This window comes from Saimiri boliviensis, chromosome 1, assembly GCF_048565385.1.
Source record: "Saimiri boliviensis isolate mSaiBol1 chromosome 1, mSaiBol1.pri, whole genome shotgun sequence".
NCBI classification, from domain to species: domain Eukaryota; kingdom Metazoa; phylum Chordata; class Mammalia; order Primates; family Cebidae; genus Saimiri; species Saimiri boliviensis.
The window spans coordinates 121,947,773-122,236,130 of NC_133449.1; the positions used below are offsets into that span (position 1 = coordinate 121,947,773).

A 288,358-nucleotide genomic window follows, 5' to 3' on the forward strand; every position below is an offset into this window, starting at 1 on the left:
AAGCCTCAGATGAGACCGCAGCCCTGGCTGACATTTTGATTTAAGCCTTAAGGCTGGTGAGACCCCTAGCAGAAGAACCAGCCCACCCATGCCTGGATGCCTAACCCAGAGAAACAGAGAGGAAATACACCTGTGGTGTTTTAAGCCTTTATAGTTACGGTAACTTGTAATACAGCCATTAAAAACTGATACACTGCTTTATTCATAACAGCCAAAAACTGAGTATCCAAGTATTCATCAACCAGAGAATGGATAAACAAATTGTGATCTACTCATAGGGTGAAATACTACTCATCAGAGAAAAGGAATGAATTACTGATACATGTAACAGCTTGGATGAATCCCCAAAACATTAGATTGAGCAAAAGAAACCAGACACAAAAAGTTTGCAAGTCTATGACTGCATTCTATGGTTCCATTTACATGATATTTAAGAACGGGCAAAAATTCATCTATAGCAATAGAAATTGGAACTGATTATTGCTGCTTGTTTGAGAGAGAGGGGAGGAGTCACTGGGAAGAACCATAAAGAACTTTGTAGGGGCCAGGTGCAGTGCCTGACATGTGTAATCCTCACACTTTGGGAGGCCAAGGCGAGAGGATTGCTTGAGGCCAAGAGTTCGAGACCAGCCTGACCAACATAACAAGACTCCATCTCTACAAAACAATAATTAGATTGGTGCAGTGGGGCCTGTATTTCCAGCTACTTGGGAAGCTGAGGCAGGAGGATCACTTGAGCTCAGGACTTCAAGTCTGCAGTGAGCTATAATCACATCATTACACTCCAGCCTGGGCAATAGACGGAGGTCCTGTCTCAAAAAGAAATAAATAAATACAAAGAAAAAGAACTTTCTGAGGGCAATGAAAATGTTTTATGTCTTCAATGGGATGTGTGTTACACGAATTTTACTCATTTGTGAAAATGAGTAAACTGTATACTTAGTAAACTGTATACTTAAGATCTATGCATTTCAATGTATATAAATAATTCCTCCATTTAAAAATAATAATTCCACCCCAGGTGGTTAGAAGTTGGCAGACAGTTCTTCCAGAGTCTGGGGCAAGAGAACAATGGATGGAGGGGATGATCTTCAGTGCACTCACACTCACATGTGGTTTCATGCACATGTGCATGCGCGCGTGCACACACACACACACACACACACACACACACACACACACTGACACACACACGCTGCCATTCCTGGCCGAGTGCAGTTCCCCTTTGACCTTTGCATCGTTTTATGTCGAGAAAGCAGCTGCCTCCCGGCTCCCAGGTCACTGCTCTGTGTGTCTGCCTGTCAAGATAAGAAGGCAGAGGCAGATGCTGCTAATTACCCGGCCTTTCAAGTGGTCCTCCGGCCTCACATCTGGCTCCATCTCCAACCTCCAGCTTGAGCCAATAAAAGCCAAATAAAATCACGAAGGGCTAATTTGGTGGTCAGGGCTCTGACAGACTGCACAGGAGGAGGTGTGGGGCAGGATGAGGACATGGGTGGGAGCCTGGGGCAGGAGGGAGGGCCCACTGGCCAGCCATGGGTTTCCAGGCCAGCAGGGCAGAAAAGATGAGAACGCCACCCTCTCCTTACAGCTAACTGCTTCCGCTCTAGTCAAGCTCAGAGCAGGTCCTGGGCAAATCTTTGCAGCTTGGATTTATTTTGCTGAACTCTCAGGGAGGTACCCCTTCCGTGTTATCCAGCAGCCAGACCAGAGCCATCTTGGGAATTTTATGGCAGATCTGCAGGTGCAGAAACTCCACCAGCCTGGCAGCATGGGGAGACTCCATGTCTACCAAATAAAAATTTAAAAATTAGCCAGGCATGGCGGTACTTACCTGTATTTCTAGCTACTTGTGAGGCTGAGGCAAGAGGATCACTTGAGCCCAGGAGGTCAAAGCTGCAGTGAGTTGTGATTGCACCAGTGCACTCTATCCTGGGTGACAGAGGGAGACCCTGGCTCAAAAAAAAAAAAAAAAAAAAAAAAAAGAAAAGAAAAGAAACTCCGAACACAAGCCCCAGAGTTCCAGGGGTTCAGTGTCTCATGGGAACCAGTTTGTGCTCCAGCAGTTTTGCAGAGAACAGGAACCCATCCCAAACATTGCTGGGGCAGGGAGAAGTGCACCAGGAGCGACCTGGGGCAGAGGGCACTCACCAGGCATTGCAGGGACTTTCTGGAAAAGCCCTCACCCAACTGTCCTGCCACATTGTCTAAAGTGTCACCATTGAAGAGAGGCATTCCTTTGAGTTGTAAAGGTTTGTCTCTGTTATTAAAATGGGATTCCTGGGGGATGTTACACCTTAAGTCTCACATCCTGGGAAGCAACATCTTCAAGTGTCACATTTCAGGTGATGATATGCCTTAATCTAATGTAAGAGGCAGTTGGAGAAAGATCAGTGAGATCTCTGAGTAATTGGCCTCAGTTTCTCCATCGATAAAATGAGACCATTGAGCTGGATGGATAACCTCTCAGATTAAAGCAAAAGGTAACTCACACTTGTAATCCCAGCACTTTGGGAGGCCACAGAAGGAGGATCTCTTGAACTTAAAAGTTGGAGGCTGCAGTGAGCGATGACTGTGCTCCTGCTCCAGCCTCTGGGCAAACAGAGCAAGACCTTGTCGAAACAAAAGAAAAAGCAAGTGAGAGAGAGAGGAGAAGAAAGGAAGAGAGAGAGAAAGAAAGAAAGAAAAAGAAAGAAGGGAAGAAAGAGAAAGAAAGGAAGAAAGGAGAAAAGAAAAGAGAAAGAAGGAAAGAAAGAAAGAGAAAAGAAAGAAAAGAGAAAGAAGGAAAGACAGGGAGGGAGGGAGGGAGAGAGGGGAGAGAGAGGAAGAGAAAGAGAGAAAGGGAGAAAGGAAGGAGGAGAGTCTGCCCTCCTTACTCATATCTCTGCCCTTTGATCAGAGATTACAAACCGGCAGTCTCGCAAGCCAGATTGGGCCGACAGACATCTTTGGTTTGGCCTGCAAAGTGTTTTAAGGAATTTGGGCCAACATTTAAAAATGAAGCGATTTCGTATTTTTTAAATGTGAAGTGTCTTGCTTCTTTTGGAAGATGGGAAGCTCTGAAAGCGGAGCCCACATTCCCACCCGGTGACGGTTATCCGCTGGTAAGGCCAGCTGCCCTGTTTTGATAGGGTATGCAATCTTCAGTTCACCCCAGTCCCCACCACTCCTTACTGTTTCCACCCAGCTCACTCTGCCCGCTTACTTTATTTGCCTGACCTTGGAGGCAACTGAGTTAGCCACCCTGGTCCTGGATGGTCCTGGCAGGCAGAGGACAGCACAGCAGACAGCAACCTCGATCTCAGCGCCCCCCACTGTTCAGCTCCCTCATTAGAAGGCAGGATCCAGCCGGGAAAAGTGTGATGCAGAAAACGCTTTGAAGGCGATGCCATGGGATTATTTTGCTAAACATGAAAATCCAAAGGCTGCAGAGCCACTGATGTGTTTTTGCAAATTCCAGCAAATTAAAAAAATGTGTGTGCAGAATTCAGTTGGGGATTATAGGCTGGCTTTCATGAAAGAATAAATTGTCAGCCAAGACAAAGCAGCAGACTAACTTTTGTGAACCATGTTTCTCTCCGGGATGCGGCTCCCACGAGCCAGCTCCTCGTGTCTGTGACAAGACGTGCCGCTCCAACCTGGCCAGTTGAGCTGCCGCGGCCAAAGGTGTGCCTGTAGTAGAGCTTTAAATGGCTCAGCAGCAAATGTCAAAACTGTTTGATCTGCTTTTAGAAAAGCACCTTTCAAGGTGCTGGAAAATACTTGACACTTTGCAAAGAGATTAGAAACTTTTCAGCTGACTTGGAAAAAGGGACCTGGCAGGTTTGATTCCAGGGAAGCTGGAGCGTGACCCTAGAGGTGCCCAAGACCAGCATGTCTGAAGCCAGTGGCTTCACTTTAAAATTGAAGAGCCAGTTCCCAGCATGGCCTCGGCCGCCAGCCCCTGACCTTGGCATTTGGGACGGTCCCAAAGCAGTTTTGCTTTCTGCACTCTTGGGGAGAGGAGATGGTGACAGACAGGGCTGAGATTGAAAGGAATGACTGGAAACATGTGTCCATTCATCCAGCTGCTAACAGCCTCTCCCTCCCTCCCAGCCCACCAGCTAGTCTGGAGGCCACAGATGGACACACGGGACTCGGGCAAAGCCTGAGCTGGGTGGACCAGAAGGATGAAATTGGATCGGTCAACACAAGGTGACTTGAGACCAGGCTGACAGGGGCGGTGCACCATGACCACTGCACAGCCCTTCCCTTATCAGGTCTCTCGCCTGTGCTTCCCTGCCACACCCTCTGTCCTTGCTGGTCTAGGCAACTCCTGCTTGCATTATTGCAGCTGCTTTCTGACTGCTCTTCCTCTTCCTCTTCCTCTTCTCCTCTCCCTAATCCGCCCTCTGCAGGGCCAGCAGCTTGATCATCCTAAAACATTCTGCTGCTCTTATGCCTTCTTGTCTTCTACTAGACAAAAATTCTGCCATTCGAAAACAACAGACACTGGCGAGGCTGTGGAGAAACAGGAACGCTCTTACACTGTTGGTGGGAGTGTAAATTAGTTCAACCACCGTGGAAGACAGTGTGGTGATTCCTCAAGGATCTAGAATCAGAAATACCATTTGACCCAGCAATCCCATTACTGGGTATATACCCAAAGGATTATAAATCATTCTACTATAAAGACACACGCACACATATGTTTATTGCGGCACTATTTATTTATAATAGCAAAGACTTGGAACCAACCCAAATGCTCATCAATGATAGATTGGATAAGGAAAATGTGGCACATATACACCATGGAATACTACGCAGCCATAAAAAAGGATGAGTTCATGTCCTTTGCAGGGACATGGATGAAGCTGGAAACCATCATTCTCAGCAAACTAACACAGGAACAGAAAACCAAACACTGCGTGTTCTCCTTCATAAGTGAGTGTTGAACAATGAGAACACATGGACACAGGGAGGGGAACATCACACATGGGGTCTGTTGTGGGAGAGTAGGGGGAAGGGGAGGGAGAGCATAGGACAAATACCTAATGCATGCAGGGCTTAAAACCTAGCAGACGGGTTGATAGGTGCAGCAAACCACCACAGCACATGTACACCCATGTAACAAACCTGCACGTGCAGCACATGCATCCCAGAACTTAAAGTAAAAAAAACCAAACAAAACAAAACAAAACAAAACAAAAACCCTGCCATTCAAACATCCAGTCTTTTCCTAGTAACAGTGACTTTTATTGTGGCTTACTATGTAGATTTCAATTGTGTGATATGTGTTTGACATAGTTTAACTGACTTAACCTTTCTTACTGGCCTCATTTCACAGCTGAGAAAATTGAGGCTTAAAAACCTAATTGACTTACTTAAGGTTACAGAGCTAGTAAGAAAGAACCAAGCTACAGTTGGGTCTCCCTGACCTAATACCCATGCACAGAACCACCAGACCATGCACAGCCTCCCACTTCTCATAAGCCATTGCCAGAAAAGCCTCTCTTCGAAACATGGCAAAGATTGGTGCGATCTCTGATAAACCAGAGCAGGGTGCACCACACACCACCAGCAGTCCATGCTGTCAATGAATGAATTTGCGCTGTTATTTAAAAATGCTTCTAAAATGTAGACTAAGGCCAGGTATGATGGCTCATGTCTGTAATCCTAGCACTTAGGGAGGCCGAAGAAGGAGGATCACTTGAGTCCAGGAGTTCAAGGCCAGCCCTGACAACATAGTGAGATCCCTGTCTCAATAAAATAAATCGATAATTTAAATAAAATGTAGACTAATAGTGAGCTTTCAGGCACAGGAACCTTGGGACAAGAAAGAATTACTCTGAGAAAAATGATCCTTCTGGCATCACATCAGGACCCCTAGAGGCATCAGGTCAGCTCGTTGCAGGAAGCTGTGCATTCTGTCAACAGCCAGTAGAAAGAATCTAGGATGGTGGATTAAGGATGTGGATTTCATCTCTATTTCTAAAACTAAGTGAGTTATATGACATTGGGAAAGTTTCTGTGGCTCAGTTTCCTTAGCTATAAAACAAGGATGATTGCACTATTTTACCAGTAAGAATAGGCTATATTATGTTGCAGTAACAAACAAGCCCAACATCTCTGTGGTCTGCCGCTACAAAGGTTTATTTCTTATACATATTGCATGTACAACTGTCAGCAAAACGCTGTGCTCTGCTTTAGTAATAATCTTTAAGGGACCCAAGGCGATACAGGCTCCCCAGCCCCAGTCCCAACCCATCACCTGTAACTAGGATCTCAAGATAATATTTAAGAGTTCTCTGTAGCAGACAAAGGAGGGTTGGGAAGTAATGCACCAGCAATGAAATGCTTCAGCCCAATAATGACACAAAAGTCACTTCTGCCTACATTGCCTTGGCCAGAACTTGCCACAGAACGCTGTCTGATTCAAAGGAGTAAAGGAATCATAATTCCATCTACTTGGAAGATAAGAAGTAAATTTGAATGAACGTTAGTCATGTCCACCACATTCAGGTTGCTATCAGCATCAAATGAGCTTCTGAGGAAAAGTTACTGGAGAATCAGCTTAAGCCATGATTCAGATCCCAGATACATACAAATTCGGAATCTGATCCCGGGAAGTTTTGTGTGACCTTGGGAAAATTACTAAACCCCTCAATTTTCATTTTCTCATCTGTGAAATGGGGATATTAATATCCATCTCGTAGAACTACTGTGAAAATAAGATAAGCTAATGCATGAAGCACTCTGAGCACAACACTTAGTAAGTCTTTGACAATGGTTGGTGGTATCAATAAAATAAGATTTGCCACAAGTTGATAATTTTTCACACTGGTTGATGAGTTTATGGATGTTCATTAAAGTGCCCTCCTTACTTTTGCATATGCTTAAATTTTTCCCTAACAAAAGGTGTTTTTAAATTATTTTTTAAACCCAGGAGAGGTAGAATGATACCACAGAAACAGAAGAGTAAGGAACTCTAAGAATTGGTTCCTCCATATAAGCAACCATTAAGCTGGCAAAAATTGATGGAATCAATTCTTTTGGAACTCTGAAATCTAATCAAAAGCTTATTGCCACTGTGGGCATGCTTAATGAAGAAACGAGTTGTTAGATTCAGTGAGAAAGCATGGAGCACTTTTGCTTACCCACCTGTCATCCCCCAGTGCCCAGATCAGCATGGGCCATGTGGATGGCAGCCTGCATTCCTAGTGTGGTTCGCTGCAGGCTGGAAGGCAGTACAGACCTGCTCTTTAATTATTGTGATAGCGCAGCTTAATCTGCATGGCAGCTTCCTGAGAAACCAGCATAGAGGCTGACTTTCATTTCATCCCCCTCAAGCTAGAGTGGCTTTCTGTGAGGTATCTGTGGAAAGCATTTAAAAACATATACTACCTAGAACCACCAGAGACAAGGGACAGATAAGGCAAGCGGCAGATACTTAAAAGTTTGGAAAGGAGGACACTAAGGAGAAAGATTCTTGGGGCAATATGGAGTTTGAAGGGCTACCAAGTACACCAGGAAACCTGGAGTTAAGGCACATGACTAGGGCTAGACACACGATCAAAAAAGACCCGATAGGACCCTTGGATTCCACCTTTGGCTGATCTTTGAGAACCACACAAGCAGGAGGTAGAGGCTAAGACAAAGTTCTATATAGCCCGGTTTAGTATTGAAGAAGTGCCCCAGCTTAGAGCCAATCTGCAAAAATTTGCGGGGGAAGGGGGAATATTTTATACTCTTAGGCTCCAGGTATTTAAGGAAATTTCTTTTCTTTCTTTATTTTATTATATTTATTTATTTATTTGAGACAGGGTTTCACTATGTTCCTCAGGCTGGAGGGCAGTGACACGATCTTGCCTCAATGCAAACTCCGCCTCCTAGGTTCAAGCTAGTCTCCTGCCTTAGCCTCCTGAGTAGCTGGGATTACAGGCACACACTAAGATACCCAGCTAATTTTTGTATTTTTAGTAGAGATGGGGTTTCATCATGTTGGCCAGGTTTGTCTCCAACTCCTGGCCTCAAGTGCTCTGCCCACCTCAACCTCCCAAAGTGTTGGGATTACAGGTGTCAGCCACCATGCCTGGCCAGGTATTTAAGGAAATTTCCAACAGTTAACTGGATAATCACTGATATAAAAGAACAGAGACTTTAGTGGTCACATGAAACAAGTAATAGTCTTTGCTAAAAATAGGAAAAGTTGTTAAACAAATAGATGGCTATAGCCATCCACAATCAACAACAGCAAATCCTGGGAGGAGTATGCCCAATGAACTAAAGGAAACTGAAAGGACAATGTATGAACAGATAGAGAATATCAGTAAAGAGACAAAACTTACGAAAATGAACCAAATAGAAATTCTGAACCTGAGAAGTACAATAGCCGAAATTAAAAATGTACTAGAGAGATTTAACAGTGGATCTGAGCAGGCAGATGAAAGCATCAGCAAACTTAAAGACAAGATTATTGAAGTTACCCAACTTGCTATGGTCTATTTATATGTTGAAAACCGTAAAAACCTCCAATGCGACTGTGTTTGGAGATAGGACCTTTAGAAGGTAATTAAGGTAAAGTGAGATTGGGGTGGAACCCTCACCTGATAGGATTGGTGACCTTATAAGAAGAGAAAGCTCCTCTCTCTCTCTCTCTCTCTCTCTCTCTCTCTCTCTCCGCGCACACACACACACACACACACACACACACAAGTCATGTCAGCACACAATGAGAAGGCAGCCACCTACTAAGCAAGAGAAGAGGCCGCTGAATAAAACTCATTTTTGCTGGCACCTTGATCTTAGATTTCTCAGGCTTGAGAGCTGTAAGAAATAGAAGTCTATTGTTTCACCCACACTATGGTATTTTATTTTATTGTAGCAGCCTGAGAAAATTAATACCCATTCTGAAGAGTGGAAAGAAAAATACAGAAAGAAAGAAAGAAGAATGAACAGAGACAGAGGGAGCTGTGGAACACCATCAAGAATACCCCTGTACAAACCATAGTAATCTAGGAAGGAAAATAGAGAGAAAAGGTGGCAAAAAAGATATTCGAAGAAATAATGGCCACATTTTTCTCAAATTTAATGAAATGCATCCATATGCATATCCAACAAGCTCAGTAAATCCCAGGTAGGTTAAACTCAAAATATCCACATCAAGTCACATTATAATCAAACTCCTGAAACACAAAGGCAAAGAGATTTTGAAAACAGCAAGGGAGAAGCAATTTGGGTCACATGTAAGGAAGAGATCTTCAATAAGATTAACAGCTAATTTCTCATTTTCTCATCAGACATTATGGAGGCCAGAAGGCAGTGGGATGACATTTAACATGCTGAAAGAAACTGTCAATCAAGAGTTTCATATCCAGCAAAATTATCTTTCAGCCTGGCCAACATGGTAAAACCCCATCTCCACTAAAAAATACAAAAATTAGCTGGCTATGGTTGTGCCTTCCTGTAATCTGGAGGCTGAGGCATAAGAAGTATTTGAACCCAGGAGGTGGAGGTTGCAGTGAGCTGAGATGATGCCACTGCACTCCAGCCTGGGCAACAGAGTGAGACTCTGTCTCAAAAAGAGAAAGAAAAGAAAAATTAAGACATTTCCATATAAACAAAACCTGAGGGAGTTCATCACCAGTAGATCTTCCCTACAAGAACTACCAAAATAAGTCCTTCAGTCTGAAACAAAAGGACACTAGGTGTAATTCAAAGCCACAGGAAGAAATAAAGAACACTGATAAAGGCAACTACATAGGTAAATATAAAGCCAATATTATTGTTCTTTGGATTTGTAACTCCTCTTTTTTTCCTATGTGATATAAAAGGCAAATACATAAAACAAAAATTATAATTCTATATTAATGAACACAGATGTGTAAAAATGTAATCTGTGACAATTCCAAAATAAGGAAAGAAGAATAGAGATGTATAGGAGTAGAATGTGTATATACCTTTAAACATTAGTATTTTTGCAAACTAGGTTGTTATAAGTTTAAGATGTTAACTGTAATCTCCCAAAGTAGCTATTAAGAAAATAAAATTAAAATACACAGAAAAAGAAAGAAAGGAATCAAAATGGTACACTAAAAAAAGAAGAAGAAAATCAACTAAATTACCAAAAAGTAGTCAGGGAGAAATAGAGGAACAAAAAATATATAATGCATTCAGAAAAAAAAAAAAAGCAAAATGGTAGAAGTAAATTCCCTTTTATCAGAGATCACATTAAATATAAATTACTCTCCTATTAAAACATAAAGTTTGGGAGACTGAATAAAAGAAAAACATGATCCATCTAAATGCTGTTGACATAAGACTCACTTTAGATATAACAATACAAAGAGATTGAAATTAGAAGGATAAAGAAAGATATTCTATGCTAGTAACCAAAAGAGAGCCAGGTGGCTATATTATTGTCAGACCAAACAACCTTTTAGTGAAAAAGCTTAACAAGAGACATTAAAGGCAAATATATATTTATAAAATGTTTAATTCAGCAAGAAGATGTAACAATTGTAAACCTATATAAACCTAACAGAGACCTAAGATATGTAAAGCAAAACTTGACAGAACTGAAGAGACAATATCTCTAGGAAGCATGGGAAAGCAAAAAAATTTTAAAAATAAAAAAGAATTGAAGAGAGAAATAGTACTACAATAATTAGAACCTTCAATACCTCACATTCAATAATAAAGAACAGTAAGATAGAACATCAGTAAGGAAGCAGAAGATATAAATAGCACTGTAAACCAATCAGACCCAACCAGACATATACAGAACATTGTATCCAAAAGCATAAAAATACACATTCTTCTAGGTGCACACGGAACATTCTCTGTGATGGACCATATGTTAGGCTACAAAACAGTCCTATGAAAAATTTTTAATTGAATTTATACAAAGTATATTTTTCAATTACAATGGAATAAAATTAGAACTTAATAGTGAAAGGAATACAGGAAAATTCACAAATGTGTGAAAATTAAATAACAAATCTTAAACAACCAATGGGGCAAAGAATAAACCACAAAGAAAATTAGAAAATGTTTTTTCAAAAATGAAAATTATAACAAACCTACCAAATGTGTGGAATACAGTGAAAAGCAGTGCTAAGATGGAAACTTATAGCTGTAAACACAGCATTTTTAAAAAAGAAAGACCTCAAATCAATAAACCAATTATATACCGCAAGAAACTACAATGAGAAGGAAAAACTTTATCTAAGCTAACAGAAGGAAGAAAATAATAAAGATTAGACTGAAGATAGAACACACACACACACACACACACACACACACACACACCCCAGAAAGAATAGAAAAACAATAGAGAAATATTAACTAAACAAACATTAGTTCTTTAGTTTTGGGGAAGATTTTCTTTTCTTTCACTCTTAACACTACTTGATGATGTTTCTTTGAAAAATAACTACCAATTTTATCGAAATAAAAGGGGTTCTAAGAAAATACTGTGAACAACTGTATGCCAGAAAATTGGATAATCTAGATGAAATAGACAAATCCTAGAAGCACATAAACTACCAAAACTGACACAAGAAAAATTAGAAAACCTGGATAGACCTACAAGTAAGGAGATTGAATTAGTAATCAAAACCTTCCAACAAAGAAAAGCTCAGGACCAGATGGCTTTACTAGTGCATTCTACCAAATATTCAAAGAAGAATTAATACCAGTCTGTCTCAAGTTCTTCCAATATATTGAAGAGGAGGGAACATCTTCTAAATTATGAGGCCATTATTAACCAAAATTGGGCAAAGAGAGTACAAGAAAAGACAACTACAGACAAATATTTCTTATTAATATAGGTGCAAAACTCTCAACAAAATACTAGAAAACCAAATTCAGCAGCATATTAAAAGGATTATACATCAAAATTAAGTGGGATTTACCTCTGGAATGCAAGGATGGCTCAACATAAGAAAATCTATCAATGTAATACATAACATTAGTAGAATGAAGGAAAATTATCATCATCTCAATTGATGCAGAAAAAATGTTTGCAAAATCCAACACCCTTTCATAATAAATAAGCTAATAAATAACTCAATAAGCTAAGAATATATTAGAACTTCCTCAACATGATAAAGGCTATATTTGAAAAACCTACAGCTAATATTATATTCAATGATGAAAGACTGAAAGCTTTTCCCCTTAGAATAGGAAAAGACAAGAATGCCTGCTTTTATCACTTCTGTTCAACATAGTAATAGAAGTTCTATCCAGAGCAATTAGACAAGGAAGAGAATTAAAAGGCATCCAAATTGGAAAGGAAGAAATAAAATTAATTTACTCACAGATGATATAATCTTTTATGTAGAAAACCCTAAAGAAGAACACACACACACGCACACATGCATACACACACACACACGCACACACACACACACACAGAGTTAAGCTAATAAACAAATTCAGTAAAGTTGTAGAATATAAAATCAACACACAAGAAATCAATTGTGTTTCTTATAAACCAGCAATGAACAACTCAATAAGGAAACTAATTTAAAACTTCCATTGACAACAGCATCTAAAATAATAGAACAGTTATTTATACACTGAAAACTGCAAAATATTGCTGAAAGAATAAAGATGACCTAAGTAAATGGAAATATATACTATGTTCATGGATTGGAAAACTTAATATTGTTAAGTCGAGAGTACTACCCAAAGTAATTTATAGATTCAATGGTGTTAAATCTATCAAAATCCCAATGGTGACTTTTTTTTTTCAGAAACAGGAAAAAAAAAAGCCTATACTAAATTTATATGAATTTTAGGGGATCCCAAGTAGTCAAAATGATCTTGAAAAAGAACAAAGATGGAGGATTTACTCTTTCTGATTGTATAACTTGCTGTAGCTACAGTAATCAAAGCACAAGGTCGAGAGATCGAGACCATCCTGGTCAACATGGTGAAACCCCGTCTCTACTAAAAATACAAAAAATTAGCTGGGCATGGTGGCACGTGCCTGTGATCCCAGCTACTCAGGAGGCTGAGGCAGGAGAATTGCTTGAACCCAGGAGGCGGAGGTTGCCGTGAGCTGAGATCACGCCATTGCACTCCAGCCTGGGTAATAAGAGAGAAACTCCGTCTCAATAAATAAATAAATAAATAAATAAGATAGACATATAAATCAATGGACTAAAGAGCCCAGAAATAAACCCATATATGGTTAATTGATTTATGACTGAGTGGCAAGACCATTCAATGGAGAAAGGACAATGTTTTCCACAGATGGTACTGGAAAAAGTGGATATCCACAGGCAAAAGAATGAAGTTAGACCCTTACCTTGTACCATAAACAAAATGGATCAAAGAATTAAATGTAAAAGCTGAGCTGGGAGTGGTGGCACATGCCTATAGTCCCAACCACTTGAGGAGCTGCAGTAGAAAGATTGCTTGAGCCCAAGAGTTCAAGGACAGCCTGAGCAACATAGCAAGACCTCATCTCTAAATAAATAAATAAAAACTTAAATCATAAAACTGTTAATAGAAAATACAGAAGAAAAATCTTTGGGACATTGTCTTTGGCAATGATTTATTAAATATGGCACTAACAGCACAGGCAACAAAAGAAAAAATAAAATGGACTCCATCAAAATTAAAACTTGAATGCATCAAAAGACTAAGTGATTGCATCTGTGTTTTAGGTAAGAAAATAAAAATTTAAAACTATAACAAAGTGAAAAAGACAACTCACAAAATGAAAGAAAATATTTGTGAATTGTATATCTGGTAAATGATTAAAGTCCAGAATATATTAAATCTCTTACAACTCCAACAATAAAACAACCCTAATGAAACATAGGCAAAGTACTTGATGTTTCTCCAAGAAAGATACAGAAATGACCAATACGCACAAAAAAAGGAGGCTGAACATTGCTAGTCATTAGGGAAACACAAATCAAAACCATAATGAGATACTGCTGCATGCCCACTAGGAGAGCTATTATTTACAAAGAGACAAGAGAGGGAGAAGGAGGGGTGAGGAGAGAGAGAGAGAGATGCAGTGGTCCTCATCTGTAATCCCAGCTACTAGGGAGGCTGAGGTGGGAGGATCACTTGAGCCCAAGAGTTCGATAATACAATGAGCTATGATTGCACCACTGCACTCCAACTTGGGCAACAGAGGGAGACACCATTTCTTTGAAAAAAAAATAATGAAAGAGAAGGGAAGAGAAGAGAAGAGGAGAGGAGAGGAGAGGAGAGAGGATGTGAGGGGAGAGGAGGAGGGGAGGGGAGGGAAGGGTAGAGGAGGGGAGGGGAGAGCAAGTGTTGGGGAAGAGGTGAAGAAATTCACCTTGTGTGTTGCTGGTGGAAATATAAAATGATGGAGCTGCTGTGGGAAACAACTTGGCAGCTCCTCAAAAATTAAACATAGAACTATTGTATGATCCAGCAATTTGACTTCTAGGTATACATCCAAAAGAACTAAAATCGGGGACACATTCCCTAGCAAGCTGACTCAGAAGAAAAGAATATTTTAAACAAATTAATCAATTAAATAAGAAATCAGAGACTCAAACAGATTCTTATGCATCAATGTTCATAGCAGCCTTATTCTCAGTAGCCAGAAGATGGAAATAACCCAAAAGTCTATCATCAGGTGAATGGATAAACGTAATGTGATATATACATACAATGGAATGTTATTTATTCTTAAAAAGGAATGAAATTCTGATACATACCATAATATGAATGAACCTTGGAAAATTGTGCTAAGTGAAATAAGCCAGACAAAAACAAGTAGGACATATTGTATGATTTCACTTATATGAGGTACCTAGAGTAGCTAAATTCATGGAGACAAAAGGTAGACTAGAGGTTATCAGGAACTAGGGGGTACTGGAAGCGGGATGAGGGGAGGAATGGAGAGTTATTGCTTAATAGGTTTGTAGTTTATGTCTGGGAGATGAAAAAGTTCAGGAGATAGATGGTTAATCAATGGTGGTTATACAACATTGTTGAACATACTTAAGGCCACTGAAATGTAAAATTAAAAATAGTTGTAACAGTAAATTTTATGTTGCCTGTATTTTACCACAATCAAAATAAACAAAGTCAATCAAACAAAAATGAATTAAAACATTTCCAGATATTAAAAAAGTGGAGAGAATTTGTCACTACTAGACTTGCCCTACAAGAAATGCTAAAAGGAGTCTTTCTGGCTGAAATGACACTAGACAGTAACTTGAATTCACATGAAGAAATTGGTAATTCTAGTAAAACTAACTACATAGATAAACATAAAAGCCAGTGTAATTGTATTTTTGGTTTCTAACTCCACTTTTTGTTTTCTAAATTATTTCAAAGACAAATACATAAAAAACAATTTAAAAATCTATGTTAATAGGCACACAGCGTATAAAGATGTAATTTGTCACCTCAAAAGGGGATGGATTGAGGTATATAGAAACAGAGTTTTTGTATGCTATTGAAACCAAGTAGGAATTAGTTCAAACTAGGTTTTTATATATTTAGGATGTTAATTGTAATCCCCATGGTAAACACAGGGGTCAATATTCATGACCTTGTATTTGCCAACAGAGTCTTAGAAAAGACACCAAAAGTAAAGAAAACCACAGCAAAAATACACAAATTGAAGTTTGCCAACTTTTAAAACTTTTGTGCACCAAAAGACACTATCAAGAGAGTGCTCCAGGTGTGGTGGCTCACGCCTGTAATCTCAAGTACTTTGGGAGGCTGAGGTGGAAGGACTACTTGAGCCCAAGAATTCAAGACCAGCTGGGCAACATAGTGAGACCCCCATCTCTACAAAAAACAAAAAATTAGCTGGGTGTGGTGGCACATGCCTATAGGCCCAACTACTCAGGAGGCTGAGGCAGGAGGATCGCTTGAGCCCAGGAGGTCGAGACTGCAGTGAGTCATGATCATGCCATTGTACTCTAGCCTGGGTGACAGAGCAAGACCTTGTCTCAAAAAAATAAAAATAAAAAAGAGTGAGAGAGTAAAAAGCCAACACACGAAACTGAAGAAAATACTTGCAAATCACATATTGGATAAGGGAGTAATATCCAGAATATATAAAGAATGCCTAAAACTCAACACACAAGAAAACAACCAACCTCATTCAAAAATGGACGAAGAACTTGAATAGATATTTCTTTAAAAAAAGGTATGCAAATGAGGACAGGCACGGTGGCTCATGCTTATAATCCCAGCACTTCGGGAGGCTGCGGTGGGCAGATCACAGGGTCAGGAGTTTGAGACCAGCCTGGCCAATAAGGTGAAACCCCACCTCTACTAAAAAATACAAAAATTCGCCAAGCATGGTGGTGCGTGCCTGTAGTCCCAGCTACTCAGGAGGCTGAGATAGGATAATCACTTGAACCTGGGAAGCAGAGGTTGCAGTGGTGCCACTGCACTCCAGCCTGGCAACGGATTGAGATTCTGTCTCAAAAAAAAAAAAAAAAAAAAAAAAGAAGATATGCAAATGGGCAATAAATAATTACAAGAAAGGATGTTCAACATCATTAATTTTTAGGGAAGTGCAAGTCAAAATCACAATGAAATACCACTTCACACCCACTAGGATGGCTACATTCAAAAAAATAGAAAATAACAAGCACTGGTGAAGTTGCAGAGAATTTGAAACCCTCAAATTTTGCTGGTGGGAATGTAAAATGGTTTGGTTACTGTGGAAAACAGTTTGGCAGCTCTTCAGAAAGTTAAACATAGAATTACCATATGATAACTATTACGTTCTTAGATACATACCCAAAATTGAAATCAAGGACTCAGAAAGGTACTTATATACGCACATTCATAGCAGCGTTATTCACAGTAGTCAAGGGTGGAAAGAACCCAAATGTCCATTAACAAGAGAATGGATAAGCAAACTGTGGTATATACAAGTAATGTTGTTCAGCCACAAAAAGGAATGAAGAATCCATACATGCTGCAACACAGGTGAACCTTGAAAACGTTATGTTGAGACAGAAGCCAAACACAAAAAAGATCACATATTCTATTATTCCATTTATAGGAAATAGACAGGATAGGTAATTCCACAGAAATGGAAAGTAGAAAGATGGTTTTTCAGGGGCTAGACTGAGAGGGAAATAGGGAGTCATTGTTTAATGAATACAGAGTTTTTGTTTGGGCAGATGCAAAGGTTTTATAGATGTATGGTAGTGATGGTTACCTAATATTGTAAATGTTCGAAATGCTACTGAATTGTTTGCTTTAAAATGGTTAACTTATATTATGTGAATTTCACCTAAAACCCAAAACTTTGAAGAGAGATTTTGTCATCTCAGTTTTCTGATGAGACATCCAATGTACAGCAAGTAATTTGTTCAGGGTCACACATGCCTTTCTTAGTGGCCAAGGTCAAGAATCACAGCTTCCGAATCTAAGGGAAAGCCAAGATTGGCATCACCTCAGGGGAGGTGACAGTAAAATCAGGAGGCTAGGGGAGAGGTGAGACAGAATGTATAGACTTCACCTGGATTTTATAGGCCTGGTGGCCTTGTTGGTTAGTTTGTTTAAAAAAAAAAAAAGAAAGAAAGAAAGAAAGAAAAGATTTTCCAAGGTCACACTCACCTTTACACATGTATTTTTTGTGCAAGTGCCAAAGCATTGAATGGATTCTGTAAACCCAACCATAAACCCCGGCAATGGCTCCCATAGGAGCCGCCGGCCACCAGCATGGAGAGTCTCATGAGCTGTGGCAAAGCCGTGGCCCACCACACCCAGACTCCACCGCCCTAAACTCCCTCAGATTACTGTAGCTATGGGGGCCATAAAGTCAGCATTTTATAGCATAGCCTGTTTTTTTTTCCCCAAATCAGTCACTGGCCCTATATATTTACTATGTATGATCAGACTATTTAGAAATTTAAAGGTTTTCATATGTATTGGAATACTTATATTTTTAAGGTTTTGAAGACATGCTTGAAATATACTGAAAATAGAATAGAATCATAAAAGAACTTTCATAAACTTTCATCTAGATTTAACATATTTGCTTACTTCAAATTTTTTTGCTGAACCATTTGAAAGTAAATTGTAGACAACCTAGCAGTAATACTTAGCATGCATTGCCAAAATATAAGGATATTTTCCGCAATATCACTATCACATCTAACAAAATCAACACAAATTCCCAAATACCATCTAATCATAAGTCCATGTTCATATGCTCATTTGCTCCAAAAATGTCTTTTCTGGATATCTGCTTAAACTAGGGCCCAATCAAAGGCCACATCTTGCGTTTAGTTGTGTCTCTTAGATCTTTTACTCTAGAACAGTCCCCTTAATCTTGTCATATTTTTTCCTCCATGACATTGACTTTTAATCTTAAGGACTGTTGCACATTCTATGTTTGTCTATCTCATTGTTTCCTTGTGGTATCATTTAATTTGTCCCTCTGTCTTCCGTGTTTTTTATAAACCAGAATTAGGACTAAATGGATGGTGAGAAAAACATCCAACATTCTTGGCAAGAAAACTTCAAAGGTGAGGCTATGTGCTTCACGATGGCATCCCATCAGGCGGCCTGGAACAATAGTTTCTACTATTAATTGATGCCACACTTGATTTGGTTTCTGGAGAAGGTGGCAACCGTTAGCTCTTGCCAATATACGTTGACGTATTTCCCTTTGCAAGTAGACCGTAGGGATGGTTCCCTGACATTGTGCAAAAATCCAGTTCCTTATCAACTTTTCACCTAATGCTTTCAACATCCATTGATGATCCTGACCCCAGCCAATTAGTTCAGTGATAGTTGCAAACTGGTCATTTTCTGATTGGTTTCTTCCTTTATTAGCTGGCATTGCTCTTTAAAGACGAACTTTCCCTCTTCAACTGGGGCTATTTGGCCACACTGAAATGCACTTCCTTGAGCAAAAGCAGGATGAATGTTCAAAGATATTCACTTTACAGAAAATCCAGAACCAGAAGTTGGACACCAGCAGTGGGTGGGTGAGTGGGCAGACCCGACATTGTTGAGGGACAGGGGATGTGTGTGACATTGGGTCCACCCAAGACCAGCCAGCATTCTTCAACTGTTCCATAAATATCTAAAGCTTCAGGTGAATTGGCAGATGGAGTAACAGTCAAAGCAGCAAACTGGTCAGAATTAGTCACTGGTTTTTCCTTCCTTTTTGTTTAATACCTCGTAAACCAATTTTTTTCACCATTGAATAGTTGGCGACAGTTTATTTTATTTTAGCCAATTTTCAGGATTTGGGGATACTTTTGGTTTCTGTGAACTCTGTTTTTATACAACTTGCTTTTTAAAAATGCATTTGGCCTGGGCAAGATGGTAAGAGTCCGCCTCTAAAAAAAAAAAAAAAAAAAAAATTTGATTGGTCAGGCATGGTAATGCGTGCCTGTGGTCCCAGGTATGAGGGAGGGGGAGGCAAGAGAATCGCTTGAACCCGGAAGGTCAAGCTGCAGTGAGCCACGTTCACATCATTGCACAGCATGGGTGACAGAATGAGACACTGTCTCAAAAATATGCACTTAACAAGTGCATATTTTAATTTGCACTTAACAAGTACAATTTTTAATTTCAAAATAATTTTCAGGCAATCTTAGCTGCCCCAAAGGCTTCGCGATGTTCTCATGAATTTTAGACTTTGTCTCTGGTGCTACGTGAAATGCCCCAAAGTGCATATGGCCAAAATGAACATGTTCATTGATACCTTTGGTTGTACCCAATGGTAATTTTTAAAAAAAAAATCTGCACTTGATCTTAGCCAAAAGGCCGAGAAGCAATTTTTTTTAATTTCTGAAACTTATTCCAAGGATAAACAAAATTGCAATCTGCCAAGTCTACTACCTACCATCTAAGTTGTTTCTGGGTTTCTAAATTATAAATTCATTTAAACCCAATACTTCTTACTTTATATATTTAGCTATGCTTCTCACATTTTTATTACATATTTGCTTTGTATTTAAGGAGTTTTCATAAAGAAAAACAAAACTTCCAACAGTGACAAAAGCAGAGCCAATTTATTTTATTGGCTATTCCTGAAAACAACATTAAGATTTTAAATGTTATCCTAAGATTGGAATGTGGAGTAAAGAGGTGAGAAATAGTTGCTTAAATCACATCTCAAGTTCAGCATTCCATTTGCCGGAGGCTCTCACCCTCTGTAGCTCTCATCCTGCGGATGTCTCTCAACGTTGGACAGTACCATGACTTCACTTGGACAAATCATTGCTGGAAAACCACTGATCCCTTCATTTGGCTATTTGTTTCAGGCAGCAAAGCCACTATCATGAAAAAATAACTCAAGATTCCAACTTATTAAGCATACCTTGCTGTGCCTGGAGTGGGCCTGTGATGACCTTCCCAGTCCAATCAGTACCAGCTAATTGACACACGGTTGTGGCTTTTTACAAGAAGAAGGCCAGAATCTGGATTCGGGCATATTCCACCTATTTAACAGGCTGAGGGGGTTGTGGTAGATGCCAAATCCTAAGCTGAGGGAGTGTGATCTTTCTGTTTCTCCCTCCTCTCTTTCCAGAATCCAAATGCCTTTCCTATTTTAAAGGAACATACCTTATTGAATCTCAGAAGAGTCTTGGCTTCATCCCCCTTCAGAAGATGCCAACCTTCTGCTAGGCTACTTCAAACTCTTCTGATCCATTCCCCGTATGCTGAAGTTTACCATTGCCAGATTCTATTTTATGAAACCAGAGCCCAGACCAAACTAGGATGGCTAAAATCTAAATCCTCCTAAAAGACAGAAACGTCTGATATTGTGAGCCAGACTTGGCTACCGGCAGGTGAGTCTGAAGGTGAGAGAGAGGAGTGATGGTTCTTGCTCTGCTGGCTCTCCTAGTCAAGCCCCTCCACGTCAGTTACCATGGCGACAAGAGATGCCACCCAGCCCCCCACCCCCGACTGCCCCTCACCCCTCCACCCGTGGTGGGATCCCTCTGACACAGTTGGGCCCATTCCTTTACCCATTCCCTATGAAACAATGGCAGCTACTTGCATTATGGCAGCTCAAGGAATGTCAGTGGAGGGTGGCCCAGGCCAGCACCAGATAGCAGTCAGGAGGCAACGACACACTGAGAACAGCTACCTGCACAGAACCATGAGAGTAGGGCTTTCCTGAAGAGTCCCAGGAGGAAGAACTGGTGGACCAGAGGCTGAGGCATTTGAAGACTGAGCTATAAGTCAGTTTCCATCAGAGCTAAAGCGAGTGGCTCTGAAGCCAGACTTCCTTGGGGTTTCCTATTGGCACTTGAACAAGTTACTTCTGTCCTCTGTGTCTCGGTTTCCTTGTCTGTAAAATGGCATGAGAATAAGTGCACCTTCCGCAAGGTGTTGTTGTAAGGATTAAATCAGTTAATTCTTAGATAGAACTTGCACCGTGCACATAGCAAGTACTCAATGAGTGTTGTCATAGCGATTGACTAATGCACTGTTTTAGTGTCTATTGCTCCATGGAGGAAAAGAGGAGAGGGTAGAGCTGTCCAATCAGGGAAAGCTCACTAGACATGTCAGGGTGACCTCATTTGAGCCCATGGGCTGGTGAAGCCTAAGGACATGCAGAATCCCTAAAAACCCAACGGCTGGTTGTAAGCACTAATGCAATATTGGACCCAGAGCAAATGGAACTCTCAGGCACTGGGATGGGAACGTCACTTGCTTGGTGGTATTTAACTAGCATTAAACATTTGCTCCTCAGGAATCTAACTATTCTGCTCCTAGGTATATCTAATAGAAATACATGCATGTGGTCACCAAAAGACACGCAGAAGAGTGTTCATAGCACATTATGTATAATGTGCAAAAGCTGGAAACTACCCAGGTGCCCAGCAAGAGTAGAATGATAAATGGCAGCTGGGTGTAATAGCTCATAACTGTAATCCTGGCACTTTGGGAGGTCATAGAGGACAGATTGCTTGAGGTCAGGAGTTCGACATCATCCTTGCCAACAGAGTGAAACCCCATCTCTACTAAAAATATGAAAAAAAAAATTAGCTGCATGTGGTGGTGCAGGCCTGTAACCCTAGCTACTTGGGCAGCTGAGGTATGCGACCCCCTTGAACCTGGGAGGCAGAGGTTGCAGTAAGCCGAGATCGCGCCACTGCAGTCCAACCTGGGGAACAGTGCAAGACTCTCTTAAAAAAAAAAAAAAAAGAATGATAAATGGTGTTGTGTCATGAAATACTTCTTCGGCAGTGAGAATAAGCAAACAAAATCTACACCCAATCATCAACATGAGTGAATGTCACAAGGTGTTGAGCAAAAGAAACCCAACACAAAAGAGTACGTGCTGATGATTCCAGTTATATAAAATTCAAGTTCACAAACAGGCAAAATTAATTTGTGCTGTTAGAAGCCAGGAGAGTGGATGCCCTTGGGAGGGTGGGGATATCTGGGAGGGGATATGAAAGGAGTTTCTGGAGTGCAGATGAAGTTCTAATTTTTTTTCTGTGAACTTGCATACAGAAGTAAAGAAGTCCTATTCGTGATTTGGGTGCTGATTTCATGTAGATGTTTACTCTGCAAAAAGTCATCATACTCTTTCTTGGTGGCCTTGGACAAATTATGCACCTGTAGTCCCAGCTAGTTGGGAGACTGAAGCATGAGAAATATTTGAACCCAGGAGGTGGAGGTTGCAGTGAGCTGAGATTGCAGCACTGCACTCCAATGTGGGCAATAGAGCAAGACTCTGTCTCAAAAATAATACTACTACTACTAAAATAAATAACAAAGTTTTATTTGAACATAGCCACACATATTCATTTACATAAGGTCTATGGCTGCCTTAGGGCAATAACAGCAGAGTTGAAACGTTGTAGCAGAAACTGTATAGCCCATGGCACCGAAAATACTTACCATCTCACTCCTTACAGAAGGTTTGCCAATCCCTAAGCCAGTGATGCCATTCCTGGGAGCAGAAATTCTCTCACTGGTCTGCAAGGGATGCCCACTGATGCACTGTCAATTAGATGTCATCTCTGGAGAATCAATAAGTAAAATGCAGGCAACACATCCTACAGAATGCAGTTAAAAGCAAGGAATTAGACATATATACAACAACATGGGTGGTTCTCAAAAACACTGGGCTGGCCGGGAGGTATGGCTCATGCCTGTGATCCCAATACTTCGGGAGGCCAAGAGGGGAGGATAGCTTGAGGCCAGGAGTTTGAAAGCAGCCTGGGCAACATAGTGAACTCTGTCTCTACAAAAAAAACAAAAATGATGTGGGAGTAATGGTAAGTGCCTACAGTCCCAGCTATTTGGGAGGCTGATACGGGGAGAATTGCTTGAGCCAGGGAGTCCAAGCTGCAGTGAGCTGTGATTGCACCACTGGTCTCCAGCCTGGGCAACAGAGCAAGTCTCTATCTCAAAATAAAAAGTTAAAAAATTGAAAATTAAAAATTAAAATAAAAACACTGAGCTGAGTAAGAGAAAAAAGGGAGAAATAGAATAATAAACATAGCTATTTTTTTTCTGAGTATTTACCTTTTGCCAGGTAATGTTCTGGAGGCTTTTTTCTTTTTTAATTGCATTTTAGGTTTTGGTGGATGCTTTTTAAGTATTAACTCACTTAATCCTTTGGCCAACTCTTTGAAGTGGGAACAATTACCATCCTACATGACAGGTGGAGAAACTGAGGCACCAAGTCTACATAACTGCCAACAAGTGGCAGAGCTGGAGTTTTGAACTGGGTCAGTGGGGCCCAGAACCTGTGCTCTTGATTCTTTTGGTGTACACAACACAATACCTTTCTGTAAAGTAAAAACACACTCATTGAAAAGGTTTGGTGCAGTAGTTCACGCCTATAACCCAGCACTTTGGGAGGCAGAGGCCTCCCAAATTTAACAGCTATCTGCACACTAAAAGCACTCTTGAGGATTGCTTGAGACCAGGAGCTCAAGACCAACTTGGACAACATAGTAAGAGTCCATCTCTACAAAAATAAAAAAATGTATTTTTGAGACAGAGTGTCACTCTGTCGCCAGGCGCCAGGCTGGAGTGCAGTGGCGCGATCTCAGCTCACTGCAACCTCCACCTCCCAGGTTCAAGCAGTTCTCCTGCCTCAGCCTCCCAGGTAAGTGGGACTACAGGCACACACCACCACACCCAGCTAAGTGGTTTTTTTTGTATTTTTAGTAGAGATGGGGTTTCCCCATGTTGGCCAGGATGGTCTGGATCTCTTGACCTCGTGATCTACCCGCCTCAGCCTCCCAAAGTGCTGGGATTATAGGTTTGAGCCACCGTGCCCAGCCCCCCCAAATATTTTTAATTAGCCAGCCATGGTGCCATGCACCCGTTGTCCCAGCTACTTGGGAGGCTGAAGTAGGAGCATCACTTGAGCCCAGGAGTTCAAGGTTACGGTGAGCTATGATCACATCACTGCACTCCAGCCTGGGCCACAGAGTGAGACTCGGCCTGAAAAAAGAACAAAAAAAGTTACGTGCATTTTGCCACAGTGAAGAAAAGAAACACACACCCACATATAAAGCAGCACTATGTATTTAAGAACATTTACCAAACACATTGGACAGCTGCCTCCGTGCTAGGAGAGTGAAGGGGAAATGGGGGGTGCGTGTAAATCACAGGCGAATGATAGGGACCCACTCTGAACTAAGCAGAGTGATAAACTTCATTCCACTTAAGATTCATCATTTTCTCCGCTTTAAAAATGTTCGAGAGAATTCCAGCTTGTCCAGGCCAGCACGGGAGGCTGTGGCCAGCGCAGCCGGCTCCCTCATCTCATCGCCGGGCCTCCTCACACTCTCCTGCAGCCCAGCGGCTCTGTGGGCTGTCCAGCAGCCGCTGGTGGTGTGCGGACTGGGGCTGGCACGGCAGCGGGCATGCCAGGGCACCGCAGGCTGGCTGCCTTATCACACCGGACAGAACAATCAGCGTGGGGCCTGACACGGGCCCTCCCCGTGGCCGCAGCGGGGCAGCCGGCTTTTCTTCCTGACCATCTTTGAGCTTGAGATCAGACACAGGGAAAGATTAAAACAAATATGAATTTAATCAAGGGATTCTGCTATCCTGGGGTGGAAACAGGAGCCTGCTGACATAAAGAGAGGCTGGAGCGCTGGGGAGCCAGAGTGGAATCAAAGTGGCTTGCTTACCACTAACCGCTCAGATGATCCATATCATAACAACAAAAAAGAAAAACAATTATTTATTCTTTTTGATGTTGCAGCTCAGCAGCAACTTGCTTTTTGAAGAGAGCAAGGTCAAAACCAAGTTATTGTTTTTGCCTGAAACTTTGACAGGGACTCTGAGTTCTTCCGTGTGACCTACTTAGATGAGAGATGTGGGAAAGTTGGAGATGTTCATTTCTTCTGGGCCACAGATTAGGGCTTCCTTTCTTCTCCATCCTCCCTCCCTCCTCCTTGCCATGTCTCTCTCCCCTGTCTTCCCATTACGGACCTCAATATGATGTCGTGGGACCACAAATGCATCTAAGCCACAGCTTCACCTCATCTCATCTGGGAGAGCTAGATAGCAGCCCAGGTCTCCTGATCCGCTCCTCCCTAGAAAGGGAGCAGCCTCCCTTTTACTCCCTAATTCACCCACCAGGCATTTACTATGCAATTGCATTTCAGGTACAGTGCTGAATGCCAGGGGTACAACTGCGAACAAATCAGCCTGGCTCTAGGAGAGCTTGTTTTTCACAGGAGAGACATGGGTTTAAACAACAGATCATAATTCAGGGGCATCCGAGTCACCACAGGGAAAGCACAAGGTTACAAGCAGGCTTTTGTAACCCAGACAGGGGATTCAAAAGCATCTGCTCCATGGAGATGCTGTCCTGGGAAGTAGGGGAGGGAAGAGTATTGGGACAGAGAGAACAGCATGCACGGAGGCCTAGAGGTGACAGAGTGTAGGTTCTAGGGACTGAAAGCAGCTGGGCTCTGCAGGCGTGGGGAGGGTGTTAAGGAGGACAGATCTCGTGCAGGCTGGAGGTTTGGCAGGGAGCAGTTCCTGCAGGGCCTTGCTAGGCCACCACAAGGAGTTTGGATTTCCTATGGACAGCAGTGGGGAGCCACAGCCGAGGTTTTTCAGCAGCAAGCTACATGGTCAAGGCCACTTCAGAACGTTCACTTGGGGGCTGCAGGAGGGACTGGAGAGAGGCAAGACTGGAGGTGAGCGATGAGGCTGGCAGAGGCCAGAGAGGTGCTGGGGAGGTGGACACGGTGGAGAGCTCCGAGAAAGATGCTCACCGAGATGAAACAAGAGCTGCGTGGCTGAGGGCAAGCAGAGTCGAAGCCCATGCCTACCTTCATTGCCTGAGACCAGCCACGCAGGAGAGGAGGCAGGTTGCCTATGGAAGGGGTGGGGAGGGATGACAAGTTGTATTGAGCTTGAGGACTCAAGCGAAGACATCTGGTTAAATGCGCAGGTCGGGGGGCTCAGGAGAGAGGAGGCGGGATGTGTGGACCTGGGAGGACACGGCACCTGCAGACCCAGCCATCCTTGTCTCCCCGGCAGCTTCCAGCCCCGCTTCCTTATATTTAAACGTTCACGTCCTTTGATTCGTCCACCAGATGTTGGAACCCTGATGAGTCCCTCATGCTGTGCCAAGCCCTGGGGGAAAACAACAAGCACCACCAGATGTGGCTTCAACCCGGTCAGATTAATCTCACTCAGAAGCCAAGGAGGCCTGACACTCCATGTCCCAGGTTGGGTTCCCCAGAAGCAGGCCCTAACACAAGCATGTGAGTGCAAGCAGCGGGTTTGGGAAGTGGTCCTAGGAGGTGCCAGCAGAGGAGTGGGGAAGGAGATGGAAGGGGAAGGGAGGTAACACAGGCCAGGGGAAGGGGTAGTTTACCGCTGTTCACTAAACGGGTTAAATCCCAACGGGCCTCTGGGTCATGCCTGAGAGGTAACCCACCTGAGGGGTGATCAAGATGAAGCATGGGCCCACCCTTCCCTGAGGGCATCCAAAAGGGTGCCCTGCTCTCAGTACTATGGGCCTGTCCTATGTGCGGTTGGTCACCCTCTTGTTCCCGAGAGTGACCTCAGGTGGCTGCAGTTCTCTGCAGTAAGAAGCCAGAGGCAGGACCTGGGAGTAGCAAAGTCACCTGGGCAGGACACCCTGAGTTTGCTCTGTGCAGCACACCACCAAAGTGAGTGGGTTTTCCACAGAGGAATCTAGATTTCAGCTATTTTTTTCTTTTTTTTAAAAAAAAGAGCATTTGCTCCAGACTCTGTAGAAATTTATTTCTGTAAAGCCCAGCTCCAAGAAGAAAACATCAGAGGACCTGAGAAAAAGCAAGAAATAAAATAAATATAATATGACTCTCATTCCTACCCTACAAAGGCTAGACAGAAGACCAGGGAATTGACAAATCTGAAAATATTCCAGAGAAACGCCTCTACATCTAGAAAGTAAGTTAAGACAGCTCCTCTGAGCGTGGAGGGGGACAGCACCCTCATGGGCTGGGTGACTGCACCTCACACTCCCATTGACCTCCCCTCTTACCTTCATCCCTCCCACACTCCGGCCACAGCCACATCAGAGTCCCCCCACCCTTCCTAGCACCCTCAGGGGACATCTGTGGCTTACACCCCGCTAGCCTCCAGCCTTCCCTACCTTTGGCAGTGCCCTGATCTTCCTTAAGGAAGGTGGTAAGTTGCAGCACTCCCAATTTTTCTCTCCTCTCCCCATCTATTCCCTCCACCATCTGACCTTACAGTTCATCTTACAAAAGCAGCAAAGTTTGGCTGGGCGCAGCGGCTCACGCCTATAACCCCAGCCATTTGGGAAGCCAGGGCAAGGCAGATCATTTGAGGTCAGGAGTTCAAGACCAGTCTGGCCAACATGGCGAAATCCTGTTTCTACTAAAAAGAAAAAATATATTAGCTGGGCATAGTGGTGGGCCCCTGTAATCCCAATTACTGGGGAAGCTGAGGCAGGAGAACCACTTGAACCTAGGAGGCAGAGGTTACAGTGAGCCGAGATCGAACCACTGCACTGTAGCCTGGCAGAGAGAGTGAGACTCCAGCTAAAAAAAGAAGAAGAAGAAAGAAGAAGAAGAAGAAGGAAGAAGAAGAAGAAGAAGAAGAAGAAGAAGAAGAAGAAGAAGAAGAAGAAGGAGGAGAAGGAGAAGGAGAAGGAGAAGGAGAAGGAGAAGGAGAAGGAGAAGGAGAAGGAGAAGGAGAAGGAGAAGGAGAAGGAGAAGGAGAAGGAGAAGGAGAAGAAGAAGAAGAAGAAGAAGAAGAAGAAGAAGAAGAAGAAGAAGAAGAAGAAGAAGAAGAAGCAGCAGCAGCAAAGTTTATGTCCCAGGCTCAGTCTGGTAACTTGCTCTGGTCAGTGGAACGAGGCAGAAGTAACAGTGTGCTCAGTCTATCCCTAGGCCTTGGGAGGACATCACTGTTCCTCCTTACTGTCTGATGACTCTACTGTCACCATAAGGTGAACATTCCAGGTTGATCAGCTGGTCCCAGAAGGAGAAGGAGAGAGAAGAGCAGAGCTGTCCCCACTAACGACCCCCAGACAAGCCCAGCCTGGAGCAGAGCCTCCAGCCAACCTGCAGATGTGTGAGCAATAAGCACTTCCTGTCTTGTGTGCCACCAGGGTCCGTGGTTGTTTGCTACAGTAAAGGGAACCGTCTATACCCACTCTCACTCCACACAGTTCAGGTGGAGCTGACCCCATCTCGCAGCTCCAGAGGGGACACAAGCCAGTCAGTATACTCCACACCCTGGCCTCCGTTGCTATGTCACGAATGGGCATGAGATCCAAGCCAGACCCATGAGACGCAACTCTGGGACATTTACTGGAACTTCCGGGAAAAAAATACTCACTTTCCACTGTGGTAGCATAGGTGGTGGGATGTTAACCCATGGCTGTGGGCTGCCTTCTTCCCATGGCAGGGGAAGAGACTTCTGGAGAATGGAGCCGTAGTGTGTTGGTAAACAAGCTCTCCTCCCACTCCCCGACCCACCGACCCCAGCCAAAAAAAAAAAAAAAAAAAAAAAAAACCCTTATTTATGGCATTTGCCAATTTCCATGATACAAATACTCCAACCATGGCCAGTTTCACGCTGCCAGTGATGAACAACTGGTGCTCAAAATTCTGAGTGTTTTACAATTGGTTCCAGCACACCCTTGAAAGGAGCCTGTGCCACAGAAAACAGAGCCAAATGATGGAGGGATAGGCAGCATGCTGGTGATATTATTTAAGCCCCTATATCTAGCTATGCCTGCGATCCATTAATATCTCTCTACTTTGCTCTTATGTGAGTCAACCACTTCCTTTTGTTTCTTCTAAAGCCAGTTTGATTTGGGTTTCTGTTATGTACCACTGAAAAAAGACAGATGAATACACACAACTCCATGTTTCTCCATTGTCTCTGTGCCTTGAGGAGTCAGAATAAATTACTAAAAAATAATAATAGTGTCAAAACAATCATTTAAAAAAAAATTTTTAATTGAGATGGGGTCTCACTAAAAGGTCTGGTCTCGAACTTCCCGCCGTAAGTGATATCCCAAAGTGCTGAGATTACAGGCATGAGCCACCATGCCTGGTCCAAAGCAATCATTTATGCAACATCAAATGTATGTAAGGCACTTAATAGGAAAGTTACTCCAGCAATCTTCATATCAACCTTACAAGAGAAAGATCACTGGGTCAACTTTTTAGGTGAGCAAACTAAGGCAGAGAGGCTGAAGGACTTGTTTTCAGGTCATGCGCTTGAACCAATATGAGAACCCAGATCTAACTGACACCAGAGTCCATGACTCACCCACCACCCGTGGGGCGGCTCTTCCCTTAGCCACTAGCCAGTCCTCCTGCCTGAATGCACTCTGAATCATCGTCACCTGGCAATCTCTGATTCATCTTTCAAGCAGCTAAGTAATTTGCCCAAGAGCACCGAGACAGAGCATAGCAGAGCCAGAGTGTAAACTCTGCTCCTCGGCCTGCTCAATCCTCAACTCACTTTGCCAGTCAACTATGAGGAACAAAGTTTCTAGTTCATGTAACTTCCCAGGGAACTCTGCGTAGAGCAGAAAGAAAAACATTGCTGAACACTGCTACAATGCTGGTTGATGAGTAGTCGGGGTGATGGTTAACACTAAGTGTCAACTTGATCAGATTGAAGGATACTGGGTGTGTCTGTGGAGATGTTGCCAAAGGAGATTAGCATTTCAGTCCGTGGATTGGGAGAGGCAGACCCACCCTCAATCTGGGTGGGCACCATCTAATCAGCTGCCAGTGTGGCCAGAATAAAATCAAGCAGACCGATGTGGAAAGACTAGACTGGCTAAGTCTTCTGGCCTCCATCTTTCTCCCATGCTGGCCGCTTCCTGTTTTCAAATATCACACTCCAAGTTCTTCAGATTTTGGACTCTTGGACCAACGCGTGGTTTTCCAGGGGCTCTCCGGCCTTTGGCCACAGACTGAAGGCTGCACTGTCAGCTTCCCTACTTTTGAGGTTTTGGAATCGGACTGGCTTCCTTGCTCCTCAGCTTGCAGATGGCCTATTGCAGGACTTCACCTTGTGATTATGTGAGTCAATATTCCTTAATAAACTCCCTTTCATATATACATCTATCCTATTAGTTCTGTCCCTCTAGGAACCCTGACTAATACAGTCAGTAAACCATGGGCCTCAGAGCCAGCATTTGGTCCTGCTCTATGCCTAGGATCCACTGAGTGAAGCCAACTCTGGCCCAAGATGGTTTCTGCTAGTCGGCCAAGTCCCCAACAGAATGTATTGGAATGTGCTTATTCCTCCTGACGGTGGAGAAGTGGCCAGTCACCTTTGGTTCATGCCAATATTTCGGATTCAGATTCTGTACTTCCCCACAAAAATGGCTTCTTCTCCCATAAGCCCAGTCCATGCAAGTTGTATCACCGACCTCTCACGTACCCATAAGCCCAGTCCATGCAGGCTGTATCACCGACCTCTCACGTACTCAGGCCCTGCCCCCTGCTTCCTCTTTTGCTCCTCCCTTTCCTCTGAGAGCACGCAGGCACACACAGAGCTAGGCAGTTGCTCGTTGCTGCCACCGCATACTCTCAGGACTCCTGTGTGCAGGTTGTAGAAAACTCAATTTCATGGTCCCAGGTCCCTGAAATGACCAGGATGTGTCTGATTCAGGGGCTCCAATTGTGGCCTCAGGACTTGGTCTCACTTCTCCATCTCTCTCACTCTGTTTTTGCCCATGTGACTTCATTCTGCCATGTTGGGCCCTGGAAGGTCCAGATTCACTTCCTGCCAGCCACAAGTCCTCTGGAAAATTGAATTTCCTTTTCCTAACTCATCTGACAGAAATACTAGACCTGAATCTCATTGGCCCACACTGAAACACATGGCCATCCTTAAACCAACCACTGTGGTCAAGGGATGGATGCTCAGGGGAGCTTAGGCTAGGCTCACAGGCCCTACCCTACGTCCAGATGTGGGGTCAGTTCCACTCAGACCACATGGATTGAGTTGGGGAGAAGGATGGTTTCCCCAAGGGAAATAGGGAGGCTCTTACCAGAAGAAGAGAGTAGGTGATTAACGTAAACCAATGAATTTCCATGATATCTGCCTCCATCCCAGCCACGATCCATGTCCCAAGTCTAGACTGTCATTGTTTCCCCACTTGGTCCTGTAACCAACCAACTCTCTGATTTTCACCTCCCCATCTTTTTTTTTTCCTTTGGAGACAAGATTCCACTCTGTCACCCAGGCTGGAGTACAGTGGCACGATCATGGCTCACTGTAGCCTTGGAGTCCTGGGCTCAAGCAATTCTCCCACCTCAGCCTCCTGAGTATCTGGGACTATAGGCACGTGTCATCACACCAACTAGACTTTTTAATTTTTCTTTTGTAGAGATGAGGTCTAGCTATGTTGCTCAAGTTGTTTACAAACTCCTGACCTCAAGCGATATTCCTGCCTCGGCCTTTGACAGTGCTGGGACTACAGGCATGAGCCACTGTGCCCAGGCTCACCTCCCATTTTAACAATCTACTACACAGCTCTGAATCCTTCAACTTCCACTAAAAAAAAAAAAAAAAAAAAAAAAAAAAAAAAAAAAATTTTAAAAAGCGCTTGAATTGCTCCCTATTGTCTAGCCCTTAAAATCCATGATCCAAGACTTGAAACTCAAAACCTCCATGCTCTGATCCAGCATGATTCTCCAGCCTCATCACCTTCCGCTTTCCATCACTCACTTGCCTGAAAACTCAGCCAAGCAAGACTAGCTGCTGTTCTTTCAATACACCTTACATTTCCTTTCCTCTAAGCCCTTCACTCATGCTGTGCCCTTTGCCTGGAAGGCTCTCCAACTTCCACCTCCACTTCTCCAAGTCCCTGAAATCAAGCCCAGCTGGATGGCTGCCACCCCAAGGAAGGCTCATTTCTGCTGAATCCACACCAACTCCAATCCTCCAACGCAGCTGCTCCTGCCCTTCACCACATGGTTCTCAGCCCTCTTCTCATGGTGCAGTTCATCTATGAAAGAAACTGTAAGGGTGATGTGAACACAACAGCAGGCACTCTTGGTAACCAAATCACCTTCCGTATTGATCAGGACTCTTCTGATTGCAAAAAACCAAAGTCGGATCTCTATAAATGCAAAGGTAATTGACTCAGTACAAGAGGGGTAGGTATGGCTGGACTTAAGCTATTCTCATTCTCTCTCTCTCTCTCTCTCTCTCTCTCTCTCTCTCTCTCTCTCTCTCTCTCTCCATGTTTTATTTCTGCATTTTTGGACATGATGGCCTCATTTCCTTCTACTGTTGATAGCTTCCTTCATGGAGCTGGAGAAGGTGGCTTTTAGTGACTCCAGCTTACAACACCCTTAGACCTTAGGATCTCAGAAGATGGAAAGCTGTCTTCCCTAACTCTGGGACAGCAAAATTCTGGGGAGAACTCTGGCTGCCTTGTGTCATATGATTGTCCCTGAGCCAATCACTGTGACCCGAGGAATATAGTTCTCCGACTGGCCAGGCCTGTGGCACACATGATTGACAGGCTCAGCCCCACCCTCAGAACTACACGGATTCAGTGCCCAGGAAAGAGGGGTCTGTTGCCAGAAGACAAGAAAGAAAGGGGAAGGGAAGGGGAAGGGAAGGGAAGGGGAAGGAAAGAGGAACGGGAAGGGGAAGAGGAAGGGAGAGAAGGAGAGACATAAGAAAGAAAGATGAAAGGAAGGAAAGCAAAGAAGGAAAGAAAGAAAGAAAATGAAAGAAAGAAAAAAGAAAGAGATTTACCCCAGTACCCTCCCAACACCCACACATGAGCTCTGATCCATACAGTGGATTATCAACTTAGCGGTTGCTGACAACGATGGCTGAAAAGGCACGTATTGAAGTAACAGCAGTTATTCTTCTTGTTATTACTCACGTCTGTTGAGCAACAGTTTTCCAGGCACCATTCTAAGTACTTTACATGTATTAACTCATGTATTCCTCATGACAACTCCCCAAGGTAAATACATTATTAGTCCTGTTTTACAGATGAGAAAGTGAGGTACAAACAGAGTAAGACACTTGCCCCGAGTCTCCTGGCTACAAAGTTGAGAAGCCGGGATTCAAACCCTAGGTGTCCGGTCCCACAGCCAGTGCCCTCCCCAATGCCCAATACCATCTACAAGGAGAGCTGGGCAGTGTCCAGTGTAAACTGGACATGCAGAGGAGTGGAGGAAGCCAGTTCCCCACTTGGTTACAGCCCCTCATCTGCCCAAACTCTCCTTTGTGAAAGCAGCCCAGAGACCTGGCAGGCAGCTTCTGCCAGGCTCTGCCCTCCACCCCGAGGAAGGAGAAGCGATATAACAGCCCAGCCCTCGCCACCTCGTCACCCCTTCCCTCCAGCGAGCCACCCTGGGGGTCTCCACCTGGCACCTCCCCCAAAGCTCCTGGCTCAGTCACAGGTGCAGCATTGGGATGGGCCATCAGAGCATGGGGGCCACAGAGGCTCCAGTGCCAGGAATAGAAACCAGAGCCCCAGGCCAGGGGACAGACAAACAGAGAGAGAACATGAGAGACACAGAGAGAGAGATCAAAGGTAGAAAGGAGTGAAGACACACAGATGGGGCCCCTCCTCTCGTGCCCTCCCACAGAACTTGCCGTCAGCACATGCAACTCTCTCTCCTCTCTGGGGCTAAGGGCTAGGAGACAAGGGGGGGACACTTTTAGAACTGGCAAATAAATGTTGGGCGGCAACTTGGGCATACATGCCTTCAGTTTCCTCAAGTCTCCTAAGCAGGGCAAGAGGCTCCAGTGGCAGAGTGAGGGAGGACAAATGCCTATGGGGCAGGGTATGCGGGTCAGGGTTAGGCCCATATTATTATCATTATGATTACTATGGGGAGGGGAGGGGAGGGGAGGGAAAGGCCCATGATGCCTTTCACTTGACCTCACCCCATGAAATGGTCCTAATGCTCAGAAAGTCCCTAAATCTCCCTGATTTCTTGGCCAAAGCTCCAAATGCCAAACCCTGCAGTCACTGGGCCCTGCAAAGTAGAAGTGCGAGGTCCGAGGGACAGCACAGGGAGCATGCCTGACCCTGTCCATCTCTCCCGGCAGGAGCTCAATGCTCTTCTGATCCCCATCACATGGGACCCACTTCTCTCAGAATTTCTGTTTGCTCCAGTGGGACATGGGCTTGAGATCTGACTGTGTGCCTAACCAGCCCTGTGACCAGTCCTCCCTTCCTGAGACCTCATCTGCCATCTATAGAGCGAGGGGCCCTTCCAGGGCTGGCATTCTGTGGCTGATAAGGTTTGGCTGTGTCCCCACCCAAATCTTACCTTGAATTGTAGCTCCCACAATTCACACATGTTGTGGGAGGAACCCCATGGGAGATAACGGAATCAAAGGGGCTGTTTCCCCCATTCTGTTTTCATGGTAGTGAATAATCCTCTCGAGATCTGATGGTTTTATAAGGGGTTTCCCCTTTTGCTTGGCTCTCACTCTCTCTTGCCTGGTGCCATGGAAGATGTGTTTTTCACCTTCCGCCATGATTGTGAGGTCTCCCCAGCCAGGTGGAACTGTGAGTCCATTAAGCCTCTTTTTCTTTAAAAAAATGACCCAGCCTTGGATATATCTTTATCAGCAGCATGAAAATGGACTAATGCAGTGGGTCTGTGGCTCTGTAGGCCCTCACCTTCAGAACCAGAGGTGCCTTTCCACGGGTGCTACTCAGGGACCTCCAGGCTATCCACGCTGCCCCTCCCCTGGAAGTCCCCGAATGCTGTCCAGCTTCCCCACCTCCTGCCTGCCTGCCTATCAAACCTTAGCTGCCCCATGCCCGCAAAGTCTTGCCAAATCACTGACCAACCATCCATGGAATCTAAGACACTGGAGGTGAGATAGGAGGTAAGAATAGTCTGGCGCACCACGAGATCTCAGCAGCGCTGGCAGGGCCTGCCGTTTGGCCGACCGTGTGGATTTAAGACAGCATGTGCCACAGAAGAGAACAGGTGGGACCCCCCTCAACTCCTCATAGACAGAACTGACCCCTAGAAGACAGCATGGGCTGAAATTATGGGTCAGAACACCCCCACCTTCCCCAGGGCCCAAGAGACAGATCTTGAGACCTTAAAGGAGGGTGAGAGGGAGGCAGGATGACCGAGGGGTACATCTGCCTCCTTCTCACGATGGCAGGGCCTTCGCAGCCACGAGGGCGCTGTGGCCCCCATGCAACGAGCAGGACATCGCGTCCCCACCGCCTGCGCCAAATGTCAGCCTCGGCGCACGGTGCCCCACCCCATTCCTGAAAACCAAAGGCACCCCTTCCAGAGAAGAAAAAGAGGGAGCCTCATCATTAATAGCGCTGGCGGCAAGGTAAAGCCGCCCGCCCGCCCCCGCGCACCCTCGCCCGTAATTATGCCAGCACGCCTTTCATCCCCACGCGCACACGCAGAAAGTTTATTGTTGTATTTCGGCCTTTTTTCAGTCTCCTCTGCCTTTCATGCAAGGGGAAGGGTGCTGAGGGGTCAAAGCACCTCCCCCACCTCCTCTCCCTGCTGCAGTCCTTTTAGAAAAACACCCAAAGCCATAATTTGTCTTAGAATTTCTTTTGAAACAGCTACAAGAAAGACTAACGACTGCTCTTTTCCCTCTGTTTCTGATTCCAGCCATCCCTTTATCTGGCTTTCATTAGAGCCTCGGCCGCGCCTCTTTTGTGGGAGAGACTTGAGGGAGCCGAGGCAGTTTCCCAGCCGCTGTGATGTTGCTAAAGATTAAAAAGGAGCTTTGAAGCCGCACCAGTTCTCTCTGCGCCCCCTCGGTACAGGACCTCAGAAAGACCCAAGCCATCTGGCAAACCTGACATAAAGACAAAATAAAGTGATTGAAACAGTCTCTTCAAAGCCACAATGGCAGATTTGTTGATTTGGGCGTTATCTTTCATGCGAGGCCCTCAGAAGTCACCAGAACACCTAGGTAATCTCAGGCGGGCCTGACTGGAGTGGATGGAGCTTTCCAGGCCGAGGCTCAGACGGGGCCCGGCCTCACCTGGCGGGGGCCCAGGGATGGACAGCGGGGCCGCGCCCGGAAGCTCCGCAGTTGCATGCAAAGCCCGGGCCTCAGCGGCGGTTTCCAGCCAGGCCTCCTCCCTCCAGCCCCCTCCTGGGTCCCAGCTCCAGAGGAGCCCTGAACCCAGACAGACAGACAGAGCCAGGACAGGAAGCTGGTGCGAGGCTGCCCTGAGCAAGAGGGGATGGCGGGAGATGAAACGCTGCTGTCCTGATTGCAACCGACAGCCCGTTAGTAACACCCTGGCAGCTTCGGAATCGGAACCTGCTTCTCACAGACCCCAGCTGGGCAAGGCCTGGGCAGATGGCCGTTTGCCAGGGCTCAGGGATGGGTCTGCCTCAACCAACTGAGTCTTGGCCAGCAAAGATCTTGGAGGCGCCGACCCCCGGGCAGCTGTGGCCCAGTTCTGCGCTAACAGGTCGGAGTTAACATAACCCGGAACCTGGCCCTCTCTAGGCCTCAGCTTGCCTCCCTGCAAAAGGGACAGGACTAACCCTATGGGCGGAGTTTCTCTCATCCTGTTGGAAAGAAGGGCCTGGAGCCCAAAGTCTTGGATCCTGAATGCACCCCGGTCCTGGACCGGAAGCCTGGAGAAGAGGCGTCAAAGCCAGCGCTGCAGGTGAACAGACCCTCCCACACTGAGTTCTGTCCAGGGCTTTGGGGCATACCACCCCACACAACCACTGCAGATACAACCGCAAGCAAAGCATTCCCCTCTCGGGGACTCAGTCCCAGTGGTCAAACTCAAAGGTTGGAGGGGGCCGGAGATACTGGTGTGCTGGGGAGAACTGGGGCTCTATGAATACCCCCTAGGGACGGAGCTGGGGTCAAAAGAAGCTGAGTGGCTGGGCGCAGTGGCTCATGCCTGTAATTCCAGCACTTTGGGAGACCGATGCAGGAGAATCCCTTGAGCCCAGGAGTTTGAGACCAGCCTGGGCAACACAGCCTGGAAAACACAACCTGGGCAACATAGCAAGACCCCATCTCTTTTTTATTTATTTATTTATTTATTTTGAAACAAGGTCTTGCTCTGTCACCCAGGCTAAAGTGCAGTGGTGCGATCAAAATTTAGTGTTGACCTCTTGGGCCCAAGCAATCCTCCCATCTCAGCCTCCCAAGTAGCTAGGACTACAGGTGTATGCCACCATACCCAGACGAATTTTAATTTTTTGTAAAGATGAAGTCTCACTATGTGGCCCCTGGGCTCGAGTGGCCCTCCTGCCTCGGTCTTCCAAAGTGTTGGGACTAGAGGCGTGAGCCCCACCCCGGTCTTTAAGCTCCCCACTTCACTGCAAACAGCTGCTCTGCTTTTATCTGTTACACACACTGGGCTTCAGAATAAGATCTCCAGGCTTTGTTTTTAAGTATCTGCTGATTAAAACACGCATACAATTTAAAAGCCACAGGTCTTGAGGGCCTCTGCTGGTTCCTTCTGACCTCCTTGAACCTGTGATACTAATCAGACCCTGATGAGCTCAATAAGAGCTGGACTTCATTCTACCCAGTTTCAGCAAAATAATGAATTCACAGAGTCTGCCCATCAATCAAAAGCCAAGAATCTATGGAAAACCTGTTCTGCCCACCCACCCCAGAAAAAGGTAACATCTGCCTGTCCTCAAACACCAGGCCCAGAAAAGATTTCTAAAGGCCGTTCACAGCCTCAGGAGATATAGTAAGTCTCCAGCTGCTTTTTAAGCCAGGGAGAGTGGGCATCTCGTCACAGTCCTTGGAGACAACTTCCTCAACCCCATCTTTCTCTGGCTAGCTAAAGACGAGTGTTCCAGCTCCTCCTTCCCTCCCCTATTTTCTTCAGAGGACTCAGAGGGGAAACTTCTCATCACAGCTGATCCCTAAGCACCTTTCCTTCCTTCCAGAAGCACAGCTGGCTCTGCCATCAGGATAGGAGGCCCACAACAGAGATTTCCTGGCATCTTGGCAGCGATGTGCCTGCATGAGATGAGGCTTTCATCTTTTGTCCTCCCAAAGAGGGAAAGGAAGTCCAGCTCCACAGAGAGGCAGTGCCACAGAGCACATGTGGGAGGGGCAGCCTCCCACCAACTCGTGCAGGGAACCTTCAGGTAGACAATTTGCCTTTCCTTTTCTAACCATGCCTCCACTCTTAGTCTGGTGAACTCCTACTCATCCTTCAAAACCTTTCTCCAATGTTACTTTTTCTGTGAAGCCTTTCTGAGCTCCCTTCTCACAGGCCAGTCCCAGCTCATGTACCACTTCATCCACATCTGTCTTGGGTAGCTCTGAAATGAAATGATAATAATGTTTCCAGGAAGAGCACACATTGAAAGTCAACAGACCTCAGTGCAAATGTCAGTTCCCTTATTCAACAGCTATGAGATCTTGGACAGGTCACTTTGCCTCTCTAAGCCCCAATTTCCTGATCTGTAAAGTTGAAAAAATAAAACTTATTCTCTAGGCTGTTTTTTTGTTGGTGGTGGTGGTGTTATTTTTTTAAAACGAGGTCTTGCTCTTATCTCCAAGGCGGGAGTGCAATGGTGCCATTTCAGCTCATTGCAACCTCCTCTAGGCTGCTTCAGAAGATTCCATGATACATGTGGAAGAGCCTAAAATTATGTCCAGCACATATAGGCACCCAAGAGAAGTGGGCTTCATTTCTTCCTTAGAAGAGTTGAGCTTCTCAAGAACAGGAACCAGGTCTTCATTCATTCATTCATCCATTCATCATTGAACTCTTGTCAAGAACCAAGCCCTAAGCCAGAAGTTGGGTTATACAGCAGGTCATAAAGCAAACTCTGCCCGGGGTCCATAAACCTCACAACTAGTCTTCCTTACTGTATATCTCTAGCATGTGCTGTGGCTCACACTGGTCCCACTCTTCCCAGGTGGTTTGGATAAGGGCAGGTCTTCTGATTCCAGGCTAAAAGTTCCCTGCCCCTAGGATGGTCAGCAGGACTCTTTTCTGCTCTTGACGTCCTCTGAGCCTTGTCTGAGCACTCTGGGAGGAGAGAGATGAAGAGGAGCCATCATCTCTACTCTCGGGGAGCCCTTGATCAGATGGAGGAGCCCCCCTCAACCTAATCCCTGGACAGTTTTCAGCCTGATAAAAGAGACAGACTCATCAATCTCAACCTTGAAAACTCCCAATTTGATGACAGAGTTGCATTTTCCTGATTTGGAGAAGTCCCATTTGGAGAGCAAAGAGCAGAGTTCCATTTTCCCTAATACTGCAAACTGTTAGTCTGATGGAAGACACACATGCCTCCTGATCCTGGCCCAGTTTATCACTGGTGGGGGTGAGATTTTTCCCTTCACAGGAGGGCACCTCCTCTGATGGGAGAGGCAGTCTGTGCCCATAGATAGCTTGAGAGTCAGATAAAACAACATGTATGGGGGAAAAAGAGATTCATGTAGGGTCCCTTTGAAAAGCTGGCTGTGCAAAGTCTCTATTTGTCTGTACTCAGAAGGGATATTCCTGGCTCTGCAGATGCACCATTTGAACCTGCAGGGCTGGACACAAATGACAGAGGCATCCGCCTCACGAGCATCCAGCCAAGCTCCTCACAAGAGAACCCATGCCAGAGCTGGCCAGAGGCCCCGTCACTGGCATCTCGTGCCAACCTTGCCAGGGGAGGCTTTCTCACGATCAGGGACATCTGGGCTGGCCCAGCTCCCAGAGGCCACCGACATGAAAGGCGAGGGGCTCTGCGGAAACACCATCTGCACATCATAAAGCTGCTTGGTGGCTCCCAGGGGCTGCCTCCAGCTGCGGCTGGGTTGCCTGGGAAAACAGAGGAAGGTACCAAGCGGCCAGGAGGGGGAGGCCAGGGGGAGAATAAGGATGGCCAAAAGGGGAGAGCTGGGCTGGCATGCTGCCACCTGGCACCCTATGCACTGGGGAAGTTAACATCACCTGGTTCGTCTCCCTGTAGCTGCCTGGGAACCCAGTGGGTTGTGCCTATCCCTGGAGGTGACTTGATGGGTAGAATATGGGGCTGTTTATGCCCTCAGTGGCCATGCCTCAGTTTCCATATCTGTACATTGGGAGTAATAATAATCTCATCCATATGGTGGGTTTACTGTGTGAATTAAAAGTAATACAAGTATTGAGCTTAAGAGCTGTGCACATAACATCTGCAATGTGCATCCCACACCTGGTTTAAAGTAAGTCTTCAGTCACCACTGTCATCATCCTGCCTCCCAGATGCAGTCCTGCAGCTCTGGGAGCAGCCATCTGTGATGGAAGGAGCTGTCCAAGATATTTCACTGGCTGTCCTACCCAGGGCCCCACCTTCAACACCAAGTCCAAAGCTGATTGGACAAAGGATACGGGTTGGCCCAAGAAAACTCATCTATTGGCAGTTGAGCAGAGCCTATCAGATTCTCTGTGGAGAGCTTGAGCTGGAGCTGGGTTTTGCCTACCTTGGGCCATGTTGAAGCAGAGGAAGGAGGCAGAGAGGAAGAGAAAGAACAGAGATGTGAGAACAGCAGAGATAGGGGAGATACAAGGTTCCTGAAAGGTGGAAAGAGATGACAGAGGGGAGAAGGCCTCTGGTCCCTTCTTTTGGGTTCCCAGTTGAGTTCCCAGTAGTCAAGGCTGTACCAATAATCATGAACCTATGATGTGTGCCAAGAAGTCCAAGCACAAATACGCACATACCACTCACACCCCCACATCCCATCATACCAACATACACCCCTTTTTACTTTTTCTTTACAAGTCCCTACCCACACACAAACCACTTCCTAAATGGTGAATCCCAGAAGACCAATTTTGTTGAGTGGGGCTCAGAAGCTGAGAGAAACCTCTGGATAGTTCTGGAAAATACCATTTTTGGAGAAAGTGGAGAGAAGAGAAGAGATGGCTGGCTGTAGGAGAGAAAACACAGGTGCACAGAGAGAGCTCACAGAGAAGTCTGTGAAGTATCTGAATTGTGATGCCTCATCACTGTAGCAGAACGTCATCAAATCATATCACCTGCCATCTCCCGGTTCTGCTCTTCCCCATGTTGGCGCCATCCTTTGCCCCTCCAGCTGGCAACAGCTGCTGGCCTCTACAGTGGCACCATCCCTCAACCACAGACAATAACAGGGGCTCCAGTGTTGGACTCCCTCAGAAGCAGACCTTTAGTCAAGGATTTTAGGACAAATGGTTTCCTTGGGAAGTGATCACAGGAAGTATTGGTGTGGGAATGGGGAAGAGAGCCAGCACCGGGAAGGAAGCCAATACAAGGTGTGTTACCAGGTGGTTATCTCTGTGAGCACCCAGAGCCTAAGCCCACTGGGGAACTGTGAGGGCCAGGGTAGAACACGCATCTCACAGAGAAATGGGGTATTTATCCACCAGCTCCCATCAGCCATTGGTTGAGGGCTGCCACCAAACTTGGACTAGAATGCCTCAAATTTTGCACCCTAAGCATCTCACTTGCCTCCCCTAGCTACCCTGGCAACTCCTTGGTGGCATTAGCCCCCTGACTTCCAGCCCCTATGGCACACAGGGACAGAGTGTGCTCTAGCCATCTGGGAGAGTACTCAAGCAGAAACCCAAAGACAGGCAATTGGAAGTTCAGCCCCTGTGCATGGAAATGGCAAATGCCAAGAGGCTATGCATGGGGCCCAGTCAGGGGCTGCTATATTGTGCAAAAATATCGTATTATCTCAAAGGTTCTGATTGGGTCATATGCTCATCTCTGGACCAATCACTGAGGCCAGAGGGATGTGACATGCTAATTGAGTCAGCCTTAGAGTGATGGAGGGGGCCGGGAGTACAAGGGGGCAGTGGGTGTGTTCTCTGGGTACCGCATAGAAATGAACAAGTCCGGACCATAGCAACTCTCAGAAATAAGATGAGCAGACACCAGTTGGGTGGCCAGAAAAACAAGGCACACAAAGGACCACACCTCGGCCCCAAGTTGCCATTAATCGAAAGGTGAGAGGGTTGGATTTGGCTTGTCCAAAGCCCTTTCAGCAAAAGCCTTTAGCTAGTCACATTAAGCTTTGGTTTAAAGCATTAATTGAAACTGGCCTGTGCCAGACACTGTGTCAGGCTCTGAGGGAACACAGATAAAAGCTCCCATTTCTGTTCTCTGGAAACAGAGGCAAGGGTGGCAGTGGAGGGGGAAAAGACAGTGACTGCTGTTTCAATGATGATTTCAGCAGATCTGTTCATGAGATTCCACTGATCACGACACGTACAATTATTTCATGAGCCACCAAGGAAAAAGAAAAGTTGCCAATTAAATTATGTCACACCTTGGGTAATAAGATTTATTCCAATTTTAGAGACATGAAATGTTAAAAAGATGAGCTTTAGAACTGTTATGATCATATTTTATAGTTTATAAAGGATGCTTTTATAGACACTATCCCATTAGATACTCACTACAAACCTGCCAGGGATAATATCACTGCTATTTTCCATTCCAAGAAACTGCATTCAGAGAGGTCAAGTGAGTTTCGCAAGGTGACCAAGCTACTAAATGGTCAAAGTGGGACTCAACCCCAGGTCTGCCTGGTTGCAGAACCAGGAGACCACCAGGTCTCCCTAGTACTTTGGTGACTCCTGGCCCATTTTTGTTTGCCTACCAGTTCAAAACAAGGAACCCAACCAGCTCCACCTCCTTCTGCTCCCACACACTCATATGCCCAGGCTTGAGATTTCTGTTCCCAGGAGCTTTCTTCCCTTCCAGGCAAAACAATCTTCCTTGGTGACCACAGGCAAATAGTATGGTCACCCCCTCATTCCCAACTCCCCTCAAGCCACCACCACGGTGAGCACTACTCAAACCTGGGTCCTTACCAAGGATTCTATTTTGAAGGACTTAAGCCCTTGCCCCTCAGAATGCCTTAAGTTAGACCTGTTTGATAATCGTTTATATGATAGTTTCCTCATGTATATGTTCCCTCATGAACACAGGGGTTCACACTTTGTTTAATGCTCTGAGTTGCTACCTTGAAATTCTTAATAATTTTGAACAAAGGACCCTACGTTTTCATTTTGCACCTGGCCCTACAAATTACGAAGCTGGCCTTGGTGAGAATGGGCCCGCCACACTTAAAAGTATCTGAGCAAGAAGTTGGCCTTGTTGCCCCATTCCTGGGTCTCCTGAGGTCAGGAACTGTGTCCTGGTCACCTCTGTATTCTCTGGGAACAGACGTGCTCAGTTCCCTAAATAGAGGGACTCCTCAGTAGGTACTGAATGAATTTTGTGTGTGTGTGTGTGTGTGTGTGTGTGTGCCCATGCACACACAAGTCAGTCTATATTCTTTCAGTTGCAAGGGACAAAAATCCAATTCAAAGTACACAAAACTCAAAGGGGGAATTTATTCACCCCGTGAATTGAAAAGTGTAAGAGGCTGATGAACTTCAGGCTCAGCTGGATCCAGGGACTCAAGCAGTGTCACCAGGCTACTAGCTCTAAGCTCTGCTCTTTCCACCATTAGCATTATTCTCAGGCAGTGTCTCCTCTCACACTCCAAAAGCACCAGGCTGACATACCACTAACTCAGCAAGCTTTTTACGGAAAGGTCCCACCAAAGCCAAGCCTCAGTCCCATGCCCGCCTCTGTACCAATCACTAAGCCAGGAGCAATGATATTCTCACTGGCCAGATTCCAGTCACAGGCCCACCTCTGAACCAATCACTGGCCCTGGCAGCTGTGACACTCTCACTGGCAGGTCTGGGTCACATGCTCACCCCTGAACCAATCATCACTGGCCCTGGCAGCTGTGCTACTCTCATTGGCAGGCTTGGATCACATGCTCATCCCTGAACCAATCATCACTGGCCCTGGCAGCTGTGCTACTCTCATTGGCAGGCTTGGGTCATGTGGAGAGAGGAGGCTCTCAAAATGGAAGTCAGGATGCTGTGGTTAGAGGAAGTGGTTATTCGGTGCTAGATGGACAGAAATAACCAGTAATATCAAGGCTTCTCTCTGCCTATCTCCCAAGTTTGTCCCTTGGGTCTGAGAAGCCTGAGAACCTTGCTGACCCAGAAGAGCAGCCTTGGAAACGCAGCAAAAATGGAAGGCCTGGGAAATACCAAGGGTCCAGGCAACCAAAAGGCCCACACTGGATGGGTCAGCAGGACCAGGGCAGATCAGACAGGTGCCAGAGGCAGGCGGGCACTCTGCATAGTTACCACCAGAGGGTAGCTGACCCGGAGGCAGGGTAAACAGGTGAGGTCAAGTAGCCACAAGGGACCTCTGTTCCTTGCCTGAGGCATGGCAGATAATAACACTGACTGCTCACCCTTATTGTGTCTGGCCCTGTCCTAAGCATTTTTATGCATCAACTCAATGAATTATCACCAGTGAGATTAGTACATTTATAACCCTCATTTTACAGATGAGGGAACCAAGGATTTGAAGTAACGAGGCCAAGATCATACAGCACAAAGTGGGCAAGTCACGTATCTATTTCAGCAAACCCTGAGCTTCCTGAGGTTAGGAGCTGTGTCTTGTTCTTATATGAAGTCCCCATGGACCCTAATAATCACTATGTGCGTAATGGATATCTGGTGAAGTAAAAGATCAGGAGGCTGTACTGTGTTCTCCATGCTCCCCATCCTCCCCATCCCAGGAGGAAATCACCAGGCTCAGCTTAGGCAATACCCCTTCCAGATGTGCTGACCTTGGAAGACCTTAGGCAATACCACTTCCAGGTGTGCTGACCTTGGAAGATGATTCTTAGACTTTGCCTTTGCTCTGTTGTAATGGACTCTCAGGCACTACAGTACACACATCAGTAGAAAAGAGAGTTTGAGATTTTGCAAAGGCTTGACAACTCCAAAGTCTCATTGTGTGGGTCACCTGTTTTTGTTTGAGGCAGAGTCTTGCTTTGTTGCTCAGGCTGGAGTGCAGTGGCATGATCTCAGCTTGCTGCTACCTCCGCCTCTGGGGTTCAAGTAATTCTCGTGCCTCAGCCTTCCAAGAAGCTGGGATTACAGGCTAATTTTTGTATTTTTAAGACAAACAGGGTGTCCCCATGTTGTCCAGGCTGGTTTCCAACTTCTGCCCTCCAGCAATCCACCCACCTAGACCTCCCAAAGTGTTGGGATTACAAGTGTGAGCCACCGTGCATGGCCTGTAGGTCACTATTCATGCCTCTCCCAGGAGTAGCTGGCTGTGCAGTTGAGGGGAAGAGGAAGAACACATTTAACGTGAATTCATTTATCAACCTCCGCTGGGGTCCCACCATGGGCCAAATACCACACTGAGTGCTTTGAGGGGGACGGAGGGAGGCATGACAAAACTTCCTCCTCCAACCCCCTCCTGGGAGGAGAAACAAGTCACTGCCAGAAGGAAGAACACAGAAGGAAGTCCTGCCTTCCACAAGAGAGGACTTCTAATCATTTGGGCAACAAAAATGTATTAGGTACATGCCACGGGCCCGTGAACAAAACAGAATAGACTCAGCTCTTGCCCTCAGGAAGTTCTCAGTCTAATGGGAAGGCAGACAATTGACAAATAAATATGGAATTGTAAATGTGATGTGTTTCACTAGAAACAGGAAAAGCACAGAGTGCTATAAAATAAACTAAACGGGGGCCGGGCATGGTGGCTCACACCTGTAATCACAGCATTCTGGGAGGCCAAGGCAGGTGGATCACCTGAGGTCAGGAGTTCGAGACCAGCCTGGCCAACATGGGGGAAACCCCATGTCTACTAAAAATACAAAAAGTTAGCTGGGCTGGTGGCAGGCACCTGTAATCCCAGGTACTGGGGAGACTGAGGCAGGAGAATCGCTTGAACCCAGAAGAGGGAGATTGCAGTGAGCTGAGACCTCTCCACTGCACTCCAGCATGGGAGACAAGAGTAAACTCCATCTCAAAAAGTAAAAAAAGAATAAATTAAGAGAAAAACTAAAAAGGGACGTGTTGGAGCAGGTCAGGGTTGCCCTTCTGAGGTGGTGAGAGATGGAAAGAGGCCAGCCATGTGAAGCATGTGGGAACAGCATTCCAGAATGAGGGAACAGCTCGTGTGACAGCCCTGCATGGCAGGAGAGCACGGCATGTTCAAAGGACTAAGATTAGGCAAGTCATGTCTGGAGGTTAGTGAGTAGAAGTAGGTAGTGGCAGAAATCGGGGTCAGAGAGAAGAGCAGTTCAGGTCACACTGAGCCTTGTAGGCTGAGGAGAAAAGCGTGGGCTTGATCCAAGTGAAGTGGGAGACCCCCAGAGGGTTATGAACAGGATGATGATGTGGCCTAATCCAATCTATAAACTATCTTTTTGTTTTTATTTTTATTTTTGTAACATGCACCACCACCCACAGAAAAATCCATGTGTTTTGTTTTGAACAGAGATGAGGTCTCACTATGTTGCCCAGGCTGGTCTCACACTCCTGGTCCTCATCCTCCTACCTCAGCCTCCCAAATTGCTGGGATTACAGGCATGAGCCACTGCCCCGGCCCCAAAATCCATGTATTTCAAAGTCACTCTGGCTGCGGTGGGGAAAGTGGATTTATAGTGGAGCAGAGTGGACGCGGGGAAACATGGCAGCTCTTGCTGAGTCAATAGCTAGGGTGCACAGATGAGGCCTATTCCTTCCTCATAGGGGCCGCTGGGGAGGCTTTCGGAAGCACATTTTACCCCAGGTGAAAGAGATACAGGCAGGCAGGATGGAGAAGGCTGCATTCGCCACTCCTAGCGTTTTTCTCCTAAATAAAGAGGAAAAATAGTTTTTCCTTTTTCTGCCTCAGAAACTAGAAAGAGATGCCCATTCATCAGTGCCTTCTGAAATGCCTGTGTGTAGAGTTAAAAAACAGGAACACAGACCATCAGCAGTTTACAGCACAGACAATTCAGTGATGTCGTAAAATCTGGCATAAATAGATCTGGCTGAGCCTCACAACTTTTCTGCCGGGGCTGACAATGTCAGCAACACCAAGTCGGATCCCCTACGGGCTCCAGAACACAAGATCACCATAGAGAGAGGAGGAGAAAACGCCCCCCACCACCACTTGCATTTCCCCCAGCAATGGACAGGTTTGCCTCTCTGAGGAGCAGGCCAAGCATCAGCCAAGCCAACCAGAATTGGATTAGTAGGAGAGACCCTTTCTGCCAGCTCTTTATCAGTGACCAGTCTCATGGGGGACAAGTGCGAATGTTTTGTGAAGCGTGTTGTGTGTGTTAGCAGCAGGGTGCCTCGGGGCTCCCCTCAGCACGGAGTAATAGGGCTCCGAGTGACAGGTAACAGTGCTCAGCATTCACTTCCTCCTCTCATTGCACCCTCACAACCTGCTCAGGCTCAAGACAGGTAGAGAAACTGAGTTTAGAAACGGGTGTTTTGTTTTTGTTTTTTAATGCTTGGTTACTTTGGGTACAGCTTCCATTCGGCAATCTTCTGGTCACAGTACCCCAATTTTTCTTAGGGATCCCAGCTTAGCCCATGTGGTTTAGGTAGCATCCGTCTCCCACCTGAGCTCCTGGGGTAGAAGACCCATGGTCTGTCCAGGTTTCACTTGTCCCTGAATTCTGCCACCACCGTGACCACCCCCTACCCACATTCCACCCGTTCATGATCATAGGCTTCAGGTGGATACGTAATCTAAATTAGTCCAATCACATAACCCTAACTTTGGCGGGCCACTGGGGAAAGGCACATTTCCTTTTTTTCTGGACTGGGATCTATGAGGATGTCATCTGGGAGCTTCTAGAGGCCAATGAAGCCTGTCTGAGAATGGAACCAGTGCAGAAGGAAGTAGAACAGAGAGAAAAAGCCTGAATCTTGTGACATCATTTGAGCACCTGGGTATAGCCATACCTGAAGCATAACCTCATTAGGGGTGGGTTTCTGACTGTCCCCACATGGAGGCCACGCAATGGCAAGGATGAGAACCAGGCACTGTGAGCTCCAGTTCAGTGCTCTTCCGGATGACTTTACCCAGCCACACAACAAACTCAACTAATCTGTACATGGCTTTATGGTCTGCTAAAAGATGGGTATTTCAAAAATAAAAACATCTGATCATTACAATGTTTTGTCTAACAGAATCACAGAGCTGTGGAAGGGCCCCCGGAGGTCCTATCACTGAGTGGTTTTCAAAGACTTTTAGCAACTTCTTGTTTCAAATGAAGTTTGAAGCAAAACACCTATTTGTGAGAAATAAACACAGTAGCTTGTTAGTGCAAATGTGTTTTATCTTTTAGGTTAGAAGTTCTTAACATTTGGCTGGCGGTGGCTCATGCCTGTAATCCCAGCACTTCAGGAGGCCAAGGCAGGGGGATTGCCTGAGGTCAGGAGTTCGAGACCAACCTGGCCAACATAGCAAAATCCTGTCTCTACTAAAAATACAAAAATTAGCTAGGTATGGTGGCACATGCCTGTAACCCCAGCTACTTGGGAGGCTGAGGCAGGAGAATCACTTGAACCTAGGAGGCAGAGATTGCTGTGAGCTGAGATCATGCCACTGCACTCCAGCCTGGGAGACAGAGTGAGACTCCATCTCAAAAAAAAAAAAAAAAAAAAGTTCTTAACATTTACTTTTTATAATTAATGAAGACCCAGATTTCATTGTGTTATTTATTTCCAATGTATAGAATTTTATTGTATAATATATTTTCATGTGTGGGAGATTTTTAATCACTTTTTAAAAATTCTTTATAATTGATACATTATACATATTTATGAGGTATAGAGTGACATTGATACATATATACAATGTGTAATGATCTAATCACAGTAATTAGTATATCCATCACCTCACACATTATTTCCTTGTGTTGGAAACATTCAAAATCCTCTTTTCTAGCTATTTGAAATGTATAATAAAGTATTATTTTATAGTCACCCTACAGTGCTAAAGAACACTAAAATGTATTCCTCCTATCTAACTAAATATCCACCAACAGATGAATGTATAAAGCAAGTCCACAGTGGAATACTACTCAGCCTTAAAAAAGAAGGAAACTCTGCTGTTTGCAGCAACATGGATGACATGGAGGACACAATGTTAAGTGAAGTAGGCCAGGCACAGAAAGAGAAATTCTGCCGGACTAGAGGCTAAATTCTTTGCCCTCGTTCATATGTGGAAGCCAAATGGATTGACTGACCTCATGGAAGTAGAGGGCAGGCTAAGCAGGAAACAGAGGAGTAATGAGAGGCCGGGAAGAACAGCGGGGGCAGGTAGAAAGAGATTGGTTAACACACATCTATGCCAAGAGGAAGAGAGAGGCGCTGAGCGACATCCTGGCCGCCATGAGGAAACTGGCTGCCAGGGAGGACTGAGCTCCCTGCCCTCTGCCCAAAATAAAAGCTTCACAGAAATAAAAAAAATAAATAAATAAATAAAACACCACAGTTAATGAATATGAAATGATGGCTAGCTAGAAGGAATAAGTTCTAGCATTCTATCACTGTTATTTTTTAATAGTTAAAAATACTTTTTAAATAATTGGGATAAACACTAGGTGCAGTGATGCATGCCTGTAGTCCCAGCTACTTGGGAGGTTGAGGCAGGAAGATCGCTTGAGCCCAGGACTTCAAGGCTGCCCTGCTCTGTGATCGCCCCTGCGAATAGCCACTGTACTCCAGCCTAGGTAACACAGTAAGACCCCATTTCTAAAATAAATGAATAAATAAAGTAAACAAAGAAGTCCCTCAGATCTTTTTCATCTTTCTGTGGGATTGTGAGTTAAAAAAGAAAGAAAGAAAGAAAGAAAGAAAGAAAGAAAGAAAGAAAGAAAGAAAGAAAGAAAGAAAGAAAGAAAAGAAAGAAAGAAAAAGGACTTTTAGTTTGTCTGGCTTTGTCAAAGGTCTTCTTTTGATGTCTAGTTGTTCTAACTTCAGAAATATTCCCTTTTTCTCGTACAAGAAAAGTAAGTCGAAGTATAAGCTAATGTTCCAGAATAGTACTTCTCAGATTTTACTACATATATGTGAATCACCCAGGGATCTTGCTTAAATTGTGAATTCCAATTCTACAATCCTGAGGTGAGACCTGAGACTCTGGATCCCTACCAAGCTCCCAGGCCCTGCCAACGCAGCTGTCCCCAGACCATGCTTTGAGTAGCCAGGCTCAATAAAGGGGTATCATGAATATATCCCCTGAGACAGGGAGAAGAGAATCACTACCAAACTCTAAGTTAAAAAAAAAAACAAAAAAAAAAAAACTGGAAAATATCTGGAATGACATATACCAAAATGCTACAGAGAGTGCTGAGATGATGAACAATTTGAAATATCTTCCTTACACTTATCTGTAGTTTCAAATTTGTCTATAATGAACATGAATTACTTAGGCAATAAATAGATTTAAAACTAAATAACTGAAATTTAAAAACCTAAAGTATACATCAATTTTTTAAAACGAAGTCTTTATCAGACGCTGAAAGAGAATCGGAAGCATTTCCCTAGAACTAACCGCTTGAAAGGAGCCAGTTGAGTCCTCTTTCTCTTTGTCTTTTTACCTTTTTGTTTGTTTGTTTTTGAGGCAGGGTCTCACTGTGTTGCCCAGGCTGGAGTGCAATGGTACAATCATAGCCCACTGCAGCCTTGATCTGTTGGGCTCAAGTGATCCTCTTGAGTCAGCTTCCTGAGTAGCTGGTACCACAGGCATGCGCCACTACACCAGGCTAATTTTTAATTTTTTGTAGAAATGAGGTCCTGCTATGTTGCCCAGGCCGGTCTCCAGCAATCCTCCCACCTTAGCCTCCCAAAGTGCTGGGATCACAGGCGTGAGTCAGTGCATCTGACTGAGCCTTCTTTCTGCAGCGTGGTTTAGATGGAGATAGGGGAGAACCATGTCCAGGTTTCACAGCCAGTTTTTGACAGAGCCAGGACTATGAAATTAGAGATCTGGGTGACAGAGCACAAGCCCACAGCCACAGTCTGATAAGAGTTTATCAAACACACAGCGACTTTCTATGAAGGGAATTTGATCCTGGGCCCTGTCAGCAGGGCAGTGCTCCAAGGAATCACGATGGACGGGGAGCCTGGGCCTGCAGGATCATTTCTGAGCTGCTGATGGCCTGTCCCCAGCCTGGGGCTCCTGGAAAATCCCCAGCTTTCTCCAAGGAGACCATTTCATCTGGTTTATCCCATTTTACAGGGGAAGTCCACGCCCCACAGCCTGGCATTCAAGGCCTCAGTGTTCCCCTCTGCATCTCTGTCTCATCGCACCTCCCACTCTCAGGCATCGCCTTGGTGGTCTTGCATGCACAAGTCTACTTGTCTAATCCGCCCTTCCCTGGCCCTTCCAGGGCTTAGAGGTCCCCTGCAGCCTGGCCCCGCTTTCCTTCCTCTGCACACCCTCAGCCTGCTGCCGCCCTCACCTGGCTCTCCTGGGTATCCCGCTCTCCTGCTCCTCCTCCTGCCTCCCTCCACTCCTCAGACTCCTCTGCTGCTTCCTCATCCTTTATTCATCTGTTAGATATTTATTGAAGATCTTCAAGGCTCCATCTTCTCCGATCACTCTACTGTCTCCTCCTGGATGCTTTCATTCACTCCTGAGGTTCCAAAGACATCTCTCTGCCCAAAATCTATTTTCAGATCTTACCTCCCTGCCAAGCTCCAGACACATGCATTCCCCTTCCTACTTGGCTTCTCCTCTTGGGTTTTTCATGGGCATCCCTAACTCCTCCTAAGTTCTTCCTCCTAAATAACTCAAATTATCCCACTGCACCATCCCCACATCCCCCATGCTAGGCCAAGCCACCCCCATCTCCCCTTTGAAGACCACATCGCTCGCTTCTAAGCTGGTCTCTCTGCCTGGTCTCCTAAACCCACTCCAATTCTTCCTCCATTCAGAAGCCAAAGTGCTCTTCTTTAATTGCCAATCTGGCCATGTGCCCAATTCCACTGCCTTCACGGGCATCCCAAATAAAATCAAGCATCTCTGCCATACCTTGAAAGGCTCTGCTCAGCCCAGCCTTTCTTCCAGACATGGTCCACATTACTTCTCTTGCTCCAAACCTGGTCTTCTCCCTGACTGCACCCAACTTTCCTTTGCCATTGTGCATTCTGACCTGTCTGGCAGTTTAGTGGGTGCAGCTGATGCCTCCTTGGCTCACCTCTCATGAAGGGGTATCCCACTGGAGGGGCATCACCAGCAGCTGGGAGTGTTGTCCGTTCAGAGAAGACAGCCACACACCTCCCTCAGAGAACTGCCTTGGGACAGACTAGAGTCACCTCTGCAACAGATGACAATCAGGCAGATCTCACTGCCTGAGATGGGCTACAAAAGGCCGGCCATCTCCCCGTGAGGTGGGACTGTTCCGTGGACAGTTGATATTCCCCATCGCCCCTCACCCTGCCACCACTGCAGGATGGGGCGAAAGCCGAGACCACCTCCTTCTCTGCTTCTCCCCGCCACCCCATCCTGCTTCTCTCCCTGCTGCCGGTCCTTCCCGATTGCCACCCCAACAGATCCCCGCCTCAGGTTCCACTTGTAGGGCACCCAACCCAGATGTATCCTCCAGGTCACGCCTGGCTGAGCCCCCAGAGCACTGTCCAGTCAGCACTCTGCTGTTTTCCTGCCTAGCAGTGAGCATGGGCGTGATTGATACTTGTCTGTATTACCTGTCTAACACACATCCCACTGTACACTCCGTAAGGGCAGAGCCATGTCTATTTTATTCCCACCGTGTTCCTAGCACCCCCTAGCACATAGTAGGTACACAAAACTACAAACTGATAGAAAGAAGGAAGGTCCTGGTGTGGCCTCTTTCTTATTTGATCGAGGGCTCTGAGTCTAAATGGCTTTGGGGGGTTGGCGGCCATGAGTGCCATGGCTTGGGCTCGCTGCCCTCCAGCAAGCAGCTCTGAGACTGTGTGGGCAGAGGCAGTGTGGCATGCCCGCGTGGATGGCGGCCGTCCACCATCTCTCTCTTCTCCTCACTCAGAGGCAGCAGCTGGAGCTGCTCCGCCAGTGACCGTGAGCAACCCTGGAAGCTGCACTGTCAACAGCCTGTCACAGCGAATCCACCCAGGCCACTGCCTCCCCACAGAGCTGCCTGCTGAACCAGCCTCAGCCTCTCGGGGCCTCTCCCAGCAGCGCACACAGGCTGGCACCAGGAAGGCCCAGGCCTGCTTTTGCTGCCAAATGGGGCACCTGTTGCAGCTGCTGGGGGCCTGCACTCAGGGAATGCCACCTCCTACCCCACCGGTAGAGAGGACAGGAATCCCCGTGGAGTATCCAGTAGAACCGACGCTTTCCCTCCCGCCATCTGCCCCTTTACACTTGAGAAGGCCTGCCCTGTGCCAGGAGTGTCTCACTCCCTGCTTTTGTTAACCCTCATGCCAAGCACCCAGGCTGCCCAGAGCTGGCTCTGCCCATTCCTCAGAGGAGAAAACTGAGGTTCAGACAAAGGCAGGCAGGAGAAGTCAGTAGCCCAGGAACTCTCTGTCTCGGGAGTTCCCCATCCTGCCTGAGTGCAGCATAGGGGGGCTTTGCGGAGCACGGCCAAGCTGAGGCTCAGAGGCCCCCGACGTTCAAAGCTTTGAGTCTGTCCGGGTCATCGGTCAGCAGCCCGCAGCGCTTCCTCATTTGTTGGCTCTAGGGGATCACTGTAAAGGGTTCCTAGTGGGTGTCCCAAAACCAAGACCACTGAGTTTCACCCAGCCCTCACCCCACCCGACCAACAGAGGTCACAGTCTACCTCGGGGTCTGGTGGCCAGGACATCGGCAGTGTCCCAGAGCGCCCTCTCCGCCGGGGCACCAAAGTCTGCAGGCACCCTGGGCAACAGCTCCTCGAAGAGAGGCCGGGCTGGAGAGGGACCACCTCCAAGCTGAGCTGGGCAGAGATTTCCTGGGCACGCCACACCCCCCAGTGGCCGGCCTTTCTCAGTGCCTTCTCCTCCACAGACTCTCCTGGAGGCCTCGAGTCACCTTGTGTCTCCACCAGCAAGGGGAGGAAGGAGGAAGAGAATTACGACAACACAGTAATCACGATGCATTCATTTGTCCCACAAATACTTCTCCAGGGCCTGTGCTGAGCTCAGCTCTGTGCTAAGTGCAGCGGACACAGCCATGAGCGAGGAGGACCTAGTCCCTAACCTTGGGGACCTGGAGGCCAGTGGACAGATGGCGGACACGCACACAGATAGGGAACAGATATTCAACATGATGTTGGATACTGTAGGTGCAATGGAGAGAAACCAGGCATTGCACAGGCCGAGGGAAGAGGGGAAGGGCTGCTGGTCCAGAAGCTTCTCTGAGGCGGTCACAGGGGAGACCAAGGCAATATTAGGGCAGGAGCCACTCCAGAAGCTCAGAGTAGGGTGTTCTGGGCATAAGGAAGAGCAGTAGGGGCCGGGGCAGGGGGCAGGGGGGCAGGAGGGAGAAGGGGGCAGGGGGATGGGGCTGGAGAGAGAATGAGGCCCTGAAAGCCAAGGTGCAGATTTGGCTTTGACTCCGAGTGAGAGTTTTGAGAAGGAGAGTGACATATGTCTTTAAAGATCACAAATATTTAAGTTAGTATTAGCAGCTGATATTTATTGAGCACTTACTATCTACCAGGGCATTACTCTCGGTGCTCTGACCCCATTATCTTCTTTCATCCTTACAACCACCCTGTTTCAGCAGCACACCCGATGACCTCACCCTGGTTCCACAGTTCAGGAGGGGACAGCCCTTTCAGGACATGCCAAGGTTGCAGAGCCGGTAAGCGTGACCCCAGGACTCAAGTCAGCTCTGTCTCACTCCAGAGCTGTTGGGCTTCCCAATTGCTATCTGATCTTGACACCCTGGCAGTAGAGACCCTGGGAGGGCCCTGGAACATGGAGGCAGGTGGTCAATCCCAGCTGTGTGGCTTTGGGTAGTCCCTGCCCTTACAGAACCCCAGATATACCCTCTGTAAAATGGGCAAATATATCCTTTTTCCAGAGTGGCAGGGAGGACACTGAGCTCAGGATCCAGGCAGGCGGCGGATGCGGAATAGGTGCCAACAGGGTTCTATCAGTCATTCTGCCCTAGGGTTTGGGGGCTGGCTTCTAGGGGTCTAGGGATATACACACGAGGCTTGGGCCACCCTGGAAAAAGAAGGCAACCATTCTGCCTCCTCGATGAAGGAAACCAGGCTGCAAGGGCACTGACGGAGGCTGGCAGAGCAGATGTAGGATGCCAGGTAGGACTGACCAAAGTACAGAGCCCATCTGGTCCTCTCCCCAAGATCATCCTCTTCCTCTTCTGCCAGCAAATACACACCAGCAGAGTGGCTCCATCTCCTCCAGCAGCGCAGCCTGTTGCTGTCAAGAAACCTCCCCTTCACCGCCCAGCTCAGGATCATCCCCCTAACCAGGTCTCCCAAAACCTGAAGTTCCATCATTAAAGAGCTATTCCACTGAGTTAAGCAGTTGTGCTTTATTGGGCAAGTCCTCCTTGTACATTTAGTTCCACAGGACTCACAAAAATCCATAGACAGAGAATAACAATTATTTCTATCCTTTCCTTTTTTTCTTTTTTACTTTTTTAAAAATTGAATAGAGACGGGGTTTCTCCACGTTGCCCAGGCTGGTCTCAAACTCCGGCACTCCAGCAATCTTCTCACCTGGACATCCCACAGTGCTGGGATTACAGGGGTGAGCCACCACGCCTGGCCTATTTCCATTCCTTAAATTATCTTCTGATCTTTTTCAATGCACAAATATGCATCTCGAAGTACATACATCTTCTCTGGAATTTGTTTTAATTTAACATGATTCCAAACATGCAGGAAGCGTCATTGGAGAGGACCTAGCCCTCTTTTCTAAGAAAATGTGGCATAGTGGTTAGAAGGTACGGCTTGGAAGTAGGCAGACATGGATTGAAATTCCAGGTGGGCAAGGTGCGTGACCTTGCATAAGCCACCCGACTTCTCCAGGCCTCAGTTTCCTCACCTGTGGAATAGGGATAACAGCACTCCTCCCACCAGAATACGGAGACAAAGGGATGATGTGTGCAACACCTTAACCAAATGCCCTGCAAAGGCGACTGCCCAATTAACAGTAGCTATTGCTATGGTCAGTTTAGTCCTTCTTATTGAGATATGCACATGCTTAGAAAGTTTCCCTGCTTGAAATGATATTTGTATAAACGATGTATTGCTGTGAAACAAATTACTCCAACACATAGTGGCTTAAGTAAACACATATAAATTACCTCCCAGTTTCTGTGGGGAGAAGTCCAGCATGGCTTAACTAGGTCCTCTGCTTCTGGGTCTCTCACAGGGCTGTGATCAGGATGTCAGCTAGGGCTGAGGTCTCATCTGAACGCTCCACTGAGCAAGGATCCACTTGGAAGTTCAGATGGCTGCTGGCAGGATTCAATCCTTCAAGGCCTGTTGGACTGGAAGCCTCAGTTGTAGCTAGATGTTGACTAGGGGCCAGCCTCAGCTCTTCGCCACATGTGCTTCTCCAGCATGAGAGCTTGCTTCATCAAAACATACAAGCCAAGAAGTCAAGAGAGACAGTCAGCAAGCAAGACCGAAGGCTTATGTATCCTCATCACAGGAGTGATGTCCATCACCTTTGCCATATTCTATTCCTCTGAAGCCAGTCTCCAGGCCACTCCACATTCACTGGGAGGATGTGAAGGCCAGCAGGCAGAAATCTCTGGGGAAGCCTGCCTGACCCAGGACCGTGCAGCTCAATTAGCATTTTCTGCTGCCTTTGATGTGCCAAGCATGGCATTAGTGCTGGGAATTTTAAAGTAGATGAGTTTGGGCTTCCACCTTCCAGGAACGTTTTCTCAGAGGTGTTTTCTGCTTCGTACTCTCACTCACTTTCCATTGCCGTGACCACTTTGTGACCTATGTAGAATCACTCTTGAGAGAAAAAGGAAATGACTCACCTGATAGTGTGAATGAGTTCGCCAGACCTTTTTCCTCTGAGGGGCATTTGGAGAGTAGCAGTCATTGTGCCAGCTGCTGTAAGTACCAAGGAGGTACCCAGGGTGATGAGCTCAACCCACAGGTTGAGCCTGGAGCAAGGCAATACCACAACAGAGGCCAGACCCACAGTGGGAGTTGGGATAGTGGTTCTTCTCAAAGCAAAATAAGTTATAGACATGGGCAAAAAGCTGAAACCAAGCTTTGCCCTGTGCTTAGGGGACCTTGGTGGCTTGATTTCAGAGAAGCAGAGGGTCTCTTCCCCAACACAACCCTTCTTCCCACACCCCGATCTCTACCTCATGGACACCAGAGAGGCTTGCTACAGGGAAATCACAGACACACACTTTTAGCTTTCATGAAAAAGCAGCTCTCTTCATTAAAAGAACCTCATCTTCCCTGGCTAACCATAGAAGTCTGGCAGGGGCTGCCAATCACAGATTCCACTTCTCTTGGCCACAGGGGTGGGAGGGTAGATTTGGTGTCCAGGTTCAATCAATCTCCCATCCCCTCTGTCCCATAAAACATGTGACACAAGCCAATGCAATCAGAGTCCTTCCCTGGGATTCTTTTCCAGGTGAAGCTCACAGGAAGAGATCTTTTTCCCAGTTGGTCAGGACACTATAAAGCAGAGGCCTTGGAAGCAGATGGTGGTCATATTTATAGCCACATAGGAAAGAAGGGGGAAGATGGAGACCGATATACAGAGAGGCAAGAGAGAGAGCCAGCGGCACGCCAGCGGACAGTATTACATCCTCGATTCCTGTCTTCCTTCAGGCAAGCTTTATTCTTGCCCTTTCCAGACATGTGAACCAACAAATTCCTTTTTGTTTACTTGAAATAATTCAAATTGGGTGTCTATCACCTGCCAACAATAGGGTCCTAAATGATAAGTCTCTCATTTCACCACTGAAGTTCAAGATACAGCTACAAATCTTCCTGGGAGAGGTGATTCATGGGTCCAAATTCTTACTAAAGTATCAATGACTGAGATAGACTCTTTGTTGAGAGGAGGCTGTAATTATGAGCTTATCCGAAAACAGACAAAGCACCATACAGCTAGAAGCAAGGACAGCGAAGACATCTGGAAACCTTCACCGATCATCTGCTAAGATTTATTTAAGATTAGAATCTTCAGTCACCAATGTGCTGGGTTCGGCACCCAGCATGGGGTTCAGTCAATATTGTAAAAGAGAAGAAACAGAAGCAAGGGAAAGCGGGAAGAAAGGCAGAGTAGGGGAAGGAGGACGATTTTAAAAAGAGAAAAGAAAAAAGAGGGAAGGAGATACGGAGAGGAAAAGGAAGGGAGATGACGGAGGAAGAAAAGAGAGAAGGAAGGCTTGAAAAGGAAAGAAAGAGAGCGAGGGAGGAGAAAGAAGGAAGGAAGGGGAAGGGAGGCAGAGACACACAGACAGACTGAAGCGAGAGGGAGGAACGAAGAAACACGAGATTCTGAGCGCCGGCCCGCCCGGGCTCCGCCCCCAGCCCCGACTCCGCCCCCGTCCCTCGGGCTGCAGCGCCACCTCCGGTCGCCAGGGGCCGCCACCCGCAGCCTCCGGCACCCGGCGCGCGCGGCGGGCCCTCTTTCCCGCCTCTGCGCCCGCCGCCTGTCGCTCCGCCGCCGCTCTCGGGCTCTGGCAGGGTCTCGCGCGCCGTCTTCTCGAGAGGGGCCTCGCGCCGCTTGGCGCGCGCCGCCTCCCTGCCTCGCGGCGCGGGGTCTCGCGGGCCCCGCTCCCGCCCTCCGCTCGCCTGGCCCGGACCGGAAGCGGCGCCGCACGGCCTGGGCCTGGCGCGGGGGGCGGGCACCGGGGCCCGGTCGGACATGGGCAAGAAGCATAAGAAGCACAAGTCGGACAAACACCTCTACGAGGGTGAGGAGTGGGCCGGGGTGCGGGCGGCGGCTCTGCGGGGCTCTGCGGGGCTTCCACTCTTTCCCGGTGGCTCAGGGGCGGCCCTTTCCTCCCACGTCAGGCCCAGGCCCGCGAAGGGGGCGCGTCCCGCCAGTGGCCGCGCTGGCCCCCGTGCGCCGGCGGCATTCGAACCCAGGTCCCCCTGATGCGGTGGGTCTCCGGTGGGGAGCTGTGAGGCGGCCCGGGAAGCCTGGTAGTGTTCGGGGCGGGCGGCGCCTCCCGCCGGGACCGGGGTCGGTCATTCAACAGGTGCTTCTCGGGGCGCCCAGAGCCGCCTCGGCCTTGCAGTGCCTTCTCGCTCGGCAGCCTTGGCACTCCCTGGAGAGCCGGTACTTTAATCCACGCGCCTTCCTCTCTTTTCTTTTCTTTTTTTAAGAGTATGTAGAGAAGCCTTTGAAGCTGGTCCTCAAAGTAGGAGGAAACGAAGTCACCGAACTCTCCACGGGAAGCTCGGGGCACGACTCCAGCCTCTTCGAAGACAAAAACGATCATGACAAACACAAGGACAGAAAGCGGAAAAAGAGAAAGAAAGGAGAGAAGCAGGTTCCAGGGGAAGAAAAGGGGAGAAAACGAAGAAGAGTTAAGGTACACAGGTGCTTGCATTGCTTCAGCTGTGCGGACGGCATCGCCTCCTCCAGCTGCCAGCCTCACTCTTGTTTTCTTTGTATCTGGGGAAACTGAAACGCTGGTAAGATCTGGTTCCCTTGAGGAGGAGCAAACAGAAGAGAAACATGAATCATCTATGAGTTTAAGCATATCGTTTTTGAAATACTCTTAAGGCAATTGTACTCGCCCATCAGAGGAGGAAGCAGCTAGGTCCAGACTTTCAGGAGCTGCTTCAGAGAATGCTTTCTCCATCTAGGCAGGGTAAAAAGTCATGCTCAAGAAAGCTTCAGTGTTTGAGGTTTGTCAAAAATAGTCCTTTCAGAAGTGAATGGGATCTACTGGGGTTTAAATTGTGTTCTGAAAGAAATATTATAATGCCAAATCTGTAACGAACAACTAAATCTTTTAAAACAGTGTTGTAGTCCATTGAAGAGAAAATTTGGTCAGAAACCTGTAATGGAGATTGATATTCTTGATCACATACATTTAATAGAAAAGAGTGAGTAGCTGAAGTCTTGGTTTGAAAGCTGGGCAAAATAATAATTAATGGCTGGGCACGGTAGCTCATGCTTGTAATCCCAACACTTTGGGATGCCCAGGTGGGAGGATTGCTTGAGGCTAGAAGTTTGAGTCCAGCCTTAGCAACATAGCCAGGACGTGTCTCTACAAAATAAACTACAAAAATTTCCAGAGCCAGATGATGTGCACCTGTGTCCCAGGTATGCAGGAGGCTAAGGTGGGAGGATCACTTGAGCTCAGGAGTTCGAGGTGACAGTGAGATACCATCACACTACTGCACTCCAGCTTGGGCAATAAAGCTAGACTCTGTCTCTAACAATAACAACATTGTTATTACTGTTGCTAACTTTGCAAATTTAACCTGCCACTGAACGTAAGAAATCAGTTACTGTATTGTGAAGGTAGATTTTCTATAGATTAGTTATATAATTTTTCTTATGTTTATATATATACAACAGGAGTTTTCTATTCCATGTGATTAAACACATTGGTAAGTCACCAAGTCTTTGAGATCTTATTTTGGGGATTTCTTAAGTCTATTCCTTCCCTTTTGTCCCAGTTTTTATTAGCTTTGGCTAGGCTGTAACAACATATAGGACTAATGTTTTCTTTTTTAAATTACAAGACCCATATATGCATTTGATTTTTTAAAAGTAGTTCATGTGGTACAGAAGTACACAAAATGAAAAAAGTTTTCCTCACTCCAGTCCTATTATAGACTCCTCTTCAGAGGTAACCAGTTGTTTTTTTTAATTAGTTTTTCTTAGTAGTAAAGTAATTCATGAAGATGGTTTTTAAAAGTCAAGAGTACTACACAGTTTTTTGACACAAAAATAAGCAGCTGCTCCACTCTGGAGTTGTACTTCCTACACGTTTTAGGTATTTTTCCTTTCCTACTTATCTCCATTTCTAAATATCGGTTTATATTGCTACTTACTGATTTAGCAGTTTATATCTTCTATTGACATCATGTTATGGAAGATGAGAATTCAGTTTCCCTTGCTCACGGTATAGGTACATCACAATTATTGGTTAAATCAATATTAAAGTGATTATAGGCAAATACAGTATGCAAGTATAGATCTGATCTTGACCAGTTAGTTCATTGCTTTCATTTGTTTGATTATTGCTTAATACTTCTTCCCAAACTCTAGGATTTATGAAACTCATTTGAGTTCTTTACTTCCCTTTTTTTTTCCCCCTGGAGACATTTGTCCTACAGCTCTCTTGTCTCCTGGAGGCTGGATTAGTTGCTCTCGAGGCCTCATGGGATTCCCTTCACCTGCTTCCTGGATCCCATGCCTTCCTCTTTCTTGATTCATTCCCTTGTTCTGGTGGATTCTTAACTCTAGAAACTTCCTAAGAAATCATAAACAGGAGGTAGATTTTATAAGTTCAAACGTTTGAAAATCTGTATTCCAACCTCATACAGGTTGATGGTTTGACTTGATGTGGGATTTTTAGATTGAAAATTATTTTCTTTCAGACTTTTGAAGGCATTGCTTTGTTGTTTTCTGCCTTCCAAATTTGCTGTTGAGAATTCTGTTGCCATTCTGACTCTTAGTCCTTTGCGTATGACTAGTATTTGCTAACTTCAACTTTTTAGGGTCTTCCCCCTTATCTTCGGTGTTCTAATATTTCACAGTGAATACGTGTGCCTTTAGTTCAGAGCTGTTTGCTTGAAGTATTCCTGCGTTCGTTTCCTTTCTCCATTTTTTCTTTTCTTGTATTCTGGAACTCCTGCCCTTTATATATTAGACTCCTGAACTGATCCTTCTAATTTTATGTTTTTCCTCCTGCTTTATTTGGGGGTGGGCGGGGGAGTTGTATGTGTATGTTCTTTCTTCAAAGACCATCCCTAAAATTTATGACTTTTCTGGATTTATTTCCCATCTCGTACCTTGAATTTCCAAGAATTTTTTTTCTTGTTCTCTAATTGTCCTTTTTAAAATAGCACCCTGTTCTTGGTGTTAAACGCAGTATATTCATTTCTATCTCTGAGGATATTAACTGAAATTTGTTCATTTTTTTCTTCTAAGTTTTCTTTTGCTTCCTGCCCTCTTTCTCCTCCAAGTTCTTCAATTTATTTGTCTGTCTCTGTTTTCTGTTGAAAGCATCCTTTAGTTGTCTGTTGAGCTTTTGAAGTCTGTACAAAGCTGATTAAATGCTTTGTACCTAGACAGAGTTTGTCAGTTGATGGAGTTTATTGTAGAATGACTAAGAGGGACTTGGTCATTTTTGGTGGCATGACTCTTAAAATGTTAGTTTTTCTTTCCTAAATGTTCAGTCTTACATTTTCCCATGTTATGTAAAAAATAGCAGCTCATACAAATGCTCTTGCCATCTGATCTAGTCATACACAAGAGGATAGTTAAGTAAAACTAAGATGCAATTGTTAGAATTGTGTGTGGGCTGTTAAACTGATTAAATGATTTATAATAATTACTGAAGTATTTCTAAAATCACATTAGAGGAAATATATATATGTATATACACACACACACATATATATATATACACACATATATATGTATATATGTATATAATATATATATATACACACGCCCGTTATGATTGTAACACTGAAAAATTTGCACATACATTTTACATTAGAGGAAATCACATTAGAGGAAATATATATATTATATATATGTATATATATATATATATATATATATACACACACCCGTTATGATTGTAACACTGAAAAATTTGCACATACATTTTACAAATAACTGCTGCTTATCAGGCACATAGTACATGCTAGGTTCTGAACCGAGCGCTTGCTGTATGTCATCCTGCTTTACCCCCTACTGTAATCTTGTGAGACTGGTGTTATCATCTCTCTATTTTGTTGGATTGTGGTATAGTACACATAGCTTTTTATTGAAATAGCTCAGGTGAGTGGTCTCAATTTCTTTATTGAAACTCACTTTCTGTTCTGAAGAACATAGTCCTAACCCAAATGTCTTAACAGCTTTGTAGGTCAACTTCAGGTTTAGTTGCTGAAAGAAGATAGGCCAGTCACATTGCTTAGGGGTGTTGTCAGAATAAAATGAGAAAGGTAGTCATTAAAAAATTTTTTTTACTCAAAAGCATTAACACATATAGGATGTTATTATTTATACAGCTAAAATTAAGTAAGACTATAATGAAAATTGCAGTAAATTCCAGTAAATGCCTATTTTATTAAAGCACTATCTATACTAAGTCCAACAGGGGAGGCACACTCATAAAAACTAACATTTGCGTGTTTAATGTCTGCCAGGCACTATTCTAAATTATTTGTGTATTTTTACGGTTTTAATCCTTATAAATAATTCTGTGAGGTAGTTGCTGTTAGTATCTCGTTGTACTGCTGACTTGACTGAGCCAGAGTATGAGGTAGCTTTTACCTAGAGAGGAGCAGTGACTGTAATTGTATTAAGCAAAATGAGAATTCTGGCAAAACACAGTTCATTGACTTGTGCCATCTGTCACACCTGGGCTCTCCAGGCGGCTGTGGTTTATCTGGCTTGGCAGAAAACCCTCCTCCTTTCTCAGTGTTGGTCCGTGTGTGTCCCTCCTGAGGTAGTCGTCTCAACCCCAGAAGCCCTTTCCAAGGAAGGAGGAACTCTGAAAAGGGGCCTATGAGTAGCATTGCTTCTTTGATAGCAGGGCTATTCATTTGTTTATTTATTCAACAAATATTTACCTGACATCTGTTATCTGGCCAGACTCTGCTAGGCGCCAATGATTAAGACAGACAGACAGACAGATAGATATAATAAAATAAAATCCTGCAGGAGCCGAAAGTTGGACTCAGGAATGACACAAAAGTATAAATAAACCTCACGGCCTGGTAAATCCTAAGAGAGGTTTGAATAAAGCGTTCCAGGAGTCCAGGAAAGGTGCCGTGGGAAGCGAGGGGAGAGCATCACAGAGGTAAAGGCTAACCTGTGTAGCAAATACAGCTGCAAGGTAATGAAACATTTTTTTATTGGATTCTAAAATCAGCTGTTAAAAGGGAACTCTAAATTGTTTTGCATATTGGAAGCATCATTTGAATATATGTATTTGTATATATCCTCCAAAAGTAGCCAACCTGAAGGACAGTACTTATTACCAAGGACTTCAGCTATTAATTTACATGCTTTTGTGCTCCTATTTCATGCTCTCTCCTATGATTAATTACTTCTGCAAATACTTAGAAGGTATTATGTGTTAGGCATTGTTGAGCTTGTAGGTACAGAGCTGAATAAGACAAGGACCCCCGTCCATAGGGAGCTCCAGTAGAATAAGCAAATGTCATTTGTTGAGTGAATAATATAGTTCAGTGAGTGTTAAATCCTAATAATCTGAGCAAAGATTTGCTTTAAAAGCATTAACTCACAAAGTAATAAAATAACTTGCCGGCAAGTCATGGGCAAATGAGAATCGAGTCAGAAATAAGTAAAATGTGTGTAATAGTTAGGGAAGTAGACCCTGTTCCTTTCTCCTGCCTCAGATCTTCATGCAGAGGATATTTCCTCTGCCTGGAATGCTGTTTCTACACACCCACTTCAACCCCCAAACTGGCTGGATTCTTTCTCCTTCAGATCTCAGCTCAGATGTTACTTCCTCATGGAAACCTTCCCACACTTTTCGAGTCTAAATTATCTTCACCCAAAAGTTACTCTGTCCTTGAAATCTGTTTTGTTTGTTTGTTTGCTGTTTTTAAGACTAGTCAAGTGAAGCAGTTGGAGTGAGGAAGGAACAAAGAAATCTGTAGCTTGTTGTGATCAATTAGTTGCAAACATGATTGTTTTTTAAATGAGTTGTTTAATGCATATCTCTGCTGTTCCATTGTGAGCTCCATCCAAGCAGGGCTGTATATATTTTCTCTTTGACTATATATCCACATGGTAAAGCCTCATTTATTTATTGAATGAATGCGTATCCATCATGTGCTAAGTATTGTGCCAAAACTTCATATCAGCTATCACATTTAATCCTTAAAATAGTCCTATGAGGTATGTATTGCTGTGTCTATTTTAAATATTAGAAAATTAGACTCAAAAAAATTGTATAGTCTATCCATGATGCCATAGCCAATTATATAGTTTATCCATGATTGTCATAGCTTTGCCACCTGCTAGTGACAAGGTCAGAATTTGAACCCACTTTATAAACTGTAATGTAAACTCTTCTTCTTTAACTACCTAAAGTTAAATGACACTAATATTTTTGCATAGTTTTCTATATGTGATTAACAGAATTTACTATCTATTAACCAAAACTATGTTAACTTATGGTTTTATATAACTGTGTTCCTTTAGTAAGTTACATTCACAACAGGATTTTAAACATACTCTCAATTACGAAAATGTGAAGGTTGGAATCAGAATTTTAGATGGAGAGAGACCTGTAGAGATCAAAGCCTTACATTGTACAGATGGGAAGCTGAGACTAAAACAGTGCAGTAACTTGGTCAAAGTCAATATGCTGATGAACTAGAAGCTAGATCTCCTGATTCTCCATCTGGAAGTAACATGCCACAATATCACTATTCAGTTTAGGGTAGTTTCCAAGTATATGTTTTTATATTCTTTTTTTCTGTTGGACTCCCTAGCCCCGAAGGCTTTTTGCTTCACTGAATAATTAAGTGGTTACTGTAGACCAGGATAAGTAGGTAAAGATACTAGGTAAGAGTAGTACAGAAACATTATATCCTCCTTTGGTACTTTTTCTACTTTGCTGGTTCATGATTAACCGTCTCATCGACTCTGTAAGATAAATAATAACAGTTAAATCTCCATCTTGCATGTGGGAAAGAGGTCTCATGAAAGTAAATGAATTGCCTAAGGTCAGAGTGGTTTTTTACTTTATTTATTTATCTTTTTGAGACAGGGTCAGGCTCTGTTGCCCAGGCTAGAGTGCAGTGGTGCAATCTTGACTTACTGCAAACTCCACCTCCTGGGCTCAAGCCATCTTCCCACCTCAGCCTCTCAAGTAGCTGGGACTACAGGTGCACACCAACACTCCTGGTTAATTTTTGTATTTTTTGTAGAGACAGGGTTTCACCATGTTGCCTAGGCTGGCCTTGAACTCCTAAGCTCAAGTGATCCACCAGCCTTGGCCTCCCAAAGTTATGGGATGACAGGAGTGAGCCACCGCGTCCAGCCAACAATGTTTTAGGGATGAAGCTGAACTCCTAGAGCATACATTAGCAATCTGGCCAACAGTTTTTGTAAATAAAGTTTTATTGAAACACAACCCAAATTTATTTACATATTATCTGTTGTTGTTTTCATACTACAACGTACTATAAAACAAAAGCAGAGTTAGGTAGTTGTGACAGACCTTATGGTCTAAATATTTACAGTTTGGCCATTTTTGGTTTTTGTTTTGAGTTGTTTTTGACACAGAGTCCGTTTTGTCACCCAGGCTGGAGTGCAGTGTCACAATCTCAGCCCACTGCAACCTCTACCTCACAGGTTCAAGCGATTCTCCTGCCTCAGCCTCCCACATAGCTGGGATTATAGGCCCACACCACCAGCCACAGCTGATTTTGTATTTTTAGTAGAAAGGGAGTTTCACCATGTTGTCCAGGCTGGTCTCGAATTCTGGCCTCAAGTGATACACCTGCCTCAACCTCCCATGGTGCTGGGATTACAGGCATGAGCCACTGTGCTTGGCCCAGTGTGGTCGTTTAGCAAAAAGTTTGCTGGCCCCAGCTCTAGACTCTTGGCACTGGGACTAGACTAGTTTTTTTCTTCCTGGGAGAATGCATACTGCCTCTCAAGCTGTCCTTTCTTCACAGGTCACGTTTCATAGGAAGCAATCTGTGTCTCTGGGGCTCATATTCCATAGAACAGATGTTCTAAACTTGCCAGTCTACCAAAGATCCATACCAGGTTTTCTGGACAAAGGATTTAAAATTTTTCAAAGTTAAGAATTACTGCAACAGAATATGTTGTGAGGTGGTAAAAAATACATTAAACAACTAACAGTGGTAACTGGGATCAAGTCCATGAGTAGAGTTTATAACACCATTCTCTGGAGCTTTTAAAACAATAATATATTCTGTATTAGGTGCTTTGGATTCCGAAAACAGAGTGCAAAGCTCTAGATCAGTCATTCTCAAAGTGTGGTCCCTGTACCAGTAACACCCACATGGCGTGGAAACTTGTTAGAAAGTACAGATTCTCAGACTCTACCCCATACTTGCAGGATCAGTAATTTGGGAGATAAGGCCCAGCCATCTGTGTTTTTAATGAGACCTTCAGGTGATTCTAATGCACGCAAAAGCTTGAGAACCACAAGAGGACCTCAGAATTTTTGTTTCTTGCAAAATCCTAAATAATGTCTGGGGACCATGCTTTGAGAACCACTGCTCTAGATACTAGAATAAGAAAATTGGGCATAGGCCAAGAAAATAGCTTCTGAGTCTGCAAGATCCTCTTGAGAATCTTGATTTTAATGAGCTTGAAATGGGCATTGTTGGACAATTTTACTTCAAAATATAAATTTTTAAAATGCAGAATACACAGCATAATAAAACTACCATCTGATACCAACCATCCAGCTTTAGCAGATCTCAACATTTAGCCGTGTGTGTGTGTGTGTGTGTGTGTGTGCTTGTGCTTGTGCTTGTGTGTGTGTGTGTTTTCCCAAAGGAGAGAGCAGACAGATTAAATTCCCCTTGTACTTTTTCAGAGTCCCATTTCTCTCTTTCCTTCTAATACAGAGAATCATTACTCTCAATTTGGTGCATGTCACATGCATGTTTTTATAATTACAAGTTCTGCATAAAGCTTACACATTTTCATACTTACCTTGTAACAGATAATTATTCTGCAACTTTTTTTCCTACATGGTTTCTGAATGTTATCCATGTTGATACAATTTTAGCTCATTTATTTTACCTATTATGTAAATATTACATAATTTACTAACCCATTTGCCTTTTAATAGGCATTGGATTATTCCTATTTTTTACTATTTGAAACAATGCTACAATAATCTTATATAAGTCTCCATGTATACTGTAGGACAGGAAATTTCTCTGGTATATGCACAGAGAGTAGGAGCTGAGAACTGGATAAAGTCTTTGCTAGCTTTGCTGCATATTGCTAATTGCTCTGCTAAGGATTGTTCCTATTCACCCAATTGCAAGGTATGAGAATCCCATTTCTCTACATTTTTATCAAAACTTGACATTTTCAATTTTGCCAAAGAGAGGTGAAATACCTTCTTATTTTTAAATCTAATTGCCCAAGTTCTAGGAAGCTTCACCTAGTTCTCATGTTCTCAACATTTTATGTTTCTTATTCTGTGAGTTACCCGTAATATCACTTGCCTGTTTCCCTTTTGGATTTTTTTGCCTTTTTGCATGATTTATTGATGTTCTTCATGGAATCTTAATGTTTTATAAGTTGTGTTTCAAATACTTTATCTCAGTCTGTTACTAGATTTTTAACTTGGTTCATGGATTTTGTTGAGGTACCAAAATTTGTCAACTTAATACCAAATTTATCAAGTTTTTCCTTTAAGATTTATTCTTTTTGTATCTTATTTAAGAAAGTCGTTTTCTACTCCTGGGTCTTAAAGATACTTTACTTTTATCTGAAGTTCTGAAGCTTTGCTTTGTACATTTAAGTCTTTATCTGGAATTGACTTTTGTGTATGGCATGAAGTAAAGCTCTAATTCAGTTTTCTCTTTTCAGGTAACCAGTTGTCTCGGTACCACCCTTTTGTCATTTACTTATAATGTCACCTCTGTGACATACTAAGATTAATCTGTTTACATGGATCTGTTTCTGGGCTCTGATCTCTTCTGTTAGTTTTTGTGTCTGTCCCTTTGTCAGTCCCACATTGTCTTATTACCACTTTATGCAAATAATATCTGGTAAGACGTATCATCTTATTCTGACCTTTTTCAAAGCTATTCGGTTCTTAATCATTCACTCTTCATGGTAAATTAATACAATTGACTTGTAAAATTCCATGTAAAGTTGTGATTGACAATACTCTCTCAAGTTATCAATAACTTGAAAGAATGTTGACTCTCTGAATTCATGAACATGGTATATATCCTTTATTCAGGTCTTCTATTGTGACCTTCAGTAAGGTTTCACAGTTTTTCCCAAAAGATTTTGGGTATCTTTTATTAGATTTATTCCTGCATACATTGTGTTGCTTTTTTGGATAGTATTATTTTTCTAACTGGTTATTTCTGGCATAGAGATGTACTTTTTTTTCCTTTGTGAATACATGCTCTCCTTTTCCAGTAGATGGCAGTAAAATACATTGAGTTCATTATTAAGAATATTTTGTTTGCAGTAATGTCTTTTTACCCCTTAAAATTAAAATGATTTGTGTATTTAAAGATACTGGTTCTGAAATATTTCTAAATTAGCTCCATTTGTTCCATTTAGGAGGATAAAAAGAAGCGAGATCGAGACCGTGTGGAGAATGACGCAGAAAAAGACCTCCAGTGTCATGCCCCTGTGAGATTAGACTTGCCCCCTGAGAAGCCTCTCACAAGCTCTTTAGCCAAACAAGAAGGTTAGAATAACTGTGAATTAACTATCCTGAATGAGGAGGCTGAAATTGTTTTAGCTTCTAAGTTGGAGCTTTGTGATTTAATTTTTAAGTTTTTTTTTCTCTCGTACTGCATAGGAGCTGTAAATTAGCTTCAATTTTTGAATTGATACTCTCAAACTTCAGTATATTTTTAAGATAAATGGAATTTCTGTATGAGATCTTTAATAATGGTTGTAGAAAAATGATCTAGAATTAGTACTGTCTAGAATACTCTTTTAAAACACCGTTTTCCCTTTTTCTTTGCTTTAGAAGTAGAACAGACACCCCTTCAAGAAGCTTTGAATCAACTGATGAGACAATTACAGAGGTAAGTGTTTTTCCAGTATTTTTATAACATAGAAATTAAAATGGCAAATGTGTAGGATCCAAACCACATTTCTGCCTAACTCCAACCATACTTGATTTTAAAGTGAATGATAAATATTTTGCCTGGCAGTAGAAGTACTCCAAGAGGCTAACTTTTAGATATTCTAGATTTGGTATGTTTCCCTGGCAACTTGAAGGGCATTACATAATACTTTTAATGACAAATTTCTCTGTCTCTAATTTCTGATGTTAAAACTTTAGGAATAAACAATACAGGTATTTCCACTTTGCTAATAGATAGATATACTTTCTTTGCATTTGTACAATGCTTATCATGCCATGAATGTTAAGCAATTATTAAATATGTGAGAAAAAATAAAATACCCTAAAATAGGAATCATGGCTTTCTTTTAAAAGCATAAATTTGTTCGAAAAGTTCGGTGCCTAAGCCAATGTTGAGTTCTTAAAAGTGAAAAGAATAACTCAGTCTTTATTAAAATATTTATTTTGATAACTCTCTTAGAGTTTAAATTTTCGGCTCAAAGATACTTACATTATTTCCAAAGGGTTTATGGTTGTAGATCATACATTCTTAACAGTGGACTTTCTTTCATTGTATTGAACTTAAGTCAACTCAGAACACATTGTAAGTAATTTTTCTCTAGTGTAATCTGTATTCAATGCCTGTTCAGGTTTTTAGTTAAGATCAGAAGTTAGCTGAGTACAGTAGCTCACACCTGTAATCCCAGCACTTTGGCAGGCTGAGGCGGGAGGATCACTTAAGGCCAGGACCAGCCTGGGCAACATAGTGAGACCCAATCTCTACAAAAAAGATAAAAATTATCCTGGTGTGGTTGTACACACCTGTAGTTCCAGCTACTCCAGAGACTGAGGTGGGAGGATCACTTGAGCCCAAGAGGTTGAGGCTGCAGTGATAGCTGTGATAGTGCCATTGCACTCCAGCCTAGGCAACATAATTAGATCTTTTCTCCAAAAAAAAAAAAAAAAACTGGCGAGGCATGGTGGCTCACACCTGTAATCCCAGCACTTTGGGAGCCCAAGGCAGGTGGATCACGAGGTCAACAGATTGAGACCATCCTGGCCAACATGGTAAAACCCCGTCTCTATTAAAAATACAAAAAATTAGCTGGGCATAGTGGAGCACCTATAGTCCCAGCTGCTCAGGAGGCTGAGGCAAGAGAATCATTTGACCCCCGGAGGCAGGGGCTGCAGTGAGCCAGGATCGTGCCACTGCACTGCAGTCTGGTGACAGAGTGAGACTCCATCTCAAAAAAAAATAAACAAAAAAAAACCAGACTAGTCTCTCTTCATTTTTGGTGTTTGCATTTAAGTAACTCATTTATTACTTGTCCAAAAAGTTAATAAGTATTGGGTATTCCATCACAATTTACAATGTGTGACTATGAAGTGTCATGGCTGCCTTATAGTTTTTCTTGCAACATAAGGTCAGAATGTAGGTTAATGATGTCATCTTAAAAGAAATCACCTAATTCTCAAAAGAAGACATTCAAATGACCAACAGGTATTTGAAAAAATGCTCAACATCACTAATAATTAGAGAAATGCAAGTCAAAATCGCCATGAGATATCACCTCATCCCGATTACAATGGCTCTTATCAAAAGACAAAGAAAAAATCCTGGCAAGAATGTGATAGAGAAAGGGAAATTGTATATACTGTTGGTGGGAATGTAAATTATTATTACCATTATGGACAACAGTGTGGAGGTTACTCAAAAAAATTAAAAATGGAACTACCATATGATCCAGCAGTTCAACTACTGACTGTATATCCAAAGGAAATGAAATCAGTATGTCCAGGAGATGTCTGTACTCTCGTGTTAATTGCAGCGCTATTCACAGTAGCCAAGATGGGGAATCAATCTAAATGCCCATCACTGGATGAATGCATTTTTTAAAATGTGGTATATATACCCAATGGAATATTGTTCCACCATTAAAAAGAATGAAGTGCTACGATTTGTAGCAACATGGATGAACCTAGAGGACATCATGTTAAATGACATAAGCCAAACACAGAAGAACAAATACTGCGCAATCCTTTTGTAGTTCATAAGTGTAGTGACTGGGTTTTCATGTTCCTCTGTGAGGTATACCTCCTTCAAACCTTGTTACAACATCAGCACATGACCCATCTGATGGGAAGACAAAAGAAATGGGGTGAGGGGACAAATAGCACATCATCTCAGTCATATTGGATCTTAAAAAGTTGATTTCATAGAAGTAGAGAATAGAACAGTGGTTACCAGAAGCAGGGGGGAGAGGTAGAGGTTGGTCAGCAGGTACAGAATTACAGTTAGATAGGAGGAATAAGCTCTGGTGTTCTGTTGCACAGTAAGGTGACAGTAGTCCACAACCATTATATACTTGAGAATAGCTAAAAGAAAGGATTTTGAATATTCTTATCTCAAAGAAATAACAAGTGTTTGAGGTGATGAATATGCTAATTACTCTGATTCGATAATTACACAGTGATATCAAAGTATCCTTTTATATATGTACATCAGTATATATGTGTTGAAACATCACAGTGTACTCTCTATGTGCAATTATTATATGTCAATTAGAAATAAAACATTAATGATAAAAAACACTTCAGAAAGTATTTCTTAGTCTAAACACATTAGCATTGTTCAAAATGTTTTGGGAATTAGAACCCAGAGCCATGCTGTTTTGATTAGTTTTAGTGATTGGATGATTCCTCATCCTTACCAGGAGCTAAGCCTGATTCTAAAAAAAAAAACACTAGTTGATCGAGTCTGATAATAGTATTTTGGTTTAGAACTATATGGGGCTCTGTATTAAAATGACTGACCTAGGAGTTAGATAATTTCCTCCAAAGGGTAGCTGCAGGAGGCAACCCAGAGATGAATGCTGCTGTTACAGTAACTCCTGTGGACAGCACACATTTTGATGTATAGGTCCTGACTAGGTATTTATAAATGAGGATACCATCATTTTGATGGCTTTTGTGATGATTTGATAGAAAATATGTCAAGTGCCTACCATTGGGACTAGCAACATGGCAAATACATTTAAAAATTTTGTCATCAATTTTTTTTTCCTTTTTTTTTTTTTTTTTCTTTTTTTTGAGACAGAGTCTTACTCTGTCACCAGGCTGGAGTGCAGTGGGGCAATCTCAGCTCACTGTAACCTCCACCTCCTGAATTCAAGCGATTCTCCTGCCTTAGCCTCCCGAGTAGGTGGGACTACAGGCACATGCCACCACACCAAGCTAATTTTTGTATTTTTAATAAAGACAAGGTTTCACCATGTTGGCCAGGATAGTCTTGATCTCTTGACCTCATGATCTGCCCACTTGGCCTCCCAAAGTGCTGGGATTACAAGTGTGAGCCACCATGCCCAGCCAAACCATTTTTTAAACCTTTTTTTTTTTTCTTGCTGTTGTTATATGGAGTAAAAAAGCTTTTAGTATATCAGATTTCCAGAGGGGGGAAATATCAGCATAATGATTTAATCATATAAAGCACTGATTCTCAACCCTGACAATACTGGAAATTTTATGCCAAGTAGTCAAATCCCAGTGTGGCACTCAACCGTGGACATATCAATGCCTGGACCTTCTTCCTCGAGATTCTGATACAACGAGTCTAGGGTGAGTCTTCCTTCCACTTCTTGCCCAAATCGAAATTTTTTTTAACGCTCCTGTGTGATTCTAATGTACAGCCAGAGTTGAGAATCTGTGATGAAAAGCACTGGTTTTCAAATTTGGGTTTTTGATTTTGGGGTTTTTTTGGATCCAGTCCTGTCTTGGCACGTACTGGGGGTATTAACAGGACCTTTTTAATGTCAGTTGTTTTTTTTTTAGCATCCCCCACATATACATGATAGAGGTTATATCCAATGATGGAGAAAATAGACATACATGGACTAGAAATGCAAGCCTATTAGAAATTAATATGGAGAATTGTAGCCGTTTGTTCATAATTATTATTTCGGCCCTTTCCCTTTTGGTTGATTAAAAATATGCAGTACTAATCTCCCAAAGGTTAAAACATTGGTCAGTTAGTTGAGGTTGTTTTGCTTCATTTTTTCCTGTGTAAGAGGGGCTATTAATGAGGCTGAATATTTTGAAAGAAAGAATCTCCATTCTAAGGGTACATACAATAGTATATAAAACGTTCTTGTTATTAAATAGTTAATAGTCTTTAAAATCATTCCTTCAGTAAGTTATAAATATGTTAACTTACTACAGATTCTTTCTGCATCTGAAGGGTTTCCACTGACTTCTGCTCCTAGACCAATAGATTTGTTTCTAATAGAATAAAATACAACATTGTGTTTTGCATGTCTTCACAGAAAAGATCCAAGTGCTTTCTTTTCATTTCCTGTGACTGATTTTATTGCTCCTGGCTACTCCATGATCATTAAGCACCCAATGGATTTTAGTACCATGAAAGAAAAGATCAAGAACAATGACTACCAGTCCATAGAAGAACTAAAGGTAATTCTTCAACCCTATATACACAAAATCTTGGTAGAAATCTGTGTGTCTGATACTGAGAATCCTTCTCATTGACCTTTTATTTTGCACAGAATCGAGTTTATTTTAATATCCAATACATTTGTGTTTTTCTGCTTCTGAAAACTTTTTATGAGCTTTGTGATGGAAAACCAGATGAAATAAGCCATCTGCTGTCTTTCATTCATTACTGTGTTTGTCTTTAGTGAAATTTTGAGTTTGATATGTGTTCCACTGTATATTTTTCCCAACCTTAGAGTGAAATTTTTAGCTTTAGATGAATACAAGTAAAATTAATATTTTAATAAAAGCTGAGGGTTTTTTTCCTATTTCTAGACATATAAGGTATACATATTAGCCCATTCTTACACCACTGTAAAGAACTGCCTGAGACTGGGTAATTTATGAAGAAAAGAGTTGATTTATGAAGAAAAGAGTTCTAGTTGACTCACAGTTTCACAGGCTGTACAGGAGGCATGGCTGGGGAGGCCCTAGGAAACTTAGAGTCAGAGCGGAACATGAAGGGGAAGCAAGCACAGCTTCACATGGTGACAGAAGAGAGTGAAGGGGGAAGTGCTACGTACTTTCAAACAACCAGATATTGTGAGAACTCTATCATGAGAACAGCAAGGGGGAAATCTGCCTCCATGACCAAATCCCTTCCCACCAGGTCCCTCCCCTAACATTGGGGATTATAATTCAGTATGAGATTTGGATGGGGACACAGAGCCAAACCATATCAAATACACTCTAAAGAAGAAATTGACTTGTCCAGAAATTAAAGAGAAGTTTAATTACATTTTCTAATTTGATGAAAGTTAAATGCTCTCTGAGTTCATTTTGGCTATATTCGTCGAGCATATTTTCTTCAGCTTTAAGAAGAGAATAAAAAATTTACAAGGGCCTGAAATCCCCAAAGGTAATGTATATACCTAATATTATGGATGAGGTATTTCCCATTTTGGTGTATGCTGATTTCAGGGGAAGGAACCATGTATATTAAAATTTACTATGTATTCAACTGCCACAAACTTAATTGGTTTAAATAATACCTGTTTTACCTCTTAGCTCACCTGACTTAATGGTTAGACCCTTCTTGGTTACCCTGATTAGTTATTTTCCTAGAAATAAAATAAGATCGTATCTTTACTTAGTCCCATTTTTCATCCACGTATTGATAAGCTGAGACTTATGAAGAATACCATTGTTTATTGCTCTTTATTATTGAGTTTATAGGTAATATTCCACTTATTCCAAAGAACCTGAATTACATTCTCTCTTATTTAGAGAAATGAGAACTTTTCCCAACTTTTTTTCTGGTGAAAATTAGGCTAAAGCTGTTTATTTCAGCATATTTCTGACCTTACCATTGCTTAATGGAAAAGAATTTTAGTTTTTTGGGGTTTTTTTCTTTCTGTGAACAATTTTCCCCTGTCTTTCTCTTATGGTAAGAAGAGTAGAAGTGTGTTCCCGGAGTATTTTCAAGCAGGTTAGGGTTTATCATGATTGAAAGGAACTGGTATCTTAGCTCTTTAGAATTCCTAGATTGTCACTTTTTTTCTAGGGAAAGCTCAAGCCTGAAATAATGTTTATTAGTTTATTCAGTTCATTTGGCGGTTGAAGTGTGTGTGTGTGTGTGTGTGTAAAGTGTGCAGGAAGATTCAGCTTTTTGAATGACCAACTGCCATCACACACAGTCCAGTAAAGCCCAGCACGTTATGTTAAGATTTAAGGAATCTACAAATTGCCTTAATAAATCAGTCCTGTGTTCATTAGAACAATCCAGTTTTCTTGCCAGTTCATAAGCCCGTTACTATGTGGCCAATTTTAGGCCAAATGGTCACTTAGTTTGAGTATATAATCTAGTGTCTCCTTTCACTTGCATCCCATCCCCTCAAATATTTATTTATTTATTCCTATTTATTTATTTATTTTGAGACAAAGTCTCACTCTGTTTCTCAGGCTGGAGTGCAGTGGCATGATCTCAGGTCAGGTCACTGCAACCTCTGTCCACAGGGTTCAAGCAATTCTTGTGCCTCAGCGTCCTGAGTTGCTGGGACTACAGGCATGTGCCACCCCCCCCCCAATTTTTTGTATGTTTAGTAGAGACAGGGTTTCACCATGTTGCCCAGGCTGATCTCAAACTCTTAGTCTCAAACAATCCACCTGCCTAAGCCTCCTAAAGTGCTAGAATTATAAGGATGAGCCACTATGCCCGGCCTACTAAATCTTAATGGAATGAAAGAATATCTTTTCTGAATATCTGTAGCAAAGATATAATAAATACAAAAATATAATATATAAATATATATATAATAAATATAAATATATACTTTATTTTTACTGTACTTTTGCTATATTTAAATATACAAATACTTAGCATTGTGTTATAGCTGTCTACAAGTCTTTAGGGTCCTTTGGGTAGCCATGATGAGCCTTTAGAGGGACCAAGAACCTGCTAAAATTACACGAAGACTTCTGTGTTCAGCTGTGTGTATGTGTACGTGAGGAGTGGTCTCACAGCTTTCATCAGAATCTTAGTGATCCAAGACCTGGCAAAGTCCCAACTGTTTAGATTCATAGCCCAAACTGAAGATCCACATATACTTCTTCCACTTCAATACCAAATTTATTGCAACCCTTCGATAAGTCTTACATACTTTACATAGAACTCAATCTACTTTGTTCCATTTAAGTGTTCTAAGCTGTCATCACTATTAGTGGAATTTGTATGTTTTTGTTTTTTAGAGGAATTTAATAATTCCTATATTATATAATTCCTGTATTAATTTAATAATTCCTATAACAATTTAGACGCTGATTCTCTTCTTGGGTTTTTCTTTTAACTTAGTAAGGCCTTGGTATAATGAATTGCACATTTATAGATGTAAAAATTACTTAACCATGAAAGCATGCAGTGGGGTCAAGTTCTCCAGCACATGCACAGGCTTTGATATTTAAGCCAAAAAGACCATTTTGGTAATTCGGCTACTCCAGTTACATGCTTTAACTCCTTGAGGCTGTATGGTTTATTTCACATTGGCATGGTTTTGCAACATTCTGCAAATTATGTTTAGTTTATGATAGTATCCAAACACATAAAAGTAGTGTAAATGTTTTAACATTTTTTGCTCAGTTAATGTGAATTTGGCAGGAAATACTGCGATAATTTAGGACTGCTCCATTTTCGGTCAAGATCTGAAATAAAATGTTTAATTCCTAAATGGAAACTTAAGATCTTTGTTTTAAAGCTAAGAGTAATATTTTTAATTATATGAACTACTCAGCTAAGATTATTACATATCAAATAGAAGTATTTTCTTGAAATTTTTTTATGTGCAGTAAGATTATACTGAAGAAACCCATTTAAAGCTTTCATTCTGGGATCTACTACAGTTTATATACAGGTACTATAAAATATATAAGAATTTGGGAAATAATATTGTGGCACATTTAAATAAATTTAGCAGTATTTGTTTTGTTGGTGAGTCATTAAATTTTAATGAGTTGTTGTTAGTATTGTTTAGTAAATAGTGAAAGAAAGGGATGTTGTGGCTTTTTTTAAATTTTTAGAGGACCTATATGGTTTCAACCCCGGAGGTGTGGGGTAGTTTGTTTTGCTTTAATGCATTTTCTCCCTTAATATTCTTTTTGCAGGATAACTTCAAACTAATGTGTACTAATGCCATGATTTACAACAAACCAGAGACCATTTATTATAAAGCTGCAAAGAAGCTGTTGCACTCAGGGATGAAAATTCTTAGCCAGGTAAAGGAAACTCTTTGTCATAAATAGTAATTGTTACACAATCTGTGCCCCTGTTTGTTGGCCATAGAAATACAGATAAAATACAGTATTGATTTTATTTTATTAGCAGATTATATTAAAGTAGAAAATACTAAATGAAAAAAATATAATAAAGAGAAGAAAATTAAGACAGGAAAATTCTAACTTGGAGTCAATAAAAATACTGGCATTCACTTGTAATTATCTCTTTAGAGGCTCTTGAAACAGCGGCCTGAATTCCAGGATAAGACTGGCTGAATTATGAGAACTTCGAAGAAGAAAGCTCTCTTTACATTTGTAGGGGTGGAATCTAATGTTCTGGTCAGTCCTCTGCTTCTGGGTGAAGCACAGAATTTCTAGTAGAAAGAAAATATAGTCATGCACCATGTAATGACGTTTCCATCAAGAACAGACTGCATACACAATGGTGGCTCCGTACGATTGTAATACTGTATTTTTACTGTACTTTTGCTATATTTAAATACACAAATACTTAGCATTGTGTTACAACTGTCTACAATATTCAGTATGGTAACATGCTGTACAGGTTCCTAGTCTAGGAACAATAGGCTATACCATTTAGCCAAGGTGTCTAGTAGGCTATACCATCTAGGTTTGTGTAAGTACACTCTGTGATGGTCACACAACAAAATCGCTTAACAGTACATTTCTCAGAACATAACCCTTCATTAAGCTACATGTGACTATACGAAAAAATTCAGAACCGTCTCAAAGCCACTTCTCCACAAGAGCAGACTCTTCCTTAAAGAATAAGAATTAATGCATAGTAAGGCATTCGAGGTCAAAGAAGTATATGCAAAGGTACAGACACATCATCATCAAATTGCAGGAAACAGGTTAATACTGTACACAGTGGGAAAAAATTATGAATGTTGTCCCAGGATGACAGTTGATAAAAGGCTTTGAAGGGTAAAGTGAGATGATCACTATGCATCTGCTGGAGAAAAGAACTCGTAAGTTCTGTCTTTTGAGGTTTTTCTCACCACTCTGAGTAGGAGAAACCTACTAGTAAAAGACTGGGAAACGAATCAAAGGTGATCCTGGCACCATACCATGGCAGGCAGGCAGAAGACTGGGTTTTCATTTTAGCTCTCTTCCACTAACTTGTGGACCGTGGGCAAGACGATAACTACCCTGGAAATCAGTGTTCTCATCCCTAAAGAAGGATTTAGTCTGTGACCTCCAAGATGATTTCCAGGGTTACTGTTCTGATTCTAGATAAGAGGTAGTGTGGAGAGGGGACTGAAAAAGAACAGCAAAATAGGACAGGAATTTTGCAAAGAAGAAATGGTGGGTTTAAGACACTGGTAGAAGGAGAAAGAAATCAGAGTTGAGAGCTTGAGCTCACATTCAGGGGAGTTAAAGGATGCTAAAAATGCATCTGCATATGGTTTTCCAATGTTTATGGTGATCATTTTTCTCTATTACAGTTTTACATTTAAAGAAATGCCTTGGTGTGCAGATGTCTGAGTGTCTGTGCTTGGTTGAGAGATTCTTGGATTCACCAAACTAGGGAAAGAAAAACGTGTTTGAATTGTTGATTATTCTTGTGCTCCTAATATTTAGACATCAGTTCCCACTCTTTACAAAAGACTTGGGAAACTAATGGAAGCCAGTTACCCATCTTTGACAACATTTGCAGAGAGGAAAGAGGAATATGAAATATTTACCCATTCGTTCCAGAAAGACTCTCAGAATCTAGAACCACGCCATATTCCAGGTTTAAAGATCTGGAAATGCTTATTACCATATTTGAAATAAAAATGCATTTAACAAATGCAGTCTTAGTCACTCCAAAATGTAGACATTGAATTGGGTGGGGGAGCCTATTTTTTAATGACCTTTGATTTACCACTTCCTTAAGTAAGGTAGTTAATAAAACAAGCACAAGATTCCAGTTATCTCTTGAATTTTACTGGGTTGTGGAATGATTGAAAGCACAGAAAATAAAATTTTTGTCTCCACTTTTCCTTCCCTCCCTCCTCTTTGTTGTGTTCCTTTTTTTCAGATCTTTTGCTGTTGAGGACCCCCACCCATCCTGTGTTATTAGCTTCCTGTTGTCTGTTCTCTCCACCCTACATGGGAGGGGTCGTCACAACAGTGATTTTTAAACATTTAAATTTAGACCTTTTGAGTTAACTCTTCCGATAATTTGTGCTCCCAAGAGAGCCGAGCACACAATGTGTCTTTTCAAAGATAACTGTTTTTGAATGTTCATTGAAAAGATTCTAGAGTAGTCATTCATCATTTTTCCAGTTACATTCAAATAGCAACTATTAGTAGACATGTTATTTTTATAAAGAATGAACAGATGAGGCGGAGAGAGGTGGGTCACGCCTATAATCCTAGCACTTCAGGAGGCCAACGTGGGCAGATCACCTGAAGTCAAGAGTTCGAGACCAGCCTTACCAACATGGAGAAACCCCATCTCTACTAAAAATACAAAATTAGTCTAGTGTGGTGGCGCATGCCTGTAATCCCAGCTACTCAGGAGGCTGAGGCAGGAGAATGGCTTGAACCCGGGAGGCGGAGGTTGCAGCGAGGTGAGATCACGCCATTGCACTCCTGCCTGGGCAACAAGAGCAAAACTCTGTCTCAAAAAAAACAGATGAAGAATAACTTTTTATTTCCTGAATAAATACTTGAATAGAATGCTACATTGTAGTACAAACAAAGTAATACAAACAATACTATTTGTAGCATAGTGACTTTGAAATCGGACCAATCAAAGTTCGAGTCCTAGTTTTACCTTTGGAAGCTTTGTGACCTTAGGCCCTGTAACCTTTGTCAGCCTTTTTCCTGTCCTGTAAAGTGGAGATAATAATAGTACTTAACCTCATGGAGTTGTGTCTGGTACATAGGTAAGCACTCAGTAAGTGTTAGCTATGTTATTGGCAAAGAATCAGCCCTGTTAGCCATTTAATATTGTAAAATTGAAGATCAATAATATGCTGGTTTGGAGGCATTTTAATTATCAAAAAAGAAAAACGTTACTTTCTTTTTTTTTTTTTTTTTTTTTGAGACGGAGTTTCGCTCTTGTTACCCAGGCTGGAGTGCAATGGCGCGATCTCGGCTCACCGCAACCTCCGCCTCCTGGGTTCAAGCAATTCTCCTGCCTCAGCCTCCTGAGTAGCTGGGATTACAGGCACGCGCCACCATGCCCAGCTACTTTTTTGTGTTTTTAGTAGAGACAGGGTTTCACCATGTTGACCAGGATGGTCTCGATCTCTCGACCTCGTGATCCACCCGCCTCGGCCTCCCAAAGCGCTGGGATTACAGGCTTGAGCCATCGCGCCCGGCCCTGAAAAACGTTACTTTCAAAGGAAAATTAAACTCCATTCTTTCCTGGGACTTGTTGCTAGGTTTAGAAACTTCTCTAATTAATTTTGTGCATGTCATATTTTTTAAAATCGCAAAGTGTTCTTAAGTTTTGCTTTAGAAAATTCTAGAGTGGAAATAAAATTATCACTGAGAACTTACAGAAATAATTCACTATTTTTTTTTTTTTTTTGAGACGGAGTTTCGCTCTTGTTACCCTGGCTGGAGTGCAATGGCGCGATCTCGGCTCACTGCAACCTCCGCCTCCTGGGTTCAGGCAATTCTCCTGCCTCAGCCTCCTGAGTAGCTGGGATTACAGGCACGCGCCACCATGCCCAGCTAATTTTTTTGTATTTTTAGTAGAGAAGGGGTTTCACCTTGTTGACCAAGATGGTCTCGATCTCTTGACCTCGTGATCCACCCGCCTCGGCCTCCCAAAGTGCTGGGATTACAGGCTTGAGCCACCGTGCCCGGCCCACTGATATTTTTAATGTAGCAAAATAAAACATGTTTTTAAAAATCAAATGGATGTGGATTTTTTTTGTGTGTGTGAGACAGTCTCACTCTGTTGCCCAGGTTGGATTGCAGTGACAGGCTCTCACTGCATCCTCCACCTCCTGGGTGCAAATAATTCTAATGGATTTTCTTATTTTTTTTTAATAAATTTTATTTTTTATTACTTGTGTTTCAATTTTACAATATGTTAATTTATTGAAAATGTTAAATAATAGAACATGATACATAAGTGTGGCAAAAATTATGTAGATCATAGGAAAATGAGAAGTTTGAGAAACAGTAACTCCACTGTTACTTCCTGGCTAACAGATATTTGGAACTTCTAAATAAAGAAGGTTAGTTTTTGTTTTTGTTTTTTTCTTTTTTATTGCATTTTAGGTTTTGAGGTACATTTGAAGAACATGCAAGATAGTTGCATAGGTACACACATGGCAGTGTGATTTGCTGCCTTCCTCCCCTTCACCTACATCTGGCATTTCTCCCCATGCTATCTCTTCCCAATTCCCCACTCCCCACTGTCCCTCCCCTACTTCCGCTGAACAGACTTCCAGTGTGTAGTGCTCCCCTCCCTGTGTCCATGTGTTCTCATTGTTCAACACCCGCCTATGAGTGAGAACATGCGGTGTTTGATTTTCTGCTTTTGTGTCAGTTTGCTGAGAATGATGGTTTCTAGGTTCATCCATGTCCCTACAAAGGACATGAACTCATCGTTTTTCATGGCTGCATAGTATTCCATGGTGTATGTGTGCCACATTTTCTCTGTCCAGTCTATCATCAATGGGCATTTGGGTTGGTTCCAGGTCTTTGCTATTGTAAACATTGCTGCAATGAACATTCATGTGCATGTGTCCTTATAGTAGAACGATTTATAATCCATTGGATACATACCCAGTAATGGGATTGCTGCGTCAAATGGAATTTCTGTTTTTAGGTCCTTAAGGAGTTGCCACACTGTCTTCCACAATGGTTGAACTAATTTACACTCCCACCAACAGTGTAAAAGTGTTATTATTTCTCCACATCCTCTCCAGCATCTGTTGTCTCTAGATTTTTTAATGATCGCCATTCGAACTGGCATGAGGTGGTATCTCAATGTAGTTTTGATTTGCACTTCTCTAATGACCAGTGATGATGAGCATTTTTTCATATGTTTGTTGGCCTCATGTACATCTTCTTTTGTAAAGTGTCTGTTTATATCCTTCACCCACTTTTGAATGGGCTTGTTTGTTTTTTTCTTGTAAATCTGTTTTAGTTCTTTGTAAATTCTGAATATCAGCCCTTTGTCAGATGGGTAGATTGCAAAAATTTTTTCCCATTCTGCTGGTCGCCGATTTACCCTGATGACTGTTTCTTTTGCTGTGCAGAAGCTGTGGAGTTTGATTAGGTCCCATTTGTCTATTTTGGCTTTTGTTGCCAATGCTTTTGGTGTTTTGGTCATGAAGTCCTTGCCTACACCTATGTCCTGAATGGTTTTGCCTAGATTTTCTTCTAGGGTTTTTATGTGTTAGGTCTTACTGTTTAAGTCTTTAATCCATCTGGAGTTAATTTTAGTGTAAGGTGTCAGGAAGGAATCCAGTTTCTGCTTTCTGCACATGGCTAGCCAGTTTTCCCGACACCATTTATTAAACAGGGAATCCTTTCCCCATTGCTTGTTTTTGTCAGGTTTGTCAAAGATCAGATGGTTGTAGATATGCTGTGTTGCCTCCGAGGCCTCTGTTCTGTTCCATTGGTCAATATCTCTGTTTTGGTACCAGTACCATGCTGTTTTGATTACTGTAGCCTTATAGTATAGTTTGAAGTCTGGTGGTGTGATGCCTCCTGCTTTGTTCTTTTTGCTTAGAATTGATTTGGCTGTGCGGGCTCTCTTTTGGTTCCATATGAAGTTTAAGGTGTTTTTTCCCAGTTCTGTAAAGAAGGTCGTTGGTAGCTTGATGGGGATAGTGTTGAATCTGTAAATTACTTTGGGCAGTTTGGCCATTTTCATGATGCTGATTTTTCCTATCTGTTTGTGTCCTCTCATTTCATTGAGCAGTGGCTTGTAGTTCTCCTTGAAGAGGTCCTTTACGTTCCTCGTTAGTTGTATTCCTGGGTATTTTATTCTCTTTGTAGCAATTGTGAATGGCAGTTCGTTCTTGATTTGGCTCTCTTTAAGTCTGTTATTGGTGTATAGGAATGCTTGTGATTTTTGCACATTGATTTTGTATCCTGAGACTTTGCTGAAGTTGCTTATCAGTTTCAGGAGATTTTGGGCTGAGACAGTGGGGTCTTCTAGATATACAATCATGTTGTCTGCAAATAGAGACAGTTTTAATTCCTCTTTTCCTATTTGAATACCCTTTATTTCCTTTTCTTGCCTGATTGCTCTGGCTAGAACTTCCAATACTATATTGAATAGGAGTGGTGAGAGAGGGCATCCTTGTCTAGTGCCAGATTTCAAAGGAAATGCTTCCAGTTTTTGCCCATTCAGTATGATATTGGCTGCTGGTTTGTCATAAATAGCTTTTATTATTTTGAGATGTGTTCCATCAATACCTAGTTTATTGAGGGTTTTTAGCATAAAGGGCTGTTGAATTTTGTCAAAGGCCTTCTCTGCATCAATTGAGATAATCATGTGGTTTTTGTCTTTGGTTCTGTTTATGTGGTGAATTATGTTTATGGACTTGGCGTATGTTGAACCAGCCTTGCATCCCTAGGATGAAGCCTGCTTGATCATGGTGGATAAGCTTTTTGATGTGCTGTTGCAATCGGCTTGCCAGTTATTTTATTGAAGATTTTTGCATCTATGTTCATCATGGATATTGGCCTGAAGTTTTCTTTTCTTGTTGAGTCTCTGCCGGGTTTTGGTATCAGGATGATGTTGGTCTCATAAAATGATTAGGGAAGGGTTCCCTCTTTTTGGATTATTTGCAATAGTTTCAGAAGGAATGGTACTAGCTCCTCTTTGTATGACTGGTAGAATTTGGTTGTGAACCCATCTGGACCTGGGCTTTTTTTGGATGGTAGGCTCTTAATTGCTGCCTCAACTTCAGACCTTGTTATTGGTCTATTCAGGATTTTGACTTCTTCCCGGGTTTAGCCTTGGGAGGAGGCAAGTGTCCAGGAATTCATCCATTTCTTCAAGTTTTACTAGTTTATGTGCATAGAGTTGTTTGTAATAATCTCTGATGATTGTTGGAATTTCTGTGGAATCTGTGGTGATATCCCCTTTATCGTTTTTTATTGCATCTATTTGGTTATTCACTCTTTTCTTTTTTATTAATCTGGCTAGTGGTCTATTTTGTTGATCTTTTTGAAAAACCAGCTCCTGGATTTATTGATGTTTTTGAAGGTTTTTTTTGTGTCTCTATCTCCTTCAGTTCTGCTCTGATCTTAGTTATTTCTTGTCTTCTGCTAGGTTTTGAGTTTTTTTGATCTTGCTCCTCTAGCTCTTTCAATTTTGATGATAGGGTGTCAATTTTTGATCTCTCCTTGTTTCTCATGTGGGCACTTATTGCTATATATTTTCCTCTAGAGACTGCTTTAAATGTGTCCCAGAGATTCTGGTATGTTGTGTCTTCGTTCTCGTTGGTTTTGAAGAACATCTTTATTTCTGCCTTCATTTCATTGTTTATCCAGTCAACATTCAAGAGCCAGTTGTTCAGTTTCCATGAAGCTGTGCGGTTCTGAGTTAGTTTCTGCATTCTGAGTTCTAAGTTGATTGCACTGTGGTCTGAGAGACTGTTTGTTATGATTTCCATTCTTTTGCATTTGCTGAGGAGTGATTTATTGCCAATTATGTGGTCAATTTTAGAGTAGGTGTGATGTGGTGCTGAGAAGAATGCATATTCTGTGCATTTGGGGTGGAGAATTCTGTAAATATTAGGTTTGCTTGTTCCAGGTCTGAGTTCAAGTCCTGGATATCCTTGTTAATTTTCCGTCTTGTTGATCTGTCTAATATTGACAATGGGGTGTTAAAGTCTCCCACTATTATTGTGTGAGAGTCTAAGTCTCTGTAAGTCATTAAGAACTTGCCTTACGTATCTGGGTGCTCCTGTATTGGGTGTGTATATATTTAGGATCGTTAGCTCTTCTTGTTGCATTGATCCTTTTACCATTATGTAATGCCCTTCTTTGTCTCTTTTGATCTTTGTTGCTTTAAAGTGTATTTTATCAGAGACGAGAATTGCAACTCCTGCTTTTTTTTGCTCTCCATTTGCTTGGTAAATCTTCCTCCATCCCTTTATTTTGAGCCTTTTTGTATCCTTGCATGTGAGATGGGTTTCCTGGATACAGCACACCAAAGGCTTTTGGCTTTTTATCCAATTTGCCAGTCTGTGTCTTTTGATTGGGGCATTTAGTCCATTTACATTTAGGGTTAATATTGTTAGGTGTGAATTTGATGCTGCCATTTTGATGCTAGCTGACTGTTTTGCCCGTTAGTTAATGCAGATTCTTGGTTGTGTTGATGCTCTTTACCATTTGGTATGTTTTTCAAGTGGCTGGTACTGGTGGTTCCTTTGTATGTGTAGAGCCTCTTTCAGGAGCTCTTGTAGAACAGGCCTGGTGGTGATGAAATCTTTGCTTGTTCTCAAAGGATTTTATTTTTCCTTCTCTTATGAAGCTTAGTTTGGCTGGATAGGAGATTCTGGGTTGAAAGTTCTTTTCTTTAAGGATGTTGAATATTGGCCCCCACTCTCTTCTGGCTTGTAGGGTTTCTGCTGAGAGATCTGCTGTGAGTCTGATGGGCTTCCCTTTGTGGGTAACCCGACCTTTCTCTCTGGCTGCACTTAGCATTTTCTCCTTCATTTCAACCCTGGTGAATCTGATTATGTGCCTCAGGGTTGCTCTTCTTGAGGAATATCTCTGTGGTGTTCTCTGTATTTCCTGGACTTGAATGTTGGCCTCCCTTGCTAGGTTGGGGAAGTTTTACTGCAGAATATCCTGAAGAGTATTTTCCAGCTTGGTTTCATTCTCTTCGTCAGATTCAGGTACACCTATCAAACGTAGATTAGGTCTTTTCACATAGTCCCACATTTCTTGGAGACTTTGTTCATTCCCTTTTACCCTTTTTTCTCTATTCTTGCCTTCTTGTTTTATTTCATTGAGTTGATCTTCGACCTCTGATATCCTTTCTTCTGCTTGGTCAATTCGGCTGTTGAAACTTGTGCATGCTTCGCAAAGTTCTCATGTTGTGTTTTTCAGCTCCATCAATTCACTTATATTCCTCACTATGTTGTCCATTCTCATTAGCATTTCATCAAATCTTTTTTCAAGGTTCTTAGTTTCTTTGCATTGGGTTAGAACATGTTCTTTTAGCTCACTGTAGTTTCTTATTACCCACCTTCTGAAATCTGATTCTGTCATTTCATCACACTCATTCTGCATCCAGCCTTGTTCCCTTGCTGGTGAGAAGTTGTGATCCCTTGTAGGACAGGTGTTCTGGTTTCGGATGTTTTCATGCTTTTTGCGCTGGTTTCTTCCCATCTTTGTGGATTTATCCACCTGTTGTCTTTGTAGTTGCTGACTTTCAGATTGGGTCTCTGGGTGAACTTCTAGTTTGTGGATGATGAAGTTATTTCTGTTTCTTAGTTTTCCTTCTAACAGTCTGGCCCCTCTGCTGTAGGACTGCTGAGGGATCACCTGCAGCAGCTGCAGAACAGTAAGGGTTGCTACCAGTCTCTTCTTCTGCTATCTTTGTCCCTGAAGGATACCCCCCAAATGTCAGTCTGTTCTCTCCTTTATGAAGTGACTCTTTGGACGTACGGGGATCAGGGAGCTGCTTGAGGAGACAGTCTGTCCTTTATTGGGGCTCAAGTCCTGAGCTGTGAGCTCCATTGTTCATTCAGAGTTGCTGGGCAGGTACGTTTAGGTCTGCTGCAGCAGAACTCATGAACTCCTTTCCCCTGTCCCGCACACCCCCCAGGTGCTCTGTCCCAGGGAGTTAGGGCTTTATCAGTTTCCATTGTGCTGCTGCCTTTTTTTTTTTTTTTTTTTCAGGGCTGCCCTGCCCAGCAAGGAGGCAGCCTAGTCACTGTCTGCCTGCAGAGGCTTTGCTGAGCTGCTGTGGGCTCCACCCAGCTGCCCTGTGATCTTTCCTGCAGTCCTGTTTATGTGGGTGTAGTTAGAACTGCCTTGGCAATGGCGGCCTGCCTCTGTAATGGCAGACTGACTCTATAATGGTGGGTTGCCTCGGTAATGGCGGGCTGCCTCAGCGATGGCGGACTCCCTCCATAGTGGTGGAGTGTCTTGGTAATGGCGAATGCCCCTCCCCCACAGAGCGGGACCGTCTTGGGTTCAGCTCTGCTTGCTGTGAAACTCTCAACCCAGAGCATTTTCAATTGCTGTTTTTTTGTGTGTCCGGGTGGCGGGGAGGGGGGGTGGTTCCAGCCGAGCCTGGTCACCTGACTCCCTGACTCAGAGTCCAGTTTTTTTTGTTTTTTTTTAAGTTGAACAACAGTTGACTCTCTCCCAGGTGTTCCAGTCACCTGTTGAAAAGGTGCTGGGATCTGTGTGATTTCCCTTGCGGCGACTCACTGCACCAGCTGAAACAGTGACACTGAGATTCCTGGTGGTTTATTTGCCCAGGAATCTCCTAGCCTGGCTCCCTGTTTCATTTCCTTTTTAAGTCAGATAAATGGGCGATCTGCCTTTCCGGGTCTCCAATCGCCAGCTAAAAGGGCACCGGGACCAGTGTATTTCATACGGAGAACCATCGTGCCAGGACGCCGGCAAAGCAGCCGCACCGGCCAAACACAGCCACGCTGGTGACCCGTGGGGCTCCGACGCCTAGGAATCTCCTAGTCTGTGGGCAATAAAAATGTGTCTGGGGCATCCACTCACCCTCTTCGCTTTCACTGGGAGCTGCATCCAGAGCTATTCCTAGTTGGCCATCTTCAGTCCTCTCCCTGGATTTTCTTTTTAAGTGATACTATTGATTTTTGTCAAAGTTTCAGAGAAACTTTCAAACACTAATATAACTTGGTATGTAAATTGGTATACTTTTCTGGAAGGCAGTAATTATCAAAAGCCTTAAATATACTCTTTGACTTAGAGTTTCCTAAGAATTTATCCTAAAGTGATAGTGGTTTGTAGATTTATTTATAATGATGTTTATGGTACTTTTATTTATAATAGTGGAAACATGGAAATCTAAATGTTCAATCATAGGGCACTAATTAAATCATAATATGGACATGGGATTAAATACAGTTATTAAAATATTTTAAGTATTATGGAGAGGAAATGATTACAATTTATTAACTGAAAAAATACTTTTTACTAAATAGTATAATTCCAGTTTGCTAAGTAAGGCTTGTAATAGTTGGAAAAGTACTGGAATGATAAGCTTGTTAACACTGTTCTTTTCTGATGATACATTAAGAAGATTTTTATTTTCTCCTTACCCATATTTTTATTTGTCCACAATAAAATATATTACTTTAATGGTTTTAAGATTACTTTAAAAGTCCAGTAAAAAACAGCAGAATCTGTGTTCTTGAAGATCTCACCACCTGCACTACTAATAAAGCATCGTAGAGCATGGTGTGGTGTCTTATCAGTGACAGCAAACCTAGTCTTAGTTGCTGGTGTAGTGACCTTAGGTGAGTCATTCATTGTTTCTGGGTTGTGGTGGTCTTGTTTGAATTACCTCTGGTTCTTTTTAGTTCTTTTTTTTTTTTTTTAGCATATTATTTTTTACTGTACTTTAGGTTCTGGGTTACGTATGCAGAACATGCAGGATTGTTGCATAGGTACAGACATGGCAATGTGGTTTGCTGCCTCCATCCCCCTGTCACCTGTATCTGTCATTTCTCCCCATGTTATCCCTCCCTAACCTCCCTACCCCCTACTGTCCCCCCCAGTCTCCCACAAGAGACCCCAGTGTGTGTGATGCTCCCCTCCCTGTGTCCATGTGTTCTCATTGTTCAACACTCGTCTATGAGTGAGAACATGCAGTGTTTGATTTTTCTGTTCTTGTGTCAGTTTGCTGAGAATGACAAGTTTCCAGATTCATCTATGTCCCTACAAAGGACACGAACTCATCGTTTTTCATGGCTGCGTAGTATTCCATGGTGTATATGTGCCACATTTTCCTTGTCCAGTCTATCATCGATGGGCATTTGGGTTGGTTCCAGGTCTTTGCTATCGTAAACAGTGCTGCAATGAACATATGTGTGCATGTGTCTTTATAATAGAACGATTTATAATCCTTTGGATATATAACCAGTAATGGGATTGCTAGGTCAAGTGGAATTTCTATTTCTAGGTCCTTAAGGAATTGCCACACTGTCTTCCACAATGGTTGAACTAATTTACACTCCCACCAACAGTGTAAAAGTGTGGCTATTTCTCCACATCCTCTCCAGCATCTGTTGTTCGGATTTTTTAATGATCGCCATTCTAACTGACATGAGATGGTGTCTCAATGTAGTTTTGATTTGCATTTCTTTAATGACCACTGATGAGCATTTTTTCATGTTTGTTGGCCTCATATATGTCTTCTTTTGAAAAGTCTGTTCATGTCCTTCTCCCACTTTTGAATGGGTTTGTTTGTTTTTTTCTTGAAAATCTGTTTTAGTTCTTTGTAGATTCTGGATATTAGCCCTTTGTCAGATGAGTAGATTGCAAAAATGTTTTCCCATTCTGTTGGTTGCCGGTTCACTCTAAGAATTGTTTCTTTTGCTGTGCAGAAGCTCTGGAGCTTAATTAGATCCCGTTTGTCTATTTTGGCTTTTGTTGCTGATGCTTTTGGTGTTTTAGTCATGAAGTCCTTGCCTATGCCTATGTCCTAAATGGTTTTGCCTAGGTTTTCTTCTCGGGTTTTTATGGTTTTATGTCTTATATTTAAGTCTTTAATCCATCTGGAATTAATTTTAGTGCAAGGTGTCCGGAAGGGGTCCAGTTTCTGTTTCCTGCACATGGCTAGCCAGTTATCCCAACACCATTTATTAAACAGGGAATCCTTTCCCCATTACTTGTTTTTGTCAGGTTTGTCAAAGATCAGATGGTTGTAGATGCGTGGCATTGCCTCCAAGGCCTCTGCTAGTTCTTATTCTCTGTTACTCCACAGAAGTCTTCCGTGCTGATGCTGTGCAGTCCGAAGGAGATCGCACCCCATATTTTATCCAGTGATAACTCTCAGAGTCACAGGCAAAGTAGTCAGTAGAAACAAATATGCCTTCTTAAAATTTACACAGAAGCCTCAAGCTCTTACTACAATGAAAATTTCACAGCACATCATTGCAGTGGAAAATTAAGCCCATGTTTCACAAAATAAAAACAAGACTTCTTTGGTTAGAGAAACCATTTTGCACTCAGGAAGGAACTGTGCTACCAGCCGGTCTTCTCCTCAAGGCTTGTTGTTTTCACATAGAGCTAAATGCCTGGGCTACCATAATACAGAGGTACTTCACATATTAACATGCCCTAAGCTTTGATACACCTAACAATTCTTAAGTGTTAAAAGATAAGCCAGTCTGTTAAATACAAATTTTAACACACCATTAAACTAAATTTTACTTTTTCAGTTCAGTACTTCAAAGAATACTTAGTCTTAATTTGTACTTTCTTTTCTGTTAAATTTCTGATAGTGCAATAAAGTTGTCAAAGTTTCTTTGAAGTTGGAAATTAAATTTTAAGAATTGAAGGTGTAGGCCTTATCATGGTTTCTAAATACAATACTCTCTTGGTATGAATATGTTTAATTGTTTTTCTTCCCTGGTTAATGATAGGATAAGTGCAAACTCCTGTGGGAAAAGAATGCATTAACTTTAAAAGTTAATGACAAACGTAAAATAATAATATTTTCAAATACATTTAGGAAAGAATTCAGAGCCTGAAGCAGAGCATAGATTTCATGGCTGACTTGCAGAAGACTCGAAAGCAGAAAGACAGGACAGACACCTCGCAAAGTGGAGAAGACGGAGGCTGCTGGCCAAGAGAGAGAGAGGACTCTGGAGATGCCGAAGCACAAGCCTTCAAGAGTCCCAGCAAAGAAAATAAAAAGTAAAGGATCTTTGGGATGTTAAGGTCAAACTGTCTTCTTCAAGCCTAGTAAGGGGGAAAAATACTGATTTGGGGCCTAACTTGAGAAGACCAAGTGCCAGTGTGTCCGTGGTGGTGGTTTTTGGCATTAAAGTCCATTTCAATGGTGTTATACCCCTCTTCTCTTACAAAGCACAAGCTGTGTATGGGATTGTCCAAACACAGTTCAGAAAGCAGTTATAATATGTATTCTTATTGAAATAGTTTTAAAACTATAAAGAATATTTTGGGACTCATATGATCCGTGTTTATTTAAATAGAACGGTTTGTTTTTTAAAAATGCGTAGTCATTACCTCCTTCCATAAAGGAGCAAGGAGTTCAGTGGGAGCACCATCACTGCTGCATCTTAAACAGATGGGCTGTCACTGTATCATGCCCATGTTTTCCACCCAATGTCACCTGGTGGGAGTAACGCTGAACCACCGGTCCACCCAGGCAGCCACCTGTGCAGCTGACAGCAGCTGCATCTGCCCACTCACACCACTGGGAGCCAACCATGACCGCCCAGCACCTCACTGCCAACTTTGAGGGGGTTGTAGTTAGCAGTTTGGGATTTTTGCAAAGAAAGTAAACTAGTGACAGGTTTCTTTGTTCTAAGACTTACACACTTTACTGTTAGTTTTGAATTTAAATTTTAAAAATCAAACTTTAAAAGAACAATGGTATATTCTTTTCCCTTCAAAATAATGTTTGAGGTAGAACTAATTTTTTTGAAAGTTCCCAGAAAAAATTTTAACACAAGTAACACTGGACAGAAAAGGGGAGCTAACGTGTCAGGTGTGCCTTACTGTTTCTGTTTGTATTAGAGACCCTTAACAGGTCATCAAGGACACAAGTTTTAATGAGTGACTGTAGTACAGATGTCTCCCCTTTAGTTGTTTTTATATTTAGAATTCATTTTAATGTTTTCATCTTATCTTTTTTTTTTTTTACTTAGTATTAATGTGTGTTTTCAGGAAAGACAAAGATATGCTTGAAGATAAATTTAAAAGCAATAATTTAGAGAGAGAACAGGAGCAGCTTGATCGCATCGTGAGGGAATCTGGAGGAAAGCTGACCAGGCGGCTTGTGAACAGTCAGGTGACTGAGCTTTTCCTTTCTTTTCTCTACCTACTTAGTTGGGGCATCTGAAACTTTTAGTTTTTAAATTGCTTGCATATTTTTAATCCATAACTGCCATCGAGTTCTTCATCAGTATAATACAAATGCAGAAAAAAAAAGAATGAACAGACAGTTTCTTACAATGGGTTTATCAGGGTGTTAAATGCATTTTTAACTCATGATATTTTCAACTTACAATGGGTTTATTGGATGTAAACCCATTATTTTCTCCCTTTCTGTAGGAGGTCTCTTTACTCTGTTGATAGTTTCTTTGGCTGTTCAGAAGCTTTTTAGTATAATTAAGTCCCAGTTGTGTGAATTTTTGTTTTTGTCACATTTGCTTTTCAGAATTTAGAAAATTTTTTGCCAAGACCCATGTCCAGAAGAGTATTTCCAAGGTTTTCTTCTAGGATTTTTTAAATTTGAAGTCATACATTTAAGTGTTTAATCCATCTAGAATCAATGTTTGTATATTGTGAGAGGTAGGAGTTCAGTTTCATTTTTCTGCACGTGGTTAGCCAGTTTTCTCAGCACCGTTTATTGGTCTTTCTACATGGTTTATTTTTGTCGACTTTGTCAAAGATCAGTTGATTTTATTCTGTGGCTTTATTTCTGGGTTCTCTGTTCTGTTCCATTGATCTGTGGGTTGTTATTGTTTATTTGCACTTGTATCATACTGTTTTGGTTATTGTAGTTTTGTGGGGGTTTTGTTTGGTTTAATTTTGAGACAGGGTTTCACTCTGTCGCCCAGGCTAGAATGTGCAGTGGCACAATCTTGGCTCACTACAACCTCCGCCTCAGAAGCTAAAGCAATCCTCCGGCCTCAGCCTCCCAAGTGGGTGGGACTGCAGGTGCGTGACACCGTGTCCAGCTAATTTTGGTATTTTTTGGAGAGATGAGGTTTCACCATGTTGCCTAGGCTGGTCTCACACTCCTGATCTCAAGCGATCCACTGAGCGTGACCTCCCAAAGTGCTAGGATTACAGGCATGAGCCACCACGCCTAGCCTGTAGTATAGTTTGAAATTGGATAATGTGAGCCTCTGACTGTTCTTTTTGCTTAGAATTGCTTTGGCACTTCAGGCTTCGTTTTGGTTCCATATGAATTTTAGAATAGTTTTTTCTGAATCTGAAGAATGATATTGGGAATTTGTTAGGAATAGCATTGAATCTGTAGATTACTTTAGACAGTATGAACATTTTAACAATATTGCTTCTTCCATGAGCATGGAATGTTTTTCCATTTGTGTCATCTATGATTTCTTTCAGCAGTGTTTTTTAGTTCTTCTTGTAGAGGTATTTCACCTCCCTAGATATATTCCTGGGTATTTTATTTTGTGTGTGGCTGTTGTGAATAGGATTGCATTCTTGAATTGATGCTTAGCTTGAATGTTATTGGTATATAGACATGCTGCTGATTTTTATACATTGATTTTGTATCTTTACCAAAAATACATTTTTCTTTATATACTCTATATAGAATTGTTTCTCTTATATCTAGTAATTTTAATTACATGTATTAGCTATTTTAACTCTTAGTGACCCTAATTTCAAGTAAAAAACCCTAAGATTACTTAATAAAACGTGACTTTAAGATCTAAAATTACTGAAGAGAATTTTGAAACTAGTTTTATTTGTCAAGGATTACTAAAGTTGTGTGAACTAAAAGACATATGAACCAAAATTCTTTTTTCTTTTCTTTTCTTTTCTTTTCTTTTTTTTTTTTTTTTTTTGGTCAACTGATTAGAGCTCTTTGATATATTTTAGTAGTGATATATCACATACACATGAGACATGTATAGTCATGCAAACACACAAAGCAGATCTAGATTCATAAGATTCTTCATTTGCCAGTTTTCACTTTCTCTTCCCCTCTTAGACTATTAACCATTTCCAAAGTCATAACAAAGTAGATGAAACAAGGTAGAAAATGTACACCTCAAAGGTGTAGAGCCTAAACCTAAACCCAATTAACTGAAAAGAGGATTGCCAGAAGGAGGTTGCAGTGAGCCCAGATTGCGCCAAAAAGTGTCTTCTTTTCAGCTTAGCTTGCTTCCTTATTAGATTTCTGGTTTCAAGGGGGAGCCCTTTAAGGAACAAGGCCAAGAAAGCATGCAGCTTTTAGGGCCTAATACTTACTGGAAGACAGGTTTTAGATCACCCCAAATCACTGAATCCTGGGTCCCCAGAAAGCTAAAGAGATCAGGTAATACAGTACAGAAGAGAGCAGAGTTCTAGATCTGAGCGGAATCTGTCTGCTTACAACTCTTGGTATTCTCTGAGGAAAAGGAGATTATTCCCAAAAAGAGGAGTCTTTGATGCCTTTTCTGTTTACCTCAAGGGATCGCAGACTGTCAGAAATTCCTTTAGGTTTCTAATATGGCATTGAGGGTGCCAAGAGGAAGGAGGGACAGGCAAACAGAACTCAGTTGACTGAGGCATTTTTTCAGAGCCATTACAGCGGCCTTAAAACAACAGACATACACGTGTAGCCCAAATAGCAGTTTTAACTGAGCTGATTTTTGAATATAGAGCTCTTTAAAATATATATATATGTTTTTTCCTAATTGTAATTCCTACTCAAGCTGTTTTGCTTCTGCTGCTAGCTGGTTTCATGTTGCCAAACAAGCAGCCCACAGAATTGGCCATCTTGCTGCAATGGCTACCAGCCGCCCTTCCTGACCACAGTGCGATGGATGGCTTTCAGCCAACAATCGCTCCAAATACACTGGCGTTTTCAGGGCATTTCTGTATTCATGCACAGGCGTCTAAAATGTGAGCCACACCACTCCACATGGAAGTGGCTGCCACCTGGGATTTCCCCCACAGATGCTTCCTTCCCTTTGCCCATTTCTTGGTCCCTCAGTCCCTGGCTAGCTCCCCCCAGGTTCCATCTTGGGTAGGTCTGTCCACACCTGCTCCAGAGTTCAAGGAAGCTGAGAGGCAGAAGAAAGAGACTGACAAACCTAGTTTCTAGAAAGAAACACTTAACAGGGACTTAGGAACAGAAGTCCTGTCTGTGTCTTTGGTGGGTAAGATGGTGAGTCCCCACCCATATTGATTTTAAAGCCAAGTAGGTTTATACATGCCTTTGGGCAAGCCACTGCCCTTACCTGGTCTGCAGTAGCCTCCTTTTCTGATAGACGAGGGAGAACTAGGTGGCCTTAAGGACACAGAGCTCTTTAGAATTCTGAGATTTTCCTCACTTCCATTTCTCTAGCCCATCAGCACCTACACACATGGAGGTAGGTGTGAAAGTTAGTATTTGAGTTTAATGATTAGCCACCTGTAATATTCGTTTGGTTAAAATAACGCTTTATGGTTTGCTCCATATATGAATGTGGTACAGGCTGAGCATCCCTAATCCGAAATTTCAAAATCTGAAATTCTCCAAAATCTGAAAAATTTTGAGCTCCGACACGATGACGTTAAGTGGAAACTTCCACACCTGACTTCATGTGACAACATGATGACGTTAAGTGGAAACTTCCACACCTGACTTCATGTGACAGGTGCACAAAATCATTTAAAATGTTGTATAAAATTACTTTCCAACTGTTTCTGTAAAGTGTATATGAAACATAAATGAATTTTATATTCCATCCCTAAGATATTATATATATGTAAATATTTCAAAATCTGGGAAAATCTGCAATCCTCAACACTCTAGTATCAAGCATTTTGGTTAAAGGATGCTCAGTCTGTTTGTATGAAACAGTTCATTCCATCTGAATACTTGGGTCATTGCAGTGTGAATTTGAAAGAAGAAAACCAGATGGAACGACGACGTTGGGGCTTCTCCATCCTGTGGATCCCATTGTAGGAGGTAGGATCAGAGGAAGACTGCGTGAACTTGATACTGTTTGGCAGAGAACAGTAACCTGGGTTAACATTTTAAAGCAACAAGCTTGAATACTGATCAGTGTCACTGTGTCATTATGCACAAAGAATCTAGCTAGACATCATGTATTTCATGGTAACGGCTAGCCTAACATTCACGTCATCCTGAAGCAGGTACAGTATATCAAGTTTTCCTTAAAATTCAAAGTGCCTGAAATATTTTAAACCCACCATTAACAAAGCCATAACTTTTAGATAATAATTCCTAGCCATGGTCTTAAGAGACTTCAGTATATACACTCAGTTTAGAGGTATCTCATACCCGCAGATTATGACCTTGTAAATTTAACTGACTGCTTTATTTCAGTGAATAAATGAATGTATATGCCACATAGTGCCTTAATGATACTGGAAGGTATATGCTTAGTGATATTGCGTCTTTCACTGTGGTCAGTAGAACATTTGTAAAGATTGGGAATCTATTTTGGAACCTCAGTCATCTTTTTGTTTTCTCAAATGATGTTTTAATGGAGATAATATAGGTTATATTTTGAAATTCGATATAAGAATTAGAACTTTTTGTCACTGGTCTGAGGGGGGAATCATGTATTGTGATAAGCAAATGTGAGAATGTTAACTTCTTCAACAAATATTTATATTCATATTGTCATAATGAGAGAAGTAATTAGGAATATGAAAATGAATAATGACAGAATTTCTACCCTTAAAGAAATGATCTCTGATATTTACTGTTTGCTGTGAACAAGGTGCCGTCTTAGGAGCTGGCTGTATAGTAGAGAACAAAAGAGAGAGAGAGGAGTCCCTTTCCCTTAAGTCTGTGGGGTTGGGGGAGGAAGGCTCACGTAGAGAGAAGTCTGTCCATAATCAGTACTATGCAGGTATGTGTCGATCATGAATAAATACTAAAAAGGAAAATAACAGCTGTGATTGTAACAGCAGATACCTACCTAGTGTTTGGAGGTCAGGGAAGGCTTCCTTAAGGAGGTGTTGTTTAGGTTGAGTAAGGGATGAGGGAACAGAGAGCACAGCAGGTGAGAAAACCTTGAAGCAGAGAAGAGCATTTGAAAATGGAAAGAAGGGGGCCAGGTGCGGTGGCTCACGCCTGTAATCCCAGCACTTTGGGAGGCCAAGGCGGGTGGATCACAAGGTCAAAAGATCGAGACCATCCTGGTCAACATGGTGAAACCCCGTCTTTACTAATAAAGTACAAAAAATTAGCTGGGCATGGTGGCACGTGCCTGTAATCCTAGCTACTCGGGAGGCTGAGGCAGGAGAATTGCCTGAACCCAGGAGGCGGAGGTTGTGGTGAGCCGAGATCACGCCATTGCACTCCAACCTGGGTAGCAAGAGCGAAACTCCGTCTCAAAAAAAAAAAAAAAGAAAAGAAAATGGAAAGACGGGGACTGTTAAAGTTCTGTAAACAAGGAGAACTGTAATAGGAGAAAAGGAGATAGTGCTGTTTTCAAAACAAAACTCAGTTTTTACTTTGATGCAAACTTTTTGTAGTAGAATTTTATGTGATCATATGTCAAAGAATGCCACAGGATGGAGAACATTGCTCTTTCTCCTGTAGCTGTGGGGAACATTTGGTGCTAGGAGATGCAGCTGACTGATGTAGGTGACACCTTAAGATCTGCTTGTGAAGCCGAGTGTGTGGTCTCTGTCTGTAGTCTGGTTTCCTGGGTTTCCAGTTTCTGGGACATAATCAAATATGACCAAAGCTGACTTGGCTCCCCACATGCACAGCTCCCTCTGCAGGCCACTGTCCTGGTTGAAGATAGAAGACAGCCCCCTCGTTCATCTTCTCAGCTTCAATGTCCAGTACCCGTACCCATTAGGAAACCAAATTCCAGACTGTTCACTGAGAAGAAGAGGAAATCTGATTTAGATGTTCATTTGCTTAGCAGTGTCTTCACCACACTGGTCACTGGTAGCGGTAGCCTCCATTGCAGGTGGATCTTTTGACACAAACTCAGACTCTTCTTCAGGAAAGCAGATGTCTCTCTGTTAGATATTGTGGGAGACCACATCTCCTGACAGCATCCTCTGTGGTCCCCTTAGGTGCCCACCCATGATTTCTCTATATTACATATTCCCTATTTCGTCACAGGGATTCGTTCCTGGCTAACACCTGTTCTTGTTGCACTAAAAGTATTCCTTTCATAGACACTCATTTATCCTTCATGTGTTAGGAGCCCTTTTGTCTTTAATGCAGGTGTTTTCCCTCTTTTGCTAACCTTTGTACTGGTTAACTTTCATCTTAACATTAAAAGCTGCCACTTTTAAAAGTTTTCATGGCTTTTGTTTTTAATAAAAATCTAATTTTTTAAGTGAAGTGTACATGGTTATAAAGAATTCCAGGAAGCAGGAGAGTGTAATGAACAGGTCTCAGTTTTGGTCCTGGCTATATTTCTGCCTGTCTGAGCTTTGATTTTCTTATCTTAAAAGTGGATGTAGTAAGGGCTTCCCAGCCTCCTTCAGGGTCATGCAGATGATATGCAGTGGTGTGTGCAGAGTCACACGGCAGAGGGCCCCATGGGTCATGGCCACATAAGCCTCCTTCACTGTGCTCAGTTTTATGTTTTAGAGCCAGGCTACTGCCCTGTGAGACTGGGAATGACAACTGGAAGACTTCAGTCTGGAGTGAATACTTTGCAGGGGTTCAAAGAGGATAAAAGAAACAAAGTCACTCCAGGTGAGGCTTCTGCATAGGAGTCATTTTTTTCTCTTCTCTGTTTTGGGGTATTAGGGAAAGGAAACACAGTTATGCTTTATTCACTAGGTGGGCACCAATATCTTGGTGGTATTTTTGCAACATTAGCTATTTCATTAACTTCAGGAGAGACTGGAAAATTGGGTATTAGTATTCAAAATGAGTTTTGTTCTTTCTCGTTCCTCTCCCTCTCCCTTGTGGGGAAGAATTCACTTGAGTGTAACTGTGTAAGTACCTGTTTGGGAGAAAGTATCTTAGATTTGTGAACCAGTCAATGAAGTAGTAAAGTTAGGAGGGAATAAATAATCTTTTAGTAAAAACAAGAAAATAGATTGACATACAAGTTAAAGAATAGTGTTACAGTATTTGATTTTTTCAACAGTGTTATATTTGAATTATGGGCCCTACAGTTCTTATGCACCGCATTATGACTCCACATTTGCAAATATCAGCAAGGATGATTCTGATTTAATCTATTCAACCTATGGGGAAGACTCTGATCTTCCAAGTGATTTCAGGTGAGTTTCCAGTTAATATTCTGATTACATTTGTTTAAAAATATTAATGTACATTCTTCGTTTGTGGATAGACTGACAAAGTTGGCTAAGTGGTTAAAAATGGGTTCACTATTTTTTTTTAGCTGACAATAATGGATTCATAGTTCCTGTTATCCTTTAGTGGAGAGAGAGAGAGCATTTCTCCCTTGATACTGGCATCTGCAGTATTTTAATTTTTTTTTTTTTTTTTTTTTTTTTTTTTTTTTTTTTTTTTTTGGATGGAGTCTTACTGTGTCACCCAGGCTGGAGCGCAGTGGGGCAATCTCAGCTCACTGCAACTTCCGGCTCCCAGATTCAAGTGATTCTCCTGCCTCAGCCTCCCAAGTAGCTGGGACTACAGGCATGTGCCACCGCGAACAGCTATTTTATTTTATTTTATTTTATTTATTTATTTATTTATTTATTTTGTATTTTTAGTAGAGATGGGGTTTCACCATGTTGGTCAGGCTGGTCTTGAACTCCTGACCTCTTGATCCACCTGCCTCAGCCTCCCAAAGTGCTGGGATTACAGGCACGCACCACCGTGCCTGGCCCCATATTTTAATTCTTAGTAAAATATATTTTTAAAGATAATGTGTACCTCAGCTGATACAGGTTTAGGAACTTGTTACTTTAAAATGTTCACGCACCATCTGCTCTGTTATAACATGTGTGTCAGTGAGTTAGGTCCGAACTTAATCAATTTGGGAACCCACAGTGCATTTTCCCCAAAATAGGAGGCAGGACAGGATGGCTCAATTCCATAGGCAACCCACATATAAGCCTTTTTGACCAGTCACGTGCCATGTAGACTATTGCAATTACACTCAGCCATCCTTTATTGCATGTTTCTGTGGGAATGTCATCTCTGTGTTCCTGTTTAGTATGCTGAGCAGATTGGATCTCATCAACATAATGAGATTCATCCTGACTTAGCAGGATTTTGGCTCAGGATGGGACACTGAGCTTGGGTTATGGCAGATAGGGTACTGGATATTATTCCTTCTTAGCAGTAGTACCTTGTTAATCTTCATTATGTATACGAAATTTACCCTGTAGGTTCACCAGTCTCCTGCTTTTCTTGCAAAGGGGAAATCTGTACATTAGTACGTGTAGTTTGGTTGTTTTTTTATAAGGTAGGGGTCCTTAAGTCAGTTGACTGTAGTTTCAGATCAAGCCATTTAATCTTTTAGACCTCATCAGTTTGAATGACGTCTTTCTGGATTATGCATCTATGCATTCCACAAACAGGGGTTGTACAGGGAAACAATGCTGGCAAAGGCCCACGTCCTCCTGTCAAATGATGGGAGAAAGGAGGAGAGAGTAGTGCTGGGGCTGGGAGAGGGGTACGTTCTTAAATCGGTCAGGAATGTCTGTTACGAAAGGGAAAGTTGAGCAAAAACTGAAGGAGATGAGGAAGCAAGCAGTGCTGCCACCTGAAAGAGCAGTGCAGGAGCTGTGCATAGGGCCTGAGTGGGAGGCTTCCCATCACTCTTGAGGAACAGCAGGAAGAAGCAGAAGAGTGCAGGCACATGGGTAGGGAGGGCTTCGGTGAGAGTGGGTCTTTGTAAGGCCTTGGAATTTCATTCCCAGTGAGATGGACACTACTGGTGGATTGTGAGAAGAGTGACCCAGTCTAGCTTATCATGTTTAAAGGATCACCCTAGCTAATCTTGGAGAATAGACTGTAGAAATGCAAGGGCAGACATTGGGAGATGAAAAATGGACTGGGGGAGTAGCAGGTGAGGTGCTGAGAGGGTTCAGTCATCAGCCAGTAGGATTTCTTTACTGATCAAAGTGGGGTATGAGAGAGAGAAGTTGAGGCTGACTCCAGGGTTTGTAGACTGAACCTAGAAGGCCGCAGTTGCTATTTACTGAGAAGGGGGAGACTTTGGAACAACACTTAAGGGGGAAGATGTAGCATTCCAGTTTTTGATTTTTTTTTTTTTTTTGAGATGGAGTCTTACTCTGTCTCTAGGCTGGAATGCAGTGGCACGATCTCAGCTCACTGCAACCTCTGCCTCCTAGGTTCAAGGGATTCTCCTGCCTCTGCCTCCCAAGTAGCTGGGACTACAGGTGAACGCCACCATGCCCAGTTAATTTTTTTGTATTTTTAGTAGAGACGGGGTTCCATCATGTTGGACAAGATGGTCTCAGTCTCCCAAGCTTGTCATCTGCCCGCCTCGGACTCCCAAAGTTCTGGGATTACAGGCATGAGCTACTGCGCCCAGACGGATATTTTAAGCTTAAGATATCTGTTAGACTTCGATGCGGAGCTCCAAAGGGTGTGGTCCAAACTGGAGGTGTAAATTTTGAGGATTTTGGATCCTATGTGAAAATCCTGAGGTGAAGGCGATCACTGTAGGCAAGAAGTGAAGGGGCAGGGAGCAGAAGATCCAGGGACTGTGCCTGTGCCTCTGTCACTGAGGTCTCAGTTTTCTTGGGAGCATTTCATTTTCACTTTGTTCTTGATATTAATTCTCTCATGATGATGTTATTGCTAATTAATATATAGATACCATGTTATGTCTAGGCAGAAATTTGACATCATGATATATAACCGAGAGCATCTAATGGAAACAATTGGCTCTGATAGGAGGCTAAAGCCAGTGAAGGTGATTTATGTGAGACTTTCCTAACTCTCTCTTGCAGCATCCATGAGTTTTTGGCCACATCCCAAGATTATCCATATGTCATGGCAGATAGTTTACTGGATGTTTTAACAAAAGGAGGGCATTCCAGGACTCTACAGGAGTTGGAGATGGTAAGAACACTGCTAACGAAACAGGGTAATTTATTATCGACTCTCAAGCATTAGTCATTCAGTGTAACGAAACCGTGGGATTAACCAGTATGACAGCTGAATTCCGTAGCCCTGAAAGACAGCCCAGCCCAGGTGGAGGAGGTCATGGGTGGACAATGAACGGAAAGGAGTAACTTAGCTACCAGGATCTGTGAGCGCCTGAGCATCAACCTTACCTCCTGATCTTGGGAATGTACTACTCAGAAATGGGGTTTACAACTCAGAAGTCAGTGAGTGTTGTGTCCCCTAATAAAAAAGGAAAGTTTTGCACTGGCCTGAAACTAAGTTGGCTAAAATGATAGGGAATGGCCTTTCCTTATGCAGTAATAACACATCAGGAGGAACCTCAAGTTAAAAAGTAAAAAGCTTCCTCATTGCTCTTTAACACTTGTAAGCTCTCTCTAGTTCAGTTGGAGATAGCTCATAATCTGCAATCATTCAGTTTTGGCTCAAGGATTAGAACCAGAAAATGTTCCTACTGAGTTGATCTCTCTGGGTCCTTTGGGCCATTTAAAAATAAAAAATAAAAAAGAGTTGATCTCTAGAATGTTCCTGTCACCATAGTTAGAGGAACCCTGTGTCTCTTGGAGGTCTGACTCTTAATGGTGACTGCGACTGTAGTGCTAGCAACTGCTCACAACTGCACGTATGGTTGCTGGGTAAGCTATCAGCAGAGCCAAGGTCAGTGCCTCGGTCAGGCTCAACGATGACTGCTGTAAAATAGTCACACTTGGACCACTTTTGTCACACTACCTAAAACTTGAAACATCTTTAAAAACTTTTTTTAACCATATCTTCTCATCAGTTAATCTGAATGAATTAATAGTCCGACTAAATTGAATATTTTTCATTTGGATGAATATGGCAATATGTTTTCAAAATGTTAAGTGTCTCTGTCCTTCAGTGTAACAGTTCCTTTTCTCATAATTTATACTAGAAAAAATGAAAAGTTACATACATATATTGTTTATAATTTTTAGAAATTGGGAATTTGTTAAATAACTCACAACACAACCTTTTAAAGAAAGATGGCATCATTGATTGATGTCCATGATAACATTTGTCTCTTGTTCCTGTGTACATTATCTCTAAAGAACAAGATTGGGAAACTTTCACATTCTCTGTAGCATTTGATTATTTTACAGTAATCCTCTGCTTCTGAGAATGTTGCTCTGTTCATGCACAGTAATCCTTAGAACTCCTTCTTGTTGGGGATAATTCTGATGAAAACAGACACCATTTTACATATTTCTAAGCTATTTATCAAATACCTTCTTAAACATGTATATAGCTTTTGATCAAGCATAGAAATATCTTAACATTACCAATAATAAGTACCCCAGCTCACAGAATACTCTCAAAATGCTAATAATTTTATTTAGTCATTTTGGCCTGGAAAATTATATTCCAGTAGTCCATATTTTTATTCATTTTCTCTTGCCAAGAAACTCCTGACACTTTTCTCTTTTCCTTAATATTTGCCTTCATGTGTTTTCCTAAAAAGCTGTTTTCTTTATCCTTGTAGTCATCGCCTGAAGATGAAGGCCATACTAGGACACTTGACACAGCAAAAGAAATGGAGGTGATTGTATTTTACGCTTTATGAGAAATATTTAAATGGAGAACAAGGGGAATAAGAGAAATCTTGAGAATGGGAAGAGCCGTTGGGTAAGAAGTAAAAAGATGAGTGAGTGGAGTTTTGAGGGCTCAGCTGAAACGGCAGCATAAATGCACACCAATGCCAAGTTGTACAGTCACACAGTTTCTGTCCTCCACAAGTTTTGAGCCCATATGTAGGTAGAGAAATCAGATGTTCAGATAGGTGGAGTTGGAGAGCCATACCACAGTACTGTATAAATGGAACCATTCGCTTTTGGTTGCTTAACATCTGGGTTGATCTATTGGCGCCCGCCACCACGCCGAGCTAGTTTTTTTTGTGTTTTTTTTTTGAGACGGAGTTTCGCTCTTGTCACCCAGGCTGGAGTGCAATGGCGTGATCTCGGCTCACCGCAACCTCCGCCTCCTGGGTTCAGGCAATTCTCCTGCCTCAGCCTCCTGAGTAGCTGGGATTACAGGCACGTGCCACCATGCCCAGCTAATTTTTTGTATTTTTAGTAGAGACGGGGTTTCACTATGTTCACCAGGATGATCTCGATCTCTTGACCTCGTGATCCACCCACCTCGGCCTCCCAAAGTGCTGGGATTACAGGCGTGAGCCACCGCGCCTGGCTTTTTTTGTGTTTTTAGTAGAGACAGGGTTTCACCATCTTGACCAGGCTGGTTTCAAACTCTGACCTCAGCTGATCCGCCCACCTAAGCCTCCCAAAGTGCTGGGATTACAGGAGTGAGCCACTGCGCCTGGCCAACGCCATCTTTTTTAAGATGTTATTTCTCTCATGCAATACTGACAGCCTAGTTTGGAGGCCTGGAGAAGACCCATGAAGTATATCAATAGGAATGCAAGTATATGGACTGGATGGGCTGAAATAGTCTTTGAGTCTGGAAAACGCAAGGCATTGTCATCATCAAAAGCTCTTCACAGTTTAGGTAGCAGTAAGGCTCTTACTACTTCATCTTTAGAATAGTTGCCATACTAAACAAATGATATAAATTGTATAAGATACATTATTACATTACACAGAAGTACGGATTTATTGAATACTTGTTTGTGCCAAGATGTAGGAATAGCATTTTAAAAGGGTATTCTTGAAATTCATTTTCTTTAAGCATCAAAATTAGGACTCTAAAGTAAATAGGTAGAATAACTTTGCCTGTAAACACACACCATCTTAGTAATTTCTAGTTAGCACTGTCATGGCTTAGCAAGCTCCAATATTTGCCTGTTTTTCCTTTTGAAGCAGATTACAGAAATAGAGCCAGCCGGGTGTTTGGACTCCAGTACTCAAGACAGGCTCATAGCACTGAAAGCAGTAACAAACTTTGGCATTCCAATTGAAGTTTTTGACTCTGAAGGTGAGTGTCTCCAGAGGGTTTTATTGAAACACTGCATGATGTAGGCAGTTAAAACTTAATGTCTCATTAAGTACAGATTAACATAGCCATTCACCACAGGAAGATCTTGGCTATCTAAGTTAAATTAATGGATATGTTGTGTTGATTTCATTTGAAGGGGATTACTCTTTTGAAGGGAGAAGGCTAACCAATAATTAGCAAAGCCGTAGAGCCTAGGAGTCAGGTTACTACACATGATCAAACACAAGTGTGTCTGCTTTCTTCAGTGTGTTCTTTTTCTTACCACACAGAAGCTGAAGTATTCCAGAAGAAACTTGATGAGACCACCAGATTGCTCAGGGAGCTCCAGGAAGCCCAGAATGAACGTTTGAGCACCAGACCCCCTCCCAACATGATCTGTCTCTTGGGTCCGTCATACAGAGAAATGCATCTTGGTATGTTTTACCTCCTGTAAGAGGAGAGTCGAGATGCTTCAAAGAAAAAGCTTCTGAGTACAGTGGCAATAGCACTATAGAGTAATGCTGATGTCAATCCCAGGGACAGTTTTTTTTTTACATTTTATGCATTTACTATTCTTCGGGATGCCCCAAAATTATCTAAAGGAATCATGTTTCAGTATCTGGAACTATCTTTCTCTTTTTAGCTGAACAAGTGACCAATAATCTTAAAGAACTTGCACAGCAAGTAACTCCAGGTGATATCGTAAGCACGTATGGTGTTCGGAAAGCAATGGGGATTTCCATTCCTTCACCCATCGTGGAAAACAACTTAGTGGATTTGACAGAAGGTGCGTGCCCTGTTTCTCTGGGAGAGTGGAAAGCTGTTGTGACTGTAGTCTTCCCTCAGTGTCTGTCCAGGATTGGTTCCAGGCCCCCAGATTTGGTATCTGCCCCACAAGGATACCAAAATCTGTGGGTGCTCAAGATCGTAACAAAATGTATTTTCATATACCCTATGCATAACCTCCTGTATACTTTAAATCATCTCTAGATTACTTATATACTTAATGTAGTTAATATACTGTGTTTTTTGTATCTTTTTTCATTGTAGTCTTTTTCACTAAGTATTTTTTGATAGACAGTTGGTTGAATCTGCAGATGTGGAACACATGGATAAGAAGAGCCAACTGTAAAAGGAACATTAGTCTTCTCTTTTCAAATAACACTTGAAAGATTTTGTCTGTTTTTCATGTATAAAATTACTCTTAGTTTTCTTTCCATCTTGTCTAAAGAATTAGTAAAGATTTCATGTGTGCAGGAAAAGCCACAGTGATAGCCTGATAATACACCTAGTCTTCAGCCTTGGATGTGGTAAAGAGGGGCTCTCATTATACTTCTGGATGGCAGCTTGACCTTCATGTCTCCTTTATAATTAAAAGGTAAAAAAAAAAAAAAAAATGCTGAATTAAGTAGTGTCTTTTTCTTTCAGATATTGAAGAACCTAAAAAGACGGATGTTGCTGAGTGTGGACCTGGTGGAAGTTGAGGCTGCCTGGTATTTGATTATATATTATGTACATACTTTTTCATTCTTAATTTAGAAATACTTTTCAGAAGATATTAAATATTTGTAAATTGTGTTTTTAATTAAACTTTGGAACAGTGAATTTTAATGTTCCAGAGGTTGAACTTGTATTAGGTAATAAAGTTGGACCTGGGACTCATCTTGGTGATATATACAAAAAACCCTTGTAGGGAAGGAATGTACTTGGGGCTGTTGCCATACCTGGGCAGCATTCTTTAAAAATAGGGCCTGCCCATGCTGCTTCTTCACAGACAGGACCATCACTAAGAAACGTTCTTAAAACAGCCCCATCCAGTGAGATTTTCCATTATACAAACATGTTTAAAATAATTTTAGAATTTACTAGTGTGGTTTTGCCCTTGTGTGGGTAATTAGGCATCTCCCACCGCCCCCCTCCCTCACCCCCCCAAAAGCACACTGCGAGTTTTATAGTACTGTCACACAGCTGGTGTTCTTTTTTTGATTTGTTTTTTCCATTTTTTAAAGAGTTACTTAGTACTATAGCAAAATAATAACCCAAATCTAAATATTCCTTGAATACATCAGGGAATTACCAGATTACCAGAAGGTTACATTTGTATTTACTGTTTATCTGAAATAACAAAGGTTTGTAACCAAGCAGTTGAACTCTTTAGGAGACCACAGAACATACCAGCAAGCTGAGATAATGGTGATTTTTCTGAATCTGGTTCAGTATAGAACCTATTATTTAAAATAAGCAAGGGAAAAAAATCAGGATGGAGATAGCCTTGTTCAGTGAACAAATTAAGGCCCTTATACAGTTCTTCTATAAATCACCCAGGTAGGAAGCCATTTGATTTCCATTTTCCTGACTTTGAAAATTAATATTTAGGAAGAACAAGCAAGGTAAAGGAAAATTCCCTCAAAAGACTTAAAATCTTATGCTAAAAGAGTCAAATTTTCAAGTCATTTTAGAGTCTACTTTTAATTTGTAGTGAGTTCCTGAGGGCCAAGAAAATATTTAAATTTAAAATACCTTAGGACACTCGAGTTAACCAAATTGCTAATTTAATGTATAAAAACAGCTAAACACTGGTACTTTATAAAAATGAAACAGCATTTTGAAACAAATGTTACAGATCTATATAAATATTCAATATACAGAATAAACCCTAGTTATTTGCATGCACACCTCAAATCATATTTCTTTACATCGACCTATTATATACACGGAGTATACAGTGGTTAATGATCTTCTCTTCTGTTAGGAAACTTTCTCAAGCCAGAAAACTTCAGGTATTATTTTCACCAGTTAACTCAGGAGAAATTGTAAGGAAGTCCTTGACCCATAGAGAGAAGGTCACTGTTAGAACAGATACTTATTTCTGTCATAAAACAAAATGACACCAGTAAATAAATTACTTGGTAATTTTAAAACAGGTTAATAAAAATAAAATACTTGCAGGTGATTTTTATGGTCAGTTATACTCTATAACCTGAACGCTGAAAACTAAAAACTTACAAACTATTATTATTTGAGCATAGCACAGTGCTTTAATTGGAAATAAAAATGCATGAATGGTAATCAGTTACTTGTTAAACTCTCAACTGGGGTTTCTGTTACTGAAGAAAAAAGCAACTTAAATATTGCAAGAGTACATATATGCTGACCTCAGAGAGGCCCAGTGTACTGATGTGTTTCCATGTTATATTAGCAACAGAAACCTTCCTGACTTCCCAGGAGATCCCCACCAGGCAGCCCTGGTCACTGCTAGATCTTGAGAGCACAGATTTCAGTACAGTGTTCAGATGAAACCAGCCCTTCATGTGAAAAGCTGGTGTGTAAAAAAGGCAGCTTAAGCGAGGCTTACTGCCCTTGCCAGCACTATTGCCATGGAATTCCTTTATACAGCAAGTTCTTGTATTCATACTGATTCCAGTTACATGCAACACAGAGCTACAACTAGTCCTCGCAGCACCTTTGTGCAAATTAGAATATGCCTGCCTTTCCTCGGGCTGATAAAGCCACACATGACACAGCACAGGCTGACAGGTTCGATTTTCATCCCCTCCACTGTCCCCCCCCAACTTGGCTGTACTCTAATTTGCAAGCAGGGGGCAACTCATCCCAGGACCCCAACAAGTCTGGTCAGGCTACCCAGTCTGCAACCCTGTATAATCTTGTAAAGGCTCCTGTTTGCAAGACTTTCTGTATAAATTCAGGGAGTTCATGGTAACTTACAGCTAAGAATCCCTGCTATGTAAGGAAATTGAGTGCATTGGAAATCCTAGAGATGCTCTGGTGATGAGACCACTGGTTAAGACTTCTGGTTATGAAGTCCGTTCAGAAAAAGGCACAGGCAGTTTGGTTATTTCTCACCCTGAAACACTTAGGTTTACTTTTAGTTCCTTGGGGAGTTTGAAGCCCAGTAAGACACATCCCAAAAACCTGGCTTTTTGCATTTGCCTTGACTCATGTAGTTTCAGAACAAGACAGCTCAGCATTTGTGAGGGGGCTGGCTTCCCAGATCCAGGAGCCTATGTATGTACCCATGCTGAGTAGATCCTTCTAGTTTTGAAGCTCTCCAGAGTTAGCTCTGAAGACTAAAGGAAAGGAAAGACTCACCTACAGGTTGTCCAAGTTATTTCTAAACAGACTCCATTCCTTTCCAGTGAAGGACAGCAGGGGAGAAAGCAAAGATGACTGAGTAGTTGAAGAGATGAAAGGCCGCACCTTACTTTCTAGGCATCTTTCTCCAGAATGCTTGCCTCACAAGCTGCCTCATTCAAAGCCAAGGCTCCACTGCTCCCTCCCTTCTTGCTGTGACCACGTTCCTCAGGATTCAACCCCTACAGCCAGCTGACCCTGTAAGCTGATGCTAGACAGTAGTCCTGCTTCATGTCAGTGGTTAAAAATGGCAGAGAAGGCCGGGCCCGGTGGCTCAAGCCTGTAATCCCAGCACTTTGGGAGGCCGAGGCGGGTGGATCACGAGGTCAAGAGATCAAGACCATCCTGGTCAGCAAGGTGAAACCTCGTCTCTACTAAAAATACAAAAAGTTAGCTGGGCATGGTGGTGCGTGCCTGTAATCCCAGCTACTCAGGAGGCTGAGACAGGAGAATTGCCTGAACCCAGGAGGCGGAGGTTGCGGTGAACCGAGATCGCGCCATTGCACTCCAGCCTGGGTAACAAGAGCGAAACTCCGCCTCAAAAAAAAAAAAAAAAAATGCAGAGAATACAGTGGAGGGAAGAGATTTTGTCTAGTGTCTAAAAAGTCATTCAGAGGATAAAACTCCCATTAATGTATCCATTTTAAACAAACATGCCAGACAAGGCAAAAAGTAACAGTGTTAATTACGGTGTTTTTCTCTCTACTGTTTGAAACCCTTTACAGATGTAAAACACCCCTTTTCAGCTTCCTTTACCAGAATGCCTCTGTGAGAAACACTCTCATTGCCCGGCCCACCAGGGAGAGGGAGTCTCCAGTCCATGCTAGACAGCTCAGTTTACTCCTTGGTGTCTAGAAAAACAGACCACCTCACTTGTGTGTGCTCACAGGCCACCGAGGTGGGCGTCTGTTTTCATCCTGTGCTAAAGTCGCCTCTGTAGTACTTCAGGGAACAAAGATCTCAGCCCTGAACCAGTGAACATTCTTCTGGAAGAGGGGACTTGGGCTGAAGAGCTAGCCTGGCAGCTGTTAGACCAGGCACAGTTTCTGGTCGCCACTGTGCATTATGGTTCAGTGGCTGCTTCGAGCCAGAATCTGGTGCACGTGTCTGAGAAATCCTCCCAGCACAGGTCCAAAGAAGCCAACATGCACAGCCATCTGCCAGGAGGTGACCACACCCTCTGAGTGCCATTGGGATTGGCATGGGGCGGAGTCTTCTGGCTTGCTTCAGGGAAGGAGATTGGCTTCCCAGACTGCTCGGAATCCAGCAGGAGCCCTCAGTTCAGCCCCAGCCCCTGAAACTTGGCAGTGTCCGTACAGACAAAGTAAGTCCTCAGCTCGCCTTTGCCTTTGACGTTGATCAGGCCACGGCATTCACATGAGTACCCGAGGCCCTGGAGGATGGTGCAGGTCTCCTCAGTAACCTGAAAAGGAAGAGAGACCTGTCTTCAGAGGTGGGAAGAACACCTGTCGTGGTAGGGACAGATGGACTGGCTGGGCACGCAGTCTGCTTCCCCTGAAGAATGTGATAGCTAGACCATGGCTGCTGGGTGGGACAGGAGCTCTTAAGCCCAAGTCCCCTCACCTCTGGAGAAGATCTTTTCCCCTCAGTCGCCAGCTTCCCCAATGGGTCTTTACCTGGATTTTCCCAAGTTCTCCAGTGCTCTCCATCCGGCTGGCCACGTTGACCGTGTTTCCCCAGATGTCATACTGAGGTTTTCGGGCCCCAATCACTCCAGCAATCACAGGCCCATGGTTTATGCCTGAAGATGATGTTTACAGTTGGCCAAGCATTCAGGCAAAGCCTCAGGCTTCTGCCCTCAGGGAAGGCCAGAGAATTCATAGGACAGCACAGGATGCGGGACAAAACTAGAGTGAATGCTAGGTTGCTTCCCAGAGTCACCATGATGCAGTCGGGCTTTGAGTGTGAGGAGGGCACTCCCTGGCCAGCTCTTTTTCAGACTCAGAAGCGGAAAGTCTGGGTTTGATGTTAGCACTTGTATCTGCTAATCTCCCTTTTAACAAAGGTCTGGCTTTGAGTGCTAGTTAGGGTTAGTGACTTTGCTTCTTTCTCTGTATTTTGCCCATTCACAAACAGTAACACGTAACTACAGAAAACGGGAGAAGCAAAACAGGTGGATCGCTTGATAACCAAGGTTCTGCGTTTTCTGTAGTTACACATTACTAAAACTCAGCGGTAACTGTATGCTTATGCAAAACGTCAGAATAATTGACCAATTACTGAGCTTGTCAGATGGGAGGGATTTCTAAAACCTTTCGTAATAGATGGTGAGGTACAGCTGTGCCTCACAGACTGGGTGGGCTGATCTGGAGGCAGGGGCTGCCTACACCCGCCCCCGCCCGGGCTCACCAACTCGGAGGCGGAAGGAGTTGAAGGAGTGCCTGTTGATGCCGTCCAGCTTGCTCATCAAGGCGATGCTGAACTCCACCATGACGCCAATGTGGGCGTGCTGCCGCTCCAGCTCCTGCGGGATGGGGTGTGAGTCAAGTCCTTGAATCTCCAGAGCCCCCAACCTAGTGGGCACTGGCATGCCTCTCGTTTAGGATTCCCCACCACTAAAATCCTGGCTGAGCCCTGCAAGCACCTGCGCCTCTCCCTCAAGATGGGACAAGGACACACCCCTTTAAGGTGACAGGTCACCTTTAAGTGAGAACAATCGGCTGAATTTCCCCTCTCGGGCTTGAGTACCTGGTTCTCGTGCCCCGAGGTGATGCTGAGCCCTGCAGCTGCCATGTATGTGCTGCCGATGGTCTTGATCTTCTCCACGCCACTGAACTTGGGCTTCAGCAGGAGCTGCCAGTGAGAAGGAAGCAGTGAAGCAGGCACGCCACTCCACAGCCGCAGCCAGGCTGCCCCCACTCCTCAGGAAGGGTGTGGGGCTCCCTCCACCCGCCGCCTGCCTCTCGCCTCTCGCCCACTTCTCACACTACCCTGCCTGCTGAGCGCATGACTAAGCACAGTGAGGGGCGTGGCCCCTGGTGGCTCCTGCTCTTCCTGTCGTCTCTGTCCCCTCTCTCTCCCTCTTCCCTTCCATCCAGGTCTGCACAGAGCAGACACACCATCATCTACACAGAAATGTGGATTCTTTGTCTCCAGCAAGAAGGCAACCCAAACTGATTTCCTCTGAATCGGCTTAGTTGATAGCATGGGCTTAGCTGGAAATGAAGCTCTTGTAAAGGGCCTGAGTCTAATCTTAGCAAGCTGCCCGTCACAGAGAAGGTGCCAATGAAATATTTGCTGCATAAAACAGAATGAAAAAGAAATGTGTGCCCTTTATATACTGTGTAATGTATTTTCAGAATGTATTACAGGGAAGCAGTGGTTTTTTTTTTTTGAGACAGAGTTGCACTTTGTTGCCCAGGCTGGAGTGCAGTGGTATGATCGAGGCCACACATTGCCTGGGCATCTCCATGAAGCCAAGACCTGAGGAAGCCAAGCTCTGCGTATACTCCAGCTCCGCACCTCAACCCTATGGACTGTGCCTGAACCTTCCGCCTCTTTGGCCCGCCCCAGCCCCTTTCCAGCACAACCTCCACCTCCCAGGTTCAAGCAGTTCTCCTGTCCCAGCCTCCCAATTAGCTGGGATTAAAGGCACGTACCACCAAGTCTGACTACTTTTTTGTATTTTCAGTAGAGATGGGGTTTCACCATGTTGGGCAGGCTGGTCTCAACTCCTGACCTCAAGTGATCCACCCAGCTGACCTCCCAAAGTACTGGGATTACAGGTGTGACCCACTGTGCCCGGCTCTGTGTCGCATTTTTTAATGAGTTTAAGATGGCAGGTACTGCTGCCTTGCCCTCCTCACCACGGGTGGGGCTGCCACATAGGGCTGGCAAAGTCGTACCTCATCAAAGTCGGCAATGATCTCGTTGAGCAGGCGGAGGCACTCCAGCCCTTCTTTGTTGACGTCGCACTCCGTGTAGAATACTTTGAAGTCCGGCACAGAGGCAAACATGACACAGACACAGTCATATGACTGATGGTACCAGTCCTGGATGGGAAGAAACCGGCCCTTACGCCACTTTACCTCTTGAGGGGGAGGGGAAGAGTGGCAAGGCCTCAGGAGCAGATGACACTGAACTGCCCAGCCTGCTTTTTGGGGATGAACCTGCATGAGGTTCATCCAGCTGTTGTTACAGAGCAATTCAGAATCAGTGGCCAAGGGAGGGTCAGGCTCTGGTTGGTTTTTTGCTCACAGAAGCACCTTGGGTGTTTCCGTGTACACACAGGGTGAGAACCTCTGCAGTAGTGGACGGTGACGGTTGGGAGTTCTGCGTTCTCACTGGGCCTCAGTCTCCTATATAGAAAACTTGCTACCCAAAACTGGTGGAAGTATAGACATTTTCATCAATACAGAATGTCCAGATCACAAACCCCTGAACACATTTCATCCTCACCACAATCCTTTGGGGAACTGCTGTCGGCCCATTTTACAGAGGTGAAGACCAAGGCCCGGGAAAGCAAGGTACCTTGTCCACAACCACACTCAAGCCCAGATTCCTGACCCCAGGCCTGTGCTCTCAGAGCTGATGCCACACATCACCTGGGCATCGTGATGAGGCCAAGACCTGAGGATGCCACGCTCAGCGTGCACTCCAGCTCCACACCTAAACCCTGCAGACTGCGCCTGGACCTTCCGCTGCTTTGCCCCTTCCCAGCACACCTCATTTAACTTGTCACCGATGAAGTGGGCGGCCACATGGGCCGGCAGGACGTTCTCCAGAAGAAGGCGATTCACGTTCTCCATGGTCTCAAACTCCTCGTGCTCCTTCTTGAACTTCTTCTTCCATAGGCAGTCCAGGCGGCAGTAATAGTCAATCTGCAAATGGTAGGTACATAAGTAGCCCATCTGTAGGCAAGCGGGGCCAGGCTGGCATGCATCTCCTGCTAGTTCTGTCTGTTCCTGGCATCCTTGGAACCTCTGGCCAGGGAACCAGCACTTTCCTGGCAGGACTCTGGTCTCTGCTGCTCCACATAAGCCCACCCCACCCCATCTCCAGATGGAGGTGAGGACAAGTGGGCAGAGCTGGGGCAGGGGTGGTGGGGTAGCCTTCATACCTGTCTGGAGAGTGTGAGCAGGGTGATGTAGAACAGGACCAGGTAGAAATTGATCATGGTCTTCAGGTCCCTCCAGGAACAGCTAGGGGTGCCGCTGAACGTGAAGGGAGGCCCAAGTCACTCCCAGCACTCACTGCCCCAACCCGCCAACAGTCATGCTCTCCAGGTGCCACGTGCACCCAGGGTGAAAGGGGAAAATTGATTCTAATGGGGTGGGTAGAAAACAGGACAACTTGAGGTTATAAAGGGAGGAGGGGTAAGGTGGGCCAGGAGGTGGGGGAGCCCTCACAGGGGTGACCTCTGACATCTCACTGCTGGATGACCGGAATCAGCCATAATGAGGGCCTGGAGGGAGCCCAGAGCTCCTGGTGAGCCAGGGCCAGTGGCAGGTGGGGTGGGGTGGACGGGTGGCATAAGAATTCTGCAGGTGTAGGGCAGACCCACAGGGGCAGATTCTGTTCTGGGTTCCCAGGCTTCCAACTTTTTTGTTTGGGGGGTGGGGGGCAGGTCCTCTCCTTAATCCACTTGGGACCCAGAGCCCCTAAAACCACACACCCCAGGCTTGCCTGAGCCTCAGGTGTCACCACCAGTCCAGGAAGAGACGGAAGCAACTGCTTCTTTCAGAACTTGAGACCCTGGATGTGGCCCTGAGAGGCACAGAGCTAGATAGAGCTGTAGCCCCCTCCTTCCCCACCACTAGACTGGCCTGGAAACAGGATGACCCTGTGGCCTCTGTCAGACCAGGGACTTCCTAAAGAACCTGTCAGTGAGTCGAATTCCTCAGCCCTGAGCGCTGGAGACCTGGGACCTGGGCAAGCCTTGGTCCCTACTGTGAGATGAAAGCCTTGATGTGAGCAGACACCAGATGAACAGGCCACCATGGGGATGGGGACAGGGGCGGGGCCCCACCTGGCGGTGCTGTTGGGCTCGGTGAGGTTGCCCAAGCCTTGGCTGGAGCAGTCCCAATGCCAGCACGGGGAGAGGTTGAAGAGCACCAGGTAGGCCACCAGGGCCACTGTCAGCAGCACGACCTTTGGCTCCAGGCTCATCCGCAGGAAGACGGAGCAGGCGATGAAGCCCAGGATGCAGCTGCAAGTGTAGTACTGGGTGGGGGTGGAGGGGTCACTCAGGACAGTGCCATCCCACCACCTACGCCTCAGGCCTAGCACATACCCCCGAGCCCCACCCCCCCAGTGCCTCAGCATCGCACTCTCGCCTTGCTGCCTCCCTTCTCAACAAAACACAAGATCTAAGAGTTTCCAGTGTTGAGTTGTTTTCACCGTAGTTCTATATGAAGTGAGCTCATTTAAAGGGGAAAAAAACACAATATGCAGGTGCTGTGGATATGACAGACCATGATCAATGTCAAGGCTAGAACATGCCAGCATCCAAGCTGCCTCCCTGAGTTTTTGTGAGCTTGCCCTTTCAAAGCCCCTCTGCCCTGCTCAAGATGGTGCTGTGGCTCCCCAGCCCCCAGAGTAAAGACCACACTCTTCACCCTGGCATTCCTCAACCCCCCCCACCCCCGTCAATCAAGCCCGCCCCTGGCTCCATCTCCCAGTTCTCCCCTACTCCCTCCCCAGGGCAACCCACCTCAAACCCCAACACACACCTCAGCTTTTTCCCACACCATCCCCTGTCCCGTCTCAGAACCTTTCTAACCTTTAGGGCCCAGCTCACTGCACCACCACCCCCTGAAGCTGCAGAGGCCTGCCCGCAACGCCTAGACCAAGCCCGCCCAGGCCTGGATGGCTCCACACTCCCAACTCGGCCCATGGGTCCCTCCTTTCCCAGCTCTGTAGGAGAGGCCAGGCTCAGCCTCCACGTGCTCTGCTCTCAGAGAGTCAGCACCCATACTTTTGAGGGTCCCAACTACAACCCTGGCAGCAGCAGCCCCACTCCAAGTGAGGCCACGAAGCCAGGCCTGGCGCACTCACCGGGAGGGGCTCGCACAGGGCCCTTGCCTTGCTGCTCATGGCCAGCAGGCCTGTCTCGTTGCTGAAAGGCAGCTCTGGGACTGGGAAAGGCATCAGGGGCTGCAGAGGAGACAGGTCCCCATCAGAGCTGGTCCAGGGACAGCTGCCCAGGCCGAGCAAAGTGGCCCCCAGGCAATCGTGTGTATTGCAGCAGCCTGAGGTTTCACGATGGGGTCAGCTCTGAGCACAGCAGCCATCAGGTTCAGAATGCAGAGAGGCTGAGAGATGAGGGCACAGTCACCCCCAGAGCGGCAGCAGCCAGGGGATGGGACCAGCATTTTCAACCTCCTCCCCAGGTGACCCTAGGGAAGTGGTCACAGGAACACATTCCAAAATCCCAGGGTCCGGGGCGCAGAGGTGAGGAAGAGGCCATGGCAGGGTCTGGAAGGGAGGTGGACAAGTGTCCCACAGGCTGCTTTCTGCAGCACTGAGTCTCTGAGCACCAGCAGAGGAGCAGGGCTCATCTCGAGAGGGGAAACTGAGTCTCAGGAGAGGCAGGGTCACCTCATGGCCATGAGGAATGAATATGGTGTCAGGATGTGGTGGCTCAAGGCATCGCATCTTCCTGAGGCTGGCCACACGAGCTTTCTGGGCCCCAAAAGTCCTCTTGAAAACCCAAAGGTGAGGAGCCCTGAGGCTGACAGCCCCCTGTCCCCCCACCCCACCTGAGTCTGCAAAAGGGAACCCCACAGGGCCACCTGAGCTTGGGGGAGAGGTAAACCCAAGGCAGCTTTTAAGGCCACATTGTAGGTGTCCTGAATCTAGAGGTGCCCCTCTACCTAGGAGGCCTGCCTCCCCATCCCAGGACCCACCAGGTTGATGATGGCCACGGTGAGCAGGCTGCCGATGGTCAGGACGGCCAGGGTCAACCTCAGCAGGGGCTGCATCTCCACCCTCTCGGAGACAGTGCGGAGCATCCCCCGGGCTGGGCAGCACCTCTGTGGAGTAATGGGGTCAAGTCACCCTGGACAACAGCCTGGACAAGGAGGGCTGGCCACTGGCAGCCTGGGGAGGGGTACCCTCAGGAGAAGCCTCCAGGGCACTCAGGAAATTGTCCCCGAAGCAAGAGTAAGGGGCACCTAGCCTTGACCTAAGCCCAGCCAAGCTTACAGGGAGGGCTCTTGGGCAGGTGTCCCGACGCAGGGAGGGAGGGGCCACGGGGTCAGGGCTCCCCACTTACCGAGAACTCGGTGGCAAAGCAGAGGCCCAGCACCAGCCCCAGCACACAGGCCACCAGTCCGAAGGACACACCCAGCGCCACCGTCCTAGAGAGGAGGGAAGAACCTAGGTTCTGCCTAGGGCCCTCTGCTCAGGAACCCCGCCCCTGCCAATCCTCCGGCTGACAGCCCCCTGTCCCCGCCCCACCTGCTATTCTCCCCGCAGCAAAGAGGGGGGAAACCTGTGGAAACTGTGGCCCTGCTGCCACATGGGCAACACACAGGGCCTAGCCAGATCATGAAGACTGAGGTCAAGACCATGTCACTCTTTTTGGTCCAAGTATATAAAAAATGAGCAATATTTCTGCAGCCTTTAGACTCAGAAAAACTGTAAAATCGTGTTCCCTTTTTTATTACTATTTTTTTAGACAGGGTCTCACTCTGTCGCCCAGGCTGGAGTGCAGTGGCAAGGTCTCGGCTCACTGCAACCTCCACCTCCTGGGTTCCAGTGATTCTCCAGCCTCAGCCTCCTAAGTAGTGGGATTACACGCGTGCACTATCATGCCTGACTAATTTTTTAGTAGAGATGGGATTTCACCATGTTGGCCAGGCAGGTCTCAAACCCCTGACCTCAAGTGATTTGCCCCTCAGTCTCCCAAAGTGCTGGGATTACAGGCGTGGGCCACCGCACCCCACCTCCCTATTATGTCTTTGTTAAGCATATCCAAAACCACAATCCCGGTCTATGCTTCGGCCTAACTGCTCTTCTAGAAACCAAGTAGCTGACCTCAGATCCCTTCTCTCTGACTTCACCCTCATCCCTATACCCCACCCAGCAGGGACCTAGAGCCAAAAGCATGAATCTCAGTGACTTCTGGATAAATCATTAGCCCTCTGCATCTGCATGTCCCTGCATATAAGAAAGGATACTGCCTAAAGTTTTCAGTCTGTTCTCCTAGCACTCCAAACACCTAAGGCAAGGGCTGACAAAGCAAAATGCCTGCGGGCCACACATAAGACAGGTGACTGAGATGAGAGACATTAGGGAGTAGGGAGGCCTGTGGCAGAAAACACACATTCTATTAAAAAGAAGTGTTGGTAACTCAAGGTGTGCAGCCACAACCCCTGGTCCAGTTTCTCGGACTCCAGCAGCCGACCCCTTCCAGCCCAAATCACGTAGCTTCTTGCAGGTGCTCTGGTGGGTCTTGCCACAGTCACCTTCCAGCCTGGATCCCAGCAGGCCGGACCCCCACACCCCCAATCCAACTGACCTGGGCATGAGCAGGACGTGGACAAGTAGAATGCAGATGAAGATCAGGCTGGCACAGGCGAAGTGGTGGCGGGCCCCGGGGATGGGTGCCAGGCGGTACTGGGGGCAACAGGGTCTGTGAGGGGTGGCCGCCTGCAGGGCCACTTGCCCACCCCGCTCCAGTGAACCAGGCTTCAAAAAACACCTCCTCAGGTCAGGTGCGGTGGCTCACACCTGTAATCCCAGCACTTTGGGAGGCCAAGGCAGGTGGATCACTAGGTCAAGAGATCGAGACTGTCCTGGTCAACAAAGTGAAACCCCATCTCTACTAAAAATACAAAAATTAGCTGGGCATGGTGGCACGTGCCTGTAATCCCAGCTACTCAGGAGGCTGAGGCAGGAGAATTGCCTGAACCCAGGAGGCGGAGGTTGCGGTGAGCCGAGATCGCGCCATTGCACTCCAGCCTGGGTAACAAGAGCGAAACTCCGTCTCAAAAAAAAAAACAAAAACAAAACAAAAAAAAAAACCACCACCTCACTGGGACAGTGGCTCACACTTGTAATCCCAGCACTTTGGGAGGCTGAGGCAGGAGGATCACTTGAGCCCAGAAGTTTGAGACCAGCCTGGGCAAAACAGTGAGACCCCATCTCTAGTTTAAAAATTAATTAATTAACTAATTAATTAAAACTCTCCCACCATCCTGGAGTTCCAGGCGATATTACACTTGGTAAGTTTTGTTTGTTTCCAATCGCAGCTCTTCCTATTTGAAGATAATGTCTTCCCCTCCCCTATGCCACCCGAGTCACTCTTTCCAAGGTCCCTGCAGAGCTCACGGCCCCAAGTACATGGACAGGAGCCAAGTCTGAGCTCCAGGGCTGTCTTCACCCCAAATCAAGGAGCTGGCAGGCGGGGAGACTCCCATGCCACAGCCCCCACCACCCAGATGCCATCACGGGATCACAGACCCAGGAGGGTTCCTGCTGCAGGGAAGGAAAGCACGCTTGGCTCCCTGGCCACACAGCCTGCAGCATCACTCAGGCGGCAAGGCCCGCCGGGCACGTTTCCTGGTGACCTCACCGGGGAAGCCCCCAACTCAGGGAGCCCCAAAAGAGGGAATCCCCCCAATCCTGGACTCTGGGCGCCATTTCCTCGGGCTGAGGGAGAGGAGACCCCCCACCCCCTGGAGCAATGAGGGCCAGGTCCGTCCTCTCTGACGGGCCACACCTGCAGCTGGGACAGGCTCTGGAGCCTCTGAGAGCCAGTTTCCTGTCTGTGAAGTGGTAGAGCAGCACCCCGGGTCGGCAGTGTGAGGGTTAAATCATATAATGTGGGTGACGGGGACGCTGCCAGAACCCAGAAGGCACTCAGTAAAGAAATGGTCATTTTCAGTACAAAAGGCCCGTAGCAGCAAGACAGGACACTGACAACCGAGTTTTGGGATCTCGTCTCATTGCAAGGCCAGTGCCGCCAGCCTGAGGCATCCATGTCAGGATCCGCTAAGGCTCTGGCACTGGACGGAGCAAAAGTGTTGCAGACCTATGGGGGCAAATCTCTGGTGGGGCATTCGGGTCATGGAATGAGGCCAGCAAGAAACCGAGCCAGGCTGGCGCTGTGCTGGTCCCAACCCTGCCCAGGAGCAGCTGTGGATTCTCCATGCCCCTCCCCAAGCCAGTCTTGGGAGTGCAGGCTGCCCTGTGACCTGCGTCCCCCCACCCCACCCCAGGCCTAGAGACCCTGCCCCTCTAGGGGGAAGGCGGCTGGGGGCCCTCACCTCTCGCTCAAAGCCCTTCTCCAGGAAGATGGACCCGAAGGTGTAGAAGTCGTCAGACTTGGAGCAGCAGGGCCTGTGGGTGGGGCCCTCGGCAGTGAGATGGGGTTGGGAGGGGGTCCAGTCCCTCAGGAGGCAGCAGCAGACAGGGGGAAGGAACAGGCCTGGGCCATTGGGCATGGGGCACGAGGTGGGCCTGCCCATATGGGGGACCCCTGTCGAAGGGGGAGAGCTGAGGGGTGGGCAGAGGTCTCAGGCCTCACCTGGTGGAGCTGAGCCCCTCGATGGCTGACAGCATCTCATCATATGAGTCGTCCTCCAACCGCCCCCTGGGGGACATGCTCCTGGAATCAGATACCCCCAGCTGCATCAGCGCAGAGACCACCTCCGACTCTCCCAGAGGAGGGTGTGGACGTGGACACCAGTGGAGTTCCAGAACTTCATGTGGGATGATGAAGGAATGGGTGGGACCCACTGAGGCCCAGAGAGTGCAAGTGAGGACCCAGCATCGCCTAGCATGGCCCAGTTGGCCAGCAGCCCAGCCAGAGGCAGAGGGCAGACCCAAGCCCCAGTCCAAGGCATCTTTGGCTACACCCCCAGGGTTGGCATGGGGACCAGAACATGCACCGGCATCTCCTTCCCTCCCACTGACCCCACCAGAGCAGCACACAACAGGTGTTCCATCATGGCCATGTGGAAGAGCCAGGGACCAGGAAGCTCTGGTTTCTAGAAATGCTTTGACCCAAGCCCTGGCCAACTTCACAGAGGTCCTGGGCTGGGCCTTGCAGAGCTGCCCACTGAACAGAGTCTGGTCAGGGAAGCCTGCCTGGAGGAGGTGGCTGCAGCAGGACTTGGCCAAGAGGGCAGGGCACGCACCTGTCAGGGGTCCGGCGGTGGCGATGGGGAATGCTCTGAAAGGGAAGGTAGGAGAAGATACAGTCATTCCCCAGAATGCCGGCCTCTACAGCCCACGGCTGGGCCGGGTGCAGCCCCTCCGACACTTGATACGCAGGACAAGGTGTTGGGGTCATCCAAGCCACAGACATCCTGACTACAGCTGAGCATGGTCCAGGCACCAAGGAGGACAAGGACGTTCCTGGCCGCCCTGGTGTATTCTCCAAATGCCTTTGTTTCCCCTCCAGCCCCAGGAAGTGAGGCAGAGGCTGTGGCCATTTTACAGATGGGGACAGTGAGGCCAACAGGGTGAGAGATCTTCAGCACCCACTCTCCTGCCCCCAGCTTGGGGCCCCAATCCCTGGCTCTCTGGGTTCCTACCTTGGGCCTCTGCCCATTAGGGATGGGGGTCTCGCCACTGCTCACACTCTCACGATGGTTGAGGTGCGCAAAGGGCCGAGCTGCCCCCCAGGACTCGAGGTAGCGGGTCATGCGCACTGATGCCCGCATCTTCAGGGCCGCGTCCCCCTTGGACCTGAGGGGGTGTTGCCTCGGCGGGGGCGGCTGCTGGCTCTGTGGGCAGACACAGACATGGGCCTGTGCCACCCCTCTCCAGGAAGGGGCCGCCACCCCCAACTGACTCTCCCTGAAGTGTGACACCACCCTCAGCACTGGCTGATCCCGTGAAAAAATAAACATCAAAGAAGTTGCTCAACCTGCAGTGCCCTTGGAGAATGGGCTGCCTTTGGGGACTGGACGGCCAAAGCCCAGTGCACTCTGAGGCCAGGCCATACGGGATCCCAGCTTAGTGCTCTGGCCCTGCCCCAGGCTGAGAAGAGGCTGGCGGGTATCCACCACCATACCCAGCCCCACCCCCTGCTCTGCCTCCCCAGGGAGAGATGCAGGGCTCAGGTCCCAAGGCCCCATGGCCCTTGAGGGACGAGAGAGTCTCTGGGGCCTGAGCACCCATCAGCCCCTCCCCAGGAGGCACCTGGGAAAGCCACAGGCATCCTACCCCGCCCTCCCACATGTGACCGGCACGCGCGCGCTCCTTCCTGTGGGAAGCAACCAGGAGGAAGAGGAGTGCTGACCGCCTCGAGAAGTGGCCAAGCCAGAGTAAGCCAACCCCCAGGGCAGTGATCCAGGGAGTTCCACTTCTGTGGCTCCCAACCACAGATGGCGCAGGGCCATGACTTGCCATGTGCTTGTGAGACCCAGCCTCACGCCAGACCTCAGTGGCTCAGCCAGGCTGTGAATGCATGGCCAGCCCTGCCTCCCCTACTCAGGCCACAGACTTGAGACCCGCCCTCCCCTGCAAGAGCACACGCCTGAGGCCTTCCCCAGTTGGAGTGGCCAGGCAAAACTGGGAAAGGGGCAGGGAAGAGAAAGTTCTGCAAGGCTGTCAGACATGAGCTAAAGCTGGCTCCAGGTCTGCCGGGTCTCTCCTCAGCCCCCGAAACATTCCCCTGTCTCCTGGGGCCCCGCAAACACCCCGTGGATGAGCCTCCACAGCTACAAACACTTGCTAAGCCACAGCACCACTTTCCTGGAAATCTCGCCACCTTTTGGGACAGAAATACTGTATTTTTAAGCCCTGAGCCACATCTATCTCCGTAGTCACGGGAGCCGCATGGAGTCCGGCCCTGGTGAGTGTCCCAGAGTAGGAAGAGCGTGCTCGCCCTGCAGTGAGCAACCTGGTGGGCATGGGTGCATTTCTACATCCCCTCCTCCACCGTGGCAACTCTGCCTATGCAGCACCCAGCCATTCAAGTTCAAGGTCACTGGCACTTCTCTTATAGCAGGGAAACCAGACACCCCAGCTCCCTGAGAAACAAATAAAAAGCAGAAACAAGTAAAAAATCAGATTCCTGAGTTCTGAGCAAACATCTGCCTGCTCAGAATGGGCATGGCATCAGTATGAGCCCCACGGGGCACCTGCAGCCACCATCCAGTCCACGGGAGCCCACCCTGCCCCAGCCAGGCCACGCAGCAACAGCGCGAGACAGAGCCCATGGAAGCCAGTGCAGAAAATCCACCTCCACATCAAAAACAAGAGCTACAGATGAGCGCCCTGCACACAGGAGGACGTCCCCAAGGTAGGAGAAATGCAGGGTGCACAACCATGGGCTTGTCACCACCACCTTAGCAAGAAGGGCGGGGTGGGGGTAGGGTGGGGTGGGGAAAGGGTGGAGCTGCCAGATAAATACAACTGCCCAGTGAATAGTGCGTGGACACTCATGCAAGAAGCAGGATTCACGCTTATCTGAAATTCAAGTCTGCCCACATGGCCTGCAGCTTTCCCCGCTCAGCCTGGCAGCCTGCGGAGGTGGCTTTCAGAGCCTCCTGGGTGACGGGCTCTGCTTCATTCATGCAAAGGCTGTCTGAGCATCGGCTTCAAGCTGGGCACCCATCGCAGCACAGGGTCAGGGTTGTGGCCTGAAGAGAGGAGCCCACTGCATGGCGCTCAGGCCGACAACAGGCAAGGAAAACGGAAAAACAAACAAGGCCATTAGGGATGGAGGGAGGAGCGTTCTGGGTGCAGGACCTGCAGGCAGCCACCAGCCTGGCAGTGGAGGGGCCAGAGGGGACCGGGTGGGGTGATGGGACAGGAGAGCAGGGGAAGGGCCTGGAGGGGGGGGCCAGGGCCGGCATGCAGGTGAGGTTCAGGGCCCTGTTCTAGGTGGCTGCTGGAGCAGGACACTGCAGCCACCATCCAGTCCACGGGAGCCTGCCCTGCCCCAGCCAGGCCACGTAGCAACAGTGCGAGACAGAGCCCACGGAAGCCAGTGCAGAAAATCCACCTCCACATCAAAAACAGGAGCCACACATCAAAAACACAGGTACCGGGAAGGGTTTTCCCAGATGTTGGCTCAGTATGGATGGCACGGCACCAGAGGCCTTGGGGGCAGAGTGAGGCCAGCAGATGCATAGGGAGCCTCACAGGCCAGCCCTTGGCCCCCCACCCCACCGGGGTTCTAGCACTCGGGCCAGCCCCAAGGCACAGCCAGGACCAGAGTGAGAAGCCACTCGCCGCCGGCTGGGCCGACATTCTCGAGCAACCCACAAGGATGATTCACAGAGCAGTGGCCAGACATGCCGGCCTCCCTCGCGCAGGCCAGGGGTGGGCAGCGGACGGGCCGGAGCGGGCCCCACCTGGACAGAGGCAGTGGAAACGCCTCCCCCAGCGTGGGGTCCTGGAGCCACCAGGGAGACTGTGGTCAGAGCCCAGGACACACAGCAGCTCCTACCCAGTGGTCCCCAGGCCACTCCTGGCTTTCCTGAGTCTCATCCAAAGTAAGTTTCAAAAGTGTGTCTCTTGGAAATGTGGGAGATTAATAACCACCTCATGGAAAATAAACCAAAAGTGACAGTAACTCATAGAATGCGGTGACGTGCCAGGTGCCACGGGGGCCTCACTCAGATCAGCTCCTGCTGGTGGGGCAGGCCTTGCTTTCCATCACATAGGAAAGAACGGAGGCCTGAGGAGAGGCTACTCAGCACCTAGAAGGTGCCCAGGAACAGGGAGCTCTCTCCTGCTGGGGCAGGGCCCTTCCCCATCCCTCCCTCCACAGGGTCTCCCCCAAGGTGTGGGCTGTGCTCCCCAGGGCCCCTCCAGTCCCTCAGGGTCCCCCCAGCTGCGGCCTCCGAGCCCTCGTTACCCGGGGGTCAATGACCAGGTAGGTGCGGATGTTCATCTCCTTGAGGTAGGGGTCCCGCTGCTGCCCGTGCCCATCCTCCACCTCGTACGCCTTGTCCAGGTGCTTCAGCGTCGCCTCCGTGATGTGCACCCGGCTGCAGAAGACCCAAGTCAGGCAGAGCCGTGGGGCCCAGAGAAGGCTGGCACCCACCCAGGGGTGCACAGCAGCCAGGTCCGGGCCCCAGGCTGGCTTTTCTGCATTCAGCCCTCCCCCCACACCTGACCCCATCCAGACCCCTCAGTTCACAGCCAGCCCGGGGCCTCTGGCCCTGCTGCTGCCCAGTCCAGCCCAGCCTCACCCAGGAACTCCGGCTGCCTCCATCCGGTTGGCCAGGGACACATCATGGGACCACACGTCATACTGCCACTTGCGCAGCCCGATGACCCCACACAGCACATTCCCAGAGTGTATGCCCACACGCATGTTGATGTCCACGCCCGTGGCCTCCCGTACCTGCCTGGAGCAGAGTGGCTCAGTCACCCCGCCCTGCCTAAGCCCTGGGACAGGCTGAAGATCTGAGGTGTGGGGTGGATACAGGACGGGATGTGGGAACAGGGCAGGCTCAGCCCACAGAAAGAATATTCTCAGCCTGATGGGGCTTCTCTTCAGAAGGGGCTGAGCACCCTGTCCTCAGGAGCATACAAGTGGGTGTGGTCACACCTGAGCTCAAGGGCTAGGCAACAAGGAGGAATTCCAGCTGGTCACTATAGCTCATGGTGATGGGCCTGAAACACATGCAGCAGCACTGGCTGGGTTTTAAAAGTTTACTGGGGGCCAGGCACGGTGGCTCACACCTGTAATCCCAGAACTTTGGGAGGCCGAGGTGGATGGATCACTTGAGGTCAGAAGTTCGAGACCAGCCTGGCCAATATGGTGAAACCCTGTCTCTACTACAAATACAAAATTAGCCAGGCATGGTGGCACATGCCTGTAATCCCAGCTACTCAGGAGGCTGAGACAGGCGAATCAATTGAACCCAGTGGGTGGAGGTTGCAGTGAACCAAGATGCACCATTGCACTCCAGCCTAGGCAAGAGAGCAAGACTCTGTCTCAAATAAATAAAGAAATAAATAAATAAATTTTACCTGGGTGCCTTTTATGCCCCCCAATCCCTGGGAAGCAGGGCCCTGGGAGTCATTGGCACCATTGAGTATGGGAGCAGAGCCGCATGGGAGAGTTTCCCTGGGGCACAGGAGACCCCCAAGACAGGAACAGAGCCTGAGTCCCCATGACATGACAAGCAGCACCACGTGTCCACCAGCAAGGCTGGGCACTGACCAAGTCTTCTGGGATCAGAGCCAGAGGCGCACGGGGGCCTGTGCAACCTCTGCCTGTTACAGGGCAGGGGCCGGCCTGAGGTTACACAGGCAGAGGAGCAGGGCCAGGCCCCTCCAGCTCTGCCCAGGCTTCCTCCTAGCAATACCAGCCACCTGCAGCAGGACTTCAGGAGGAAGGACAGGCTGGAGCAGGGACTTACACCGGGGACAAGCAGCCCCGCCAGGCCCTGCTCTGCCCCACAGTGGTCTCCCTGGCTGGGCCTGCCTGGCCCTGTCCCCGTACAGCCCTCTCAGCAAGCTCTTCCCACAGACCCCAGCTGCTCAGAGCCACAGGGGACCTCAAGGGGAGCTGGGTGCTATCAGGAAGGAGCCTCCAGAGCTGAGGGTCTCCCTTTACCCTCAGGACCAGGCCCGACTCCAGGATCTTCACAGGGGTAGCAGGAAGTAGATGGAGCCTTGCAGTCGGCCCCTGGGTCCGAAAGGTCCCCCAGCTGCCTGCCCTGAAGCCTCCTGCTGTTGCTAAGACCCCATCCCTGAGAGGAGCGGAGCCCACTGCCCTGACTTCAGGTCACCCAGCTCTGAGCTCCAGAGAAGCTTTCTGGGACTCAGAGTCACAGGCAGCCCCCAGAGGGAGGGAAGCAAACAGATGAGGTCTGAATCCTCCAGCAGGCTGGGTGGTCCAGGCAAGCTGCTTTCAACCCCTGAGCCTCAGTTTCCCTATCTGTGAAATGGGAATGACCCATCCCCTATGGGTCTGCCACAGGGCAGGACCCAGCGCCTGGGCCCACCCGGGACCTACTTGATGGCCTCGCACATGTCCAGCCCCATCTTCACGCAGTTCCGGGCATGGGTGGGCAGCGACACGGGCAGACCCGACACACAGTAGTAGCAGTCCCCGAGAATCTTGATCCGCATGCACTCGTTGGCCTGCAGGGTGAGGGAGGGGCCTGGTCACTGGAAGGTCTGGGTCTGGGACCTCTCACAACAGCCACCTCCCCTACCCTCCAGGGTGCACCTGGCTCTCTCCTGGCTGGGGGCTGCCTCCCAGGGTCCAGCCACCAGGAGCCACTTCTGGGCCTGGCAAAAGGCTTAGTGGCATCGGGGACTCCCCGGGAGGAGCCCCCAAGCAGGCACCAGGGGTGAACACAAATGCTCTTAAGGGCCTTGGGGAGGGCTCTGCCTTGGTTTTGTTTGCCCAGGTAATGTTTGAGTGCCTACTGAGTACCCGGCCCTGGGCCAAGCAAGGAGACAGAGCAGTGAACAAAACAGATGCAAATCCCCGCAGCCACAGAGCTCACACACAGGCAGGAGGGATGGGCGCTAAACTAGAAAAACAAAAACAAAACAGTGTGCCCAGTGGTGATGGGTGCTAAGAAGAAAACCAAGGCACAGGAGGGAGGCGACGTGCCCAGGAGGCCGGTGAAGACCTCTCAGAGGAGGAATCAGAATCACTAGAGCTAAGACCCCGAGGAACAGAGAGAGCCAGCCGCACCAGTCTCTGCAGGAAGAGTGCTCGGGCACCCACAGGACCCCTGGGGCCAAACAGCAGGGAAGAGGCTTCGAGGCAGCCGAGGAGCAGAAGACAAGGACTGAGGTCGCAGGTGCACACACCAAGGGGTCAGGTTGTGTCAAGGTCACCCAAACAGTGGCTGTGCTGCCAGGGCTTCGTAGGGAGGAAAGATATCGATGCAGAGGGAAGATAAGGATGGGGAGGGAGGAGACGGAGAGGGGCGAGACCAGAGACTCATAGGAAAAGGCCCAGGGATGGAAGGGGACCCCCGTGGGCCCTCAGAGGTTCATCTGAGGCAGTGCTGCGCCACCAAATCCTCCTTAAGCCCTCAGCAGGGGTGGCCACACACACTGAGGCCCCATGGGTGGGGCTTTAGGGGAGCTGAAGAAGGAGTGACGTACGGGACATCGGCCTCTGATCCCCCATCCCCACCCTTTACCCTGCTCTGCTGACCCCCATGGACTGGACACCCCAGCAGGTGGCCTTGTGCTCTGGCGTCTGGTAGGGAGGGAGCTGAGAGGGCTCCGTCCTACAGGGTCATGAGGGCTAGCCCTGCTCCCGAAACACTGTCTGTCTCCAGGGCTCCAGCCCATCCTGTCCTTGTCTCCCCTCCATGCCCATCAGCCATCATGGACCCAGGCCCCAGACACAGCACCAGCCCTGCCTCCAGGTCCCCTGCACCCGCCCAGTCTGGGAACTGTCCCTGGCCTGCGCCCTCCTCCAATTACTCAGTTTGAGAGTGTGCCAGATGTTTCCTGCCGGGCCCCATCTGGCACATGCTGAGTGGGTGACTGCAGGGACATGAGGACAGGCTTTACTAGAAAGCAGGCAACCTTGGCAGACCTGGATGCCAGGCGCTGACTCAGGACTCCTGATCTCCTCTCAAACCAGGCACGGGACGGCCCGTGGACCCAGCCCGGCTCTCAGAGATGTAGGGGAGCCATGTTCCCCAGACTGCAAGCTGGCTGATGGTCCCCTGAGTCTCTGACACGTGGAGTTGGGGAGCTGGGTCCTCCACTGAGGTGCAACATGTGTGCCTCTGAGACAGGAGGCCTTGGCTCTTGGAAAGAACTTACACTTCTGGAATCTGATTGTTGATAGGAGAAAAGGCTGCGATCAGCCCTGCCTGACTCTGCCCAGAGATTAGACGCTCGGACCGGGAAGCCTGCACCTGCTGTGGCCTCCCTTTCCCCATCTGTGCAACAGGGCCATGCCTCCCAGGCCTTCTGGGGAGGGAAAACTGTGTCCAAGAGACCAGGGACCCTCTGTGAGGGCTTTATGGTAAGGAAAGGGCCAGCTGTGGCCCGAGCCCAGGCCCCCTCCCTCACATGAGACCTAGCCTCTGGGTCTCCCAGCTGCTGGTTCAGAAGCTATGTAGATCCTGAAGGAAGGTTCCAGGCTAGACAGGCCCTCTGAGTCACTCAGTCCACAATGCCCAGGGTGGGACAGTTTTCCAGAGCATCCCTGGCCAGTGGGATCCTATAGCAGCTTGGTTACCCCTGTGACAGGGAGCTCCCCTCCAGTCCCTCCTAGGATTGAGCAGCTCTGATCATGAAAAATTCTTCCCAGCGTGAAGCCATAACTTGCCTCCCATCAAGTTCTAGAACATTGATTTTCTGCACACAGAGTCATCGGTGCGGGGTGCGGGGGCTCCTAATACTTCTGATGAGGCCAGGCGTGATGGTGCATGCCTGTGATCCTAGCACTTTCGGAGGCTGAGGTGGGTGGATCACTTGATCCTAGGAATTCAAGACCAGCCTGGCCAACATAGTAAAATCCTATCCCCACAAAACACAAAAAAATTAGCCAGGGGTTGTGGTGCACACCTGTAGTCTCAGCTACTTGGGAGGCTGAGATGGGAGGATGACCTGAGCCCAGGGAATTCGAGGCTGCAGTGACCTGTGATTCTGCCACTGCACTTCACTCTAGGTGACAGAGCAAGACTCTGTCTCAAAAACAAAACAAAACAAAACTCTGATGGGTGTGGACATGGGTGCTGGTGTTGCATTTAAGCTTTCCATGTAATTCACAGGTACAGCCAGGATAGGGAGCTGCCGCCTTAAATCTTACACTTCAGTCTCTGTTTAATGGCTACCACTTCCAGGAAGTCTGCCCTGACCATCTGAGGCTGGGCTAGGTGCTCCCCAGGGTCCCCGGCCCCTGCGCTTCTCTTAGAGCATATACCATGTAGGCCAAGGCTCCACCCAGGCTCAGGGCCTGGCACTTAGCCTCTCTCAGGACCATTTGGCCCTTCAGTGGAGACATTCCTTGCCTGACTCCCATTCCTGCCTGGCACCTCCCGAGCTCCTTGGCATCCCAGTCCTCACCTCAGCCCTCACATCCTTGCACATCTGACCTTGTGCCCTTGCCCCCTCACATCCTGTTCCCTGCACACAGCCACGTTCATCCCGTGGATACACAGGGCTTTCTCTCCACTCCAGGCTTTAATCTATGCTGTTCCCCCTGCCAAAAACACTGTTCCCTTTCCTCCTCAGAGATTTTTTTCAAGTGTCTCAAACTTTAAGGTGGACCAGGAGCAGTGGCTCACACTGGAATCCCAGCACTTGGGAGGCCAAGGGGGAAGGATCACTTGAGGTCAGGAGTTTGAAACAAGCCTGGCCAACATGGCGAAACTCCATCACTACAAAAAATACAAAACGCTGGCCAGGGATGGTGGCACGTGCCTGTAATTGCAGCTACGCAGGAGGCTGAGGCAGGAGACTCGCTCGAGCCTGGGAGGTCAAGGCTGCAGGGAGCAGTGATGGCACCCGTGCACTCCAGCCTTGGTGACAGAGCAAGACTGTCTCACAAAAACAAACAAAAATAAAAGTTTAATGTACACATGATTCACCTCAGAGCTTGTCAAAAGCTGCTTCTGGGTGAGGCTGGGCATTCCACAGTCCCCCTGAGCTACCAGGTGAACAGAAGCTTCTGGACTCACCAGGGAGGATGGAGCCATCTCCTCCTTCTGAGGCCACATCTGAGCTCTGGAGCCTCAGTATATTGCCCAGTGTGCGCTGGCAGTCTCCCCACTAGCCTCACACTCTGGGGGCACAGGATCCTGGCTGCTGTGGTCACCACTCACCCCCACCTTTACCATGGGGTGCTCATATGTGTTTGCCGGCTGGATGGGAAAATTCAGCCATGGCCTCCCCAACTCAATCCCAGCAGGGCACTGGACACTGGACACCCCTGGGGATGCAACGGGCAGGGTAGGGGCCTGGCTTTGCCCAGCACAGGCCAGCGGGCTCACCTTGGCGATCTGGTCGAACTTGCCAAAGAGCTCGTTCAGCACCACCACCAGTTCCTTCGGGGAGCAGTCGCTGGCCAGCCGCGTGAAGCCCACGATGTCCGCATAGAGGATGCTGGGGAAGGGGCGGGGTGGGAGGGAGTGTCAGAGCCAGGCCCCTGAATGGGGCAGCAGGAGCCTGCCAGACCTGAGCCCAATCACCCCTGCCCTTCCTCAGCCTCCGTAGGAATGGGAGAGTTGCACCCGGCCACAAAGATTAACGTTCCGGGGGCTTCACATTAAAGTAAAAGGGAGCAAAGCCCAGAACTTGCAGGAGCCCTCGGGCCTGCTCCAGCCCCATCCCTGCAGACAATCACGGAGCGTTCCTCTTGCCCATCCAATGTTCGCCATAGCACAGACTTCAGAACTCCCTGAAGCGAGGTGGCTCTGTGCTCCCTCAACACAACCTCCACACCCAGTGCTTCACAGGCATCCAGTGCTCACACAGCCCTCGCAGAACTGCCATTCTACAGACGTGCAAACTGAAGCTCTGGGACACCGAGACTTGCTGAGAAGCCAGGAGCTGGAATCTGCACCAGATGTCCCTGCTCCAAAGTCCTGAGCTCATGGACCATGCACAGTCCAGAGAAAAGGCAGTGGGCCAGCCTCGGATATAATGCTGGTGCTACAGGCAGAGGACACAGGGGGTCTCCCAGGACCCACGTCTACGCTTGACAAACTCAGGTCAGTGCATTCAGGTAAAACTCTGTGGTTCCCTGTGAATCGGGTGTCAGAACTGGGGCACTCTTGGGCACCAAGGCAGGGGGCTTTACCTCCTTCTGGGGATCCTGGGCCCCCTTGAGAACCATCTGAAGGGACTCCTTCCTTCAAAAAGCCATGTTTACTCACACAGTTTGGCACTTTCGGGGGCTGCTACATCTTCCCCAACGCCAATGAGTCCTAAGGGCCCTGATCTGATCCTACCCCTTCGGAAACAGGTGGGGATTCTGAGGCCCAGGAAGGGCCCTGGATTGACCTGGGACCATGGGGCCCTCCCCCAATTCCTACGTGGGCCAGGGTCTGAGCCTCCAGATGGGGCGGTGGGCTCAGCCCCCAGGAGATACCATCCGCACGGCTCGCCGCCCACCTGACGTTCTGGTGCCGCTTGACGTAGAGGCTGTGGAAGTTGTTGTCGGGCACACAGCGGCGGTCACCATGCTCCTTGAGCCGCTCGATGATGGCCAGCTTCATGCCCATGGAGATGTGGGCCGGGAGCACCGACAGCAGCAGGTTCTCCTGGGGGCAGGCAGGCAGGCAGACCAGAGGGTGGACCGGTGGGGGACAGGCAGGGTGACATCAGGGTCCAGACCTGGCCTACCTGGTCCCTGTCCTCCCTGCCCACCTGCCTGCTCTGCCCACAATGCCCCCATCTCTGCTCCTGCCCTCTGCCAACCCAGCTGGGCATCCACTTCCCATGTCCCCAGCAGCCCCCAGGACTCAGGCTGTGTGAGAAAAGGTCCTTTCAGCTGGGGAGGCTAAGCGATGGGTGGGCAGCCTGGAGCCATTAGGGCCTTCTCTGCCACCACCTGGGGACGGCCTGCCCAGGACTGAAACCACACAGAGGAAGGCAGAGTCAAGAGTTACAGGCTCTGGTTACCCGGCTAGAGCCCAAGACTGACCGAGGTGAGAACTGCATGGGTGTCTGGCATGCACCTCTCGCACATGGCGCCACGAGCGTCTCATGTCCAAGAGAAAAAGGAAGAGGACAGGGGTGCGCAGGGTGAGGAGTGGGGGCCGCGTCCCACCTGCTGGCGCTTCTCAATGCGCAGCTTCCGGCGGATCTGGATGCACTTCACAGTGTAGGTGAAGAGGTCCCGGGACGCGTCCTGCATCTGGTTCTTGTGGAAGGCACCAGTCAGGTTCCCGCACAGGAAGATGACCGCGTTGGCCAGCAGCTGCAGGTGGGCCGGGGTGAGGTCAGATGTGGCCTGGCCCATGCCCTCCCAGGACACCAGACCCCTAGGTGGGCTCGTGATGGCACTGTTCCCTTCCGATTTCCTGACCCCCAACCCACTGAGGATGGCAGTCTTCCTGGGGCAGACAGGGAAACCGAGGCCCAGACAGGTATTAGTCTCCTAGTGAGTCACTAGGACCACAAGACCAGGATGCCCAGGGAAGCAGAAGAGACCACCTCACAGAGCCCAGGGCCAGAGGGGCATGCATGCTAAGGGTAGTCCCAGAGGGCACAGCTCCCAGCTGGCTGTGCAGAAGTTCAGCCTCTGCCCAGAAAGGACCCCAGGCATGGTCAGGAGGAAAACATATCTAAACCCCCAAAAATTATGAACAAAAGGTTTACTCATTCAAGACAAAAGGCTATGTCCTGGGAAACCCCCAGCTCTGTCAGGACAGGGACTGAGAGAAACCTCGGGAATGGGACTCACCCCACGACAGTGCCCCTGAACCAGAGGGGAGGGCCTGAGGTCAGGACCCTGAGGGCTGAGCCACACGGGAGCCCTAGGCCAGCAAAACAAGGCTGGAGGCCAGGGCCACCCCTGGGGGCCCAGCTTCGGAGCAGACTTGGAGAGGGCCCGGCCTGGAAGCGGGCTGTCTGCAAACACGGCTCTGGGACCTATGGGTCCAGCTCACTCAGAGGGGACCCCCATCTGCCCTTAGACCCAGACCACAACCCCCTCCCCAGAGGCCTTGGCCCATCCTTCACCTGTAGCCCCACCCGGACGCTGGGTGTCGTGAAGCCTCCCATCAGAGCGCAGAGCACCAGGAGGTGGGAGGCGGTGGAGAGGATCCCCACGGCCACAGCCCCCCGCATGCTGAAGGGCAGCAGCGTGTACACCACGAAGACGATGAACAGGAAGAAGGGCACCTGTGGACACAGCCTCGTGAGCCCAGTGCCCTGACGTGCCGCCCCAGCCCTGCAGCCCCCGGAAGCCTGCCCCACACCAGCACACCCAGTGGTTGTCCTTAGGGCAGCCCCTCGCCCCGCCATGTGGGCAGACATACGAGGGAACAAGAAAAGCCAGAATGTGTTTCTGGGGTGGGCCCAGCCACACGGTTCATGGTTTCCTGTGCAGATCCACTGCCTGTGGCCACCCCAGGCGGGTGGCTCCATGGTCCACATGATCCAGGGAGCCCCCACCTGGTGCCCTTCCCACGTGGCTCTCTCTGGGCAGGAATGGTGATTACCAGGAGGCTAGGGCTCCCTCTCACCAGCTGCCTCCAGCAGGGCGGCCCCACCTGCCCTCCCGCCACCCCCACCCACCGGCCCTGCGTCTATCCTTCTGGGAGTGATACGCAACCCTCTTCAGTCCCCATGATTTCCTTGGGCCTCATCCCAGCCTGCCTCAGCCACAGGAGCTGTCACAGGACCCAGGCCCACCGGTCAGAGCGTGCCACTGCTTGGTGACAGTGACTGTCCAGGACTGGACCGGTGACCCCGGCCAGGCCAGTGCAGCTCAAGCCTGCAGGTCGAGCTGGTTGAGAAAGGGCCCCGCAAGTGCTGCAGCCCGACATCCAAGGGAATGTTCCCTCTTCTCAGCCCAGTCAGTGCAGACAACTCACAGGGACAAATCCAGTCCAGGCCCATCCTAGACACACAGCCAAGCACGTGGGGCAGGAAGGGCCCATGGCAGTGTACCAACCGCGAGGGTGGGAGCTGCTGAGGATGCAGCTGTCAGGGAGTCCAGAGTCCCCCCCGTTACCTGCTCCCATGAACAGGCCGCCTTCGTCCACGCGTCGAACACCAGCACGTAGCCCAGGGCCATCAGGCAGGCCCAGGCGAGCAGCGCCAAGGCCCTGAGCCAGCGACGTAGGAGACACTCGACGTACACCAGCACGGAGAGGGCCAAAAACACTGCCAGCACCAGGAACGCCGTGCCCAGAATGGCCTGGTGTCTGGAGGGGTCCTGGGCAGAACATACAGACAGAAACACCTCAGCTTTCCCCTGGGCAGCAACACCTCCTCCAGAAAGTCTGCCGGGCTGGCTGCCTCACTTACAGCTTCGTCCACAGGGAGGGTGTGGCTGCGCCCTCCCACACGCGGTTCCTGCTCACCTTCAGTCCTTTCTTTGTCACCTCTGCCAAGGCTGCCTCAACCACCCACTTCCTGTCTCCTCGGGAGTCCGAGCATCGCCCACAGCCCCACCCGCGATGCCATCACTTTCCATCCGCCTCTGCCTCCTCTCTGGGTTCCTACGGTGCTCTGTGGGCAGCCACAGGTGACACCATGAGCACAGGGCGGGACAGTCTCAGAAAATCATCCAAAGGGGACACGGGCCTGGCCCTCAGCGAGTAAGCAGAGGCTGCTGAAGGATTCCAGGAAAAGGCATCCCATGGGGAAAAGCTGGGGCAGCGGCACGGAGTAGGACGGGATGGGCACGGTGTCCGGGAAGTCCGTGGGGGCAGAGGCCTGACTGTCAGGCTGGCACACGGTAGCAAGTATCCTATGGTTGGTAGCCATGTGGGTCCAGGCAGCACTGGCAGAGCAGCCACTGTCCTGGCCACTTAACACACATAAACACCCTGCAGTTTCTGAGTATTTTTCCAGATCTCTGCTAATCGAATTTACATCAATTATAAAGAAAATGGGCGGGCCATGGTGGCTCATGCCTATAAGCCCAGCACTTTGAGAGGCTGAGGCAGGTGGATCACCTGAGATCAGGAATTTGAGACCATCCTGGCCAACATGGAGAAACCTCATTGTTACTAAAAATACATAAATTAGCCGGGCGTGGTGGCAGGTGCTACTCTGGAAGCTGAAGCAGGAGAATCACTTGAACCCAGGAGGAGGAGGCTGCAGTGAGCCAAGATCACTCCATGGCTCTCCTGTCTGGGCAACAAGAGTGAAACTCCTTCAAAAAAAAAATGCAGTTCCTCAGTCTATCCCCCACTTTTTAAATGCTCAATAGCCGAACACGATTAGTGGCTGTACCAAGGCGGGCCAGAGACGACAAGAGTGGTGTCAGCCTGGAGAGCTGTGTGAGAATGATTCTGAGGAGGCCCAGCACAGTGGCGGATGCCTGTAATCCCAGCGCTTTGGGAGGCTGAGGCAAGCAGATCACCTGAGGTTGGGAGTTCAAAACCAGCCTAACTGACATGGTGAAACCCCATCTCTACAAAAAATACAAAAAATTAGCCTACTGTGGTGGTGCATGCCAATGATCCCAGCTACTCGGGAGGCTGAGTCAGGAGAACTGCTTGAACCCAGAGGTGGAGGTTGCAGTGAGCCGAGATTGCACCATTGCACTCCAGCCTGGGCAACAAGAGCAAAACCCTGAGGCCGGGTGCAGTGGCTCGTGCCTGTAATCTCAATGCTTTGGGAGGCCAAGGCAGGAGGATCACTTGAGGCCAGGAGTTCAAGACCAGCCTGGGCAGCATAGTGAGGCCATGTCTCTACAAAAAATATAAAATAAAAAGAGGATTCTGAGAATGTAGCCAGGCTCAGTATGGAGTGTAGGGATTGATTAATGATGTCTGCATGGGTATGGGAAGTGAGGGTAGTGATACCCAGGCCATCCCTGACCCCAGGTCTTCAGTAGAATCAAATTTCATCATGGAGGAAAATTAGAATAATTTATTCAGACAATTTAATGTAATATTTAAAACCACTTCAGACGTCAAAATTGAATTAAACTTAAGAGAGGCTGGGCATGGTTGTGCATGCTTGTAATCCCAGCTACTCAGGAAGATGAGCCAGGAGGATTACTTGCACCAGAAGTTCAAAACCAACCTCAGCAACATAGCAAGACCCAGTCTCAAAAAAAAAAAAAAAATTAATTAGAAACCTGTCTTCTACCAGTCTAAATATGCTGTAAAAGACATAGCATTGGCGAGGCGCGGTGGCTCACGCCTGTAATCCCAGCACTTTGAGAAGCCAAGGCAAGTGGATTATCTGAGGTCAGGAGTTTGAGACCAGCTGGGCCAACATGGTGAAACCCCGTCTCTACTAAAATACGAAATTAGCCAGGCATGGTGGCACATGCCTGTAATCCCAGCTACTCAGGAGGCTGAGACAGGAGAATTGCTTGAGCCCAGGAGATGGAGGTTGCAATGAGCCAAGATCGTGCCACTGCACTCCAGCCTGGGAGACAGACTGTCTCAAAAAAAAAAAAAAAAAAAAAAAAAAAAAGACATAGCATTTTACAGAAGAGGAAACTGAGGCTAGGAGAAGATAACAGCTTGCCCAAGGTCAGGGCTGAGACATGAAGCCCAGGGGCTGCGTTTACTCACCCCATGGCTGAAGGCGATGATAATGAGGGCCAGGCAGGCGATGATGGCCACCAGCAGGAGCGTGAGCAGCAGCGGCCCGTGCTGGCTGGTGAGCCGGTACTTCTCGTAGAGTGCATCTTGGTCAGGGCCCTCCTCACCCTCATTGAGGAAGTATCGGCCCTTAGCCGGCATTCTCCACTGCCAGCAAACGTGTCCACCGGCTGTTAAGGAGGCCCCAGGGCCTGGAGGGCATCTGTCTGCCAACAGCCTCCCCTGTGGGCCTAGGCCCCTGGCCTCTCCAAGGCCGGCAAGCGGGCCTGCTGCTCCATAGCCAATGAGAGGTCTGCACAGCTCCGGTGCCAGGCCTTGCTCACTGTGTCGCTGGCATCCCTCTGTGCATCCAGACTGGGCTGACTCCACACGCGGTTACTCTGCGGAGACCAGAGCTTGACCTGACGGGGAGAGTCAGGGGAGGGCTGGCATCAGGGAGAGCGGGGCCCAGGCCTCACAGCTCCGCATCTGATTTATCCATCTTTACCCTACCCTAACTTTTATGCCCTGTTGTCATAAAGCTAGTTCCCTGTGTCTTCTAGAACTGCACTGTCCAAGAGAGTAGCCACTAGCCACATGTGGCTGTTCTTTTTTTCAAGGTAGGGTCTCACTCTGTTGCCCAGGCTGGAGTGCAGTGGCACGATCATAGCTCACTGCAGCCTCAAACTCCTAGCCTCAAGTGATTCTTCCAACTCAGCCCCTTGAGTAGCTGGGAATACAGGTGCGCACCACCACACCCCAAGCTAATTTTTAAATTTTGTTTTGTAGTGGTAGAGTCTCCCCCTGCTGCCCAGGCTGGTTTTGAACTCCTGGGCTCAAGCAATCCTCCTGCCTCAGCCTCCTAAAGTGCTGGGATCACAGGCAAGAGCCACCATACCCGGCCACTATTTTAAAGTAAATTCAAACTAATTTTAAATAAAATCAGAAACTCAGTCCCTTGGTCACACTAGCCACATTTCAAATACCAGGTGCGGTGGCTCATGCCTCTAATCCCAGCACTTTGGGAGTCTGAGAAAGGCAGATTACCTGAGATCAGGAGTTCAAGACCAGCGTGACCAACATGGTGAAATCCTGTCTCCACTAAAAATACAAAAATTAGCTGGACATGGTGGCATGTGCCTGTAATCCCAGCTACTCAGGAGACTGAGGCAGGAGTATGGCTCAAACTTGGGAGGCAGAGGTTGCAGTGAGCTAAGATTGTGCCATTGCACTCAGCCTGGGCAACAGAGCAAGACTCTGTCTCAAAAAGGAAAAAGAAAAGAAATACTCAACAGCCACATGTGACTGGTGGCTGCTGTACTGGCCAGCACAGATACACAGAGCATGTGTGTTATCACAGAAACTTCTACAGACCAGCTCTGCTTGGCACATTTCACTTTTTGCTTTCACACAAAGGTCTCTCCGATCCATCTCAATTCACTCTGGTTATGGTGTGAGGTAGGGATCAAGGTTCATTTCTTTTTTCCACATGGATATTGAACTATCCCAGCAGTGTTCAGTAAACTGGCCATCCCTTCCTCACTGAATTTCAGTGGAACCACCTCTGTCATAAATCAGGTGACCACACAGTTGAGATCTGTTTCCAGGCTCTGCTCTGTCCCCATGGTCCTGGTACAGACACCACATTCACTTCATTTTCTAGTGAGTCTCACATCTCCAGGCCCAGAGGGTTCTAAGCTGTGATCCTGGGGGCTCTGAGATTTGGGGACATGCCTCAGGGCCCCAATGGGAAGGGAAGGCAGAGGGGCACAGGCTCAGGCCTCCATGCCCGTTTTCAGCCAGAGCAGCCCACTGCATCTGTTACAGAAGCTCCACATAAAACTGCATTTTTTTCTTTTCTTTTCTTTTCTTTTTTTAATGGGGTTTCACTCTGTCACCCAGACTGGAGTGAAGTGGTGCAATCATGGCCTGTTGCAGCCTCAGCCTCCCCGGGCTCAGGCAACCCTCCCACCTCAGCCTCCTGTGTAACTTTGCAGCAATAACAGGAGGCTGAGGTAGGAGGATTGCCTGAGCCCAGGGAGGCCGAGGCTGCAGTGGGCCATGTATTTTTTTGTAGAGATGGGGTTTCACCATGTTGCCCAGGCTGGTCTTAAACTCCTAGGCTCAAGCATTCTACCCTCCTTGGCCTCCCAAAGTGTTAAGATTACAGGCATGAGCCACTGTATCTGGCAAAGATCTTGTTTTCTTAAAAGATGCCCCTGATGCAAATTTCAGATATCTGCAAGCCTTGCTTCACAGAAAAGGAAGCTGAGTCTCAGAGAGGGACATAGAGGCCCCTTTGTGACAAAACTGTGAGCCGACCCCAGGCTTGCCATGCTCAGCCCATGTGGGCTCCTTCTTTCCCCAGCACCATTCATTCATTAGCACATTCATCTATTCCAAAAAGTCTTGTGAGTCACACCAACGCCTGCCAGCCCCTACACCTCCTGTGTGCTAGGCTGGGCTCTCTCTCCCCAGGGATCCCCATCAGTCTCCAAAGGAAGGAAAATTACCAAAAATGTGCAATCCCTCACACAGCAATGAAGACTTGGGGACAGCTGCCATATTCCCAGCAGGAACCTGTGTGAAGGGGGTGACCTTGGACCAAGAGTTCAAGCCCCCAGTGTCCTCCAGGCCTGCCTCGGATTCAAATCAGGACATGGCCAGAGGCAGAGGGCAGAGGGCAGGGAGGCTATGAGACACAGGATGGCTCAGGGCAGTCACAGGGCACAAATGGCCAGCCACCAGTGGAAGCTTCAAAGGACAGCTGGTCCAGCACAGGGAAGGTGGCCAGGCAAGCCCCCAGCCCCTAAAGGCAAAAAAGCAGAATATCTAAGGTCCTCAAGTCTAAGGGAAGCCCCCACAACCAGCGCACGCTACTGTTAGATCCCTGGGGCCACCTCGACTCCAGAAGCCACCTCAGGCTCTATTTCCCCTGGAAGTTCCTATTCCATCACCACACACCAGGAGCGAAATGGAAAAACCACATATTTGGGGGAGGAGAATGGGGCCATTTGTTGCGGGGCCGTGGCTCCTTTGGTGCCTGGGCTCCTTCGGTGCCTGGGCAGGTGCCTACAGGCCTTGGCACCTGTTCAACCCTTCGGGGGTCTGGCCCAGAGCTGTCAAAGTGTTCAAACTACAAATCTGATTTCCACATGAAATAATGATTTTTTTTTTAATGTTGGCAGCTGATTTCAAATTTTTCAGTGATTGTAACTCACTAGTTTACAACCTCTAAATCTAAACGAATCAGTCTATATTCCACAAAAGGCACGTGTTGTGTGCTAACCATATGCATCCAAACCTGTGCTTCGGGGTTTGCCCAACAACATAAGATCCCTGCCTGAGACGCATCAAATTCAGCCTCCCCTCACCCCAAAATAGCCCTTTGCAGTAATAACAGCAGCAGCTCCTGTCACCCCGGCACCTGCACACACATTCATTCTCATCTTCACAACCAGTAACGGTCAAGGTGGCACCACCGTTTCACAGATGCAGAACTGAGCCCAGAGTGGCAGAGTGATTGCCTAAGATCACACAGCTGGAGCTGGTGGGTGGATGGGCTAGGATTCAAATCCGGGTCTGCCAGCTCCCAAACCAGGGCTCCACAGCCCAGGCTCCCCACCTGACATCCTGGGAGACTGAGCCAGATACCACAGCAAACAAACAGCAACCTCACCTGCCCCCGGCCTGAGGCCAAACACCAGTGCACCAGGACGGCCAGGCTGAGACGCTCCAAACACCAGAGGGCTGAGGCCGCTCTCCACAGCTGCTCCATCCCCCGGGCAAAGCCCCCAGACCAGAGCTGAGGCGGCCAGACACATGCATGCAAGTGCAGGTGTGAGAGTGTGTGGATACGCCCACTCCAGGCACACAAAGCCAGGCTGGGCCACCACAAGGAGAGGGAGGAACCAGCTGAGAGGATCCCAAGGGCCCATGAGAGCCCAGGCCTGGCAGACATGCCTCTCAAGGATCTCATTAGGCCACTTCCCGGGCAATGGCAGGCAGGGGCAGGTAGACAGTGGACACCACAGGCACATGGACTGCGGCCTATCCAGGGACCTTGGCCCGCTCCTGGAACAAGCTGGGTAGCGTCAGGCCTGGGGGGAATGACCTCACTGATCACATCTCCAGACAGGCCCCAGGAATCCACCACCAGTGGCACGTCCCCAGGCCAGCTCCTCCCTAGGAGCCACCGCCCCAAAGCCAGACCCAGAGGCACCCCCTGCCTGGGGAGTTTTCAAGGCCCCTCATCCAATCACCAGTTCTTCCACCAGCCCTTGACTCAGTTGGCAAGGGGGAGGGCCTCCCCACAAGGCCCTGGATGAAGGGACCCTTCTGCCTTGTCTGAGATGCATCCAATCTGCTTCCGTCATGTCTGAGATGCATCTAATCCGCTCCTGCCATGTCTGAGATGCATCCAATCCAGGGCCCCCTGGATTGAATGACTCTGCCCTTGGCTCGAACACCTGCTTGCTAACAAATGACCCTGCTGTTAGCTTGCACACCTCCGTGACGGGCAGCTCACCACCTGTCAGGGCAGTCTCCTCCATCACTGGGTACTTTTTCTGGCCCTGAGTCCTCCGTTAACTCAAGCCAAGCCCTGCCTCTCTGTTACTCCCTAACCCACACCCCACGGGTCCTGTCTGAACTCCAAAGCCACCAAGAGCAGAGCTATGCCCTTTGGCAGGTCAAGTCCCCACTTGCTGAGGAGCCTGCAGTCCCGGGGTCCCTCACTTGTTCTTACCTCACGACCACCCCAGTGGTAGAGCAGGGTGAGCAGCCCCATTTTAAAGAGGAGGGGACTCCACCGTGGGGGAGGGGTGCAGATGCGGGGAGAGTGTTTCATGCTTCTGCTGCGCAATGTCCCCTCTCCTGATCCTCAGTACCCTGGCTCAGGGGCCACATGACCCCGGTGTGGCCAATCAGCAAAGTCCCTCCCAAGCTCCAGTGCCACAGGCCTGGGCAGTGAGGGCTCTTTTCGGACTTCTGCTGACCCAGGGAAGGAGGCATTCTCTTTTGTCGGTGGCCTGGCACTGCCAGCAGACACCTAAGCCACCACAAGGAGAGAGTGGGCCTGAAAATGATACCAACATGGAGACTTGGCACGAGACACAGGCCTGGCAACACCCACTAGAGCCACTGGAGCCAGCTGTGCCTGAAGCTTATGCAACCTGCAGACATTTAACCACACAAGACGAGCAATGCCCCTTTTAGCTTCAGCCAGTTTCAGCTTCTGTCACTAGCAACCAAGAGTCCCAAAGTCCACGTGGGTGTTCTGGGCCCAGGTTGTTGTGTCTGGGAAGCAGCCACGGCCCCTCAACGGGTTCCGAGTCAAGTGGGAGGTTCCCAGTCAGCACAGAGGTGACATGCGCCCCTGCAGACACAGCCAGTCCTCCAGAAAGGAGCTGGGCCCAGGAGGGGACAGCCCCGCTCATCCCTCCATCACACGTTCCAGGCTCCAGCCAGGCTGTGTGATAGTAAGGAAGCCAGGTACCCAGGGCTGCAGAAAGCTAGGGGACACATCTCTCCAGGGGCATCCAGAGACTCTCCCCTTTGGGGAGGTGGGGAGCCCAGAGGCATACAACGTGTGGGCAAACCACAGCGGAATCAACCTCACTCCCCACAGGCAATCTCGGTGGGCTCCAGGATCCCTAGGGCAGCCTCAGGTCCTGGGACACAGCAGTAAACAGAACCTAGGTGCTCCTGCTGCAGGCAGCACCGTGAGCTCTTTCAGTCTGCACACCTGCCTTGTGGCTGTGACTACTGCCCCCATTCCACAGATGTGGGAACTGAGGCACAGAGAGGTTCCATCACCTGCCCATGGTCATGAAGCTAACAAAAGCGAGAGGTGGAGCCGGGTGCAGTCGCTCACACCTGCACCCCCAGCACTTTGGGAGGCCAAGGTGGGAAGATTGCTTGAGCTAAGGAGTTTGAGACCAGCCTGGGCAACACAATGAGACCCCGTCTCTACAAAAGTTGTTTTGTTTTGTTTTTAATTAGCCAGGCTTGGTGGCATGCACCTGTAGTCCAAGCTACTTGAGAGGGTGAGGCCAGAGAATTGCTTGAATCCAGGAAGTCAAGGCTACACTGAGCTATGATCATGCCACTGCACTCCAGCCTGGGTGACAGAGCAGGACCCTGTCTGGGAAAAAAAAAAAAAAAAAAAAAAAAAAAAAAAAAAAAAACATTAAAAAAGCTGCCTGGGGTCCCTATCACCGTCATGGGGCTGGTATCCAGAAATCACATAATATCCCAAAATACCAACCTCTTCCCCACAAACAAGGCCCAGGACAGAGCTATGACCAAGAGGTGGGGAGCGCAGGGGACCCCATCGAGTTATTTCCCTCTGCCTTGCAGGAGCAAGGTCGGGCCAGTAATCTCCAGGAGGGCCGCCTCCTCCAGGAAGCCCTCTGAGCAACCCCACACATACCCTCTTATCCCTTCCCCGCAACGGAGGCAGGACTGTGGTCTCCTCACCAAATACTGGCCGGCTGGGTCCAGGTTCTCCAGCAAGAAGAGCTGCTGGACTCGGGAGGCTAGGACTCGATACTGTAACTGTTCCCGGGAGCTCAGGAAATCCTTCCCCAGTCCAGCTGATCGGGCAGTGTCCCCAGCACAACCACAGCCTTGTGGGGAGTATGTTCTAGAAACCCCCAGCTTTCACAGACGCAGACAGGACACACTTCCTCACCCGGCCAGTGCTGGCAGAAACCACAGCCTGGCTTCCTCCAGCCAAGCCTCCGCAGGCTCGGGGCTGCCTTGGGGCCCTGGTGGCCTCAAAAAAGGGAAGTGGGGGCCTTGGAGAGGGAGGGGCATGGAGGCCTGCAGGGAAGAGGCCCCACTCAGGCCCCTGGGTCCACACCCTGCCCGGGACACAATGCAGCTGCAGACAAAATCCTGCACGCTCCATCTTGGTCCCCAGGCCTGCTGGCTCTCAGCTCCCCCGGTGGGCTGGGTCTCAGGCAGATTATTCATTTGCCAAGGGAGTCTCATGTTAATGCCATCTCCCTTGGGAGACCCTGAGCTCCATGAAGCTCCCTCCAGCAGCTGCTCTGCCCAGCGCGGGCCTGACCCAAAGGGGACCCCAGGCTTCCCAGGAAACCTCCTGGGACCCAGGGATTCAGTGTTGCTGGTATTCAAGGTCCCACCCCCAAGCCCAGCCCTCCCCAGAACCTCCCTATCCCCAGAGCCTTGTGGCCCCCCTGCCCTGCTCTCCCAGGCACCTCCCTGAAGAGGCCTTCCCAGTGTGTGTCCGTCATCCCAGCCCCTGCTTCGCCAAACCGTCGTGGTGGGATCTGCGTGTGTGTCCTGCAGCTGGTCCTGGCAAACGCGTGTGACATGAATGGCCAAGTAGGTTAGCCAGCCAGAATCCTGTGCCGGGCCCAGGGTGGGGAAGCAGGCAGAGGGATGTGGGTGAGGGAGGAGGGCGCCACGGCCCAAGGATGAGGGCAGATGAAGGAAGTGCCTCCCTGAAGACTGGAAGGCCCCTGCCTCGCCTGCCTTACCCGCCATGGCACACCTCTCCCAGCTAAGCTCAGCCTCTGGGAGGAGGCCTGCACCCGATCCCAGCTCTGCCACCAATGGCCTGTGAGTGGCAGTCGCCTGCACACTCTGGCCTCAGTTTCCTCATCAGTAAACTGGGGTGCTGATAACCAAGTTGTCTGCACAGGTGTTGATGTCCAACAGGCCCAGCTTGCAGGACAAATGGGCGAATGGTCAAGAAGGCAGGCACTGTGCCCAGGGCTGAGGAAGCCCTGCAGGGTCACAGCCCAACCACGGGGTCGAGGGAGAGGCAGGGCAGGGCGGGCAGGCCCCCAACCGCATCTCCTGATGACAGCCTGCAAAGCTGCCCAGCAGGGGCAAAGGCTGAAGTTCCCCAGTGGCACGAGCCTCCAGCCAGCCCTGCACCCCCTCCACAGCCCCTGAGCACCCCCAGGCTGACTGGCTTCCATCCCCAGGGCACACGCTGCTGATCAGTCTTAGGGACCAGAAACCTGCATTCCAGTCCCAGCTTAGACACCAACCTGCTCTGTGTCCCTGAACAAGTCTCTTGCTGACCTGCACCTCAGTTTCCTTCCCTTCCTGCAAAGGAGGGGCTGTGTCAGACCTCTGAGGTCTGGTCTGTGTCAGACCCCTGGGTGGGGTGGGCTGGGGTTGGAGGCTGAATCAGTAGATGAAAAGGATAAGGGACTGGAGAAAAATTGAAGGAAAAGGCTGATGCTCTCACCTGTCCCCAGAGGGCCACTTCTAGGGATGGGTAGAAAGTTGTTCTTTGATTCTTTGGAACACAGTTAAGTTAGTGTTAATGGGAAATTTGTAGCACTAAATGCCCACATGAAAAACTGAGAAAGATCTGAAATTAACAACCTAACTTCACAACTGAAAGAACTAGAGAAGCAAGAACAAATCAACCCCAAGCCTATCAGAAGATGAGAAATGACAGAAATCAGAGCTGAACTGAAGAAAATCAAGACACACACAAAAATTCAAAAGATCAATGAATCCAGTTGTTTTCTGAAAAACGAAATTAGCCGGGCGTGGTGGCTCAAGCCTGTAATCCCAGCACTTTGGGAGGCTGAGGTGGGTGGATCACGAGGTCAAGAGATCGAGACCATCCTGGTCAACATGGTGAAACCCCGTCTCTACTAAAAATACAAAACATTAGCTGGGCATGGTGGCGCGTGCCTGTAATCCCAGCTACTCAGGAGGCTGAGGCAGGAGAATTGCCTGAACCCAGGAGGCGGAGGTTGCGGTGAGCCGAGATCGTGCCATTGCACTCCAGCCTGGGTAACAAGAGCGAAACTCCGTCTCAAAAAAAAAAAAGAAAGAAAGAAAAATGAAATTAATAAAACAGGCCACTAGCTAAACTAATAAAGAAGAAAAGAGAAGATCCAAATAAATATGAGAAATGACTAAAGGAATATTGCTAATGAGACCACAGAAATAAAAACAACCATCAGAAACACGAACACCTCTACACACGAAAACTAGAAAACCTAGAAGAGATGGGTAAATTCCTGGACACATAATTGTCCCATGACTGAGCCAGAAAGAAACTGATTCCCTGAACAGACCAATAATGAGCTCTAAACTGAATCAGTAATAAATAACCTATCAACTAATACGAGTCCAGGATCTGATGGTTTCATAGCCGAATTCTACCAGATGTACAGAGAAGAGCTGGTACCATTCCTCCTGAAACTATTCAAAACAACCGGGGAGGTGGACTCCTCCATAACTCATTCTGAGGCCAGCATCACCTTGATGCCAAAAACTGCCAGAGATACACACACAAAAAGAAAAAATCGTGTTTTTTGTTCTTGAAATCCTCCCCTTCCCTTCATTCCTTTGGCTAAGCGTTACTCTGATCAATCTCTCCTTTAAAATGCACCTCCAAGGCTCCAGCTGCCAGGGTGCTGAATCCAGGTTCACTATGTCTCATGCCCATTCTAATGCTATTTAGAGGCTCCCCAGGGGTAGCGGGGGAGGGGGTTCGTTCATGCATTCCTTCAGCAGATGTTATTTCTGTGCACTAGTGCCTTCTGTGCGCCAGGCCATGTACCAAGAGGAAATTCTGCTCAGGGAATGAGCTCCCAGAAGGTAGAATCCTTAGCACTGCCCTCACGAGGGTATCTGCTAGGGCTCTGCACACAGTGGGTGTTCAGGCAACAGTGTTTATCAATTGACTAACCAATCAACCAGGCTCCCCTGTTGGAGGAATAGCCCTACTTTTTCCTCATTCTTGCCTGAAATTCCATTAGTGATTCATTTCTTTAAGCACTGCCCTCACTAGCCTCCCCTTCAGAAGGGAAACACTTTCACACCCACGTTTAACAGATTTCTGATCTCTTTTCCCGTGATAAGGAAGAACAGAAAGGGGAAGTCCCGCTGGCCATGGGGGACCTCACGTGGTGCTCGCCCTGCCCAGGACAGCAGGACAAGAGGCTGCTGGCTGACTCTGCACATTGCTGAGGTCCCCACCCTGACAGGGGGTCCAGCAGTGACAGCAAGGCATGAATGGGGCTGGGAGGTACAAGAAGAGCTGCATAGGCCTGGTGCGGTGGCTCACACCTGTAATCCCAGTACTTTGGGATGCCAAGGCAGGTGAATCGTTTGAGGCCAGGAGTTCGAGACCATCCTGGCCAACATGGTGAAACCCCATGTCTACTAAAAATACAAAAATTAGCCAGACATGATATGGTATGTGCCTGTAGTCCCAGCTACTCAGGAAGCTGAGGCATGAGAATCACTTGAACCCAGGAGGCAGAGGTTGCAGTGAGATGGGCTCATGCGACTACACTCCAGCCTGGGCAACAGAGTAAGGCTTTGCCTCAAACAAAAAAAAATGGCCAGGCGTGGTGGCTCAAGCCTGTAATCCCAGCACTTTGGGAGGCAGAGGTAGGCGGATTACGTGGTCAAGAGATGGAGATCATCCTGGCCAACATGGTGAAATCCTGTCTCTACTAAAAATACACAAATTAGCTGGGCATGGTGGCATGCACCTGTAGTCCCAGCTACTTGGGAGGCTGAGGCAGGAGAATTGCTTGAACCCAGGAGGCAGAGGTTGCAGTGAGCTGAGATTGTGCCACTGCACTCCAGCCTGGCACCTGGCGACAGAGTAAGACTCTGTCTCAAAAAAAAAAAAAAAAAAAAAAGAGAGAGAGAGAGAGATCTATTTCATAGGCCCTTGGACAGATGCAACCCAGAGTAACTGCTCTCCTGGAGGGGCAGGAAGGATGTGCATTTACGTCTTAACTCCTAGGCTGCTAGTATTCTGTTTAGAAAGGCAGCATAGCCCAAAAGACGGCAAGCAAGCTGGATTCACAACGTATATCAGGATGATTTCCAAAGAGAGCAAGAAACTATGGGAGAATTATCATATGATGCTGTAGTGAATATGGCCTTTTTATCCTGATACAAAACCCAAAAGCCATAAAAAAAAAAAGACTGATAAATTCAGTTACATGAAAAAACAAAATATGCAAGGTAAAAACTATCAAAAGCGCAATCAAAAGACACACGACAGATTAGGGAAACATTTGTGACTCATAACACAAGGAGGTAATCGCCTTCATACGTAAAGAGCTCCCAGAAATAAAAAAGAAAAAGACCAATAACCCAATAGAAAAATGGGAGCAGACCAGGAAGAGCAAGTTTACAGAAAAGTCAATCCAAATGACTCTTAAACATTTGAAAGGCCAGGTGTGGTGGCTCACACCTGTAATCCCAGCACTTTGGAAGCCTGAGTCAGGCAGATCACATGAAGCCAGTAGTTTGAGACCAGCCTGGGCAACATGGCAAAACCCCATCTCTCCTAAAAAATACAAAAACTAGCCAGGTGTGAAGGTGCACGCTTGTAATCCCAGCTACGTGGGAGGCTCGGGCATGAGAATCACTTGAACCTGGAAGGCAGAGGTTGCAGTGAGCTGAGATCACACATGTACACCAGCCTGGGTGACAGAGTGAGACTCTGCCTCAAAAAAAAAAAAAAAAAAAAAAAACCCACAGCATTTGGAAGGAAGCTGACCACACTCATAATGAAAGAAACACAAATTAAAACTACCATGGTAGCCAGGCACAATGGGATGCACCGATAGTCCCAGCTGCTTGGGAGGCTGAGGCAGGCAGATCACATGAGCCCAGGAGTTTGAGCCCAGCTTGGGTAACATAGCAAAACCCCCATCTTGAAAACAAAAACAAAACTACCATACAAAACCATTTTTACCTATCTGATTGGCAAAGGTCAAAGTATTTTATAAGTTTGTGTTGGAAACAGGCAGTCACATTCCCTCCTGCAAGAATGTTTAAGTCAGTACAGCCCCCAGTGAAGGCAGTTTAATAACATCTAACAAAGTCACTAAAGGACATATTTGCTTTTTGACTTACCAAATCCATTTTGAGTAATTCATCATACAAACACTGTCACAAGTGTGAAATGACATAAGTATAAGATTAGTAATCGAACATTATTTGTAATAACAAAAGATTGAAAAGAACATACCTATCAGTCAGGAACTGATGAAATAAATTATGATACAACCTTACAATGGAATACTACGCAGCTGTCAAAAAGCCTGATGCTACTTGAAATGTCACAGGGTATCCTGTGAAAAAATCCACATGGCAGCGTCTGGAACAGATAAGGACTGAACCAGGACACAGAAAAACCAAAACTGTTGATTTCACAGAGTGGATAAATTTCACTTCTCATTTTCAGTTTCCATTTCTATTGTCAGCGTGTTGCTTATGAGACAAAAAAAAAAAAAAAAAAAAAAAAAGTCTGATAGAAAAAATGAATCCCGGTTCATCACATCTAAATCGCATGACCTAGCCAGGTACAGTGGCCCATGCCTGTGATGTTACCTACTCAGGAGGCTGAGGCAGGAGGATTGCTTGAGGCCAAGAGTTCAACATCAGCCAGGACAACATAGTGAGATGCTGTCTCTAAAAAAATTTAGAAACTGAGCCAGGCACAGTAGTACGTACCTGCAGAGCCAGTAACTTGGGAGGCTGAGGCAGAAGGACGTCTTGAGCTCAGGTCAAGTCTGCAGCAGGTGATGATTGTTCCACTGCACTCCAGCCTGAGAAACAGAGCAAGACTCCATGTCATTCATTCATTCATAAATAAATTTAATTTCTTAAATATTAAAAGAAATGATACATGACCTGATTTAGCTTCCCTGTGCCTCAGTTTCCTCATTTGAACAAAAGGAGAATAACAGTCACACCCCACAGAGTTTTGAAAGGATTCATTTGGGGGTGATGTGAGCAGTGTGCTGAGCCACCCCAGCACAAAACGCCCCAGTCTAGATAGCATGCCATGTCTAGATGTCAGAAAGGGCCATGGGGTGCAGAAGTGAGAGGGCCTAGCACCTGTCCCTTCCCCTCCCCCCAATCCTGCCATAAGCCAGCAGCACTGGGGTGAGGACACCCAGTCCCCACTCTGGCCTGTGAGTGCCCAGCCTCTGGGAGGCGAAGAGAGTATTGGTCAGCCACTCAGGCGGCTTTCCAGGGCCATGAGCAGCAATGTGGGCTGAGCCCTCCACGCAGGGTCTAGTTGGGCCTCAAGGGAGCTGCCATACCACCCAACCCAGGGGTGAGGGAGGTGCGGTGTTGATCTGAGCTGGAGGGAGCTCACAGGTGACATCCCAGGCAGTGTCGAGTCCTCAGCCCAAGCCTTCCAGGCCCACTGGCAGGAGAGAGCACAGTACCCAGGCCTCAAGATGAGCTTCGCAACCTCTAAGCCCAGTTTGGAGACAAACCTGGCCAGCTATCTCCTCTGAGAACCTGCAGAGAACCACAAAGAGGCTGGGATGAGGCCGGTCCCCCTGACTCCCCAGGTGACGGGTAGGGGAGCTCTATTTCTAACCAGGGCAACTGACTCTGCGACCTTAACCTCCAAGCACAAAGCCCACCGGCTGGGAAGCAGTGGAGCTAGGATTTGAATCCAGGCCTGCCACCCTTCAAGGCCCAGAGCAGATTCACTCTATCTGCATTTCCTAAGGTGCATTCTGCCCAAAAGCAGGGCCACGAAAAGCTACACACACACAGCCATACACATCCACAGGCATTTCTGGTCACAGGTGGTGCTGAGCTCACCTTCTCCTCTTCCTCATTTAAAGATCCCACACACACATTAGCAAATTAAAGGCTCTGACAAGTCCTGCAGGAAAGAAGTCTGGAATCAAACGCAGCTGAACATTTCCCCATCCTTTATGTTAATAAGACTCTTTTTGTATTGAATCCCTAATGAACCTCCTTTGGGAAATGCTGACTCTGTAGTCTCCAAGACCCACCTAGGAACTCCTCCCCCAAGAAGCCTCCCTGGGCAGCTGTGCTCTGTAGAGCCCATTGGCCTTCCCTTACTTGATTACAGCCTGTAAAGCTCCTTACGGCTGGGGGCCCCCACTCACCCACCTCCACCTGACCCCAGGTTGGGCTAGCTGGGTATACGGGGGTTGCAGGTGCCGGGAGGGCCAGCCCATGCACCTGCCTGTGGGCCAGGACGCCCACCCTGAGCTTGGCCTCCCAGGTGGAGGTGAGAGGAGAGGCCTAAGTGAAAGACCCGGGCTCTCGGGTGCTCATGGTCTCAACAGCGCCCTCCCCAGGCAGTTTTCAGCTGAGAAGCATCTTGCCCAGGGGGAAAGCAAGCGGGAAAAGAGCTCCAAGTACCAACCCAGCAAACGGCTCCTGTCGAATTTCCTGCCTCTCCCGTGCAATGCAGAGGAGTGACTGACCCACCTGCCTCAGTTTCCCCATCTGCCACAGGTAGGGCAGTGCAGGGAATAGAGCCGTGGCCTGACTATCAGGTGATGTCAGGTACAGTTCCAGGTCTCCCTGTCACCAGCTGTGTGACTCAGGCCGTTCTTCACCCTCTCTGGGCCTGACTCCTCCAGGGCAGAAAAGGCCTCCAGGATCTCTGCAGTCCCTTCCCACTCAGACCAGCAGAGAAGCCAATCACAGAGAGGTCAGTCAGTGGGAGAGGCCTCTCCCACCCAGAGCTCAGCAGCCCACCCACAGCGTGCAGTGAGGCATCACTGCCTAGCCTGGCCTCCTGTCCCAGTGGCAAGCCTGAAGCCACCACCTGGCCCAGAGGCCCCCAGTTTGGCCTCCATGACACCAGCTCACAAAGTGCCCAGCCCCAAGCCAAGGCACTGAGACCCTCACTTCCCTGAGACTTCCTGAGAACCCGATCCAGGCCAAGGGGGCAGGAGAGACGCAGTCTGGGTAACAATACCCAGACTGCCTTGTGAAGCCGCGCCAAAAGCCCGGAAGAGCCCTTCTGCAGGGGAAGCAGCCCCACCCGGCCTCCCAACCAACCACAGCCCTGGCTTCCGGACCTGCACCCACACGGGGGCTCGTGAGTCCCTCGCCACAGCGGTCCCTGGAGCCCAAGCCCCCATTCCTGGTCACCCACTCCTTCCTTCCACAAACCCTGCCCTTATGGAGCTCTTGGGCAAGGGAGGTCACTGTGATGGAATCTCAGGCCGCAAGAGCCCCATGGTCCCCAAAACCAGGCCTCCCACACCTACCCAGAACCCCAAAAACACCAAGCCTGGTCTCTGCTCACCCCTTGGCCAAAAAATGCCTCCAGAGTTTCTTCCCAGGCCTGCTCCGTGGCTGCGTGATTTGGCTAATTTTGGTTCCCCAAACAAGCCCCACCCTTTCATCGCCAGCTCCAGCAGCCTAAAAACACGCCCACCTCCTCACCTCCAAACGCCTTCTGCCTGCCAAACTCCTGCCTGCCCTTCAGGTTCAGCCTGAGCTGCCACCTCCTCCAGGAAGGCTGCCTGGTCCCCTCCCAGGCTGGCCTCGTACCTTAGCTTCCCCAGGGCCTGCACCTCCCACAGAAGCACAGGCCACCCTGACATGTCGCTACCTGGCTGCACGCCTGGCCATGCACTACCCAGCTCCCAGGATCTAACCCTGCCTGGTACACAGGGACATCAAACCCCATGCTCCACAGACTGGGTACAGCCGGCACTGAACTGGCAGCTAAGGACTGGGCCCCAACTCTGGAGTCCCCAGTCCCATCTGCATAAGCTTTGCCTCTCAGGACTCAGTTTCTCACCTGAGCAATGGGGATGAAACCCTTCTCCCCACTCCACAGCCTAGTCTAGAAGTAAAATGACCTTACAGCTATAAAACCTCATAAAGCCCCAGAACCACTGCACATGGAAAGGGGTCCATCCTACCACAGGAAACAGGGCGCATGTTGGCACCCCCAGACCTCCATCTGCCAAGTGCCCCTGGGCTCCCGCCTACAGCAGGTGCAGGGCGAGACACTGCTGCTGCGACAGATAGGCACAGGTCCCCTGTGGAGCTCATGCCGGGAGGAGGGCAGATTGTCATAAATGAGCCAAGCGAGGAAAAGGAACGGCAGGGCCGGGCAGTGGGGCGGGCGGGAAAGCACAGCGGAGGGTGCGCGAGCTCTGAGATCCAATAGCAGGGTGTGAATCGCAGCTCCACCTTGGAGGAGCTGTGTGACCTTGGGCATGTTCCTGAACCTCTCTGGGCCTCAGTTTCCTAACCCACAGAATCAACTGATAACAATACCCGGTTCTCAGGGGCTTCACGTAGACATGGGCACACAGCAAGTGCCGTCAGCCAGGGCCATCCCAGCTGGCTCCAGACACCAGGGTGAGCAGCCTGAAAAATCATGACATAAACAGGCACTGGGACACACTTCAGTACCAGGGTCTCAGCCTCACTCCTGCCTGCCCCCAAAGGGCAGCTCTGCTCTCATACCCCTGCCCAGCAGCTGAGCCTGACAAAGGGACACAGAAGCACTGGTCCCTGCCCCCAGGGGACAGAGCAGTGTCTCCAGGGAGTCTGGTTGTATCAGAAGAGGCCGCTTCCCATTAGCACAGATCCCCCTTAAAATAGCGCCTTCAGACAACTTCGCAGGGCTCCTCCTCCCAGCCAGATAGGGTTCAGGAGACAGGCCTGGGGGCCCAGGAGCCAGACGCACACGCACAGAAAGGAGGTCTCATCCCAGCCTATACCAGCGCCCTGGACCCCTGCTCCAGTGAGGAGATTCACAGGAGGAGGGAGACCCAGACCCCTGAGAACAGCAGCGGGGCCAAGACAAGCCCACAAGGCTGGTCCCCACTCCACACCCCGCCTGCTAGTGAGGCCAAGGGATGCGCTTATGAATGGGGCATGGCCTGCACCTTCAACACAGCTCCCACCAGGAAGACACACCAGCCCTGGCTGTGGAGCTCCCTGGGACTCAGTTTTCCCATCTGTGCAGAGCAGCTGCACCCCAGGATCCTGGGCGTCTCTCTGCCCGGCCAGTCGGTGACTCCAGGAAGCCACGACCTCAGGGAGCTGTGCCTGAGGCAGTGAGACTGAGCCGTTTCAGAGGCTAGCACCAGGCAAGCTGGCTACTTACAGGGGCAGGAAGGGCACTCTGGAGGGCAGGAGGGGGCTGGGGCCTGGAAGACAAAGCACCCCGATCAGAGTGTCCTGGGTCCAGCAGCCTCCAGGGCTCTGGGCCCTAGAAGGTGGGTGGTGGCAACGCCCACTGAAGGTACCTTCTGCCTTCCGGGGCCACGAGCTCCTCCCCAGGGGACAGGCCTGTGTCTGAGGGTCATGGCCACTCCTTCTGCCCCGTTACCTCCAGCAGGTCCCAATGCCCTGGGAAGAGGCAAGAATGGGTGGACCCTGGGGCCAGAAAACACAGCTGGAAACTGGGGCACCTGCACCAAAGACCTCCCTTGGCTCCCCTTTCCCTCAGGCCCAGTCGTGGGGTCATTCCATCCAGTGGTCCACGGCAGGGGGGAGATGGGCATAAAGAGGGGATGGAGAGAGGAGGGTACCCCGGCATCCCTAGGGTCCCAGCCACAGCAAAAGGGGGGCTCAAAGCAAGGCCAAGGGGGTGGGGGAGGCAGCCGAGTGAACGGCTCAGGAGCGGAGCCAGCTGGGCCCCCTCTTCTGCCCATGCTGGAGGACCCCTGAAGGAGGGCCTCACCTGGGGCACACTGCCAAGCAGGGGGTGAGGGGAACACTCTAGACAGCAGGAACTGTGGGAGCCAAAGGCGGGAAAGGGGCAGAAGAGAGCCAAGCCCTGTGGGAGGGTGAAAACATCAGAGGGCCTGGCCCAGAGTGGATGATGGGGACAAGCGGCAGGAGTGGGGACGGAGGTTGGGCCAGGCCCAGGAGGGCCTCACAAGCCAGGAGAAACTGACCAGGTGGCTGTGCTGGAGAACAGGGAGGACCTTCTTCCAGGCACAAGGTCAGCCATCCACCCCATCCTAACACAGAGTCTGCTCAAGTTCGTCTCAGCAGCACTGGGCTGTGCTGTGCTCAGAAAATGCCTGTGAAATCGGCCCATCAAAGAGGACAGGCCGGGCGTGGTGGCTCATGCTTGTAGCCCCAGCACTTTGGGAGGTCAAGGTGGGAGGGTCTCTCGAGCGCAGAAGGGGTTGCAGTGAGCTATATCATGCCACTGCACCCCAGCCTGGGCAACAGAGCCAGACCCTGTCAAAATTAAAAATGGGACAGCAGGTGGCAGCAGGAAAACACAGTCCTAAGTGTTCCAAGGAAAAAGGCCACCCAAGAGGAACGGAGCTCGGTCCCTGGCTCACCGCCCCACCCCCCTCCACCCCAACACTGCTCCCTTCTAGAAAGGCTTCCAGGCTTCTGGGGAGAGCAGGGAACAGACGGTACTTCAGCCAAGCAGGTCTGCGCTCAGGGCTGGGCAATGCCCTAGCCATGATGTGGCCAGTTGTGAGATCTGTGGGCAGCACCAGGTCAGGCCAGATGCCTATGGTGAGCCAGGGACACCGTGCCACTGTTCCTGGTGGGGAGGGGGCCATTGGACAAATGGGCTGGCAGGGTCCCCTGCACACACAGCTGGAGGGGCTCCAGCCACTTCATGGCAACTTCTCAGCCTGGGCACACTAGTCTCAGGTGCCTGGAGAGCGTTTTCACCCAGCTAGCCCTCCCATTAACCTACCTGGGCACGGCATCAGCCCCATTGTACAGATAAGGAAACTGAGGAACAGAGAGAAAGTGATTAGCCCAAAGGATGCAGGTGACAGGAGGCAGGGTGGGGGGGCCGCTCAACTCAGCCCTGCCCACCCGTACCTCCCAGCCTCCCCCAGGGAGGTCCAGTCTCCCACCCAAGGCAGGACACGGCAGAGGAGGGCCTCACAACACTGACAGTGAGAAACACGTCCACTTAAGTAGCGGCTCCGCTGCGCCAGGCGCAGAATGTGCATCAACTCGTTTGATCTTTACAACCATCTGATGCAGGGGGTACCATTACCAACCCCATTTCACGGATGCAAGAAACAGGCTCATCTCACACACTGATTGGGAGGAGGCAGAGTGGAGCTGAAACTGGTTCTGCCTGGAGGCGAGGGCTGGACCCGATGGCCTCCGGAAGACCCCTGCTTCTCTGGCTGGTGTTCAGATGTGGTCTCATTCTCCAGTCCCAGCTAACTTCCAGCTCTTGGCTACATGTGTCTTTTTTTTTTTTTTTTTTTTTTTTTTTTAATTTTATTTATTTATTTTTGAGACAGGGTCTTGCGCCGTCACCCAGAGTGGAGTACAGTGGCATGAGCTCAGCTCAATGTGGCCTCCGCCTCCTGGGCTCAAGCAATCTTCCTACCTCAGCCTCCTGAGTAGCTGGGGCCACAGGCATACACCACCATGCTGGCTAATATTCATATTTTTTTGTGGAGTTGGCGTTGTGCCATGTTGCCCAGGCTGGTCAAACTCTTGAGCTCAAGAGCTCCACCTGCTTCAGCCTCCCGAAGAGCTGGGATTACAGGTGTGAGCCGTGGTGCCTAACCACACATGCCATTTTTTTTTTTTTTTTTTTTTTTTTTTTGAGACTGAGCTTAGCTCTGTTGCCAGGCTGGAGTGCAGTGTCGAGAGCTCGGCTCACTGCAGCCTCTGCCCCCTGGGTTCAAGGGATTCTCCTGCCTCAGACTCCCAAGTAACTGGGACTACAGATGCATACCACCACGCCTGGCTAATTTTTTGTATTTTTAGTAGAGTCAGGGTTTCACAGTGTTAGCCAGGATGGTCTCCATCTCCTGACCTGATGATCTGTCCATCTCGGTCTTCTTTTTAAAAGAATACCTCCCTCCCACCCTATGAAAGGTTAGAACGGGCTGCTTGGATACAGGCACCCAGTGTGACCCACTCTGCATGCTCCCTCAAAGGCCTGGAACTTTCTCCAGCGGAGCTAAGCGCTGCCCTCTCCCTGGGCAGTGGGAGACAGAATGCTGTCATCACCTCAGTGTGAACAAGTCCACATCCTCTTCCTCCAGGATGGCAGGAGGAAGGTGAGGGGCGGTGCTAAGGGACAGGCCACCCGGCCACCTCTGTGACCCTTGCAATGACAGGGAATGGACAAACCACCCACCTCCTAGCTGAGGCATGACCCAATCACATGTCCAAGAAAGCAGGCAAGACAGCCCACCCCAGATCCAGCCATGCATAAGGCCTCACTTCACCTCTTCCCTCCCACTGTGGGCCCCTCAAAGGCCAGGCACAGGGCAGGGTGGCGGACACCGTCAGAAGAGCCCAATTCCTCATCCTCCCAGTAAGGGCCAGCCTCCATGAATCCCTCAGCACCAACCAGAGCCCCTGTTCTCAGCTTTGCCCCGTTCGATCTCGCCCAAGACGCAGCGTTCTGTTCCTGAGTCCAGGCTCAGATGTGGCAGCAGACCACACTGCGGTGGGTGGATGCCTGGGGACCGATCTGCTGGGTGATCCAGGATAGACAGCACCCTCTGGGGCTCTGTCTCCTCTGTAAACTGGAGGCGAATGACACCTACCGCATGGGGCAGCGGGGAACGCGGGGAATGGGTCAAATCAGTAGCTCTAAACTGTAGAGGAGGGTGGATGTCCCCAGTGCAACATCGAGTCAGACCTTTGTCTCCTTTTTAAACATGATTTATTTATTTTGAGACAGGGTCTCATTCTGTCACCCAGGCTAGAGTGCAGTGGCATAGTCATGGCTCACTACAGCCTCCAAGTCCTGGGCTCAAAGGATCCTCCTGCCTCAGCCTCCCAAGTAGCTGGGACTACAGGCTACTATTTTTTGTAGAAACCCTGTCTCTACAAAAAAAAAAATGCAAGAATTAGCCACCACACCGGCTAATTTTTGTATTTTTTGTAGAGACAGGGTTTCGCCACGTTGCCCAGGCTGGCCTCGAACTCCTGGGCTCAAGTGATCGGCCCACCTTGGCCTCCCAAAGTGCTGGGATCTTTTCTCCTTTTGAGAATCTCCTGTGGCCTGTCCACAGGCTGCACTCCGGCCCAGAGCCCTCCCTGCATCAACCTCCACGCCTTCAAGCAAACCTCCCAGACCTACTCCTGGCAAAGAAGTTCTGCAATATCAGCCTCACCCTCATGCCCCGGAAAACAGCTGCTAGTAAACAGCTGCTTCTTTCATGAAAACAGCACTAGAAGGCTGGGCATGCTTGTAATCCCAGCACTTTGGGTGGCTGAAGCAGGGAATGTCATCGCCTGAACTCATGAGTTCAAGGTTGCAGGAAGCTACAACCACACCACTGCACTCCAGCCTGGGTGACAGAGTGAGACACTGTCTAAAAAAAAAAAAAAAAAAAGGCTAGGAATGGTGGCCCACTGTAATCCCAGCACTTTAGAAGGCCAAGGTGGGTGGATCATTTGAGGTCAGGAGTTCAAGACCAGGCTGGCAACATGAGGAAACCCCGTCTCTACTAAAAATACAAAAATTAGCCAGATGTAGTGGTGCAGTACCTGTAGTCCCAGCTACTCAGGAAGCTGAGGCAGGAGGATGGCTTCAACTTAGGAGGCAGAGGTTACAGTGACCCAAGATGGCACCACTGCACTCCGGCCTGGGCAACAGAGAGAGACTCCATCTCAAAAAAGTAAAATAAACCAAAAATGAAAATAAGAAAGAAAATACCACCAGAAACAACACCTCCACAAAGTTCACACCTTCCCTTGTGAGGGCCACAGAATCGGGAACAATCTGTGAGCTTCCCCTCCCCCACACCCTGCACCAGGAGCAGCAGGTAAACCTCGGAACCCAGGGCCGCTGGAGTGGGGAAGCAGACACTGGGTGGGAGGTGGAGACCGTGCAGCAAAGGCCTTCCTGAGCAGGTCCCAGCCGCCTGCACTTCCTGCAGGGCTGGCACCTGGCACTTCCTCTCAAATCAGCTGGCTTGTCACTTTTGTGTCTTCTTCAGCCTCTTCCTAGACAATAAACAGTCATGACATCACAATGTCAATGTCCTATTTACAGATTTTTTTTTTCCTAAGACAAATACTTAGATTTTAAACGTGTCCTTCCACATAGAGGCTAGAACACCCTGCAATTCCCTGGGGAGCCTGGTCCTCATGCCGAGACACACTGGTGCTTGGGTCCACCCTTCACAGCCTTCACCTGCACATCGGTGACAGCCCACGGTCACACAGCCCTGGCCCCCATCACAGGCAGCCCAGCCTGGCCCCCACCTCCAGGCCCCTGTCTTCCCCCTTCCCTTCTCCCCTCCAGCAATGGCTGGCCAGGGAGGAAGCCCCCAGTCCCAGACGTCCCTGCCCCCACCCTGATGTGAGAGAGCAGGCAGCTGCCTCACCCTGTGTCTGTGTACACAGGTTTAGATGAATGCATAGAAAGCTCCAGAAAGACCCACTCCAGACGACCCACTCAACCCCTGGGGGATGGGAGAGGCGCTGCGGGGAAAGGGAGACCAGTCCGCTTTCCGGAGGCATCTTGGTTCCCTGAGGCTCGGGCGTGCGCCCCTTTCAGAGGTTTTGTTTATTTGTTGTTTTATAATTTCATAAAACGTGTCAAATTGCCCTTCCTTCGCCAAGGTTTCCTTTCATTGAGAAAAGTCATGTGTGCTTGTAAATGTAAAATGACACCCTCCAGAAGGACTGTGGACATCTGAGAGTCTGTGGTTCCTAGAATTCCAGATGGAATGGGCCAGATGCACAACATCGCGGTCACAACCACACTTTCTTGTCAGGCTGGGAAAAGCCAGTGACAAGTCGTCTCTGGTCCCCTGTTGAGGGGCCGCCTCTCCCAGCATCTGCCCAGGAGGCTTCCGGAGCCACCTCCTCCCCCGAGCCCAGACCCTGCCCAGTGCACTCCCAGGCCAAGCTGCCGGGTGAGCGGCTTCCCACCCACCGTCCAACCGGGTCCCCAGGGCCTCAAGCCGCTAGGACTGGTGACACTCCATCCCCACACCCGATTTTTACCTGGCTCTCCTCCTGGGCCCCAGCGGCTGGCCAGGGTCTGCCCTTCCTCAGACGCGTCCAGGCTCACTCATCCGAAGGTTCCTTCCACGCTACCTAATGAGAGTGAGTCACATCTGGGACCCACCACTTCCTGCTCCGGCTGGCTGCGGCAGCAAGGCTAAGGCACAGCCCCGCGGGAGCTTCTGGGGTGTGCAGGCTCCCTCCCCCAGCCACAGCGCCGCTCTCCTCAGCCTGGAAGCTGCCAGGCCAGGCTCTGGGCTCCAATGACTTCATGGAAATTTGAAGCTTGAAGCTGGAACAATTTTGAAAAAAATAATAAAACAAGCACCAAAAACCTCCATTAGAAGTCCCGAGACAACTGTTGGAAGTCGAAATCAAATGCATCCGTAATGGACAATTAGCAATTAGCCGCCTGGCCTGATGCTCCAGCAGGCTCTGACGCTCACAGAGAGGCCCCCACCCCTTCCCGGGACTCAGTTTCCTTATCTATGTAGTAAGATGGCCCGCCCACCTCTGAGAGGGGCCCAGGAAGTGACCCGAGAGTTCAAAGATCTTCCAGTCCAGCCCCCTGCCTCTCCATCTCACCTGCAAGGCCAAGGCCCATCTTTGGGGCTCCTATTCCAAAATCAGAGTCCCTGGAGAACCCCAGCATCCCTGGGCACCATGAGGCCAGGCATCAAACCCCAGCACTTTCTGCTGTGCCCAGCCTCAGTTTCCACACTGGGATCATGGGGCAGTCAATGGTGAGGGAACAGACCAGGAAGGGCTGGGAGGAGGGAATGGAGACTCCTAAAACAGAGGGGGAGGCCTCCAGCCTGCTGGGCACAGCAACACCTGGTCCTCAAGGAGTCCTTCTGAGCATGTGACTAGAGTCCTGGGATTATGAGCTCCTCAAAGCAAGGGTGCACCTCCTCCACCTTCCACATCTGGGTTCAGACACCCCTCTTCTGGTCTTCTAGCCCCTGCACCTTCCTCCATCACAGCAACTCTGTGCTGTGACCACCCCGGTTGCTGATCTGTCGTCCCTAAGGTATGTCCTTGAGGAGGGCAGAGATGGGAGGGCAACAGTCAACAGCTGGGTCCCCAGTGTGATCCAGCCCCAGCCTGTCACAGAGTAGACACCCCATGCATATTGATCAGATGGAACTGAACATTTTAGGTGCTGTTTCTCCTCCAGGCCCCATGCAGGGGACTAGTAGGTGACCTACGGTTTCCTGTCTGGTAGAGACAGGCATAGGACTCACACAGGGCTCCAGGCTGCTCCAGAGGCCACAGGAGGGAGTGGGAGACCTGGGGGCAGCCTCCCCATCAGCGCCGCCCTCCTATCAGCAAATGTCTCCCAGCCCTGGGTGTCCCAAAGCAGCGAATGAATAGACATTATCATCAAAAGAGTGGGAAAGGGAAGCCACTAGCTAGGAGAAATTCACATCCTATATGACTGACAAAAGAGTCTTGAGTCTTTCGAAGCATGGGACAGGGAAGGCTGGTTTCTGCTTGGTAGAGGCGCTGGGGCACACAGCACTGCCCCAATGCTTTCCTGTCCCACTCAGCAACCCCCACCTTCCTCCCTAGCATATATAAAGATCTCCCAGGCCAGGCACGGTGACTTAAGCCTGTAATCCCAGCACTTTGGGAAGCCGAGGCAGGCGGATCATCTGAGGTCAGGAGTTTGAGACCAGCCTGGCCAACATGAAGATACCCGATTTCTACTAAAAATACAAAAATTAGCCAGGTGGGGTGGCATTGCGCCTGTAATCCCAGCTACTTAGGAGACTGAGGCAGGAGAATCGCTTGAACCTGGGAGGCGGAGAATGCAGTGAGCCGAGATCACACCACTGCACTCCAGCCTGGGCAACAGAGTGAGACTCTGTCTCGGGGGGGGGGGGGGGAAGACCTCCCATAAATCCAGAAGAAAAAGACAAATGGCCCAATTAAAAGAGGAACAAGAGACTTACACAGGTACTTTGACAAAGAGGATGCCAAAATGACCAATAAGCACATGAAAAAGGCACTCAACACCATTAGCCATCAGCAAATTAAAACTGCATAGAGATTCCACTGTCCCACTAGAATGGCTAAAATTAAAAAAGAAAATACCAAGTGTTGACAAGGAGGAGGAGCAGCTCTTCACTCTCATGTACTGCTGATAGGAATGTAAAATGGAGCCACCACAATGAAAGCTGCCTGGCAGTGTGGACAAAAGCAAGCCATATGCTTCCCCAGTGACTCAGCGGTTCACGCTCAGGTATTTACCCAAAAGAAATGAGTACATGTATCCATGTATGACTTCTGTCCAAGTGTTCAGAGAAGCTTTCCTCTTAACAGTCAAACTGCAAACCTAAACATCCTGCAGTGAGGACATGGATAAACAAATTTTCATAAATTCACACAACAGAAGATGACTCAGCAGTAAAAAGGAAGAGATCACTGCTAACACACAACATGAATGAATATCCCAGACGGCAAGGAGCGTGAGAGACACATTCAGCACATTTCCATTTATGTGAAACTTCAGAAATGATCAAACTAATCTAAAGCAACAGATGGCAAGACAGTGGTTGCCTCTAGGGAGTTCCCTGTTTGGAGAGGGGTACACAGGGACCTTCCAGGGGCTGAGAAGCTTCTAAATCTCCTTCTGGGTGCCGGTTACATAGGCGAGTGCCTAAGCACACCCATTGCCCTGTACATTGAAGATTTGTGCACTTGCCTGTATGTAAATTACCTGTCCATTTTTAAATGGGTATTGAGTGATAGCTGTTTGCTTATGCAGGAGGACATAGGGCTGGGTACTCAGTAGATTCAGGAAACAGAACAGATCTGACCTGGCCCAGTGGGTGAGAGGCTGAAGAGACACATCCCCAGACCCTGAGGAAAGCACGGTGTGGAGATGGAGCAGCTGGGGGGAGATCGCAGCGGGCAGAGGAGGGTGGGGGGGGGAGATCCCAGCGGGCAGAGGAGGGTGGGGCGGAGATAGCAGCGGGCAGAGGAGGGTGGGGGGAGATCACAGCGGGCCGAGGGGAAGGGGCATAGGAGGCAGGGCAAGTCCAGGGGAACAGCAGGTGGGGAGCAACCCACTCCCACCAACATTTCTGCAAGACGATCTCAGCTTGAGAAAAGGGGTGGCTTGGAGAGGGCAAATGTGGACGCCTGGACACAGGAGGGGTTCCCCACTGCCCGGCGGGAGCTAACAGCAGGCCCTGGGCTTTCCAGCACCGGCCATAGAGCAGCAAGTGTGTGAAGACAAACTGGCCATACAGCAGGGGCTGTGTGATAACGAAGCCTGCGGTTTAATCGTGAGGGATGCACAGTAAACCCTGCTGCTTGCTCACCCAAGGTTCCTGTCCCACTGAGTGGCACCTCCTGCCCCTCGGGCCACCCTCCCAGCTCTCTCCTCAGAAGGTGTGGTGGTGAGTTTCTTCCCTGCTGCAGCCTCAGCTCTGCTGGTGTGGACCAGCTTCTCCCCACAGCCCCCGCCACCCGCCACCATTTTGCACCCCACCCCCCACGCTGTCCAAGAGGTCCCCGCACGCAGGATCTGAGCACACAGGCATCACCCAGGACTTGGCACACACAGCCTCAACGCACTCCCTGCCAGCCCCACTGAGGAAGGCCCTGCTATCGTCCCTCTGCAGAAGAAGGCGCCAAGGCTGAGAGACACCACATCGCTGTTCCAAGCACACACAGCTATGAAAAGGCAGAGCCAGGATTCAAGCTCAGGTCTAACTGACATCACAACTCATGCTCTCAACCCTCCCTGGGAACAAGGACAAGCTTCCATGGGGACAGGCTGCTCCTAACCCCATTACAAGGTAATAAGCATGGTGGGTGCCCTCAGCCAAGGTCTCCAGCCCTGGCACACAGTGCTCCCAAACCCGCTGAACAAACTCCCTCTTTCCTTCAGCTCCCCCAAACAAGGGCAACCTTGAGCTTTCGAAGCATGGGACAGGGAAGGCTGGTTTCTGCTTGGTAGAGGTGCTGGGGCACACCGCACGGCCCCAATCCTTTCCTATCCCACTCAGCAACCCCCACCTTCTTCCCTGGTGCTGGGGACACAAAGTGATTTGGACATAGTTCTCTTTCATTCAAGTTCCTGGCTGGGAGGAGGTAAGAGATGCCCACCAAAGGCATGGCATAAAGCTCTGGGGAGAAGCCAGCGAGGCGTGGTGGCTCATGCCTGTAATCCTAACACTTTGGGAGGCTGAGGCAGGTGGATCACTTGAGGCCAGAAGTTGGAGACCACCCTGGCCAACGTGACGAAACCCCGTCTCTACTAAAAATACAAAAATTAGCTGGGTGTGGTGGTAGGCGCCTGTAATCCCAGCTACTCAGGAGGCTGAGGTGGGAGGATAGCTTGAGCCTGGGAGGCGAAGGTTGCAGTGAGCTGAGATCACACCACTGCACTCCAGCCTGGGCGACAAAGTAAGACCCTGTCCCCCTACCCAAAAAATTTAAAAATTTTTTAAAAGATCTGGGGAAAAGCACCCAGCAGCATCCAGGCATATGTGGCCCAGAGTTAAGGGGAGAAAGATCTCCTCCCCCAGAGAAGGATGGGGGCCTCGCTGGAGGAGGAGCCCAAGATGAGGCAGAAGAGGGACTCAGCCAGTAGGAGGGACTCAAACTGCAGCCAAAACGACGCAGACAGGGCTGTCAGTCAGCCAAGGGACAAATAGCGCTGAGTGCTGAGCAAACAGCTTGGCCCTGCTGCACAAATCCAGATGTCGAGCCCTTCCCGGGGAGAGAAAACCCCAGCACCCAGTGGGCTTGGAACTCTGAGCATGTCTCTGTAGGGGTTGGGGGATGAGAAGAAAAACCACTGTCCATGGCACCATCACCTCTTCCTTCCCCTAAGGTCCGGGGTTCACGGCACCCAGAGGAGCCCTGGGAGGGCCTGAGCAATCGGGCTGGCCACTGGTCCCCAACCTCGTCCCTTGTCCTGGCAGGATGAAGAGAAGCCTTCAGGAAGGGCCTGGGGTTATTCCTCTCTGAGAGCTCCAGAGTCAGGGCTCCAGGGAGAGGCTCTGGCAGAGTTAGGGGACCCTGGGGCTCAGGGGGCCCCTCTGTAAAGTTAGGAGATGTGGCCCCCTCTCCTGGGAGCCCATGAGGTGCTGTGAGAAATGGCGACAAGGCACATGCTGGGTACTCGGTACAAGCTGGCAGGGAGGAGGCCAGCCAGGCGTTCTGCCCACTCCAAACCCTAGATCCCGGCTCAGCGACATGCCTGCCCACCTTCAAAACCCTTCCATGGCCTGCCTGTGGCTCCAGAGGCAAGACTTGCCTCCTTCTCCTCCTCCTCCCCGAGGACCGCCACCTGGCCCAACTCTCTTTTCCATCCTTATCTCCTTCCACCTGATACGCAGCTGCCTGACTCTTCCATGCCTTTGCTCAGGCCTTAGTGCCCCTGGAATGCTCAAAATGCTGCCCATCCTGCCAGGTACAGGAGCCACCTCTTCCAGGAAGCCTTCCCCAATGCCCCGTCATCACCTCCTCTAGGTCACAATGCCACAGGCCTCCCTGAGGCTTCTCCATACAGGATGTCAGGTCCACTCTGGTAACAGTTCCCCATTCCTAGGGGAACCAGCCTGCAGGAGTGGCCTCACAACCAGTGTATATGGAGGAATGGGGGTGAGACCCAAGCGGTCCCGTGAAATTCACTTCCGGGACTTCTGCTGGGACGGTGGGAAAGTGTTCTCATTCACTTGGCAGTAGGTGCGAGTTTCGAGCGACTGGGACCGTCTTTGCCATGGTGGGAGTCAGCCTCCAGCGACCCTTGCCCCCCGCACGCATGTCTAGGCATGGTCCCCTCCCACAGCACCATTAAACGTAGCACCCCGTGGCTATTGCCCCTCCCCTGTAGAATCTAAATCACTGCAGCTTCGGCCCAGTTCCAATGCCAGAACAAGGAAAGATGAACAACCCAACATCACGTGAGTCCACTCAAGGGCAGGGGGCTGGCTCCCATGACCCCCGGGGCCCCGATCTCTTCCAGGCCTGGGAGACAGGGCTTTGGAGAAGGAAAGGGGCAACTGGGGTCATGGCGTGTTGAGTAACAGCAGAGAATCTTAAAAGAACAGATGTGAAAGCAACCGCCCTGCCAACCAAAAGGCCTTATTTCCTTTGAAAAGCTTGGCAGCTGGGCCGCACCAGAGTCCGCCCGTCCTTCCCTGCACCCGGCCCAGTGTGACCCACGTCCCTCCCACCAGATCCTCGAAGGGGGCTACAGACATATCACAAAGTGAAAACAGCGGCTCCCAGAACCCCATGTGAAGTGTGACCCCTTTCTTTTTTAGCAGTACCCCAGGGATGCCTGTAGTTTTTTTGCACACAAGAAAATCAGGAAGAAAATGTACCAAATCTTAGGAGTTATCACTGGGTGATAGAACTTGGCACAGTTTTACTTTAATATTTATCTTTTTGTTTAGATCTGCTTTTCAGTTTTTCTCTGATGAAAATACACCACCCACATAATTAAAAGAAGAGGGAGGCCGGGCACAGTGGCTCACATCTGTAATTCCAGCACTCTGGGAGGCTGAGGCGGGCAGATCACGAGGTCAAGAGATAGAGACCAGCCTGGCCAACATGGTGAAACCCCGTCTCTACTAAAAATACAAAAATTAGCTGCGTGTGGTGGTATGCACCTGTAATCCCAGCTACTCAGGAGGCTGAGGCAAAAGAAAGGCTTGAACCCAGGAGGCAGAGATTGCAGTGAGCCACTGTATTCCAGCCTGGCAACAGAGCAAGACTCTGTCTCAAAAAAAAAAAAAAAAAAAAAAGAGGAAAGCCAGCTACAATCAAGAAAAAGCAAGAATCAGGAAAAACAATGCCCTAAGACTGGTAGGTTTCCACCCAACACCAAACTAGGCACCACTCTGTAACAGGGTGAAACAGAAGGTTTTTACCATAATTTAAAATACTACCTGAAGGGCTTGGCATGGTGGTTCATGCTTAAAATCCCAACACTTTGGGAGAATAAGACAGGAGAAGCAGGAGGATCACTTGAGCCCAGGTGTTCAAGACCAGCCGGTTCAACACAGCGAAACCTCGTCTGTACAAAAAATAAATTAGCCAGAGCTGGTGATGGGCACCTGTGGTCCCAGCTACTCAGGACGCTGAGGTGGGAGGCTCGCTTGAACCAGGAGGTCAAGGCTGCACTAAGCTATGACTGAGCCACCGAACTCTAGCCTGGGCGACAGAGAGGGACCATGTCTCCAAAAAACACAAAAATACAACCTTAAAGTCATAGAATATCAGTGACTGCCAGTATTAAAAAGGCAATTCACCAGACCATGTGTGCCTCCCGGAAACTGCCAAGAGCATCTCCAATGTGCTGTTGTGTGAAAAACATCAAAACTGAATTAGATCAAGCCTCTGGATACAACTAGGAATTTATAGGATTGACGGGACAAGGAGCACACTACACATTACAGGAAGCTCTCCTACAGGTAAAGGGACCCAGCTTCAACAGAAACACTGCATGGAAGACAGAGAGAACAAATGAGTGCTGGTCCTACAGATGAAAGACTGAAGAAATGTAGCACCAGTCTCATTTGGATCCCGATTATTACTATTTTTTAAAGAGACAGGGTCTCTCTCTGTCACCCAGGCTGGACTGCAGTGGTGCAATCATAGCTCACCACAGCCTCAACTCCTGACCTCAAGTAATCCTTCCACCTCAGCCTCTCAAGTAGCTTGGAAGTTACATCACAAGTGCATGCCACCATACCTGGCTCTGGATCCTGGTTTTAAAAAGCTAATGTTAATATATAGCCTGGCATGGTGGCTCACATCCCTAATCCCAGCGCATTGGGAGGCTAAGGCAGGTCTATCACTTGAGTCCAGAAGTTCAAGACCAGCCTGGGCAACATGGTAAAATCCCATCTCTACAAAAAAATTAGCCTGGTATGTGATGGCATACCTACGGTCCCAGCTATTGGGGAGGCTGAGGTGGGAGGATCACCTGAGCCCAGGAGGCAGAGGTTGCAGTGGTCCAGGATCAAGTCACTACACTCTAGCCTGGGTGACAGAGACCCTGTCTCAAAAGAAAAGAGAGAGAGAGAAACATATATATATATATATTTGACATTTACAAAACCACTGGAAGTTTAGACACTAAATGGATAGTTACGATCTTAAAGAATAATTGCTAATATTTAAGTGTGGTAAAATGTGTGTTTGTTTTTCAAATTTTACTGTAAATTGATCAGTTATAATTGTATATATTTATAGGATACAAAGTAATGTTACATATATACAATGTAGAATGATGAAGGTAATTAATGTATCACCTCAAGTATGTAGCACTGTTTGTGGTGACAACACTTAAAATTACCCTCTCAGTAATTTTGAAATATACATTAATTATAGTCACCATGCTGTGCAATGTCTCAAAAAACTTATTCCTCCTAACTGAAACTTTGTATCCTTTGACCTCACCCTATCAACATCCCTCTCCGCACCGCATCCCCCGCACCTGCACACTGCCTCTGCTGACCACCCTTTTGCATGCTGCTTCTGAGTTCAATTGGGTTTTGTTGGTGGTGGTCTCTTGGGTTTGTTTTGTGGTGTAGAGGTGGGTGCTATGTTGCCCATACTTGCTTTGAACACCTGGCCTCAAGCAATTCTCCCACCTCAGCCTCCCAAATCCCTGAGATGACAGGCGTGAACCACTTCACGCAGCCTAGATTTCTTAGATTCCACATGTAAGTGAGATACAGTATTTGTCCTTCTGTGCCTGGCTTATTTCACTTAGCATAATGTCCTTTAGGTTCATCCATGTTGTTCCTTCTTTTTTAAGGCTAAATAATATCCCTTTATCCAATCACGGACACTCGTTTCCAGATGTTGGCTGTTAGGGATAATGCTGCAATGACTATGGGAGTGCAGATATCTCTTTGACATACCGATTTCAAATCCTCTGGATATGTACCCACAGGCAGGATTGCTGGGTCATATGGTAATACTACTTTTTTGTTTTTTGAGGAAAATTCCTACTATTTTCCATAATGGCTGTGCTAATTTGCAGTCCTACCAACAGTGTTCAAGGGTTCCTTTCTCCACATTATCCACAATACTTGTCTTTTTCTTTTCTTTTTTTTTTTTTTTTTTTTTTTTTTTGAGACAGGGTCTTGCCCAGGCTGGAGTGCAGTGATGTGATCATAGCTTACTGCAGCCTCTGAATTCTGGGCTCAAGTGATCCTTCCACCTCAGCCTCCTGACTAGCTGCAACTACAGGTGCATGCCACCACACCTGGCTTGTTTTTTTATTTTTTGCAGAGATGGGTTCTCCCTATGTTGCCCAGGCTGGTCTCAAACTCCCAGGCTCAAGCAGTCCTCCTGCCCTAGCCTCCCAAAGTGCTAGAATTACAGGCGTGAGCCACAGCGCCTGGCTCCTCTCGTCTTTTTTATAAAAGCCATTTTAACAGATCTGAGGTGACACATTGTGATTTTAATACGCATTTCTCTAATGATTAGTGATGCTGAACATTTTCTTCATCGTTCATTTGTATGGGTTCTTTTGAAAAACGTCTATTCAGGTCCTTTGCCCATTTTTTAATTGGGTTTGTTGTTGTTACTATTATTGAGCTCCTTATCTATTTTGGATATTAACTTCTTTTCAGATGTTTGGCTTGCAAATGTTTTCTCCCAGTCTCTAGGCTGTCTCTTCCGCTGTTTTCTTTGCTGTGCAGAAGCTTTTAAGTTTGGCATCATCCCATTTGTTTGTCTTTGCCTTTGTGGCATGAGCTTTCAAGGTCAATTAAAAAAAAAAAAAATCATTGCCCAGACCAGTATCACATAGTTTTTTCCCTATATTTTCTTCTAGTAGTTTTATAGTTTCAGGTCTTATGTTTAAGTCTTCAGTCCATTCTGAGTTGCTTTCTGCCTATAAGGATCTAATTTCACCCCCCTGCATGTGAATATCCAGTCTCTCCAACAGCATTTATTGAATAGGCTATCCTTTTCCAACGGTGTGTCCTTGGGACCTTAGTTTAAAAAAAATAAATGGACAAGACAGGCACAGTGGCTCATGCCAGTAATCCCACACTTTGGAAGGCCGAGGCGGGCAGAACCCTTGAGCTCAGGAGTTCGAGACCAGCCTTGGCAGCATGTTGAAACCCCATCTCTACAAAAAAAAAAATAATAATAACAAAAATTAGCCAAGAGTTGTGGTGTGTACCTGTGGTCCCAGGGACTCAGGAGGCTCAGGTAGGGGGATGATGGCTTGAGCACAGGAGACGGAGTTTGCAGTAAGCCAAGATCAAGATCACACCACTGCACTCCAGGCTGGGTGACAGAGTGAGGCACTATCTGAACAACAAACAAACAAACAAATCAATGGGCCGCAAATGTATGCATAAATTCATTTCTGAGCTCTCTATCCTGTGCCATTGGTTGATATGTCTCTCTTTTTTTTAAAGAAACAAGGTCTTATGGGCCAAGCATAGTAGCACATGCCAGTAACCCTGCACTTTGGATGGCCCTATCTCTATAAAAAAGAAATTAGAAATATATATATATATATGTATGTATATATATATATATACATATATATATATATATACACACATATATATATATTTTTTTAACTGTCTCACCCTGTCACCTAGGCTGGTGTACACACCAGTGGCACAATCATAGCTCACTGCAGCCTCAAGCTCCTGGGCTCACGCAATCCTCCCACCTCAGCCTCCCAAGTAGCTGGCCAACATTCCAAGTCACTGGAATGTTGGCAGAGACTGCATTGAATCTGCAGAAAGCTTTGGATAGTATGAACATTTGCACAATGTTAATTCTTCAGTCCGTGAACATGGATATCTTTCCATCGGTGTCCTTTCCATCTACAGGTTCCTGCCACCCTACTTGGCAAATGTTTAAATTTTTTTTGTAGAGACAAGGTCTTGCTATGTTTCCCAGGCTAGTTTCAAACTTCTGGCCTCAAGCAATCCTCCCACCTTGGCCTCCCAAAATGCTAGGATTACAGGCGTGAGCCACCATGCCCAGGCCCAATATGTCTATTTTTTATGCCAGTACAATACTATTTTAATTACCATAGCTCTGTAATATATTTTGAAATTAAGTAGTATGATACCTTTCGCTTTGATCTTCTTGCTCAATGTCGCTTTAGCTATGGGATCTTTTGTGGTTTCACCTGAACTTTAGAATTGTTTTTTCTTTTGTTTTGGGTGGGAAGAGGGGAGACACAGCTTTTAGTGTAAATCAAAGACACGTTCCCTGTTTTTTCTTTTTCTGTTGAGAAGTCACTGGAATGTTGACAGAGACTGCACTGAATCTGCAGAAAGCTTTGGGTAGTATGGACATTACATGATATTAATTCTTCCAATCCATGAACATGGTTATCTTTCCATCTATTTGTTTCTTCTTCCATTTCTTGGGTCAATGTTTTATAGATTTCAGTGTACAACTGTTTCAATTCCTTAGTTGAATTTATTCCTAAGTGTTTTTTGGTGTGGCTATTGTGAATGGGATTATCTTCTTGATTTCTTTTTCGCATAGTTAGCTAACATACAGAAACACGACTGATTTTTGTGTGTTGACTTTATGACTTCACTGTGTGAGTTTATTGGTTATAACAGTTCTTTGGTGATTGTGTGTTTTCTGAGCATCCTTATCTTTTAGTAACATAGACTATCATTCTCACAGACAAAGTCACAGGTGCCTTGAGGGGCCGTGTGTGGGAGAAGAGGCAGCTCAGGGAGGCTGCAGGATGGAGCCTGCGGAAGCAGAGGCGGGGTGTGTGGCATGCTGGTGTGCTGCGCTGCCTGCTGCTGTGTCCGCTGGATCGTTCATAATGAAATGTCAAAACCTTGTCACTGAAAGCGCTCTGGCATCTGTCATCGCCTCTGTGTCTCACACAGTGAAGGGGTGGTTTTTAGCTCCTTCTTACTGTTGAGGGTCATGTGGTCTTGAAAGGGAAGGTGAATCCCCCGAGGTCTCAGGGTCAGAAACACAGACCCAGCCTCAACCCTGCTCCTGACTCAAGAGAGACAGACAGACACACAGAGAGAGGCAGAGACAGACAGACAGACACACAGAGAAAGGCAGATAGAAACAGACAAGGACAAAGTCAGATACACACAGGCCCTTCCTGCAGCCCCCTCCTGCAGCAAGCATAGGAGCCTCCAGGCTCCCTGGGGGGCCCCACCAGCATGGAGCAGCAGACGCCACCGCCTCCACCCCTACCTCAACCTACCTCACCACAGGAGCTTAAAGGCTTACAGTGCTAGCCTGGGCGGCGGCATCATAACAGACTCCTGGCAAAGCCCTGTCCCGAGAGCCCCTCCCTGTCTCATCCTCTGACCACAGAGGAGCGGGAGGTGTAAGGCACTCAGAGCCTGAGACTGCCACACTCCCAGACACAGCCCCTCCATAAACCTGGGTCCAGCCTGAGGGCGCCACAAAGGTAAGAAATGGACATGTTTTAGGCCGGGCACAGTGGTTCACACCTGTAATTCCAGCATTTTGGAAGACGAAGGCAGGGGTGACCGCTTGAGGCTGGGAGTTCGAGACCAGCCTGGGCAACATAGTGAAACCACGTCTCTACTAAAAACATGTGCCAGGTGCGGTGGCACACATCTGTAATCCCAGCTACTTGGGAGGCTGAGGCAGAAGAATTGCTTGAACCTGGGAGGCAGAGGCGCAGTGAGCCGAGACTGAGCCACAGCACTCCAGCCTGGATGACAGAACAAGACTCGGTCTCAAAAAAAAAAAAAAAAGAAATGGGGCCCATTTTAATTTACCCTAAAGAGTCTCATTGCATTCGAGGACTTAGGTACAGGCTGTTTAGTGCAGCTCTCTAACTGCAAAAATGCTGGAAACTATGGAATGTCTGCAACAGGGGACACAGAAAATCACCCAGGCTCCTCCTGTGTCAAAGGCTGGGCCACTCATGTCTGTAATACTCCAACCCCAACTCCACACCCAAAGCCTGGGTTAGGGTTAGGGTTAGGGTTAGGGTTAGGGGACAATAAGGAAAGTCATAATGCTCAACTTTTTTTCTTTCTTTTTTTTTTTTTTTTTTTTGAGATGGAGTCTGGCTCTTGTCACCCAGGCTGGAGTGCAACCGCGAGATCTCCTGAAAATTCCGCCTCCTAGGTTCAAGCGATTCTCCTGCCTCAGCCTCCCAAGTAGCTGGGATTACAGGCATTGAGCCACCATGCCCAGCTAATTTTTTTGTCTTATTAGTAGAGACGGGGTTTCACCATGTTGGCCAGGCTAGTCTCAAACTCCTGACCTCAGGTGATCCACCCACCATGGCCTCCCAAAGTGCTAGCATTATAGGCATGAGCCACCACACCTGGCCTTTTTCTTGTAATATGTTTTTAAAAAGAAGAAGAAGTCTGGAAGAATACACACCAATACGTTAATGGGTTACTGTGAGTACAGATTATATTAATAAGTTTTTTCCACACCTTATTACTTATGTTTTCTGATTTTTCACTACCTAAATGTCAATTGTTTCTGTAATTTTAAAAATGAAAGACATTCAAAAATAAGAAATGAGGTTTTTTCCTCCTCCCGGGAATGGAGCCCAGAGCCTTAGTCCAGGAGGCAGAAACCCTGGCTTCTAGTCCTGGCATTGCTATTGCTTGGTCAGGGGACCTCTGAGGGTCACATCACCTTTCTGAGCCTCAGTTTCCCCTTCTGTTAATACCAAACTCACCAAGGTGAGCTCCTCCTGCCATCCTCACTGAGCCTGCCCCCTCCTCTGGGAGATGAGAATCTTAAGGCACAGCTACCCAGGCACATAAACAATGCCTGCCCAGCAGCTGCCCTCACCCCACACCCTGGGGCACGCCTCTTGCCAGCCTTTGCTCAACCCATTCCTGCTGCTCCCAAAGCCAGGCTGGCAGAGGACCAGTGGCATCAGAAGCCAAGCACTGGGATGCCAGAGGGATGGACAGAGGCCTGGGACTGGGACAGGACAGCAGGCTGGAGCCCTGAAGATTTAGCTCCTCTTCCTCCTCGCCTGAAGCCCCCAGCCGCTGCCCACACACACCAGGTGTACAAATACTGGCTGAGGCGGGGCAATGCTGTGCCCTCTGCATGGGGAAGCAGGTCGGGGAGGGGGAGAACCCAAGCTTTGTGGCCTGGCACCCTTCGATCACTTCCCAGGACACTGAAGTCAGAGCCCTCGGAGACCAGGTGGGAACAATGACAGGCAAGTCTGGCAGGTTAGCTGGGGACTGGGGCGCACTGGAGGCCCGAGCCCTGGGTGAGGCACTGCCGGTAGCTGCCACGCAGCAACATGGCCAGGAGTGCAGGCCTTCGAAGTTGGCAAAGGAAACTAGAAATCTGGGTTTTATGTAAAAATCTTGTGGTTTTCCAATGTTGACGATTAATTCAAAATAAACTTTAAGCACTTCTGCAGCCCTCCTCCCAGGGCCCTGGACTCTGTCTGTGGTGTGGTCCTGAGCAAGCCACTTCACCTCTCTGGGCTTCAACTGTGTGATCTGAAAAGTGGAGACACAAGGCCTACCCCTCAGGATCACAGCAACAGGCGGGGGAACACGCGGTGCCCCTGCTAAAGATAACAGAAAGTGACAGCGGCAGTAACAGCCAGTGTTGGCCGCGTGCCAGGGACTGTGCTAAGTGCCATGAAGTAATATCATTTCATCATACCATAGTCTCATAAGACAGGCATTTTTTTCTTTTTTTCTTTTCTTTTCTTTTCTTTTTTTTTTTTCAAATCAGGGTCTCGCTGTATCAGCCAAACTATAGCACAGTGTAACAATCATAGCTTATTGCTGCCTCCAGTTCCTGGGTGTAAGTGATCCTCCTGCCTCGGCCTCTGGAGTAGCTGGGACCGCAGGCATGTGCCACCATGCCTGGCAATTTTTTTTTTCTTTTTTGGGGAAGAAACAGAATCTTGCTATGTTGCTCAAGCTAGTCTCAAACTCTTGGCCTAAAGGATTCCTCCCACTTTGGCCTCCCTAAGTGCTGGAATTACAGGTGTAAGCCACCTCACCTGGCAAGACAGGCATTTTTTAAAATTGTATTTTGAAATACTTTCTAAAAACTTCCAGAAAAGTGATAAGAAAAGTACAAATAATTCTATCGTTTTTATCTAGATTTGCTTATTTGTACCATTGTGCCTCATTCTATTATCTAGCCATTTGTTTCTCTTTAATATTTGATAGTGGGTTAATTACAGTGTACCCCTTTAGCCTTGCAAATTCCATAAGAACAAGGGCTTATATAAAGAGTTATCAGATCATTTAATGCTAATACAATACTTTCATGTACAGCCCCTACCAATTTTATCAACCATCCCAGTCATGTGCTTTCCACCTTTTTTCCCATCCTATGCTCACATACTGTATTTTTTAAATTTTTATTTTGTTTTTAAATTTTTTATTTTTAAAAATAGAGACAAGGTTTCACCATGTTGTCCAGGCTGGTCTCGAACTCCTGACCTCAAATGATCTACCTGCCTCAACCTCCCAAAGTGCTAGGATTAAAGGTGTGAGCCACTGCACCCGGCCACATACTGCATTTCAGGTTTTTTTAAATTTTCTTTTTTTTGCGATGGAGTCTCACTTTGCCCCCCAGGCTAGAGTGTAGCAGCATGATCTCGGCTCACCGCAACCTCCATTTCCTGGGTTCAAGCAATTCTCCTGCCTCAGCCTCCCAAGTAGCTGGGATTATAGGCATCCGCCACCACACTCGGCTAATTTTTTTGTATTTTTAGTAGAGACAGGGTTTCACCATGTTGGCCAGGCTGGTCACCAACTCCTGAGCTCAAGTGATCTGCCCTCCTGGGGTTCCCCAGGTGCTGGAATTACAGGCGTTTTGTTATCACGTCTCTTCAGTTGCCTTTAACCTGGAGGTTAAATCCTTGGCCTTTGAGATAAGCACTCTGATTGTCTCCATTTTATAACAGAAACTGAAGGTGCAGAGGGGTTGAAGCACTTGCCCAAAGTCACACAGCTACCGCACTGCAGCTTGAGCTGGGACTCAAGCCCAGCAGACGCTCTCTAGAGCTGGTGCTCTTATCCTCCAGGCCCAGCAGCTTCCAAAGAAAGCCCTTTGTTGTTCACTGAACAGGGGCTCCCACTGCAAACAGCTGCTCAAGGCGCCTCACTCAGCAGGTGATCATTAAATGAAGGAGCACCCTCCTGCGCACACATGGGCTGGGCCTCTGGCTGCCAGCTCCCCATGCCTGGCAATGGCGCTGGCTGGATGCCCACCACCCCTACCCAGCAGGGCCCCATGCAGCCATTTCCAGAGTAAGAATGTGCTCACCTGCAGAGGAGCCTCCCCAGCTCCTGGCAAACTGGGCGAGAACCAAGGCCTTGGAGGGCTGGGGCCAGCAGAGCCTGCCATGTTCTCCTTTACAGCCCGTCCAGGCCCAAATGCCCAGGTCCAAAAGGCAGAGCCTGAAGTCATAAGAGCCCGTAGGCCACATCCCTAACCCACAGACCAGGGCTCAGGAGAACCCTTGAGGTCAACTGTCTAAGAGGGGCCTGAGTACTTTGGTTTTTTGTTTTGTTTTGTTTTGTTTTTGAAACAGAGTCTTGTTCTGTCACCCAGAGCAAGCTGGAGTGCAGTGGCCCGATCTCGGCTCACTGCAACCTCTGCCACCCGAGTTCAAGCAATTCTACAGGCACATATCACCACACCCGGCTAATTTTTGTATTTTTAGTAGAGACAGAGTTTCACCGCATTGGCCTAGCTGGTCTTAAACTCTTGGCTTCCAGCAATACGCCAGCCTCAGCCCCCTAAAGAGCTGAGATTATAAGCGTGAGCTGCTGCGCCAGGCTGGAGCCTGAGTACTGCTAAGACACACGATAGGACCACGCTGGAAGGGTTACAGGAAGAAGGCTCAGCAAGGGCAGGGCCTGGGAGGTGGGAATGGCACAGGCTCTCCTGCAGAGAGCAGAAAGCACTCAAAGGGGCCACACACAGGTCTGCAGTATCTGAGAAGAGGAGGCAGAACCCCTCAGAGAGCTTTCCGACCACCGGAAGCCACAGATCCCTGCAGACGTACAGCAGAAGAGGTAACATGCCAGCGACCAACAGGGCATCTTCGGCCTGAGTCTCAGGCCGTTCTGTTAGGCTGTGAGGCCAATGTGTACTGAAATATCTTAAAATCCTGGAACCTCACCATGTGATATCCTGTCAAATTCAGAAACTCGCATCAGCCTCCAGACCTCATCTGCAAACCCAATTCTAAGTTTCAGAAGCCACAGAACTGCTCATGAAAATCTAGCAGAGCAAACACAAAGGGAATAAAGGTTTGCTTTTCTTCCGCATTGCCGACAATTTTGAAAACACAGAAAGCATGACTAAATAAGAAAATGATCTGTCCACAAACTCCCTCAAAGATACCCTGAATTTTCTTTTTTTTTTTTTGAGATGGAGTTTCACTCTTGTTACCCAGGCTGGAGTGCAATGGTACAATCTCGGCTCACTGCAACCTACACCTCCTGGGTTCAAGCAATTCTCCTGCCTCAGCCTCCTGAGTAGCTGGGACTATAGGAGTGTGCCACCATGCCCTGCTAATTTTTGTATTTTTCGTAGAGACGGGGTTTCACCATGTTGACAGATGGTCTCGATCTCTTGACCTTGTGATCCACCCGCCTCGGCCTGCCAAAGTGCTGGGATTATAGGCGTGAGCCACCACGCCCGGCCGATACCCTGAATTTTTGTACAGTGTATCTGTACAAAGTAATGGCCCCTCCCTGCCCTTCGATGCACAAAAGCACAGCCTGGCCCACCTGCAGCGGGAGTGTCTGGGTTCAAAGTGCAACCACTGGACCTCCCCTACTGGCCATGGCAGGGCCCACGCCTAACTCACCTCTCTGCCTCCTGCCCTGACACAGGCCACCCTGGCTGGATTCAGCCTGGGGGTGGGGAGGAAGGGACATAGCAATGTTCTTTAGTGCCCACCATGAAAGGGGATCCAAGAGGTGGGGGTCAGAAGCAAAGCCCCAGGGCACCTCTGGGTACGGGGTAGGAATGGGAACAGGGTGAGGTGGGCAGGGCATAGGCAGGGAATGTGTGCTGCCCGTGGTGGGCACTCACCAGGCCCACTTGACTTCACATTTGGGGCTGGGGCTCAGGCTCACTGATGTGGACCCCAGCGGGCTCCACCAAGACCATGTCAGAATAGCCCAGCTCCTTGCTCCAAGACCTGTGAGGACCTCAGCTTTCTCACCTGCAAATGGAACTGATCGTTTGGGTCCTGCCTAACTTATGGTTAAAGTTACAAAGGACACACAGGGGCTTTGTAAGGGCCTTAGACATTGGAGGGCTCCCTGGGAGGGCCCAGCAGGCCTCACCTCTCCCTGTCCTCCTCTGTAAAAAGCCCAAAAGTACCCACTCTCATAAACCCAAGGGCACTCAGGGCCTGTGTGGCTGCTAAGGCAAGAGGACCCAGTGCCTGGGGATCCCAAACACTGAGCAGCAGGAGAGGCGGCTTTAGAAGATCTGGTCCTGCGCGGCCAGGCTCCCAGAAACAGAAGGCTGCTTCACATGGAAAAGAAACAGAGTAATAAAATCAGGAGTCAAAAAAAAAAAAAAAAAAAAAACAGAAAGAAAGGCTAGGCACGGTGGCTCACACCTGTAATCTCAGTACTTCGGGAGGCTGAGGCAGGAGGATCGCTTGAACCCAGGAGTTTGAGACTAGCCTGGGCAACCATGTGTCTACAAAAAAAAAAAATCAATAAATTAGCCAGGCATGGTGGTACACACCTATAATTCCAACTTGGGAGGCTGAGGTGGGAGGCTCACTTGAGCCTGGGAGGTGGAGGCTGCAGTGAGCCATGATTGTGCCATTGCATTCTAGACTGCAGGACAGAGCAAGACCCTGTTTCAAGGAAGAAAAAAAAAAAAAATGCTGCCTCCGCATATGAACCCAACTCACCATGTAGTGGGGAAGGGGGTTCTCACCTCTGCTCCCCAGGCCCAGTCAGCCACTCCTGTGGGGTCCCCCCAAGAGACCTGGAGTCTGACCCCTCCCCACAGCCTAGCACCAGCTCCACAGCCAACAAACTCTTCTACAAGGGGACCTGCCCACATCTGAAGGTATCCAATGAACCCTAAAAATCCCTCCTCTCAGGGACCAAAGCCCCTGTCTAGGTCCCCACAGTCGTAGCCTCACCCAGAGTCCGCTACAGTCCTGTTGGTCATGCATGCAGGCATTCATTCATTCATTCATTAATTCATCCATTCTCTGGTGTATCACTCCAGACCAGCCTGAAGAGGCTTCAGCCGACCACACAGGGTATCTATCCTCTTCCTCATTTTAAGGGCTCTACTTCTATTCACTGGGCCGCGCGATCATTTCCAGCGTCAGCTCTGGGATTCAGAAAGGAGTTCCTGGCCTTTGAGGGAGGGACCTGAGACATAAACCAGGAGAGAGAACAACTCCAATCCACGGAGAGGCTCCAGCGTCTCGCCCCCAACCCTTCCCCAACCGGGTCGGCTCCTATGGTCACTTGCTGTTGTGCCAGGCGTCTTCCCCGGTTGGGATCCGAAGGAGAGGCCGTGCCTGTGGCTCACTCTCCCATGGACCCTGGCCCCCTCTGGCCCCCGAGGAGTCCTGCTCGCTGCTGGCTCTGGTGGAAGCGCTGCAGACCCACAGCCCGGTCCTGCGCCCGCAGAGGCTGCTACCCTGGGCAGTGTTTGCTTCCAACAGGCCCCGCAGCCGGGAGCCAGCCCCTCTCTGCCGCCCTAAGCCAGCCGGGCTCCACGACAGGGGTCTGGGGCCAGGCAGCCTCCCTCGGGTCTAGTCTTGTCATTGGAAAGCCCGCTCCTGCTGGCTGGGGCAGCGTCTGGGAAGCGTCTCCCGGCTGTGCTTAGGGGAGGAGGTCGCAGCCCGAGGGAGGGGTCTTGGAGCATTCCCGACCCATCCGGGCAGAAGCCGCCGCTGCCGCCGCGGAGCGGAGGGGCCGGGAGCCCGCGAGGCCGGGGAAGGGCGGGCCAGGAGAGGGGTCACCCGGCCGCCTGGGTGGGGTCCGCGCGGCGCGGGGCGGCGGCCACCGGCTCCCCCGACCCCGGACGCATCCCCGGCCCTCCAGCCTGCCGCACTCCCCTGAGCCCCGGGCTCACCTGCCGCGCGCTCCCGCTCCGCCGCCGCCAGAGTGGCCGCCCCAGTGGCCGCGGGCCGGCCCGGCACTCAGCGCGGGCGGGGAAGGAGGAGCGGCCGCAGGCGCCCCCCGCTGGCCGCGTGTCCCAGGCCCCGGGCGCAGGGGCGGGATCGGGGCGGGGGACTGGGGGGCGCCTGGGAGACCGCGTCCCCGCTGCAGGCGCGGCTGCCCCCGCCCCAGCTACCCCAGAACCGTGGGAAAGGCGCTGCCGCGGGTGGGAGCGAGCAAGCTGGGGGCGCGGCAGGAAGGAAGGGCGTCCCAGCAGGACCTTCTCCAGGTACCGCGCGCACGTGCAGGGGAGACCCAGGCCGGCCCCACTCCCAGAAGGAAATACTTTCTAGCAAACTCTTTCACGTTTCTGCCCCAGACCTCCCCCTCCACCCCCAGGATCGCCTGTTTCTGCAAGGATCCACAGACCGGCGGACCAGTGCCCTCCTGCCAAGCCGGGGGAGCTTTGGTCCGCCTTGCGTCTCACTCAGGCCTTAATCTCCTACGTCAGGGCTCAGAGGCTGGAGATGGCCGCGACCACCCCTGAAGGTGTCCTTAGAAAGTAGGTGTTGTAACCTCGTCTTGATCCCTGCAACCCAGGGTGGGGCCTCAGTGTTGGCAGAAAAAAAAAAAAAAAAAAAAAAATGTCTGCTCTGTTTCCAAGAAACTCAGGCTGGGTGAGCAAGAAAGCCTCCTGTGAGTCACCCTGGGAGGAGCAGAGGAGACCGTCCGCGGAAGCAATCAAGTCCAGGAGGCTATTTCTCACGGGCAGACTTCCATGAGTCCCGCCCTTTCCCCTTGTGCAAAGCTTCCTGGTCCCCAGAACTTGGGGGTTCACACTTCATTGAGAAGGGTTACAGAAGCACCTGTATGCCCACTTCTCAGATTCGACCCCAAAGGCCCTAGCAGGTCTTCATAGAAAGCGCCAGAGACAGGAGAATCGGTTAAACCCGGGAGGTGGAGGTTGCAATGAGCCGAGATCAACAGGAGAATCGTTTAAACCCGGGAGGCGGAGGTTGCAATGAGCCTAGATCAACAGGAGAATCATTTAAACCCGGGAGGCAGAGGTTGCAATGAGCCAAGATCGCGCTATTGCACTCCAGCCTGGGCAACAAGAGTGAAACTCCCTCTCAAAAAAAAAAAAAAAAGAAGAAAAGGAAGAGAGAGAGAAAAAGAGAAAGGAAGAAAAAAGGGCCAGAGTCTGTACTTTAACAGCTCTATGACAAGCAGGTAGGAGAAACGCAGGTCTACTGGGAACTTATGGTGGGATCCGGGAGCCTGGTACCCCTGCTCACCCTAGATGGGAGAGATCCTGGTGTGGCAGGGCGTTGCGCCCCGCAGTAAGCCTGGAACACAGCCCGAAGCCACCCACGCTGAAGCCATGCTGAGAAATCAGATGGCCAAGGCTGGAAGGTGAGGCTCTGATTTTCACTCCGGATGGCGACGGGGTGAGGTCCCACCTGAAACTTACATCCCAGCAGCAGTCAGCCCTCGCGGCTTCCCACGCTGATCAGGCCACTTCTCTGGGCTCGCGCAGCCCCTGGGCATCGAGCATGATGGCACTTGGCTTTCTGGGCCGGTGTTGCTCCACTACTCATCAGCCTCCCTGTGGAGGGCCCTGGCCCGGTCTCTGCAGCATCCCGCGGGCTCACCGGGGAAGATCTGAGCAGCTGGGGCCTCCCTGCGCAGGTAATGGGAATCACCGCAGCAGTGAAGAGTGGGAATGGGATCGTCAGCAGAGCCAGCTTCCTAGCACCGCCCTCCCATGAAAGCCCCACCCCTTCAGCAGAACCTTGAAAATGAAGAAACCCACCTGTTTCCCCAAGGCCTCCAGAACAGCCAGTGACTCAGTCCTGGGACCGGGTGTCCTCTGCCAAGGTCAGCCCTGGAAAGAGAGAGGGGAGTGGAGCCCGCTATGGGAAGGTCCTGCTGGGACCCACCGTCAATGCTCTCCAAGCTGGGAGCCCTCGGCCCTTTCTGGCGTGTTGAACAGTGCTATGACTTCCCAGCCCGTCATCTGTGAGTCATCTTCACGCAAATCTCCTGACAGCAGACAGGAAAACAGAGCTGGAGAAAGTGAATATACACCATGCCTGCGTCACTCCTCCCATCAGGACCATCAGGACATCTCCAACGTCCCCATCAGTACAGTGGACCTGTCAGCGGGAACACCCGATTCAATACTCAGTCCTCAATAGGCAACTCTCAAAGAGTAGCCAGCAACAGAGTTACCCAGAGGTCTGGTGAAGGTACACATGGCTGGGATCCACTCAGTTGTGGATTCAGCAGACTGGGGTGGGTACTGAGACTTAACTTCTGTTTCAGTCCCAGGTTACGCTGATGCTGCAGGTCCTTGGCAGACCAGGTGGAGAGGCTCTGAGGCACTGGAGTCCAAATGAGGCTCGAGTCCCATTCTCAGAGATTCTGGTCCTTGGGTGAGGTCTGGGAATATGCATTACTTTTTAAACCCAGGTGAGTTTAATTTGTGAAAAGGATGGCACTTCAAATCAGAAAGGAAAAGGAATGGCTCCTTAAAAAAAAAAAAAAAAAAGAACCACAGCTGGGCTGGGCATCGTGGCTCATGCCTATAATCCCAGCACTTTGGGAGGCTGAGGCAGGTGGATCACCTGAGGTCAGGCGTTTGAGACCAGCCTGGCCAACATGGTAAAACCCCATGTCTACCAAAAATATAAAAATTATCTGGGTATGGTGGTGGGCACCTGTAATCACAGCTACTCAGGAGGCTGAAGCAGGATAATTGCTTGAATCTGGGAGGCAGAGGTTGCAGTAAGCTGAGATTGCACCACTGCACTTCAGCCTGGGTGACCGAGAGAAACTCCATCTCAAGAAGAAAGAAAGAACGAAAACACAGCTGGACAAGCAGGTGGCATGTGTCTGTGGTCCCAGCTACTCGGGAGGCTGAGGCAGGAGGATTGCTTGAGCCCAGGAGGTGGAGGCTGCAGTGAGTTGTGATTGCACCACTGCACTCTAGCCTGGGCAACATAGAGAGACATGGGCACACACAACCACATCTGACTGGTGTGTGGAATAGTGCTATGACTTCCCAGCCTGTCATCTGTGGGTCATCTTCACACAAATCTATGAGCAAGTCTCCTGACAGCAGACAGGAAAACAGAGCTTGAGAAAGTGAATATACACCATGCATCACTCCTCCCGTGAGGACCATCGGGACATCTCCATCATCCCCATCGTCCTCATTTCTACTGTGGACCTGTGAGCGGGATCACCCCATTAGATACCCAGTCCTCGATAGGCAGTTCTCAAAGGGTAGCCAGCAACAGTCACCCAGAGATCCAGTGAAGGCACACGTGGCTGGGCTCTGCTTAGTTTTGGATTCAGAGTCTCACTATGTTACCCAGGCTGATCTTGAACTCCCAAGCACAAGTGATCCTCTTTCTTCAGCCTCCAAAGTGCTGGGATTAGAGCATGAGCCACTGCACCAAGCTCAAACCAGCGTTGGCATGAGTTTGTAGTCGTACCTATTGGGAGGCCAAGGCAGGAGGATCCCTTGAGCCCAGGAGTTTGAGGCCAGCCTGGGAAACATAACAAGACCCTCTCTTTTTTAAAAAACAAAAAGACCGATAGAGGAGAGATCTTTGTGTTTGAAAACAAAATTCATTAAGAGAAAACTTGTTAGTAATTTTGGAGTGGAGAAGCATGCATGGGAAATTGAATGCACATGGAAAGGCTGCTATTGAAAGTTGCATGTCTGCCAGGCGCGGTGACTCACGCCTGTAATCCCAGCACTTTGGGAGGCTGAGGCAGGTGGATCACAAGGTCAAGAGATCAAGACCATCCTGGCCAACATGGTGAAACCCTGTCTCTACTTAAAAAAGGAAAACAAAAAATTAGCTGGGTGTGGTGGTGCATGCCTGTAGTCCCAGCTACTTGGGAGGCTGAGGCAGGAGCATTGCTTGAACCCAGGAGGCGGAGGTTGCAGTGAGCCGAGCTCACGCCACTGCACTCTAGCCTGGCCCCCGACGACAGAACGAGACTGTCTCAATAAGAAAGAAAAGAAAAGAAAAGAAAGTTGCATGTCTCTGTCCAGATGAGGAAGTCTCCAGATGTCCATATCTAATGTGTTTGTGATTTTAATTATTTAGTTTTTGAGACAGAGTCTTCCTCTGTCTCCCAGGGTGGAATGCAGTGATTCAATCTTGGCTCACTACAACCTCTACCTCCTGGATTCAAGTGATTCTCCTGCCTCAGCCTCCCAAGTAGCTAAGACTACAGGTGCCCACCACCATGCCCAGCTAACATTTGTATTTTTAGTAGAGACAGGGTTTCACCATGTTGGCCAGGCTGGTCTCGAACTCCTGACCTCAAACGATCCACTCACTTCGGCCTCCCAAAGTGCTGGGATTACAGGCTTGAGTCACCACACCTGGCCGTGTTTGTGATTTTAATTATCCACTGTGTTGATAAGCTCCAGAATGCCCTGGGAGTCCCTCCTAACTCATGAATGCCCAGTACCCACTGCTCTAGGGCACTCTGCGTGTGTTGTCTGAGTCGGTTTGTGTGGTGCGAAACAGTTTGGGGCTTTCACTTGTGCAGTGAGAAGACTTAAAAACTTAAAATCAACCACTTAAAATTCTTAGCTTTCTTAGAAGCTAAGAATCACTATTTCAGCCACCTCAATCCTGCTCTTCACCAGGCAATGAGAAAGACAGCCATTCCAGTAGGAGAATATAAAAGTTTCCAGAGTGGTGTCTGTCTTCAGTCCTTTTACAGCCTCTTGATACGTCCCTACACAGAGCAGGACGTTAGCCTCCTCAGCTAGATGGTCCTTGCTGCCTGTCCCAGAGGAAGAAGGAGCTCCCTCCTTTTCCACGCTTCCTCCAGCAGTGCTTGCCACGGGACAGATGCTCGGTGAGTGCTGTGCACAGGCAATACTGCTCACATTTATTTATTTATTTATTTTTGGAGACAGAGTCTGTCACCCAGGCTGGAGTGCGGTGGTGCAATCTCAGCTTACTGCAACTTCTGCCCTCTGGGGTTCAAGCGATTCTCCTGCCTAAGACTCCAGAGTAACTGGGATTACAGGCACTTGCCACCAAGCCTGGCTGATTTTTGTAGTTTTAGTAGAAATGGGGTTTCAGTATGTTGGCCACGCTGGTCTCCAACTCCTGACCTCAGGTGATTCACCCCCCTCAGCCTTCCAAAGTGCTGGGATTACAGGTGTGAGGCATGGCGCCCAGTCATAATTTTTAATTAGAAAGGAGAAGGCCAGGTATGGTGGCTCACACCTGTAATCCCAATACTTTGGGAGACTGAAGTGGGCAGATCACTCGAGGCCAGGAGTTCAAGACCAGCCTGACCAACATGGGGAAATCCTGCCTCTACTAAAAAAAAAATACAAAAATTAGTCAGGTATGGTGGCACATGCCTGTAATCCTAGCTACTGAAAAGCCTGAGGCAGGAGAATCACTTGAACCTGGGAAGCGGAGGTTGCAATGAGCCAAGATCACATTACTGAACTCCAGCCTGGGCGACAGAGTGAAACTCTGTGTCAAAAGGGAAAGGAAAGGAAAGAAAGGGAAAGGGAAGGAAAGAAGGGAAGGGGGAGTGGCAGGGGAGGGGCAGGGAGGGGAGGGGAGGGGCAGGGAGGGGAGGGGAGAGGAGGGGCAGGGGAGGGGCAGGGGAGGGGAGGGGAGGGGAGGTGGAGGGGAGGGGCAGGGAAGGAGAGGGGCAGGGGAGGGGAAAAGGAAAGGAAAGGAAGAGAAAGAAAAGAGACAGAGAAAGAGAGTGAAAGAAAGAAAGAAAAAGAAAATTTAAGCAGCAGCTAAGAGTGCCTGTCCCTCCCCTACCCCAGCAGAAATCTGTAAGCCTTTTCTCCAGAAAAAGGTAAAACAGACAGTCTCCGAATTGGGGAATGCCAAGCCCAGCTGTGGACAGGGCTACAGGAATGAAAACAGGAAAACTTTAAAGGCAAATTCACATGGAAGGCTGGGACACCTGCCTCCCCCCACCTCACACTAGCCCTCTTCCCCACTCAGCTCCAAGGATGTTTGTGGCCCAGAACCTCACCCCCAGGCTGGAGGAATTCTTTGGGGAACCCCACAGCCTGCTAATTCCTACAGAAGCACACCGCTGACTTAGCTACATTGATTGACAGAGCTTCCCCCGAGCTCTTAAATATGTGCAGGTAATCAGGAATCACCAGAAATCCATAGACAGCCTCAATCCCACAGAGTCCAAAACAACATAAGAGAAAACAGCTAACAGAGATTGTGCAGGCAGACAACAACTTAACAAAATGATACCACTCATACCCTCAGAGATTCCAAACATATATTGTAACTAGGAAACAAAATCGGATACTGTTTTTTAACAAGGCACATCTGGGGTCAAGAAGAGGACTTGGAAAGTAAACACATGATCATAGAAATTTAAACAACAGAAAGTTTGGAAGTGGAACAAAAAGTCAGAGATGGAAAATAGAGAAGAAAAGATAAAATGAAAGGAATCAGTCCAGGAGATGCAATACCTGAGTAATTACAGAGTTCCTGAGAAAACAGAAAGGAGGGGAAAAAATAATTCCAGAAGCTTTCCCAGTACTGAAGGATATGCAGTACCACATCAGATGCAGCATCACATCAAGTTCCCAGTGCAAGAGATGAAAACAGACTCGCCTAACTTTGGTAATAGTGACCTTTCAGAACACAAAGAGGAGATCCTAAAAGTTTCAAGAAAGAAAGGTTACAACTAGCTTTAGAATTCTCACAACGACCCTGAGAGTGATGAAGCAATGTTTGCAAATTGCAGAGGAAAATTGTTTTCAACCCAGGATTCTATACCCAGCCAAACTATCTATTGAGTGTAAATGAAGAATAAAAACATTTTTGGATGTCTACTGCCTCTGCACACTTTTCCAGAAAGCTACTGGGGGATGAGCACCAATGAAAGGAGACAGTTTATCAAGAAAGAGGGAAACACAAGACACACAGGAGAGGAGCGGCTCCACAAGATGCCTGGAGGAAATTGTCATTTAGGATGAAGTCTGTGAAGTTTGGGCACAGCTGGCCAGAAACTCCAGGACAGGTGCCTCTGAGAAGATGACAGTGATAAAATACCTTATGCACCAAGCATTTAGAGGGCTTAGAACATTGGCATAGTTTAGGGTGAATTAGTAAACAACATGGAAAACAAAAACTCCAGGAAAAACAAAAAGAACTTGTGCGGAAAAAGAAATATACCGCTTGGGCCAGGCACTGTGGCTTGCACCTGTGATCCCAACACTTTGGGAGGCCTAATTAGGTGGATCACTTGAGGCCAGGAGTTTAAGACTTGGCCAACATAGTGAAACGCTGTCTCTACCAAAAATACAAAAATTAGCTGGGTGTGGTGGTACCTGCCTGTAATCTCAGCTACTCAGGAGGCTGAGGCAGGAGAATTGCTTGAGCCTAGGAGGTGGGAGCTGCAGGGAGCTGAGATCACGCTACAGCATTCTAGCCAGGGTGACAGAGCAAGACTCCATCTCAAAAAAAAGAAAAGAAATCAGGCAATGAGGCAGGGAGGATAGCTTGGGCTCAGGAGGTCAAGGTTGCAGTGAGTCGTGATTGTGTCACTGCACTCTAGCCTGGGCAACAAAGCAAGACCCTGCCTCAAAAAAAAATTTAAAAAGATAAAGAAAAATAAACACAGCTTAGTTGATAAGAATAGCCCTTACACAGCCCCAATAATGTAAATGCTGAATATTCAGCTAAATAAAATTTAATTTTAATCTACTGGGAGGCTAGGGTACAGCAGTAGTTCAGGGGTGGTGGGAAGTCAACACAATTTCAATAACTAAAAATCAAGAATCAAGAAGTGACAATAGAGGTCTATTATTTAGAGACATGGAGGTAAACACAGCACCTCAGAAAACCAGCAAAAGTTGGAAATGGCTTCCTAGAAGAGGGGAAAAGCAGAAGGAGGGACAGAGGACAAAATGCTTGTAGTCCCAGCTGCTTGGGAGACTGAGGCGGGAACATGGCTTGGGCACAGAAGTTCCAGACTGTAGTGGGTTATCATAGCACCTTCGAATAGCCACTGCCCTGCAGCCTGGGCAATACAGCCAGACTCAATTCTTAAAAAAAAAAAAAAAAAAAAAAAAAAAGAAATAAAACACTATTTGGCTTTAAACTATGACAAAACCGGTGCCCTAGTCCTATCCACCTGCTTTCACCTATCTTGGCAGGGCCCAGCCCACCTCCCCAGCGCCTCTGCAGCCCCGCCCTGTGGGCGCAGGGCTGCTCAAGCACCTGTCTCAACAGGCGTCCCTGTGCCGCCTGCTAACTTCACATCTCCCCATGGAGACGTCTTAGCCACTGATGCCTGACACGTGAAAGCATGATTTTCTTAAATAGGATTCTTAGAAACAAAAATGTGTGGCGTAACCCACCTTGTGACTATTTTGAAGGGTGCTGTGTAAAGCCACATTCCTGGAGCTGCTTGCTGAGTGATTTAAGTACCAAAGTGGCTTACAATCTAAATTGAGCGATAACTCTTTTGAAAATTGATACACCATTTAAATAAGCCACTTGATGCTTTTAATAACTCTCTCCTTTCCTTTCATTTTAATGTTGGCATTAAACATTAAGGCATTTTTACCTCTCGTCTCAGCTGCGCTTTGGATGGTTCCTCTTCAACAAAAGTTTACTCTGTTTTCAAATAGTAGTTACTTGCTTTAACACACACATACACAATTATGTATTATTTACAATAAAAGAGAAAAGGTCCTCTGCAACACACGCACACACATTTACACTACTTCTCAAATGAATTATTAGATTATTAGTTTGGGTTTAACATGGTTTCTTTAGACAAGCAAAAAATATAAAACATTTTTCTTGAAAGGTTGAAAGGTGAAATGTTTCCAACTTCAAAGTCAAAGATTGCATTCCTAAGCTAAACTGGTAAACATAGAATATCTCATAATGCACTTACTGAGTGAGCTGAGTGTGGTGGCACATGCCTGTGGTCCCAGCTACTTAGGAGGCCAAGACAGGAGGATCACTAAAACCCAGAAGTTCGAGGCCAGCCTGGGCTACACATTGAGAACCCCCCCAGTCCCCAAAAAAGACTTTTCCAGGCCAGGCGCAGTGGCTCACGCCTATAATCCTAGCACTTTGGGAGGCCGAGACGGGTGGATCACGAGGTCAAGAGATCGAGACCATTCTGGTCAACATGGTGAAACCCCGTCTCTACTGAAAATACAAAAATTAGCTGGGCATGGTGGTGCACGCCTGTAGTCCCAGCTACTCCGGAGGCTGAGGCAGGAGAATTGCTTGAACCCAGAAGGTGGAGGTTTCGGTGAGCTGAGATGGCACCATTGCACTCCAGCCTGGGTAACAAGAACAAAACTCCGTCTCAAAAAAAAAAAAAAAAAAAAAAAAAGACTTTTCCAAAGAATAGAAATTACAGCAGAAATTCTTTTTATTTTATTTTATTTTATTGAGACAGAGTCTTTGTTGCGCAGTGCCACAATCTCGGCTTACTGCAACCTCCGCCTCCTGGGTTCAAGTGATTCTCCTGCCTCAGTTTCCCAAGTAGCTGGGATTACAGGCATGTGCCACCACACCCAGCTAGTTCTTGTATTTTTAGTAGAGACAGGGTTTCACCACGTTGGCCAGGCTGGCCTCGAACTCTTGACCTCAAGTGATCCACGTGCCTCTGCCTCTCAAAGTGCTGGGATTACGGTGTGAGCCACCATACCCAGCCATTGACAGCAGAAATTCTACAGTCACAACATGAGAGCCTAAGAAAGTGATTTCAAGGAAAACACCTCCTTAAAAAAAAAAATCATTGCACCTCTCTGGCTTAGAGAGTTCAGTCCCACAGCTACATATCCTCCTCTCTTTTCCCAAGTATTTCCCAGCAGATTTTCCCAACAAAATCTGAGGCAGTACTCTGCCTTCTCTGCCTCCCAAAACTGGATTCTTTTTCTCTTCTGAGTTTCCTCCCTCTACTCATCATAAAATTAATTCTACCCTAAGACTAACTTATTTATTTTAGAGACAGGGTCTCACTCTGTCACCCAGGCTACAGTGCAGTGGCACCATCATAGCTCACTGCAGCCTCAAACTTCTGAGCTTAAGCCCTCCTCCAGCCTGTCTTCTGAGTATCTGGGACTACATGCATACGCCACCACGCCTAAGACAGATAATTTATCTTCAGTGGGAGTTTTAATTGTTGCTGCTGTAATTATTGGAGGGTCCTAAAATTAAAAGATTTTTAAGGGGTAGGTGGTAGAGAATGACCAGTGTAACTGTTTCATCAGTTTGCCAAGGGTGACATTCTAAAAAGTAGAAATAAAATATAGAAAAAAATAGCAAAGCACTGTTTCAGATGACCATGTTCTATTTATAACATTTAAGCCGGGTGCAGTGGCTCACGCCTGTAATCCCAGAATTTTGGGAGGATGAGGCAGGTGGATCACCTGAAGTCAGGAGTTCGAGACCAACCTGAACAATATGGTGAAACCATGTCTTAAAACAAAAAAACATTTAAACCTAGCAAAAATATCAAATGAAACACTTTAAAAAGGAAGTAATGAAAATACAACTTAAAAGAACGTAAAACCTGCCAGGTGTGGTGACTCATGCCTGTAATCCCAGCAGTTTGGGAGGCTAAGATGGGCAGATCACTTGAGGCCTAAAGTTCAAGACCAGCCTTGGCAACATAGTGACACCATGCCCCCCCATCTCTTAATTTTTTTTCCTGTCTCAGAGTTGCTGTTGCCCAGGTTGGAGTGCAGTTGCATAATCTCAGCTCACTGCAACCTCTGACTCCCGGGTTTAAGCGATTTCCCTGCCTCAGCCTCCAGAGTAGCTGGGACTACAAGGGCATGCCACCACGCCTGGCTTATTTTTGTATTTTTTAGTAGAGTTGGGGTTTCACCATGTTGCCTAGGCTGGTCTCTAACTCATGGCCTCAAGCGGTCCTCCCACCTCGGCCTCCCAAAGTGCTGGGATTACAGGGGTGAGCCACCATGCCTGCCCCCACCAAAATTTTTTTTAATGTAAAACTGTGGGAAAGTTTTTTTCCTTAGTAAAATGGGTTCAGAAAAAAAGTGTCATCAAATAGCAGCACTTTGTAAAATCCCTACTGAAGGTAAGTTGATGCAGTAAGCCTGAGCAACAGAGCAAGAACCTCTCTCTAAAAACAAAACGGAAGCTGAAAAATACTGGACATTTCTATTAGCTTGTTAGCCTTGTTATGTGTGATGCATTAATATATCAAAGCAACTTGCAAGCAAAAGTCAGCATAATAAAAATGAATGAAATACATCTCTATATCTACTGACCTGGAAACACCTCTTTTTGTGATAGGGGAATTGCAGAAAATTACAATACAATCCCATTTGTGTTAAAGAATAAAAGACCCCCTGAAATTATACTTGTTAATGTGTGTAAGTGCACAGAAAGAAAATCTAGAATATGTCCCATAATATGAAGATGGATGGGTTTGGGGAGATAAGTGGGATTAGGGACTGAAGTGCAGCTAGATCATTTTACTTAAGTGTTTACATTTCTTCACAGTAGAACATACATTCATGTTACTTGTGAAATAATTCACTGTCTCGGTAGATGAACAAAATTGTCCTGGATATTCAGTTCATTCTCTACTATCATATTTGAGAAACTTTTGGGATAACATTTAGATGGATTTTGCTTTTTTAAGAGAACACTTCCAGCAGAAGTTTAAGAAGCAGAAATCAGCCAGGTGTGGTGGATCTCACCTTTAGTCCCAGCACTTTGGGAGGCCAAGGTGGGTGGATCACTTAAGCCCAGGGGGTCGAGGCTAGTAAACTGGAATGGCAACACTGCACTCCAGTCCAGGTGACAGAGTGAGACCCTGTCTCAAGAAAAGAAGGTGAAGGGGTGGGGAAGACATCAGGCTGGAGTGGGCAGTCTGGTTTCACCTGCCGGTTCTCTACATACTGCTGAGCACCTTCACTCTAAGCCAGTTTGGGACTATCTTACAGGAAACTATCCAGGATTTTTTTTTTTTTTTTTTTTGCCACCACTCAGCTGGGACCCAGGCAGACAGACCAGTCCAACCAAATTCTCCTGAGGGAGAATTCTGAGACATGCCTTAGGCTGCACTGCTGTGGTTACTAACCCTGCGTCTCTGGAGAACCAGTTTCATTACTCTGTTGCAATGATCTGTTACTTGTTGCTCTGCCCAGTCTATGGTAATGTATTTCATTTTCTTAGTATAGCAAGCATAACCTCCTGCATTAAAGTGGAGGGTGAAACTGGGCTGGTATTTGTGAATAACCAAATTCGATGTCAGTTTCCATGATCTTCCATGGCTGTTGGGGGGCCAAACGAGTATCATTGTCTAGGACAGAGCAGGATGAAAACAGCCTCCCCAAGCATCTCCCACTATTAAAAAGGATGAGAACCAGCTTAGAGATTGAGAACCAGCCACAAAAATGCCCTATGTGCACAAGAAAACCTGCCTAAACAGAGCAATCTTTTTTTTTTTTTTTTTTTAAGAAAAAGTAGTCATTCAGGTTTTATATAAAGGCTCATACCAGAGGTTTTGAAGATAAATGAAAGCACAAAGCCTTTATTGAATTGCAGACTGTGAATAATAAACCCAGTGGTAAGCACTAGGGGCAGATGTGCATAGAAATGCAATTTATAAAATTTCCAAGGCAAACAATTGACATCTTTGAAGAAACTGTCATTAGCTTAAAAAATCTTCTGGGTGTGCAATTCATGGTTTTCATAACTTGGTTGCCCAGTGATATGGCCTCAGGAAATGTTGAGATTTCATAAATCATTTGTATGAAACATCTTTTTCTGGTAAATTCCTTAGTGCCTCTGCAGTGGTAACTAGACAAGATTGGGAAGTTTCAAGATGATTCAAACCTCCAGCACCTCACAGGAATCCACATTTCTTAACACAGAAGACAATGCTAATCAAGGAAGGAAATAAAAAGTTATTAAAAACAGATACTGGCTTCACCAAGGTTTCTAAATACACATATCTATGTATATTCCACTAAAAACGTTTAACCCAATAGTCCTTCACACTTTATATCCAGAAACTACACTAGCTGTCCTCACTTTTCACTGGTAACAATGTGCACTAAGGCAGTGCTGCTTTTTAGTTGCAGAGTGGAGACTCTTGACACTTGTAACAAGCAAGCTTGTGATTTATTTTAGGATTGCAGGACTTACAGAAGACTTTTTAAAAGTGAGTGCTGCAAGTTTCAATATGTAAAAATCACAGAGGATCTTAAAATTAAGAGATTAAAGTTTAGGGACAAAATGACATGATAAATTGCAACTAAACATAAAAGGTAATAATGAAATGGTCTCAGGGAACAGCTATGAATAGCACAGAACCCAAATTGAAAGGTGAAGAAAAATATTAACTCCATGTGGCTGGTAACCCATTTTTCACTGTCCTTGAAAGGCATGGGCTGAGTAACCTCTAAGAGGCAAGTTCTGAGCATCACCAAGTCACTGGCTTTGGGGAATGCTTCTCCAAGTCCTCCTTTCCCTCCCCTACCCAATTCCACCCCACCTCACCAGTCAGGTTTTTGTTTGTTTGTTAAAGACTCGGAGGTCTCAAACTCCTCGCCTCAAGCAATCGTCCAACCTCAGCCTCTCAAAGTGCTGGTATCACAGGCGGGAGCCAACATGCCCAGAGTGAGCAACTTGTTTACTTCATACTTTCTTACTGGTACTATATGCTTTTGTTTCTAGGCATCTTTAAGATAAATAACATTCCCTCAAAATACGTCCAGACTGTCCTTAGGAGAGACCTTCCCTGCTAGCAGGCCACATAGTAGCTCAGTGGTGAAACCACAGACAGAAGTTAAAATGTGAAACTAGAGATGGCATGCAAATACTAATAAAAATGTTCACTGAAATACACAAGTGAATACCTGATTTCCACATTATTAGCTGTTCTTATTGACATAGCTAAAATCTCTCTTAGTAAATCCAGGAAATATGACAAGTTTATAGTAACCCAAGGGCATGCACTACATCCAGCTCTGGTCCCATCTCCTTCTCTTTCAGGCTAAGAGGCTACAGACAAGGTTAAACTCTATAAAGTACACACTTAAGTAGAAAATGTGGAAAGCCAACAAACGACAACAAAAAACCCCTGAGAGAGTATAATAAACATTAGCAGTTTATTAACTAAAAACTGTCCTCAAATATTCAATTCTAGATATCAAATAGATCAGCAGACTTTATAAGCAATTTTTCTGGTAAACAATTTTGCCAATATTCAATGTCTATATATATTTAACTCATTATCTTGGACCAAAAAAAAAAAAAAAAAAAAAAGTTGCTAACCACCAGTGTCAAGTCAAGACAGCCCAGAACAAGATGACCGAGAAAAAAGTTCCTAATTAGGTCAAGTTTTCAAATCATGTAAATAACTTCCACAGGAAAATCTGGCTTGTTTCTTAGCGATGTTAAATATCAAGGAGCATATTAAAATTTGTTCGTTAACATTTATTCCACCCACAAATGTTTTGACAAGATGGCAGGTAGCTATAGTCTTGAGGGTCAGAGGCCAAGGCAAGAGAGATGAGAGAACTCTTTCAAGGAATTTCATATCAAGTCTTTGTTCCCACTTTAATGCTGGAATGTTAACAGCATTCTCTAAATATTTGACTAGATAAACTATAACCCTGATAAAAATTACTATCAACAGTAAATACTAAATATAACTTTTATATTCGATTAGGTTTGTTGGAGGCATTTGTAGAATATTTTGCTCACAAAATACTTTGAGAATGCACCTTTCCAATAATTGAAAAGGTTTAATGAGCTAGGAGAGCAAGAATAGATGGGTAAGAATAAATTCTTCTGTTCATTAATTTTAACATTTCAATATTTATCACAGCAAAATTGGGAATGTCTTGATAGTTTACCATTTAATTTTTGAAAAGACTGTGAAGCAACCAATTGCCTAGAAACATTCTTGGTTAGTGAAACACTGAGAAATCAACATGTTAGAATTCAAGGAACTGATCAAACTATATCAATATTAAAGTAAAACTGAGATGTAGTGATGACCAGTAAAAACGTCAGCAACATTTACTACTAATATGTAATAATGGTGATTTCTAAAGATTTCTACAAAACAACCTTGATAACCACACCGCCCAGTCACTGGAGAGGCCTTTGCAATGAACATGTCACAGCAAGAGAATCCTGTACTTCACGGTGGTCATTTCTCTTTTCCGATCCTCTAGTGTTTCCAGAAACTCCTAACACTAGTCCATAGGTTCAGCCAAACACAACTCCCACTTACCATTTCACTGGGGAGAGAATGAGCGAAAATACATGGAGATATAAGGCTCCAGAGGAAAAAGACAATTAAAAATGCTCACCCTATTGACCATGTCTTGCTCTGTGAAGACTTCAGGAAGATCTGGAGCCAAACCAAATAACCTAATTATTAATGAGGCTCAAAATCCAAATAAAGGTAAAGTACACTCAAAACAGGACAAAAATTTGACAGAATCAACTGTTGAAGACTGGAGGGCAATTACATGTAAAAAGCATAGGTCCTACACATCCAAGCTAGATTTGAAAACCCAGTGCGACACCTCAAAACCAAACAAAGAGGTTCAAAACCAGGCACCTTCACGGCCACCTTAAAGCTGGAGGGAGAAAATGCATTTACTTTTATCATCTAAAAACATAACCAGTAAGGTTTTGTGCTGAGACCTCGTAAACCCATCAGCACCTCTAAAAAACAGTATTTAGATATTAATATTTCTGATGGCCAGGTACACATACATGACTGCCAGAGAAATGTCACCAGAGCGGGGCAGAATTTGTAAAATCCCATTCTCCAAGTATTAGCAAAGGAAGGTTATAATTCATGGATATGAATGGACTATAATACTTAAATGACACATTTCTGATATATTCACAAAATCTTTATAGAAAGTATTAAAACTCAAAAACGAAATAAGATAGGAGTCAATACAGAGATGAAATGTACAAAACAAATGAGCAGGCAAACTAAAAGTTCTTGAAAGTATTTTACTTCAGATTGAAAAATGAACAGCTTCCACACTGTTCACTGCAAGATACACAGTATTCACGAATACAATGCTGGTCATTTGAGGAAATGTATACACACCTCAATTTCTCCTTCATGCTTTTTTTCTTTTAGAAAGATACTGTTTACCAAAAAGAAACTTCAGCAGTACAGGAAAAACTATTTTCCCAATAAATTTACGAAAACCTAAGATTCCCAATGGAATCAAGATTATCTTCCCGCTACCACCACCTTAATATAATCACATGCTTATTGGAACACTAATATTCGCACCCTAAGAGTACATTTACTTTCAACAATGAGGGTGATTCTTTAAAAACAAACAAAAAACAAAACAAAACAAAACAACCCTTCAGTGTGGTAAATGTAACATAGATTTCTGCAAGTATTAAGTGTCTGAAAGAGGCAGCTAATACTGGATTTAATATTATTTTATAAATAATTGTTCCCTTAGCAGTAAACATAAGTCTACACATTCACAATTGTCCTAGAAAATAAATACTGTGATTATGCACAATGTTATGACAAACTATTTCAAAAACAAAAGCTCAACATCTTGATAAAAATTCTGATCAGAATAAAATGTGACTCTAAAATTTAAAACATTGTCAAAATAACATCACATTTAAAATCTTCCACAGTTTACACGAGTACTATGAGTTTCCAGTTTTGGAACACATTTTTCCATTGTGAATTAAAATATGAACATATTGAAAATTGTTAATTTCAGTGATGACATCGGTTTTGGTCTTACTTTAGCATTATTTTCTTTATAAAAAGTTACACTAAGTGTCCATTAATGGTCTGATTGGTCTTCAGTATTTCATAAATGTATATAAAAGAAATTCCTAAAAGCCAATAGTACTTTAAATGTATATATATAAAAGAATCTCATCTCAGAAACGACTGTATTTAACAGAGCCATACACACTGATGCTAAACATAAGAGCTTTCACCCTGAAAGAAAGCATTTTCAGAAATGTCACTTACATTCTATTATATTAAATATTCCCAACTGAGTTTCAAACTCAACAGGTAATGAATAACAGAATTATACATCTCATTGCACTCAAAGCTGACTACAACCAAAATTTACAGTGTGATTGAAACAAGCCAATGTTTAAAAAAGTTTTAATTAACGATAACAATTCCACGAAAGAAGAGGATAAAGAATGGGATGACAAGAAGTATTTGGTCTTAATAAGGCAATACAAAATAGATCCATTATCAAAGACCATTTAATTTTTAAAGATCAACAATACCAAAAGCATAAAGTGGAATATAAGAAAATAGTTTTTTATAAGTATGATTTAATTAAAGCTGTTTACAGTTATTCTCCCACAGTAGTTAAGCATGAATTTTAAAAAGAATAAGAGATGAGAAACAGGCACACGCAGCACACAGGGTTAGAGAAGCCAGCATGCAAAGTCTGTGGAACTCGAAGTTTCACTGCAACAGGAATGAGACCAGACGTGGGTGGCCTTTTTTTTCCTATTAGGAGGAAAGTGGAGAGGAAAAAAAAAGACTGCAAAGGAAGCAAACACAAAGTCATGTAATTGCCCATTGGCCAAGACGACAGCACTATAGAAAACAGTTGCAAGTTAATTTTTAGAGATGACCAGAGATTTTTTCAGTGTTTACACAAAAGTACATAGTACATTTTTTTTTTTTTTTTTTTTTTTTTTTTTACAAAATAAAATAAACATCATTTGCCACCATAAACCTTTTCTTTAGGGAGGAAAAATTTCTGCAGCAGGACACAAGGGTTCTATTAAGTCATTTCAATGCTGAGAAAAACAAATTAAGTAATAGAACTAATCACTTCCCTATATATGGATGTTAAGATGACAATTTAGATTATTTTTCAAACTAATCCTGAGAAAAAATCTGTTTACAATTTAAACAGTAATGTTATGTAAAAAGTATTATTAACAAATCCACTATTACAAATATCAATTTCCTATATGGTCTTCTATATATACACACAATAAAATGGTAAATATATGCAAAAATATTAAAAAAAAAAAAACCATGCACAGATCACTTTCCCCTTTGGAATCTGGACTTCCTATCAGATACCTTTGTTTGCCTTTCCCACCCCATCCTCTGATATTGTTTTTTGTTTCTATCACCCTACCAACACTGAATACTATTTCCTATAACTCTGCATAAAGCCAATGAGAAATATATTTATTTTACATTCAAGCTTTAAATCTTAAAATGACCCTGTTGTAGCATATGACTTATCAGATAAGCAGCCTTTTTTTCCCCCTTTTTTGCTTGCTTTTTGTTTTTGTAGTTGTCAGTCTTCATGATCCATTCTGTGGCGAGCTGGGAAAAAACGCAGTTGCTAAATCAATGTCTGAACAGTGTGAGGCTCCTGAATGTCTCCCAGGAGTCCCTGCGCAACTGTCCTGAGCATGAGATCATTGCACAGAGAAGACAGTCCACCGCACAGCGCCGACTATCTACAGAGGTCTGAGAGGGGCGCGTCCCTCTTGTGTTTCCTCTTTTTGCCATGGTAATACTGATTATTGGATTTGCCTTGATGTTGTTTGTTTGTCATCAAGGAACCATGGCTTGTTTGAGTTGTACCTTGGAAGCCTTTGCTGGAAGAACGAAAGAGCCTTGCTGATCCATGCTGCAGAAAAACAAATGGCCAAAAAGACCCATCAGTATTGGAGAAGAGCAGAGTGTTCTCAAATACCTGGACTTGGGGCAGCTTTCAAAACTAGGAATACGCTGGCTAGAGAGTTACCTTACTGCGCACTGACTTTCCTAGCAGGCAGAAAAAGCTGTTAAATGGGTTAACTCTTTTTAGCTCTACAACCCTTACATTATTTTAATGGAAATACTGAAAAGCATGGACCACTTGCTTGCCTCCTTAACAGAGTTTGTGGGATGTAAAAGTTTTCTTAAGAAACCTACCAACCCAAACATCACATCATAAGTGACACAGCAGGAAGAGGATCTTGGAAACCACAGGCACACTGGTAGGTTGGGGTCCACACAGTTGGCCACTCCCTTCCATCTATTCATAGTCTGTGGTTTTCTTGTGACCCCAGTCCCTTCTGTCAGCCCTGTCACTTGAACTGGTATTTCATGACGAGTCTTTGTCTTGCATACATGGCTAAGGCCGCATACGTAAAGTGAACTCAGTAAGTCAAATCAGACACAAGGTGATGGCCAAGAGGCCTCTTCTCAAGGTTCCCAGCTATAGTGAGCGAGCTGGCCTCAGGCCAGAGCCCCATATCAATGGCTTCCTCCCCTCACTCTGACTCATTACTCAGACAATTACAGGCAAACAAAAAACTTAAACTAGAGTATCTCTGTGGTCTGAAGTCCACGCTAATGTTATTCAACTGACCATACCTGACAGCCAGCTGATCATTTCAACACAGGCAACAAGGTATTGAACATTAAAATATTAGAAAAGGATACATTATTCTCAGATATGGATACTGCCAAGAGGCCTCACAAAACCTCGGTGCCAGCTTACTTCATGTACAACTGTAACATTTTTTTATGTGGTAGTTTGGCTGGAATAACTTGTAAGGACCAGTCAATAGTTTCCCAAAGAGGTTTATGTTACAATGGTGTCTCACAAAGATCCTTAGGACATCCTGTTCCTAGAAGCACTGTCATGAGTTGGAACCTCTTAGAATAAAATAAATTCATTCTTCAACCTAGCATTTTCTTCAATCTCATGATGTATATTCCTCACATGTAGTAAACTCTAAATACTTTCTATCAAACACTAACAATTAAAAACCCGCATTCCACACACCTGAGATTTGTTGGTGCTGTTGGATGTGTTAGTGGTTTGGATGCTTTGCATTTTCCCAACTGCCTGAGAGGACTCCAAGGACACATCTTGCGAGCCTACTCGGTTCCCAGTGGATGGACGGCAGAGCAGCTGTTTCGGGGTTTTGCATGGTGTTGCATCGGAATCCTAACACAAGTCATATGAGTTATAATGTAATGTATTAGTAGTTTAGATACTCAATAATCAGAAAGAAAAAAAAAATCTGGCTAAGTAATCTTACATTAAACATTTGGGAGTTAAAAGAAGCACACTGAAGAATTTACAAAATTAATTGTTTAAATCTTCCTCTAAACATTTAAAGTGACGGATATTATCAGAGAGCTTCTGTTCACTGTTAAATCCACTGTCCACAGTTGACCTTGAAGGAACTCACAGAGGTCTAAGGTTTATTTGTTTTTTTGTTTACAGAAAATGAAAGACTATGGTAAAGAGTGAGGAACCTAGGTTCTAGTCCCTGGCTTCGGCGAGACACAACGTGATGGGCTGAAGGGCTCAATCTCTGAGCGTCTGCAATAACGAATCAGCCAAACACACTGTGTGGGTGGGTGCAGACTTCCCAGCGACAGTGGGCTGAGCCCCACCTATTTTTGGGCTGCCTGGGCCATGACAATGCTACCTCCAGCCCTGGCCCTGGCACTGTAACTAGCACCTCAGAGTTACATTCTCTCAGTTCCCAACACTACACACCTCTCTGTGTCTGTGACATCTAGCTTGGTATTCTGTCCTCCAGAGCATACTGCTCTAGGACCCAAAAAGGCACATAGGGAAATTTTACACAGGAGGATTTATGATTCCATATTGACACACGGTCATCATCAAAACATACAATATTTAGATTACTTTTCATGTCCTACACTTAATAAAGTTAAACTCAAACAGGTAAGCCTGCTTTAGATCTCAAATCAGTAAACCACAATTATCTTTGATTTTAAAAGGTAACTTACATTATTAATTGATATAAATTCTATCAGGATGGGGGAAGAAAAAAAATTCTACCAGAATAGAAAGAGAAAGGAGATTAGAGGTTAACAGAGGATAAGGGAGGGAAGAATTAGAAGAAACTACTACTAAATACAGGGTTTCTTCTTGGGGTGATGGAAATGTTCTAGAATTACTGGAGATGGCTGTACAACATTGTGAATATGTCCTAAAAGCAACTTAACTGCACATTTTTAATGCTGAATTTTATGTTAATTATATCTTTAAAAAATTCAGCCAGGAAGCTGAAAACAATTCTGAGTGAAACAATTTTTTAGACAAGTATATTCTATGTGGTTCCATTTGTATGAAATTCTGAAACATGCAAAACTAATCTATGGTGTTAAAAAATCGTAACAGCTGGGCACGTGGCTCATGCCTGCAATCCCAGCACTTTGGAAGACCGAGGCAGGTGGATCATGAGGTCAGGAGTTTGAGCCCAACCTGGCCAACTTGGAGAAACCCTGTCTCTACTACAAATACAAAAAATTGGCCAGGCATGGTGCACATGCCTGTAATCCCAGCCACTCAGGAAGCTGAGGCAGGTGAATCGCTTGATCCTGGGAGGCAGAGGCTGCAGTGGGCCGAGATCATGCCACTGCACTCTGGCCTAGGCAACAGAGTGAGACTCCATCTCAAAAAAAAAAAAAAAAATCCTAACAGTGGTTCCCTCTGAGGGTGGGGTTAGGGATTGATTAAAGAGTCATGAGGTTGTTCTTTGGGTTGATGGTAATATTTGTATCTTATTAGGATTTTGGGTCATGCATGTGTATGTATTTGATAAAATTTAGTGAATATATGGGCAAGTAACTTAAACCAAAAAGTAATAACATAGTGAAATTTTCAGAAAAATGTTTAGTAAATGTACAATTAAGATTTCCTTATGTGTCAATTTCATATCAAAAAGAAAAAACAGGCTGGCTGCAATGGCTCATGCCTGTAAACCCAGTACTTTGGGAGGCTGAGGTGGGTGAATCACTTGAGTTCAGGAGTTTGAGATCAGCCTGACCAACAAGGTGAAACCCTGTCTCTACTAAAAATACAAAAAAATTAGCCAAGCATGGTAGCAGGCGCCTGTAATTCAAGCTACTCAGGAGGCTGAGGAGGGAGAACCATTTGAACTCTGGAAGCAGATATGGCAGTAAGCTGAGATCATGCCACTGCACTCCAGCCTGGGCAACCAAGCGAGACCCCCGCCCCCAGATCTCAAAAAAAAAAAAATAAAAGGAAAAACAATTAATATTGGAGCCTGGCTACAAGGATGTACAAGCTACAGTATGCTAGGGGAACTGATGTCTGTAATCTACTTTGGAATGGATCAAAGAATAAGATGAATTAATGAACAGAGTGATGGACAGATGGTTAGGTATAAGATAAGCAAGTAAAAGGTTAATGGCAGAATCTAGTGGTGAGTACATGAATGCTCACTAAAATCTGTTCACTTTTGCTGTATGCTTGACATTTTTCACAAAAAAAATGTTGAGAAAAAGTACAAGCATGAAAGTTATTAAAATATCCCAGTAACATGCCCACAAAGGAACTGGCCTTAGCCTTCTAGACAGAGTTAACCCCAGCAAGAGAGCGTGCGTGCGTATGAGTATAGAAGAGCTGAGCCTTTCATACTTACTACATCACTAGAGCTGGACTGTGTGGCAGAAGAGGACGACACTGGACCTGATGAAGAGTTTGAAGAGTGTTTACTAAGAGATTCCGAGGTTTTACTTCTACATTTTCCAAGGGCTTCATTTTCTTCAGATAGATTATTATTACATTTATCTAACTGCTGAGTATCTACTATCAAGGTAACACCATTTCCTGAAAGAGTGGCAAAAGATTGGAAAACGTTTCTTCCCATTAAACACACACAACACAGAAAAGCCTCTAATACTCGGTCAATCAATCAAGGAAAATATCTTACCATTGCACGAAGGCTCAGGTCTATTCTTCAAGCCCCACTGCTTTGATATCCAATCTCTATATGTGGCAACTTCATCTGTTACTCTAATTATCCTACCTAGTATGCTGCATGTGTTTAAAAAGAAAGGGAGAGGGAGGGAGTAACATTAATTTGAAGATAAGAAGCCACAACCAATTTTGACACAATGGGCTGGTTATAGATGGAACTTTTACCTTTCTGTTTCATTGTTGGGATAGTACTTTGCTATTGGTGACACAGCATGACTCAAAACAACGTAGGCATAATCAAAGGCCTGCTTCACTTGCATGGCCCCATATGAACTCCTTCCAACATCATTACCTTTAAAAGAAATATACATAACATAGTAAGCTCGACTGTTGCTTAATATGTACCAAATGTTGACGACTCTCTTCCAGGAGAACAAGGGCCATAGCGATCCCACCAGAGTTGTGCCTGGAATCTGAGCTCTGGGCTGTACCCAAAATTCCACAGTCTCTGAATATGTGCATCATGGAGTCGGTACTTCATTATGGTGCATCAATTGCTGAAATGTATTCTGGCCCATCAAGAACTATCCCATTCCATACATAAACAGTTATGCAAACAAAAGAAATAGCACCCTGTTCACTCCTAAGAGTGAAATCAAGCTACATTAAAAATATCTCTATATTTTTTGGGTTTATATTAGCTATATATATATTTCCCACTCTAAATTATGAGCCCCTAAAAAGCAAGAATCATCTTTCTGAGAAGTCTTCGTGTCCTTTGGCCAAAGGTTTTGAACAGAGAAGGCTCCCATGGAATGTTTCCTCAATGAATAAACACACAGAACTATTAATGCTGATAAGGCAGCTCAATAAGCCAGAAAAGGGTTCCTAGGCAACTACTGTATCCTTCATTCCCTTTCCTTACTCATTTTCGAAGTTTACACATTAAAGCAAATGACTAAAAGCACTTCCACTAAAGTCCAACAATGCAGAATCTAAATATTTTATGATTATATCAGAAAAAAAGATTGCTCAGAAAAATCAGGACACAAGCAAGCAAACAGAACTTCACAAAAGCATGGAAGGAATTTACTTTCTGCTCACTTTCAAGCCCACATGAAGCTGGAAAAAGTACAAAAAGACATGCAAAATCAAAGAGGAAAGAAATAATTCAAAAAGAAAATACATTGTCTCCTTGCACCCTTCCGTTCATGAATTCAGAGATATATTACTATGCTTGCTGCCTCTAAGAACTTCAGAATCAACTCATTAAAGCCTCATTAATTGCTGATAATTGACTGTAATCAAGGCAATTAGAACCCAAGAAAAAGGAGAAGTAGCCACCAAACATGAACCCATCCAAATAAGTGAATAGCCTATTCTACTATACTTTTAGGGTTAATCAGATTCTAGCTCCAACCTATCTAGAAGGCTCCAAGGTGTTTTTCTATTGTCTGTGTCTATTTATTTTGGTGTGTTTGCTCATGAAATATTTTGATGAAAAAAGAATAACAATTAGAAGTTGTTCCTTCATTTTTCATCTAAAGAGAGTTTAAAGTATAATAAGGTGACTGATAGTGCCCTCTCTTTGAATGCCCACAAATTTACCTAATTTCAATACCTGGTTGTAAAGGATCTTCGATATAAAGCATTGATGGCCTGTAGCCATCTAGCATATTTTTCTGTACTTCATCTTTGGCCACATATGAACCACCATCCTTTATCCGGATGCCAGTCTTTAAATAATTGAAGTGTCGTCCATATAATTCAAAAAATTCTATTAAGAGAACACCATAGTTTGTATTGGGGATGCAAGCATCTTCCCTGGGATGTAACTAAAAGCAGAAAAGAAGAAATTATATTGGATTTTTGCTAAATTATCAAGGAGGGGGGAATAAATGATATTCTAACTTCTACAAGCAATAGTATTATAATTTTGGTTTAGCATAATAATCGATAATGGGATAACAGGCTATACTGCTGCTACACACAACACTAAAGCCCCATGATATGGGATTGGAGGGAGACTGTAAGGCTGAATTTTACGGCTGCACCAGGCTGCCAGCAAGGCTGGCTTGGCCCAACACATCAGCAAAGTCCTTCTGACTCATGAGTAGACTCAGGCAGTTGGCAACCCTGCGCCAAATAAACACACCCACTTAAAATACTAAGACTCTAATTCACATACCCAAATAGCAGGTCTCAATTTCAACTAACCTTACAAGATTAGCTGCTTAGAAGACATTCTTATTGTTGACATTTATACTATTTATGCTTACGGAAACCAGGCCATACATTTTGCATGTTAAAATTTGCAAAGAAAAGTCTCAAAAATACTAGAATGTATGGGTTTAAAACCAAAAATAGTCTTTTATAGGAATTTAAAAATACTTATTGGCTAAATGATAAAAATATACCCAGTTTAAAGGGAAAAGCCGTAAGTAATCAAGGAAAGCAATTACAAGTTGATTTAGATTTTTTCCAAAATATTTCCCCAGCTAATTGATCACCTTTGCTTTTAGTGTGTACTACCATGGTATACCCATGAGACTTACCTGAAGGAAACTGACTGCCATTAAAAAGAGACTATAAGAACCAATTCCACCTGTAAATACTTCATTAAGGTCCCTCTGCAATAGGAATTGTTTCAATACTAAAACCAAGTATGGCAATACAGGATATTTCTGAAAAAGAAAATTGTATTTTCAATGAATTCCTGTATCAGCTATCAGCAACAGATCTAAGCATTAAGGAGGGCATTAATCGGTCCTTACGTTATAAAATTTGGTAGAGATACACAACATACTTAATTTCTTATTTAAGAGTACACTAGTACAAAAAAGTAAGCTATAGATAATGAACGGTTCTCCTCTTATATCTAAAATGTAAGACATATCTACATAAATAATGACATCTAAGCACTTGCTACAGGGCCAGGCACAGTGGCTCATGCCTGGAATCCTAACGTTTTGGGAGGCCAAGGCAGGTAGATCACCTGAGGTCAGGAGTTTGAGACCAGCCTGGCCAACGTGATGAAACCCTGTCTCTACTAAAAATACAAAAAGTAGCTGTGAGTGGTGGCAGGTGCCTGTAATGCCAGCTACTTGGAAGGCTGAGGCAGGACAATCACTTGAACCTGGGAGGCAGAGGTCACAGTGAGGCGAGATGATGCCACTGAACTCCAACCTGGGTGACAGAACAAGACTCCATCTCAAAAGGAAAAAAAAAAAAAGGATTTGCTATAGGACAAAAACACTAACAGCATGTATCTGATGATGCTCATTTGTGACTATGGTCCTCTACTATTCATTTGTAAACATATAATAGAAAGAGTTCAAGGACAAAATCACCAACATCTTTTTTTTTTTTTTTTTTTTTTTTTGAGATGGAGTCTGGCTTGTTACCCAGGCTGGAATGCAGTGGCATGATCTTGGCTCATTGCAGCCTCCGCCTCCCGGGTTCAAGTGATTCTCCTGCCTCAGCCTCCTGAGCAGCTGGAACTACAGGCGTGTACCACCGCACCCAGCTAATTTTTGTATTTTTAGTAGAGATGGGGTTTTACCATATTGGTCAGGCTGGTCTTGAACTCTTAACCTTGCGATCCGCCCACCTCAGCCCAAATCCCAAAGTGCTGGGATTACAGGCATGAGCCACCGCGCCTGGCCTCCAACATCTTAAAGCACTAAATCAGTGAGATTTTTAAGAATTACTTTTCTTGGTGGTGCACCACTGTAGACTAGGGACCTTTTTGCCACAGCCCTGGAGCGAACAAGAATCCTGCCTACTGACTTGTACACAGCTGATGACCACACACAGACCACCCCTCCCTTCCACGCTTCACAGAGAATGAGGCAGGGCTACCCGAGAGAACACCTGAGCTGGCATGTGTGTACAGAATGAGTCTACCTCATTCGTTCACTCCTCTTTGCAAGCAACGCCCTAGTCTGGGGCCACTGAGGGAAACAAGGCAGGCACAACATCTTCAAAGAAGTCTTAAAAGCTATTATTACTAGGAGTGGTAAAATCACTACTGATTTTCATAAGCTTATACTTTTGCAAATTGTATCAAACTATGCAAGCACAGAAAAGAACAAAAATATGGAGAAATAAGTGTTTTTAAACATTGTGGACTTGGTGCGGTGGCTTACAACTGTAATCCTAGCACTTTGAGAGGCCGAGGCAGGCAGATCACTTGAAGTCAGGAGTTTGAGACCAGCCTGGCCAACATGGCGAAACCCCATCTCTACTAAAAATACAAAATTAAGCTGGGTATGGTGGCACACGTATGTAGTGCCAGCTATTCAGGAGGCTGAGGCACAAGAATTGTTTGAACTTGGGAGGCAGAGTGTACAATGAGCCAAGATCACACCACTGCCCTCCAGCCTGGGTGACAGAACAAGACTCTGTCTAAAGACAAACAAAAAACTACATTGTGGTTGAAGTTGGTCTAGATACAGTAGCTTTTCTTTCTTTCTTTTTTTTTTTTTTTTGAGACGGAGTTTCGCTCTTGTTACCCAGGCTGGAGTGCAATGGCGCGATCTTGGCTCACCACAACCTCCACCTCCTGGGTTCAGGCAATTCCCCTGCCTCAGCCTCCTGAGTAGCTGGGATTACAGGCACGCGCCACCATGCCCAGCTAATGTCTTGTATTTTTAGTAGAGACGGGGTTTCACCATGTTGACCAGGATGGTCTCGATCTCTTGACCTCATGATCCACCTGCCTCGGTCTCCCAAAGTGCTGGGATTACAGGCTTGAGCCACCGCGTCCGGCCGATACAGTTCCTTTTCAAAGAACATTTAGGGGTCAGGTGTGGTGGCTCATGCCTGTAATCCCAACAGTATGGGATGCCAAGGAAGGAGGACTGCTTGAGCACAGGAGTTTAAGAACAGCCTTGGCGGCTGGGCGCAGTGGCTCACGCCTGTAATCTCAGCACTTTGGGAGGCTGAGGCGGGTGGATCACGAGGTCAAGAGATCGAGACCATCCTGGTCAACATGGTGAAACCCCGCCTCTACTAAAAATACAAAAAATTAGCTGGGCATGGTGGTGCGTGCCTGTAATCCCAGCTACTCAGGAGGCTGAGGCAGGAGAATTGCCTGAACCCAGGAGGTGGAGGGTGTGGTGAGCCGAGATCGCGCCATTGCACTCCAGCCTGGGTAACGAGCGAAAGCAAGACCTCATCTCTACTTAAAAAAAAAAGTTAGCTGAGTGTGGTGGGCACGCCTTTGATTCCAGCGGCTCAGGAGCCTATGGCAGGAAGATCACTTGAGCACACAAGAGGCTGAGGCTGCAGTGAGCCAGGATCACTGCATCCAGGCTGGGTAACAGAGTGAGACTCTGCCTCAGAAAGTGAAACAAAGAAGGAAGGGGAAGGGAGAAAAGAAAAGGAAAAGAAAAGAAACAAACGAAGGAAGGAAGAGAAAAAGAGAGTAAAGGAAAAGGGAGAGACAGAGGAAGAGAGAGAGGGATAGACAGAGGGAGAAGAAAAGGGGAGAGGGAGAGAGAGAGAATGAGTATATGTAAGAAAAAATAATTAGGGAAACATTCAACAGCATTTTATCTGGATATACCATTTTACCCAAAAATTTTGATTCTGGGAATCTTCTTACAAACATTTTCCTTTTGTAAAGCAAGATGCGTGTATGGAAGTATATATGTCAATCCCTTTTTCTAACAGCAAAACAGGAACAACTGAAGAACTGCTAAATCAGGCAGTCACAGCCTTACAAAGGACTACTGCCTGTGTAACCAACAAGAATAAAGCAAACCTGTATGTGCTAACAGGGACGAAATCTCCAAAACATTAAGTTCTTACGAAGGTGTAAGACAATGTGTATGTAGAATGTGCTACTCCTTTTGCTTAAATAGTGAAGAACATAAAGCAACATAAAAAATAACTGACAATTAGAAATTCTATAAAAATGAGCTAAGTATCTATGGTGTAAGGGTAACTCACTTTACACTGTCCTTTTATAGCAGTGAATATTATAATGCATATGAATTTCCATTTTTTTTTTTTTCAAATTAAAAAAATTTTTTTTAATTTACTTTTTTTTTTTTTCTGAGACTAAGTCTTCCTTTATCACCCAGGCTGGAGTGCTGTGGCATGATCTTGGCTCACTGCAACCTCTGCTGGACGGGTTCAAACAATTCTCCTGCCTCAGCCTCCCGAATAGCTGGGATTACAGGAGCCTACCACCGTGCCCAGCTAATTTTTGTATTTTTAGTAGAGATGGGGTTTCACCATCTTGGCCAGGCTTGTCTTGAAATTCTGACCTCGTGATCCACCCGCCTCTGCCTCCCAAACTGTGGGATTACAGGTGTGAGCCACCGCACCCAGCCATGAATTTCAATTTTTAAAAGTTGTTTTTCCCAGAAAAAGAAAATACTAGACATACATACATACACACACACACACACACACACACACACACACACTCACTCTCTCTCTCTCTCTCTCTCACTCTTCCAATAGAGTAGGATTATGGATAATACTTCTTTTGCTTTTCTGCTTTTCTGTCTTCTGTACATTTATGCCAGATAATAATGTCTGCAACATCAAGTATTTAACACATTTTCTTTAAAAACAAAGAAAAAATAGAAATTTTAGAGCTGCTAGAGAAAAAAATTGCGAATATTCTAACAGAAGCCAAAGGAGTTAATGGTTTACGTTAGAGGGGAGAAGGCTGACAATTATCTAATTATGTAAAATGTTCCACAGATCTTGGAAGGAAACAAAACAAAAATAAACTTAAATCATTTCAAAATAGAAGTAAGGAGGCCTGTAGGAACACCTTGAAGGTAATTTAGGAATTAAAATATAGAAAAGGCTCTTAAAATTCTTAACCTATTTCCTGTTTAGAAAAAAAAAAGGGGCAGCTCACTGCCAGCACAGTATTCTTGGTGCTAAAGGGAAATGGGTTAAAGGAAAGGTTCTTAAGGTTCTTAATCTGAATTTGTGGAGATTAAAAAAAGATGGAATCAACTGTGTAGCAGGATTTCATCTCTTCTGCTCTCCAAGGAGGAATCTACAGCAGACAATTTCTTCAAAAGCTTTCTCAACTTTTAATTCTTACTTGAGGTCACATTGTAAGTTAATCACTGACTGTTATAAGCAGGTTCAAAGCAAAACCATTGCACACAAAAGTAAGGTGCAGGCTGAGCATGGTGCCTCATGCCTGTAATCCCAGTGCTATGGAAAGCAGAGGCAGGAGGATTGCTTGAGGCTAGGAGTTAGAGACCAGCCTGGCCAACATAATGAAACCCCAACACTACAAAAAAACACACACAAAAAAAACAGCCAGGTTTGGTGGTTCACACCTGTAGTCCCAGGTACCTGAGACACTAAGGTGAGATGATCACTTCAACCCAGGAATCTGAGGCTGCAGTGGGCCATGATCCAGCCACTGCACTCCATCCTAGGTAACCGAGAGTGAGACCCTAGCTCTATTAAAAAAAAAAAAAGAGAGAGAGAGAAAGAGCGAGCGAGAGAGATGTATTTGTCAGCAACATGGATATAAAAATATCAGAACACCAAGACAGAATCTTAAAATTACATTTCTAATAGTTTTATTGTATAAATACTATAAATTCTCTGACCTTGGTAAAATCTTTGATGAGGTCAGCTGCTCTCACACCATTCTGTACATTAAAGCTGATATCGACTTTCACTTCAGTAAAGGAATCTGTTAATTTAATAATAGGTACCTATAAAGAGAAGAAAGGTAAAATGTCAATGCTTTAACCAGATGAAATGATAAAAAGAGGGGATGGAAGCTTACTAGATATGAGGTCTCATGAGAGCATAAGAATACTGAGTATTCTAAATACGGCGCACCCCAGTAAACCCGGTCTGCTACAAATAACCATATGCTGCGTATTTAGCATTGGGCCCTATACAATACATTTTGTAATTTCTATCAATTGAGAGTTTCATTTGGTGTCCAAACAATTTATTATTTTTGTTGTTTATATTTAAGGTATACATGTTTTGATATACTTGATACACATTCTGAAGTGATTACTACAGTCAAGTAAATTAATATGCCTGTCATCTCATATATTAGCTGACGTATAGTTAAAATGATAATTTAAAACCTTCCTCAATACTTTGGAGAACACTTTCTGAGTGTAAGATGAAGAACTTATGAATGCCAGGTTCTGTGAATGTTTTGTATCATCAAACTGTTTCTAATAAGAAAATTGCTGGATTCTTCAGGGATACACAACAACCCATGTGCATTACTGGTCAGTTTTGCAAATAGCCCAAAAATCAACCTGACAAGATATAAAAATTATTCTTAAAAACTGATAGGATTATTTACACAACATATTAGGGGTTCTTTTTTTTTTTTTTAAAGGCTCCAACTTGGGCAACAAAGGGAGACCCGACCCTAACTCTACAATAATTTTTTTTTTTTTTTTTTTGGCCGGGCGCGATGGCTCACGCCTGTAATCCCAGCACTTTGGGAGGCCGAGGTGGGTGGATCACGAGGTCAAGAGATCGAGACCATCCTGGTCAACATGGTGAAACCCCGTCTCTACTAAAAATACAAAAAATTAGCTGGGCATGGTGGCGCGTGCCTGTAATCCCAGCTACTCAGGAGGCTGAGGCAGGAGAATTGCCTGAACCCAGGAGGCGGAGGTTGCGGTGAGCCGAGATCGTGTCATTGCACTCCAGCCTGGGTCACAAGAGCGAAACTCCATCTCAAAAAAAATAATAATAATAATAATTTTTTTAAAAAAATAAGCAGGGCATGGTAGGGTGTGCCTACAGCTACACATGAGGCTGAGGTGGGAGGATCACTTGAGTCCAGGAGTTCAAGACCAGCCAGGACAACACAGTGATACCATGTGTCTCTAAAAAAAAAAAGAAAAACTGAATAAAACAAACATCTATAAAAATCTGAGTATTTTGTATGATAAAATTGGGTATTTTGCTACTGTTAAAAGAAATGCAGGCTGGGTGTGGTGGCTCATGCCTGTTAATCTCAACACTTTGGGAGGCAGAGGCAGGTGGATCGCTTGAACCCAAAGAGTTTGGGACCAGTCTGGGCAACACGATGAAACCCTGTCTCCATAAAAAATACAAAAATAATTAGCTGGGAATGGCGGGTTCTGTCTGTAGTCCAGTTCCTCGAGAGGCTGAGGTAGAAGGATTACGTGAGCCCAGGAGGTACAGGTTGCAGTGAGCCGAGATTGTGTGGTTGCACATCAGCCTGGACAACCAGAAAACTTTTTATGTGCAAACACCATGACGCTAACAAAATGAAAGAATAATTCACTTGCAATCTAACTGTGCTCACCAAACTTTAATTTTAATTCAAGTTTCATAGATAAATAACTAAGGATTTTAATACAAAAGGCTGCAGAACTTACAGTCGCTTTGTCTAAAACTTTCACTGAATCCTCATCTGCGACTTTGTGTTTCCGGAGAGCTTCTTCCAGAGTCCAGAGGGGTAGGTTCTCCCACTTCCCAAACACCACTAGGTCAATGTCACTGAACACAGAATACATACACAAGAGGGTCTGAAGAAGCTGGAAACTTGTTTTAACTGACATTCATGCATATAGACTTCATTAGTACAATTAAAATCTATTTCCCATCCTGTCCAATGAAGACTAAATGTGTTGGTAATAATGATTTTGTGGAGACGGGAAAGCAATTAATGTCTTTTTTCATAAAGGATTCTGGTACTAAACATAATGACTTTCCTATCTGCATGAGCTTCATTGTGACTCAGAAATATTATGAAGTGATTTAAGCTGGATGCAGAGCAGGTATCCAGCAGGCTACCATTTGTGTTAACACACACATATGTCCTTTTATATGCACAGATATCTCTGAAAGGATATGTAAGAAAAAGCAGGGGGCAGAGGTGGGATTGAGACTTTTCACTATATTGATTTTTGTGCCTTTTCCAAATGTGAACTATGTGAATGTACTAACTATTCATAAAATTTAAGTAAATTTTTAAAGAAAAAGTGATTTTTCATGTTTTATTGAAGCTGAGAACCTAAACAAGAAATATGAACTTGAAGTTGAGTATTTTATGACTTTTGCAGGCCAAGCACATCTGTGGGAAGAATGGAAATTGCCAGGGTCTATCCACTTTAGCACACCTTAAATTGGGGTAAAGTATACCAAATCAAGCTCAAATCAAAAAGCATAATGCTGACTTTATTCTGGAGAGATCAAAATTTAAAATAATAGTAACCTTGATGGAATATCCAAACAATTTCAATTGTTAGAGAGCAAGTATTCACCTTTCAGAGAAACATTACCATTTCCCAAAAAACAGCCTACAACGCTGTGTGTCAAGCGGTCTCATCTGAGAAGACTGAAACTGAACAAGAATCCTGCAAAGACCAAGACCTTTCTCAGAGAAGAGATCTGTACCCTGCATTTCTGGATCAGGATGCTGGAACCGTAACTAGTAGAATGAGTTCTTAATATGAAAGCAAGAGTACGTGCGAGAATGAGTGAGCGAGAGAGCAGGACCTGACACTGTAGAGGATATATAATCAAGACACTTTATCATGATACTACATTAACATCTGTGTGGGTGGGTTAAGTTATGGGACTGAGCAATACTCTGCCAGGTAGTCAATTTCTAAAATTAGTAACTAATTGATTCCACTGCAACATGATCCCTTTTCCATCTCTGTGTACCATCTACATCTTGGTAAGATGTTGTGAAGTGATATTCTACTTTAAGGTAAATCAAATTAAATGCTAGTAAATCCATTTTTGTTTTGTAAATTGGTTTTGTTCCTTACACATTTGACAATCAAAATGAATACACTCTAGGAAAAGGTACAGTCCTTTGAAAGTTTCATGAGTGTACTAACCTAGTAGGTAAATATAGGCCAGTTTTAAAACTTCCAAATATCTGGACCTGAAACATAAAAAGAAGTTATTATATTGAGTTATCAGATAAAAAGTCACCAAGACATGGAGAAATGTCAGTTTTTGCTATCCTCTACTGGTACGTTTTGGTATGACAAGAGCATTTTTTTTTTTTCTAACCCCATGCTTCATGAAGTGCGGATTCTGTTTCACAAGCAGACATTCTGAATATAATTTAAACGTATGTGGTTCAAATATGAAATACGTAGACCAAAATGCAGTTGTCCCTTAGTATCATCAGGAGATTGGTTCCAGTCCCACCATGCCCAAATCTGAAAAGGCTCAAGTCCCTGCTATAAAATGGCATAGTATCTGCATATAACCTATCCAAGTCCTCCCATATACATCACCTCTAGATTACTTATAATACCTAGTACAATGTAAATGCTATGTAAACAGTTGTTATACTGTATTTTAAAAACAATTTGTATTGCTTTTCTTGTTGCATTGTTATTTTTATAGGTCTTTTTTCCCCCTGTGAGTATTTTCAATCCACTGTTGGTTGAATATGGAGATGCAGAACCTGTGGATACAGAAAGTCAACCACAGGAAACTTTCAGAAGTAGTTCAGATCACTAATTTTCTCTCATTATCCAGAAATGAAATCAAAAATCCTTATTTCTTGTTCTCTAAGTAGGAGTCTTCCAATACTAAATTACTAAATTGGGGTCAGACTACTTCAACTATAGGGCAAGTGTGGGCCCTTAGGTCAATTCCACAGAGAACATCAGGCACCATCATTATAACATCATGCTGTGGCATAAAACTGGGATGCATTCCACCTCAACCCATGGAGAAGAGTAGAACTCAGGCAGGACTATGTATGCAGGTAATCATAATAAAAGGATAGGCCAGATGCTGTGGTTCACGCCTGTAATCCCAGCACTTTGGGAGGCCAAGGCAGGTGGATACCTGAGGTCAGGAGTTCAAGACCAGCCTGGCCGACATGGTGAAACCCCGCCTCTACTAAAAATACAAAAATTAGCCAGATGTGGTAACTGGTGCCTATAATCCCAGCTACTTAGAAGGCTGAGACATGAGAATCGCTTGAACCCAGGTGGCAGAAGCTGCATTGAGCCGAGATTGTGCCACTGCACTCCAGCTTGGGTGACAGAGTGAGACTCCATTTCGGAGGAAAGAAAAAAAAGGATAAACAGTGAAACCAGTTCAACCTTTAAGGTGAGATGAACCTGGGAGCCTAAACACAAGCTCATGTTCCTCATCTGTAGGTAGATGTATCATGGCTGGCTAGCAATAGATAGATACATAGATTCAGAGAGAGAGAGAGAGAGCGCGAGCTAGACAGACAGACAGACAGATAGCTTCCACCTAAGAAAGATAAAGGTTAAGTTAGATCAGGGCTTCTCAACATTGCCATTTGGGGGCAGATAATTCTTTGTTTTAAGGGCCTGTACTGTTCACAGAATGGCTGGCAGCATCCATGGCCTCTACCCACTAGGTGCTAGCAGTGCGTACCCAGTCAGGACAATAAAAAATGTCTCGGCTCTTGCCAAATGCCCCTGAAAGCAAAATAACCACCAGCTGAAAACAACTGATTTGAATGACATAAGAGAAAGAATGCAATGTTATGGTCACTGCTCATAAAATATTAGTATCCTCACCTTTTCCCTTTACCTAAAGTGTCATATACTTACTGTCATATAAATACAAGTGTCATATACGTACAAGTTTTGCATACAGTGAAACTTACTTGTTTTGCCAACTGGACAAAAACCTTCCCTGGCTTTCCTACCACCTCCCAGGAGAGTGAATAAAGACAAGCTATAGAACACAAAGTAATGGACTCTATTAATATTACTTTGTGTAATTCTTTGCATACACAAAATTGTAGAAGAGGCCCTCAAAGGTCCCTAAAAAGTGAAGGATTAACTTGGAACCAGTAACAGGCCAAGTGCGGTGACTCACGCCTGTAATCCTAACATTTTGGGAGGCCAAAGCGGGCAGAATGCTTGAGCCCAGGAGTTTGAGACCAGACTGGCGATACAGGGAGACCCAGAGTCTACAAAAAATACAAAAATTAGCTAGGTGTGGTGGCATGCACCTGTTGTCCCAGCTTTTCAGGATGCTAAGGTGGATCACTTGAGCCCAGGAAATCAGGGCTGAAGTGAGCCGTGACCGCACTACTGCACTCCAGCTTCAGCAACAGAGTGAGACCCCCATCTCAAAAACAAACAAACAAAAAAAAACCAGAAGACTTACTACTAGTAACAAAAACTATAAATAAGCCAAGAAGAAATCCTCAGCAAACATTTTGTTTACTGACTGGAAGCTGTCTAAAAGACAATTAGCTGGTCTGAGAGAGATGAAAAAATGGCAATTTCAGGAGAGAAATAAGAAAAGAGTTATGCCTGCATTAGCCAAAGGAAATGAACTTGTAGCAACAAAAGTTCTTACTTGACATTTTCATTCAGCCATAAACAATTATATAATGTTTACCCTGGCAGGCTGGAACTAAGCAGTAATGAGGTTTTGATATAGCATATCCAGTAACAGACTACTACAACAATGAGGTCTGATTCGTCTTTCTTCTCTTTATACTAATAATTCGTAAAGATAGCTTGCCTTTAGTAGTTAGTTGCTACTGGCACTACAAAAAAAAAAGAAGTTGTTAGTTATCCAATCCAATGAAAATAATTAGGAAGCTTCAAACTTTAAAGACTGCAGAAAATTGTTTGCTTTAAAATTTAATTAGACCACAACTCTACAGAGCACTTCTACTTGCATGTGAGGACTGGCATGAGATACCAGCAGACAGGCTTCCCTCCCATGGACAAGGACCACCCTAAGCACCAGCTACCCAGGAAGGGACTCACGTCAGCGCTAGGCCAGAGCTCCTTAATTACACTCTCGATCCTGTTCACCACCTCCATCCGCATCTTCTCCTCCTCAGGTCTTGGAGACATGTATTCATAAAAATCACTGATTTCTTCATGCAGACTGAAGAAAAAAACAGAAAAGTTAATATGAACAGGGGTACTCTAATGAGAAATCACTATCTTAATCTTATATAACTAAGTCTTATAATTCAGCTGATGACTACCTTAATTTTAATGTTATAACTCAAGATAAGCTAAAATGGGAAGGTACAGAATTCAATAAAAAAAAAAGCCAAAGTAATTAAATTTAAGAAATTTCCTGTGCAAAACACTTGCTGGGGTACTAGTGATTAAAAACAGAAAAAAAGCCTACAGTCTAGCCTCTGCCTTTCCACTTCTAAGCTAGTAGACACAAGAAGATACTGAACCCAGGTGACACAGGCAAGCTTCCTGGCAGTGGGGACTGACCCTCTTACCTCTCGGGAATCCATTCCTCACAGTAGCAAACAGTACACCTTTCACAATGGTTTGCTCAGTGAATTGAATTAAGTGTCAAATGAACAAATCAGCCAGTGAACAACAGCAAAGTCTTGAAAAGAATGGCTAGCAGACAAAGGCTCCATGAAGGAGGTGAAGACTTCCAGAGCCTGCGAGGTACAGGGCAACCAGCCAGCTACATGGGCTGTGGCAGGCAGAGTGGGAGAAGCATCTGAAGAGGAAGGCAGGCCCCAGTAAAGGGCAGGCTTTAAATGACTGGCTAAGAGGTTCAAGCTTTCCCCCAGTGGCAACAGAGCTATTTAAATGGTTCTGGGAGGGACTAGAGAGAGACTGACTTTAAAAATGCAGCATTTTAAGAAGATTAAACTGACAACTGTACAAACAATGGACCAGTGAAGAGACCAGACTGGATGCAGGGAAAAGTCATGAATCACTGAGTATATAGAAGGATTGGATGACCTAGAGGATGGTGGCAGGAAAGAGGGGGGCTCCAGAAACAAAACACACACATGTACCCACAGCCCGTGGCCAGGCACAGCGCCTGACTAACATGGCGGTAGGGGGCTAAGGATGCCTTGGAGGGCTGAAGCCTGAGGGACTGGGAGAAAGCTACTGGTCTGGATGAAAGGACAAACTCATTGGGCTGAGCAATGACTTGAACGTGGTCAGGACGGGGAACAGAGAGAAAGCAGTATTCCTTTCTAAGTTGGTGAGTCTGTGAAGAGCTATGGCTGGGAAGGGAAAGTGAAGTGGTCAGCTCATCTTCCCTGGAGCACTGACCACCCATAAGCCTGAGCCACAGAGGTTAAGCACAGGGTCTCTCCCAACTGGGACAGACCAGGAGGCTTGGAGCAACAGGTGCAAAGAGTCTCAGGGTAAGGAGGGACAGGGGGTTTAGCCTGGGGCATAGCAGTGGGAAGGAAGGGCAGACACAACTTCCCAGAGCCTTGAAGAAGGGGCATGCCTGCAACTGCATGGCACCTTCAGGGCCCAGAGCAGGAAGCTGGAAAAACTGGCAGATCAAACATCATTTTAGAGCAGGGGAAAAAAAAGGTTCTACAGCCCAATCCCCAAAGGCTCTAACTTTTGCTACAAGAAACCCTGGAAACTGAAAATTAGACTGATTAAGAAACCAATAGTTCCTCCCTCTCCTGGTTTTTTATTTTTAGCCTAAGAGTCAAAAAACTTGAGTTCTAGACTCAGCTTCTACCTGAGGGCAGCTGTATTCCCTATGACAGGTGACTGGCACTCTCAGGCTTCAGTGTGTCAGGTACAGCACACTAGCTGGTGAGCAGGAGCCTTGTTTCAGGCCTTTAGTTTCAAAACCTGGGCCTTTCGTAGAGGATGATTTACATCAGTGTTCAGCCTGCTTACTATGCAACATATCCTAAAAAGTGAATCTTAAACTCCAGAAAGGTCTGTAGGTTCATCCAGAAGATATCCCAGTGGGGCCATTCTCCTTGCTATATCCCTGGGTACCTTGGGACCTTAAACTTCTGTTCTGAAGTTTTGTTTTGTTCTGAGTTTCCCAGGTTTGATTTTGTTCTCTAAGGTTATCTATCCCCTTCTGCTTCTTAAAGACAACAGCTGAATGGGAATAGCTGTTAGGACGCTTAGGGCTTGTTGTGCTCTTCTGCACAGGTCGGCTGGCAAAGATGAGGGCCATGAATAAACAACAGAACAAATGGACTGCTTCTTATCTCACTGCATAGTCTACTGTGAGTGATCACAGTTTATTTGTAGTTCTAAAACAGATCATAGAAAAACTGTATTTTAACCAACAGGGGGAAAAAACCTAAATGTGACTGCATCTACTCTCAAGGCCCCCTTGCACATTTTCTAATTCAAATAAAGGCAGAAAATATTTAGCACAACTGCCAGTCAATCTGAAGTCATAAGAAACTGATTAAGAATTCATTCTCTCTGGCAGAAGACTTTTCTCTGGCGGGGGTGGGGGGAGGAGAATTCATTCTCTGGCCGGCACAGTGGCTCACGCCTGTAATCCCAGCATTTTGGGAGGCTGAGGCAGGCAGATCACCTGAGGCCAGGAGTTCGAGACCAGCCTGGCCAACATGGTGAAACCCCATCTCTACTAAAATACAAAAATTAGCTGGGCATGGTGGAGCATGCCTGTAATTCCCAGCTCCTCGGGAGGCTGAAGCACAAAAATCACTTGAACCTGGGAGGTGGAGGCTTCAGTGAGCTGAGATCATGCCACTGTACTCCAGCTTGGGCAATGGAGTCAGACACCATCTCAAAAAAAAAGAGGATGCATTCTCTAAACATTACCAAGTGCCTACGTTCAAGGCACTAGGAAGAAACTGACTCATCAAACATGATCCTTGCCCTGGGTTACTTGCATCTAACAATGAAAAGGAACACTTACTTAAAATAGTTTTGTAGTGTGCACAATGCATACATTCTGTACTATTCCACTGTAGACAGCTTCCAGATGAATGATTCAGAGCTTTCCAATGATCACAGCTGCCCAGGATGGACTGGGTTGCCTTGTAGGCTAAGGTCACTACCAGCATTCAGAAACTAGATGACCATGAGGCAAACAAAGGTCCAATAAAAGGGATTTCTGAACTTGGTAAAAATTAGAGAAGATTCTAAAATTCACTTTCAGTGCTGTGATTCTAGGACTTTAACTAGCACAATAATTTGGGGGGGAAATTGTTACAGACTTAGAAGACAAGCTCTGACAACTACTCTCAACAATCAATAGCCCATGGCACCACCTTCCTACTTAAGGAAAAATGGTTCCACAGGTTACTGTATTTTGACTGATGTATATTTGCCACACTAGAAGGGGGGAAAGAGGAATAGAGAAAAAGAGGAAGGCTATTATTAAACCAAAACAACCCATGCAAAGTCGGAAGAGGAAACCCAATCTCAGTTTCTCATCCACACCAGGCACAAGCATCACTATCTCACCTATATGTAACTAGCTATGTGTGAAATACTCGGAGATCAACCAGATAAAATATCTTGGAACACTGAGAAAATAAACCTCAAGTACAGATTTTAAAATAATTCTGAGGGTCTCTATCCCCAGGACTGAGTAATTTTACTGCCACAGTGCCTTGCATATCCAGGTACTTAAAATACCCTGACAGACTGGAAATCCATTTGTTGAGTGTGCACTGGAAGTCTGGCTCTCATTTGAGTGCCACAGTGGATACCTGAGGAATTTTGTAGGCTTGCTTTCACATGCTAATATAATTTTATGCCTCTGAAAGCATCCAAGTACACAGAGAAAACTTTAGTTTCTCCGGTGTTTGGATCAAAATTTAATATGATTTATAAATAGGTACTGCTGAACAACACATGCCCAGTGTTACAGTTTCTCCTATGAAATTATAAAACGCATTACACTGAAGAATGACAAAATTACAGAATATAACTCTTCTGTGATCTGAACTCATATGTACCAAAAACTACAGTGTCCTCTGAAGAATATCAGTGTTTTTACGTTAAAAGGAAAAGTGGCCCAGCCACAGTGGCTCACCCTGTAACCCTAGCACTTTGGGAGGCTGAAGTGGATGGATTGCTTGAGTCCAGGAGTTCTAGACCAGCCTGGATGACATGGTGAAACCCCATCTCTACAAAAATACAAAAAATAAGCTGGCTGCAGTGGCTCACGCCTATAATCCCAGCACTTTGGGAGGCTGAGGCAGGCAGACCACGACCAGGTCAGGAGTTTGAGACCAGCCTGACCAACATGGTGAAACCCCATCTCTACTACGAATACAAAAATTAGCCAAGCATGGTGTTGCGCACCTGTAATACCAGTTACTCGGGAGGCTAAGGCAGGAGAATCACTTGAACCCAGGAGGTGGAAGTTGCAGTGAGCCGAGATCATGCCACTGAACTCCAGACTGGGCAACAGAGCAAGACTGACTCACAGCCAGCCCCTCTGCTCAGCACCGTCCCATGTGGCTCATCCACGCTTCTGTTCAGGGGTGACACTGCTTCCCAAGAGATACCTGCCCAGATATAGCGTGTCTGAACCCACCTCCACATCAAGGTCCAGTGTTCCCAGTTCTGTAACTTTAATTCTGTCACTTTTATTACCAACTTCATCCTTACATGAAGGAACTGACAAAGTTCTATTCAGTAATTGTCAATAACAGGACATCCTTCCACCAAAAAAACTGTCAACAACAGGATGTCCCCTCATCAAAAAAAAAAAAAAAAAAAAAAAATCTTAAGGTCCGTGATATCCAATTTTGAAACACATATATTGAAAAGGCACTCATACACATGTGGGTAAGTATAAATTACTACAATCTCTCCAGAGGTTGTTCTACTAATAAATGATACCATTTACACAAATACTTTTTAAAATTTCCCTTCTTTCCATCCTCCAGAAATATTTTCATGAGGGAACAAGGATATCTATATAATGATGCTCACCACAGGATTATTTAGAATATTAAAAAATTTAAAAACATTATCAATGTCCATCAACAGGATCTAATTAAATAATCATAGAAGCACCCACTGACTGACTTTCTCTTTATAGCCAATAACATTTTTAAAAGAATGAAGTAAAGCTATATAAGCTGATAAAGATGTCAGATATGTTAAGTTTGAAAGAAAATGCACAAAAAATGTTTTCAGCAGAACCCCTTTTGTATGCATTAGAAAGACATGTGCAGGGGCAGGGATGGTGGCTCACGCCTATAATCCCAGCACTTTGGGAGGCTGAGATGGGTGGATCACTTGTGGTCAGGAGTTTGAGACCAGCCTGGCCAATATGGTGAAACCCGTCTCTACTAAAAATACAAAAATTAGCTGGGCGTGGTGGTGGGTGCCTGTAATCCCAGCTACTCAGGAGGTTGAGGCATGAAAATCACTTGAACCCAGGAGGCAGAGGTTGCAGCAAGCCGAGATCACGCCACTGCACTCTAGCCTGAGCAATAGAGCAAGACTCAATCTCGAAAAAAAAAAAAAGGACATGTAAAAACACACACAGAGGGGAGACACAAAATACGTTCCTATTTGCATTGCAAGTTTTCTGGAAGGAGAACTGTTAAAGAGATTACCTTAGGGACAGGGACTTTTGCCCAGTGGAGGGTACAGGCAGGAGAGTTAGGAAGACTTATTTTTATTTTGTACCTTCCTTCCTGTACTACTATAATTTTTTTAAAAAACATCAGCATGTATTTGTCCACTTTTCTAACACCAATTGTTGTCTTCTTGATGAGATTATAGGCCAGATTTGTTGTCACCTTTGTATTTTCCCACGTGAAAAATACAGTTCTGAGTTACGTGTTCCACTCGCTAATTGGCCCTCTGCCCAACTCACACAGAACAGAGTCTATATACGATGGATACTATTAACAGTGATTACATCTGAAGAAGGACTAGGGGGGTTATTTTAAGAAAAATGCATATATGTTAATTAACAAATGTATATTTTAAAACAATAACTTCATCACAAAAAAATTCATTACAGAAAACTAACACAAAGCAGAAACACTTAAATTACTCTAGTAATCTAACCTTACAGACTACTCTAGTAATCTAACCTTACAGACACACTTAGAAAGAAGGTGACCTGGGTTGGCTGTGGAAGGAGCTCAGTGGCTAGCCTTCGGGCAATATTGACACCGGGGAACACAAAAGACCCCCAAACCTAGGAATGCAGTGACAGCATACACCAGTACATTTGGCAAAGTTTCTGCATGCCTAGCGCAGTGTGTGCTGAGTTTCTGCTAGTATCTGGCCCACCCTGAGATTTATATACTCAAACATGTTGCAAGGCAAATTTCTGGAAGAATACACAAAAACTGCTAAGCAGGACTTTCCTCTAGGGTGGAACAGAGGTCTGAATTTGCATGATTTTGTACTGTTTGATTTTTTTCAAACCTGCCTAGGCACCAAGAGAAGTGAGTGACTCAAGGCCCTGGGGTAATGGCAGTGCAATGATTGACATCTTCAGAAGACTGCAGATGGATCTTTACCAAGAAACTCATGCACACATCTAGCCTCCTGTACTTGCAGGTCCCAGCTAGACATCTCTACCAAGATGTCACCTCAGACTAAACAAGTCCAAAATACTATTGCTTGTCTTCTCTTAAACCTATCCCTACTCCTTGTGTTTTCCTCCCTGAGTTACTGTTTCCTTGAATGGAAACTTTGGTCTTCGTTGGTTCACCTTTCTCCATCTACAGAGCCAAGAGGTTTCCAAATCCTTCTAACCAAAACCAAAACCCAAAACACTGCCAAATCAGACCCTGTCCCTCCACCTTCCCTGACAGTGCTTTGAGTTCAAGTCCTTTTTTCTCATAGAATACTGTGGCAGCCTCCAAACTGGTCTCCCTGCCATAAGCCTCTCCCTAGGATATCGCTGCATGATTACCGAGGTCCCCTTCATTAGCCTACCTGTGTCACTTCCACACTCCTTATGGTAACATGGCCTACCTTTCCAGTCTCACTTCTGAAAGCTTCTGAGCCCTCTTCTATGACAGTCCCACAGAACTGGACTGGGGCATGCCTTGCCTCTTCAAGAATCACCCTCTCACTCAGGTTTGGGGAGCTCAATATCAGCTTCTCTGTAAAATTCCCAGAGGCAGAATGACTTCAGAGCCTCCTGAGAGCTCCTAGAGGATGGCAGGCCAGGCCTACCTGTGGCAGAGCAGTCAGGCTTACAGGCCTCCCCACTCAGACTCAACTCTGCCTGCTTTGGCTCTGTGTGCCCAGACGCAGGACTCAGCACAGAGAAGCGCCTCCTTAGGGAGGGACCTTCTGTTCACAGGATGACATCTACCGACACCAATGTCCACATAGTCTCAAAAGGGACATGATGTTCCTTAAAATGAGCTCTGAACCAAGATCCAAGAAAATGGATGCTCACACAGTGTGGCTGAGAACTGACAAAACCAGAAAGGAGGACAATTTGACCCAAGAACTATAGATGTCCACTATCCCTAAAGAAGGCAATTCCACCTCTCAGAATATAGCCAAAGGAAGTAAGTCTGCATGGGCACAGAGATAAGATGATAAAATACTCACAATCAACATGTAATTTTCTTTAAAAAGCCAAGGTTTACAAGTGGAATGCCTAATGTTTTACATTTTAAAGTCGGTACAATATGCCTACCTTCTACAGTACCAATAACAATACGAGGTCACTTGAAAAAAAGCCATGCCTAATTAGGAAGCTCTCCAGTTCCAAAGCAGAAAGTCAAAAAGCCTCCTGTCTCCTGTATTTGTGGACAAGAAAATTCATTACCCTAAATAATCTGTACTATCTCCCAAGATTTAAAAAAACAAGGGAGAGAGAAAATACAGATGATATACAGATTTTTCTTTTTTTTTTTTTAAAGATGGGGTTTCCCCATGATGGCCAGCCTTGTCTTGAACTCCTGACCTCAGGTGATCCACCCACCTCGGCCTCCCAAACTGCTAGGATTACAGGCGTGAGCCACCACGGCCAGCAATATACAGATTTAAATACAGAAATACAGATTTAAAAGGAAAAAGAAAGAGCCCATATATCTTACTTTTATGAACGCTGCAGGTATTTTCAACAGTGAATCATGGCTAAGGAATGCCATATTTGCTATGGTAACCCTTCCTCGGTTAGGACATGAGAGTGAAAGTGCAGGGAATGGATATTCATCTATGTGTCCTAAATTACAGTTTTCATTTTTAAATTCTTTTAAGAGGTACTCGTGCCTGCTTTCCTAGAAATTAGAGCATTCCTTTTAAATACCATCGCCAGTTGCACTCAATTTCTGCAGTATAATTTTTTTAGGCCAATGTTTCAGAAGGATGGTTTTTCAGTTGATTTTCTCTTGGTCCCTTCCCACTTTGCTGCTATGAACAGAGATAATAAAAACCACCCGATTCTCCCCAGGCCTCTATCTTTTGCCACCCGACCTTACCACTACTTTCAATTGATTATAAGGAGAGAACAAGAAAAGAAATCATTACCCAAGAGTTGCTTTATCTAATTCAGGTCAAAAATTCTTTCCCCTTCCAATAAAATTTCTGAACTACCCAAACTACTCTTGAGTAGATCTAACCAAATTTGGGTAAAGTCAAGAAGCCTAAAGAGAATGGTTGATGAAGTATTCTCTAAGATCAAATATGTTGAAACTAAGGCTTGATTAATAAATGTATTCCCCAAATGGGAAACCTTGAAATATCTGAGTGAAGAAAAAAACAAAACACAAATAAACAAGGCAATCTTTCCAAATGCCAATAAGAAGTTTGTTATATTCTTAAATATAATAATGAAATATGGATGTATTTAACCCACATAATCCCAATACCAAAACTTCATTCATGGATTTATTTGTTGTTTCCTTTTAGTGGAAGGGCTGCTGGTGTTTAAGAACAGATGCTGCTCTGTAAAAGCACAACCATTTGTAGCATCTTTCCCTATGTTATGGTACAGGTAAAAGCGGCACAGAATCAGCAAAGGGGCACCTTACATTCAAGGACCCCTACCTATGAAAATCCCAGTATCCATGGCTGGGCACAGTGGCTCGCGCCTATAATCCTAGCACTTTGAGAGGCCAAGGTGGGTGGATCACCTGAGGTCAGGAGTTCAAGACCAGCCTGGCCATCATGGTGAAACCCCATCTTTAAAAAAAAAAAAAAAGAAAGAAAATCCTAGTATCCAAAACATACTAACAGTGATTACTTGCTCAATAAATAATTTATATTAAATAGGGCATGCTCCCAACGCATATTTAAAATGTTTTAACTATTAGTAGTCACTACTTGGATAATGAAATTGGAAACAAGACTGATTTGGAGAAAAGATATCAGCACTTTTTTTTGGTACCAAATTTCTTTTTTTTTTTTTTTTTTTTTTTGAGACGGAGTTTCGCTCTTCTTACCCAGGCTGGAGTGCAATGGCGCGATCTCGGCTCACCGCAAACTCCGCCTCCTGGGCTCAGGCAATTCTCCTGCCTCAGCCTCCTGAGTAGCTGGGATTACAGGCACGCGCCACCATGCCCAGCTAGTTTTTTGTATTTTTAATAGAGACGGGATTTCACCATGTTGACCAGGATGGTCTCGATCTCTCGACCTCGTGATCCACCCACCTCGGCCTCCCAAAGTGCTGGGATTACAGGTTTGAACCACCGCGCCCGGCCCCAAATTTCTTTATTTAAATGAAAGGTACAAAGAACTTAAGTGGATGTTTTGGTACAACTTACACAAAAGGTAAGGGAAACCCCAACATGCATGCACTGCCTTGGTGACCAGGGAAGTCAACCCGTGGCTATGGGGAAATTAGCCTAAGGCTTAGCTTTCATTATCACTGTCTCCCAGGGTGTGCTTGTCAAAGAGATATTGTGCCAAACCAGATTGGGGAGCTCCCATCTTGCGCAAGTTGGTCACGTGGTCACCCAATTCTTTGATGGATTTCACCTGCTCATTCAGGTAATGTGTTTCAATGAAGTCCCACAAATGGGAGTCATTTTTGTCAGTGGCAGTTTGTGCAGTTCCAGTAGTGACTGATTCACATTTTCTTCCAAATGTAATGCACACTCCATCGCATTCAGCCCGCTCTTCCAGTCATCGTGGTCTGGTTTTCCTGATATCCTGAAGGAAGATGCGGCCACCTCGTTGGTTCTGCAGCTTCATCAGTTTCTGGGCATGTTCCCTCTCCTCATGAGATTGGTGAAGAAAGTACTTGGCAAAGTTCTTCAAACCCACATCACCGCGGTCAAAGTAGTAAGATATGGACAGGTAAACACAGGAGGCATAGAGCTACAGGTTGATCTGGCGGTTAATGGCGGACTCTGAATCCTGGTGGTAGTTCTGGCGCACCTGCGAAGGTGATGCGGTCGTCATGGCGGCCGCTAAGAAGAGGTAGCGGCAGTGGCTGTGCTGCGCTGGAGAGAAGGCGGGGGCCTTGGGGCGGTCCGAGGATGCGGTGTGGAGGTGAAGGAGGGCTGGCTGCGCGCGGCGGGGGACGAGCGCCAGGTTCCCTCCAAGCACCGGGTTCCGTCCAAGCACTGTTGAAGCAGGAAACCGCGGCGAAGAACGTCTCAGAACTTGCTTTTTCTACACTGTTGAAATATTTTGGCTAAGTGCTGGTATTTATTTTTTTCTTTATATTAGAGACTGTGTCTCACTATGTTGTCCAGGCTAGTCCCAAACTCCTGAGCTCAAGCAATCTGAGCACCTTAGCCTCCCAAAGTGCTGGGATTACAGGCATGCATCACTGCATCAAGCCTTTTTTTTTTCTTTTAATAGACAGAGTCTTCTTCTGTCACCCAGGCTGGAGTACAGTGGCTCACTCTACCCTCTGCCTCCAGGGTTCATTCGATTCTCATGCCTCAGCCTCCTCAACAGCTGGAAAACAAGTGCATGCTGCCACATCCTGCTAATTTTTGTATTTTTGGTAGAGATGGGCTTTCTCCATGTTCACCAGGCTGGTCTTGAACTCCTGACTGCAAGAGATCTACCTGCCTTGGCCTCCCAAAGTGCTGGGATTACAGGTGTGAGCCACTTCAGACAGCCAGTGCTGGTTGTCTTTTTGTTTGTTGTTTTGTTTTGTTTTTCAGACAGAGTCTGGCTGGAGTGCAGTGGTACATCTTGGCTCACTGCAACCTCCATCTCCCAGGTTCAAGAGATTCTCTCATGCCTCAGCCTCCTGAGTAGCTGGGATTACTGACATGCGCCCCCACACCAACCTAATTTTTGTATATTTAATACAGATGGAGTTTTGCCATGTTGACAAAGCTGGTCTCTAACTCCTGATCTTAGATGATCCACTTGCCTCAGCCTCCCAAAGTGCTGGGACTAAACATGAGCCACCATGCCCAGCCCAGTGCTGGCATTTTTAAAAGCAAAAACAAACTGATTCACAAAGACTCCATTACACATATAAATTACACATATAAACAAAAACATAATATGTACAAACCTAGACTAACTTTTACGAGGTCCTATATTTTTTTCAAAATTAACAAATAAAAAAAACCTCTGGGCTAGAAGAAGTAGCTCAGGCCTATAATCAGCATGTTGGGGGGCTGAGGGCTGGAAAATTGATTGCCTGAGGCCACGAGTTCAAGACAAACCTGGGTAAAAGGGCGAGACCCTGCCTCTACAAAAAAAATTTTTAGCCGGGTGCGGTGGCTCGAGCCTGTAATCCCAGCACTTTGGGAGGCCGAGGTGGGTGGATCACGAGGTCGAGAGATCGAGACCATCCTGGTTAACATGGTGAAACCCCGTCTCTACTAAAAATACAAAAAAATTAGCTGGGCATGGTGGCGCGTGCCTGTAATCCCAGCTACTCAGGAGGCTGAGGCAGGAGAATTGCCTGAACCCAGGAGGCGGAGGTTGCGGTGAGCCGAGATCGCGCCATTGCACTCCAGCCTGGGTAAGAAGAGCGAAACTCCGTCTCAAAAAAAAAAAAAAAAAAAAAAAAAAAAAATTTTAATTAGCAGGGTGTGGTGGTGTGTGCCTATAGTCCCAGCTACTCAGAAGGCTGAGGCAAGAGGATTGCTTGAGCCTGGGAGAAGCTGAGGCTGCAGTGAGCCATGTTCATGCCACTGTACTCCAGCCTGAGCAACAGAGTGAGACCCTGTCTCAAAAAATAAAAAATAAAAAAACCCACAAAAATAAAGCAAAAGGCAAGTATTCAAAACAAAGAACTCATAGTACTCAACAATAAGAAAATAAACAACCCATTTTTTAAAATGGGCTGAAGACCTAAACAAAGACCTCACTAAAGAAGATACACAGATGACAAGTAAACATATTAAAAAGATGCTCAATGTCATGTATCACTAAAGAACTGGAAATTAAAACAAGTGGGACAGCATTATATACCTAATAGAATGACCAAAATCTAGAACACTGACAACACCAAATGCTGGTAAGGATGCACAACAACAGAGGCTCATTCATGGCTGGCAGGAATGCAAAATGGCGTGGCCACTTTGAAAGACATTTTCTTTTTTCTTCTACTTATTTTGTACTTAGTTTTGCTTCCTCACCCTCTGACTCATCTTTTTTTCTTTTGTTTTTAAGTCAGGGTCCTGCTTTGTCACCCAGGCTGCAGTGCAGTGGTATGATCACAGTTCACTGCCACCTCCAGGTCCTGGGCTCAAGTGAGCCTCCCACCTCAGTCTCCCAAGCAGTTAGGACTACAGGCACATATGACTACACCCAACTAATTTTTAAATTTTTTGTAGAGATGAGGTCTTGCTATGTTGCCCAGGCTAATCTTGAACTCCTGGCTTCAGGGGATCCTCTTGTCTCAGCCCCACATTGTGCTAGGGTTACAGGCATGAGCCCCCACACCCAGCTGGCAGTTTCTTAGAAAACTAAACATACTCTTACCGTACAATTCAGCAATTGTTCATACACAAACCTACACCGAATGTTTATAGCAGCTTTATTCATAATTGTCAAACTGGGCACAGTGTATACCTATAATCCCAGTTACCCAGGAGGCTGAGGAGAGGGGTTCACTTGAGCCCAGGTGTTCATGAGCCCAGTAAGGAAAATACAATGACACCCTGTCTCAAAACATTTTTAAAAACTATCAAAACCTGGAAGCAACCAAATGACCTTCAGTAGGTTAATGGATCAACTGTGGTACATCCATACAATGGAATGTTATTCAGGACTAAAAAGAAATGAGCTATCAATCCAGGAAAAGATTTGGAGGAATTTTAAATGCATACTACTAGATAAAAGAAGTCAATCTGAAAAGGCTACATGCTGTATGATTCCAAGGGCATGACATTCTGGGAAAGGGAAAACTATGGAGGCAGAAAATAGATCAGTGTTTGCCACGGGCTGAGGGAAGGGATAAATTAATAGGTGAAGCGCAAGATTTTTAGAGCACAAATTGTGTCCAGCACCCTTTATTGAATGTTCCATCCCTTTCTCAGTGACTGAGTACATGCTGTTCCAGTCTGCCCAAAGGACTGTCCCCTTACAGCCTCCCTCACCCCCCACAGTAATTCTATCACCCCACACTTTTCTTGGGAAACTATTCCTATCCCTACTATTCCATGTGATTCTGGTGAGGCTGCACTGCAAAGCCAGCTGGCAGTTCAGGGCAGGAAGAGCCATGGGTAGCCCCCAATTAGTGTAGCATCCCCATGGTCATGGGCCAAGGATGGGCACATGGCCACAGCAGCCCAAGCGGTATCTTCCTTAGGACTTTACACACTGACTCTAAGGAAGGTCACTTCCCTCTTTGATCTCAAAGTATAAAAATAGAATCCTGGAAGTATCAAAAACCATACCTCCTTTTCTCTGGCTGCATAAAGGAAGCTATTCGCAACAGCAGAAAATGGAGCCAACCCCCAAAAATATCAAAGTCAGGGAGAGATAGGCACTGAGCTTTCTCTGGAGTCACTAAAGCAAATACCACCTTTGGTTAAGAAATTATGAGTTTATTTACTTGCACCTGAAAGACTCCTGATTCATACACAAAGCCTTTGATTATATACACTCTCATCACAGTTGGGTCAGGTCTTAAGTGTTCTTTTCACATCTATGGCTATTTCTGTCTATTTGAGGGCTCAGATTACCCTTTAAAATTCACGTATAAATCTATAAGTAGTTGAAAGTACAAAACCAATCGTCTTCCAAACTCATCTTTAGTTTTCAAAATGTTGTTGGATGTTCTTGCCTGTGATGTTTTCAGCTTTGTTGAATCTGTGGTCTCTGTCTCAACCACAACTGAGAAAGCGTTTCTCTGCATTGCCTTATGGATTACTTGTGTTTTTCTCTGCATTGCCTTGTATATTATTTGAGGATAATAAAAATCTATAGATACACCTATTGTATACTCATAATATTTTGAAGAAATCTATAGAATTATAGGGTTTGTTTGTTTTTTTATAGAGATGAGGTTTCACTGTAACCTCAAGTGATCCATCCGCCTTGGCCTCCCAAAGTGCTGGGATTACAAATGTGAGCCACCACACCCAGCCTAGAATTATAGTTTTTAGAAGCACAATGGTAACAACTGTTTCCTCAACATCCTCCACAATCTCATCCCAGTTCATGTCAAAGGGCCAATTATGAAAGTCATTCTTGCTTGACAACTTGTTGTATGGGGAGGAAAATAAGACTTATTTATTATTGATTTTTTTTTTTTTTTTTTTGAGACACAGTTTCACTCTGTAACCCAGGCTAAAGTGTGATCTCAGCTCACTGTGGCCTCCACCTCCTGGGTTCAAGCAATTCTGCCTCAGCCTCCTGAGTAGCTGGGATTACAGACACAGGTCCAGCTAATTTTTGTATTTTTAGTAGAGACAGTGTTTCACCATGTTGGCCAGACTGGTCTTGAACTCCTGACCCCAGTGATCTGCCCACCATGGCCCCCCAAAGTGCTGGGATTACAGGCATGAGCGACCATGCCTCGACTATTAATAATATTTTTAAAAGCTTGATGTTAGCTGCTACATGTTTAGTTATATATTTAAATTTGGGCTGGGCATGGTGCTTCATGCCTATAATCCCAACACTTTGGGAGGCTGAAGCAGGAGGATCGCTTGAGCCCAGGAGTTGAAGACCAGCCTGGGCAATATATCAAGACAGCATCTCTACAAAAAAATTAAAAAATAAATAATATTAAATATATTTTAAAAGTAGCCATTAGGATGACTGTTCTATCAAAAAATAAAATACTAAGTGTTAGCAAGGATGTGAAGAAATTAGAGCCCTTGTACATTGCTGGTGGTAATGTACAACGGTATAGCTGTGTGAAAAACAGTATGACAGTTCTTCAAAAAAGCCACACATGGAATTACCATACGATCCAGCAATTCCACATCTGGGTATATATTCAAAGAATAGATAGCAGAGATGCAAATAGATACTTGTACAGCTATAGCAACATGATTCAAGATAGCCAATAGGTAGAAGCAACCCAAATGTCCAATGATGGATAGATGGAGAAACAAATTGTGATATATACATATAATGGAATATTACTCAATCTTAAAAAGGAAAGAAATTCTACATACGCTACAAAATAGATGAACCTTGAGGACATTAAGCTAATGAAATAAGCTGGTCACAAAAGGATAAATACTGGTTGATTTCACTTATGTGAGGTACCTAGAGTACTAAAATTTCCGTCAGAAAGATAGAAATGTAGAATGGTGGCTGCCAGGGGCTGCAGGAAGGGGAGAATTAAGAGTTCGTGTTTAATGTTTCAATTGGAGATGAAAATTTTCTGGAGACAGATGGTGGTGATAATTGCAAAATAATGTGAATGTATTTAATGCCACTGATCTGCACACTAAAAATGGTTAAGATAGTAAATTGCATGCTATGTGTATTTTACTATAGTGTTTTAAAATGTAGCTACCCCAAAGAATTGTCATTAATGAAATGTGATATGTCCATGAAATGGACATAAAAAAGAACAAAGTATTGAAACGCTGCAACATGGATGAACCTTGAAAATATTATGCTTAGTAAAAAGAAGCCAGACACAAAAGGCATGATTCCATTTATATGCAATATGCAGAAGAGGCAAATCTATACAGACATAAAGAAGATTATTGGGCCACAAGGACTAAATGTTCAACAGGTATAGGGTATCCACTTGGGGCTAAAATGTTCTGAAACTATACAGTTACAGTGGCTGCACAACACTGGGACTGTACTTACTTAATGTCACTGAATTGTACCAATTAAAATGGTCACAGGTAAATGTTAGGTTTTATGTTTTAAGCATATTCAAATATGCACTGTTCTTTAAAAAAAAAAATCCAACAGCTCATGTAGATATCATGTAGCTAATCAGCAGAGATATACCACTGAAGAACTAAGTATTATACTATGGTATAATATCAATCCTAACAATGTTATTTCATATAAATGCCCTAGTTTGTGAAAACAAATACCAAAAATACTATTTTCTTTCTTTTTTGGAAACAGAATCTCACTCTGTTGCTTAGGCTGAAGTATGGTGGCACAATCTAAGCTCACTGCAATCTCTCCTTCCCGAGTTTAAGCGATTCTCCTGCAGTCTCCTGAGTAGCTAGGATTACAAGCATGCACTGCCACACTTGGCTAATTTTGCATTTTTAGTAGAGACAGGGTTTCACCATGTTGGCCAGGATGGTCTCGAACTCCTGACCTTAAGTGATCTACCCACCTCGGCCTCCCCAAAGTGCTGGGATTACAAGCATGAGCTACCACACTTGTCCAAAAATACTATTTTCTTAATAAATATAATTGGTTTTTTATACAAATGGAGAAAACTATTATATTATTATAGAAATACTGAATTACACTGTGGAATGATTGGGGCACTACTTCATGTTATGCACCAAAGATGAATAACGGGTGTTATATACGGAGGAGTTTACACTAACAAGAAATGCGCCACATGCTGAGACATTTCAGAGAGAATAAAGGGGATATCCTCATGGTGACAGCCCAGGGCCTCAGTTCATGTTTTAGTCATTAGCCCCCAAACCTGTCTGGAAAGTTGGGAGGTTCTTTACTCAAAAAAAAAAAAAAAAATTAGGGAAGTTATCTTCCAGTAGAAACCAAGTGCCAAAAGCATTTATAATCAAAGGAACATGAAGGTTCTTTCCTTACAGCTTTATCTTGCCATAACGCACTTGTAATATTTTAAAATCAAACTGGCACAGTCTCACACTTTAAATAGGGACAACTCAGCTGAGAATTTAACAGTAAGAAGACAAGGTACTCTGGGGTCACATAAATCACATAAAACAAACTAATGTGGTAAAAGCCAACCTGACAGAATTTTGACAGCAACATTATTTTTAAATACAAACATATCACTAAGATTAAGAATATAAGCTTTTATTTTGTTTGTATTCAATGAAAACAGCTTTCTTATAGGCAATAAGAAAAGAAGTTACAATGGAATTAAGAAAAAGATATGGATCACCAGCTAAATTAAGAAACCCTAAGATTCCTAGATCTACCATGTAGGGAAACAGAGGCAACATAATAGACAACAGTGAGATGCACTACAAATGGTTACTATGGGAAAAGGGAGGGAGGGGAGCAGAACAAGCTCTGCCTGCCAAACTAGAAATGTCAGCACGTATCTTGTTTTGTTTTTTAAAAACCAAGGGTCTCAGGGTCTTGCTATGTTGCCCAGGCTGGAGCACAGTCACAGTCACAGCTCACTATAGTTCTCGAACTCCTGTGGTCAAGTAATATTCCTGCCTCAGCCTCCCTAGTAGCTGGGAATACAGGTGCCGACCACAGTACCCAAGTTGTTTAAAATTGGGTGAAAAAATTAAATGTACAAGCAGGATAGGGAACAAAGCAATGTTTCGTAACATCTTTAACTGGGTCTGCTAACACTTCTCCAGGTCTATACATTCTCTATGAGAATTTTTAAATGGTGTGTTTTCATTTCAAGTTTACACTAAAACATTAGCATACACTGTTCTGGATCATTGAGAAGCTTCCCTGGAAACACAGAGCTGCCCAGGGATTTCGCAGTCAACATATGCTGTTGTATTTGCCATCAGGCTAAGGACAAACAATAGGATTTTAACTGGTTTGTACTAACAATCAAGAACAGAGTAAGACCTGATCCCTGCGTAATATACACAGCAAGCGAAGGGCAGAGAATACCCCTCCTGGGTTCTGCAGTTGTCAGGGACAAGTGATGAGAGAACTAAGTTACCTCATGGCAAGGTAATAAAAGCCATTCCCAAAGCCTCCCAATCTACCACAGCCACAATACCATATTCACAATGAGAGGAGCAACTGGAATAAAGATTATCTGTTCCATAAAAGTAATTTTAATTTTATTGATTTTTGTCATTTTATCTGTCTTTAATTTGTAAGCTTATTTTCTTTTTCTAATCTGTAAGCAGGCCAGGTGTAGTGGCTCACACCTGTCTTCCCAACACTTTAGGCCAAGGTGAGAACTGCCTGAGCCCAGGAGTTCAAGACCAGTGATTAAGGTACTGTCCCAATTAAAAAAAAAAAAGAAAAGAAAGAAAGACAAAAGGAAAGAAAAAAATGCATACAAGTTTAGAATTTTTATGTGTCAGATGCATTTTTTCTTCTTTTTTAATATAGAAATGGGGTCCTGCTACTATATTGCCCAGGCTGGTCTCAAACTCCTTGGATCAAGGAATCCTTCCACCTTGACCTCCCAAAGTGCTGCAATTACAAGCATGAGCCACCGTGCCCAGCCTTATGACCGTACCTGGCCTTAACATTGTGATGTTACATTCTTAAGTAACATTATAATGAAAATAACTTCAGCTAGCATACCAAGACCATTCAGTTGAGAAAAGATAGTCTTTTCAACAAATATTGATGGGAAAACTGGATATCTATATGCAAAAGACTCAAGTTTGACTTTTTTTTTTTTTTTTTTTGGAGATGGGAGTCTTGCTCCATTGCCCAGGCTGGAGTGGGAGTGCAGTGGTACAATCTTGGCTCACTGCAACCTCTGCCTCCTGGAGTCAAGTGATTCTCCTGCCTCAGTCTCCTGAGTAGCTGGAACTACAGGCATGCACCACCATGCCTGGCTAATTTTTGTTTCAATAGAGACAGGGTTTTGCCATGTTGGCCAGGCTGGTCTCAAACTCCTGATCTCAGGTGATCCACCACCTCAGCCTCCCAAAGTGGTGAGATTACAGGCATGAGCCACTACACCCTGGGCCTCAAGTTTGACTCTTAAACTGTATATAAAAATTAACTCAAAATAGATCAAAGACCTAAACTTAGGGGCTAAAACTATAAAACTGTGGAAAGGAAACAGAGCGAAAGCTATCTGACATTGTATTTGGAAATGGTCTCTCAAATCTGACACTAAATGTACAGGTAACAAAAGAAAAAATATTCTTCAAAATTGAAAGCTTTTGTGCATCAAAGGACACTATCAAGAGAGTAAAGGTCAGGTGCAGTGGCTTAAACCTATCATCTCAACACTTGGAGAGGCTGAGGTAGGAGGATTGCTTGAAGCCACGAGTTTAAGATGAGTCTGGGCAACAAGGTGAGACACTGTCCCTTCAAAAAATGAAAAATAAATAACAATTTAAAAATTGACAGGGCACAGTGGCCCACACCTATAATCCTAGCAGTTCTGGAGGCAAAGGTAGACGATCACTTGAGGTCAGGCAAGATGGCATGACTGCTCTCCAGCCTGGGCAAAAAAGTGAGACAACTCAAAAAAAAAAAAAAAATGTGCAAAGGATGTGATAAAGAGAGACTGGAGCCCTTGAACTTTGCCTGTGGGAAGGTAAAATGATTTAGCTGTGATTGAAAAGTCTGGCCATCCCTCAAAGAGTTAAACATAGAATTCTCATATGATCTAGCAATTCCACTCCTAGGTATAGAACCAAAGGAACTGAAATCAGATTCAAACGAGTACATGGTCACCAATGTTCATACCAGCATTATTCTCAATAATTAAAGGTGGAAGCAATCCAAATGTCCATTGAGGTTGAATGAAAAAACACAATGTGGTATATACAAACAATGCAATATTAATTATCTCTAAAAGAATTAAAGTGATACAAGAGACCACATGGATGAATCTTGGAATCGGCCTGCTAGATGAAGAAAGAAAGAAACACAATTAAAGCATTGCAAAAGAAAAAAAGTCCGAAACAAAACAACAAATATGTAGGATTCCACTTAGATGGAATAGACAAATTGATAGAGACAGATAGATAGTAGGATGGTGGTTGCCAGCATCTGGTTGCAGGGATGGAGTGAGAAACTATTGTTTAATCAGTACAGAGTTTCTGTTTAGGATGATGAAAAGTTCTGGCAATGGTCAATGGTGATGGTTGTACAACACTGTGAATGTACTTAATGCCGCTGAATTGTATACTTAAAAATGGCTAAAATGGTAAATTTTATCTTATGTATACTTTATAGTTAATACTGGACATCTGCAAAAATGTTTTATGCAGAACTTAATTTGAGAAACAGAACTACAGAATTAAGTTACACCATTTATGTAATGTTTAAAAACACAGACAACCATGTACCAATCGATGTAAGCATAGGTGAGAGCACGAAAGTGCAGATGGAAAGGGCTCACATTTGCCTCTGAGGACTGGTTACCTCTGGGGAAGTGGGGGTGGAGGGAGAGTGAGACGACATATGTCAAGGGTCTTCAGGAAATCTGAGTAGTTGCATTCCCTAAGGTAAGAGAGAGGGAGGCAGGGAAGGAAGGAGGTAAAAAGGAATTCAAATGTGTTAAATCCTAGTGGTAGGTAACCAAAGGTTCAATATGTTACTCTGTATCCTCTTCACGTTTAAATAATTATAAAAAACAAACTCTGAAATCACTAAAAATGAAAGGTTTATACAATGAAGGAGCATGCAAATTCAAACTTCCCTCAGCCATCTTACACAGTGAATGAACAGACAATCCACTGACATGAAACAATGTTCCAGAACTTAGCATAAAGACCGGCTTGAACTTTCCTTCCCTCCTCTCTTTTCACAGGTCTAAGATGTCATGATCAGACAACTGGAGTTGCCTATCACCAGTCACTAGCCAGACTTCTCTCTCACTTCAAGACCATAATTGGTCCTACACTTTTTACTTGCCTCCAAAACTGCAAGTTAAGTAAGCATGAATTCACCTTAGAAGTAAGCTAAAAAGCTGTGGCATTTCTCTCAATATACAAGTATATTCCTACTAGACTAGTAATACAGAGTAAGATTGGTTCATGATTTACTTTCTGCAAGTAACTGAAAATTGTCATTAGTAAGATGCAGAAATTCCCACAAAAGCCAGGAACTTGGTAACAAACTACAACTTGGAGCTTGCTTCTTCGCTAGTCATACCAAGACTATATAGAGTATCAGGGTGGAAATAACCGTAGCACGTCTCTCTCTCTCTCTCTTTTGCCTGCGCAATTACGTCTTTTGTTTTTCTTTTTAGGCAAAGCACTATTTCCATGATAGTACAGGGAATGTGAGAACACAACAAGCTCAAATAACACTCAGAACCAAAAGCGGGGATATTCCTAGATAATGACCCAAGAGAACTGAAAATGTATGCTCACACAAAAATTCCAGCATGATACTCAGGAGCCTGAGCCTGGGTTCCTCATTTGAACCCAGGAAGCTCAAAGAGGCTGCAGTGAGCCAAGATTGCACCACTGCACTCCAGCTTGGGTAACAGAGTGAGACTGCCCTCTGCCTTCCCACCCAAAAACAAAAAAACAAAAAAACAAAAAGCCACCTCAAGCATGAACATTTATGGCAGCATTATTCATAATAGTAAATGGAAAACAACCTGAATATCCATCAACTGATGAATAATAAGCAAAACATGGTATAACCATACAATGGAATATTACCCAGCCAAATAAAGGATAAAGTAATGATACATGCTACAACACAGATGGACCTGGAAGACATTATTCTAAGTGAAAAAAGGCAGACATCAAAAGCCATTAATTTTGGCCTTCCAAAATTAATGTATTGTACTATTTATTGTATTGTACATTCCATTAATGAAATATCCCAACAGTCAAATCCATGAAGACAAAAAGTACACTGATGGTTGCCTGGTGCTGGGAGATTTGGGGAGAAATGAGGAGGAACTGCTAATGAATACAAAGTTCCTTTCTGGATTGATGAAAATGCTCTACAGCCTTTTCTGGTGATGGCTGCACAATTCTATGTATACACTGAAACCTAAAAGATAAAATTCACCCACTTTAAATGGGTGAATTATATCTCAATGTTGTTAAAAAAGCGGGGGGGGGGGGGGCAGGACAAACTGCCATTACAGCCATTAAATAGATTATTGTGCCTAAGCTTTTACCTTGTACATGCTACCACAAAGCAAAAAAAGAGGACAGGGAGACTCTAAGTCAATAAAAAGAAGACTTACATGTTACAAAAATGGATGACCTACACAAACTCAAAACACAACTTCATATTTTAGTTAACAGGCAAATTGTTCACCTTTATGAATACTGAAAACATCTGCAGACCACATTATATCAGGATCCACAAGGGATCTAGGAAACCCAGGGTCACTGCTCAAAGAATTTAAAGAGTTTTTAATGTATTAGGTTGGCGCAAAACAAATTGCAGTTTTGCACTGCTGGAATTTGCTGTTTGATACTGGAATACATTCTTAAATGTGGTTATCTTTCACATCATTTTAATGTGCAATTCTCGCTTTGTAATTTTTTTCTAGTGACTTATTACTTGCTGTTTGTTTATTTTAGACTATGGAAATGATCTTATTCAAGTTCAAAATGGGTCATAAAGCAGTGGAGACAACTCACAACATCAACAATGCATTCGACCCAGGAACTGCTCATGAACCTACAATGCAGTGGTAGTTCAAGAAGTTTTGCAAAGGAGACAAGAGCCTTGAAGATGAGAAGCATAGTGGCTGGCCACTGGAAGTTGACCAACTGAGAGCAATCACTGATTACAACTACACGAGTTCTGCTGCTGAAGAACTCAGCATTGACAATTCTACGCTCATTTGGCATTTGAAGCAAATTGGAAAGGTTAAAAAAAGCCCAGTAAGTAGGAGCCTCATAAGCTGAGCAAAAATCAAAAAAAGTCATTCTTAAGTGTCTTCTCATTCTATGCGACAACAATGAACCACTGCTCAGTTGGATTGTGACACGTGACAAAAAGTAGATTTTATACGACAACTGGCGACAACTAGCTCAGTGGCTTAACTGAGAAGAGGCTCCAAAGCACTTCCCAAAGCCGAACTTGCAACAAAAAAAGGTCACGGACACTGGTTGGTGGTCTGCTGCTGGTCTGATCCACTACAGCTTTCTGAATCCCGGCAAAACCATGACAACTGAGAAGTATACTCAGCATATCAATGAGATGCACTGAAAACTGCAACACCTGCAGCCGGCCTTGGTCAACAGAAAGGGTCCAATTCTTCTCCATGACAACACCCAGCCACATGTCACATAAACAACGCTTCAAAAGTTGAATTAAAATGGGCTACAAAATTTTGCCTCATCCACCATATTCATCAGACCTCTTATCAACCAACTACCACTTCTTCAAGCATCTTGACAAATTTTTGTAGGGAAAACACTTCCACAACCAGGATGCAAGAGATGTGTTCCACAAGAGTTTCTCGAATCCAGAAGCACAGATTTTTATGCTACAGGAGGCAACAAACTTATTTCTTGTTGGCAAAAATGTGTTGATTGGAATGGTTCCTATTTTGATTAATAAAGTCGTGTTTGAGCCTAGTTACAATGATTTAAAACTCACAGTCCAAAACCATAATTACTTTGGCATCAAGCCAAGAAGATCTCATCCTGGAGTCCCAATCTCTTCTCCATAGTTCACTAGAGAGTCGACAAATCTGCATTTGCCCAATTCAGTTCCCTTGCAGGCTTTGCTGCTTTCACAGGATCATCTTCAAGAATCCACACAAGGTCAAAATATCCTTTTCACCATGAATTTCCTTACCAATGAGCACATGTTACATGTCCTTAAATTTACCCTAACACGGAGTTCTGTCTCACTTTACGGAAAGTTACATAGATCTACACATTTTTTGTTTGTTTTTTTGAGATGGAGTTTCACTCCTTTTGCCCAGGCTGGAGTGCAATGGCACCATCTCAGCTCACTGCAACCTCTACTTCTCAGGTTCAAGTGATTCTCCTGCCTCAGCCTCCTGAGTAGCTGGGATTACAGGCACCTGCCACCATGCTCGGCTAATTTTGTATTTTTAGTAGAGACGAAGTTTCACCACGTTGGCCAGGCTGGTCTCAAACTCCCCACTTCAGGTATATGCCTGCCTCGGCCTCCCAAACTTCTGGGATTAAAGGCATGAGCTACTGCACCTGGCCAAATCGGTACAATTCTTTTGCAGATGCTTCTCCACTGGAAGACACAAATGCCCATTTCTGGAACTGCTGAATCCCTCAACTTATCGAGTTCCTGTATATGTGATCTTCTGGCCAAAGACAGACAATTTTCTAATTCAATGGTGCTAAGTACACTATTGCTTCACTTTCAGATAAGAAAGTGATTAATAAAACAGGAACTCAAAGTACTGTAAAAATAAAAATACCAAAAAAAAGAGGTTTTTAAGTGACTAAGTGTAACAAGAAATACAGAAAGATTCAAATCATGACAACACAACCAACATAGTCAAACATCTCAAAACATACACACATACTGCAACGAACACACCAGGCAAAAATCCCACAACCGCTACAGAAAAAGAAAAATAATACAAGAGAGCTGGGTATGGTGCTGTACACCTATAATAATACCAGCCACTCCCAAGGCTGAAGCAGAAGGGTTGCTTGAGCCCAGCAGTTTGAGACCAGCCTAGGTAACTTAACAAGACCCCATCTCAAAAAAAAAAAAAAAAAAAAAAAAAAGTAAAATGATAAGTTACTGTACTTGGGAGACTTTAAGTGTTAACGGTTTTCCTCATTTACTGTTAAACCTCACAATCTTTCTGGCAACATACAAGAATCTCAGCAATCTTATTTTGAGGAACACAGATGGAAATACTAGCTGAAAAATAAATAACACTTTGTATAAGTATGCTTCTAGCACTTTATTTACAACAGAAAATAAGAAGCAATGTAGATGTCCAAGAGTAAGAGAATGCCTAAGTAAACCTTGGCATGTTCATACAGGAAAATGTATTTTCTTAAAAAAAAAAAAGCTATATATGTCAACTATATAAATACATGGAAAAGACCATGTAAAATGTAAACCAGGAGACAGATTAAGACCTTTCATGTTGACAAAAATTATTTTTCACAACAGATCTTTTATAATGACATAATACTGTGAGCTTACGGGGACTAATAGTTGATACTTTATAATGAAGGAGTGTTTTGAAATTCTAGGCATTTGAGGTTAACAAACTCAAGCTGAACAAATGTAGGAGAAAAATTATTAAATATACAATCTACAGTTTCTAACACTGACATAAAATACCAAAGAAAATGCAGAAGACATCAAATTAAGTTTTCTCTTGATGATTTTTTTTTCTTTTTTTTTTTTTTTTTTTTGAGACAAGGTTTCACTCTGTCACCCAGGCTAGAGTGCAGTATCATGGTCTGAGCTCACTGTAACCTCTGCCTCCCAGCCTCAAGCGATTCTCCCCGCCTCAGCCTCCCTAGTAGCTGGGATCACATGCACATACCACCACATCCAGCTAATTTTTTGTAATTTTGGTAGAGACAGGATTTCACCATGTTCCCCAGGCTGGTCTTGAACTTCTGAGCTCAAGCGATCTGCTTACCTTGGCCTCCTAAAGTGCTGAGATTAGAGGTGGGAGCCACCAACCATGCCTGGCCTCTCTTGATGATTCTTGATGTTTTGACACAATTATTCTGGTCACTATCACCTGGTAGTTGTCTTTACATCACTAACCTAATCCAGCATTTTAAATAAAACATTTCCAAGTCAGCACACAGCACACAAGCACTGGGCATAATTCTCCTGAGTACCCACCTCATCTCCATCACCTCTGCAGCACAGTTTGGCTGGAGGACAATTTAACAGGATCAATAAAACATTTAAAATGTTCACTCTCTGTCCCAGAAGCCACAGTACATGTGCATAAGGAGGCATGTGCAAGAACAATCACTGCAGCCCTGCAAATGAAAACACTGAAAACAACCTCTGTGCATCATCAGTAGGAATGTGGTTTTTAAGAAGTATAGTACAGGGTGGGCATGGTGGCTCACGCCTGTAATCCCAGCACTCTGGAAGGTTGAGGCAGGTTGGTTGCTTGAGTTCAGGAGTTCAAGACCAGCCTGGACAACATGGTGAAACCCTGTCTCTATTTAAAAAAAAAAAAAAAAGCTGGGCATGGTGTTATGTCCCTATAATCCCAGCTACTCCAAGAGGCTGAGCCAGAGGTTGCAGTGAGCCGAGATCACATCACTGCACCTCAGCCTAGGCAAACCCTAGCTCAGGAAAAAAAGCAAAAAAAAAAAAAAAAAAAAAAAAAGCTCAAATCAGTGAGTGCAGAAGGCTTGAATCAGACTGATAAAGGACATTCAGGGCATACTGTTTTCTCATTTAAATCCACAAGCACACACTCTCTGTGCCTCTCCCACAATATATTCTGTCTTGCTTAAATACAAATCCAGTCAAAACTAAGAAAAACCCAACACTTTTGCACAAGACCAATTTTTTAAATCTTATACATAAACTCACATGATTTAATAAATATTTTTACTGTTAATCCAAAAAGAATTGTGTTACACACAATGCCTAAGCCAAACTTCACTTCATTACAATAATGTCTGCTGCCCACATAACTATTTTGAGTTGTTTAATTCACTTGTTCTGGTTCTAATCAACACAGAAAAATTAGTGAGAGAACAAAATATTCTATTTTGAGTGTAACCTTTAAGGTCTTCCAAGCAGCTCATCTCATTCACTCTCGGACTACTCATCTCCTTTAGAGCAATGGGGTCCTTTAAACCCCACTAATCCTTCCTGAAGGATTTTGATAATCGGCCAGGTTTGGAAACCTATACTTTAATAGATCCTTTTTTTTTTTTTTTTTTTTTTTGAGATGGAGTCTTGCTCTGTCACCCAGGCTGGAGTGCAGTGCCGTGATCTCGCCTCACTGCAACCTCTGTCTCCCGAGTTAAAGCCATTCTAATGCCTCAAACTTCCCAAGTAGCTGGGACCACCAGCTCATGCCACCATACCTGGCTAATTTTTTGTATTTTTAGTAGAGACAGGGTTTTGCCATGTTGGTCAGGGTAGCCTTGAACTCCTAGCTTCAAGTGATCTGCCTGCCTCGGCCTCCCAAAGTGCTGGGATTACAGGTGTGAACCATTTTTTTCTTTCCTATTGCTTTGAGCAAAATACAGCAATTTTTGCTCAAGTTTTTAAAAACATGTGGCCTATTATTTTGTAAAAAACATGTGAAAACTATCACTCCCCTACAAAATTATTTAATCAGAGTACCTGATGAGTGGGTTCTAGTCACTAATTTTTTTTTAACTTCCCCAGACTGAGAACCGAACTTAGAAGCAACTGCTTCAGGAGTTACCACTATCAAGCCCACTGAGCCCATCATCATTATCTGCGTGGTCCACATGAAACCCAATGGTATGGTAGAACACAAGGTGAAGCACCAAGCCCTGGTTTTGTTTCAACAGACTTGGGCTGATAGGACCAGATTCTAATGGCACACTAGGACACATTCCAGACTAGGGCTAAGAAGCCATAGCTTTAGGTAAAGATAAAGTCACTACACTAAGAGTAAAACTTGGTAATGTCATTTAACTTCTCTGAGGCTCAAGTTATTAATTTTTTTTAAAAAGGATTGAAGTAACTGACCTCTGATGATGCTTTGATCTCAAACACCTTGGTGATTTTTAACCATGGTGTTACAAATCAGTCAAATGAATAAGCAGAGTGGTCCTTACATGAATGCATGAATATCTTCTGCAAATATCAGATTAATCTCATATATGCAATTTTGAGCTTATTTACATAAAAATCCTACTCCTCATCACACCATAAGAATTCTTAAGTGAACATACAAATGAAAATTAAACTGGTCCCAAAGGCACCAAAGTAAATATAAACATTTGGAATAAAGCAAATTTTTAAAGTAACTCTTTATAACCTTTTCACTGTCAACACCATCCTGATGTTTTTTGTAATTTTTTTCCATCTATAAAAATTGCTGTATTTTGCTCAAAGCAATAGGAAAAAAAAATTGCTGTAAAATAGATGTAACATAAAACATACCATTTTAATCATTTTTAAGTGTACAGTTCAGTGTTATTAACTGAACCCTCAACCCTGCAACCCTCACCACCATCTACCTCCATGACTTTTCCACCTTTTCCAAATAAAACACTCTGTACCCATTAAACATGAATTCCTCATTCCCTCCTCCCCCAGCCCCTGGCAAGCACTGTTCTAATTACTGAATTACAATTTCTATGACTCTTATACTCCAGACACCTCATATAAGTGCAATCATGCAATATATGTCCTTTTGTGTCTGGCTTTTTTCATTTAGCATAATGATCTGAAGGTTCATCCATGTTACAGCAGTGCCAGAATTTTCTTATTTTTTAAGGCTGAATAATAGTAGTCCATTTTATTCATACACCACATATTGTTTATCTATTCATTGACTGATGAACACTTGGGTTGCATCATTCTGATTTTTTCTTTTAACCATCAGTAGTTATTCTGAAGTCACATATACAAAAGATGAACGAGCTTTATGTCAATTTTTTTTTTCTTTTCAAGAGAGAACAAGGTTTCACTCTGTTGCCCAGGCTGGAGTGCAGTGGTGTGATCATGGCTCACTGCAGCCTCAACCTCCAGGGCTCAAGCAATCCTCCCACTTCAGCTATACACAGGTATATGCCACCACACCCAACTAATTATTTAAAAATTGGTTGTGCAGATGAGATCTCTATATGTTTCTCAAGCTGGTTTCAAACTCCTGGCCTCAAGTGATCCTCCCACTCTGGCCTCCCAAAGTGTTGGAAGTATAGTATGAGCCACTGCACCTGGCCAGCTTTTCTTTAAAAAAAAAAAAAAGTAGACCACCTTCTGGGCCACAAAGAACATCTTAACAAATTGAAAAGAATAGAAAGCATACAAAGTAGCTCTCAGACCACATGTAATTAAACTAGAAGACAGTAGCAAAAAGGTAGCTGGAAAATCCCAAAATACATACTTGGAGATTAAACAACACACTTCTAAGTAACAGATGAGTCAAAGAAGTCTCGAGAGCTATTTGTAACTGAATGAAAATGAAAATATGACATCAAAATTTGTGTGATATAGAGAAAGCAGTGCTTAGAGGAAATTGTACAGCATTAACTGTAAACACTAGAAAAAATCTAAAAATCAATAATCTCAGTTTTTACTTAGAAAATCTTCTAGGAAGGAAACTAAAAAAATTTAAATCCAAAATGAGCAGAAGAAAACTAATCGGAGCAGAAATCAATTAAATTGAAAACAAAATTAACAGAGAAAAATCAGTGTCAAAAGCTGGTTCTCAGAAAAGATCAACAAAATTGATAAGCTTCTAGCCAATTAACAAAGAAAAAAAAGGCAAAGACACAAATTACTAACATAAAAAATGAGAAAGGGCCATCTTTACTGATCCTATGGACACTGAAAGGATAACAAAGAAATATTATGAAACACTAATCCCACAAATTTGATAACCTAGATGAAATGGAATAATTTCTTGAGAGACACAATGTACTAAAACTTACGAAGAAGGAAAGACAATGTAAATGCACTTTTATCTATTAAGGAAAATGAATCAATAATCAATAATCTTCTAAAGCAAAAGGCACCAGGCCCAGGTGGGTTTGATAGTGAATTCTGCCCAACTGTTAAATTAGATATTATTTCAGGCCAGGCATAGTGACTCATGCCTCTAATCCCACTACATTGGGAGGTGGAGGGAGGCAGATCACCTGAGATCAGGAGTTCAAGACCAGCCTGGCCAACATGGTGAAACCCCATCTCTACTAAAAAATACAAAAATTAGCCAGGCACAATGGTGCATGCCTGTAATTCCAGCTACTCAAGAGACTGAGGTAGGAGAATCACTTGAACCTGGGAAGCAGAGGCTGCAGTGAGCCAAGATTGTGCCACTACACTCCAGCCTGCGTGACAGAGCAAGACTCCACCTCAAAAAAAAAAAAATTAGATATTATCTCAATTCTCTACAATCTCTTTCAGAAACAGAAGCAGAGGAAATATTCCCTAATCTATTCTATGAGGCCACCATTACCCTAAACCAGACAGAGAAAAAAACAAAGAAAACTACAGAGTAATAAGTCTCATGAACACAGATATACAATGCTAAACAAAATACTAGCAAACTGAATCTAACAACGTACTTAAAGCATTAAAGGGATATATGGGAGAGGAGACAGTGGGGAGAAAAAAAGGCATATATGGTTGACGCTTGAATAACACAGGTTGGATCTGTATGGGTCCATTTATGTGTGGATTTTTTTTCAACCAAACTTGGGTTAAAAATACCCTTGTAGGCTGGGTGTGGTAGCTTATGCCTGTAATCCCAGCACTTTGGGAGGTCAAGGCAGGTAGATCATTTGAGCTCAGGAGTTTGAGACCAGCCTGAGAAAAAGAAAGACTCAATCTGTAAACAAATTTAAAAACTTAGCTGGGTGTCGTCATGGGCACCCATAATCTACTTGGGAGGCTGAGGTGGGAGGATAGCTTGAATCTGGGAGGCAGAGGTTGAGACCCTGTCTCAAAAAAAAAAAATAATAATAATAATTATATTGTCTGGGCTGGGTGGCTCATGTCTATAATCCTGACACTTTGGGAGGTCAGGGTAGGAGGGGCATTTAAGACCAGGAGCTCAAGACCAGCCTGGGCAACATGGTAAAACTTTGTCTCTAAAATAAATTTAAATTTAGCTGGGCAGAGTGGTGCTTGCCTGTAGTCCCAGCTACTCTGGAGACTGAAGCAAGAAGATCATTTGAGCCCAGGAGATTAAGGCTGCAATGGAGCCTTAATGGTGTCACTGCACTCCAGCCTGGGCAACAGAACAAGACCCTGTCTCAAAAAAAATAAAAAGAAAGAAAGAAAGGTAAAGAGAAAGAGAGAATTCAGATACAGATCTTACATCTTTCACATAAAAATTAACTTAAAATGGATCACAGACCTAATGTAAACCACAAAACTGTAACATTCCTATAATATAACATAAGGGGAACTCTAGATGACTGTAAGTTTACCGAAGACTTTTCATACACAATACCAAGAGCACAATCTATTAAAGAATTGGTAAACTGGATGCACTAACATTTAAAATGTGTGCTCTGCGAAAGACATTATTTAAGAGAATGAAAAGACATGTCATGGGCTTGGAAAAAATATTTGCTAAACACATATTGATAAAAGACTAGTATCCAAAATATACAAAGAAGCCAGACACTAAAAAAGAAATATTACATATTCTTTACTCATATGTGGGAGCTAAAAAAAGTTGATCTCATGGAGCTAGAGAGTAGAATGATACATATCAGAGGCTAAGAAAAGAGTAGGGGAGATAGGGAACTGATGAAGAGAGGCTGGTTAATGGGTAAAAAAAATAACGTCAGGTAGAAAGAGTAAGTTCTAATGTTTGATACCACAATGAGGTGACTTCAAGTTAATAATTTATTGTGTATTTCAAAACAGAAGATTTGAAATGTTCCAACATAAAGAAATGAGAAATGTTTGAAGTGATACTCTAACTACCTTGATTTGATCCACATTGTATTTATGTATCAAAATATCACATGCATCCCATAAATATGCACAATTATTAAGCATCAATTTTAAAAGAATCACCAAAAAAATACACATATACAAAGGACTCTTAAAACTTAACAATAAGCCAGGCACAGTGGCTCATGCCTGTAATCTCATTACTTTGGGAGGCAAAGGTGGGAGATAAGGCCTGGAGTTCAAGACTAGCCTCGCCAACATGGTAAAACTCTGTCCCTACTATAAATACAAAAATTAACCAGGTGTACTGGCACATGCTTGTAATCCCAATTATTCAGGAGGCTAAGGCATGAGAATTGCTTGAACTCAGGAGGCAGAGGTTGCAGTGAGCTGAGATCATGACACTGCACTCCAGACTGGTCGACAGAGCAAGACGCTTTCTCAAAAAAACAAACAAACGAAAAGAACCCAGAAACAATAAGAAAACAATCTGAGGCTGGGTGTGGTCACTCACACCTGTAATCCCAGCACTTTGGGAGGCCAAGGCGGGCGGATCGTGAGGTCAGGCGTTTGAGACCAACCTGACCAACATGATGAAACCTGTCTCTACTAAAAATACAAAAATTAGCTGGGAGTGGGGGTGCATGCCTGTAATCCCAGCTACTCAGGAGGCTGAGGCAGGAGAATCACTTGAACCCAGGAGGTGGAGGTTGCAGTGAGCAGAGATTGCACGATTGCACTCCATCCTGGGTGACAGAACAAGACTCTGTCTCCAAAAAAAAAAAAAAAAGAAAGAAAGAAAGAAAGAAGCGGGGCGGGGTGGGAAGGGAGGGGAGAGGAGAAAGAAAGAAAAGAAAACAATCTGATTTAAAAATGGGCAAAAGATCAGAACAGGAACTTCTCCAAATAGCATACACACATATCAAATAAGCAGATGAAAAGATGCTCAACATCATATATCACTAGAGAACTGCAAATTAAAATAAGGTATCACTACACATCTATTAGAATGGTGAAAAGCCAAAACACTGACACTACCAAATGCTAACAAGGATTTGGAGCAACAGGAACTCCATTCATTGCTGGTGGGAATGCAAAATGATACAGTCACCCTGAAAAATACTTTGGCAGTTTCTTACAAAATTAAACACACTCTTATCATATGATCCAGCAATCGTGCTCCTTGGTATTTATCCAAATGAGCTAAAAACATGACCACACAAAAACCCACACACAGATGTTTAGAGCAACTTCATGCATAACTGCCAAAACTTAAGAGCAACTAAAATGTCCTTCAGAAGGTGAATAAAGAAACTAATATGCCTATACAAAGAATACTATTCAGTACAGAGAAAAGAGCTGGCCAGGCGTGATGCTCACGCCTGTAATCCCAGCACTCTGGGAGGCCAAGGTAGGTGGATCACCTGAGGTCAGGAGTTTGAGACCAGCCTGACCAATATGGTGAAACCCCGTTTCTACTAAAAATAAAAAAATTAGCCAGGTGTGAAGGCATACACCTGTAGTCCAAGTTACTTGGGAGGCTGAGACAGGAGAATCACTTGAACCTGGGAGGCAGAGGTTGCAGTGAACCAATTGCACCACTGCACTCTAGCCTGGGTGAGGGCGAGACTCTGTCTCAAAAAGAAAGAAAAGAGCTATCAAGCCAGGAAGGAACATGGAAAGAAGCCAATCTGTATGATTCCAACTACATGACAGTCTGTAAAAGGTAAAATGATGGAAACAGTAAAAGGATCAGTGGTTGCCAGGGGTTTGAGTACAGAGAGGGGAGGGATGAAAAGGTGAAACAAAGCAGATTTTTAGGGCAGTGAAACTACTCAGTGATACTGTAAGAGCAGACACATTACAGAGCCCAGTGTGTGATGCTCCCCTCCAGACACAGGGAGGGGAGCATCACACACTGAGGTCTGTCGGGAGGGGGAGGGGCACAGGGGAGGGACAGCGGCGGGGTGGGGAGTTGGGGAGAGATAGCATGGGGAGAAATGCCAGATATAGGTGACAGGGAGGAAGGCAGCAAATCACACTGCCATGTGTGTACCTATGCAACAATCTTGCATGTTCTTCACATGTTCCCCCAAACCTAAAATGCAATTAAAAAAATAAAAAATAAACTACAGAGCTTAGTTAACAATAATGTATCAATATTTGGCTCTTCAGTTGTAACAAATGTACCACACTATTCCAAGACATTAGTAATAGGGAGAAATGCAAGGGAGATAGAGACTATGTATTCCTGCTCAATTTTTCCATAAACCTAAAACTGCTAAAAAATAAAATAATAAATTCTATTAAAAGATATAGTCAATCCTCCATATACTCAGGGGATTGGTTTCAGGAATCCCCTTGTTTACCAAAATCTGTGCATACTCCAGTTTCCCAGTCAGCACTCAATGCAGGCAGGTTTCACATCCTGTGAAAACAACTGTTTGGTTTTCTTTTCCTCCTTGGAGACAGAGTCCCACTGTCACCCACTCTGGAGTGCAATGGTACAATCATAGCTCACAGCAATCTCTGCCTCCCAATTCTCCTGCCTCAAGCTTCCCAAGCAGCTGGGCGTGGTGGCAGGCGCCTGTAATCCCAGCAACTTGGGAGGCTGAGCCCGAACAATCACTTGAACCCAGAAGGTGGAGGTAGCAGTGGGTGGAGATCGCACCACTGAACTCCAGCCTGGGTGACAGTGCAAGACTCCGTCTTAAAAAAAAAAAAAGTATTAGCACAAGTTGAAGAAACATATAATTCAAATTTTACTTCAAGGGAAAGCAAGCATTTTACTCCTGGTTACTGAATTTAGGCTGTGAGAACTTTGTCTACCGAACAGAAGTTCACAGGTCATAGGTCTGTCCTGGTTTCCTTCAGCTTCCACGAGTTGAAAGCAAAGGCCAGGTATAGCTTCGGGCAAAGGTCTTCCTTGACAGCCCTGGCCACTGACCAAAACCCAAGTATAGTTCCCCACAGGGAAGATTAACTTCCCTTCATGCACGCATGCATGAACATGGCACCAATATTCCAGGCCCACTTCAGCTTCCTGTGGCCTGTCTTGTTTCTCTTCACTTAGAGTGACAGCTCATTAACAGAGCCAGTTAGAAACTATCTCCTTTTGCACCCTTAGTCTGCTTTCCCTATTAGAAGTGAATCTTCAAGACAACCACGTAACTTGAAGAAAGGTTTCTCCTTTCAGAAGCATTCCAGCTAACAGAAAAAAAAATCAAGAGAATGAGAATATCATAAACTTACAATCCAAATAATATAGGGAGTAATCATTAATAACTACTAATATCACAAAAGACATTAAGATATGTGTCTTCTGAGAGATGTATACACCATCATTTATGATACATTCTTGCAAAAAAAAATAAAAATAAAAACTTACAAAATCTAAACAAGTCTCTAGACCTAATTACAAGCTTACAGAAAATACAGGGGGAAAGGGGAACATAATAAACTGACACCAGAGGAATATAACCAGCAAAATTCAGTAAGAAAGTCCATAGGAAACAACACCTGGTTTCTTAAACAAATAAATATGGGGGAAAACAGATGGCAGAGACAGCTATAAATAAAGATTTAAAATGTATTTTCAACAAGAGCAATCAAAAAAATCTTGTTTGGATGTTGATTCAAACAAACTTTTAAAAATGATTATGGGACACTTGAGGAAATATGAACACTGGATATTTGATACAACAAATGAATCATTTATTGCTCATTTCTTTTAGGTATTAATAATGGTGTTATGATTATGCCTTCCTTTAAGTCCTTATCTAAAGAAACACAAACAAATATTTATATAAAATTATGTGATACTGGCCAGGCGAGGTGGCTCATGCCTGTAATCCCAGCACTTTGGGAGGCCAAGGCAGGCACACTACCAGAGGCCAGGAGTTCAAGACCAGCCTGGCCAACATGTTGAAACCCTGTCTCTATGAAAAATACAAAAATTAGCCACATGTGGTGGTGCATGCCTATAATTCCAGCTATTCAAGAGACTGAGGCAGGAGAATCGCTTAAACCTGGGAAACAGGGTTTTGGGTTTTTTTTTGAGTTTTTTTTTTTTTTTTTTTTTTGGTAACATAACAAAATATAGCAAATTTCTCATACAAGACAAGCAAGCAAAGAAAAAAATAGACAAATTAGACTTAATTGAAACAAAACTTTGTGCTTTAAAAGACACTATCAAGAAAACGAAAAAATTAAAGCCTATAATCAGTTGAATTATTTAAGAAAAAAAACTCAAAAAAAAAAAAAAGTAAGTGAAAAAACCTACAGCATGAGATAAATATCTAAAAAATCATCCATCTGGTAAGGGTCTAGCATTTAGAACAAGCTCATCTAAACCACCACTGCCATGAGGGAGGCCCAGGATGGCTTTGAATGTGGCCCAACACAAATTTATAAACTTTCTTAAAACATTGTTAGTTTTTTTGGTAATTCCTTTTTTAGCTCATTGGCTGTCATTACTGTTAGTGTATTTTACGTGTGGGCCAAGACAATTCTTCTTCTTCCAATGTGGCCCAGGGAAGCCAAAAGATTGGACACCCCTGATCTAGAATATAAAGAACTCCTTTAGCTGGGCGTGGTAGCGATGTACCTTCAGTTCAGAAAGCTGAGTCTGGAGGATCGTTTGAGCCCAGGAGGCCAAAATGGTAGTGAACTATGATCAGACTACTGCACCCCAACCTGGATGAAAAAGTGAGACCTCATCTTTAAAATAATTTAAAATAGGCCAGGCACAGTGGCTCATGTCTCTAATTTCAGCACTTTGGGAAGCTTGAGGTGGGCAGATTACTTCAGCTCAGGAGTTTGAGACCAGCCTGGGCAACATGGTGAGATTCCGTGTATACTAAAATACAAAAAAAAAATAGCCAGGCATCGTGGCATGGGTCTGTGGTCCCAGCCATGGGATGCTGAGGTGGGAGGATCACTTGAGCCTGGGGTAGGGGCAGAGGTTGCAGTGAGTTAAGATAGCACCACTACCCTCCAGCCTGGGTGACAGAGCAAGATCTTGTCTCAAAAAAATACAATAAAATAAAGAACTCCTATAGCTCAACAATAAAAAAAAAACAACCAATTTTTAAATAATCAAAATATTTGAATAGCTATTTCTCCAAAGAAGATATGTATATGACCAACAAGCTCATGTAAAGATATTCAACATTGTTAGTCACTACTAACAATCAAAATGACAAATAAAACACTTACTTCTTAAGAGATTCGCCGGGCGCGGGTGGCTCAAGCCTGTAATCCCAGCACTTTGGGAGGCCGAGGCGGGCGGATCACGAGGTCAAGAGACCATCCTGGTCAACATGGTGAAACCCCATCTCTACTAAAAAATACAAAAAATTAGCTGGGCATGGCGGCGTGTACCTGTAATCCCAGCTACTCAGGAGACTGAGGCAGAATTGCCTGAACCCAGGAGGCAGAGGTTGCAGTGAGCCGAGATCACGCCATTGCACTCCAGCCTGGGTAACAAGAGCGAAACTCCGTCTCGGAAAAAAAAAAAAAAAAGAGAGATTCTACTCAAAACAAACAAACAAAAAAACACTTATTTCATACCCACTAGGTTGACTATATAAATTTTTTTAAAAAGTGCAGGCTGGGCATAGTGGCTCATGCCTGTAATCCCAGCACTTTGGGAGGCAGAGGCAGAGGTAGGTGGATCACTGGAGTTCACAAGTTCAAGACCAGCCTGGCCAACGTGACAAAACCCTGTCTCTACAAAAAATACAGAATTAGCCAGGCGTGGTGACATACACCTGTAATCCCAGCTACTCAGGAGGCTGAGAGGCACAAGAATCACTTGAACTGGGGAGGTGGAAATTGTAGTGAGCCAAGATTGTGCTACTGCATTCCAGCATGGGCAACAGAGTGAGATTTTGTCTCTAAACAAATAAACAAACAAACAAAAAGTCCTGACAAGTATGTGGAGAAATTGGAAATTTCATTCACTTCTGGTAGAATATAAAATGTCACAGCCACTTTAAAAAGTAATTTGGAATTTAAAAAGTAACCAGGAATTCCTCACCTAAGTATATACCCAAGGGAAATGAAAACATGTTCACATAAAAACCTGTACATGGGCCAGGCGCAGACATTCACACCTGTAATTTCAGCACTTTGGGAAGCCGACATGGGTGGATCATGGAGGTCAAGAGATCAAGACCATTTTAGCCAACATAGTGAAACTCCATCTCTACTAAAAATACAAAAAAATTAGCTGGGCATGGTGATGCACACCTGTAGTCCCAGCTACTCAAGAGGCTGAGGCAGGAGAATCGATTGAACCCCAGAGGCAGAGGTTGCAGTGAGCTGAGATTGCGTCACTGCATTCCAGCCTGGCGACAGAGAGACTCCGCCTCAAAAAAAGAAACATCAAAAAAACACTTGTACCTGAATGTCTACAGCAGTATTCATAATAGCCAAAAATATTAAAGCAACCCAAATGTCCTTCTACATGTGAATGGATAAACAAAATGTGATATATATACACGTGTATATATATACATATATGTATATACACATATATGTGTATATATATATGTATATATGCAATAAATATACACAATACTGGGCCACAAAAAGGAATGAAGTACCGATACATGCTACAACGCAGATAACCTTTGGAAACACTGTACTAAGCTTGAGGAGTCAAGCACAAAAGGTCACAAATTGTTATGATTCCACTTATAAGAAAGGTCCAGAATAAACAAATCCACAGAGACAGAGTCTCTATGTGGCTGCCAGAGTTAGGGGACATGAGGGACTGGGGAGTGATAATGGGTTCAGAGTTCTAGGATGATGAAAATGTTCTGGAATTAGACAGTTGTGATAGTTGTACAACCTTCTAATATACGAAAACCACTGAACTGCATACTTTCAAAGGGTTAAATTTATGGTATGTGAATTATTATCTCAAAAATAAATAGAAAAATCAAGGATAACCTTTTCTGCCTTCTAATTTTAATTTCATTACATACATATTTTGCTGACATAAAAGAAATAATGCTTTCTGAGGCAAAGGCTCAGCTTAATGCCTGTCTTAAAAAAACAAAAGAATGGAAACAAAATGGTCAAAAAGAAATAGTTAAAGATAAATTAAGGTACATTAAATCAATGGAACGTAACCAAAAAAAGAAAAAATAAATTAAAAAAAAATTTTTTCAGACGGGTTCTTGCTCTGTCACCCAGGCTAGAGTGCAGTGGCACAAACTTAGCTCACTGCAACCTCTGCCTCTTGGTCTCAAGCGATCCTCCCAGTTAAGCCTTCCAAGTAGCTGGGACTACTAGGGCACACCACCACCATGACACCTGGTTACTTTTTTTTTTTTTTTTTGGTAGAGGCTGGGTTCACCACATCACCCAAGCTGCTCTTGAACTCCTGGACTCAAGCAATCCACCTGCGTCAGCCTCCCAAAGTGCCAGGACTACAGGCAGTAAATCCCAGGTAAGCCACCTTGCCCAGCCCACTAAGAACTTTTTATGTCAAAAAAGTATATCCACAATATTCTGTTGCTCTTCTCCCAAAGAAGAAAAAAAAAAAAAAAAAATTAGACTGAAAACCAGTTCTAAGTTCTGGCCTCCAGACTGTAAGAAAATACATTTATTTTATTTAAACAACAACAAAGAGGATGGGCTCATGTCTGTAATCCAAATACTCTGGGATGCTGAGATGGGAAGACTGCTTGAGACCAGGAGTTCAAAACCAGCCAAAATAGTGAGACCCCATTTCTATAAAATAAAATAAATAAAACCCAACTCTTTAAAAACAGGAAAATTATGCCCACAGTAAGAGTCCATATTGATAAATACATATATATATATATATATATATACACATATATATAAACATTAAAATTCAAAAAATATTTACATAAAACTGTTAACAGAAATTATATCCTAGTAGTGGTATATTACAAGGGATATTTTTCTTCCTTTAGTTTAGGTGTATTTAGGGACAGTGGTATAAACACCCCAAACAAACAAGAAAATAAAGGGTGAATAATTTCAAAGAACAAAGACACTAAAATTTCAAACTTTATCACTAGCACTTTATTAACTCCAAGTTCCTGGAAATAAGCCAAAAGTCAACTAATTATAGAATTAAAATATAATCCTATGTATTCTTATTCTTGCTTTGGCAGAAATGTACAATACCTGACGGTGCTAAGAGTTAGGTTACTTTGACAAAATCAAAACAGTGGCTACAAAGGGCCAGTAAGGGAAAATTAAGGGACCAAGTCCCAGTTCTCAGGTCACAAAGCTGTTTAGATGAAACAATTTATTTCAGGATAGATTTGAAGATCAAGTATCTATTCTATAGAGTCTAAAAGTATTATTCAGGTATAAAAATACTGTAAGAAAACTTTACCACCAACACCAACAAACCACTAACCACAGGTTTATTCCCTAAAATATAGCCAAGCCAACAGAATATAAAATATCCTCCTATGAAAAGATGGAACTCTCAATTTTGAAATAAACTCCGCAGTTTTCCTTTTTTATGTTTTTAGAAAATGTGACTAAAGATCTACTTCATGCTAATAACTAGTTTCTAAGAAAAGCAACATGTAAAGGAAACACTAAAAATTATTTCAAAGACAAAAAAAGTTAAAATGATACTGCTAAGAGTAAAACCAAGGAAAAACTTGAAAATCAACGCTTTTCAAGTAATAATTTTAGAGATTTCTCATTGAGAAAGTTCAGTATCACCAAGATGCTTTAAAATATAAAAAGTTAAAATTAGATAAGGCTCTTTTTATTGGTTAATATGTTTAGGCACAATGGGTTATCACTACACATATTAGAATCACTCAAATAAAAAAGTGTTAACACTAAATGCTAGCAAAGGATGCAGAGAAACTGGATAACTCATACATCGTTGGTAGGAATATGAGGATGTAGTCATTCTAGAAAATAAATAGTTTAGCAGCTTCTCTAAAAACCAAAAATGTGGCCGGGCGTGGTGGCTCATGTCTGTAATCCAAGCACGTTGGAGGCCAAGGCAGGCAGATCACCTGAGGTCGGGAGTTCAAGACCAGCCTGACCAACATGGCAAAACCCCGTCCTTTTTTAAAAAAAAAAAAAAAAAAAAAAAAGGCACTTACCATATGATCCAAACATTTGGGCATTTATTCCCCCAAAATGAAAACTTTATATTCACATAAAAACATTTATATACTTGAATGTTTATAACAGCTTTATTTGTAACAGCCAAAAAACTGGAAACCACCCTTCTGGTATGTCCTTCAACAAGTAAATGGTTAAACAAATTGTGTGGCTCAGCCATACTATGGACTACTACTCAATAGTAAAAAGAAATGAACTACTAATGCATGCAACAATTTGGATGACTCTCAAAGGAATTATGGTAAAAGAAAAAAGCCAAAGTTACATTCTGTATGATTCCATTTATATAACATTCTCAAAATGGCAAAATTACAGAGATGCAGAACAGATTAGTGGTTGCCGGAAGGGTGCATGCAGCTATAAAGCAGTAACATAGGGAGCCTTGAGGTGATGGAGTAGTTCTGTATATAGAACTATAGACTGTTAAAGTGGCTAGACCGATCTACACATGATAAAATTGCATATAATTATACATACCCACAAATACATGTGGAAATGGTGAAATCTAAAAAAGTCTTATGGATTGTAACAATGACAATTTCCTGGTTCTTGACATTAAATTATACTTATATGAGATATTACCATTAGATTAAACTTGGTGAAGGGAACATTGGCTCTCTGTACTATTTTTCACAACTTCCTATGAATCTGTAATTACATCAAATAGAAAGCAAAAAAAAAAAAAAATAGCAGGGTTATGTATGAGGAGGTTAATATAATAACAAATGGAAAACGTTTAGCATAGTATTTGAAACATGGTAATAAAGACTTCCATTTTATTGAAACTTTTATTACATTAGATAATTTGGAAACACAGGTTTCTGCACTAAATATATAAAACTATTTCAGCAAAAAAAAAAAAAAAAAAAAAGCATGTCTTGAGCTAGAATTCCTCAATTTTTCTTTCTTTCTTTCTTTTTTTTTCTGAGACAGAGTCTCCGTCAACAGGCTGGAGTGCAGTGGTGCAATCTCAGCCTCCAGGGTTCAAGTGATTCCCTTGCCTCAATCTCCCGAGTAGGGGGGACTATAGGGGAGCACCACCACACCCAGTTAATTTTTTGTATTTTAGTAGAGATGGGGTTTCACCATGTTGGCCAGGATGGTCTTGATCGCCTGACCTCGTGATCCACCCACCTCAGCCTCCCAACGTCCTGGGATTACTGGTGTGAGCCACCGCGCCCGGCCAAATTCCTCAATTTAATTACCAAATATTATGAGAAATCTCTTGTGCACCTGGTAAGATTGTTTTCAGACAAAGTTGTCCAAGTGAATACGGAACCATCACACAACATAAATAGCTCAACATTCAGCTTTTTTCCCAAAAATTTTTAACTCAAATGTCTTTTACATCATCAAGTAACTTATCAGATGGAAATAAATGTATCATCTGCTGTGTGGTTCCAAATTAAGGAACAGTCTAGCTCAAACCCATCAACTTGAATATATATAATCTCTTACAAAAAAATAATTACATGTAATCTTAAGAATAGCGAAACAAACTTGAAGCCTTTTTGGCATTCCACAGGAGCTGAGTCCCTAACAAGTATTCTGGGGTGGAAAGAACATTCTACTGGCCATCCTCTGAATTTCTCATCAGAGTCTAGGCTGTACAGTCAGCTCTGGAGGAAACACAAAATACCAGGTGCTGGTAGCTGGTCTCGAATTAAAAAAAAAAAATCACCTTTGGCCTACAGTTCCTTCAAGATTACTCTATACCTATGTGTGTGTAAGTGATTAATACAGTCTCTAGTATCGTGGGTGTGAGCCTGAAATAGTTTCCACCACTAAATGTTCCTTTTAACAGAGTCAACAGAAGAGAGAATAGAAAGCTGTGTGAAATCATACAAAAGCTTGATTTTCTACTTTCCACAGAAAAAGTGACTTTAATTTTCTCAGCTTCAGCAGGTGTAAGAGTATCTAACCATTGCTACGATGTCTATGCCCTTCCTGTGATATTCACAACACAGGTTATTTGAGAACCAACAAGTAAGGACCATCTAACCAGTTCAGTACTGTATTACCAAGGGAGCCCTTAAATTCTGTTCCCATGGACCCTTCTATGCTTCTACACTATAATTTGTTGGCAGGAATTTCACAGAAGTTGAGATGTAAGGCCATCTGGCACACCAGGATCAGAATTTTTCTAATACACACCCCCGTCCCTGACTTAGAATTTTCCAGTATCCCTTTCCCATCCTATCTTTCCTGTAATGTACTAAGCCTTTTGTGTGACCACTGGGTAGACAGACTCCAAAAAGTCACTCTTTCTTTTTGCTTTTCAACAGTTAAAACTTCATGAGTATTTGAAAAAAAGAATCCACAAAGATGAAAGGGGGGAAAAAAAAGTCTAAACACTGAAATGCCAATGGTTAATGGTGACTGTTCACTGATGTCAGATTTTGGATAAAAGATGGAAATTGTGGAATGAAAGTTAAGTTAGTGGCCAGGCACGGTGGCTCATGTCTGTAATCCCAGCACTTTGGAAGGCTGAGACAGGCAGATCACTTGAAGTCAGGAGTCTGAGACCGTCCTGGCCAACATGGTAAAACCCCATCTCTACTAAAAATACAAAAATTAGTCTGTGTGGTGGTGGATACCTATAATCCCAGCTACTCAGGAGGCTGAGGCAGGAGAATCACTTGAACCCAGAGGGGTCGAAGTTGCAATGAGCCAAGATCACACCACTGCACTCCAGCATAGGCATCAGAGCAAGACTCTGCTGCAATCAATCAATCAATCAAAATAAAGGAAGTTAAGTTCATTGAACACAGTATACTAAATTTTGGAACATTCTTAAATATGAATTATACTGTTAGTGTACACTCTACACTACAAAAAACCTAATGTCTTTTTAAAAGCACATTTCAGTACCCAAATCAGTAAAATTCAATAACCTGAAGGTTCCAGTTCACTAAGAATAACTGTGGGCTATATTTGCAAATGGGTAGAACTTAAACATAGCACAAATCACTTGGAACAAGGCCTCTAAATTCTTTCAAATTCAATCTACTTGTATCTGTCTGATTACTTTGGAGCCCAGCAGTAACACCAATCCCATTGATGACATTGTGTAGAAATAAGCAGAGACAGGCCCGGCACAGTGGCTCACGCCTGTAATACCAGCACTTTGAGAGGCCGAGGCGGGCAGATCTGCTGAGGGCAGGAGTTCAAGACCAGCCTGACCAACATGAAGAAACCCCATCTCTACTAAAAATACAAAATCAGCCAGGCATGGTGGTGCATGTCTATAATCCCAACTACTCAGGAGCTGAGGCAGGAGAATCACTTGAACCTGAGAGGCAGAGGTTGTGGTAAGCTGAGACGCACTCCAGCCTGGGCAACAAGAGCAAAACTCCATCTCAAAACAAAAAAGAAAAAAAAAAGAGGCTGGGTGTGGTGGCTCACACCTATAATCCCAGCATTTTGGGAGGCTGAGGTGGGCGGATTGCCTGAGGTCAGGAGTTCGAAACCAGCCTGACCAACATGGAGAAAACCCGTCTCTACTAAAAATACAAAATTAGCCGGGCATGGTGGTGCATGCCTGTAATCCCAGCTACTCAGGAGGCTGAGGCAGGAGAATCACTTAAAACTGGGAGGCAGAGGTTGCAGTGAGCCATGATCACGCCATTGCACTCCAGCCTGGAAAACAGGAGTGAAACTCCGTCTCAAAAAAAAAAAGAAAGAAAGAAAAGAAAAGAAAAACAAGCAGAGATAAGCCATAATGCAGTGCTGAAGAAAGGCATGAACATCTTGGGCTTACTGTGAGATGGCGAACAATGGGCACCAGAGGATGGCACATACAGGAGGATGCTGCCCCACAGCAGTGAGCAGCACTACATCTCAGCCCTCCAAATCTCAGCTCCCCACTAGCATATTCACCTATATACATCTCCCTACTATCTTATTCCCCAAACCAACAGTACTTCTAGTCCTTATTTCCAAAAAAACAAACAAAATCAAAACAAAACAAACCCTCCAGTATTTCCCCAGTCACTCAGGTTCAAAGCTACAATGTGATTATTAAATCCATTTAAGGAATGAGTCCTCTCCATCCTTACCCTGCAATGCCTCTCACGTTCATTCTCTCTTCACATCCCCATTCCCACCAACCTAGTTAAAAAAACTATACTTTAAACCCAAGTTTCCCAACAAGGTCTTGATGTCCCCACAGCCAAATCTGTACTCCAAAACATTGTTTTGAACAAGTCATCCAAGCCTTAAAAAAGCATCTACAGATCTGGCAGTGCAGCCAACAGAAACCTATCCTCATGAGCTTGGACAAACACCAAGCACCTTCAACAAGAAGTTTCTGGACCCAGGGCTCAAGACCAAGTTCTGCAAGTTCCCTGTGTTTGCTACTTCTTGCCATCCCCTCTTTCTCCACAGTGATCAACAATTAAACGTTTCAAGAGAAAAGACTGTATGGTCTGTTTTCATGGACAAGCAGGAGCAGGTGGACAGCATCCTACACCATCGCTAGTCCTGGAGGGGAGCAAAGCCCAAGAAAGAGAATGAGTGGAAGCAACTTAACACATAAAAGACCAGGCCAGGCGCAGTGGCTCACGTCTGTAATCCTGGCACTCTGGGAAGCCGAGGCAGGCGGATCACTTGAGATCAGGAGTTCAAAACCGCCTGGTCAACAAGGTGAGACCCCATCTCTACGAAAAATTCAAATATTAGCTGGGCATGATGGCAGGCACCTGTAACCCCAGTTATTCAGGAGGCTAAGACAGGAGAATTGTTTGAACCCAGGAGGCAGAAGTTGTAGTGAGCCAAGATTGTGCTACCGTACTCCAGCCTGGGTGAGAGAACAAGACTCTGTCTCAAAAAAAAAAATAATAATAAATAATACACAAATACATAAAAATAAAAGGCCAGGCATGGTGACTCACACCTGTAATCCTGACATTTTGCAAGACCAGCATAGGAAGATCACTTGGGCCTAGGAGTTGTAGGCCTGAATGGGCAACATGGGAAGACCCTATCTTTACAAAAAATACAAAAATGAGCCAGGTGCAGTGGCACTTGCCTATAGTACCAGCTTCTAAAGAGGTTGAGGTGGGAAGATCACTTGAGCCCTGGAGGTCAAGGTGCTGTGACCCATGGCCATGCCGCTGCACTCCAGCCTGAGTGATGAAAAATACCCTGTTTCAAAAAAATTTTTTTAGTAAATGTAGGGCAGCACAGTGGCTCACACCTATAATCCCAACACTTTGGGATGCTGAGGCATGTGGATGGCAGAGGTTGCGGTGAGCTGAGATCACACCACTGCGCTCCAGCCTGGGCAACAGAGCGAGACCCTGTCTCAATAAAATTAAATTAAAATTTAAAAATAATAAAAAATAAAATAAATAATTTTTAAAGGCAAACAAAATCTCTGGGTCTACGGGTACACGAAGAAGTCTGAGATGGTAAGCCCAAGAGAGTTTTGTTTTGAAGAAGACTTTAGGATAAAGTCTAATATCTTACTCTACGTATTAAAGAAATGTCCATGTCATATGTTAAGAGGGAACACATAATAAAAAGAAAGTTAAACATAAGTGGGCTATATTAAGAGCATGAAGTGAGTACCTTTGGGAATTCAGAGGAGAAACCAAAAACATCAAGGACTTAGGCAATGCAAGAGGTCAGCATTCTGAATAAGTCAACCAGTTTGGTTGAAGCAGAAAAGACAAAAGACAGCTGCGAGAGACTCTATAGCTGTCCAATAGTTTTAATCCATTTTTCACATGCTTTCTGGTCTCCTCTCCCTATCTGCACAGTCAGTTCAGAGGCCAAGGACCACCACAATGCATTAACCTATTAGCTGACTATCAGTCACATCTTAAGAATTCAGAAAACAGGTTCGGGCGCTGTGGCTCACGCCTGTAATCCTAGCACTTTGGGAGACCAAGCTGGGTGGATCACCTGAGGTCAGGAGTTCAAGAGCAGCCTGGCCATCATGGTGAAACCCCATCTTTTAAAATAAATAAATAAAATTTAAAAAAAAAGAATTCAGAAAACAATGGTCGTAGTTTTAGTATATTTAATCTTAAAACAGCATAACATCAAGGTGTACTCTGAATTCAGACTTCCTTTAAATACCCCTATTAAAAACAGAAAAACTTCCTACTAAAGTTAAGAAATAAAGATACTGGCCAAGAATGGTGGCTCATTCCTGTAATCCCAGCACTCTGTGAGGCCAAGGTGGGAGGACTGCTTGAGGCCAGTTGAAGACCAGCCTGGGCGACAATACGGAGCCTCCATCACTACAAAAAGTAAAAATAAAAAAATTAGGTAGGCATGGTGACATGTGCCTGTAGTCCCAGCTACTTCAGGAAGCTGAGGCAGGAGGATCACTTGAGCCCAAGAGTTAGAGGATACAGTGAGCTATGATCATGTCACTGCTTTCCAGCCTAGGCCGCAGAGTGAGACCCTGTCTCAAAAAAAAAAGAAAAGAAAAAGAAGGAATCATAATTAATGAGGCCAGGTGCCGTGGCTCATGCCTGTAATCCCAGAACTTTGGGAGGCCAAGGCAGGCAGATCGCTTGAGGTCAGAAGTTCAAGACCAGCCTGATCAACATGGAGAAACCCAGTCTCTACTAAAAATATAAAATTAGCTGGGCGTGGTGGTGCACACCTGTAATCCCAGCTACTCAGGAGGCTAAGGCAGGAAAATCACTTGAAATGGGGAGGCAGAGGCTGCAGTGGGCCGAGATGGTGCCAATGCACTCCAGTCTGGGCAACAAGAACAAAACTCTGTCTCCAAAAAAAAAAAAAAGAAAAAAAGAAAGAAATCAGGATACATGAATCAAAGCAAGAATTTCTAAGCACCCAGACACTCTTAACACTCTTGGGAACTGTTTAATGTATTTTTTGAAACTAGGAGGTCTCAGAATTGAAAATTTTTTTTTTTTTTAATTAACTACTGACATCCTCTAAAGGAGGAAGCAAAAGAATGGAAAATCTGGTGAAGTGATAAGCAGTTTTTAAAGAGGTTTACAATCAGTTTTTAAACAATAATCCCTCTGGGAAATGAAAATTCCTCTCCTAATCCCTTTGAGGGCAATATATTTGAATCAGGAAGAACATCTTGCTTCTATCTAAGTACAAATATGAACCTTTTAGAGTATCTTCTGCATTAAATACCAAGCAGAGGAGAGGATAATTTCTAATTTATCAAAAAATAAGCATCTTGGACTTACTATCTTTTCTAGACACATGCAAAGAGGTAAAATGCAATTAAGGAACTTCAAGGTTTTAGTTGACAGCGATTTCTTAACTGGAACTTACTCCTGTGAAATGAAACTACCAGAACCCCTTAACATCAATTTGCTTGTCACTAAACCACAGGTTTACGCTTAGACTTGGAAATGCTAACAGGATGGAACCACAAGCCTTTAATAAAACAAAACGTGATGACCATGGAGAGCGCCCTTGAAGCTTAGTAGCAGAGGACTCAACCCTAAAAGGATTCCCTTTCTGGAATGTGAGGGCAGGTTTGACATGTACCACAGCACCAGTCCTAAAACGCTTGACTGCATTTTCCACAAAAGGTGGGAGTTGTAATAGTAGCATAGAGCAGACACCAGCCCACTGGAAGCAGATGGAACCCACCAACTCATTTTTCCCAGACCTTCAAAAAGGTACACAGAACTCACTCTCTCAGCCAAAGCAGGGCAGATCTGAATGAATAAATCCAGGAAAAGGTTCACATGGGATTACTAATTGGTAATTTCATTTGCATCCCAAAGCCCTCAATGTAAAAGAGAACCTGAAAAACGAAAAGCAATTTGAAAGCCAGTTCTCCCTACTCAAGCTAAACACACACACACACACACACCCCACTCCCCCAAAGCTTTGCAAAACAAGTAAGACTCAGTAACCTATTCCAGCACAGGGACTCTTCTGAAGGGAGATCTAGCTGGAAACATTCCCTGTTTGTGTACATAATTCACTAGGGGTCAGGTAAGATTCCATTTTGTAAGAGCTGAACTTTAAACAGAAAGTCACCAGTGGTGCAACATTCACTCATTAGCATAAATCTTTACCCCCAGAATGAAAAGCATTGGCTGCTGTGCCAGGATGACAACTTTACAGTGAGAAGCTGGAGCCGCGGACCATGAACTCCTGGAAAGTTCTATCAGAGCCTCAGAAGAAGAGCTCACCATCTTTACCAGCCTAAACTTAGCGGTCACCCATCTCAAGCCACCCTCTCGACAGACGGGACATCTGTAACATAGGAATTTAAAAAATAAATAAACATAAAAAGATGGGCCAAAGGGTCAAGAGCAGGCGATGCCTTACAGGGATGACACGATTGCTGTCTGGGACTGGGGGAGGGGGAGGAGCATTCTGGATGTTTCTATTCTTGGCAAGGAAAGCATCTCTGGGTCCTGCACCATCCAAAAACACTCGCACACCAATGTTCTCAGGGAATGAATGATATGCTCGTACTAAGCGGCCTCATCTTGAGTTGTGATGATGCGGACAAAGGTGTGGAGGGCTGGAGGGGTCGGCTGGAAGGGTAGGTGTGTTTCACTAAGGGGGATGGGAGGAGAGTGAATGGATAAAGGAGGGGCCTGGGGAAGGTGTGGACGATTAGAGGGAGGGGAGGAAGGTGTGGACGACTAGGGGAGGCAGGAGGGTGGAGGGTGTGGACAGCTAAGGAGGCTTGGGGAAAGGGGTGAACGGCTGGCGGCGGGGGATGGCCAGCAGCCCACCTTGCAGCAGCGGCGAGAGCAGGCGCTGTGGGGTGGCCGCTCCCAGACCCCCGCACCTCCCCTCTGTGGGCGTGTGCCCGGCTGCGCGTCCGTCCGCACCGCCAGGCCGCCGGGCCGCAGGGCCAGCACTCACCCCACGACTCCCTGGTTGTAGTTTCTCCGTTTCCACGGGGTCCCGCTGTACACGACCCCGCCGCCGTCAGCTCGGCCGCCCCCCGCGGCCCGCCCGCCACTGGGCTGCAGCAGGCTGTAGTTGAGTCCGTACGTGCTGGCCTTGTTGTCGCGCTTCCTCTTGTTGCTGCTGCCCGAGGCCGGGTCAGCAGGATCGGCAGCGGGGACGGCGACCGAGGAGTGCGGGGACGAGGCCGCCGAGGGGGACGAGGCCGCCGAGGAGCCCGCTCGGCGGGCCCAGGCCCCAGGCTGGTGGTGGTTGTTGTTGTTGTTGGTCGTCTCTAGGGGCAGGAAGTCCCGCTGCTCCGCGGGCAGCGCGTGGCCGCCCAGCAGGCGCTCCCCGGAGCGGTACATGCCGGCCGGGGCCGGGGCCGGGGCGGGGGCCGCGCCGCCGGGGCTGCCGGTGCTGCTGCCGCTCCCGCCGGTGGCCGTGCTGCTGCTGCTGCTGCTGCTGCCGCCGCCGCTCGCGCCGCCGCTGCTGTGACAGTGGTGGTTGAAGTAGAGGTTCCTCAGCCCCTGGGTCGTCTCCCAGATCTGCATCCACAGACTGTTGGACGGTCCGAGCTGCTCTGGCTGGAACCAGGCGATCCTCGGATCCATCAAACGGCGGCGGCCGCTGCCCCCGCCCCTCCCGGCCGCCCGCAGGGCCGCCGCCGCCGCCGCCGCCTCAGGCGCACGCCCGGCCTCGGCTGCTGCTGCTGCTGCCGCTGCCGCTGCCGCTGCTACTGCTCGGGGCCCGCCGCGGGCTGCGCGATCGCGCAGGGAGCCGGGCCGGCGCCGGCGGCGTCGCTCCCGCCCTCGGGGGCTCCGCGGGCCCTCCCCCCCTCCCTCCGCCCCTCCGCCGAGCCCCTGTCACTGGGGTCCCCGTGCAAATGGCGGCGGCGGCGGCGGCTTCACAGAAGGGAGAGCAGCGGCGGCGGCGGCGGCGGCGGCAGCGGCGGCGGCGGCAGCGGCTGCGGGACGCGCCTGCTCCGTAGCGTCCTCGCTCCTCCGGCCCCGGGGCGGGGCCTCTGCCGGCTCCGCCCCGCTCGCTCCGCCCCGCCCCCGCCCCGCCCTCCCGCGCTCGTCCCGCCCCCGCCGCGCCGCGCAGCAGCCCCGGAGGCCGCGCGGTGCGTCACAGAGGCCGCGGCGCGGCGCGGCGCGACGGGGGTACAACCGCCCGACCCAACCGTCCCTGCGCCGGCCGCGGAGGCGGCCCACGTACCTGGGCGTCTGGGAGCCTCTGACGTGCGCGCGGCTCCTCCGTCTCGGCTTCCCCAGCGCTGAGACTGCGCGAGACCGCACGGAGGTTGCCGCCCGCCCCGCAGTGAGCAGGTCGTGGGAGGTGCCGCCCCGCTCCTCGCCCCTCCCCTCCCTGCGGCCGCCCCACCCCGGCCCTCCCAGCCCTTCCGGACGTCTCGGCCTCTGCCTGCTTTCTAAAACACTTTCTTTTTAAAAAACAACCTAAAACACTTTTTATGGTGGGGTGGGGACACGCCCCCCGCCCGAGCGTGTTCCCCAGGATCCTGACGCGGGCTGCGCGAGACCCTGCGTCCCGCCCTGCTGCACCCCGGGCCGGGGTGGGGGAGCCGCAGGCTTCCGCGGGGGACCCCTCACCCCGGCCTGAAGGCACAGAAACCTTACCCCCATGCATAGCCCTGGGGGAGGCCACTAAGACTGAGAGTGTGAGCCACGGGCTGAAAGCCACAGCCACACACTCAACCCACTTTACACGAGCACACGCAAACACGTGTAGATGCACAGAGAAGCAGACACTCCTGCGCGGTGTGGCAAAGACGGTCTTCTGCCCTAACGTGCACCAACAATCTTAGCTTTCATGAGGTCAGCATTAAATTTTAAGAGAACCCCAAACCTTTCAATCCTAAAATGAAGATTATATTGTTAGCATCAGCAGACACTGTCCACTAGGTGGTTATTTGCGTATCTTTCCACTCTCTAGTTAAAAAGACAGGAAAAGGGGAATGTTAAGCATTTTATATCAAGAGACAAAAAGAGTAAGTGAACAGCTTCTTTGCCCTTTAAGGTTGGTCCAAAGTCCAGAACAAGTCCCTGATGCCTGATATTGGCCTTCTGTTTTGGGAGCTCAATATCCTGGAAAGTTTTTATGCCAAATAATGAAAAACTATTTACCAAAGAACTAAGTATCGCTCTACCTTTCTCCTTTTGAGACTAAATCTTGGTCTGTCATATGAAGTTCAGGGACTCGATCACAGCTCATTGCAGGCTCCGTGACTCGGGTTCAAGCGATCCTCTTGCCTCAGCCTCTGAGTAGCTTGGACCACAGGCGCGCGTCAATACGGCATAGAGAAGAAGTCTCTGCGTTGCGCAGGCTGGTCTGGAACTCCTGGATTTAAGCGATTCTCCCACTTCAGACTCCAAAACTGCTGGGATTGCAAGGGGTTGGCCACCACGCCTGTCCTTACCTTTTGTTGTTGTTGTTGTTAAAAGAATACATAGTATGACCATAAATATGGAAAACACACGAAGACCCTTCAGCTGCAAACAGCAGCTTCCTTGGTAGTATGTGAAGCCTGTTTCTTGTATTCGTTACTCTAAGGGACCTTGGAGGTAGGCCTTTCAGATGTATGTTCCTGTCTCTGACCTTGCACTACCCCAGTGTAGGCTCCAGAGAGGTATTGACGGTGCCTTTGGAAAGCTCCAGGACACTGTGGCCAGGGTTCACATTGGCCAAGTTATCATGTCCATTGGCACTAAGCTGCAGAACAAGGAGCATGTGATTGAGGACCCTGCACAGGGCCAAGTTCAAGTTCCTTGGCCTTCAGAAGATCCACATCTCAAAGAAGTGGGGCTTCACCAAGTTCAATGCCAATGAATTTAAAGACATGGTGGCTGAGAAGCGGCCCATCCCAGATGGCCGTGGGGTTAAGTACATCACCATTGTGGCCCTCTTCGAAAGTGGTGTGCCCTGTACTTTGAGGGTTTCTACTGTGCTGCCCTCTCTTAATACTCACTAATAAACCCTACTTCCTATCCACCAAAACAAACAAAAAAAATTCTTTACAATTTTGTTTCATTCTGTTTGATTTTTGCTGTTGCTTTACTATAAATCAGTATTAAAAGTTTTCTCTGGCCGGGTACAGTTGCTCACGCCTGTAATCCCAGCACTTCAGGAGGCCAAGGCAGGCAGATCACCTGAGGTCGGGTGTTCAAGACCAGCCTGTCCAACACGGAGAAACCCCATCTCTACTAAAACTACAAAATTAGTGGGGCATGGTGGCCCATGCCTGTAATCCCAGCTACTTGGGAGGCTGAGGCAGAAGAATTGCCTGAACCCAGGAGGCAGAGGTTGCATGAGCTGAGATCATGCCATTGCACTCCAGCCTGGGCAACTGGAGTGAAATTGTCTCAAAAAAAAAAAAAAAAGAAAGAAAAGGAAAAGAAAGAAAAAGAAGAATGTTTTCTCTGAATAAAATTTGCTATATACAAATTATTACATAGCTAGGAAAGTAAGTAGCAGTATTTTTTATGTTATTCACACTGACAAAAATAAAACATTGTATAGAAATAGATTTTGTCTGATAACTTCATACTTGTTTTAAAAATTCAATCTCAGTCAGGCACAGCGGCTCATGCCTATAATCCCAGCACTTTGACATGCCAAGGCAGGCAGATCACCTGAGGTCAGGAGTTCGAGACCAGCCTGATCAACATGGAGAAACCCTGTCTCTACTGAAAATACAAAATTAGCTGGGCATGGTGGTGGATGCCTGTAATCCCAGCTATTCGGGGCTGAGGCAGGAGAATCACTTGAATCTAGGACGCAGAAGTTGCAGTGAGCCAAGATAGCGCCATTGCACTCCAGACTGGGTGACAGAGCTAGACTCCATCTCAAAAAAAGTAAACAAATAGATGAAAATTAAAAACTAGGTGTGCTTGGAGGAGGGGTGCCTGCGGTCCCAACTACCCAGGAGGCTGAGGTGGGAGTATGGCTTTAGCCCAGGAGGTTAAGGCTACAAGCCATGTTTGTGCCACTGCGCTCAGCCTGAGCGAGATCCTGTCTCAAAAATAAAAATGACTGGGTGTAGTGGCTTACCCCTGTAATCCCGATACTTTGGAAGGCTGAGGAAGGAAGATTGGTTGAGCCCAGAAGTTCAAGACCAGCCTGGGCAAGATTCTGTCTCAAAAGAGAAGAAAACAAAATAAAAGTAATAATTTTAAATCTATTTCCTTAAATTCTGCTTGAAAAAAATTCAGGAGAGGCATAGTGGATTACACCTTTAATTCCAGCACTTTGGGAGGTTTACGGGGGGAGGGTGGCTTGAGGTTAGGAGTTTGAGACCAGTCCAGGCAATATAGCAAGACCCTGTCTCTAAAATTAACAACAACAACAAAACAGAATTTAATAAGAAATTTTTTAAAAATTCAATCTCAAGACACAAGATTGGGGAAACATTCTTCTTTTTAATTCAAACAAGAAAAATGGAGAGCTCAAAAAACTAAACATTATTGGCCAGGAGCGACGGCTGATGCCTGTAATCCCAGCACTTTGGGAGGCCAAGGCAGATGGATCATTTGAGGTCAGGAGTTCGAAACTAGCCTGGCCAAAGTAGTGAAACTCCATCTCGACCAACAATGCAAAAATTAGCCAGGTGTGGTGGCACACACTTGTAATCTCAGCTACTTGAGAGGCTGAGGCAGGAGAATCTCTTGAATCCAGGAGGCAGAGGTTGCAGTGAGTCAACATTGCACCACTGCACTCCAACCTGAGTGACAGCAAGATCCCATCTCAAAAAAATAAAATATTTATTCAGACATTCTGGAACACATTAAACACCATTGATATCTAAGATTTTTCAAGGTACTCAAAATTAGTAATAGCATATGCAAGAAATTCCACTTGTTTATCTGAGTGCTGATTTCCTCAGGCAAAGTACTACTGAAGTACTGGCAAAATGATAAAATGAGTTAATATACATAAAAATAGTTTGTAGGCTGGGTACAGTGGCTCAAGCCTGTACTTCCAGCACTTCTGGAGGTCAAAGTGGGCAGATTGCTTGAGCTCAGGAGTTTGAGACCAGCCTGGGCAACATGGCAAGACCTCATCTCTATAGAAAAAAAATATATAAAAATAACTTTATGGCGAGGTGCAGTGGTTCACACCTAAAATCCCAGCACTTTGGGAGGCTGAAGTGAGCAGATCACTTGAGGTCAGAAGTTCAAGATCAGGCCGGGCGCGGTGGCTCAAGCCTGTAATCCCAGCACTTTGGGAGGCCGAGGCGGGTGGATCACGAGGTCAAGAGATCGAGATCATCCTGGTCAACATGGTGAAACCCCATCTCTACTAAAAATACAAAAAATTAGCTGGGCATGGTGGCACGTGCCTGTAATCCCAGCTACTCAGGAGGCTGAGGCAGGAGAATTGCCTGAACCCAGGAGGCCGAGGTGGTTGCGGTGAGCCGAGGTCGCGCCATTGCACTCCAGCCTGGGTAACAAGAGCGAAACTCTGTCTCAAAAAAAAAAAAAAAGAAGAAGAAGAAGAAGGAGTTCAAGATCAGCCTGACCAACATGGTAAAACCCCATCTCTACCAAAAGTACAAAAAGCTAACCAGGCATGGCGGCATGTGTCTGTAATCCCAGCTACTTTGGAGGCTGAGGCAGGAGAATCACCTGAACCCGGGAGGCAGAAGTTGCAGTCAGCTGAGATCGTGCCACTGCACTCCAGCCTGGGCAACAGAGGGAGACCATCTCAAAAAAAGACAAGGTATTACTGTGCTTATTCACCTGGAAAGAACGCATGTTGGATAGCTCTGTAACTTATTGTTGTTTCCAGGCCTTCAGCAAATCTTGGTTGAATGTCTATCACCCATGCAGAATTGAGCTAATTGCTTTAGAGAAGATAAATAAGCAACCAGGGCCTTTGGCTGCCTTCCATGAATTTCCTGTCTGGTTGAAGAAGCAAAAAGAAGTAAATATTTAAGCTCAAATTGCAATTCATTCAATTAATCTAATAAATATGGTCTTGAGCAACTATTAGTTGCCAGATTCTGGGGATACAGCAACCAACAATGCTGATGAGGTCTCTGCCCTGGTAGACCTAGTTTACCAGTGAACAAGGAAAGCCTATAAAGTCAGACAGTGGTAAATGTGACGAAGAAAAAGAAGGCAGGCTAAAGGACAGTGACGATATACTATTTTTAGATGGGCTAATCAGGGAAGGCTGCTCTGAGGAAGCGATATTTGAGCCGAGCTGTAAGTGAAGGAGTAGGCTGTGACCATCTAAGGAATGGTCCTTTATACAGAGGGGACGGCAAACACCAAGGCCCTGGGTCAGGAACGTACTCTGTGCACAACATGATGAGGCACTGTGATTGAGTGTCAGATGTGTGCCGTGGTATAGAATCATAAAGCATGTCTTCTGGAAGGGACCTTAAAAATCATTCAGCTTGGGCTGAGCACGGTGGCTCACTCCTGTAATCCCAGCACTTTGGGAGGTCTAGGTGGACAGATTGCTTGAGCCCAGAAGTTTGATACCTCCCTGGGCACTATGTTGTGTCTCCTAAAAATACAAAAAATTAGCCGGACATGGTAGCTTGTGCCTGCAGTCCCAGCTACTCGGGAGGCTGAGGTTGGAGGATCACTTGAGCCTGGGAGGTGGAGGTTGCAATGAACCAAGATCACGACACTGCACTCAAGCCTGATTGACAGAGTGAGACCCATTTAAAAAAAAAAAAAATCACTCGGCTCCCTGGACATGCTGGCACAAACCTGTCATAGCTACAGGGGAGGCCAAGGTGGGAGGATCCCTTGAGCCTAAGAGCTAGAGACCAGCCTGTGCACCCCATCAATTTTAAGAAAAAAAAAAATTGTAAAGAAAAAAGAATTATGCAGCCCAAAGTAAAACAGTTGGGTATTTTGCATACACAAAAATGTACAGTTAACCCTTGAACTACTCAGGGTTGGGGCAATGACCCCAGCAGCACAGTTGAAAATCGGCGTATTACTCCAAGAATATTATGGAAAAGAAAGAAAGAAAGAGAGAAATTTGGCATATAACTTTTTCGTTGTCTTGTTTTGTTTTGTATTTCTTTCTTTTTAATTTTTTTTTCTTTTTTAAAAAATATTTTTAGTTTTTTAACTTTTTTTTAAGGCACAGTCTTTTTTATTTTCTTTTTTTGATTTTTTTTTTTTTTTTTTTTTGGAGACAGAGTCTCACTCCGTCACCAGGCGCCAGGCTAGAGTGCAGTGGCACCATCTCGGCTCACTGCAACCTCCACCTCCCAGTTCAAGCAATTCTTCTGCCTCAGCCTCCCCAGTAGCTGGGACTACAGGTGCGTGCCACCACACCCAGCTAATTTTTTTGTATTTTTAGTAGAGACGGGGTTTCGCCTTGTTGGTCAGGCTGGTCTTGAACTCCCAACCTCAGGTGATCTGCCTGCCTTGGCCTCCAAAGCGCTTGGATTACAGGTGTGAGCCACCACGGCACAGTCTTACTCTGTCACCCATGCCGGAATGCAGTGGCATGATAACGGCTTACTGCAGTCTCAACCTCCCAAGCTCAAGTAATCTTCCTGCCTCTGCCTCCTGAGTAGCTGGGACTACAGACGTGTGCCACCAAGCCCGCCTAGCTTTTTCTGTTTTTTTTTTTTTTTTTTTTTTTTTTTTTTTTTTTTTTTTTTTGTAGAGATGGGGTCTCGCTATATTGCCTAAGTTGGTCTTGAATGTCTGGGTTCAAGCAGTCTTCCAACACTTCTGCCTCCCGGAATGTTAGGATCACAGGTGTGAGCGACCACACCTGGCCGGCATATAACTTTTGATTCCCCAAAATTTTAACTACAAGACAAGTGTGGTGGCTCAAGCCTGTAATCCCAGCACTGTGGGAGACCAAGGTGGGAGGATTGCTTGAGACCAGGAATTCAAGGCTTCAGTGAGCTATGATCATACCTTTGCATTTCAGCCTAGACAACAGAGATCCTGTCTCTAAAGAAAAAAAAAAAAAATCCAGGCTATGCACAGTGGCTCACACCTGGAATCAACACTTGTGAGGCTGAGGAGGGAGGATTACTTGAGCCCAGGAGTTTGAGACCAGCCTGGGCGACATGGTGAGACTGTCTTTAACAAAAAAACAAAAGCAACTACTAACTACTAATACTCTACTGCTAACCAGAAGCTATATGGATAACATAGTCAGTTAACACATATTTTGTATGTTATATAAATTATACACTGTATTCTTTTTATTTATTCGGGTTTTTTTGTTTGTTTGTTTGTTTTTTGAGATGGAGTTTCGCTCTTGTTGCCCAGGCTGGAGTGCAATGGTGCAATCTCACTGCAACCTCTGCCTGCCAGGTTCAATGCATCCTCCTGCCTCAGCTTCCCCAGTAGCTGGGACTACAGGCAACCACCACCACACCAGGCTAATTTTTGTATTTTTAGTAGAGACGAGATTTCACCATGTTGGCCAGGATGGTCTCAAACTCCTGACCTTGTGATCCATCTGCCTTGGCCTCCCAAAGTGCTGGGATTACAAGCATGAGCCACCATATCTGGCCAAATTTTAACTTGCTTTAACAGGTTTGTGCATACTTTATGGTAGTAAATCCTAAAATAGACTAGTGTCTGCACATATCTTGTGCATTCATACCTAATTTTTCTTAATTTTTTTTTTTTTTTTTGAGACAGTCTCATTCTGTCGCCCAGGCTGGACTGCAATGGTGCAATCTTGGCTCACAGCAGCCTCCGCCTCCTGGGTTCAAGTGATTCTCATGCCTCAGCCTCCCAAGTAGCTGGGATTACAGGAGTGTGCCACCACAGCTGGCTAATTTTTGTATTTTTGGTAGAGACGGGGTTTCACTATGTTGGCCAGGCTGGTCTCAAACCCCTGACCTCAGGTGATCTGCCCACCTCAGCCTCCCAAAGTGCTGTGATTACAGGCATGAGCCACCATGCCCAGCCAACTTTTCTTAATTTTTTCTTTTCTTTTTTTTCTGCCATTTCTAGGCTATGCAGTTCATCTGCAAGTTTTTTCAAGTTGTCCCAAATCTCCAAAAATTGTTATCATACATTTATTGAAAATATCCACATATAAGTGAACTCACACAGTTCAAGGAACAACTGTATTCACTTTCCCCAACAAATCTGCAATGTTTTATTCCAAATAATCTACTACTGCATTTAAAAGAATAGACTACACCAATTTCAATAATCAATTTTACTCAACCTTTTCATTTTGCTATTTAGAACAAAATAACAGACATTTATTGGATTCTTGAAAATCATCTACATTGATAAGCCAAAAAACACACCTATTACAAGCCCAGACATGTTCCTCCATAACTTAGCATCCTGTTCATTTTCAATATTTTTCTTCCTAAACAAGAAAGATGTTGAATTGATGGTCTTAACTGGCAAGATTTGCTGAAACACCAAAGTTCTACAGAGTATACATTTAGTAGAAAAATAAGAAGAACGAAAACTACCCAAGAATCATGCAAATTTAAATGTGTTTTCATTTAGTTATTTATTATTTTTAGAAATGAGGTTTCACTTTGTCACAGGCTGGAGTGCAGTAGTGCAGCCTTGGCCCCCTGCATCTTGGAACTCCTAAGCTCAAGTGATCCTCCTGCCTCAGCCTCACAGGTAGCTGGGGTTACAGGCATGTTCCACCATGCCAGGCTAATTTTTTCATTTCTTTTGTAGAGATGGGGGTCTTCCTATGTTGCCCAGGCTGGTCTCGGACTTCTGGCCTCAAGCGATCCTCCACCTGGGCCAGTGTTACTATTCCAGTCCAACCTCCTACTTCCCTGGTAAATCCACAGGATTTCCCAGGCTGGTCTTGAATTGCTGGTCTCAAATGATCCTCCCATCTTGACCTCCCAAAGTACTGGGATTACAGGTTTGAGCCACCATACCCAGCCTTGATTTATCAACTTGAATAAAACAGAAGGGGAATTGCACATACAAACTACTACCTGCTATTATTAATAATTGTCATTAAGGCAGGATATGGTGGCTCATGCCTGTAATCCTGGCACTTTGGGAAGCTGAGGAGAATAGGATAGCTTCAGCCAGGAGTTCAAGATCAGTCTAGCCAACATCATGAGACCCCATCTCTACAAAAAATAAATAGGCTGGGCATGGTGGCTCAGGCCTATAATCCCAGCACTTTGGGAGGCTGAGGCTGAAGTCAGCAGTTTAAGACCAGCCTGATTGGTGAAATCCTGTGTCTACTAAAAATACAGAATTAGACAGGCATGGTGGCACATGCCTGTAATCCCAGCTACTCAGGAGGCTGAGGCAGGAGAATTGCTTGAACCTGGGAGGCGAAGGTTGCAGTGAGCCGCGATCGTGCCATTGCACTCCAGCCTGGGCAACAAGAGGGAAATTCTGTCTCAAAAAATAATAATAATAAATCATAATAAAAATTAGTTGGGTGTGGTGGTGTGCACCAGTAGTCTCAGCTGCTTTGATGACTGAGGCAGGAGGATTTCTTCAACCCAGGCGTGCAAGGTCACTCCTGAGTTGAGCTATAATCCTGCCACTGCACTCTAGCCTGGGCGACAGAACAACACCTTGTCTCAAAAAAACAAACTGTCATTACAACTAAATTTTAGATAATACGTGATTAAAATACTCTGTTCTGGAGGTAGTAAGAACCATAAATAATAGTTCATTAATATTAGTATCTTCATCATTTACATGATGAAGCATTTGCTCCAGGTACTAATAATCTTAGGCACCATTTACAAACCTTCCCCTTTTTGCACAAAATATACATTATTGTTTCATGTTCTTTTTATCCTTCATAAATACCAACAGGATTCCAAACAGGGAACTTTTTTTTTGGTGAGACTTAAAAATAATTAGCAGTGTTGAAGCTTGTATCTTGTTCAGGAGAATCCAAATTGATTGATTGATTGATTGAGACAGGGTCTTACTCTGTCACTCAGGCTGAAGTGCACTGGTCCAATCATGGCTCACCGCAGCCTCCACCAACCTCCTGGGCTCAGATGATCCTTGCACCTCAGCCTCCTGAGTAGCTAGGACTACAGGTCCTAGCACCAGAACCCAGCTAATTATATATATATGATACAAGGTTTCGCCACATTACCCAGGCTGGTCTTGAATTCCTGGACTCACACAGTCCTCCTGCCCCAGCCTCCCAAAGTGCTGGGATTAGAGGCATAAGACACCTTGCCCAGCCAAAATTTCTTTTATTTCTACTGTTCTAGAAATGAAATTGCTCAGTTTACAAGCCACTTTGGGGATTTTGGTGTGTGTATATATGTGTAATGGTTAATTTTATGTGTCAACTTTACTGGGACACAGGGTGCCCAGATTGAACACTATTTCTGAGTTTATCTGTGACTGTTAGTAAAGCGGATTGGTTTGGAGCTTGTATGTGAGCCCTGAAAAAGACTCCTATCATGTATAGCCCCAGGGCTGAGACTGCTGAAAATCAAATGCAGAACCTCATTCTGTGACTCGCTGAATTACATCTAGACTCACAGGGCATCTACTATTAAAGTGAGCGCATTGCTTGGTAAACAACGGTATCCTGGAAGTAGAAATAGGGTTGTGTGGGAAGACCCTGATAAGAGACATTGAGCTCTTAAAGTCTGACGAGTCTTCCATGCCAGTGGAAGAGGCCTCCCTACTCCAGTGGTATTGGTCTCCCCATCACTCCCCAACCCTCATCTCAGGGAATTAACTTTGCACTGCCTTAGGAAACTAAAGGCCTCCACTGAGGCAGTTGCCAGGCAAGACTATGCTGATTCTCTTCCTGGCCCACCCCAACATCCCCCTTTGCTTCTAGACCTGTAACTAAACCCAAGTATCAGCAGGCCCCTAAGGTGAAGCACAAAGTGTGACCCAAGAGGAGGAAGGCAAGTGCTCCAAAAGAACAACAGCGGTCCCCCCAATCCATGGCTTTGCTTTCCATGGTTTCAGTTACCCGCAGTCAACCATGGTTCAAAAGTATTAAATGGAAAATTCCAGAAGTAAGCAACTCACACTTTTTTTTTTCTGTCTTTTTGTTTTGCTTTTGAGAGACAGGGTCACACTCTGTCACCCAGGCTTGAGTACAGTGGTGTGATCATAGCTCACTGCATCCTTGAACTCCTGGGCTCAATCCATCCTCTTGTCTCAGCCTCCCAAGGTGGCTGGGACTGCAGGTGTGCACCACCAAGCCTGGCCAATTTTTTTGCTTGCTTTTGTCTTTGTAGAGATGGGTCTCACTACGTTGTCCATGCTGGTCTTGAACTCTTAGACTCAATGGAACCCCCACCTTGGCTTTCCAAAGCACTAGAATTTTTTTCTCTCTCTCTCTCTTTTTTTTTTAAGATGCGGTTTCACCATGATGGCCAGGCTGGTCTTGAACTCCTGACCTCAGGTGATCCACCCATCTCGGCCTCCCAAAGTGCTAGGATTACAGGCATGAGACACCATGCCCAGCCAAAGCACTAGAATTATAGGCATGAGTCACTATGCCAAACCAACTTATAACTTCAATTGCATGCCGTTCTGAGTAGTATGATAAAATCTCATGTCATTGCTAAATGGACCTAGGTTGTTTAAAAGAAATAAAGAATAGAAATGAAATAATACAAGAAATTTTAAAAAAAATCTTACGGCCGGGCGCGGTGGCTCAAGCCTGTAATCCCAGCACTTTGGGAGGCCGAGGCGGGTGGATCACGAGGTCGAGAGATTGAGACCATCCTGGTCAACATGGTGAAACCCCGTCTCTACTAAAAATACATAAAAATTAGCTGGGCATGGTGGCGCGTGCCTGTAATCCCAGCTACTCAGGAGGCTGAGGCAGGAGAATTGCCTGAACCCAGGAGGCGGAGGTTGCGGTGAGCTGAGATCGTACCATTGCACTCCAGCCTGGGTAACAAGAGTGAAACTCCGTCTCAAAAAAAAAAAAAAAAAAAAAAAAAAAAAATCTTACACCATCCCATCCAGGATACAAATCATCCCTCTGTCCAGCATACCTGCACTGCGTATGCTACCCACTCATTTTCACTTTGTAGCTGTCTCAGTTATCAGACTGATTGTCATGGTATCGCAGTGCTTGTGTGCAAGTGCCTCTTGTTTCACTCCTAAATAGTAGCCCCAAAGTGTAAGAGTCGTGATGCTGGCAATTCAGATGTGCCAAAGAGAAGCTGTCAAGTACTTCTAAGTGAGGAGGTGAAAGTGCAAAACCTAATAAGGAAAGAAAAAAACTCAGATGTTGAGGTTGCTGAGATCTATAGTAAGAACAAATCTCTCATCTGTGAAACTGTGAAGAAGAAAAAAGAAATTCATGCTAGTTTTTACTGTCACACCTCAAATTGAAAGTTAGACTAGGGTGTGAGGGCTCACGCCTATAATCCCAGCACTTTGGGAGGCCGAGGCCGACAGATGACAAGGTCAGGAGTTCAAGACCAGCCTGGCCAACGTGATGAAACCCTGTCTCACATACAAAAATTAGCTGGACGTGGTGGTGTGCACCTGTAATCCCAGCTACTTGGGAGGCTAAAGCAGGAGAATCACTTGAACCTAGGAGGCAGAGGTTGCAGTGAGCCAAGATCATGCCATTGCACTCCAGCCTGGGCAATAGAGTGAGATTCCGTCTCAAAAAAAAAAAAAAAAAAGTTATAGTGAATGACAACTTTCATTACAGTATATTCTTATAATTGTTCTGTTTTATTAATTATTGTTAATCTCTTCCCATACTTATTTTTTGTTTGTTTGTTTTTGAGACAGTGTCACTCTGTCACCCAGGCTGGAGTGCAATGGCACGATCTCAGCTCATTGCAACCTCCGCCTCCCAGATTCAAGCGATTCCCCTGCCTGAGCCTCCTGAATACCTGGGACTACAGGTCTGGCTAATTTTTGCATGTATATATGTATGTATGTATGTATGTATTGAAACAGGGTTTTGTCATGTTGGACAGGCTGGTCTCAAACTCCTGACCTCAGGTGATCTGCCCGCCTTGGCCTCCCAAAGTGCTGGGATTACAGGCACAAGCCACTGTGTCTGGCCTAATTTTTTTTTTTTTTTTTTTTTTTTTTTTGTAGAGTTGAGGTCTTACTGTGGTGCCCAGGTTGGTCTCAAAGTCCTGGGCTCAAGGGATTCTCTCTTCTCAGCCTCCCAACGTGCTGAGATTACAGGCCTGAGCCACCATACCTGGCCTACAGCCTAACTTCCTAAACTGAAACGTTAAAGGCAGAATCTCTGCTCAGTGGGCCCATATCAATTAATTTAGCCTGACCCAACCTCACGTTCTTTCCACCATCATCCCATACCCTTAGTATCCATTCTCACACTTGCTTTCCCATTTCTGTGCATATAAATCAGAAAACTCAACTAGAGAAGTCCCCTCTTAGCCTAAGAGAATATGTTCCAAGACTTCCAATGGAAGACGGAAACTGTGGACGGTACTGAACCCTACATATACTATGCTTTTTCCTGCACACATACCCATGGGAAAGTGTAATTTATCAATTAGGTGCCTGGTGGCTCATGCCTATAATCCCAGCACTTTGGGTGGCCAAGCGGCACAGATCACTTGAGGTCACGAGTTCGAGATCAGTCTGGCCAATATGGTGAAACCCTGTCTCTACTGAAAATACAATAATTAGCCGGGCATGGTGATGTGCACCTGTAGTCCCAGCTACTCAGGAGACTGAGGCGGGAGAATCCCTTGAACCTGGGAGGCAGGGGTTGCAGTAAGCCAAGATCACACCACTGCACTCCAGCCTGGGTGACACAGCAAGACTCAATCTCAAGAAAAAAAAAAAAAAAGCCAGGCATGATGGTGTGTTCCTGTAGTCCAAGCTACTCAGGAGGCTGAGGCAGAAGGACCATTTGCAGCCAGGAGGTCGAGGCTGCAATGAGCCATGATTGTGTCACTGTACTCTGGCCTGGATGAAATAGTGAGATCCTGTGAAAAAAGGAAAAGAAAATGCTCTAACACTTTGGTTGGTTGGCTCAAACATGGAAAACATGGACCAAAACCTGGCCCATGATGAGCAAATTGGAAATGCCGTACCTGCCTTGGTTTAATATAAAGAAAGGAATTCAGAAGCATAGGGAGATTGGTATGCCAGAGTGAATTTGTCATTTAAGGCCCATTCACCCACACTGGGAAAGCTTAAAAGACACACCTTTCACCAATACTGTAAAACATAACACTGTGAGGGGAGCACATCCTTGGAGAGCTCTGTGATTATGCTACTCTGTGAGCTTACACTGGAAACTGTGCTCACAGAATCGGGAAGCCTAAGTGCAGTGGGAGTCATTGGATCCCACCCCTGCCCAGAATGGCAGGGGCCAAGTTTTGGCACTCAACCAACAGAGGCAAGGGGGCGTGGTTGCCATGATGAACAGGTTACATCAGAATGGTCTGACTCATGTAGACCTTTGGGCACTGGCAAGTTTATCAGGGTGTTCCTAGAAGTGAAATATGTTCTTACTTGATCTGTACGTGCAGAAAATTTCTAGGTCAGATGAACAAAAGTTTAACCTGAATCATAAAAATCAAGTCATAACCCCTCAACAAATTGCTGGACTTCAGCCACTTTACTGACCCATTTGAATGAAGGGGAGACCTGGTCCTATTGAAGAACCCCAATACTTCTAAAAATGTATTTTTTTTTTTTTGAGACAGAGTCTCACTCTGTCACCCAGGCTGGAGTGCAATGGCATGATCTCAGCTCACTGCAACCTCTGCCTCCCAGATTCAAATGATTCTCCTGCCTTAGCCTCCTGAGTAGCTGGAATTACAGGTGCGTGTCACCACGTCAGGCTAATTTTTGAATTTTTTTTTTTTTTTTTTTTTTTTTTTTTTTTTTTTTCAGTAGAGACAGGGGTTTCACCATGTTGGCCAGGCTCATCTTGAACTCCTGATCTTGTGATCCACCTGCATCAGCCTCCCAAAGTGCTGGGATTATAGGCATGAGCCACTGTGCCCGGCTTTTTTTTTCTTTTTTAAGACACAGGGTCTAAAGTGGCATGTTCAGAAAGGAAAAGAGAGAGAGAGAGAGAGAGAGAGAGAGAGAAAGAGACAGGGTCTCACTCTGTTGCCCAGGCTGGAGTGCAGTGGCATGATCATGGCTCACTGCGGTCCCAAACTCCTGAGCTCAAGTGATTCTCCCATCTTAGCCTGACAACTAGCTGGGACTACAGGCACAAACCACTGTGCCTGGCTAAAAAAAAAAAAATTATGCTATTAATCTTTTTCCCAGTCTTCCCCAAAGGGACCTATAGTCAGGGATCTATAACTATGGTAGTTGTGCATTGGGAAGAAGGAAATAATCAGAACTTTCAGGGACTACTGAACACCAGCTCTGAACTGATACCAATTCTGGGGTACCTAAAATGTCACTGTGGCCTGCCAGTGAGAGTAGGAGCTTATGGAAGTTAGGTGATTAATGGAGTTTTAGCTCAAGTCTGTCTCACATTGGGCCCAGTGGATCCCAACCCATTCTTCAGTTATTTCTCCAGTTCCAGAAGGTGTAATTGAAATAGACATACAAAGAAGCTGGCAGAATCCCCACGTTATTTCCCTGACCTGTGGAGTGAGGGCTATTATGAGAGGAAAGACCAAGTGGAAGCCACCAGAGCTGCCTTGAACTAGGAAAATAGTAAATCAAAAGCAGTAACACATTCCCAGAGGGATTGCAGAGATCAGTGTCACCATCAAGGGCATGAAGGATGCAGGGGTGATGATTCCCATCACATCCCCATTTAATTTGCCTATTCAGCCTGTGCAGAAGACAGATGGATCTTGGAGGATGACGGTGGATTATCGCAAGCTTAACCAGGTGGTGACTCCAACTGCAGCTGCTATATCAGATGTGGTTTCATTGCTTAAGCAAATTAACACATCCCCTGGTTCCTGGTTTGCAGCTATTGAACTGGCAAACGCCTTTCACCCCCATTCCTGTCCATGAGACTCACCAGAGCAATTTGTTTTCAGCGGGCAGGGACAGCAATACACCTTCAGGTCCTACTTTGGGGGTATATGTCAACTCTCTAGCCCTATGTCAAAATTTACTCAGAAAGACAAACATCGCATGTTCTCACTCATTCGTGGGATCTAAAAATAAAAACAACTGAACTATAGACAAAGAGAGTACAGCGTGGTTATCAGAAGCTTGGAGAAGGGTAGTCGGGGAGGTGGGAGGTGAGGATGGTTAATGGGTACATAAGCAGTTGTTAGAAAGAATGAATAAGATCCACTATTTGATAACACAACAGGGTAACGATGTCAATAATAACATAATTGTGCATTTCAAAGTAACTGAAAATATAATTGGATTGTTTATAATACAAAGGATAAATGCTTGAGGAGATGAAACCCCATTCTCCATTTAATTATTATGTATTGTATGCCTGTATCAAAGCATTTCATGTACCTCATACATACACTTACTATGTAAAAAAAATTATTAAAAATAAAATGAAGTTAAATTCCCAAGGAATTGCCTTTCCCTTCCACAAGATATCACACTGATCCATTACATTGATGCCGCCATGCTGATTGGACCCAGGGAGCAGGGAGTTTCAACTACTCTACACTCACTGGTAAGATGCTTTCATGTCAGACGGTGAAAAATAAGTCCAGCAAAAATTCAAGAGCTTTCCACCTCGGTGAAACTTCTAGAGATCCAGTGCTGTGGGCATGTTGAGATATCCCTTCTAAGGTGAGGGAGAAGTTGTTGCATCTGGCCTCTCCTACAGGCAGAATACAGGCACAATGCCCTGTGGGTGTCTCTGGATTCTGGAGGCAATGTATTCTTCATGTAGGTGTGATATTTGAATCTACTTACTGGGTGACCCAAAAAGCTGCAGGTTTTGAGTGGGACTCAGACCTGGACAAGGCTCTGCAACGGGTCCAGGCTGCTGTGCAAGCTGCTGCGCCCCTTGGGCCATATGATCCGGCAGAGCCAATGGTGCTTGAAGGGTCAGTGGCAGACAGGGATGCCGTTTGGAGTCTTTAGCAGGTTCCTGTAGGTGAATTGTGGCACAGGCCCTTAGAAATTTGCAGCAGAGCCTTGCCATCCTCCACAGATTACTCTCCTTTTGAGACACAGCTCTTAGCCTGCTACTGAGCCTTAGTCAAGACTGAATGCTGGCCACAAAGTTAGAATATGACTTGAGCTGCCCATCACAAACTGAGTGCTATCTGACCTCTGATGCCATAAAGTTGGATGTGCACAGGAGCACTCCACCATCAAACGGAAGTGGTATATGCATGATTGGTTTCAAACAGGCCCTGAAGGCACAAGTAAGTTACTGAAGGAGTGGCCCAAATACCCATGGTCCCCATCCCTGCTACACTGCTTTCTCGCTCCCATTCTGTACCAGGTCCCTACAATTAGCTGACAGAGGAAGAGAAGACAGGCCTGGTTTACAGGTGGTTCCACACAATATGTGGGTGCCATTTGAAAGTGGACAGCGTCTACAGACATACCACCCTGAATGTGCCCAATCTCGTCTGAAAGTGGACAGCACTACAGCTTCTCTCTGAGACATCCCTTAAGGACAGCAGTGAAGGGAAATCTTCCCAGCAGGCAAAACTTCAGTCAGCGTGCTTTGCTTGAGAGAAGAAATGGTCAGACATGCAATTATATACCAATTCAGTGGGCTGTGGCCAGTGGGTTGGCTGGATGTTCAGGAACTTGGAAGGAATATGATTGGAAAACTGGTAACAAGGAAATTTGGAGATATATGTGAATAAACCTTGCAGAATGAGCAAAAATCATAAAATATTTGTCTCTTATGTGAGTGCTCACCAAAGGGTGACCTTAGCAGAGGAGGACTTTAATAATCAAGTGGACAGGATGACCTGTTTTGTGGAAACCCATTAGCCTCTTTCTCCAGCCACCCCTGTCATCAGTCTATGGGCTCATGAACAGAGTGGCCATGGTGGCAGGGATGGAGGTTAATCACCGGCTTGGTAATATGGACTTCCACTCATCAAAGCTGACCTGGCTATGGCCACCGGTGAGTGCCCAATCTGTCAGCAGCAGAGATCAAGACTGAGTTCCTAATAATCCCTGGGGATAATCAGCCAGCTACCCAGTGGCAGGCTGATTACGCTGGACTGCTTCTGTCATGGAAGGGACAGTGTTTTGTCCTTACTGTAATAGATTTTTTTAATCTTAATTTTAATTTTAATTTTTTATTTTCCAGTCTTGCTATGTTGCCCAGACTGGAGTGCAGTGGCTATTTGCAGGCAGGATGATGGCACACTACAGCCTTGAACTCCTGTTCTCAAGAATTCCTCCCACCTTGCCTCAGTCTCCCAAGTATCTGGAACTACAGGTGTGCACCACTGTGTGGGCTAGTAATAGACTCTGACTCTGCATATGAATTTGCCTTCCCTGCACACAATGCTTCTACCCAAACTACCATCCGTGGACTTACAGAATGCCTTATCCATTGTAATGGTATTGGTATTCCATACAGCATTGCTTCTCATCAATGAACTCACGTCACAGCAAAAGGAGTGCAGCAATGGGTTCAAACTCATGGAATTCACTGGTCTTTTCCCACCATTCTGAAGTAGTTGGTTTGATAAAACAGTAGAAGAGTCTTTTGAAGACTTAGTTACAGTACCAGTTAGGTGGCAATATCTTGCAGGGTTAAGGGGAGGTTCTCCAAAAGGCTGTATATGCTCTGAATCAGTGTCCAATATACAGCGCTGTGTCTTTTATTTATTTATTTATTTTGGAAACGGAGTTTTGCTCTTGTCGCTCAGGCTGGAGTGCAATGGCGTGATCTCAGCTCACTGCAACCTCTGCCTCCCAGGTTCAATCGATTCTCATGCCTCAACCTCCCAAGTAGCTGGGGTTACAGGCACCTGCCACCACACCTGGCTAATTTTTGTAATTTTTAGTAGAGACAGAGTTTTGCCATGTTGGCCAGGCTAGTCTTGAACTCCTGACCTGAGGATATCCGCCAGCCTTGGCCTCCAAAAGTGCTGGGATTACAGGCGTGATCACTGCACCTGGCCATGGTACTGTTTCTCTTACAGCAGGAATTCACAGTCAGGAATCAAAGGTGGAAATGGGAGTGGCACCATTTATCTTTTTTTTTTTTTTTCTTTTTAGACAGAGTTTTGCTCTGTTGCCCAGGCTGGAATGCAGTGGCATGGCCATAGCTCCCTGCAGCCTCAAACTCTTGCTCAAGCAATCCTCCCACCCCAGCCTCTCAAGCAGCTAAGACTACAAGTGCCTGCCACCATGCCCAGCTAGTTTAACAAAAAAAACAATTTTTATTTATTTATTTATTTATTTATTTTGTAGAAATAGTGTCTCCCTATGTTGCTTAGGCTGGTCTTGAACTCCTGGCCTCAAGCAATCCTCCTGCCTTGGCCTCCCAAAGCGCTGGGATTGTAGGCATAAGCCACTGTGCCTAGCGGAACCACTGTTACGCCTAGTGACCCACTAGCAAAATTTTTGATTACTGCTATCACAACTTTATGCTCTGCTGGTCTAGAGCTCTTAGTTCCAGAGGAAGGAATCCTCCCATCTGGACACAACAATAATTGCATTGAACTGGAAGTTAAGGCTACCACCTGGCCACTTCGGGCTCCTTAACATCCTGAATTAACAAGACAAGAAGAGAGTACTCTAGTGGCCAGGTAAATTGATTCTGACTACCGAGGGAAACTTGGACGACTGCTCCACAATGGAGGTAAGAAAGTATGTCTGCAATTCATGAGATCCTACAGAGCGTCTCTCAGTATGCCCATGCCCTCAGATTAAGGGGAATGGAAAAATATACAACAATCCAATCCAGATAGGACTATACATGGCCCAGACCCTTCAGGAATGAAGGTTTGGATCGCAACACCAAATAAAGAACCTGAGGTGCTTGCTG

General features: G+C 45.5%; 3 protein-coding genes, 1 non-coding gene and 2 pseudogenes across 29 annotated transcripts; 3 read left to right on the plus strand and 3 right to left on the minus strand.

Annotated features, from left to right (window-relative positions):
* Positions 1-19,606: 19,606 nt before the first annotated feature.
* On the minus strand, positions 19,607-19,749 carry LOC120361857 (U2 spliceosomal RNA; annotated as a pseudogene).
* Positions 19,750-58,806: 39,057 nt separating this feature from the next.
* BRD7 (bromodomain containing 7) lies at positions 58,807-107,963 on the plus strand. Of its 4 annotated transcripts, none has more exons than XM_003937260.4 (17): positions 58,808-59,093; positions 59,509-59,717; positions 69,656-69,785; positions 70,074-70,131; positions 74,492-74,636; positions 78,312-78,422; positions 92,095-92,279; positions 93,276-93,399; positions 97,170-97,245; positions 99,868-99,975; positions 100,376-100,511; positions 103,182-103,293; positions 104,858-104,914; positions 106,191-106,305; positions 106,596-106,739; positions 106,949-107,092; positions 107,734-107,963. In XM_003937260.4, exons 1-17 carry the CDS (start codon positions 59,045-59,047, stop codon positions 107,787-107,789), a joined length of 1,959 nt encoding a protein of 652 aa, XP_003937309.1. In that variant the 5' UTR covers positions 58,808-59,044; the 3' UTR covers positions 107,790-107,963. The 4 variants fall into 4 exon arrangements, with proteins under 4 accessions (XP_039331648.1, XP_003937309.1, XP_010346134.1 ...); XM_010347832.3 differs by having other exon boundaries at positions 106,194-106,305; XM_039475714.2 differs by lacking the exon at positions 99,868-99,975 and having other exon boundaries at positions 58,807-59,093.
* LOC120362282 (small nucleolar RNA U13) lies at positions 72,209-72,312 on the plus strand. The gene has a single exon (XR_005578236.1). It is a non-coding gene; the product is annotated as a small nucleolar RNA U13 (small nucleolar RNA).
* A 792-nt stretch (positions 107,964-108,755) lies between the features above and the next one.
* Positions 108,756-183,046, minus strand: ADCY7 (adenylate cyclase 7). Of its 22 annotated transcripts, none has more exons than XM_074403190.1 (30): positions 181,329-181,344; positions 161,262-161,354; positions 154,608-160,253; positions 152,151-152,214; positions 151,038-151,838; positions 138,540-138,970; positions 136,013-136,216; positions 135,016-135,177; positions 134,102-134,251; positions 133,444-133,592; positions 132,321-132,432; positions 128,357-128,484; positions 126,579-126,737; positions 126,242-126,374; positions 122,964-123,155; positions 122,565-122,599; positions 121,952-122,032; positions 121,692-121,764; positions 119,942-120,039; positions 118,694-118,778; positions 118,326-118,451; positions 117,475-117,573; positions 116,447-116,640; positions 115,538-115,631; positions 115,143-115,298; positions 114,324-114,470; positions 113,167-113,271; positions 112,828-112,942; positions 112,095-112,219; positions 108,756-111,880 (listed from the first exon to the last, which is right to left on the minus strand). In XM_074403190.1, the coding sequence occupies exons 6-30, from the start codon at positions 138,708-138,710 to the stop codon at positions 111,734-111,736; spliced, it is 3,240 nt and encodes a 1,079-aa protein (XP_074259291.1). In that variant the 5' UTR covers positions 138,711-138,970; positions 151,038-151,838; positions 152,151-152,214; positions 154,608-160,253; positions 161,262-161,354; positions 181,329-181,344; the 3' UTR covers positions 108,756-111,733. The 22 variants fall into 22 exon arrangements, with proteins under 22 accessions (XP_074259291.1, XP_074259273.1, XP_074259279.1 ...); XM_074403172.1 differs by having other exon boundaries at positions 161,262-161,553; XM_074403178.1 differs by lacking the exon at positions 181,329-181,344 and having other exon boundaries at positions 154,608-154,700; positions 157,012-160,253; positions 161,262-164,162.
* Positions 183,047-197,368: 14,322 nt separating this feature from the next.
* Positions 197,369-268,447, minus strand: TENT4B (terminal nucleotidyltransferase 4B). Of its 2 annotated transcripts, none has more exons than XM_010347829.3 (12): positions 267,488-268,447; positions 217,859-217,982; positions 214,967-215,013; positions 213,494-213,614; positions 211,715-211,822; positions 206,672-206,800; positions 205,738-205,951; positions 204,342-204,468; positions 204,130-204,233; positions 203,839-203,885; positions 201,195-201,359; positions 197,369-200,048 (listed from the first exon to the last, which is right to left on the minus strand). In XM_010347829.3, exons 1-12 carry the CDS (start codon positions 268,123-268,125, stop codon positions 199,872-199,874), a joined length of 2,001 nt encoding a protein of 666 aa, XP_010346131.2. In that variant the 5' UTR covers positions 268,126-268,447; the 3' UTR covers positions 197,369-199,871. The 2 variants fall into 2 exon arrangements, with proteins under 2 accessions (XP_010346131.2, XP_003937307.2); XM_003937258.4 differs by having other exon boundaries at positions 203,839-204,026; positions 267,488-268,445.
* Positions 268,448-270,009: 1,562 nt separating this feature from the next.
* LOC120362221 (small nucleolar RNA SNORA70) lies at positions 270,010-270,099 on the plus strand (annotated as a pseudogene).
* Positions 270,100-288,358: the final 18,259 nt, after the last annotated feature.

Bases quoted from the DNA above. Each gene is read 5' to 3' on its own strand.
- BRD7 (XM_003937260.4), top strand. From the start codon at position 59,045: ATGGGCAAGAAGCATAAGAAGCACAAGTCGGACAAACACCTCTACGAG. The intron at 97,246-99,867 runs GTAGGATCAGAG...TTTATGTTTTAG, and splicing joins TGTGGATCCCATTGTAGGAG to AGCCAGGCTACTGCCCTGTG. The intron at 99,976-100,375 runs GTGAGGCTTCTG...TTTTTTCAACAG, and splicing joins AAGAAACAAAGTCACTCCAG to TGTTATATTTGAATTATGGG.
- TENT4B (XM_003937258.4), bottom strand. From the start codon at position 268,125: ATGGATCCGAGGATCGCCTGGTTCCAGCCAGAGCAGCTCGGACCGTCC. The intron at 204,469-205,737 runs GTATTGAAATTA...TTTCTTTTAAAG, and splicing joins CGAAGATCCTTTACAACCAG to GTAATGATGTTGGAAGGAGT. The intron at 204,234-204,341 runs GTAAAAGTTCCA...AAACACATGCAG, and splicing joins CCCAACAATGAAACAGAAAG to CATACTAGGTAGGATAATTA.
- ADCY7 (XM_010347830.3), bottom strand. From the start codon at position 138,710: ATGCCGGCTAAGGGCCGATACTTCCTCAATGAGGGTGAGGAGGGCCCT. The intron at 126,375-126,578 runs GTGAGGCTGGGC...GGTCTTCTGCAG, and splicing joins GAGGCAGCCGGAGTTCCTGG to CCGGGTGCACATCACGGAGG. The intron at 114,471-115,142 runs GTGTGCTGGGAA...CTTCCCATCCAG, and splicing joins TCGGTGACAAGTTAAATGAG to GACTGGTACCATCAGTCATA.